Here is a 252,373-nt window from a genome sequence, read left to right on the forward strand (position 1 = left end):
AACCCTCACTTATTGTCAGTGTACATAGTGTAATGTCCTGTTGCCTTCAAGTCCTCATTCTATTTTGGGGCTCCAAATAGTGGGTGGCATGGTGATTATCACTGTTACCTGACAGCAAGACAGTTCCAGGTAAGACGGTTCCAGGTTCTTTGAGTGAATATGGCCTGGATGACTGAGAATCTCCACAGATAGGTTCCAGGTTCGAATTCCTGGGCCCTTCTGTGCAGAGTTTTTATGTTCTCCCTGTGCTTGCGTGGGTTTTCTCTGGGTATTCTTACTTCCTCCCACAGTCCCAAAAACATGTACATTTGGCTAATGGGCTACTCTACATTGCCCAGTATGCCCAGTATTGCCAGTGTGAGTTTTTGTGTGTGTGCTTGTCTGTCTTTGTGTGTGACTGGTGACCAGCCCATCTCTTGCCCATAGTCAGCTGGGATAGGCTTGATGTTGGTATGGTGTGTATGGTGCTTAATAGAATTTGTTACACCTGCTGAGGTATCCATAGCTATTTTTGTCTGTTGGCAGTCATTTTTGTGTAATCATCTTAGCTTTGTTGTTGATGTGAAAACAAATGCAAAAACCACAAAATAAATGCAAAAGCTGCAACATGAATGCAAAAACCACAACACAAATGCACTGGAACTGAGTATAAACGCAAGGGAGCATCAACAGAAGTGAGCGACAGTGGAAGAGAGTGATACTGAAAGACCAGCTCATTCACTTCATCTCCACCAGATGGTTGTAGTCTACTTACTACATGGTACATGCACCAGGCCTCTGTATTTTTCTTCCTTGTCCTCTAGTTGATTGATTACTAGCTTACTTTCAGCTTGCCTGCTGAGCTCTGCTTTTCTCCCTGCTTCCTCAAGGATTTCATCTATCTCTGGATTTATCTCTGGACTTCCGTCTCCTGGACACTCCTGTCCCCAGTATTCAGCTCTATCCACAACCACTAAGCACTCATTTGCTGCACATTTGCTTAAAACTGTCCTGGGCTCTACAAGTATTTTTTAATTAACCTGTTCATTCTCTGGTTGGACCCTTTGCTTGTTTTTTGTTGCTATAAACACATTTGTGCTTTGAACTGTCAAAAAAAATCATAACATATAGTTTATATTTATGAACTCTGCCATTCAACATCACTGAAGCCAGTGATTTAGCTAACATTAGTCAATTAGAAGAATGTAATATTTTGCTTATCAGAGACACTTATAAATATTTTAGTCAGAAATGATGGATAGGAATACACAGTAAAATGATGCAGCTGCGTACTTAACATAGAAAGAAAAACTTTGCTATCTATTGAAACCAATGGTGACCATCAACCAAAACCTCTCTCTCACACTGCTTAAATTTTCTTTGTTCTTCATGGCATTAGGCTCATGCCTTGTTAAATACAACTGTAACTTTACTTCAGACTGAAAAATTGAGGCTTCTATTCTAGTATTTTACAAAGAAAATGATTAATTGATAGGTCTGTGAGGCCTTGCTTAAAAAGGTTTAAAATTCACATTTGCATAGAATGAACTTTAAAGTTAAGTTTCTTCAGCTGTAACATTAGCCTTAATATCGCCATGTGTACATATACAGGTACAGCCTAGATGAAATGCATATAACTGAGTGTTATCTAAATTGTATAATGCTAACTCTACTGCATAGTTTACTTCATAATAGCCTAATGGCAGAGCATCAAACAGTCATGGATCAGCGGTTAGGGTGTCAGACCCGTAACCGGTGGATCGCTGGTTCGATTCCCCGTCCCGGTGTCCATGGCTGAGGTACCCTTGAGCAAGGTACCTAACCCCCACTGCTCCCCGGGCGCTGCACGCGGTCGCCCACTGCCCCGGGTTTGCTGTGTGTGTGTGCACGTCACTTGGGTGGGTTAAATGCAGAGAACAAATTTCATTGGAGTGAGTTCCCTCCAATGACAAAATATGTCACTTTAATCTTTAATCTTTACTTTACTCTGCTCATTTGTGACAGTCACATAGCAATCATGATTAGCAACATATCACTCAAACAGACAACAACTTTCCTCTTCCACATGTGTAGGCTAATAGCATAATACATTCATAGCTAATATTCCACCATCTCAACACATTGGTATTAAGGCAGACATGGCACAGAGATTTGGATCCAAACATCAAACCAAAGATTTGGGGTGGTGACTACTTCCTCCTGTCTAACAAATCATTTTTGACCCAAGTCTATCATTCAATCCAAAGCCTAAAGTCAACTATCATTTATTTGAAAGCCTTATTCTTCATCTTTCGCACCCAATCTCGAAAACACAACCAATTTTTATTGTTGCAGTGTATCGTGCTTGTGGCCCATACTCTGAAGACAGGCAGCTGCCCCCTCTGAGACAAAATTCAGCACCTTCTGTCTTCAGCTGTTACTGATCTACCATAAAACACTGGAGCCTTAGAAACAGTAGAACCAGAAAATTATCTTGACTGCTTTTCTCCCATTGACCTTCATCAACTAAATTCACTCACATTTTCATATAAACCAGGGGTGTCAAACTCAAATATGCAGTGGGTCAAAATTTAAAAATGCTCCAAGTTGAGAGCCGGATTGGTTCAGTGTGTATTGAAAACAAACTGAAATGACCTTATTGAATATATTGAACCTGAACACTGCACAAAAGTTATTTCCTATAAAACAACATCAATTATTAAATAAATGTAAACTTGTTGCATTCATTTCTTATGGCTCTTTATGCAGTGTGTCCAGAGTAATTTAAAGAAAAAACATTTTTTTCTTTTCCCTTTCCCATCAGTTGTTGTTGTTGTAGATTGGTGGCTAGCTGATTTACACGATCAGCAACAGTGTTTCTGCTCAGGCTCACATTTAAAAATGCTTGCCTTTAATCTGGGCGCACAACGTCACAAACTTTTATCATGCAGCTTCTGACAAATTCTCCTTCTGTAAATCATCGGGCTGATTTTGCAATCTCTGCTGCCACAATAGAACTGGCCTTTACAGCAGCCTCACTTTGTGATTTAACATTTTTGAACATGTCCTGCTGTGACATCAGACTTCTTTTCAACTTTTCTACCTTGTGGAGCCTTTGTTTCATGTCCAAATCCTTGGACTTATCACGGTGTTTCATTCCATAGTGTCTTCTTACGTTATATTCTTTGTCTGTCTCCACACAGAAGACAAACAGGTCTGCCCTTCATATCCGTGAACATATACTCTGTCTCCCACCTTATTTGAAAACCCCTGTTTTCGAAGTGCACCTTCCGTTTAGCCATTTTTCAGGGAGAGGGGTAACGCTAGCTGAAAGTTGACCACAGGTAAGCTAACTCACTCCATCAGGCTGCTGATAAATAAGTGGGACAGGGACATGAGTTTGTAAGCCTTTGATTGACGTGCCGTCGCATCAGTGCATTGTGGGATTTGCAATTCCAATAGTGTGGGCAATATACCCATGGGCCAGATCTAATAATAATTAGAAATTATCATACAGGCCAAAGATAATTCCACCTGTGTCAAATGTGTGTGTCAAACTCTGTGTGTATATGTGTCAAACTCTGTGTGTGCCTTGAGTTTGACACATGTGATCTAAACCATCAACATGCCTCTCTATCCCAACTAAGCTGCTCAGTAAAGTTTTACCCTTACTTAGCACCTCTCTATTAGATATGATCAGTCTGTCTCTAATAACAGGCTATGTACCACAGGCCTTTAAAGTAGCTGTAGTCAAACCTCTCCTTAAAATGCACACACTTGACCCAGAAGTTTTAAGCAATTATAGACTAATATCTAATTTTCCATTTCTCTCCAAGATCCTTGAGAGAAAAGTCACCAATCAGCTATGTGACTTTCTTCATAGTAATAGCATTTTTGAGGATTTTCAATCTGGCTTTAGCGCTCATCATAGCACAGTGACAGCATTGGTCAAAGTCACAAGTGACCTTCAGATGAGGGACTTACCTCTGTCTTTGTACTGCTTAGTGCTGCATTTGACACCACTGACCATTCTATCTTATTACACAGACTGGAACACTTAACTGGCATTAAGCTGGTTCCAGTCCTATTTTTCAGATCGATCTCAATTTGTTCAGATTAATGATGCATCGTAAATACTCACAAAAGTTAGTCACGGAGTTACACAGCCCTGCCTCCTCCCCGTCTGTGTGCACCTGATCCCTGATTGTTTCTCCCGCACCTGCCTCGTATCACTCCCCATTAGCCTTGTGTATATATACCCTCTTGTGTCTTGTCTCGTTGCCAGTTCGGCGTTGTTTATAGCTTCACGTTCCAGCATTGCTCACATCCATAGTTTTTGTCTCTTGGTGTTTTGATCCCTGCTTGTTTTTCTGACCTCGTCTTTTGCTACTTGCTTTGGATACCTCTGCCTGGTTTTGACTGCCTTTTTCGTGTACCGACCTCTGCCCAGAATAAACTTTGTTTTCTGCTCTACCGTCTCGAGTCGTGCAGTTGAGTCCTCCTTTCGCCTAGCCAGGACCGTGACAGGTTGAGGCCAGGAGGCAGAGTCTTACACACTTCTCCATTAAAAATGCTATAAATGAAAATATAAATGCACACAGTAACACTAAGTTTAACAATCCCATAGAAATAGTGTCAGTTCCTCGTCTTCCCACAATCCAACTAGCACAAAATTTAAGAAGTGTTAATCAAAATAACCTCATAAAAATACACACTAACAAATATTCAGAGCCAAAAATTAGAACAATCATATGTGAATTGTTAAACATACAATCTCTCCATTCTAAATCCCTCCTAGTTAATGATTTAATTATTGATCATCAGTCTGATGTATTTTGTCTCACTGAGACTTGGTTACAGGATGAAGAGTATGTTAGTTTAAACGAATCAACTCTGCGTAGTTATATTAACTATCATGTTCCTCGAGGCACAGATCAAGGAGGAGGAGTGACAGATCTACCACTACAGTTTTCAGATTAATTCCAAACCTAAATTTACCCATAGGTCATTTGAGAGTCTCACTCTTAGCCGGTCTCACCAAAACTGGAAGTCAGTCACTGAAAGCCAGTTTTGTGTAGTAAATTCTTAGGGTATCTGGACTTGTTAGGGTTCTTGAAGACATTTCGTCTCTCATCCATGAAGCTTCTTCAGTTCTAAATTTTGGTGGGGAGTGCCTCTGTGAGTACTGAATTCTTAAACGAAAGGGGCTCTAAGGGAGGGACTTGTGGTTATCCAAACTGGGCTTTCATGAAAGGCAACAGAAAGAGGACAACAGAGAAGGACACAGAGAAGGAGCACAACAGGAGGAAGAACATCACTATTCCATACATTGCAGGAGTATCAGAGAAACTCAGAAGGATTTTCAATAACCATCAGATCCTGGTCCGTTACAATCCCAGCAAGACAGAAACTGGTACACCCTAAGGACAAAAATCCCAGACACAAACGAGATAACGAGGTATATGCAGTGCAGTGCAGTGAGGAATGCGCTGACTTATACATTGGGGAAACCAAACAACCACTCTATAGACATATGGCACAACACAGGAGAGCCAACACCTCCGGACAGGACTCAGCAGTCCACCTGCACCTCAAAGCCAAGGGACACTCCTTTGAAGGTGACAAGGTTCATATTCTAGCCAAGGAAGACAGATTGAAACCAGGGAGAAACCAGTTCGCCTACCAGCCCCGCCTTAGAGTGGACGATGCCACCATCTACCTGCTGAACAGGGTCTACACCCACCTGGACAAGCCGGCAAGCACTGTGAGAATCATGTTCTTTGATTTCTCGAGTGCGTTTGACACCATCAGGCTGGCTCTTTTGGCTGAGAAGCTGACAGCGATGCAGGTGGATGCCCCACTGGTGTCCTGGATCGCAGACTATCTGACGGGCAGACCGCAGTGTACGTCTGAAGTGCTGCTTGTCAGATGAAGTGATCAGCAACACCAGGGCTCCACAGGGGACTGTCCTCTCTCCCTTCCTCTTCACGATCTACAGCACAGACTTTACGCACTGCACAGAGTCCTGCCATCTTCAGAAATTTTCTGATGACTCTGCAGTGGTTGGGTGTATTACTGGGGGGGATGAGAGAGAGTACAGGACGGTAGTGGACAACTTTGTCACATGGAGTGGGAAAAACCACCTACAGCTCAATGTGACAAAGACCAAGGAACTGGTGGTGGACCTGAGGAGGACTAAGGGTCCAGTGACCCCTATCAATATCAAAGGGGCCACTGTGGAGGTGGTGGAGGAGTACATATACCTGGGGGTGTACTTGGACCACAAACTGGACTGGTGCAAGAACGTGGACATGGTCTACAGAAAGGGCCAGAGCTGCCTCTATTTTCTGAGGCGCCTGAGGTCCTTCAACATCTGCAGGACGATGTTGAGGATGTTCTATGAGTCGGTGGTGTCCAGTGCCATCACATATGCTGTTGCCTGCTGGGGCAGCTGCCTGAGGGTGAGGGACACCAACAGACTCAATAGAATCATTAGGAAGGCCAGGGGAGAGCAACTGGACTCTCTGACAGTGGTGTCTGAGAGGAGGATGTTGTCCAAAATAAGTACTATACTGGACTTTCCCTCTCACCCTCTCCACGATGTGCTGATTGGCTACAGGAGCTCGTTCAGCATCAGACTCTTACTCCCACGATGCACCACAGAGCGACACAGGAAATCATTCCTGCCTGTCGCCATCAAACTGCTAAACTCAGCACTGTGACGGGCACACTCACTTATATATACAATGTATATATTGTTTTTACACATGTACATACCTGTATTTTTAAATTTTTCAAAATTTTGAAACACATGTAAATACCTGTACTTCTAGATTTTAGATTTATTCTTATCTTGCTTTGTTTATCCTATTTTTATACCTTTCACTTTTCTTTCTTGGTCGGGAATACTGCAAGTGCAATGTCTGTATGAAAAAGAATTTCCCTTCAGGGATAAATAAAGGAATTCTGATTCTGATCTGATTCTGACCCAAAGGACAAAGTCAGTAAGGAGCAAAAACTTTATTAGAACTTTTATTACTTTAATTAGATAAGGGAAGTGTTGCTGAGGCAGTAGAATGTCCACCAGGGAGCAGGGAAGGTCAAAGGAGTTTACTGAAAGATTCAATAACAAAAATCCTTTTTAGCAAAAATTTAGCCACAACGAAAAAGTCCTTCTTTCTAAAAAAAAAAACCTCCACAAAAAAGTCCAACAACATAAACCTCTTCAGCAAAAATTAAGTCACAACAAAAAAAAATCCTTCTTCAAAAAACGAAGAGAAAAAATCAGTCTACTTTACCAAAGGAGAAGGCAGGAGGCAAAAACGGAAACAGGTAGGGTCATCAACGGGCAAGGCAAACTGAAAAACAGAGCAGGAGAGTCATGCAGAGCAGAGGAACAATATGGCAATGAGAGTTGGATAACGACTCAGGTGGCCACAACAACTCAGTCAACTACTTAGGGAGGTCAACCTCCCATCAGACCCTTTAATGACCCTCGTCTCTTCTCCCAGGTGGATGTAACGACCCACTTCAGGGATGAGCCTGAGGGTTACAGCCCCTTTTGTTTAGGAATTCAGTACCCACAGAGGTTAAATACCCCACCAAAGTTTAGAACCGAAGACACTTCTTGGATAAGAGGCAAAACGTCTTCAAGAACCTCTGCAAACCTAACAAGTCCAGGTGCCCTAAGAACGTACTGCACCAACCATGACCCGGATGACTGAGAACCTTCACTGACAAAAGCCAGTTTTATTAGTTTTATTAGTTGATGTGTATCGCCCACCTGCTGCTGCTTACTTAGAGTTCTTATCTAATTTAGTGCTCAGTACGGATAAAGTCATTATAGTGGATGACTTTAACATTCATATGGACATCGACTCTGACATTCTTAAGACAGCCTTTAATTCTCTCTTAGATTGAATAGGTTTCTTTCAGATAGTAAATTAACCAACACACTCTCATAATCACACCCTCGATCTGGTTCTCACCTACGGCCTAGAAACTAAAACTAGTTGCCCCTCAAAACCCTCTCCTTTCAGACCATTCATTTATAACTTTTGAACTTTGGGTTATGTACCATAGGCGTTTCACTTGATCCAGACAGCTTAGCAAACTATAGACTGATATCCAACCTCCCATTTGTTTCTAAGATACTTGAAAGGGTGGTTGCAAGTCAGTTAACAGATCACCTACATAGGAACAGTCTGTTTGAAGTGTTTCAATCTGGTTTCAGAGCCCATCACAGCACAGAAACAGTTAAAGTTACTAATGACCCTTTCATGGCATCAGACCGCGGACTTGTCTTTATACTTGTTCACTCTTGACAAAAAGAGGCTGGACAGACTGGTGAGGAGGGCTGGCTCAGTCCTGGGCTGCTCCCTGGACTCAGTGGACGTGATGGGTGACAGGAGGATGATAGCCAAGCTGTCATCCATGCTGGAAATCCCCTCCCACCCCATGCAGGACACTCTGAGAGCACTGGGCAGCTCCTTCAGTGACAGACTGCTCCACCCGCGCTGTGTGAAGGAGAGGTACCACCGCTCCTTCCTGCCCACTGCTGTCAGACTCCACAACAAGCACAGCTGATAGGCTGGTCATTTTAAAGCTCATGAATGTGTCAACTGTACAGTAATACATGTGCAATAATGGGACAAAATGGTTACACCAGACCTGGGCTATAATACACGTGATAATAATGATGCAATAATCTTTATTCATGTAAACATTGCTACAAGGATTAGACTTTATTGATCCCTGGGATCAATAAAGTATCTATCTATCTATCTAGTACTTATTTACTTAGTCCCTGAAACAAATCTGTGTAATAAGTAATCCATCCACTAATCATAACCTGAGGGACTCTGGTGTAAATAGTCTTTTTTTTCTGTACTGTGTGAAGCTGCAGGTACTTGTTTTCCTGTGTATTTATTCTTTTGGAACGCACATCCTTCTTATCTTTGCATGCTTTGCACCCTCTATATTCTGTTGGCTGCTGTAACACTGCAATTTCCCAGTTATTGCCAGCAGTAAGTCAAACTTATTTCCAGTGCATGTTGGCCTTCGGCAAGGCTGCCCTTTGTCACCGGTCCTGTTCATTTTTTTTTTTCAGTATGCGCTGGGGAGGTTTGCAGCCGAGTGCGAAGCAGCTGGGCCGGGAATCAGCACCTTCAAATCTGAGGCCATGTTTCTCGACTGAAAAAGGGATGTCTGTCGGTTGGTTGGAGAAGAATTGCTGCCTCAAGTGGAGGAGTTTAAGTATCTTGGAGTCTTGTTCACGAGTGAGGGAATATGGTAGCGTGAGATTGACAGGCGGATCGGAGCAGCGGCGTGGTGAAGAGGGAGCTGAGCCGTAAGGTGAAGGTCTCAATTTACCAGTCAATCTATGTTCCTACCCTCATCTAGGGTCATGAACTTTGTTCTTTTGGTCATGTCCCAAAGTTCATGACCATAAGAACAAGATCTCGGATAAATGGGGATCTAATAGTCCCCTATATTTCCAATAGAACACTTAGATCACAGGGTGCAGGTTTACTTGTAGTTCCCAGAATTCATAAATTCATAAATTCTTCTTCTCCTCCTTTACCCAGCCGACTATCAGCAAGATGGTTCTCCCTTGTGAGCCAGGTCCTGCTCAAGGTTTCTTCATGTTAAAATGGAGTTTTTCCTTGTCATTGTCTGCTTGCTTGGGGGTTCAGAGACAATTTCGATTGTGAAAGGTGCTATATAAATAAAATTGAATTGAATAAGTCTCTAAAGACTCTCCAGCTAATCCAGAATGCTGCTACACAATTACTCACAAGAACAAGCATTAGGGATCATATTTCTCCCTCACTAGCTTCTCTACATTGGCTACCTGTAAAATCCAGGATCGAGTTTAAAATTCTTCTCCTCACATACAAAGCCCTGAACAGGAACCAGAGCCTTTAGTTATCAAGCTCCTCTACTATGGAACCATTTTCTGGCTTCGGTCCAGGAGGCAGACACCCTCTCTACATTTAAGAGTAGACTAAAAACTTTCAAGTTTGATAAAGCTTATAGTTTGGGTTGGCATAGGCCAGCCCCAAGTTATGCTGCTATAGACTTATACTGCCGGGGGACCTCCCATGATGCACTGAGCTCTTTCTTCCTCTTGCTGTCCTTCTGCACACATTTATGTCCCATTAATGCACATCACTAACCCAAATCCTTCCCTGGAGTCCTTGTGGTTTCTCATCTCGCAGGTTCCCATGGATCGTAGTTGGAGTTCCTGCTGCGGCCCTGTTTGAAACTCACTGCAATTACTGCTGTTTAGTCATAATCTATTTTACTTCTGTTACTACTCTGTACAGCTGCTACCATTATTACTGTAACTAATACTGCTATCATAATCACCATAGTACCTACTGTATACTTCATTATCATTATCTACAGTTATTTCTGGTATTGTTACTGCTCCTATGCATCTCTGCTTGTGTGCTCCTTCTCTCATGCCCCACCCCGCTCTTCCTCTCTCTCCTTGTCTGTCTATCTCTCTCTCTCTCCTGCTCTCTCTCTCTCTCAATCCAACCGGTCAAAGCAGATGGCCGCCCATCTTGAGCCGGGGTCTGCTCCGAGGTTTCTGCCTTCTAAAAGGCAGTTTTTCCTCGCCACTCTCGCCAAGTGCTTGCTCAAGGGGGAATGTTGGGCTCTCTGTATTACAATTTAATTAAAGAGTTTGGTCTAGACCTGCTCTAATTGGAAAGTGTCATGAGATAACTTTTGTTGTGAATTGGCACTATATAAATAAACTGAACTGAACTGAACGGCCAGGCACCATCATATCTTAAAGAGTTGATAGTACCCTATTATCCTACCAGAGCTTTCATTCCGAAGATGCAGGGTTACTTGTGGAGTCTTCAAAAGTAGATCAGGAACCAGAGCTTACCACTTATTCTGATTGCCCATATGTTTTCAAAACATAGAATGCTCTTCAAAGTCATTTAAGCAAGTCACATGCAAATCGCTAAAGCGCTAAAAAAAAGCGTTATTACAGCTACATGTAACGTCTGTTGTGTACAAAAACTAACACTGCATCAAAACAAGAGTATTTTTGTCACATCAATAATCATCACAAGAACTATGAAACAGTAAATTGTATGTTTCAGGGTTGTTCTTTCCAGACAAATGTTTATGGTACTTTCAAGTCCCACAGAAATAGAAAGCCAGATTCTGCATAAAGTACCTTAACCTTTTTCATATTATTTTGACTTAAGCATTTTAAGCTGTGTGTTAACTTTACTCTGGTCTTTGTGTTTTTGTCTTTTTGCACTTTGTTTTAGGTCAGTGCAGAGTTCATGCGCATTACCACAATCCCACTTGTCCCAAAGTTCATGTCTCAGCTGGACCACTGCTCTGAAAAGATGTTCAGTGTGGTCTGCAAAAGAATAGGAGCAGTAGGACGCAAAATTGCTGAAATTGCCAACTGCTGCCTCCCACCCTTCACAACCTACACAATTGCCTTATTAATATTAGGGAGCAAAAGAAAATATGACCACTCTGTCCTATATTGACCAATACTCTGTGTAAACACACTTTTTGCAATATGTCAGATGTGGTTGTCAGATACTTGTGACAAATATATATCATAGAGGCAGCTTATTTTTTACAGTATAACAATAAAGAGAGCAGTAGGCTGAAACCGGGGATCTCAAGTATATATAACTATCAACAAAAAGGATCAAATATATATAAAATGCTGTTGATATAATATATAGGCATAGACTAATATATACTGATACGCTTTCTGGAATTCTTCCATCTTGTAAATGTCAGCGACATGTTTTATACAGTATATTTTCTGTTTTGCTTTGCAGAATAACTCGATCGCAAAAAGGAGGGACGGCAGCCTCCAAGCTCTAGCAGTGTATCTTAATGAAGACCCTGCAAAGCTAGTGTATGAGTACAGAGTAAGTGTCAGTCTTTTTTTAAAACAACCTTTTGAAATGAACATTGAATATAGGATCAAATATGCTCTCAACATTGTGTCATCACACTGACATGCCAATTTTAATGTCAATTTAATGCCTCTGTAATGAAGGGGAGGTGTAAACTTTTACCTCCACATTCACTGTGTTTGCGCCTACAAAGATCTCAGTATATGATTTGTACACTTTAAAGAACTCCCCCAAAATGTATTTTTTTGTTTTTGTTTTGTCCAATTCCATCATGAAATCATTGTAAGAAACTTGGTTGTGTGGTTTGATCTCTTACTTTGCACTGCAGAGGCTGCAATAAACCTTTTAACTCCCCCTCGAGTTAGCTTCATTCATCCAAGTTTACATCACCCTGTAGGCCTGCACACAAAACACACAGATTCCGTGTGAGCACTGGATACCTGTTATTGTCCTTGATAACAACAGTAAAGTCACAAACCAACTTCCAAAATATAGACAGTTCATTAAATGTCCGACCAATAAAGAGAACATCCTGGATCACTGTTACACTACAAGGGGACACTCAGAGCACGTCATGGTTCACCTGATTCCTGCATACAGGCAGAAATTAAAGCTAAAAGACCAGCGAGGCTATGGAGGAACTTTAGGTTCAAACTTCATGTTTGGACTCTACAATCCATCAGGATTTAGAGAACACCATAGTACTGAAACAGCACTGATAAAAGTTTCTAATGACCTTCTCCTGGCATTCGATGTCTCCATACTTGTACTTCTAGATCTCAGTGCTGCATTTGATACCACTGATCACAACATTCTTCTCCAGAGACTGGACCAGGAAATTGTGATTAAAGGATCCGTCCTATGATGGTTCAAGTCATATTTATCTGACAGGTATCAGTTTGTTAACATTAATCATAATTGCTCCAAGTATAGTAAAGTTACTTACGGTGTACCTCAGGGTTCAGTATTAGGTCCAATACTTTTCACTCTCTACATGCTTCCATTAGGGAATATTATCCGGAAGCGCTCCATCAATTTTCATTGTTATGCTGATGATACTATACTATCTAGCTAGCTATATTTATCTATAAAACCAGATGAGAGAAGCCACCTTAACAATTTGGAAAACTGAAGACATTTAGTCCTGAATGTCCTCCAGCTTCTTATTATTTCATTCAGAAAAAACACAAGTTATTGTATTTGGACCTAAACATCTCAGGCACTCTTTTTCTAGCCAGGCTGCCACCCTGGATGGCTTCACCTTAACTCTATTACATTTTTGTCCAGGACCTGTCCTTCAATTCCCACATGAAACATATCACTAGGACTGCCTTCTTTCACCTCCGTAGCATAGTTAAAATAAGGAATATCCTTTCTCAGATTGAAGCTGAGAAGTTGGTCCATGCATTCATCACTTCTAGGCTGGACTACTGTAATTCTCTTTTGTCAGGATGTTCTAAAAATCTCCAGTTGGTCCAGAATATCTCACCTGTATTAGCCTCTCTCCATTGACTTCATGTCATGCTCATGTCATTATCCACCTGCTGTTCATTTGCACTGTTTTTCACCCACTTGCACTATACTCCACCCTGCACTACCTCACTTTTAGACTACCCCCAGAAACATATTTATTTTACTTATCTTATTTTATTTTGTGTTACCTTATTTTATTTTATTTTATTCTTCTGTTATATGTTACTTGTTACGTTCTATGTATACACCAATCACCAAGACAAATTCCTAGTAATGTGAAACCTCTTCACTTACAATGGCAATGAAGTCTTTCTGATGTAGGATACAGGATAGATTTCAAAGGATACAGGGTAGATTTCAAAATGCTTCTATTGACTTATAAGGCTCTCAAAAACAAAGTTCCGTCCTATCTCAGGGACCTCATTGTTCCTTTGTCATTGTCCCAGTAGAACACTTCGCTCAAATGGTGCAGGTTCCCAGTATCTCCAAAGACTTAGAGGTCTGGGAGCTTTCAGCTACCATGCGCCACTACTGTGGAACCAACTCTCTCCATGAGTCAGAGAGGTAGACACTCTCTCCACTTTTAAGTCCAGGCTAAAAACATTCCTCAATGACAGAGCTTATAGTTATTGAATATTATTGAATGTCAGATCTCTTTTAAATAAGATATTTCTTACTTAAGACCTAATTTTAGATAATAATATTAAATGCATGTTTTTAATTGAGAGATGCTGCAGCTATGCTTACTGAGGTTGGTTTTGCTTTCTCCCAGTATTTTTCCTCTGTGTCTTCCCCTTCCCCTCCCGTCTGTGTTTGTGTGTGTGTGTGTGTGTGTGTGGCTGGCTCACCTTGTAGTCCAGCCAAATCCTTCCCTGCAGTTTGTGGTCAAGGTTGACACTTCGGATACCAGTGTGGGAGCAGTACTGTCTCAGAGTTCAGCCGCTCCACCCATGTGCCTTGGCTGTCATGTTAGCTTTGGAAGACTGGAGACACTGGTTGGACTCTTTGGCCATTTTAACTTCTCTCTGACCTACAGGCTGGTTACCTGGAACATCAGGCATAATGCCCTCTCCCGTCAGTTTGTTGGGCCTGATGATGAGGTTCCCATTATTTAGTATTATTGGTTATTTAGTAACTTGTGATGATCTTTTAAACACAGGGGCCTGCAGTACCTGTTGGATTGGGGAGGCTAATTTCAATTTTTCAATTCAGTTTATTTATATAGAGCCAAGTCATAACAAGAGTTATCTCATGGCACTTTCCAATTAGAGCAGGTCTAGACCAAACTCTTTAATTAAATTGTAATACAGAGAACCCAACATTCCTCACTGAGCAAGCACAGGCAAGGAAAAACTGCCTTTTAGAAGGCAGAAACCTTGGAGCAGACCTCTGCTCTAGATGACTGGCCATCTGCCTTGACCGGTTGAGTTGAGAGAGAGAGAGATAGACAGAGAGGAGGTGGGGCATGAGAGAAGGAGCACACAAGCAGAGATGCATAGCAGCAGCAATAATACCAGAAGAATTGGAACTGTAGATAATGATGATGATAATAAAGTTTACAGAAGGTACTATGATAGCAATAATAGTAACAATAATAATGGTAGTAGCTGTGCAGAGTAGTAATAGAATTAAAACCGATTATGACTGAACAGCCGTAATTAGTAGAGTTAGTAACATGCATTAATGGGACATAAATGTGTGAAGGAAGGAGAGGGAGAGGAATTTGGGGGGTTCCTCATTCCTTTATTTTGGACCCCAATTGTTCCTGTGTCTTAGTGGTATCAAAGTCCATTTCCTTTGATTCCTGCAATTTTGCTACCATGTGTTTTTGTAACTCTAAAGTAAGTATGCTGATGGCACACAGCTCAACATTTGCTGTGTCTCCTAATGATCCAGGGCCTATTCATGCCCTTTTGCATTGTATTTTAGAGTCCAAGTTCTGGACAGCAGACAAAACTGAAATCTTAATCACTGGTACTGAAGCTCAGAGAGCAAAAATCAAGGTTGAACTGCAAGCGATGACATTAAATCCCATCAACATGTGAGACACCTAGGAGTCTTTTTCAACTCAGATCTCAGTTTTGAGCCTCACATTAGAAACATAACTAAATTTTTTCTGGTTTCCCTTTGAATATGTCTTAACAATAGTTCACCCTGGAATGGTAGCAAGTCAGTTGTTATGTAAGCAATGTAGAGTAGCCAATTAACCTAATGTACATGTTTTTGGGACTTTTGCAGTGTTTGCAGTGATGCACTATTTGCAGTGATTGCAGTGACCACACGTGGTGGGTGAGTGGTTGCACTCCTGCAACACATCCTACAGTAGGCTGCCTCCCTTTAGCTGGCTTCTGTCCACTCCCTTTTGTTAATTTTGGAATGTGTTTAAAAATAAATCATTTTAATGTTTCTCTTATGAAAGAATACTTTGTTGATAAAACTCAGTAAAAAGCTTAATAATGTGAATCAGAATCATTGATCCCTGGGGCGAAATTGGGTTTTTACAGTTGATCCAACCAAGATTATAAGAAATAAGAGTAATTATAATAATAATTAGTAATTATAAAAATACGCCTAGGCGGATAGGTGTCCCGCTGCTCCATAAAATCTTACTAAATTTGCTACAATAAACTAAACTACTCAACTACTAAACTACTAAACTACTACTAAACACCAAAAGTAAGCTGCTGGGTCACTAAATTCACTTCGGCCAAACCGATTGGAGAAGCTACAACTAATGCTATGGCGTAGGATTTAGCGGAAGGCTCTACAGTACCTCCCAGTCTGTTTTTGGAGATACCAGGAACCACTAGTAGACCTGCAATCTGGGAGCGAGGTGTTCTACTGGGGCAATAAGGAACAATGAGGTCCTTGAGATAGGACAGAGCTTTGTTTTTGAGAGCCTTATAAGTCAATAGAAGCATTTTGAAGTCTATCCTATATCCTACAGGAAGCCAGTTGAGTGAGGCTAAAACAGGTGAGATATACACTCTCTTATTAACTCCTGTCAGTACAGTCCTATGGGCCGAACAACAGTGCAGAGTACTTGTTCTTGGAGTCCCTGGGAAGGGTGCTGGAAGGTGCTCCGACCAAGGACTCTGTAGTTCTACTGGGGACTTCAATGCCCACATGTGCCCTCACCCACCTGGACAGGAAGGACTCTTATGTGAGAATGCTGTTATTAAACTTTAATTCAGCATTCAACACAGTCATCCCCAAGTAGTTAATTCAGAAACTGGCCTTTTGAGACAAACTGCTTGTAGAAATGGGCTATACAAATAAAGTTGTCTTGTCTTGTCTCTTGTCTTGTCTTGGCCACTGAACTTACCCCGTTTGAGGATTCTCAGGGACATCTTCTTGCTCTCTTCCCCTCCCAGAGACAGAGCTGACCATGCCCTTGGTGCAACATCATCTGACAAAATATTTGTAGGGATATAACAGCGACGCTCCTTCGAACTTCAGCAGCCAATCAAAGGATTGCAGATCGTAAATCGTAAAAAACTCCCAAAGAAATAACTCTTTATCTGAAAGAACTGGTTATGACTTTGGGTATGAATGCAGGATTTTGTCTCAGGGAGGCTGACTTATAATAAAACAGCTAAGAGAAGTGCTGTCTTTAATAATAAAAATTTGAAGGGGATCTGTGATCTGCAGCTCGAAGGAGGGGCTTTCCAAGACACATATTACCAGGGTTAAATCCCACTGTGGAACCAAGGAGCATATGGCAGGTTGCTGTCTTTGGACTCCTTTTAAAAAATGCTTAAAAAACGCTTGTGCATGTGCAGAAATAGATCTCTCCCTGTAGCCCTCATGACACGATGAATTGGCTACAGCATGTATTTTAATCATTGATATAGCCATTTACCACACTTGTGCATATGACCTCGCTAGGCAAACCTAAACTTTCCAAGTGATCTCATTCAGGGGCCAAGCCCACAGCCACTGTCCTTTTGGGGTATAGTCCAGCTGGGAGTGCACATTTCTGTACCATGGAAGTTGCCATGGGCTCCCCGACAAGGAGCCACCAGAATGACTGCTTATCCCTCCTCCTGAATATGCACTAAAAGGGGTGGAATCAGTTCAATTGAGAGAAAAACGTCACAGTCAGTGACAGAAGGTGTCCACTCCCAGTGGTGAGGCATCCATGCACTTGAAGATAACCACAGAGCACACTGTTCATTTACTCAACAGGTAAACAGATCCACCATCACTCTGTCAGACCTGTTCCACAACATTTGAATAAGTGTGGGATTCAGTCTCTGTCTTTTTTGGGAAGGACCTCCGCATTTTCCAATATGCCAGATCTAACTGCAGGGAGGACAAGATACTCAACCTCTGCCTCTTGTGACGTCTCAGGTCTAAGCGGAGATGGCAAAACCATCTCTGGAGTTTTCTTGTGTGGAGAAGGCTAAGAGGGACCGTCACATTGCTAGCTGACATTAAGCCCAGCACATGCATCACAGGCAGAGCTGTCACCACCTTGTGAGACTTATGCGTGAGAGTAGGGAGATTAGTGCTTGTTCCCTGGCTGAGGGCCGCTTCGCTCTCAGTTTGAGTGAGTCCAGACAAGAGATCTCTTTTGCCAGTTTATAGTGAAACCCAGCAGTAAGATAAGATAAGATAAGATGAGATGAACTTTATTGATCCCGCAGTGGGGAAATTCACTTGTTGTGGCAGCTCACAAGGACAGAAGAGGAGTGCAAAAAGCAAAGAGTGTGCAAAAACAGTTACAAAAGAATGTAGCAATTTACAAGGTAAGTAAAAACAGTACACTATAAAGCTATATACAAGTCCTCATAAGGAAAGAAAGAGGACTAGACCATAGAATTATACAGTCTAACAGCAGCGGGAATGAAAGACCTGCGGTAGCGCTCCTTCCTACACTGAGTAACAGGTGCTTCACAAGCTCTACTGTGTGGAGCACTGCACAGTCTCTAAATGCTGCCATTGCAATCAAACCGTCCAAACAAAACAGCACTCTGATGCCTCTCCCGGGTAAGGGGTCTAAGGGCTCCACACTTTTCGAAAAAGTGCGTAGAGCCATGTGAGCCAGTTGCCTGAGTGTACACACTTTAACACATGCTTTATGGTGAGCATGTGAAATAGTCTCCATTATGCATTTGTTGAAGAGGGACATGCTGAAAATTGGTCTCAAGCCATCTGTTCTCTTCTGCATTTGGCAGCAACTGGAGTAATAACCCTTGTTCACCTCGCATGGTGGGGCCATGGAAATTGTTCCCTTTCCCAGGAGCTCTGACACCTCTGATGTCAGCGTGGCCGTTTCCAATGTAAGTGACATGACAGTCTCCAGCATGTCATTATTTTTGCCATTCAATTGCTCATTGACAGCAAACCTTGTCACACTAAACAGCACTCTGAAAACCGACAAGCAGACATCTGTGGACATGTTGGACAGAGAAGAAAGAGCCCTCTCTGCCACTGTGAGAGATGACTGCATGTCCCTCACAGCTAATGGGAGGACTGAGTCGAAAGGGCTGTGGTAGAGGCTGTGTGTCAGTGGGAAACTCAGAATACTCACATTCTAAATCGGATTCATGCCAAGGGGAAAACCTCCATTAGTTTACATTGATGGATGAAAAGTGGGGAGACCACAGAGAGATGGAGAATGTTAATGGGTTGACACACTTACAGCATACGAAAAAACTTTTTTGCTGTGTAAGAGGGACATAAACAGGTCCGCTGCTAACACATTATGTTTATGTGCAGTGGAGGAAAACTGTACCTGAACAGTTGCATTACAGAGAGAGGCAGGTTGTCAGGAAAAAGCTCTTTATTAGAGGATGGCTGGCTCTAAAAAGAGCTGTCGTGTCTGGGACATGTTCCGTGCAACCCATCATTGCCACTTTTACTTGCAAGTAGCCTTGGTGAGCAGGTTGGACCAGGCACAGGGCAGCTGCCTGATCTTGGTAGAGGACATCTCTGTCTGTTGGTCACAACAGGGGCCCTGTGTGCGCTGAGAGTGTGGTGGTGCTCTGCTTCTGGAGGTGAGTTTTCTCACCTTGCCAGCTTCCTCAGATACTATTTGCATGTGGTTGACTGCTTCAAGAAGGAGGGTCCCCAAGATTCTGGTGAGGCTGATGGGGTTGTCAAGCAAACTCTTCCTGATTTGCTCTGAAAGATGACGCATGTGGAGCCACACACTGTCTTAGAGCATTGTTTTCTGATTCTTTTTTTTAGGGATTTGGGGGACTTCAAGCAAAGTGGAAATACTGTCAAAGAAAAAGTCCTGCATTCAGTTTTTTGTGAGGAATGATGAGCACTATTATCATATTGCAATTACATTTACTTAACATCTATTCAAGGTGGAGCTTTTAATTCTTATATAATGCTGGATAATTTAGTGCATAATAATGCATAATGCACCATATTTTATTTGTTAGGTAAACTCTGTGATGTTCTGTCTAGAGTGTTCTGAAAAGATCTGAAAAATGTATGAACTCACCCATTATTTAAAGATTTTGCAACTTTTGTTGTTAAGTTACAATGGACCAATCCATTGCTCCCACTGCTACTGCTGGTCCAAGCCAGACAAGCTCAAAACCCCTTTACCTTGGCAGCTAGTGGGAATTAATTTATATACAGTACATTTGAGAAAATTAAGCCAAGTTAATTCTGTTCTTAGTTCCATGGTTTGTTTCTTTTCTTTGTTTGATATCAATCCAGTACAACAGAATATGCTAGGCTAGACACTAGGCATCTGGGCATGGTGATCAGAGAAGGGAGGCTGAAGTAGGCCTGAATGAAATTACAGAATGTTCACCAGAAGACAATCACAAAAACAGTACTTGGCCTAAAGAATGAGCCGGTCTTTTATAGTAGGGGAGACCAGGGACACAGCAACACTTTTTGCATTTGACTCAAAGATGGTTTGGATTAGACAAACCAAATTTTTATACAATAAACTTACATCTGTTTGTTAATAGTCAAAACCATTTAAAGATGATTACAATTTCTATTTGAATGTAAGGAGTCATATGTAAATGTTGAGTCAGATGTAAATGTTGCAACTGACCCTGGGCCCGGGGACAGTGGCAACATTGTTTGGGGGTGGTTGCAACATGTTACAAATACAATATATTTCAATCTTAATAAAAGGATTATTATCAGAAACGAAAGTTATAATAATATTACAGTGTTATTTATTTATCAACTTTGATCAGATTGCAATTATAGATTTGTCTAGATGAGTAGGCCTTATGTGCACATGTAAGATTAAAATTGATATAAAATACAGTAGGCTTTCAGTGACATAGGAAGAATGGAACAATTTATGAGGCAATTAACTTTTATTTTGCCTATTATAGAAGAAGAAGAAGAAAGAGACATATTTGTCATTGGAGGGAACTCACTCCAACGAAATTCGGGCTCTGCATTTAACCCACCCAAGTGACGTGCACACACACACAGCAAACCCGGGGCAGTGGGCGACCGCGTGCAGCGCCCGGGGAGCAGTGGGGGTTAGTTACCTTGCTCAAGGGTACCTCAGCCATGGACACCGGTACGGGGACTCGAACCAGCGACCCACCGGTTACGGGTCCGATACCCTAACCGCTGATCCATGACTGCCCCAAAAATTATAGACAATCATTATACAAAACTGACATTTGAGAAAATTGGACTGTAATTTGAATATGAAAATAATATTTGTAATATTAATACATTGTACAGGGACAGTTGCAACAGTTGCTGCCAGTGAGAACTGGGCTCAACAGGCCCCTAGATCACAATTGTAGCTGGGACAAAAAGCTTGCATGGATCAGGGGTCTTGAGTATCTGGTCATGCTGACCAAGCAGGATTCCTTGTCCAAGCTATATCCTGGGTAACTGTTTGGAACACTTCAAGTCAAATGGCTATCTGAATCAGAAGAGATTCTATATTTACTGACAGTTTTTCTTTTTCCTTACTTACTAATGTATTTTGCATGCCCTTAGCTTTTTTAATATTTTATGTGTTTACTGCTTTGTGTTCTACACACTGCACCATGGGTCTTAGAGAAATACAATTTTAATCCTTTGTATGTGCTGCAAATGTGGCAGAATTGACAAATGACTTTGACTTTTGACTTTGACAAATCAGATGTGCACTGCAAACCGACAATGAACTGTTCCACTAATTGTGTGTGTATTCAAAGCCTGTTGTATCTTCTTTCTCTGTGCTGCAGAGTTCCATTGTAAAATAATAATGATAATAATGTTAAACACATCAATGAGCCACACTGTTGCACTGGGTGACATGCTCCTTCAGTACCATGAGCACACACACCCACATTGCAGTTTAATTTAAATCAGTCCCAAATGTGGATTTATCCACCCCTGAAAATAGTCCCAAAAATACAGTTTACATATATAAATACCACCAATCAACTGTCCTCTGCCTGCTGCCTTTATATAGACCTGTCTTCCCACTCCTTCTTTGCCAGACTGTTCCAGCCACTCGTGGTTTCAGTGTGGCCTCTTAGCATTTTCGGGTATTGTTCCCTGTAAACCAATCTTTCTACGTCTTTGTTCAGGTTTACCTGCCTTCCCTGAAGATTGGTTCTCTGCTAAAACTTAATTGTGTTCCTTGTTCGTGTAAACATAGCACTTCAGGAGGAAACAATAGGCCTGAAGCCAAAAGTCACAGGCCAAGTAGGGAAGTCAGAAATTATTCAGATACTGATTAACACACTGTTGATTTGGGACTTTTCATGGAATTTGTTGACAATGAGAAAATATAGAATAATGCCACTTTAAAGTAGGGAATCACAATAAGTGCAAATCCCAAGAACATAAAGAGCATGTCAAATAATTAACCGCAAGCTCTATTCAGCTCTATCCTGGAGAGGCCACTCCACGCCTGTATGGACTCCCCAAGATACACAAAGGAGTCCCCCTCAGACCCATCGTCAGCAGCACAAATTCGGTCACATACAAGGTGGCCAAACACCTGTCTAAGATCTTGGTACCACAAGTGGGACACACTCCTCATCGCATCCACAACTCCCAGGATTTTTTGAACAAGGTTAAGTCAAGTCAAGTCAAGTCAACTTTATTTGTATAGCCCATTTTTACAAGCAGTTTGTCTCAAAGGGCTTAACATAACATCATAGCAACATCCTCTGTTGATAGTCGGTGCACAGAAGAATGACAGGCAGTTGTCAACAGTAGACATTGGGTTGGTCATAGAGCCGGCTACAGTTCAACTTGAAGATCTGGATGGAGAGATACCTGCAGAAAGATATATATATAGAGAGAGAGAGAAAGGGAGGGAGAAACACAAGACTACGAGGAGAACTGGACACACAGTTAGTGACATAAAATAATGAACTGCATGTTAATCTGACGAGGGGAGAGGATAGAAGAGGAAAAGGAGGAGGGGGAACTGCTTGGTGGATCATGTTTGTGTCCCCTGGCAGCATAGGCCTATAGCAGTTTAGCTATGATAGAGATTAACAGTTAGTCAGACCTATTCTACCTGTGGCTGTATAACATGAGTTGAGTGTAACTATGCCTACCAGCCCTACACACTTTATTTGGTGCTAACTATATGCTTTACTAAACAGAAAGGTTTTAAGTTTAGTCTTAAAAGTGGAGGTGGTGTTTGCCTGTCGAACCCAGATTGGCAGCTGGTTCCACAGTAGGGGTGCCTGATAGCTAAAGGCTCGTCCTCCCGTTCTACTTTTATGAATTCTGGGAACTGCAAGTAAACCTGCACTCTGTGATCTGAGTGATCTATTGGGAATATATGGGACTATTAGATCCTGCAGGTATGATGGGGCTAGTCCATTTAGGGCCTTATATGTAAGTAGGAGATTTTTAAAGTCTATTCTGAATTTTCCCGGAAGCCAGTGGAGAGAAGCTAAGATGAGGGAGATGTGATCCCTTTTACTGATTCCTGTTAAAACTCTAGCTGCTGCATTCTGGATCAGCTGCAGGCTATTAACAGAGTAATTTGGACATCCTGACAATAGTGAGTTGCAGTAGTCCAGCCTAGAAGTAACGAAAGCATGGACAAGTTTTTCAGCATCACTCTGAGAGAGGACGATCCTAATCTTAGCAATATTACGCAGGTGAAGTCTGGCTAATGGCTCTGTTTCTTCAGGCTTTAAGCATAAGTACAGCTGAGTGTCATCAGCATAACAATGAAAGTTTATGCCATGTTTCTGAATAGTATTTCCTAGAGGGAGCATGTATAAAGTGAACAGGATCGGCCCAAGCACTGAACCTTGTGGAACACCGAGGCTAACCCTTATATATGAAAAGGAAACATTATTAACTTGAGCAAAGTGAAATCTATCTGTTAAATATGATTTGAACCAGCGTAGCGCAGTCCCTGTGATCCTAGTCTCATGTTCTAATCTGTGTAATAAAATGCTGTGATCTACAGTGTCGAAAGCAGCACTGAGATCTAGTAAAACAAGTATGGAGACAAGCCCACGGTCTGATGCCATGAGGATGCCATTTGTGACTTTAACCAGTGCTGTTTCTGTGCTGTGATGGGCTCTGAAACCAGACTGAAACATTTCAAGAAGATCAGTATGGACCCAGAGGACACCATGGTCTCCTTTGATGTCACCTCCTTGTTTACTTGCATCCCCACCTCAGAAGCCACACAGATGGTAAGAAGACGCCTTTCACAAGATAACACATTTAACGACAGAACTAATCTCTCTCCAGACCACATCTGTGATCTATTGGACCTTTGCCTGAACACAACCTACTTTCAGTACAAGATAATTTTTACAGGCAGAAGCATGGCTGTGCTATGGGATCACCGGTGTCTCCTATTGTGGTCAACCTTTACATGGAAGAAGTGGAAAGAAGAACTTTGATGTCCTTTCCTGGAACACCTCCCACCCACTGGTTCAGATATGTGGATGACACTTGGGTCAAGATCAAGACCCAGGAAGTGGAACGATTCAAAGATCACATTAATGCAGTGGACCACAACATCAAGTTCAGACGAGGGGACACCAGTGACAACAATCTGGCCTTTTTGGACTGCACAGTCCACATTGAGGATGACAGAAGCCTTAATGTGGAAGTGTACAGGAAACCCACTCACACAGACCAGTACCTACTGTTTGACTCTGTGAGGGACCAGAGTGGTCTCCCCGAATAAAGGGATCTAGGCAAGTTCGGATTCAGGTGGAAGAGGTTGAAAACAGGAGGTAGCGAAGCTTCAGATGGCAGGAAAACCTTTTTATTTTCCCGCAACACAAATGTTCGACACACAGTCTGAGAGCAGACAAAACACAAGAACAAAACAGCAATATCATAGACTCACAGCAGCTCATAACACTTCTCTCCAAGAAAACCAGAAGGTAAATGAAGCTCCTTTAAATAAGGCTGCTGGTTGAGTCCAAATGGTTCAAACCATTATTGAGGGGATCATCGAAAATCATAATGGTCCATTCAATATTAGTAATCATAATAAATCAATACAAAAATAAAGAATGCGCTTTACCCACACTTCATATATTCACACACCACACAATAACTTTATACAAACACTACCTAACCAACACCATAAAGAAATATAAACACCCCTGAGCGCAATGGGATGTGCCCCCTTTCCCCGTGCTCGATAAGGTCCGCCCCTGCAGCGGCACGCGCTTCCGCAGAGGAGCAGTGGAGCCGGACTGGAAATGCGTATATGTGAGTGTATGTGAGTGTATGAAGGACCAGAGTCTTTACAAACGGACAGATGAAGAGTGGGACGAGTAGTGGGTACCTCACTACACACCTGGATGCTGGATCGGGGATAAAACTGTCACGGGTGAGTTGTGGTTGTGGTGAGTGGACAACAACAGGAAGAGAAGGAACATTGTCATTCCCTATGTGTCAGGAGTATCAGAGAAAATTTTCAACAACCATGACATCCCGGTCCATTTCAAACCCATGATTACACTTAGACAGAAACTGGTGTCAAGAGGTGTCAAGGAAGCCATCTATGTCAAGTTGGAAAAACCTTCACTTAACAGAGGTGGTGGCCTCAGACATCATCTCTCTTGCACATACAATGCTCTCCTCCCATCCATACCCAGGAAGTTTCACTCCAAGTCACATGAAAGCCATAAGAACAACAGGTTGTTAACTGGTCCTGCAAGAACTCAGGAACAGGCTCATAGCCATTAGCCAGTCATTAGACACAGATAGTCAGTCGTTAGACACAGAGGATTTTTTCAAGACACAGAGGGCCATCACTAGCAGTCAGACTACACAGGCAAATTTGCAGGACTATCAGATCCTTTGTTTGATTAGTTTCACTTAGTCACACCCGCTGAGGTATATATATTTGTTTCCGCACCAAACAGTTTTCAGCTGCTTGGATTAGCAGTGAAGCGCCTTCAAGTTAATCTTCTAAAGTCCAGATGCCTTGCTTCAACCCTTTGATTGAACCTTTGGAGCTGTTTATGGCCTGAGGGGACTGGTCAGTCCAACATAGCACTGATCTTCTCTGGGTCAATCTTGATTTGACCTGGAGAGATGATGTATCCCAGGAAGGAGACACAATACAAACAACTGCTGCCTCCAATCTCATACACTTCCTTCGAATGCCATACCATTATGCTTACGACTCCCATCAAAATCTATGTGGTTGTTATTTACCATACGCCAGGACAACTGGGTGACTTTGTGGGTGAGCTGGACACTCTGCTGTCTTCCATCCCTGACCATGACTATCCCCTGCTTGTCCTTGGTGACATAAGCATCCACTTAGACAATCCAAAACCAGTGGACTTCCTTTCCCTGACCAACTCTTTCAACCTGAAACAGATCCTCAGCCCCCCTACTCACAAAGCTAGCAAAGCTCTGGACCTAATCTTTACCCGCAACTGTTCAGCCGATGGTCCATTAGTCACACCTCTCCATCCTCTGACTACTACATCATCCACTTCTCCATCTCACTCAAGGAACAATCTGCTGCTCCACCTCCTCTGCCACAACCTCCAAAACTTGTCCCCTGATCACTTCTCCTCCCTGGTTACCTCCGGTCTGCCTCCGCTCAGCACTTTTTCTGCTCTGGAAATTAATGATGCAACCAAATCTCTATGTACTACGCTGAGTAACACTCTGGATAGCCTGTGTCCTCTATACACCAAACCAGCCTGTGCCAAGCAGTCCTACCCATGGCTGACTGATACCCTCCGGAAAATGCGAACTGATCACAGGCCCTCTGAGAGACTCACACGACTCAGCCAATCTCCTAAACTACCAGGCACTCCTGTCCTCCTTCTCCTCCAGCATCAGTCCTGCCAAAACGACTTTCTACAATGACAAACTTAACAATTCCACTGATGCTCGGAAACTATTTGCCTCCCTCAAAACACTGCTGTATCCTACTAATATTCTTGCCTCCTTCTTCACTGACAAAGTGGTGGCCATCAGCGACCAGTTTTCTGATCTATTCAGAAACAACCTGTCTCCCCCAGTCAATGGCACTACCTTATCATCCTTCATTCCTCTCACAGAGGGTGAGGTTTCCAAACTCCTAACATGTAGCCGTCTTATTACTTGTCCACTTGATCCCATACCCACTGGATTACTTTAAGCTTTCACTCTCTCAGTCACACCAGCTCACTGGTGTTGAAGCCCACTTGCTTCCCCGAGTAGGTTGATGTGAGAGAGTTAAAACAGAGTTGTTGAAATAGCCTTAAAACAGAGTTATTTATTTTAGAAACAAAGATCTTTGGAGATCCCACCTCAGAACACAAGTCTGCTTCAGCCAAACGGCAAGTGGGATCTGAAGCACTCAAGGAAGTACATCATTATATATACTTTAAGATAACACCGGTTGTTAGTCTCAACACCTTTACACTCAAGCGAGAGGGGAGGGGTGGTGTATCAGTGTCTTCGCCTATCGGTCAGAGTGACTTGAGATATGGTGTCCTTCTCCTACTATGCATGATACCTCTATCTCCCTCAGAGTGTGCAGTCCTGAGACAAACAACCAGTTCTATATGATTATAACATTATTAATTATACCATTAATAATACAGCATAAAACATATAGCATAAAACAAAATAAGGCATGTTAAATATTTATTAATCCACAATTCCCCCTTTTGATCTCTATTAAGAGATCACTTACGAATGTCAATTTCAAACTCTCTGATAACCCTATCCTGTTCATCCTCCCCATCAGAGTCCATCTTTGCAACAACAGCATCATGTGCCTTGGAACAGGGGCGCTACCCTTCTCTACTGTGGCTGTGATGAATCTAACAGTGAGAGTTCGAATACAGGGTACACAACAACATCCGCAAGTAACCAAAATTCCCACAAAAGTAGCAATAGAGACCATAAGTGACAAAATTAAACCACTGACCAAACATATTTGTCATCCACTCCTCCAGTGGTTACTATCTCTGTATCCTGTGGAGATTTGTATTATGTCTAGGGGTTTTAGTGTGGTATAATCAATAGCTACAATGTCACTGGATGAGATGTCAGGGGTAGGTGTGGGTTTGTGGCTGTTTGTGGCTGGTGTGTGTCGGAAATAGGATACTTGGTTCAGGTGGATCAACCAGATTGATTTTAATTAACCCCTTGGTGTCCATACCGGTGTGTTCTACACCCAATACTAGGTAAAAATGATTTGGCGCTGGTACTAAGAGCATAAGGACCTTGCTGCCACCCACCTATTGACAGTGAGAGTGAGTTCGAAGTTGTGTCGAAGTTACGTTGGAATTTTACCTGGCCCCATCTGCTTTGGGATGGTGCCTTTAATTTATAAGGGCTCCAGTGTCCTCCAGTGTATGCTCTCACCATACTCCAGTCACCAGGTTGGTTGCCACATGGGATAACTGAACACAGGTCGAATACAAACGTGGTCGTACTCCCTATGGTGTAATTTAATTCGATTCCGCCATATCGCTGCAAACAATAGTCTGTCGTTCTGCCTGGTGCGGTTGCTCGTTTGGCTCTAGAAGCTATCGTGGAGGAGGCAGGGTGTTGGTCAGTGGATTCACACAAGAGTAATATTAAAGTTACAATCAGCACGGCCAGCAGGCTGAGTCCTGCTAGCCATTTAGCATTACCATACATCACTTCTCTTTTCTTTACCCTGTCAATGGTTTGAAGTTGATTATGCAACAGTTTACACTTAAAATAGCAAAGATACAACATTAAATGAATTATGACTCAATTCTAGCAGCTGCACAACTTATCCCGTTTATAGTCTGGTATGACCGCACAGCGAGAGTTTTATTAGAGCAAGAATGAAAGCCACACATACAATAAACCAACAGACAATAAAGAAAGATAACTGACAGTCGGACATCTTTGCGTGCTATCTTAACTTCTTAAATTCTCAAATCATACCGTTTCACCATCGGATTTCGTTCAACGTATATGTAATATAGAAAAGCCCAATTGGAAAGTTTATCTGCCACCCACAAGTGTTGGTAATATACCTGAATGAGAAGATTTTAATCAACTCTGTTCTCTGTATGAGTGATACCACCTGCTTAGTCAATTTGTTTTGTTCTCTGATTATTATATTCATAGGTTTCAGAGGGGTCTGTTTTGGAGGTTGGTGGCTTCGCACGCCACACGCAGGAGAGGAGCGCTATTTCACCTCCTCCCGTGACGTCTTGTCTTCTGTTCTTCAGTGCCAGGGGTAGACTGCCCTGTCACCTAGTCAGCACACAGGGATTATTCTGCCCCTTTTGTGTGTGTGACTCACGCCCGACCCGGGCCGTGTTTGCTGCCTGGAGGTCCTGGTGGACCTCGAAGAGGGACTGCTGCGGTTCTTCCGCTGCTGCACACTGGCTCCAGTGGTACCAGGTGTCTCCTTTATCCTTCAGTCGCACTGCATGCGAGGTTCTCTCTACCACCTGAAACGGTCCAGTCCACCTTGGTTCCGACCACTTGCGTTTGATTACCCGCAACAGGACCCAATTCACCTCTGCGACGAAGCCTCGTGCGCCCCCTCGTGTCGGTCCGTGACCTGTTTGGCAAAAGCTGAACTGAAAGCCTGCAGTTCTTTAAAATATGCTCTTGTGGTCAGGTTTTGTTTGTCTTCACCAATCCCAATCAATTTTGTCATGGGACCTGGAAAAGCTCTCCCTGTTTGTAGCTCATGAGGAGAGAACCCTGTGCTCTGGTTAATGGAGCTTCGAATGGACATGAGTGCCAGGGGTAGAGCATCTAGCCAGGTCAGGTTAGTCTGTGCACATATTTTTGCCAATTTGTGCTTAACTGTTTGATTCATCCTTTCAACCTTGCCCTGTGATTGCGGGTGGTAAACCATGCCAAATGAATGTTTCAGCCCTAGCATTGCCTCCACCTGCTGGAGGTCTTGATTTTTGAAGTGAGTCCCATTGTCTGATCGAATTTTCTCTGGGAACCCATGTCGAGGAATGTAGTGATTAATCAGAAACTTAATCACTGACTTGTTATCCTCCCTTTTTGTTGGACACGCCTCCGGCCACCCTGTATACGCATCCACACACATCAACACATAACTGTACCCTTTCACTGTGGTTATCATATCTGTGTAATCTATGATAATTTCTTTCCCTGGTCATACTTCGAGAGGATACTTACCCGGTTCGAGTTTGATGGTCGGTCTGGCATTGTACTTGGTGCAAAGTTCACATGTTATTACCCAGTGTTTTACCATATCTTTCAAGTGAGGATGCCACTAGTTCTCCAGGTTTCTCAGCATCTGTGCCGCTCCCACGTGTCCTACTCCATGCGCCTCCTCTAGCGCTGTTTTTCTCATGCCTGGGGTAGAATAAGACGTCCATCCAGACTCCTCCACAGTCCTCCCACCTCCGTAGCTCCTCGGGCTTTCCAGAGCGTTTTCTCCTGTGGTGAGACCCCTTTTGCAATCTTATAATGTCAGTTAGTTCTGGTTCAGTTCCATCTCTTCTTCTGAACACATTAGTTCTCGTTTTACCTGATACCCAACCGCCATCTTTGCTGCATGATCTGCTGCATTGTTCCCTCATTTCTGCCTCGTGTTTGATGGATTTGTTTATTGCAGTTATGTACATTAGCACTGTTTTTTCTCCCCCTTTTTTCTGGAACAGAATGCCATTAACAACTGCTTCTGTTCCAGAAACATCAAGGTAGAATGGCAACGTGTAGTCTGGTAAGGCCAAGTCAGTGGCAGTAGCCAATTTTTGGAGACATCCCTGCTCCTTTCTGGAAGATCGCTCTGCCTAGGAATAAAACCTGTTTCCTAGCTATCTGTAATTTGGCTTTACTTACCTTAAACCCTTTTCTGGCTAAGTGTTGCAGGACAGAGCTGGTTGCTGTAAGACAGACAGTAGCTGTGGGTGCCGCCAGGAAGAGACCATCTACATACTGAATGAGTGTGGTGTTGTCTGGCAGAATGCAGTCACTTAAAGCCTATATGAGGACCTGATTGAACAGCCATGGTGACAGTGTGAACCCTTGTGGTAGCCTGGTGTACCCCAGCTGTCGACCCTTGTAGGTAAATGAAAAATGTCACAGCACTCTTCTGCTAATGGGAGACAAAAGAATGCATTAGCCAGATCAATGCATGTAAACCATGAATGAGATGAATCCAGATTAGTCAGAGCCACATATGGATTAGGGCACTACTACGGGCACCGTAGTAGTGGAAAGGATGTTATTAATGGCTCTGAGGTCGTGCGCCGTTCTGTATTTACCTGTCCCTTTCTTTTCTACTGGCAGGACAGGGGTGTTCCATGCGGAGTGTGAGGGTTAGCCATGTCGCATGTCAACCAATGTGATATGTCTTAGCTTAGCAGTGAAGATGAGGGATTTGTGTAAGTGTCCAATCAGTCTGAGCCAGAGCGTGTTTAACCACGGCTCCCAGTTTTTTCCTGATGTTTAGAATATAATGCTATTGAGATGTGAGAAACTGCCTCTTCTGACACCATATACCAATCTAGTTGAACTTCTGTGAGCATGACCGCTGCTACAACTCCCTCTGGAACCACATATATGTTGGTGGAGTGTATTCGCCAACTTTTACCTTGTAGCTGTTCTTGGAACCCGTCTTGATACCACTCAGTTTGCAGTCTGTCATAGAAGAGGGTCACGTGGGCTGGGTCAGGAGGAGAGATGTAGGGCTCGAGCAGTGAGAGCCAGGGTTTCCACTGCAGGTAGGCCGAGAGGATGCCGTTGTGCTCAGGCGTTTCAGGTTGCAACAGAGCCCAGTAGATGTCCGCATACTGCTCTTCCACAGACTGGAGGAGGTATTGCCCTGTGGTTCTCAGCTGGCAATGTCACTATGAGTCTGTCCAGGCTACACAGTGTGGACGCCCCAGTTTGATGAGGAGATCTCTCCCCAATAGATTGACTTTATAGACAGCATCGGGTCTGCTGTCGTGGTCTCTCTGTGGTGTGTTCCCCACTCCACCCAGTCATCCCAGTTCACCATGGGATACTGGATACTGTAGGTGATGCTTGGTGATTGAGTGCCTGCGTCAGGCCTGGGCGTGGTGGATCGCCTCAACCTTGGCCCCTTTGCGGTATACTGGAACAGTCTTTCACCCAGTGTCTTGGTTGGTTGCAGTAGTAGCACACGTTTCCTCCCGGCTGTCCCTTTGGCGGTCCGCCCCTTCCCCCACGTCCTCTCGTCCATTCTCCTCCCCACTGTGGCCAGCCCCCGGAGCCTCCTCCTCTGCCGTATGGTGGGTATCTCGGGCAGCTTTTTTCTATTCAAGAGGGAACAGGAAACAAATCATGAGTATCATTGTTCTCAGCAGTAACAATTACATTCACGGCTTCACCTTTTTCTTTTCTCTTTTTGTCATTTGCTTTTTTGTCTGGCCTCGTTCAGTTGTAGCTTCAGTAATTGACCCTGAAGCTCTTTAATAGTGTCCCGCTCCTTTTGCTGTTTGTCTTGTGCTCAAGTGAGGTGGTGCACTAAATGTTTTTCCCACACATGTGAATCACACCCTGGCATGTCTGGATTTCCTTTCATGGCTTCTCTGACCTCCTCTGGAACACCCTCTAACACCGCCTGTCTGTACCATTCCCTTTGTACCCCTTTTGGCCCTGGGTGGACACCTGTGTGTTTGATCTACGTGTCCTTACATTTATCTAGGAACTCGCATGGGTGCTGTTCAGGCGCCCACTGTAATTTTGGAACCATTGCAGCGTTGGGCAATGGATACTTCTCTCTCATTGCTTTGCCTATGTCAGTGCGTACCCTAGTAAATGGTGTGTTATCAGTAGAGCGTCTCGTATTAGCCTCCTCCTAAATCTCCCTCAGGTCTGCTCCCGTCATGCATCCAGCTGCCACCGCTCTAAAGTCTCCAAGCGCCAGAGTCTGTCCTGCAGTTTTGTCACGACACTGTCATAATGCTCTGCACTGAAGACACCGCTGAATTCTATTATTTATCTGTTTTATCCCCAATTACCCAGACATGTCACACATACACACAATATCACATTTATTCATTACTCACCAACTCTGGAACTTTTATCCTTTCAGCTTTTAAGGAGACGCCGCTCCTAGGGACTCTAACCCAATATTTGAAGAGACACCGCTCTTCTAACTCAGAATTCGGGGGTCCTCACCTCCCCGGGACTCTAACCCAGCTGCCTCCTTGGCTCCATCCCCTCGTCAGAGGACGGTGGGGTCCGCCACGACCAAGGACAAGATCTACAATCGATCTTTTAACCTCTTTTTTCTTTTTTTTTTGTTCCAGTTCCTTACTTTGTTTTTCACTTATTCACACTTTATTTTTTTATTTTTTTTATCCTCTGAATATTCAACAGACTCTGAATTTGGAAACTTCACACTTGCAGACACAGATTGCCTTCTTATTTAAGAGTATTCAATATGCAGAATTCGTTACAACAGGTTTCTGCTTTACCTTTGTTTTAGGTCGACCACAGCGCTGTGTCCTCGGTGTACAGTTTGGTTTTAGGTCAGATCAAAAAACTCCTCACATCCCGGACGAGCCCCCAAAATTGTTGAAGCCCACTTGCTTCCCCGAGTAGGTTGATGTGAGAGAGTTAAAACAGAGTTGTTGAAATAGCCTTAAAACAGAGTTATTTATTTTAGAAACAAAGATCTTTGAAGATCCCACCTCAGAACACAAGTCTGCTTCAGCCAAACGCCAAGTGGGATCTGAAGCACTCAAGGAAGTACATCATTATATATACTTTAAGATAGCACTGGTTGCTAGTCTCAACACCTTTCCACTCAAGCCGGAGGGGAGGGGTTGTGTATCAGTGTCTTCGCCCATCGGTCAGAGTGACTTGAGATATGGTGTCCTTCTCCTACTATGCATGATACCTCTATCTCCCTCAGAGTGTGCAGTCCTGAGACAAACAACCAGTTCTATATGATTATAACATTATTAATTATACCATTAATAATACAGCATAAAACATATAGCATAAAACAAAATAAGGCATGTTAAATATTTATTAATCCACACTGGCTACTGGAACATTTCCAGCTATGTTCAAACAAGCCAGGATAACACCCCTGCTTAAAAAGCCTTCTCTCAACGCTGCTCTACCTAAAAACTACCAGCCGGTCTCACTGCTTCCATTCCTATCTAAGGTCATTGAAAGGGCTGTTTTTAAGCAGACCTCTGATTTCCTAAGCCTGAACGAGCTACACCACCCTAAACAGTTTCAAAGTGGTCACTCCACTGAAATGGCCCTGCTGTCTGTGACAGAGACCTTGAAAACTGAGCTGAAGAGCTGAAGGTCAACTCCTCGGTCCTCATCCTACTTAACCCTAGAACACTAATGTCGGGTGATTTTCACCCACACAATTCTTGTCATGTGATTTTCATTGTGTTGCTGATGTCTGAGTTGCATGGGTCCTTGGGTAGCTTCAAGCTGCTCACTGATGTCGTTAATGGTATGTTTGTTTCCCCCCTCCCATCTATGGTTTTTTCAAGTGGCATGCATTCGGGTTGATTTTCACCCGACATTAGTGATAGAGAGTAACATATTTTATGGGTGGAATTTACCCGATGTTAGTGTTTGTGTGTTTAAATCAGGCGCTCTTTGCACATACAACCAAGTATTGGAACCACTCACAAGCCTGAAGTGATCGAATTTTACAACCAAACGAAGGGAGGTGTTGATACTTTCGACCAGATATGTGCTCAGTACGGCTGCGAAAGAAAAACCAAGAGGTGGCCACTGTGTGTGCTATATTGCATGATGAACGCTGGTGTGATAAACTCATGGATCATACACAAAGAGAATGCCATGAAGAGAGAAGATACACAAATGAAGAGGAGGCCGCATATGGAGGCTTTGGCAATGGCACTCATCAAGCCATGGCCAGAGCAGAGGCTCTCGCTTCAAGTCTGTCACGTCAGCTCAGAATCCTCATCTGCAGTGTGAGCAACATCCCTACACCTAGCACTTCTGTGGGTGAGGTTGGACCAGTGGCAGTAGAAAGCGGAGGTCCCTTAGTAAGGTGTGCTGACTGCCCCACAGACTCGGACAGGAAGACACGACACAGGTGTCATGTCTGCCGTTGACCAGTGTGTCCTCGCCATTACTACCCTGCCTGTACCGACTGCATGTAAGGCATAAGGTAAGTTAGAGTTGTCCCAGAATTTGCATGTAATCTTTAATTAGTATAATGGCTATGAATAAACATCACAGAAAATTCATATAGTAAAAAAAAATTGGTCATTTTTCCCCTCTCAAAAAATGCCATTTTTTGTCTATCTCTCCCACAATTGTCAGTGATCCAGGAAGACTGTGCCTTCACCAGACAAGGCTCACATGTCCCAGGAATGGGTGGACCAAAGAAAAGTTCCCAGCTCCATTATTTTTTTTGTTTGGAAATTTCTTTTTAAGGATTACCTGATTTTTCAATAATTTTGCTGCCTTTTTAAAGGGTCCCCCATGGTACCTTCTTTTTATTTTATGTGATATTGTATATTGGGAAATTAAAGAAGAGTACTACAATTTGGCATGCAGTGTTGTACTTTTACATAAATTAATGAAAACTGTATTTTATCCAGGATATTATATCGGGTAAAATATACCCAATGTTAGTGATGGTGTTACTAATTTTAACATTAGCTATCAGTTGCCTTCGACACTGTTAACCATAGCATCTTGCTAACTATACTCTCGAATATGGGCATCTCCGGCGTGGTTCAAACTTTACCTCTCTGGGTGATCCTTCAGTCCTTCATGGCTGGGGCAAACTTCTGCACCCCATGTGCTATCCACAGGGGTCCCCCAGGGCTCAGTGATGGGGCCCCTTCTCTTTGCAATATACACCACTTCCTTGGGACCTATAATCAACTCACATGGGTTCTCATATCACTGCTATACTGATAACACCCAGCTCTACCTGATGTTCTCACCAAGGGACTCCACTATTTCAGCTCGAATCTCCTTATGCCTTTCTAACATCTCTGCCTGGATGAAGGCACACCACTTGCAACTAAACATCTCTAAGATTGAACTCCTGGTTATTCCGGCCAAACACTCTATTTGGAACGATATCCTGCACAAGAGCCTCCACCTCTCTCGCCCCTACTAAGGTGGCATGATTGATGACCAATTTTCCTTCTTTGATCACATTGCATCTGTATCACAGTCATGTCGCTATGCGCTCTACAACAAAATCTGACCTCACCTATCTCAGTATGCCACTCAGCTTCTTGTACAGGCCATGGCTATCTTCTGCCTCTTCCAACTGTACCTTCTCTCCTAACAACCCTAACCCCCCTTCACTCTATCATGTTCTCCTGCTTTCCACTCTTCCTCTTCTACTTAAACACTTTTAATTATGTCTTAGCTCTTATTGCTTTAGTCTAATTCTATTGTACTGAAACTTGTTACTCATTCTGTAAGTCACTGGATAAAAGCGTCTGCTAAATGAAGTGCAATGTAATTACCAGCAGGACAGGGGTGAGTGAATGGGAAGCTTGGGAGGCAGTCATAGCGCGGTTCACCAGTAGGCTTCCTGTTACTGGTGAGCCCTGTCTGTATGGGTTTTTCAAGGCTGCTTGGCTGTGAATATCCTGCCCTTGGAGAAGTGGCCGATGTGGCTTCTGGGGGTGAAGCATAGTTGTGCTGCCCCCACTGGCAAGATGCACTAGGTGCTGTATCCCCTCTGAGTCTCTTGTGTTCCCATAGCCTGTTATCAATTTTAATAGTAAGGGCCACCGAATCCTTGAAACTAGTGGGTAAATCAAGATGGGCTAGGTAGTTCTTTATTTCTTCTGACAGGCTACTTAAGCATGTATCAGAAAGAGGCTGAGAATTCCACTCACACTCAGCTGCCAAGGTTCTGAACCTGATGGCATGATCAGAAACCCAACTACTTTCCTGCCTGAGAGTAAACAATCCCCACGCTGCCTCCCGTGCAGAGGTGCTAAGCCCCCAAACCCTCATCAAAGCCTTAGAGAACCCCCCCACTGATAAACGGATATCGGAGCATTTCTCCCATTCAGCTGTTGCCCACTCATGTGCCCTTCCAGTGAAATTAGCTACCATGTAAGCCACCTTAGAACGTTCAGTTGGGAATGAAGAGGGCTGCAGTTCAAATGTTAAGGAGCAGAGAGTCAAAAAGGAATGACAAGTCTCTGGAGACTCATCATACCTTCCAATGGGGGGAGTCCGTGGTTCGGAATATGGCATGGGTAGTGGTTGCAGCATGGGAGGAGGGGTAACTGGTGGTACCACAACAGAAGAGCCAGCAGGGTCCAGACGGGACAGGATTTGCTGTGTCTGAGCCGCGAGAGACTTCAGCTACTCAGACATGGAGGACTGAAAGACTTTCTGGAACATGTGGAGACTCCAGCAGATAGATCAGTCAAGGTTTGCTCATGCTCATGTAGACACTTTCCTTGTGACGCCAGAGCAGAATGGGCTGCCTCATTCTCTGCTGAATCAGATTGTACTGTAAGACTGGTTGACTCACTAGCAGAGAGGACAAAAGCACACCAAGGTAATGGAAGGTCCTCAATTCAGATACTTTAATACAGAGGCCAAAATCCAAAAATACAGTCCGAAAAAAGGGGGGACAATCAAAACCCAAATAAGGCAGATAGGGTTCAAAACCAAAGACAGTCAAAAGGATCAGGCAACGCTACAGATAGGGAAAAGCGAAGAATCAGTAGTCGAATACAAGCAAGATCTGTTCACAGGAAAACTCACTAGGAGGAATGCTGCAAAGTATGGTACAACGAGGTAGCACAAACAATATGGCAAAGACACATGGTTGAGGAAGCCCTACATATATGCAGAGGTTGAACAGGTCAAGGGAACAGAGACAGCCAATAGAGAACAGGGAATCACAGACCGAACAGGAAATTGAACACACATAACAAAAAACAACAGGAAGTGCATCCAAAACCTTACAGCTGCTGAATGTTCTCTGCTGTTTGTAACCCCAGCACCACTGGTTCTTTTTGGAAAGCAGGTCTCTCAGCAGTTTGTCTTTTTTTTTTTGCCAGATTTGGTATGAAGTTCCATTACCAAGGAAGCTCCTGAGCTCAACTACATTTCTTGACTCTTCTCTGTTTTTTTCTGGGTTTGGCCTTGTGCTGTCTGCTGAACTAATGTAGCTGAGAAACGTCACCTCTCCTTTCCCAAACTCATACTTTGACATGTTTAGTGTGACTCCGGCCTTTTCTGCTTGCGTCATGCTATTCCTTTGAGGTCCCCCAGATGAGGATGTCGACCATGCGACAAACAACACCTTGCAGACCAGAAGTAACCTCAGTCACCATCATGCTTTGAAAGTGTTCTGGGGGAGAGTAGATACCAAAGGTCCAGTTTAAAATGATAGCATCCAAATGGCGTGACGAAGGTGGTATGGAGAGCTGACTCTTTTGACAGGAGTATTTGCCAAAAGCCCCCATTGACATCCAACTTTGTAAAAATACTGCGCATCTGTGAGCATGCCTAGGGTTTGTTCTGCAGAGGGGAGGGCGTACTTTTCCCGACACATCGATTCATTCAAAGGTGTCATGTTGACAAAAATGCGGACCTCGTCTTTGTACTTTTTGGGGGTTACCAACATGCCACAACATCAGTCTGTTGTAATTACCAGCAGGACAGGGGTGAGTGAATGGGAAGCTTGGGAGGCAGTCATATCACAGCTCACCAGTAGGCTTCCTGTTACTGGTGAGCCCTGTCTGTATGGGTTTTTCAAGGCTGCTTGGCTGTAAATATCCTGCCGTTGGAGAAGTGGCCAATGTGGCTTCCGGGGGGTGAAGCATAGTTGTGCTGACTCGTCTTTGTACTTTTTGGGGGTTACCAACATGCCACAACATCAGTCTGTTGGTTTCTCCACTCGGCTGATTCAATTCAATTCAATTCAGTTTATTTATATAGCGCCAATTCACAACAAAAGTTATCTCATGACACTTTCCAATTAGAGCAGGTCTAGACCAAACTCTTTAATTAAATTGTAAAATAGAGAGAGCCCAACATTCTCCCTTGAGCAAGCACTTGGCGACAGTGGCGAGGAAAAACTGCCTTTTAAAAGGCAGAAACCTCCAAGCAGACCCCGGCTCAAGATGGGCGGCCATCTGCCTTGACCGGTTGGGTTGAGAGAGAAGGAGGGAGAGAGAGAGAGAGCAGGAGAGCGAGAGAGAGAGCAAGGGAGAGAGGCAGAGGGAAGGAGCACACAAGCAGAGATGCATAGCAGCAGTAATAATGTCAGAAGTATTGGAATGTAGATAATGATAATGACATTGAAGTATACAGAAGGTATTATGGTGATTTTGATAACAATAGTAGTAACAATAATGGTAGTAGCTGTACAGAGTCGTAATAGATTTAAATCAGATTATGACTAAACAGTAGTAATTGCAGTAGGTTTTGAGCAGGACGACAGCAGGACCGCAGCAGGAGGTCCAGTCATGATCGCTAGGAATCTGCGGGACAAGAAAGCACAGGGACTCCAGGGAAGAAGTTGAGTTAGTAATATGCATTAATGGGACATGAATGTGTGCAGAAGGAGAGGGAGAGGAAGAAAGAGCTCAGTGCGTCATGGGAGGGCCCCCGGCAGTCTAAGCCTATAGCAGCATAACTAGGGGCCGGCCTAGGCCAGCCCTAAGTATAAGCTTTATCAAAGAGGAAAGTTTTTAGTCTACTCTTAAATATAGAGAGGGTGTCCGCCTCCCGGACCGAAACCAGAAGATGGTTCCACAGTAGAGGAGCTTGATAACTAAAGGCTCTGGTTCCCAATCTACTTTTGAGGACTCTAGGAACCACAAGTGGCCCTGCATTTTGGGAACGCAAAGTTCTGGTGGGATAATAGGGTACTATTAACTCTTTAAGATAGGGTGGTGCCTGACCGTTCAGGGCTTTATAAGTGAGGAGGAGAATTTTAAAATCTATCCTGAATTTTACAGGTAGCCAATGTAGAGAAGCCAGAACAGGAGAAATATGGTCTCTCATGCTGGTTCTTGTCAGTAGTTGTGCTGCAGCGTTCTGGATTAGCTGAAGAGTCTTTATGGATTTACTGGGGCAGCCTGATAGAAGGGAGTTACAGTAATCCAGTCTAGAGGTAATGAATGCATGGACTAATTTTTCTGCATCTTTCTGACTCAGGATGTGCCTAATCTTTGCAATATTGCGGAGGTGAAAGAATGCAGTCTTTGAAATATTTGCTATGTGCGAGTTAAAGGACATGTCCTGGTCAAAGATAACTCCTAAATTTCTTACATTGGAGCTTGAGGCCACGGCTAAGCCATCTATCAATGCAATATCACTGCATAATTTATTTCTAAGGTGTTCGGGGCCCAGAACAATAACTTCAGTTTTGTCTGAATTTAGAAGTAGGAAGTTGCTGGTCATCCAGGTTTTTATGTCTTTAAGACATGCCTGAAGCTTGACTAGCTGATTTGTTTCATCTGGTTTCATTGATAAGTACAATTGTGTGTCATCCGCATAACAATGAAAATGTATGGAGTGTTTCCTAATAATATCACCAATGGGGAGCATATACAGGCTGAATAATATTGGCCCAAGGACAGAGCCTTGGGGAACTCCATGACTAACCTTTGTGAGTGTGGATGATTTATCATTAACATGAACAAACTGAAATCGATCTGATAAATACGACTGAAACCAGCTTAATGCAGTTCCTTTGATGCCAATTAGGTGTTCCAATCTGTGCAGTAATATAGAGTGGTCAATGGTGTCAAATGCAGCACTAAGGTCTAACAGTACAAGGACAGAGATAAATCCCTTGTCTGATGCCAGGAGGAGGTCATTTGTGACTTTGACCAATGCTGTTTCTGTGCTATGATGAGCTCTAAAACCAGATTGAAAAGTTTCAAATAAGTTATTATTTTGAAGAAAGTCGTATAACTGATTGGCGACTGTTCTTTCAAGGATCTTGGAAAGAAATGGAAGATTAGATATTGGTCTATAGTTGCTTAAAACCTCTGGATCAAGTGTGTGTTTTTTAAGGAGAGGTTTGACTACAGCTATTTTAAAGGACTGGGGTACATAGCCTGTTATCAGGGACAGATTGATCATGTCTAATAGACAGGTGCTAAGTAAGGGTAAAGCTTCTTTGAGAAGTTTGGTAGGGATGGGGTCTAAGAGGCATGTTGTTGGCTTGGATGAATATACGAGTGAGTATAGCTGATGGGGATCAATAGGTGAGAAGCAGTCAAGATGATTATCTGTTTCTATTGTTGGTTCTAAGACACTCGTGTTTGATGTTACATCAGGATCAGCTGAGCTCAGTAGGTGCTGAATTTTGTCTCTAATGATTAAGATCTTGTTGTTAAAAAAGGTTATAAAGTCATTGCTGCTAAGGGTCACAGGGATACAAGGCTCGATAGCACTATGGCTCTCTGTCAGCCTGGCTACAGTGCTGAAGAGAAACCTGGGATTATGCTTGTTATCCTCAATTAATTTTGAGTAATAGGCTGCTCTGGCAGTCCGTAGGGCCTTCCTATATAATCTAAGACTGTCTTGCCACATTGAGCGAGACTCAATAAGTTTGGAGGAATGCCATTTCCTCTCAAGTTTTTGCACATTTTGCTTTAATTTGCGAACCTCTGTATTATACCAGGGTGCAAGTTTCTTTTGCTTTATGAGTTTCTTTTTTAGCGGAGCAACAGAGTCTAAAGTTGTCCTTAGTAAACTTGCAGCACTGTTCACAAAATGGTCGATTTCAGAGGGATTATTGTATTGTTCACTCGTATGGCGACATGATACTGAAGTTAATGACAATAGAACTGTTTCTTTAAATTTAGCCACAGCACTATCAGACAGGTATCTAGTGTAGGAGTTTTTTCTTGGTGGTATGAAATCAAATAATATAAACTCAAAAGTTATTAAACAATGGTCAGACAGAAGAGGATTTTGTTCAGAGACAGTTAAATGTTCTACATCTATACCATATGTCAGAACAAGGTCAAGAGTGTGATTGAAGCAATGAGTGGGTTCATGTACACACTGACAGAAGCCGATTGAATCCAAGAGAGAGATAAATGCTGCGCGAAGGCTATCATTACTATTATGATGACCCCTAGACTGTCCATCCTCCAACTCTTTTTTCACTTTGTTCATGAGAGGCAATGGGACATGTCGTGGCATTTTAAGAGAAAATGGCTCGGCATCAGGTTTGAGTTAGATGGTATAGGGCTTCTGAAACAGCCTAAGTCCATCACAGAGTTTTGGATGTGTTTCATTGTCACTAGGTCCATGGTGTCAACTCTGGCTATTAGTGTGAGTCTCACTGAAGCTGGTCTGCTCAATAGGGCCACATGTAGATGTTTCACTACATAGACTGTCTTGGCTGTAACATCAGCCCTAGAATAAATGTTACTTTACTGTCTTTTACATTAATTTCAGCCACCCATGGCTCTTCACCAGAATCCCCTTCTCCAAGAAACAGTCCATCCATTTCTCAGTAACCTCATTCACTGTGCTTTTTGACCAATAATGTCTTCTTTTATCACAGTCGTGGTATTCTGTATTCTCAGCAGGGCACAGACATGCTGGGTGAGAGGATGATTTACCGCATTTGGGGAATGCTTTGTTTTCTGCTTTTCTTTGTACTGTTTCTTAACTTTTTGTTATTCCAATGTCCGTTCATTGGCTTTATGCTTGTGTTGCTTTCCTCTTTAAACATGTATCCAAAGCTGCTGTACCAGCACTCATCGCTCCCCTCAAATCAGTCTGTTTTCACTTTATTTCCTCTGTAGGCAGTCATCAGCTATTGTGATGAGGTGAGGTCTTTATGAAGCTGCATTCTCTTCGGCAGTGATGACTATCTAAGACCTACCACTATTCTGTCCTTCAAAAGTTCATTGTGCCATCCTCCATACTCACAGTTTTCTGCCAGTGCATAAATTGAGATGATGTGATGAGAGAGTCTACTGTCTCTGTGGGCTGCTGCACTCTCTTGTGAAACTTTTGCCACTTAATTAAAGAATGTGGTCAATACCTGCTCTAATTGGAGTGTGTCATGAGTTAACTTTTGTTGTGAATTTGTGCTATAAATAAACTGAATTGAATTGTATATCACATTTTTTCCTTGGAACAAAATATGTGTCAAATCTTTTGACTGCAGCATATTGCTGGCACTGCTCACTCGTTAACTGAAGCCCCTGTAGGACATTGTCAGTCTTGTCTCCTATGCAGTAAACGAGCATATTCACTTGACTGGTGTAAACTGTGCTTAAGAAGTAATTAAAAAATAAATAAGTAAGTGGAAAAGCCCCGGAATAGTCAAGCAGGTGCAAGATAAATCAAAAATGAGGCCTGTGGAATGTCCTCAACTAATCCAGGGCAAGGAGATGAGCTAATGGTGTAAAAAGTGCTCATCTGACCCAGGTCCAGACCCTAAGGTAGAAGGTGAAGCCTCCAGCCATTTTATTCAGAGCCCTTACTTACTATATTGTGAACGCTTCTCCTTTTTTGTTGACATTAAAGTCTTTGCTGCTCAGAATCCTGTCTCCTGTTGATGATTCTACTGGACTGTTAGACACAGCTAAAATTTAGAATTTAATGTTTTGTGGCCTTGAGCCTCGGCTCTGAGTATACATGACACTATGTGACCTGGGTTTAGAAAATGGCTCTACAAACAAAGATGATGATTAAGGGTCAGACGGCACGTTCTTCATGGCAACGCCCCCATCTGGCGTTTTATTTTGGAAGGTATGGCCGGAAAGTTCCTTGTTGTCCTGCTGGCAAACTTGTCAGCTTAACTTCACAAGTCTCCACTGACTGCCACGTCGAGCTACTTGAGGAACACAGTAGGCTTTTTAACTTACTGTATTTTGTGCTCCAATAAACCTGACGTCTAGGACTCTGGGAGAAACACTGGAAGAGCCTGCTTCAACAAGTTCGTCAACGTGGAACTGCTCTCACTCTGTAAGGTGACTGTCAATGCCAGTCTTTTTGAATCGTCAGCAGTATTTTGCCAGTGTTGTAGATCACATTTCTTAAAGTTAGTACATGTTAAGTGGCGCCAGGAGCAACCGGATACAGGACTGTTCACCACCTTCCTCAACAGCTTACTGTAACGCAGAGAGAAAATGAAACGCCATGTATTTAATTTACTAACCTGTGCAAGTTGTACGCCATCTTATTTAGCTAGCTAGCTGACGTAACGTTACCCAACACAGTCACCTGGTAAGGACACTTCGTTTTGTGTAGTCGTAACGTTACTCATGTCACTGTGTGTTAAGTTACCCCTCCTGGGCCGCGGTATTCATTAGTAAAAGCTCGTCCAGCTTGAAAATCAAAGTTTGTACGGTTTACTGGACTAGAGAAAAGTATATTTGACTTTTCAAAAACTAAACAAAACAACAATAAAAACAAACAAAAACTTTTCAGGCGTCTGAAGTCAGACGATGCATAAAACAGATTTTTTTACACGGGTTCGGTAAATGTGTACGTATTATTAATCTTATAGTGATTGCTAGAGTTTTTCATGTCTTCTTTCTATTCATTCCAAATGTTAAATTATCCCACTCCTGAAACGTGGAGGAAGTGGATGGTGCAGCAGCCTGGATTCAAAGTTGTGACATTGTGCTTATGGTTTTGAATATCCTAGTGTGTGGTTCTATGAAGATTAATGAATATTTGATTTTGAGTATGGCCTCTTTAAAGGCAGTACATACTGGTCGTCATAATTGTGGTAGATAAATTGACTGTTGATATTAGTCAGGTAGTTTGAACAATTTTATCAGTGATCATATGCAAGACTGAAAAACTCATTAACAAAGACAAGTGGAACTTTCATGTAGCCTCACACATAAAGACACCACACACTTAATCCTGCTTATGCATGCTCTATCCTCTGATTACTTTCCATACAAGTCTGAAGCAGCTGCTAGTGTTAATGAGCCCACTTGATAGTAGTTTAACAACTCACAGTTGAGCAGGTTCACACTACTAACACTGTTGTTGACCATACAATGTTGAGTTTTGTGTTACACTTACATTACCTGTCAATATTTGCAGAGGAGGTGGTATTTAGATAGAGCTGTATATTACACAGTGCTTTTGTTGAAATGTGTAATACAGAGAATAAAAACTTGCTGCAGATGTACTGAAAACTGGCAAAAAATTATTCATGGCTAGTATGTATAAAGATGCTGTTTGTGGTATTAAGTGTGACAGCATTCTTAGAGGGGTGAAAATTTTCTTGTATACTTAATATTCAAAGTGTCATGCATGTCTGAACTCTAAAATAGTTGCAGAAAGCTGAAGAGATCTCCTCAATCTGTTAAGACTGCAAGAGGCAGCAGCATTAAACTTACATGATGAGGAATTGATCAGAGGTACATGATCTATCCCAAAAGCCACTAGTCCTAGACAACATGAAAAAGTTAATGACGACCATTTAAATGATGGATTCAATGTGAATGCAGTTCAGTGGGGTTGAGGTTGGGCTCTTTGCGGGCCAATCAAGTTCTTTCACACCAAACTCATCCAACCATGTCTTTATGGACATTGCTTTGTGCACTGGGGCCCCAGTCATGGTGGAAAAGGAAAGGGCTGAAGCATAAAGATTACCCTTCACTGGAAGTAAGGGACCCAACCCAGTCTGTGAAAAACAGCCCCATACTAATACTGTTGTGTATATAGTGTACATAAGGCTGTCAGTTTTCTTACAGAAGTTCTTATAGAAATGTTTCATTTTCAAAATGACTGCTGACTTCTTAGTTATGCTTGGGGGCATTTTCTGTGCTCTGTGGAGATTAACTCAAAACTTCAAAGTCTGTTAGTCAAACTCTAATCCCCAGTTGGTTTAGAAATACCACAGATATTATCCATCAGTATCCATCAGAAATACAGGCACAGCTAGGTGGAGGCATTCAGTTTCAGTTTTTATTTATTTATCAGGGACAATGCACTGAACATAGAGAACATGTAGTACAGTTGATGTTTTGCACATAGAATATAGCGTTTAGCTAATTCACAACTCCAGTTCCTGGTTGTGCTTTTAAAGCAAAGTAAAATCAATATACATTGAAAATGTACAATCTAAATGAATTTACAATATATAGAAAAATGGGTATCTAATGATCATTATCAAAAATGGATCGTTATCATATTCCAAGTACAATGTACCCTTAAGCATTCTAGAAACAGACAAGACCATACTCATATTAGAGGTGGGTACAATCTTGCATTGTGTACCAGGAGAGAGCAGCACATATGGAGTATATTATGTTGCATTTCCACCGAGCAGTACAGTATGCAGTTATTTTTTGTTTCCATTATGAAAAGTTGTGAAGCGTACCAAAATAAGTACGGTACTAATATGGTACAGGTTTTTGACACCCTTCTGTTGGAGTACAAAGTACGATGGTGTGGTATGATATGGTTTTGCCTCACCCACTCCCGTCCATTGTTTGGTTGATAGGGAGGTGTCACTTCTGTGCGACAACGTTATAATACAATATAAGTACAAAAGGTGGCATTTTTAAATGCTCCACAAGTAGGCCACAGTCTGTTCGCGAAACAAGAAGATGTCCCGAAACTTCGTTCTGTGGTCGACCCAGGAGGTCCAGACCTTCCTGTGCATCATCTGAGAAGAGGCTGTGCAGTGGAAGCTGGATGGATCAGTGATAAATGGGAAGGTGTTTCAGCTTGTTGCCAAAAGGTTGGCCACTGAAAGTTTCCAGCGGACGTCCAAACAGTGCCACATTAAACTCCAAAAGCTTAGGAGCAAGTATTGCAAGGTGAAAGACCACAATAGCTGAACTGGTGGTAAGAGGAAGACCTTGCAATAGTTTAATGTGATGGACGCCATCTACAGGCACAGTCGGCAAGCATGGAAAGGGAATCAGGGCTCGATTCGGCTCCCTCTCTCCTGGACACGATAATGGAGTCTGGAGGTAAGTTTGTGTTGTTGCTAAAGTGTTGGCGTTAGCTTTGTACTCTGCTTGTTACTGTCTTATTATTGACTTAGTCACTTGTGAAATAATCATGCAAAGCTCACAGAAAAGTCCACGATCAATGTACAACTTCAGACCAAGTCTATGTTACTATCCAGTTCAATGTTGTTTTCAGGCTGAGACTAGCAAAACATTCGCTTAACTAGCCACTCACTTTGTGGTACCATTTACTTTGTGTATTTATTTTGAATGTTGGTGTTGTAGTTTGTGTAATTAACATATGATTTGTGTAACTTTTACAGTAGAAGATCCTAACTTCTCCGTGTCTGGACCCAATGGTGAGGGGAAGGCCAGCCCTGACTTCCTTGAGAGCACGGTCTTGCTGGGTAGATCATCTACTCTGACACCAGCAGAACCGCCACTATCAACATCAAGCGTGCCCATCGGTAAGACATAAAATACAGAGCGAAAAGCTTTGTTTTGCTATTACGGTACTATTACTATTCATTGATTGTTTTGGTCTTTCCAGGTTTTGTTCGATAGTAACGCAGCACAATTAACAATAGAACAATTCTATTTTGCTACTGTAGATGTCTCCTTTCTCACAGTATATCTGCATGACAGTACGTTAGTTACCTTACAAAATGCCTCACTAAACATATAATGTTCCTGTCTGTTGTGCATTTTAGGCAAGAGCAAAGGGTGTAGTCACTTGGCAGCACCAGGAGGAGGCTCAACTTCAGTCAAGCCTTTCTCTGCACACTCCAGCTGGTACAGGTGTTGGATGTGCCACCATCCATCCAGTAGTGCTTTGGACAGCACAGGACAATGTATCATGTATGTATGAACACTTGTTTTTGCACTGTTTTTTTTTTTTTTGCACAGTATGGCTGCTCTTTATACTGTTTGGCATTATTAGGCTGGGAATATTTCCCAATTGCTGCTTGTTTGCTGACTGTTTGCACACTCTGTTATTTGCACTGTTTGTTTATTCTAATTAAAGTACTTTTCCCATTACCACATTTGTGTTTTCCATATTTTCTGTAGTGAATAAAATTGCCAGCTAAGATGTGAAGGTTACAGCTGTAGTTACAGCTTTTAGTCTGTTTCCAGTGGAGGAAAAAGGTGAAACCAGCCATTCCTGTATATACACCCCAAAACAGTCCCTTTCCATCCACAACTCTTTGAAGAATGATAGAATGCCAGCCTTTTCTGTTGAAATAGTCACAGTGGTACAGCTATGGGGCTATAATGTGTATGTGTGACACATCAATGGTACCAACATATTGTGCAAGTCCCCACCTGCCCCCACTTGCCTTGTCTTGGAAGCTTCTCCCAGTCAGGAAAACAGATCTGCTGGGACCAACAATGTGGAGGCAACCTTGCAGAATTCTTGCACGTACTGACACACTGTCGTTTTGCTGACCCCTGAGAGATGTCCAGTGTTTCTGTGTTTTAACTGTTGGTTGCCAGCTTCCACGTTGCAACACTCTGAAGTTTGTGTCCTGCTTCTCCATCACTGGACGCAGCTCGGCACAAACGTACAGAATGTTTCTTCAGACATCCTGAAGTTGTGCTCCCACTGTGTGTGTGTGTGTGTGTGTGTGTGAGAGAGAGAGAGAATGAATCCTGGATCTGTCACATCCCACCACTCATTGGCCCGACTGAAAGCCTGGACGGTTGGTCTGTGCCGCTAATTTAGTAACAGGTGAATTATTTGGAAAGCACAAATAGCAAGCATTACCTAATACACCACATATTCAGGTCCTTCACTTAATTAAAAGTGCCAGTACTGGAAAAACTACTCCATAAAGTCTACATGAAATTGCTATATTAAAACCATTACATTGAACAGGGCAAACATGATGAAATGAGATATAAATAAGATGCAATGTCCTAAATACTCCATCAGAGGAGAAACAAAGGAAAAATAACTCTGCTTTCCGACCAACATGTATCTATAGACATGACTATTTGCAACATCACAAGCAGTAGTACATTCAGACATTACCCACAACTAGTAAAATTAAAATTCTGCAGTTTAGTATTGAACAGACTCTTTGCAAAAGGCTAACGATATCAAGGTGTAACCTTCAAGATATTGATTAGACTGTAGTCATTTGTCTTTTACAAAGAGAATACATCAAATAAGTTAGCTTACCTTCCTGTGCAGCAGTTTTTGTCTTGTCAGTACGTGGCTGTTCATGTCGGCCCAGGTCCTTATCATTTCACAAACTTTTTTGTGTTTTTCCGCTGTGTTTCTTCTGGTGGCCTGCAGCCTTTTCTCAAACAAAGCCTGCCTTCTTTCTAAGTAAAATATGTCAGATAAAGTTGGGTGTACAACTCATTTTCAGTTAATTGTTATTTTTGACTCTTTCCAGTTGCTTTATTTTGAGAGAAAATTGTAAAGTTAAATAATTTTTTCATGAGAGTAAAATTTTGGATTGAAGAAAAGTTTTTTGGTTTTTTTATATGCAATTATAATTCTTAGAAAGAAAATTGGAATTGCCAAAAATTGGTGTCAGTAGGTCACACCTAAAAAAAAAAAAAAAATAAAATAAAATCAAAAATCCGAATCAGTGCGCCTCTGGAGTATATATCTTGATATTTTCTGTCTTTATTATTCTTATAATACCATAGCTTGATGAGCAGGAACAGCTAAATGTATCAGTTTACTTCAAAAACTTTAGATTTTTTTTCAGGCTACAGGGCATTTTATTTACCACTTTTATATGCAGTCAAGTCTGGGTTTTGGAAAGACAGTTTTCAGTTTCAGTATCATGTCTGAATGATATTGGAATGATTATTGTCACACATGCAATAGAAACACAGTATTTGAATGAACTGCAGTATCCATGATTAAAGTATTATTTCAACCCTAAATGTTGAGTTCAGTTAGTTTATATATGTATATTTATTTGATATAGAGAGCAAATGAATAAAATGATGACCAGCACGATTGTATCATAAAGGACTGATAAAATCGGTTAATATCAGTAAGATCTGTTTCAGCTGTCATGACTGGCAGAAGGAATTTTATTCTTAATACCAGCTTAACAAGATCTCCCCTTCATCAGTCTAACTGACTAAGTACTAAGTACTTTTGTTACCTAAACCTAACCAAACAGTGACAGTGTTAACAATGTGACTGTGAAGGTCTTGTACACCTGCTACTGGTATTCTCCAACAGTCATACACTATATGGACAGAAATATTGGGACAAACCTGTTTATTATTGAATTGAGTTGTCTCAGTTAGACCCACTAGCACAGATGGATAAAATCAAGCACCTTGTCACGCAGTCTGCATTTATGATCATTTTTGAAAACAATGAGTCATTCTGAAGAGCCCAGTGAATTCAAGCATAGTACTGTGATGGGATGCCACTGTTGCAGTGAGTTAGTTCGGGAAATTTCATCCCTGCTAAATTATGTCACAGTCAACTGTAAGTGGTATCGTTGGAAAGTGGAAGGGTTTAGGAACAATAGCAACTCAGCCATGAAGTGGAAGACCACGTAAGGGCACAAAGTGGGGTCACAGAGTGCATGGTGTGTAAAAGTCACCAATGCTCTGCAGATTCTAAGAATTCCACTGGCATTAATATCAGTACAAAAAACTGTGGCGGGAGCTTCATTTAGTGGGTTTCAATGGCCAAGCAAGTGTATTCTGTGGAGTGACGAATCATGCTTCTCTGTTTATCAGGAGAATGTTGCCTAATTGCATTGTGCCAACTGTAAAGTTTGGTGGGGGAGGACAATGGTATGGAGCTGTTTTTCAGTTACTTCCAGTGAAGGGATGCATACTAAGGCATTTTGGACTGCTATGCTATGCTTCCAACTTTGTGGCAACAGTTGGGGATTCCAGCATGACTGTGCCCCACTGCACAAAGCAAAGTCCATAAAGACATGGTTGGATTAGTTTGGTGTGGAAGAGCCCTGACCTCAACCCCATGGAACAGCTTTGGGATGAACTGGAACAGAGATGGTGAGCCAGGCCTTTTCGTCCACCATTAGTGCTTGGCCTCACAAATGCTCTTCTGCATGAATGGGCAGAAATTCCCACAGACACTCCAAAACCTTGTGGAAAGCCTTCCCAAAAGAGTGGAAGATAAGAGATAAGATGACAATGTATTGATCCCCAAGGGGAATTTTAGTTTTTATAGCAGCCAACAGGAAGAATGTCTGGTGAAACTGAATTGAATTGAATTGGTGGTGTACAATATACATAATATGCAATCGTGATAAAGAGGGATGGTAGATGTCGGAGTATTGCATTGTGGGGGGGAAAGTATTGCACAGGCTGGAAAATAAAGTATCTGATATTTTGTTTCGTAGTGCAAACATGAAGACTAAATAAATAATGAGCTGTAGATATTGTCCTGAGGATGTAGGTAATCCTGTAGGGGTGGAAGAATCACAGCAGTAGTCCTAGGATACACTTCAAGTCAACACAGTCCTTAACCACCTTCCTGTATTCCAGTCCAACTGTATCATTAGAGAAGCTCTTGATATGACAGCTGCTTGTGTTTAAGTGAAAGTCCAACGTGTACAGGGTAAACAGAAAGGGAGAGAGCACTGTCCCCTGTGCTGCAGACCACGTCATCAGACACACAGCCATGAAACCACTGTTGGTGAGGTAGTCGATGGTCCAAGCAGTCAGCTGGCTGTCCACCTCCGCTCCCTCTAGCTTCCCCTTGAGCAGCGATGGCTGTATGATGTCAAAGGCACTTGAGAAGTCAAAAAATATAACTCTCACAGTGCCTCCGGGCTAATCAAAGTGCAGGAGGGATCTGTGCTGCAAGTAGATGACAGGGTCATCTACCCCAATGCCTGGTCAGTAGGCAAATTGCAGGGGGTCCAGCTGTTATAGCTCCAAAGCTGGGTCATTAAAGGGCCATTAAAGTCACTGATGATGTAATGGCCAGGTATCTTAATACTTTTTTCTATTTGTCCATTTAGCATATTTTTGGAGTCATTCGTTGGCAATTGAGTTATTCATACTTTAAGTACGAGGGTGTGTTGCAGCATAATAAGAGTACACCACCTTTTGTTTTCTCCTGATAACAAGTTGATTATGCTGTTATCTCAAAAAGAGACCTCATTTTATTGAGGTACTAAAGTAACCAATGCCTGAAATCAAGATAATAGCTTTAAAAAGAAGGCAAACAGGTCGTTCTCAACTTCTTTTGTGAACTTTTCTCTTATTTTAATAATAATAATTACAGCTGACTCATTATCTTATGTTTATGTTTCTGTCAGGTTCCTGTGAGCACATTGAAGACAGTGGTCATAGAAACATCATGAGGCAGCTCAAAGGAAAACCCAAGAAAGAAACATCCAAGGACAAAAAGGAACGCAAGCAGGCCATGCAGGAAGCCCGACAGCAGGTGGCCACCATAGTATTGCCTACACTGGCTGTAGTGGTACTGCTCATCGTTGTCTTTGTCTATGTGGCCACTAGGCCCGGTGCAATTGAGTAGACATTTAAGTTCTACTAAAAGGACATGAAGTCCCAAGCTAACTGGGGTTTCACAAACTGACAATGACTGAACCCAAAGAATTACCCCCATCATGAGACAACCAGCCTTCTCTCCAGTGGCTGGCCTTGTGTTAGCCTTAATAAAAGCCTTCTCCAAAGTGTGTTTCTTTGCTTTAAGCAGGATTCAAGCTACAGAAAGGAGAAATCAAACTAAGCGGATAAACAGCTGCTCCTTTGTGCCTTCAGATTAATGAAGATGACATCCATTTAATCCTGTTCATTTTAGAGCAGCAGATGGATTCATGTTGGTGTCTTACAAATGGTGCAATATCATATACCAAAGGACAGATTGCCAAGTTTTCCAGAGGTGTTAAAGGTATGATATGCAGGAACTTACGAGAAAAATATCTTCAGCCACAAATTCCATGTGAGCCTTGGTATGACCCACTAGGAGTGTGTGTCAGTGTTTGTAACTGCGGAGACCCTGCCCTCTATCTGTATTTTCTTATTTTGTCATTATTTTGCTGTGTTGGAGACATTACTGAGCAATGCTTTTTGGAGAAATATAGTTGATTGTTTAGTCTCATTTTCAGGTCATCTGATATTTTTTTTTTCCTGCCGATTTGATGACCTGGGGACTTACTTTCTTCAGAACCTCTTAATGGTGTGTTTACAAACAGTAACCAACAATTGCTGCATATTATTCCTTTAAAAATTAATGGACAATAGTTTTCCTATTGTGACTCAGTGCTAAATATTTGATATCAATGCAACTTGAGCCTGGTTTCAAACATGTACCACTCATTGAAGAGCACTCACACCTATTTTTATAAATATGTTTGGAAAATATTTTTGGCAAAAAGAAGGATTTAATTTTCCCCTGCCTTTGAGAACAGCTGAATGCAATGCAGAAATATCTTAGTGAATATTGAATTTCAATTGCAGAATATGTTATTTGAAGTTCACAATGCTCACATAGACCTGAATTTCATACCGTGTGAATGTTCTCCTGTTTGTTTCCATCAAGTAATAGACAACCATACCTTTGAGTCACTCCTGACATCTGTGCAGGTGAAATAAGGTGCCTTAACTGATTTGCAACTGTATAATCTCAGTTCAATAAAAATGATCTTTTCAATAATTTTGAGTCTTGCAGTGTTTTAATATTATTGATTTATGCAGCAATTGTATCAAGGTGCAGGCATCAGTGGTGGTGATGGTGCCGTTGGTATGGCTAGCATTAGCTAGTATCAGATGTGTTAAGGTCTCGCACACTGTAACTTGACAAATATGCATATTAACTATTAGAGTGGGACAATTTATTTGCTTATTCTGCTGAGTACAGCTCCAAGCCCTTTGGTTTAAACGGAGGATGTAAACCTTTAAAAACTCTCTGAACCTTCTGAAATATAGTTTCAGTTGTAAAAAAGACTTTGCAGTTGTTAAACAGTTACATTGCCACTGTGGCTTTCATTGAACATTACAGAACAGGAGCAAATTGTTTTTGTTTTGGTTTTTTTCACACCTCTGTGTGTGTTTGTCATGGTAATGAAGGAACATGTCATCTACTACAACAGTGTGGCTTACTGATGTGATTTTAATAGTTTGGATCAAACAGTTAATAAATACATTTTGAACATTTGAAATATCAGAAAACTTAACAGAACTAATTCTGGCTGAACTGCTGGATGAATTTGAACCCATGGAATATGACTCCCATGTCCTTACTGAAACCACAGAGACTGCTTCTCCAAAGAGCTACTTATCTCATCATAATTTGTTCTGACCAGACTTAACATAGTATGTGCAAAATTCCACACAATCGGTCCCTCCTCAGGTGCACATGCAGAGCCATAGCAAGGATTTTGCATATCCTGAGGTAGGACTCAAAACTCCCTGAGGTCTGTGTATTTTCAGGCAAAGTGTGGAGAGAGAGTCTAAAAGCAATCTATGGTGACAGTTTATTTAATTTAATTTTTGCCAAAGTTAAATAGAATTCTTGACATAAACACTAGTTCAAATGAATACTTGTTGCTCTCTGTCTACTGGATGTTAAACCAGTCAACTCTATCAACTCTACAAACTGATGTTGTTGTTTTCACAGGTCATTCTGGTGCCCCCAAGTGGTTTCAATCAAGCATTCAGAAGACACTGTATTGCACGCTGTTTATAATTCATATTCTTCATATTTACTGTCCTCTAGTTTATTTTAGTGTCCAACCTCTCAATTTGAAACTTATTAATTATATTGCATCTTGAATAATTCCAGCAATGCAACAACCAAGTATGCTTGGTCATTTTGCTAAAAATCACACATAATCACACGTCACATATAATCGATGTAAAATCAACAATTGGCGACACTTCACTTAAACCAGATTTGTCAAATGACTGCTCACCATGGACACAGTTATTAAGTGTTAGAATAAATAGCAAATTGTGAGTTAGGAATGATGGAGTGGTTATGGACAAAATTCCTGTGTAATTTGTGTGAAGCTGTAGATTGCACTCTTTGTCCAGCTGTTAAAACCTTTCTCCTAGACCCAACACAAAGAACATGACTTCAAGTGGAATCAGTCATTGTCATTTACTTCACCTTTGGTGCTTTCGTAACGCCATGCGAAGTGTGAGATTTTTTGTCGTTCAACCAATATATTTATGTATATACATATATATATATTTATGTGATATAATATATATGTATGTGTGTGTGTGTGTGTGTATGTACATATACATATATATCACATAAATATATATATATATATATATATATATACACATATATATGTGTGTGTGTGTATACATATATAAATATATTATTGGTTGAATATGTATATGTATATATATAGCGTTAGCGCACACACACTTGCTGGTGTAATTGCTAGCGTAAAGTCACCAAAGATAAATTTATAGCACTAAAAAACATTCTGATAGGCCTGATCACACTTGACGCATGCGCTCTAACCGTAGAGCCAATTTGCCATAGTTCTCCACATTAGTAGCGGAAGTCAGAAAATCGTACTTCAAAATAAAACATCAACTTAAAACAACATAATAAAAACGTTTGTAGTTGGTTGAATAGAACGTCGAAACAAGTACAAGTTGATCGTGAACTTCCGTGAATGCGGAAGTTTTAACTCCCACGTCACAATTTTTGTAGCCTTAATGGCAGAAAAAGACTTCTCAAACTAAACAAAGGGCTAGAAATACAGAAATATTTTTATGTATTTAATTATTTTAACACGAGTTGACCATTAAGTCTTATATCAGGCAACGGGATTTCTTTGAAAGTCTCCCTTTTAAAAAGTGTAGGGTTGACCTTCCGAATATTGCTTATTTCACTTGTACGTTTGTACCCATTAATCTTCAAAGTAACATTTGTGTTACTTTGAAGATTGTCCCTGGAAGTGTCTTTTTCATTCCAGATAACTTGACCCTGGTCTCCAACAACTCCCATCAATTTCTCCGAAGAAGACTTCCGGTGGTGTGTCATGGCGGTGGCATGGTGAATCCTAGAGAAAGGGAAAAATACTCACCCCTTTCGTCCTTTCCCATCAATTTAGGACAGATTTTCATGCATAAATAAGTCTGTCAGGTCTTGCCTCATACATTGGATTTACCAGCAGAGCGTTGCGGTGTCCCTCCGCCCGGCCATGGCGGCTCACAAACCAGTGGAATGGGTCCAGGCCGTGATTACTAGATTTGATGAGCAGGTAAGATGGGTTGATTCTGTGGATGGGTGTAGCAAGCTTTGGCAGCCTTTAGGCCCCACTCCACTGGCTAACGTTACATTTACGAAAATGAGGGCTTTCTTGGAAAAATGAAATTAAGGAGCTTGTTGCCTTGAAGAATAGGTTTGCTTTTCACGTGCTCTGTATTTACTTGCCCCGGCTGCTGCAAAACACTGAAGAATGTATTTTATTTATTTTTTATTTATTTATTTTTTAAGCTAGCGCCATCCCCACGATCAATTAGCAAGATTTATGCTACATTTGTGATGGAATATGTTCGGGCCTAGCGTTAGTGGTGTAAACACAAAATAACACTCAAAGCACCATGGCAGAGTCATATTAACTTCCACAAAAGCGTCCTGTGTATCAGTTAAATTTCCCGAGCTAACGTTTTCTTTCGTGCCAGCTAGGTAGCTAACATTAGCAGGCCCAGCTATCTAATGTAAACAAATAAGGTGTGACTGGGTTCGCACGCTGCATTCATAGAGCAAATGAAGTTACTGGCATTCATCGAAACATTAGCAGTGAAAAAGTGTACCCTGCTGTCTTTGCTAGCGTGTCTTTTAACTATGGTCAACTTGCGCAAGTGATGTGACAGGTGAAGCATAAATCGCGAGGCTTTATTTTTCTTTTCGGTTTACAGTACAAATTTGTATTTATGTTCTACATGACTTTGTGTTTTGCACGTACTCATTGTAAAACTGTAAAGCTACTACTTGTTATTTTTAATTGTGATAAATCAGTGGTTTTTAGTGTTTTTAGCTCTTGTACCATCTGTTAAAAAATATATATTGTTTACAATGCTAATTTGAAGAACTTTCTGTGAAAATCCTGTTAAAGGTGAAACATTGCGTTTCGAACAAAAGATAAATATAAATATCTTCAACTCCCTGTCAGCCATTTCTGTCAGTTAGCATGGCCAAAATTAATTGTCTTTGTTGTTTGAATGGGAATTTCTGCCGTTTAAAAGTAATCTGGCTTTGTTTAATCTTTAGAAGTCTTTGGCTCTGGTGTGAGTCGCCACAGATCATGGACTGTGGTAGGGTTTAGTGGTTTAGCTTGGATTACTGCAGTTGGAAAACACCTCACTCTGTTATCAAAGAACCAGGGATTACTCAAATAACCCTACGTTACATCCACTTCTTAGTTATTGCTACTCTAATTCTTAAGCCTTCCAGTCAGTTTATTTGACTTTTTTTATGCTAAGCTATTTGCATCTTGTTAAGTAGGTGAACACCATCTAGTATGCTGGGTGAACTGAAGAAACTACAGCAATAACTGTGTAGTTAATATTGGAAAGGGGATGGTCATAACCCACTGACTAGAAAATATACCCTGCTTCATAGCTGTACGTTATTGAGTGTTAAGTATTTCGTTTTACTGTGATGAATGTAATTTCTGTGGAGAGAAGCTTTGTTAATGTGCATCTGTTGTTAAATGAGGGTTTGGACAATCTGTCTTCAACTGTGTGATGACCTAAGTCTTGAATTTCATCTGCATTTTGGAACGTAAAGCTCTGTAGAGCATGGGTACACCCTTTGCTGGAATTGAAAATGTGTGCAATAGTAATGCATAGGTTCAAAATATTGTGTTTTGTGATACTGTATTTATTTACGGAAAGAGTACTTATTTGTAATTAATAGTTTACAAAGATTCACCCCTATGGTATATTTTTTTGTTGTGTTTAAACCCTTGACTGCTACTAGATGGTAGTGTTGTAAATACATTTTCAGCCATTTTACTCCCTTTCTATAGCATCAAATAACTAACTAAAACCAAACTTATCAGAAGATTAAACAATTGTACATACATCAGCATGATCAGAAGTACCTAAAATGACATAAGCAATCTCTGGGAAAAATTTATTTGACGTGTGCTTTGAGTTTTTAGTTTGGCCCATGTCCCCTCTGCTAACATGGAGGGGGATGGAGCTCTCAAGTTGTCCATCATCATATACAGTTAATTTCTGTTACAGGAAGAAACAAGTACATATCTCTAGCATAAACGCGAAAAACAAAGTCCTATGAAACAATATATTTCGTTGCTTACAGTATAGCAATATACTGAATTGTGACCACTGTTTCCTGATATGTATCGTATCACTAGAGTCTTGCCAGTACAAAGTGCTAGTAACGCAATTTAAATAGTTGACAGAAAATTCTTTTTATAGGTTTCACTTGCTTTCACCTATATCTCGTGGACTTTCTTAGTGAGTGGAGTTACTCAGTTGTCATGGAGATGGTTAATTTTTCTCATGTGGCTATATTATAGAGTTCTTTCTAACTAAACCTCATCCACTGCAGAAAGCCTCAAGATGTGACTGAAAGCTTTACCAAGCAAGTTGACTTTGCAATGAGACTTTTTATTGTTAGATGAATACTTTCAAGGTCAAGAATGCATCTTCAAAACTAATGCAAATATTTTGGCAGCTGAATTACATTACATTACAACATTGCAATACAAAGAAATATACTAGAGATACTCCTGAAGACTAATTTCCTTGATGTTTACATGGGAAGTGAAAACATAGACTATTTGACCAGGCTATTAAGTAAGAAACCACTCAGAATTTAAACACAAACAAACACAATTTAATCTGTAATGTTGTTGACAAATATTCTACTTATATTATTTTAAGACCTATGTGGAAACTTTCCTGACGTTCTTCACCAACATCTAAGACATGACGGTGAACAAACATTGTAAACATTGTGTTACATATGCAAATTTTTTGTGAGTGAAGACGTGACATTTCGGTTTAAATTGTCAGTGTGTAAATTAAATGTGTGCTGTAACAGCTAAGCCTTAACTTTAAGCCAAGCTAATAATCAATGTCCTCACTATAGCACTGGTTAGCACTGGCTAGTGAAATAAAAGTCTGGTTTTTAGGTCTTGTCTTTGATGATGGAATATTTATTACTCGCTGTTCATGTTCTTCAACCTGTTACACGCAAGAATCCATAACCATTGTCCATAAGTCTCCATACACCAGTACAAAAACGCAGCTTTCACCCAGTGTAGTGCTCAAAAAACTATTTGTGCTCCTCTTTTCAGCAACACCTGTCCCTTCAGTGATAAATACTACCTGTGCAGCCATATGATACTGGTAGTCTTACAACTGAAATGGCGATCACTTGAGTGCAGTGAAGGTATCTCAAGTGATTGTAGTATAGAGACACCTTTGCCTGGAAGGTCCGTTCATTGGGTAATCAGTATTCGTGGCTGCTTTTGTACCATGAAGACAAAAAAACACTCCAAGCAACTCAGTGAAAAGGTTATTTAAAAAGTATAAGTCAGGGAATGGATGCAAAAAATAATTGCCAAGTCAATGAACATCCCCTGGAGTACAGTTAAATCCATTGTTAAGAAATGGAAGGAAGATGGCACTTGTGTCAACCTCACACACTGAGTGACTGTGCAAGAAGGACTCTAGTGAGGGAGGCCACCAAGACACCTATGACTACTCTGACAGAAGTAAAAGCTTCAGCAGCTGAGATGGGAGAGATTCTGCATACAGCTGTTGCTTGGTTCTTCACCAGTCAAAACTGTATGAGAGAAAGCCACCCTTGAAGAAAGCTGATATTAAATCTTGACTAGAGTTCGGCCAATGGCATGTGAGAGACTCTAAGGTCAAGAGGAAGAGGTTTCTTTGTTGTGATAAGACCTAATCTTTTCGGCCATCAGACTAGATGCTGTTTTTTGGGGATGCCAAGCACTGCACATCACCACAAATGCACTGCCTGCGTGGTGATGACAGCATCATGCTGTGGGGATGCTTCTCAGCAGCGGGACCTGGAAAAATTGTAAAGAGAGAAGGTAAAATGAACGCAGCAAAATATAGGGAGAACGTGGAAGATGATCTGATTCTGTCTGCAAGAGAACTACGATCCAAGGCACACAGCGAAAGCAGACAGAAATGTTTAAAGACAACAAGGGGAATGTTCACACCCAATCCCTGTGCAACCTGTGTGACAGCTTTAGCAGTTTTACAAAGAAGGATGAAGTAGTGGTGTAATTGTAGTGTTCAGATATGCAAGCCTGACTGAGGCATTTCCACGCTGCTGTGATTGTGGCCAAAGGTGCATTTAATAAATATTGACTTGAAGGGTGTCACTCATTTTATATCATATAATTTTAGTTAATTGACATTAATTTGTAGAAATTTACTTTCAATTTGACAATAAAGTGGTTTTTTTTTTTTTTTTGGTAAATTTTTGTCTAAAAAGCCAAATTATATAAATTAAGATTAAGATTCCGTTTATAAAAGCACTAAAATGGAGAAAAAAATCCACGGCGATGATTACTTTTTATGGGCACTGTACACTAATAGCTGATTACTGTTTCTGGTGCTGACTAGTGAGGGTATAAAATGTGTGCACAATGTTCCTTTTTTCCCCTTTTAAATGGCTGTCTTATGTTTTTATGAATAAGTGCAATTGCAAACAGAATTGGAGATCCAGTCAGAAGTGTGCCAAGCAAAGTGCAATGGTCAGTTCAGTTCAATTTATTTATATAGCACCAAATCACAATTTAGTTTTTAGCACAGAGAGACCCAGCAAAACCCCCATGAGCAAGCATGTGGCGACAGTGGTGAGGAAAAACTTCCTTTCAGAATGCAGAAACCTTGGAGCAGACCCCGGCTCTATGTGGGTGGCCATCTGCGTGGTGGACGGGGACGAGAACGTGCCGAGGAGAGTTAGAGGAGAAGACTATAGCAGCATCGAGCAGTAGAAATATGACCTGTAATATAAGTTTTTGTGCAGCAACATTCTGGATTAGTTGGCGAGTTCTTGGAGCAGCCTGATAACAGGGAGTTGTGATAGTCCTGGGTGGAGGTAATAAATGCATAGACTAGTTTTTCTGCATCTTTCTGGGACAGGATGTACCTAATTTTTGCAGTCCTTGAAATTTGAGCTATGTGTGAGTTGAAGGGTCAAAAATAACTCCCAGATTTCGTATGGTGAATCTGGATGCCTATGTAATGCCATCCAGGGCTGCTGTATCATTGCTGTATCAGAAATACCTTTTTGACAATCCTATACCTGTGACAGAATCTGTGCTGACCTCCATTCCACTTATGGACAATACGTATGTCAGTTCTGAAAACCGTGCTCGGAAAAATATTGAGCATTTGGATCATAGGTGAGCAGCAGTGTCAAGTTTTTTGCCTGTATCTATATGTAATGGTGCAGTGGTTAGCACTGACCCTGATGGATAAAGCGGTATGGAAAATAGATGGATGCACTGGTTCAAACAGGGACATGGTCTGTTTTATGTTATGTATTATGACCTCGTGATAGAACCATGGGGATACATAGAGATTTGAAATAGGAATCCAAATTTTAGGCCTGATACTATTAATTATTGGTGAAAGTGAAGCAGATTAGTTTTGAGTTTTAGATTTACTGTTTTGTCATCACAAAATAATAACTAATATGTTTTATTTATTTTCACATCCTGTAGTTATCAACATTTTCCAACAGGTCAAACAAAACTGACAAATGATTAATCAAAAAAATAAAATAATAATAAAAATTTTGTTCTGTGCCTGATAATGCTTAGCAGACCATAATGCTTGAAGATATCTTCGCTTGGCATTTTGATCAGCTATGTGATGATTGCGTCCTTGATGGAAAAAGTGTCATTGTCTTACAAAATTGTTGCCGCTGTGCATAACAGTGAAGAGAGTTTATGAGCAGTTAATAAATGAAATAAAATATGAGATATTTTTGAGAGGTCAGGCTTAACGTCACTCACACAGGCAAATTTGACATTCAAGACATAAGAAAAAAGAAACAACATAGACTTGAAGGGATACGTGAATAGATGAGATGAAAAGGAATGTGTGTGATAAGTTGACTTGTCATTTCAATAACACCATTGTTCTTTGAGTCACTTGCAATGTACACTGATCAGTCACAACATTAACTGACAGGTGAATACCATTAATCTGTTTGCAATGCAGTATTCTGTGGGGAAATCTTGGATTCTGGTAATCATGTGGATGTCCTTTCACACACATACAGAAATTGAAAATACACCTAGAGGTCCTGAATCCCTTCCACTGACAGGTCAGAGCCATTTTGGCAGCACAAGGGCACCTACATGATATCAAGCAGGTGGTTTTAATGCTGAATGGAGGAGCACAAATAGTTTCTTGAGTGCTACATTGTTTTTGTACTGGTGAAATGTTGGCTGTATGTGGATTTATGGACAATGGTTATGGATACCTGTATGTAACATGTTGAAGGTGAGCAGTAAATAGACAGGCAAGAAGTAGAAATTGGACTCTTTTACTGAACTCTGTTAAGCAGTGCTAAGGGGAGCAGTCAATTATAGACTTTGCCAGACTTTCAGTGTCTTTAAGTTTATGCTTAGCTGCTACTGTACACATTTAAATTACATTCTGACATAAATTGCACTGAAGCACCAGGTCGTCATAGTCAAATGTGGCTTTAGCAAAAGTCACGCATCCTTTAGTAATGTTAACAATGCTGGTGTTGTGTTTTGTCTAAGATGTTATTGAAGAATGTGACTTTTTTTTTTTTCTTGTCATTTAACCTCACATATTAAATTGTGCTCAATTCTGACTCCTCTCAGGGACATTAGTTGCTACAAACATCCCTAATTCAGTATGATTTGAAAATGGATGCTACAACATGGGATGAGTGCAGCATAATAAAAGTAACAATGCTGACACTGAACTCAAACACAGTATACTATTCTGTAAGGTTGAGTTGACTTCACAGCTTTGTAATTCCATGAGCTCAACAGTATGTTGACTTGATTGTCCTCTCTTAGCTTCCCATTAAGGTCGGACACCAGAACACCCACACCAAAGTCAGCACAGAGCACAACAAGGAATGTCTGATCAACATCTCCAAGTATAAGTTCTCCCTGGTCATCAGTGGCCTCACCACCATCCTCAAAAATGTCAACAACATGGTGAGTTGGAATCTTCCTCTTCTGTATGATCTGAGGGCATTGGGGCATTGGACAGATTCTGTCATTTTGTCGCTGTTGAAAGAGGTAGGTTTGTGTAATCATTCATCCCCTTCATACTGGCAATGAAGCAATACCCTCCTACCTCTAGTAGTACCGTATAGACTGCTGATATACACTTTGCACAGTTTCTCCTCAAAGGCATTTGTGGTGCTATACACGTGTTGAAACACAAAATGAGTGTGAAAATCAAAACAGATAAGTTGCATACATCATAACACCGGGCCCCTTGCTAAACTAAGTGATAAGGCTTATTTTAAGTTTCGGAATTGGTCCAGCTTCAGCTGACAGCCATGACACTGCCATAATGAATACAGCGTGATCCCCTGGAGTAACTCTCACCGACAAAGTTACGTCTACTAAAAGTACTTTTTTTCCCACCCATTTTAGAATCAGAATCAGAATCGTGTTTATTGCCATGTAAGTGAAGAGGTTCACATTACTAGGAATTTGTCTTAGTGATTGGTGCATACATAAAACATAAAAATGATTAACATATAATAATATAATAATAGAAGCAAAGAAAAAGTAGTCAGTAAGTAAAAGTAAACTAAACTAAATTAAGGCTATAAATTTACTTATATAGAATTTACAAGATATACAAATTAACAAAAGATGTGTTAGGTGGCAGTATGACCATGTGGTTCTGTGAGATAGTACATGTGTGAAGTAGTGCAAGTAAGTAAAGTAACAGTTCAAATAGTCAGCAGGTGGATTATGACAGGAGCACAGAACAGTGACTGTACTCAAGTAGGGGTTAGGTTTGAGATTGTTATTCTAGGGGTCTGGCAATCCAAAATCAAAAGAAAATCAGTTGAAGAAGAAGAATTTTTTTGCATTAATCACTCCACCACACCCAAATTTTTCCTTCCCGTCAGGTGGGGGAATGGAACCAGCGACCGATCACAAGCCGCTTCTCCAACCTCTAGGCCACAGCTGCCCCCATACTATTTTGAAAATCCATTTGAATTTCAGTCATTCTTCAAGCAAAAATGTCGAGCTTTTCTTTTCCTGCTTCTTAAATGCAAGGATTTGCTGCTTTGTTAATTCAACTTTAAAATCATTTATGATAACAATTGCAGAATCTTTGGCTTTAAGACTATTGGTTGGACAAAGAAGAATTCGGACTATGTCACTATAGGCTCTGACAGAATGTGATATATCACAATTTTTTGACATTTTATTGATATATGATTGCTTTATTTATGTGAAAATAATCAGCAATTTTGAGAATGAAATTAATTGTTGGCACTCCCAGTTAAGTTAAAGCTGCTGATAAATTGTTATATTTTCAATGAGAAAGCAGGAATCCATGTCAGGAAACAACTGACTTGACAGTTAATTGAAGTGCACGTGATCTTTAATCAGTAATATGACACTGAAATGGTAGGTATGTCAACACCAAACTCAAACTCAATGCTGAGTGGATGTTTTGACTGTGGTTGTCTTCACAGCGCATATTTGGAGAAGCTTCTGAGAAGAACCTCTACCTCTCCCAGCTTATCATCCTGGACACACTAGAGAAGTGCCTAGCTGGGGTGAGTCTTCTGTTCTGAACACCCTGCTGTCCTGATTTGGGGAAAACCAAACAGAAAAAAAAATCTTAAAAAAAAAAAGATATTTATCTCTTGTCTCTTTGAAGACCACTCATTGACAAATTCATGGCAACCGTTGTGTTGGGAGTAGGTTGTCACATCCCATCCTTGTGCATTGCAAAAACTCAAAGTCAGAAATGATTCAGTATCTCTGCTGCTGTGTTCAAGCTCATCAAGGAACAAATCTCTGTTAATGTCATTATGCTCCATTAGTCACGCTCTCATCATGTCTGGGAGGTTCCTTGATAAACCAGCAGGGCCCGATTAAATTTGCAGGCATTTGATGGGAGCCGAGCAACCAATGGGAACTGCTGTCAGCTTCCTGTATGGTTTTTTTTTTTTCATTAGTGTTCAGTCGAATGGAAACCAGATACTTTTATGTTCCTTCTGTAACTCCAGTTCTCTGAGTAGCATGAGTGAGATGTCTCACTATGGGATAGTAGTCTGGTGAGACATCTCACTCATGCTACTCTGAGAACTGGGGTTAGGGAAGTAACCTAAAATTCTCTTTGATAGCATTCATTTCGATGTCTTATTATAGGATATTGAGACTTCTTATTGCCAGGCAAGCTCATCCTGAAGACTGACCACCAGCCCTCCTCACATGGAAGTGTGAGGATGAGGCAAGTCCACTGAGGAGCCAGGACTCAGGACAACATGAACTAGTCTTGAGAATGTGACATCCAACTTATAAAACCTTGCAAATGTGGGAGGTGATGTCCAGCTAGCTGCAGCACAGATATCCTGGATGGACATCTTCCTAAACATAGCCCAAGAGGTGGTAGAATGTGCCCACAAGCCAACTGGGACCTGGAGGGCCATGTTGGAGTACCTTAAGAAGTCACCTTAAGAGGTGTTCTCAAATCTATGCCCTCTAGTGGCTCAAAAGGCTGTTTGATGAGCCGGCAGCCGTCTCCATGGACCTTTTTAAGAAGAAGAATCAGCTTATATATATTTTTAAATACACACACTGAATTCGTCTTCTGCATTTGACCCATCCTTAGTTGAACACACACATGCAACGCCCGGCAAATTACATGCAGTGAAACACACACAGGAGCAGTGGGCAGCATCAAGCGCCCGGGGAGCATATTGGGGGGTTAAGTGCCTTGCTCAAGGGCACATCAGCCAGCTAATGGAGGGGGGGCATTTTCGCATTAATCACTCCACCACAACCAATTTTTTCCTGCCCGTGGTGGGGGAATTGAACCGGTGACCCTCCGATCACAAGCCGCTTCTCTAACCTCAAATGAAACCACTCGCAGGCCGAGCTGCTCTGGGCGGGAGTGAAAAATCTGCCCATGTGCGTCCCTGTGCAGCGGAAGTGGCCATGGGCAGCTGCAATGGAGATGCTTCACTTCCCCCAGGGAAGGCATGGACGGTCGGTGAGGAGCTCCCAGACAAGATCACTATCTGCTATAAATAGTGTCCATACTGCAGCGAGATGCCAATTCAAGGCGACATGACTGCACCCCTCTCCACCCTTCAAACACCATTGTCAAGTCTGCAGATGACATCACTATGATTGGACTCATTCATAGAGGAGATGAGAGGAGAGATCCTGAAGCTGTCTGCAAACAACCTGTCCCTCAACACCAACAACACTAAGGAACTAATCATAGACCTTAGGAGACACAGAGCACAGTCCGCATCCCTTTACATTAATGGGGACAGGGGTAGAGAGAGTCTCCACTTTTAAGTTCTTGGGGGTGCAAAACTCAGAGTCATCTACTGAACAGTGAACACCTCTGCAGCAACCAAGAAGACCCAGCAGTGAGTACACTTTCTGAGAGGTCTTTGTAAGTACGATCTGAAGCAGAACATCGTGGTATCCTTCTATCGCATTGCCATAGAGTGGACTGGCACACTGAATTTTGGTGTGATATTCTTGCTGTTTGGCAGCTGACTGAAAGAAGCTGCAGAGGTTGGTAAAAATGGCAGAATCTTTAGGCTGCTCTCTGCCTTCTCTAAAGGACATCTCCAGCTCGAGCTGCCTCCACAGAGCCAGAAACATAAAAAACTGCTCCCATCCCGGTCATAGACTGCTCTCTTTCCTGTCCGCTGGTGGGAGATATGGAAGCCTGAAAGCATGCACAAACAAACTCAAAAACAGTTTCTATCCATGGGCCATCACGTTGATATATCAAAATCTTGCCCTGTAGTCTTAGTACAAGATCTCTTTTAGTGTGCAATATTTTTTTCACTCGCTAGTTTGGTCTATTCATCACCAGATTTTATGCAAATTCCCAAAAGTGGTTATACAGACTTCAAGTATGTTCAGCACCAGAGCTGAGTGTATGAACACAGCAGACAGAAATGAATACCACTGCTCAATGTTGCACCCTTTGTTTACAAAACCAATCTCTATTTCCAGTACAGTAAGTAATAGACCACAGACTAACAAATCTGTAGTCATGTTTTCACTTGGTTCATGGTCTCGCCTCAGTTTTAACACGGAGGATCAAATCAGTGAAACAGACTAAGGCCTTTTGCCTGACTGTCTTCATCTTCTTTTTTCTCCTTCCTCAGCAATCCAAGGATTGCTTGCGTCTGGATGAGGCCATGCTGGTCAAGCAGTTGCTGCCAGAGATTTGCCACTTCATCCATACGTACCGCGAGGGCCACCAGCACGCTGCTGAGCTCCGGGCCTCAGCATCAGCCGTCCTCTTCTCTCTGAGCTGCAACAACTTCAATGCTGTCTTCAGCCGCATCTCCACCAGGTATTTTATTTATTTTTATTTTTTTGAGCAACAGTAGCACACTGAATTTACCTGGGACTGAACTGAGTTGACAGAAATTTTAGTAGCAGCTATTTTAGTTAAAAACAGAAACGCCAAACATTCACTGGCTTCAGATTCTAAAATATGAGATAGTATATACACCAGTGCTTCTCAAATAGTGGGGCGTGATGCCAGGGGGGGCGCGTGTGACCCTGGGGAACATGCCTTTTTTGCCGTACTAGAATAAAGTGTAATTGCACATCCACCACAGTAGTTGGCAGTGGCGCTCTCATTGTCAGAGTGTGCGCAGGTAGTATTAGCTCTATGGTGTAGCGTTTTTTTTGCACCGAGCAGGCGATATGAAGTGCAGTAAACGAACCCTTAAGAGACAACATGAAGAAATTTTTAACAGGGATGAAAAGAAAGGCGGAGAGAGACGAAGATAATGAGACAAAAGTAACTCACCCGAAAGTTAAGACGAGGAAATATGACGAAGCATATGTAGCGCTTGGCTTCACTACAGTGACTACAGTGGGAGACGAAAGACCGGTGTGTTTACTGTGTCTAAAAATGCTGGCAGCAGACAGCATGAAGCCAAATAAATTAAGGCACCACTTGAAGACATTACATCCCAATCATGCTGATAAGCCGCTGGGGTTTTTTCAGCGAAAACGTGCCGAATATTGCCAACAATCATCCCGCTTTGTGAATGCTACTTCAGTAAACCAGCGAGCACTGTTAGCATCATATTATTACATATTATTATTACTTTTATTTATAGTCGCAGTGGGGGGGGGGGCGCGAATTGTTTTCTTCTTGCTGGGGGGGCGCAACAGAAAATAATTGAGAAGCACTGGTATATACAAACAAAAATCAACTTTTCTTTAATGAAAATTTTACTTTCATAATAAAAGAAATTAATTTTTAGCTTTTTTCCTCTTCAATTAAAGCATCTGGAAAGATCTACAAATCACTATTAACTGAAAATGAACTATACACCCAACTTTATCTGACATATTTTGTTTTACCAAACCAAAGCAGGTGCAGCAGATTTATATAACAAAACAAATGTCAGTTACTTGCCTCATTTTTACAGTATGCTTATAAATTCACCAGGGTGTGAGATTTCTGAAGCCTCTCATTAACCTTTTCTTTGCTTAGTTTCTGGAGTGTGTTTGGGAAGCAGGGGAGATTTTCCATCTGGGCTGAAGCGAAGTTCTGCTTCCAGGCAAAACCCTTTAAGATTAGATAAGATAAGATAGACCTTTATTAGTCCCACAATGGGGAAATTCTCATTGTCACAACAGCACAAGGATAGCAAAATAGAGGTGTAGGTAGGTTGAGTAAAAATATACAAAGTAAAAAATACAGAGATATTTATACTTTTTCTTTAAAGAAACTATAATTTACAGTCAACCTAGACTTGTGGATAACTTTGCATGCACTTCTGCTTCGCTGCACGTGCCATCACTCGAGTCACTCTCTTGCTCCTACTTCACCACCTACTCCTTCACATTCACATTCACATACATCCTGCTCTGTTTCCTAAAGGAGCTGTGTTACTACTGCATTCTGTAATTTTGATTTGGTCTTTTCACTGCTCATACCAAGAAAACAAAGGAGAGTTAGCTTCTTTAAACTGGGTACGTTCAGCTTGTGTTGATGGTGTTGTTTGAATTGTCTGATTGGGTTTGTCATGCCGTACATTTTCATGGTAGTCCTCCCACGATTTACTCTGGCCTTACATGTATTAAGAATTGCAAGCTTTGTGTCTTCTTCACTCACATTGAAGCACTTGTTAGCATGCGGTTCTGACGTGATTTCCTGTACCACTGTGTGTGCAGCGTGTGGTACATGCTTAAAATGGACTGGCTTGTAGTGCCAAATGGAGATACGGGAGACTGTTCGCCCAATATTCCCGCATGAACAATGACTTGTGGCGATGAAAAACTTCCTTTCAGACAGCTGAAACCTTGGAGCAGACCCCGGCTCTAGTTGGGTGGCCATCTGCCTTGACCAGTCGGGTTGAGAGAGAGAGAGAGGTCTCACGCAGATAGAGATGCGTATCAACCGCAATAATAACAGTGCACTGGGACTATAGATAATAATAGTAATGATATATACGACGACTATAATAATTATAATAACAACAATAATAATAAACAATGTAGAAATATGGCTAAATAATAATAATAGCAGTCTAGACTGCCAGTCAGACATAATCCTTGTCTTGTTTTAAAATTATGTGCACGTATGAGGAGTGTCACCACTTTCATATATTGTCTGGATTGACTGGTGCTCACAGGGATGATGCTGGAAAGCATGAGTTTGTCTGTAGCAGAAAGATACAGTTTATACAATTTCTGACTGGCGTCTGTCAAAGGTAATACATGGAGGTATTTCACTCTCAGTTTTTTAAGAAACAGAGTCACAGAATATAGCCTTGGAAGTGGCTGGCAAGCAAACAAGACTCAGACAGACCAAGAGATGTACTGCCCATCTTAGACAGACAGATGAGAGAAAAATGCACTGCAAGCAACCACATGAGCTTTCACTTATTATTGGCTGACATCAAACTTGGAGAGAACACAAGTTTGACTGATTTCTAGAGATAAGTGTTTGTAGAACACCACATTTGTCCCATAAGTGTCATCTTTCAGTCACTTACAGTGTAGGAAGGAGCTTTCACTCAGGGGACAGGTGTTGCTGGACGGAGGAGCACAAATAGTTTTTGAGCACTATGCTACCCAACACCGTGTTGCTGTATTGGTGAAATGTTTGGCTGTATGTAGATTTATGCACAGTAGTTATGGATTCATGCATGTGACACGCTGAAGAACATTAACAGTGAGTAATAAATATTCCATCAAAGATAAGAAACAGATGTGATAACAGATAACAGATGACTCTGTTATTTCATGGGATGCTGCTTTAAGATTGGGTTTAGCCGCTACAGCACACATTCAAGTTACATATCGATTTAACTTGCCCTGAAATGTCATGTCTTCATCGTTAAATGCAAGCATTCGTTGCTAGTGTTAATGCTTATTATTGAATAATGTGGTTAATGATTTCAAATGGCATGTTTTTTTGCACAACATTTAGCCCTACAGATTAAATTGTGCTCAATTTTGAGTGTTTTTTTTTTGTTTGTTTGTTTTAGAGTAGATTATTAGTCTGAGTTAAACTCTTTCACTTAATCGTTAGGGAAATCAGCTGTTAGGAACATAACAAAGAAATCTTTTATGAACCAGTTATAAAGAGTCTGTCATGTTCACGACAGGTGTCAAGTCATAGTTATGACAGTGTCAGTCTTACTCACTCACCTTCAAAGTATGTGTGATTTTTCACTTCAAGGCTGGAAAGAAAACCATGTTTGATTCAATGATGTCTTTGAATGCATCTAAAGCATCAGAACTCATGTGTGTTTTTGTGTGTCTTAGGCTACAGGAGCTGACAGTGTGCTCTGAGGACAATGTGGATGTTCATGACATAGAGCTGATGCAGTACATCAGTGTGGACTGCTCCAAGCTGAAGAGGCTAGTACAAGGTTAGCTTCTAACATCTTCACAGGTTTACACTATCAGGCCCAGAACAAGTCACACTTTTCAGATATTATTTTATACTTTACTACTTTATAGTCTATTAGAATGGTTAAGGCTCTGCATATCAACAATTTTCAATATGTAGAATTCCTTATTGTGAACATGTGAAGGCCAGAAATAGTGGTTTAACAAGTGCTTGTGATCTCTGTGTAACTTTGGTTGTTGTTGTGTTTTATGTAATGTGGTTTGTTTTCTTCTAGAAACAGTACTGAAGTTTAGAGCTCTCAAGAAGCCTGCCCAGTTAGCAGTCATCAACAGTTTAGAGAAGGTAATTCTTCTGCTGCCCCATTTCTGTCCCAAGCTACGATACTTTACATTTTAATGGCTCCTGGAAAACTGCATGTCTAGTATGGTTGTGCACAATTGCAATAAATTTTCCATATACATTATACTGACAAGTAGCTGAAATATCAACAGTAATTAAGTAGTGGTTAACATTTGTTAGCAGAGAAATGATTTTAGTTAGCCTTTTCTTAAGTAGGCTTTGTTCATCTATACTTTATTATACTGGTCTGTCTCTCCAGGCGTTTTGGAACTGGGTGGAGAATTACCCAGATGAGTTCACAAAGCTCTACCAGCGGCCACAGGCAGATATGGCAGGTATGAATTGATTAAAACCATTCAGTCAAAATTGTTTTGATTGGTTCTTTGAGCAGCAATTCAATCCATTGTCAAATCTCACCTTCCGGCCTTGATTTAATTTGATTTGAGTTTGATTAAATTTGTTTTTCCAAACAGTGTAAGAACTCTACAGATACAAAGCAACTGGTGTCAACCAAGCCCAACATTCCTAATTTAATATAAGTACTTTAAACACTAGTTGAGAGAATATTTATCTTCAGGGCCTTTAGACTGAAAATGCAGCTAGTGGGTGTTCATAGATAAGTCTTTATAAGATCAAGCAAATACCAGATAAACAATGTTAATTCCTCACTTTGATTGAAGAACCATACACACACACACACACACACACAAACATAAATATATATTTCCTTTACTGAACATGTGGGGTCAACATGGTGACCTCTTTCTAGAGCCAGTTTGTCTGTTCTGGACTACTGTAGGAACATAATGTAACATGACAGGCTCCGTAGAAGAGGACCTGCTCATCATGCATATGTGAGGGATCTCTAAGCTAATGAAAAAAGCGATTCTTCATTTCAGGTGATTATACACTAATGAAATGTTATTATTGTTATGATTATTATTTTTGCAACTAGATCCTCCTAAATCAGACTGTTCACTTACAACTTTTTCAGACCTTTTCTGCATTTGCTTTAGTCTGTTTCAGGGACTAATCTGACAGTTTAAATGCTGTTCTCTCATTGGTCAGAAATATTCAGGAGATTCATCACACAATGCTTCCTCCCTTCGGTTTTTTCTTTTTCATGTTAGAGTACCAGCTGCTTGTATTTCTTATGGTTTTCATTGTGTTTATGAGATTGGTATATCAGTGTTTATTAAATAAACAAAATATATAGTGCCAGAGAGCATCTAGACTACAATACAAAAACACTGTCGTGATTCATCTTACTAGAAGACACGCTGACTCAGAGTTTGTTGTTGATGTTGTCTGAAAAGCACGTGACAGGGCAAGAGCTTTAACTACGAATTATTTTCATGATCGGTTCATACGGTATGATGACTAGTTTCACCATTAGTCCACCTTTAGTCTATAAAATGTCAGAAAAATGTGAAAATGAGTCTTCAGTTGCTGCTTTTGTCCAACCAACAGTCCAAAGACTCTTCAATTGCTGTCATAAACGATTTTAAGAAGTTTGAAAAACGACTGAAGCGCATTATAGATTATCAGATTAGTTTACAACTTTGGTTCTTTCGATTGATTAATCAGCTGATCAGTGTAGCTCTAATGATAAAATGTCATTCAGATGGTGTATCAAGACAACTTGATGAGATAGCCATACCGACGTATCCTATGCGTAATGGCAATGCTGCAGCCAGTTTTCAGGTGGTAGGTTTGATTGTATTTTAAGTACAAACATCCACTGCACTTGAGTGGAGGTGAGCTGAGACTGCCCTCTTGAGGTGGTCTTCGCATATAACCTATTAATTATAAATGAGTGCTGTGTCAGTATTTACTTAGACTCTTAGTTTGAACTGCTAGCTTAGTGAAGCTTCAGTATATGCAACAGAAGCAAGCTGTCACTGATTCGTGCCTGTGCGTGTGTATTCAGAAGCTGCAGAGAAGTTGTTTGACCTGGTCGACAGCTTTGCAGAGAGTGCCAAACGGAAGGCGGCTGTGTGGCCACTGCAGATCATCCTCCTCGTTCTCTGTCCAGAGATTACACATACCATCTCCAAAGACACTGTGGAAGATAGCAAGGTCAACAAGGTGGGTGGAAAGAACACACACACACACACACTCTCTCTCACACTCACTCACATCAGAGACTGACTCCAGAACTCACACATCCTCTCCTGTCTTGTTGTGTCTGCAGAAACTGTTTTTGGACAGCTTGCGGAAAGCATTAGCTGGCCAGGGTGGCAGTAAGCAGCTGATGGAGAGTGCTGCCATTGCCTGTGTCAAACTGTGTAAAGCCTCTACCTACATCAACTGGGAGGATCACTCAACCATTTTCCTCCTCGTCCAGTCCATTGTCATGGATCTCAAGGTCTGACAAGTTTTCTTTTAAGCTTTCAGTTAGAAAGTCAAATCAATGGAAATAGAAAATGTTGAATGTGATTGAAGTGCCAAAATAGAAATTTGTGCACATGGAGGATGGCTGTGTTTCTTACATACCATGCACAGCTTTTCATTTAAATATATTTCTATATGTAGTTTGGAGGTGTACGTTCAAAATTAAAAGAATAATAAATGTGTGTTACTGTCAGAGGAACAGGGAAAATTGAAATGTGCATGAGACTCCAGCGGGGGTTTATTTTATTTTTATTATCATGTTTTCTATTTGGTGGATAATGTTACATGTTTGGGAAAGCAGATCATTTGTTTTTATCCCATTTTCATTCATTTCAGCCCTCGAGTAGTTCCACTGAAATATTTTCTTTATAATGATTTGAAGGCCATATAGTCGGCGCAACAATCTGCCAGTAGGTCCGAGAAGCGCAGAATACCTGTAGATCTTGAGAATTTATTGTTTAGTCCAACCAGTACTGTATAATTGAGGCCAGCCAGATATCCAGAGTTGAGAATACATGCACTTACATAAAGATATGTAAGTGCTCATGTAAATAAATTAATGTAGGATCCCTTAAAGTATTTTCTAAACATTGTGGCCTTTGACATCTTTGAATATGTATGTGTGTATATCTATGTATCTATCTCTCTCTATATATATACTGTATATATATATAAAAGGAGACAGAGAGAGAGAATATATGTACAGTGCTGTACGAAAGTTTTAGGCAGGTGTGAAAAAATGTAAATTAAGAATGCTTTCAAAAATGTAGGTGTTAATAGTTTATTTTCATCTGTTAACAATATGCAGTGAATGAACAGAAGAGAAATCTAAAATCAAATCAGTATTTGGTGTGACCACCCTTTGCATTCAAAACAGCATCAGTTCTTCTAGGTACACTTGCACACAGTTTTTCAAGGAACTCAGCTGGAAGCTTGTTCTAAACATCTTGGAGAACTAACCACAGATCTTCTGTGGATGTAGGCTTCCTCAAATCCTTCTGTCTCTCCACGTAATCCCTGACAGACTCCATGATGTTGAGATGGGGTCTCTGTGTGGGCCATACCATCACTTCCCAGACTCCTTGTTCTTCTTTACGCTGAAGATAGTAATGACATTGGCTGTATGTTTGGAGTCATGCCTCCCTGATGGTATTGCATTATGGAGAAGTATCTGCATGTATTTCTCAGCATTGAGGGCACCATTAATCCTGACCAAATCTCCAACTCCATTTGCAATAATGCAGCCCCAGACTTGCAAGGAACCTTCACCATGCTTCACTGTTGCCTGCAGACACTCATTATTGTACAGCTCCCCAGCACTTTGGCGAACAAACTACCTTCTGCTACAGACAAATATTTCAAATTTTGACCCAGTCCAGAGCACCTGCTGCCATTTTTCTGCACCCCAGTTCCTTTGTTTTCGTGCATAGTTGAGTTGCTTGGCCTTGTTTCCATGACGGAGGTACGGCTTTTTGGCTGCAACTCTTTCATGAAGACTAGTCAGATGGGTGTAGCTAGGTCCCACTGGTTTCTGCCAGTTCTGAGCTGATGGCACTGCTGGTGTCTTGTTGCTGTGCTCAGTCTTGCCATGGTGCATGACCTGTGACATGAAAGTGTCTTCCACAGCCTCACCTTGGTAGCAGAGTTTGACTGTTCCTCACCCAGTTTTAAGCCTTTTACTCAGCTGTGTCTGTTTCAGTTAATGACTGTTTTTTTTTTGTTCTTTTTTTTTTTTAAAGTTACTTTATTAATCCCAAGCTGGAAAATTACTTCTCTGCATTTAACCCATCACTGATTGAAACACACACATGCAACATGCAGTGAAACACACAAGAGCAGTGGGCTGCATCAAGCACCCGGGGAGCATATTGGGGGTTAAGTGCCTTGCTGAAGGGCACATCAGCCGGCTAATGGTGGGGACATTATCACTCCACCACACTCAAATTTTTCCTGCCCGTCTGGTGGGGGAATCGAACCAGCCTTCTTCCCAGACCTTCTGATCACAAGCCGCTTCGCCAACCTCTAGGCCACGGCTTCATGTGAAATTGATGATCATTAGCACCTGTGATTGCTATAATTGGTTGATCCTCCACCTGACTATAATCCTAGAAAATCCCTGACTTTGTACAAGTGTACCTTATTATTTATATTTTATAACATTCTTAGTCTACAGAATTTTTTCACAGCTGCCTAAAACCTTTGCACAGTACTGTATGTAGATGTAGATATGCTAATGTGTCTTGTAATCTTGACTTAAGCTGTTTGTTGAAATTTTTTTTGTTGCTTTTTTTTTTGTTGAAAGTTTTTACCACTATTTAACGTCTCGAGCTGAATTTAGAAAAGATCTGTCTATGAGGATAATATCTTCAGTCTGGACTATATCTTTCCAGCTTCAGAATAACTTGAAGTAACACATGATCCTCGCTGTTACACCAGGCGCTGCTGTTCAACCCAGCCAAACCCTTCTGGAGGGGGACGGGCAGCCAGAATGCTGACGTGGAGCTCATGATGGACTGCTTCGTCTCCTGTTTCCGCATCAATCCTCATAACAACCAGCACTTTAAGGTGGACCGAGAAGAAGTGATATTTGTTGTTTGTAGTCTTCATACTTAACATACAACAGAACGCATATGCTGTAGCTAACTCTCATTAGTGTTTCTTCTGTGTTCTGAAGGTCTGTTTGGCCTCCTCCTCCCCCTCCATCTTTCATTTTGTCCTGGTGAACTCGTTGCACAGAATAATCACCAATGTAAGTCTGCAGAGCTTCTTCACACATGGGTGACGATAGAATAGTTTTATGCGTTACTTCCCTCATCATTTCTTGTCTGGTGTCGTTTGCTTTCAGTCCCATCTGGACTGGTGGCCTAAGATTGATGCAGTGTACTGCTACGCCGGAGAGCTTCGCTTTATGTTCTCTGACACGCTCAACCGAGTGATTCAAGGCATCGGCACCCATGCTCCGCTACGCATGACACCGGTGAGATGTTAAGTTACATTACGATTTTAAACATGTCAAATCATTGTCAGCGTCTGAGCTTGAGACTGAAGGAAACGTCCTTAATCTGGAAATGCATAGTATGGACAAAAAAGGTTTTTTTTTTATGATATCGATACTTGATCAACAATGGTTAAATACAATTCAGGTCTTATTTTAATGGTTTTGTTTATCATTTCTATCGGAAATAGTGACATTGTATTTACCAAAGTTATTGTTGAGATGAAGGAATAAAGTGACCTAAAATGAAGCTGAACAACAGTCAGGACTAGTCAAATGAGCAGATAGTTAATAAGTCACTTTATTTACTTTGGTTAAACTGAAAGTTAGCACACCTTAACTGTTGCTGATATTCCCTAAACAAACTACACATAGCTATGGTAAGTACAGTAGCTCAAAGTCAGCCAAGGAAGTCTGTCTGTAAACTGTGGAATGACGACTGGGCATACAAAAATAAGACTCATATTGTGTTTAATCGTAGTTGGGTTTTTTTATTTTAAAGCAGGATACATTCATTGTTGAAGACTGTAGAATATATATTATCTTAATCCATCTGGACACTTAGAAATTCATGTGACTGCATTCAGAGTGTATAAATCAACACCTTGAATCTGTACACTCTCGGTTGACCTATTGTTTATATACTGAATCTAACCAGAGTCATCTGTGTTGTGTGTTGGTCTCCCACAGAGTCTGACATTCAAAGGGAAGATGACCACCAGCCTTAAATTCAAAGAGAAAGCCACAGAACTTGACACTCGAAGTTACAAGTGCCTCCTTCTTGCTCTGGTCAAACTCATCCATGCTGATCCCAAACTCATGTTGCATGTGAGTCTGCCACAGTAGAATGACTCAGCAGCCAAAAATCCATATATCCATTTCTTATATGTTTCTGCATTGACACCTTTTCTTGCATCCAAACACTATATTTTTTTAAGAATAGATTGGCAAAAAAACCCTTGTGAACTTGAACGTGCTTCTAGTTGTTTGTTTGTGTGTGTGTGTGTGTGTTGTTGTTCTGTTAGAACCCAGTGAAGCAAGGTCCAGAGATGCAGAGCAGCACAGCAGAGCTCATCACCGGCCTGGTGCAGTTAGTCCCTCTAACCAACACCACCCAGCTCTCACAAGAAGCCATGGAGGTCAGAGACCAACTAATGCTTCTCAGTTTTATGACAGAGTTTTTAACTACAAAAATGTAAGCTAGTCCGTCTGTGTCGGACAGTTTCATTGCCCAGGACAAATGGGAGAAATGGTGGTCAAATGTTATAGGTGTTCATGAATTCATGGAGACCACTGAAGCTGTGCATCCCCAGTCCAGGGTATTGATATTTGATGGGACTGAGATAACTGTCTTCCTCCAGAACTGCTCCATCTTAAATAGTCTCCAGTTCTCAGAAGCCACAGTTTTGCCTTGTGTTACTTGCGTGAGTTTGACAGTAAGATCATATGTTTTTATTGACCACAAACAGCCTGAATGCCTTACTGTACATTAGCAGTAAGCTGGCAAGCAGTAGCTTCAGTGGTGTGTGTTGCCTCTGTCTGAACTCATCCCTCACCAGAGACTCCAGTTGTTTCCCTCCAATGTCTTCTTTTTCCCCTGCCCCCTCTCTACATTCAAGAAGCAAATGACATTCCCCCTGCAGTCAGGAAGGACGAAGAGAGACGAACTACAGTAGTCTACACAGTGACTCATTGCTGCAGACAGGCTGAAAAATACAAGTGAAGATAAACTGAATTTTTAGTCCCAAAAGTTTAAAAAAAGTTATCTCTGTTTCCTCCTCCCCCAGTTCCAGACAGAACAGAATATGTTTTATTCCTCTAGAAGCCCCAGCTATGCATCTTATTTCCTTCTGCTCTGTCTGGATCTATCCATACAATACTCTGTAAAGTCCCATGACATGGGTTAGCTTTTTTTTTCCCACTCAAATTAAATATTTTCAAGTCTCAAATATATTTTGACTGCGTCAGGTTCATTGAAAAATTTGCTTCATATTTGATATGAGGGTGTAAATATGTGAAACTTCAACTGATTATTCTAGTAAAAAACTTTATCCTATGGTTTTAGGTGATTACTCAGTTCTTATTGACTGCATGGTGTCAGTTAATCCCTGTAAATGGACACAGACTAAGTAGTTCCAGTGAAATGGTTTCTTCACAGTTCTAAATTAATGTGCTGACTGTGGATTCCTCAGCATTATAAATAAAATGCAAAACATCTGAATCAGCATTAACATTTCAGCAATAAGATATAGTCCTTCAGTGCGTTACCCTCACCTCAGGGCGGCAACTGTAACTCAACACACACAACGCATTGCCTCTCTTAACCTACTCTGTAGACTCACATTGCGATCACTTTCTTCTTTAAGGTTAATTTGGAGACAGTGACACGGCTCTAAACTTACATTGTCTTGTAAAATCTTTTGTCAAATAATATTTGATAAGTCATTGTATTTGAACGTTTCCATTGCAAGAGAACCGTATTGATTGGGAATGATTGTTCCAAAAATTAGTCAAACTCAAATTTGTTACCAGGCAAACAGAGTTAAAGCTTTTGAAAAACCATAAAGTTTGATTGCAAAATGCATTTTGGTATAAATTAATGGTTTGAATTCTTTTCTGTTGAACCGTTTTAGCCCCCATGTCGTTCATTAATTCCCTTGTCAAGTAATTGCATAATATTGTAAACTCTAGGCAGAGGACAAGGGTACGGTTTCATGAGTTTGTTTTCTTATCATCAGAAAAATAGCGAAATGCATGCAAGTAGAAATATTTGAAATAAACAAAAGTAGTATTTATGTTGAATTGCATAGTGGTCAATATGACATGATTGTTGTTGGAATGTAGTTATAGTTGTGGAAATTGATCCTATGATTAATTGATCCAGTAACGTGTTAGGACTCACAACAAACAGCAAATTAAGATGCTGACAGATCAGCAACCAGTGAGGCTTCTCACCAAATTATGAACTTTACTTCCAGAACAGAAAACAAAACAAAATTAGAAATAACATTGTGTCTCTAATATAAATAAAGACTGTTTTCTTTCTGCAATTGAGGTGAATAATTTATGGTGTATGTATTGTATGGTAAATACATTATGCATTTGAGATCTTGCATAGATAAAATTTTGAAACTTGAAATCTAAAAAAAGCAATTTAAGGCCTTTCATTTTTGATGTTTTTCTTTTGCCTTTTCTTCTTGTTCTGTCTCTACCTCTACCTCTTCTCCTGTCTTCTATTTCCAGGCTCTGTTAGTTTTGCACCAGCCTGAGACCATAGAGCTGTGGAATCCTGATGTTCCCATAGAGACGTTCTGGGACATCAGGTACTCAACAGTCTTCTCATCAGTTACCCATGTACACCATGAGACACTGAAGATCCCTGTTTTTTGTTTTTTGTTTTTTTTTCAATAATTTGTTTTGATTACATTAAATTTGAGAGACAGAATATGTGTTCAAAGAAAAACTTGGGATTTAAGTCAGAAACCTTTTTAGACTTGATCAATCTCTCTGCTCTATGTTGTGCTGTGATGTCAAGTAAGTCATTGCATCTGATATGAAATCGTTGCAGGTAGTGAAGCATAATATTGGAGGGTTTCTACTTGATTTTGATGGGGGAAAATACAAACTTGGTGTGAGAAGTGTCACTTTTCGTACACTAATTCTGTGTTGGCAGTACTTCACTTTTATTGTCAACAAGGACAGGCTTAATATAGTAAAATAATAATAAAGTATCTTATCGTACCACACTACCTTTCAGAATAACATGCTTTGTTACAGGTATTGGTATCTGAACACTGAAAAATGAAAAGAAAGGAATTTTGATCAGCAATTTTTGAAGAATTTGAGATTTTCTAGTAGTATTTCAGTGATAGACCCTGTTTCCCAAAATAAATGCCACGGTGGTGTGAAACGCAGGTTTTCGTGGCCCTGGATATTCTAAACATATTGTTGAAGTTTGCAGGACAATGACTTCTAATTGCTACTTTCTTTAGTTCCCTTCAGAACTGTGCAATGCTTACCCACAATCATCACCTTCCACCACTATGTTGATATGTATATAGCCTGTATAGCAGTATATTGTACAGTACATACATACATATACATACACTACATAAAACTGTTAATTTCCTACTCTTTTATTTTTTAAACTGTTTTGCACACTTTTGCTTTTTGCACTCTATTCTGTACTTGTGAGCTGCCATGACAAGTGAATTTCCCTGCTGTGGGATCAATAAAGTTCTTCTCATCTCAGTTCGCAGGTGCTCTTCCTTATCTGCCGCAAACTGACTGGCCAGCAAATGGTTAATGGGACAGAAGTTCTCAAATGGCTGAGGGAAATCCTCATTTGCAGGAACAAGTTTCTGCTCAAGAACAAGGTATAGTCCTATTCTTTAACTGTCGCAACGAGCTGCTTTGTTAGTGACAGAAAATGATCCGACAGAAGTAATGACAAACCAGCAACTGCACAAGTGATGCTGCCTCTCTTTGGACCAGTTGGTGTAAATCACTGACAGTTACACAGGTATAGGCCACTTTTGTTGCCTGAGAAGCAGATGTTTGATTTTTTTTTTTAATCTGTCAATGGAGGTTTGCTGTTTGGTGTGGCAAATTGTCTCTAAGAGGAACAGTGTGTAAACTACATGTTTGGTTCTCAACCGTTCCAGGAGTCTGCCACCATGGGCGGCGGTATTCCAATCTGCCGGCAGGCGCAGACAAAGCTGGAGGTGTGTCTCTACATGTTCCTGTGGAGTCCCGATACCGAGGCGGTTCTGGTGGCCATGTCATGTTTCCGCCACCTCTGTGAGGAGGCCGACATTCGCAGTGCTGCTGACGAGGTGCCCGTCCAGACCATCCTGCCCAATTATGCCACCTTCGGTGAACTGGCCTCTGTCAGCAACATGATGGGAACAGGTCAAGCCTCTCACCTTGAATACTACAACGTAGCATATTAAGCACTGAACCTTGCCTCTGGCATATGGTTCAGTATTTTGTTTTTCAGTGATTTTTATTGCATTTTCATAATCTATCTATCTATCTATCTAGGCAGATAGATAGATAGATATATAGATGGATATAGATGTATTGACATTAATATATAACATTAATAAATGTCTGCATTCACTTCCATTAACACAAGCTATATGTTACAGAAGAGAGGGAAGAACAATATCATAGTACAGCGGGACAATGTACTCATGCCAGTGGAGATATTTCTCAGTTTTAGAAATCACTTTACAGATATTATAGACTTTTACATTGTTTTTTTGGGTTGCAAGCTTGCTTGAGCTGTGGGACTTGGACTGAGATGTTCCATTAACTTCTTTAGTCTGCAATAATGAGGTGATGGTACTGTCTTTTCTGAAGCAAACAACCAAGATAAGACCACAGTCTCAGCTTATTAGCTGCCAGACTACTCATGAGTAGGGCCATCATTTTATTTTGAGTGTTGGAATCAGTGCAGCTTATATTTAGAGGGTTAAAAATCACATATGTGCCAGCTGAAGACTGGTCTGAAACATCTGGCTGTGGATGCGTGGATCACATCTGTATCTCATCTACTTGTCAAAAATGTTTTGGTGATCTGATGGAAACTATGAGCGTTCAGAGTTGTAACATCAAGATATTTGTGAGCTCACTAGCAAATGGCTACTACAAACTTTTCCATTGAGTCAGTGTTCTGTGCTGTTCTGCAGGAATAACAACGGAAGAAGAGTGCTTTTCTTTTTTAACAAAACTTGAAACACCTAGATACAAGAGGAAGTGAGACCATAAAATGTTTCGACTTTGTCTGCAGTTGACTGAAGGACAAAAAAACTATCATGAAGTTATCAAAGTAGTCGAATCTTTTCTGTTGATAGATGAAGAGAATGTCTGATACAATGGATATTATGAAAGTAAAAATGATGCTGCATTGTTAAATATGTGTCTGAAGGTCTGCCAGTACTGAGTTGTACTACCAAGCAGAATCTGATTTCTCCCTCTTGAAATGTGTAGAAATTCCGCAGGTGTTGCCAACTTAAGGATTTTAGTGTTAGTTTGCTTCTTGTTTCTACAGGGCGTTCCACGTTGCAGAAGAGAGTGATGGCCTTGCTAAGGAGGATAGAGCATCCCACACCAGGAAACATTGAGGTAACATTCAGTTCAGCTTTCTTTACTTCACTGATTGTTAGGTGAGATTATGTAGTATTAAAATTCACCTTTTTAACTGATAGACCAGAATGAAACAAGCAAGAACTATTTGATGGAAATGAGTCTGCAAAACAGAGCTAAAAAAAAGTCTGAAGAGGTGTAAAAAAAAAAAATCTGTGAAAGATCTGTTATTTTAAAAGGGATACTAGCTGACTGTATAGCATGTGAACCAAACAGTATAATTTAAACCCATGTACTTCGTGTGTGTTGTTAGGCTAGCATTTGTTATGACTCGGTTTACTCTCACCTCTGTTTGTGCAGCATCGCTCATGTACAGTTTAATGTCTGTTGGTTCCACCTTCAGGCTTGGGAAGAAACATATGCTAAATGGGACCAGGCCACAAAACAGATTCTTAACTTCCCCAAAAACAAGGCAGATGATGGGCAGGTAAGTATATCACAGAAGGGCTTTCTTTGTATAGCTTTTTGTAGTGATGGCCTTCTGATCAAATGTGATATCTCAGATGTAACTGGTGTAATTTTTAGAATGTTTGCTCTATGTCCGCTTTATGCTGTGTGTGCTGGACAGTGCTTCAGTGTGGGTGACAGCTGTTCCATAGCCGCACACAGGCTCCGACAGAGATCTTTTTTCTGTATAAGGAATAGTGAAAATGTATTGTAGACAAATGTTTTCATCAGAAACAGAATTGGTGAGATGTGAAATGGGCAAGATAACTTTTTTTGAACAATAATAAATCTGAAATCTGTTTTCTTAACCTCTCCAGCACCAAGAGCAGAACCAATAACTTTTATTCTGTGGTTGTTAATATATAATAATTTTGCACCGTGGCCCATTTAAAAGCAGGTTTCAGTGCCACCCCTATCCAGTTCACGGTTTGCTTACAGTTGCTGTTGCACTTTATGATCAGCAGTGATGATGGCTGAGTCCTCTCAGATTCACTCATCTATTACCCATCATGTTCACCCACGTTAATAGGGCTCGAAAGTGTGATGTAGCTGAGTGGGAAAACCGCAATGCATTGTGGGCTTTGCGGGCTACTGAAAAGTGTGTTTATGCTCGCTGCATGCATCACGCTGCTCTTGTGTTCTGTTGTTTTGTTTTAACATGTTAAAAAGTGCTGTATCGTTAACTTCCACAATCGTTCACATGATCGCTTTGGTAAAAAAAAATGATGGGGTGAGATTCTTCTCATTTCCAACGTGGAAGCAAAGCTGAGGACCTCGGCTCTCTGAGCTAACAAGGAGACGGTGGTGTTTTTCTGAAAATAAAATGAATGGCTGTTAATCTTCCTCTGCTTATTTCTGTTTATCCTTAACATGTCATTGATATGTCAGGCACAGGAAAATCTCCTCACCTGTTGCTCATATGGTGACAAACACCAGGCCTGCGCTTTACAAAGAAAGTTAATAACACTATGCCTGATGGTGATAATAAATATTGTAGCTCAGTAGCAATATATGAAACTATATTCCAACTACTTTAATTGAGCCATAAGAAGTCCTCTGTGAGACCATGCCATCTACTCAAGCAATATTGTCTGAACACTTTTTTCTTTTCAGTTTATTACAGACATTATTGTGCAGTGCAGTGACACTGTAAAAGTTCCAGTTACAGTGTAAATAAGGTGCCTACAGCAGAAGATTTTGTGCAAACAGATAAATAACATGGCAAATGAAGTAACAAATGAAAATACAATGTGCAAACCCAGATAAGTACACATGCGCTCATATGGATCGATTCCACCAATTTTTCTAATTTTTTTGAGGCACCGAGTCTTTGGAAAGGGGCCCAGCTTGTCTCGGTACGGTCCATTGCCTTTCTCTTTTGTACGGTCCATTTTTTAATGGTGTGTGTCTCTCTCTCTCGCAGCACCGTATGTAACGCGAAGTGATGTAAACGCAAAACTTTTGCCCGCAAAAATGATGACCGTGGCACACAGTGCATTGCGAGATCACGTGCCCTTTCGAGTCCTACATTGTGTGGTGGCCCAATGTACCACTATATCAAATTAATGTGGGTTTAATGAGTGTTTTTTCAAAGCGTTATGTGAACGTTATCTTAACCTTTTCAGCTTGTCATACTGCGTTTTTAATTCATAATTTTACAGTTCTTGCTAGGGTTGACAGCTATTTTCCACAGAAAGTAGCTAAAACCATCTGATGACATCATACATTACATCATGCATCATACGTAAAATCGCTCTTCCATTGGTGTGACTGTTTTTTTGAATAGTTTTCTCTTCTGAAAAGCAGTTTGCACCTTGCATGGTAGCCTCTGTCAGAGAATGTGTGCGTCTATATGGGTGAATACTGACTAATTCTAAAAATTGCTCAGAACAAAAACTGAGGAGGTAATCAGTGTGGATCAACAAATGGTTGTAAAGTGTACACAATCACAGCTTATTCATTTATGTTGCTGTTGCATAATACGTGCGGCTTCTATGTGGAAATGTGCCCCTGGTGTTCAGTCTCTATGTCCCTCCCGTCTCTGTCCCCCCCCCCCACAAACACAGCAGGAGTGGATCAACATGACAGGCTTCCTGTGTGCACTGGGTGGTGTATGTCTCCAGCAACGCAGCACCCCTGGCCCAGCCACCTACAGCCCACCGATGGGCCCTCCTGCTGAGCGCAAGCACTCCATGATCTCCATGGGTCCCTGTGATATGTCCAACCCTGTGGCCGCAGCCTCCTCCTGCTCCTCGTCGGCCTCCAGTGAGACACCCGTTAGCCGCTTCTTGGACCGGCTGCTGTCTTTGTTGGTTTGTGGCCATGACAGGGTTGGCCTCCATGTTCGCACCAACGTGAAAGATCTGCTGGGTCTGGAGCTCAGCCCTGCCCTCTACCCCATGCTCTTCAACAAGCTGCGGAACAGCATTGGCAAGTTTTTTGACACACAGGGACCGGTGAGTATCACTGCGGCATGTCTTTTGCTCATGGAACAATTGTTTAAATTCATATGTAGGCTCTTAAGTGTGTGTAAGTATGTGGAGAACCAGAGTCAGTTTCCTTGTTGTGATACACACATGTGTACCCTAGTTATGTTTCTACATGAAATGTACTCGGTGCCTCTCCTGCTTCCAGGTCCCTATCAATGACACTAACACCCAGTTTGTGGAGCAGACCATAGCCATCATGAAGAACCTGTTAGATAACCACACAGAGGGCAGCTCTGAACACCTGGGACAGGCCAGCATTGAGACCATGATGCTCAACCTGGTCAGGTCAGTAATCAGTCTAAGTGCAGCGTACTGATATGGAATAGTTAAAAGCAAAATAGCAAGAGTAAAACATAATAGGGTGAACTTGGCAACACCCTTTTGTGACTGGTGGGACATATTTATATATATATTATATATATTTTTTATTTCTTTTTCTTTTTTTTTTATTGGAGAGCAGGTGCAGATCAGCATATGTCTGTCACTGCAGACAAGTAATATAAACATACACGCATACATGTGCCAAGACATAAATCATAAAAACAAAAAGAAATAGATAATTAAGAATAAATATACATATAAATACATGTAAACACGTAACATAGAACACCTGCGTATTTTATAGTTATAGTACACCCTAAACAACCCCATCCTACAGATCTTTCTCTTAATTTCTCAGCATGCTGGATATTTTGGATAAATACATAAAAATATAAGATAATATTAAGGAAAAATCATAGCTTGAGGTATATCGAGTGCCTCCTTCCTAACTTTGAGCACACACACTGGCCTGCTCCATTCAGCTTGGCAACAGAGAGCTCCAGAGATAACATCTCTATTAAATAGTAAATTCATTGATGCATAGAGAGTGAGTGCGGTGGTTGCCACCTAACCGCCAACATCTTTCTAGCTATTGTACATGAAGATAGCCACAGCAACCTTTGCATATGGTTAAAGTTTTGCCAGGAATCATCATTTAGAAGCATATATTTGGAGTCAAGTGCATCAGAGAGATGTTTTACCATTTGATTCAAGTAACATAGGTTACAATTTGGAGAAGCAGATAACTGAATTATGAAGTGCCGCTTTGGTGTTAAATAAGTAGTTGTGAGGAAAGAGCAACATTCCTCACAACTACTTATCCAAACTCTAGGCCAGTCTATAGATGTTTCAGAGCAGTCCTTATTCCACCCGTTTGTTATAACTTAAGAAGTCTGCATATATGTTCCAACACACTGTTATAAATTGCAGAGACGTGCCCTTTAGTTAGCCCCAATATTTCTTAATTTCTTATTTTCTTTCTTAAATAATTCCATTTTTGGATGATTAGTAGGTTTCCTGTCAGTCAATATACCTGCTGCCCTTAAGGCAAAACATAATTGTATATATAAAAAGAAAGAGTTTGATCACAGTTTAAATGTTTCACTCAAATCCTGAAAGCTTCTTAACCCATCATCATTCATAATATCTCCTAAATTGTGGATTCCTGATTTTTAACAGAGGTGAAATGAAGTACTCTCCACTTAAGAAAACTGTTAAAGAATATTGCCATACGTGCATGTCCAATCGTATATTCTTTCTATTTTCCTGAAATTTTGAATTGCATTGGCTATTATTGAACCGTACTCCAGTTTGCATTTATTGACACAAAGACCTGTAAGAAAAAAATCATTTAAAGAAACAGGTGCCACCAGATTACACCAGAAAGTTTTTATTGAACTTTTCAAAGGTTTGATACATGGCAAACTCATGTTTCTCCATACAGGAACAGGTAGTATATTATTAAGAATTAACTCTCTAGTGGCAGACATAGCACAGGCAGCAAATACACAAGACAGTAGGTACATAATAATATCAACTAATATGTACATGTGCCATATCTGTACACACCCCTTCCCCCTGTACAAATAGTACAATCTAAGATCTGGGAGGCCCAGCCCTCCTTTCTCTTTATGTGCACATAGCTTTCTCAGTTGAATTTGTGGTCTTTTCCCACTCCATAAAAATTCTTTAATTACATCATCCAGTTTTCTAAAAGTGGTGGATGGTATCTTAATTGGTAGCATCATTGCCACATAATTGAACTGTGGGGCGACAATCATTAATTTTTTCACACAGAGATAGTTTTAATTTTGCCCATTTATCAAGATTTATGTTTATCTTTTGAAGTAAGGGGTTAAAGTTTAGCGCCACTATTTTGTCTATATCCTCAGAAAGTTTGATGCCAAGAGACTTCATTCCCTGTCGTACCCATCTAAAATTAAATTTCTCCCCTATAGATGAAATACATGACTTAGAAAGAGGCATTGCCTCGGATTTGCTCCAGTTGATGGAGTAGCCTGAAAATTTTGAAAAGGATTGTATGGTGTCCATCAGATGTGGCAAAGATATTAAAGACTTGGATACTACTGCTAAGATATCATCAGCATATAGTATAGTAACAGTTCTTTGTCTCCTCCCGTTACTCCTCTTATCCCAGCGTGTGCTCTAACAGACACTGCTAGAACCTTTAAAAAGATGATGAACAATAATGGACTCAATGAACATCCCTGTCGAGTTAATCGAGTCAAATTAAAGAAGGGGGAGATTATTCCGTTTCTCATCACTGCTGACTTGGGTTCCTTATACAGCAATTTTATCCATTTAATGAAGTTAAAGTTGAAGCTGAAATGAGATACCGCGGAGAACAAAAACTGCCACTCCACCCTATCAAAGACTGTCTCTGCATCTAAGGAAATGGCATTTATAGGCGTATTTTGGGATTGACTCAGCCACATTAATGTGTAACCGGAGTCTGACATTGTCAGTTGAAGTTCTATTTTTCATAAGACCAACCTGATTAGGGTGAATGATACTTGGTAAAACCAATTGTAAACGTGCTGCTAAAATTTTTGTAAGAATCTTACAGTCAAGATTGATCAGGCTTATAGGTCTAAAATTGGAGGGACCAGCTGCATTTTTACCTGTGTTGGGAATTAGTGAGATTACCGCTTCATTAAAAGTTGGAGCTGCACAACCCTTGTCAAATAACTCCTGACACACCCTCTGTAACACTGGCACAACAACATGTGCAAAGGCTTTATCATATTCCACTGGAAGTTCGTCATAACACAGTGACTTCCCATTTCTCATTGAAGAAATTGCCTGCCTTATTTCAGTCTCAGTTATGGGTGATTCCAATCCAGATGCCTCCTGAGGTGAGACCTTGGGTACATCTATATTAAGGAGAAACTGTTCTATATTTTCTTGTGCAGCATCAGGAGAAATGGAAGAAGTGAATAACTTCTCATAATATTGTAATATTCTATTTATGTCTTTAGCAGCAAAAAATTGTGCATCCCCCTGTTTTATAACTGGTATGGTATTAGCAAAGATTTTTTCCTTTAACTGTATAGCTTATAATTTTTCCATTTTTTTCTCCACCTTCATAAAAGTTTGTTTTCATTCTATAAAGTGCATATTCTGCTTTTTTATTATAAATCTCAGGTGAGATTGTGTGAGAATGTGAAGAGTATTTAAGCTTACAGAGTTCTTGAAATTTCCCATTAGAAAAGTGTTTCAACAGATCTAATTCCTTATCTTTTATCTCCTTTTCTAAATCTTTAATCCTGGTTTCCCTTTAGTGACTTGTGCTATGAATTTTTCTCTTATGTACGCCTTTGGGGCTTCCCATACAATGGTTATATCTTCAGTGCTTCAATGCACTTAACCCCCAATTTGCTCCGCGGGCACTTGATGCTGCCCACTGCTCCTGTGGGTTTCACTGCGCGTAATTTCCTGGGTGTTGTATGTATGTTCAACTAAGGATGGGTTAAATGCAGAAGACAAATTCAATGCGTGTATGTAAAAAATATAAATGCTGCCAATAAAGTGATTCTTAATTCTTAATTCAGGTTTTCTTAAAATGTTTTGGTGGTTAAACCTTGTGGAGAATTGACTAACATATAGTGTAAAGCTATTTTTTGTTGCATTGTGTCTTAAATATAGAACCTAGTGTTCTGAGGTGTGTTGGCCTATGTTCCATCCCTCAGGTATGTGCGCATCCTGGGTAACGTAGTCCATGCAATCCAGATCAAAACCAAACTATGCCAGCTGGTGGAGGTCATGATGGAGAGACGAGATGACCTGTCCTTCTGTCAGGAGATGAAATTCAGGTCAGTGACAGCATACACTTCTCTCTCTGCAGTGACAAAACCGCACCAGATACCTGTTAGGGTTGGGCATTATGGTGTGCATGTTGTCCAGCGGTGCAGATGTCCCCAGGCAGAGATATGGAAATACTGTTTCTACCACACAATTGTCTCTGCTGTATATTCACAATTGGTTGTGTAGCAAATCAAGGCTGCAGTCTCACCTGATCTTGTGATTTGTACAAATCCAGCTTTGTCCTAAGTAGGGATAGACGATATGGACTAAAAAATTATTCCGATAATTTCTGGTATTAATCACGGTAACGATAAAAATTATGATAAATAAACACCAATTCAGCCTAGTCTTTTTGACTATAAATTTATCACCAAAATAATAATAAAGGCTACTAAACTACATCAATTAAGTTCAAGTAGTACACCTGTACTACAAAAATGTAGTGAGTGACACCAAACAAACAAGTCTGAAATGTGAGAGCAGAATCTATTATTTATTAAAAATGTATTAAAACTTTTTGGCACACAGGCAGTAAAAAAACAGTGCAAACAGCAAAAATAACTTACCTTATAAAAATCACAACTGCCTCCGTTAATTCTTTCCACCGTTGGTTCCGATCATCATACGGTGTAGAATGAGCAAATGCATCGGCAAGTTTTGTCTGAGTTAATGATTTCTTTGGATGAAGTTGACGCTGCTTCTGCATCCTTGCGCATTTTCTGACTGTCGCCGTATTACGGTTTGTGCTTGTGTTTGAGGTGGTGGGACAAATTAGTCGTGTTACTGTCCTTTGTGTGCACTATTTGTTTGCAAACCTTGCACGTGGTAAATTGCTGCTCCGCATCAGAAAAACCAAACCAGTTCCAGATAACAGAGCTGGATCCCCATTTAGGAATGAGCCCAGTGTATCTGCTCTGCCTTCTGCCATTGTTGTCATTATTCCACACGCTTTGGGCAACACGTGTCGCGCACCTACATACGTCATCAATGGAAATTTATCGTTTTAGTTGTGGGATGACATATTCTTACCGTGGGGAATGTTTTTGACGATATATCGTAAACGCTAACATATCGTCCATCCCTGGTCCTAAGGCAACATAATTTGGACAAGACTGCTAACCATGCTCTCACATGACTTGAGAGCAGCAGTTAGGGGCAGTAATGAACCTCTAAGCTGGTTTTCCAACCACTGCAGAAGAAGAGAGCGACAGTGAAACACGGAGGAGACGCATGATATTCTAAATACAGAGAAGGAGGCATTAAAACTTGTGAAAGACTGTCTTTGGTATGTCTTTGGTAGTCTTTGGTATTTAATTCAAGTGTTGTCTCAGGTGTGGCAGTTGTTTTTGTTTGTGTGTAAGTTCCAAATGAAAGAATAAGATATTAAAATGTAATTTAATTACTGTAGTGTTATTTTTAACCATGTATTACTTGAATTTACAGAGCAGTTGCTATATTGTGGTATATACCATTTAAATGATACAAAATTACATATACCCTGACATAAGATTTTACTTATCAGTGTGCTCAGTGCACTCTGAGCAGGATTTAAATACATTAGTTAGACAGATTCAAGGGATGTGAAAGTAGTAATGACACCCTCAAACCTGGGTTAAGGCTTTATGTTGTTTCCTTCCTCTTTTTGTAGGAATAAGATGGTGGAGTACCTGACCGACTGGGTGATGGGAACCTCCAATCAAGCTGCGGATGATGACATCAAGTGTCTAACTAGGTGCATCTCTGCAATGTTTGCTCAACTCAACAAATACTCTGTAAGAGACTGAGAGAGCTCCCTCCTCACTCGTGTATTCTTTTATCTGTATATGCATGCAGGGACCTGGACCAGGCCAGTATGGAGGCAGTAGTGTCTCTCTTAGCTGGTCTTCCTCTGCAGCCTGAGGAAGGAGACGGAGTGGAACTGATGGAGGCTAAATCTCAGCTCTTCCTCAAGTAAGACACACACAACTGCTTAACAAACATTCACGAAGATTTTTTTTAAAGTAGTTTCTGTCAGGATATTCATATTTGCTGGGCGGGGGGCAGATATCTGCATATGTTTGTGTTAGGCATGTATAGCATGCCTAACACAAATATATAGCAGTTATGATAATGTATAACTAGTGACAGATCTTAGGGTACTTTGGCCATGGAATGGTCGTATGAGGTTGAACCATGAACAAGTTGGTAGTGTTTTGGCAAGTTTACATCCTGTTTACAAATTGAAAAGGACATCAAAAAGACTATGGCCTTTCAATACAAACAAATAGTGAATGAGGAAAGCCATTAATTACTAATGTAATCATCAAAATTGGTGAAATCTCTCATCAAATTTAAAAATTGTCAGCTGAACATGTAACTTTTCCCTCGGAATGCGCCCAATTTTTGCAATATTGCGGAGGTGAAAGAATGCAGCCTTTGAAATATTTGTTATGTGTGAGTTAAAGGACATGTCCTGGTCAAAAATAATTCCTATATTCCTTATAGTGGAGCTTGAGGCCATGGCTAAGCCATTTAGCATTGCTGTATCACTGGATAATTTGTTTCTAAGGTGTTCAGGGCCCAGAACAATAACTTCAGTTTTGTCTGAACTTAGAAGTAAAACATTTCAAGTCATCCAGGTTGTTATGTCTTTAAGACATGCCTGCAGTTTGACTAGCTGATTTGTTTCTTCTGGTTTCATTGATTGAATTGTGTGTCATCTCCATAACAATGAAAATGTATGGAGTGTTTTCTAATAATATCACATGTGAAGCATATAAAGGGTGAATAGTATTGGCCTGAGGACAGAACCTTGGGAAACTCCGTGACTAAATTTTGTGAGTATTAACATGAACAAATTGAAATCGATCTGATAAATAAGACTGAAACCAGCTTAATGCGGTTCCTTTATTGCCAATTAGGTGTTCCAATCTGTGCAATAAGATGGAATGGTCAATGGTGTCAAATGCAGCACTAAGGTCTAACAGTACAAGGACAGAGATAAATCCCTTGTCTGATGCCAGGAGGAGGTCATTTGTGACTTTGACCAGTGCTATGATGAGCTCTAAAGCCAGATTGAAAATTCTCTAATAAGTTATTATTATCAAGAAAGTCACACACTCACTTTATATATACAATGTATATATTGGTTTTTTTACACATGTACATACCTGTATTTTAAATTTTCTTAAAAAATTTGAATACATTGTAAATACCTGTACTTTGCGATTTTAGTTTTTGTTTATCCTATCTTTATTTGTTTATCCTATTTTTATACTCCGCACTTTTCTCCTTTTTGGTCGGGAATACTGCACGTGCAATGTCTGTAAGAACAAGAATTTCCCTTCAGGGATAAATAAAGGAATTCTGATTCTGATTCTGACATAGCTGATTGGCGACTGTTCTCTGAAGGATCTTAGAAAGAAATGGAAGTTTAGATATACTTTTTCAGAACTGATGAAGTTGCTTGGATTCGCAGTGAAACGTCTTCAAGTCAATCTTCTGTTGTTTGAATATGACCTGGATCACTGAGAATCTCCACAGACAAGGTTAGCTATTGGTCTATAGTTGCTTAAAACCTCTGGGTCAAGTGTGTATTTTTTAAGGAGAGGTTTGACTACAGCTACTTTAAAGGACTGGGGTACATAGCCTGTTATCAGGGACAGATTGATCATGTCTAATAGACAGGTGCTAAGTAAGGGTAAAGCTTCTTTGAGTAGGTTAGTAGGGATGGGGTCTAAGAGGCATGTTGTTGACTTGGATGAATATAACTGATGAGTGTCAATGGGAGAAAGCAGTCAGGATGATTATTTGGTTCTACCGCTGTTTGTAAGGTTACAGTGTTTGGATGTCGATCAGTACCAGCTGATATCAGTAGCTGTTGAATTTTGTCTCTAATGTTTAAAATCTTGTCATTAAAAAAGGTTATCAAGTCATTGCTGCTGAGGGTCACAGGGATACAAGGCTCAATAGCACTATGGCTCTCTGTCAGCCTGGCTACAGTGCTGAAGAGAAACCTGAGATTATGTTTGTTATCCTCAATTAATTTCGTTTAATTTAATAGGCTGCTCTGGCAGCCCGTAGGGCCTTCCTATATAATCTAAGACTGTCTTGCCAGATTGAGCGAGATTCAATAAGTTTGGAGGAACGCCATTTCCACTCAAGTTTTTGCGCATTTTTCACAATTTGTGAACCTCTGTATTATATCATGGTGCAAGTCTCTTTTGCTTTATACGTTTCTTTTGTAGTGGGGCAACAGAGTCTATCGTTGTCCTTAATGAGCTTGCGGCACTGTCCACAAAATGGTCAATTTGAGAGGGACTGCACTTGGCATAAGACTTTTGCTTAGTGTTGTAATGTTCACTAGTATCGGGATATGATAATGAAGTAAATGACAATAGAATTGCTTCTTTAAATTTAGCCACACCACTGTCAGACAGGTATCTAGTGTAGGAGTTTTTTCTTGGTGGTATGTAGTCAAATAATACAAACTCAAAAGTTATTAAATGATAGTCAGATAAAAGAGGATTTTGTTCAAAGACTATTAAATGCTCTTCTTCAATGCCATATGTCAGAACAAGGTCAAGAGTATGACTGAAGCAGTGAATGGGTTTATGCACTGACAGAAGCTGATTGGATCTAATAGAGAGATAAATGCTGCCCAAAGGCTATCATTACCATCGTCCATGTGGATGTTGAAATCGTCCATAATAATTACTTTATTAGTTTTGAGGATGAGACTCGATAGGAACTCTGAAAATTCCGGTAGAAATTCAGTATGTACTCAGTATGTATATGTGAGTATGGGCCAGGAGTGTGGTACACTGCAACAATAAAAATTGGTTGTATTGTTTTCCAGGTAGGGTGTGACAGACTAAGAATAAGGCTTTTGAATGAATGGTAGTTGACTTTGGGCTTTGGATTGAATGATAGGTTTGGGTCAAAAATGGCGGCAACTCCACCTCCTCGGCCGGTGTCTCGAGGAATGTGAGGGTTAATATGACTTTGGGGAGTGGATTCATTTAAGCTGACATATTCTTCTGGCCGAAGTCAGGTTTCGGTTAAACAAATTAGATCTATATTATAGTCCAATATTAACTCATTTACTAGTACAGCTTTAGATGAGAGAGATCAAACATTTAACAGTCCACATTTAATTCTCCTATTTGTTGTAAATATGGAGGCATTGACATTAATCTTTATTAGATTTTTATTAATAACTCCTCTTTTTCTATGTGATTTAATTAATTTAAGTGGTAGGGGGACAGCCACAGTCTCTATGCGAAATTGGATGGGTAACCGTTCTATTGGAAGCCCAGAGAGGCGTGTAGGACTGCAACTCTGCCTCCTGGTCTCAACTCTGGGTTGTCAGGGTTTTGGTTTAATAAGAAACTGAGTCAGATTTCTAGTTTTGAGAGCTGCTCCATCCAAAGTGGGATGAATTCAATTCAATTCAATTCAATTCAATTTTATTTAAAGTGCCAATTCATAACAGAGTTATCTCAAGACACTTTACAGGTATGTAAACAACATATTCCAAAATACATATATATTTAAAAAAAGAAGAGAATCAGAGAGAAACAGGTCCCAGGGCAAAACTCCACACTGAGTAAGCATTTGGCCACAGTGGCGAGGAAAAACTTCCTTTTAACAGGCAGAAACCTCGAGCAGAACCAGACTCAGTGTAGACGGCCTTCTGCTGCGACCGCAGGGAGGGAGAGGGGGGAGAGACAGGGAGATGGAGAGAGACAGGAGAGGGGGAGATAGAGAGAAAAAGAAGAGAGAGAGAGACACAGGGAGGATAGAGAGAACAGTGCAGAGCAGGAGCAGCAGGATCCAGGCAGGGCCATGGAGTGGGTTCTGGATCCAGCAGCACTATCAGTGCAATAGGCAGGGCCATAGAGGGCTCAGGATCCAGCAGCGGTACCAGGCCTCAGGAGGGCGGGGTAGGAGATTCTGGATCCAGCAACATGCTCCACAAGTGCTGAGAAAAATGGAGCACAAGAGCTCCGGGGGAGAGGGCGAGTTAGTGCTGTACTGGTGATGGGACATGATGAGTGAGTCCCCCTGCTCTGAAAGCTCAGTGTCTAAGGATCTCCCCCAGCAATCTAAACCTATAGCAGCATAACTAGGGGTTGGTCCAGCCAGAGCCTGAACAGTCCTAACTATAGGCTTTGTCAAGGGGCTTTGCCAGTTATCTACAAAGTTATCTACATAGTTGTAGTGCTTCAGAAAATTTGTCCCACTGCTTGTCACTTTGTCAATATTGTTAACAGCATACATTGTCTGGAAGAGATGACCTACTCCATATGCTTACAAAAGGAAATTGGAGAAAAACACTGGAAGAAATTGTGTGTTCATTTAGCCAATGAAATGAATACCTCCTAACTGGTACTTCCTTTGTGCTGTTTGTTTGTTTTTTTTATTAACTAACAGAATAAAGTACTCTTATTCCAAAGTCATGACCACCTGATAACACATTTGAACAAGCATTGTGAAAGTGGGTAGGATGGAAGCTTTTGAGTATATTGAAAAAATTGTCCCTCTGTACTCATGATGAAGTTGCTACATGGAAAAGCCTTTAAGAATGAACAGAATAAGTGAACTGTTGTTTGTGATGTACAGGTACTTTACCCTGTTCATGAACCTACTGAATGACTGCAGTGAGGTTGAGGATGAGGGCCAAGCAGTGGGGGGACGAAAGAGAGGAATGTCCCGTCGCTTGGCCTCCCTCCGTCACTGCACTGTCCTGGCCATGTCCAACCTACTCAATGCAAACGTAGACAGTGGACTCATGCACTCTATTGGTAAGTCAGCCACAGCATTACCAGATGCAGCGTTTGAAAAATGTTGTTTGCTGCTTAGCAGTAACCAGCAGTTTTCCCCGTGACTACCAATATTTTCTACCCAGGTCTTGGTTACCACAAGGACCTGCAGACTCGAGCCACCTTCATGGAAGTGCTGACCAAGATCCTGCAGCAGGGAACAGAGTTTGACACCCTGGCAGAGACTGTGTTGGCTGACCGTTTTGAGAGGCTTGTGGAGCTGGTCACCATGATGGGAGACCAGGGCGAGTTGCCTATTGCCATGGCGCTAGCTAATGTGGTTCCTGGGTCCCAGTGGGTGTGTACCTCTTCTTGAGTTAGAACTTGTCTCAGACATTGTGTTGACAGCGGGAAGAATACTGAAATACCTCCAGTCAACGTACAATATCTGCTCAGATTTGTAGAAAGTCCTGACATGTTCTCTGAGCACTCAGCACAGCTGTGGTAGATCAAGAAAAAACGAGATCAAAAAGTACAAAATGTAAAGCATTTCTCCACATTTTTTTCAGCCATGTGTGTATTATATTTCCAGGATGAGCTAGCTCGAGTCCTGGTGACACTGTTTGACTCCCGCCACCTTCTTTACCAGCTGCTGTGGAACATGTTCTCTAAAGAGGTGGAGCTGGCTGACTCCATGCAGACTCTCTTCAGAGGAAACAGTCTGGCCAGCAAAATAATGACCTTCTGTTTCAAGGTAGAAAAGGCTGTAGGAATTCTGTCATACAATAATTAGAAATACCTGTGTGATATGTCCTGCTTAAAAGGACATGTTTCTTGCATGTTTTTGACTGTGTTTCATAATGTTTATGTCAGGTTTATGGGGCAGCATATCTGCAGAAGCTACTGGAGCCTTTATTAAGAGGGGTCATCACCACTCCTGAACACATCAGCTTTGAGGTTGATCCCACCAGGTGAGTACCTATGTGTCAGCAAGGACAACATGTATTATTCATATCATCAGCAGTATTCAGTTCAATTCAGTTTTATTTCAGTTTTATTTAAAGTGCCAATTCATAACAGAGTTATCTCAAGACACTTTACAGGTGTGAAAACAACACCTTCAAAAAAAAGAAGAGAATCAGAAACAGGTCCCGGGGCAAAATTTTTAACAGGCAGAAACCTCGAGCAGAACCAGACTCAGTGTAGATGGCCTTCTGCTGTGACCACAGGGAGGGAGAGGGGGGAGAGGAGAGACAGGGAGATGGAGAGAGAAAGGAGAGGGGGAGATAGAGAGAAAAAGGAGATGGAAAGACAGGGAGGATAAAAAGAACAGTGCAGAGCAGGAGCAGCAGGATCCAGGCAGGGTCAGGGAGAGGGTTCTGGATCCAGCAGCACTATCAGTGCAGTAGGCAGGGCCATAGGGGGGTCGGGATCCAGCAGCGGTACCAGGCCTCAGGAGGGTGGGGTAGGAGATTCTGGATCCAGCAACGTGCTCCGAAAGTGCTGAGTTCTGATTGAGCTACAGAGTTCTGAGGGACTTTTTAGGGCATCCTGACAAAAGAGAGTTACAGTAATCCAGCCTGGAGGTAACAAATGCATGGATGAGCTTCTCAGCAGCATCTAAGGAAAGGACATGCCTGATTTTTGCAATGTTACGAAGGTGGAAGTATGCAGTCCTCAAGATTTGTTTTGAACAGACAGAAAATTTATAGAGTGCTTTCTGATCACATTGCCTGGTGGGAGGATATAGATTGTGAATGGGATCGGGCCAAGCACAGAACCTTACCTTGGCTAACCTTAGTGTGCATGGATGAGTTGTGATTTACATGTACAAAGTGATGTCTGTCTGATAGATAGGACTTGAACCAGCTTAAAGCAGTTTCATTTATACTAATTTGATTTTCTAGTCTCTGTAAAAGAATCTGGTGGTCAACAGTATCAAATACAGCACTGAGATCCAGAAGGACAAGTACTGAGACAAAGCCCTGTTGTAACAGGTCGTTGGTGAATTTTACCAGCTGTGATGTTCCCTAAAACCTGACTGAAAGACTTCAAATAGGCTCACTGCTGACGACTTTCTCCAAAATTTTTGAAATGAAGACCAGGTTGGAGATGGGCCTATAGTTTGCTAAAACCCCTGGGTCAGGGGTTTGATTACAGCAAATTTAAAAGTCTGTGGGACGGACCTCCGGGGGACAGACAAGCACCATGGACGCGTAATTCAGGAGCTCCCGCATGCTAACACTTAAAACTCCACCAAAACTCGAGACGGAGACGCCAACAAATTCAAAACTGAGAATATGAGAGGAACATCAACAAAAACGAAGAGTAAAAGGAACCTGGACATTCAAGGTAAAGAAATAAACCGAGAATAATGAGAGCAAGCTAACACCACAAGCTAACATGGACGCATTCCAAAGCAGTTTGGAATGCATTAGCAAACAAATCCAAGCACTGCAAAACAAGAAGAAAACTGACTTAAAAACATTCATAGACGAAATTACAGCGCAAATGAGAAATGGACTGTCGGAACATAGGGGAGACAGACCAGAAATTTGCTAAAATAACCACGGACATGGGAGAACGGGATGAGAAAATAAATGCAGCTCTAACACGCACAGAAGAAATTGAGTTGTGGAGTCATGAAGCAAACTGTGCACTGGAGGACATACTGCAAGAGTAGAAAAAAAAACTTGTGGATAAACTAGACAATTTAGAATCGAGGTCCAGACGGAATAGCTTAAGGGTTTATGGCATTCAAGATGAGTCAGAGTCTACGAGCGACTCAGTTGCACAGTTCATGGATAAATGGCCCCGTGAAGAATTTTCTCTAAACTTGGACCTCCAGATCCAACGTGCCCATCGAGCCCCAGCTCCAAAGCCAAAATCTGGCCAGCCTCCCAGATCGATTGTCATCAATTTCCAACAGTTCACCGTGAAGGATGAATAGCGACTATACATTTCATCACTGGCTGAATTGAGCAGGGGTCCAGAGAAAACTACAAAGTCCGACATTGTTTTGGCATATGAACACACAGACTCAACACTAACTTTAGTGACCCTTGATTGGCGTAGACGGATGTCTTTACTGCCGATGTGAATAACAATCTTACTGTATTCATGTTTAGCCTTAGCCAGCAGTTTCAAATTTGATTCCGTGTTGTCCGCTCTGGAACCAGGAATGGAGACTACGGTCGCTGGTTTCGCTAGCTCAATGTTTCGCAAAACAGAGTCTCCCATGATCAGAGCCGGTTCTTCAGCGGGTGTGTCGCCAAGTGGGGAATACCTATTAGAGACATTGAGTGGTTGGTGGCACTCGGTGGGCTTTGGTCTGAAGCTATGCCTTCTACGAACAGTCACCCACTGGCCCTGGTTTCCCGGCTGCTCGGGAGTTGCCGGAGGAGAGCTAACGGCTATGCTACAATCATAGAAGATATTTTGGCAATGGAGCAACTGACGGGCAAATTAAAAGTGAAAGAAGACCTCTTTGTAAAAACATGGAGATTTATATAAATAATTATAAAAATAAAAAATAATTAAAAAATTATAATTTATATAAAGAAAAACTTAAGGTTATTGTATTCTTGTATACAGGCTTCGTTCTAGACGACTAGTAATTAGTACTAGTACAAGTATTATATTTATATGATAGATAATTAGTAAAAAAAAAAAAAAGGCTGTGGGACATAGCCTGATGTCAGGGACAAATTAATAATGTCAAGTACGGATGTGCCATGTAAAGGGAACAGTTCCTTTAGTAACCTAGGATCTAAGAGACAGGTTGTGGATTTAGAGGATGAAATGAGAGAAGCCAGTTGTTGAGGGCTGATAGGAAGAAATGAGTCCAGGTACGTATCTGGCTTAGTGGTTAAAATTGTCATAAGTAAATCAAGAATCAACTGCAAATGTCTCAGAATGATTTTTAGCTGTGTATATTCAAGCTGTTTCAGTGATAAATAGCGTTCATGCAAAATGCTTTAGAAGACCCATGTATCAAAGAAACCAGTTTAGTATTAACTGCAGCTGATGAGGTTGTGCCAGTTAAATGCATCATATAAAAGCAGCAAATGGATCACATCAGAGAGTAAAATAATTGTGATCTTTTGAACATAAGAGTTGATAACCTGGTTGACTGGGGCTCCTTGTTTGTCTTATCAGGCTAGAACAAGGTGAGAACCTGGAGGAGAACCAGAGGAACCTTCTGCAGATTACCGAGCGGTTCTTCCAGGCCATCATTGGTTCATCCAGCGAGTTCCCCCCACAGCTCCGTAGTGTCTGCCATTGTCTTTACCAGGTAACCCCAACCCCCACCCCAGACACACATGCACCCCCCCCAAAATTCAGTGTGCCCCACAGCTGCTCACTCAGCCTCTCTGCCCTTATCTGTATGTGTGCACATTTCAAGCTCCTGCTCTCCCCTCTGTGGCCTCCTGATGCTGCTTGACTCACTGCTCTCTTCATTACAGACATCAGTGCACAGATTACATACTTCTCCACTATATACAGTCTGCTAGTCCAATACATCAAGACAGACATCTTTCTGTTTGGTCATTTTCATGTTCTAAATGTTCCACAGGCTCAGTATTGATTCATCGAAATTTTATGACAGGTCAGAAAATCCTTGAAGGATGCTAAATACATTCTATAATACGACCTTGTTTTTCTAGCTTTTGCCATCATGATAGTTGTTTACTGTTACTGTTTACTGACTTCACTATAGTTTGTCGGAAGCACTGTTTTCCCTTTGGACCAACAACCCATAAAATATGCACACTGGCAGCAGGAATACTATGCAAATAGAGCTGGAGCAAAGAATAATTTTCATTATTCAATTAGATGATAAGTATAATCACAAGTAACTGATCATTTGTTTTATAAATTGTCAGAAAATCCCATCACCATTTCTTTACGTCCAGGGTGATATCTTGAAATTCTGTTTTATCAGTGCAAAACCTAATAGATACTCACTCTGTCTTATTAGAAGGCAAAGATAGCCAGCAAATACAAAAACTGGATTTTTAGCATTTTTTTAAAATAGTGACTTAAACAGTTAATTTATCCCTGAAAGAACAAAAAGTATTATAGTGTTTTCCACTCTAATCAGACTTCCTTCTCTTATCTAAAACTCTAACAACAGCTGTCTTCCGTGGACTGACTGTGCTCCACATGATGCATTCAGGGGTACCTCATAAATTGAAACTTTGCATGGCTTTCCATTCACATCCTACTTTCAAGGACTTATTCAGCACTTAGGTAATATGTAGACTGGTCTTAAGAGAAGTGTTATTTACTTTACTAATCACTAGCACAAGTACCAAAAGGGAACAGCTTTCTCCTGCTACAAGTACCATGCAGTAACTTCTAATGTAAGTGATGTAAATGCAAAGGTCTGTGATCAGATGCTCTTATCAAGAATGCATATCTAGATTCAGTTAAATTTGTTTTATTTAAATGGAAACAAATCACAACAAAAGTAATGTCATGACAAGTACAGTAGATCTACATATCGTCTTTCATATAGAGGGCGCCAACTTTCATAGGTGCATAGAAACGCAAATGCATAAAATAATATAGGAGAATGATTAATAATAGCAGTACCATTCGACGTCAGCATAACAGTAAAATTTATGGAATGTTCTCATAATATTACCCACAGGACGCATTTATTAAGTGAGCAGAATTGGTCCAAGCACACAACCTTGTGGAGCTTTGTGAATAACTTTGGCATACATGGAGTGTGCATCGTTACAAACGTACAAACTGAGGTCTGATAAATAGGACTGAAACCAGCTTAAGTCATTTCCTTTAATTCCGATTAAATGTTCTGGTCTTTGTAAAAATGTATGTTTCTCCACTGTGGGACTAATAAAGGTTTATCTTATCTTAAAAAAAAATGTGATGGTCAGTAGTAGTACTAAGGTCTCTAAGCATCTGACGAGTACTGAGTTCCTTATCTGATGCAATTAAAAGGTCATTTGTAACTTTGACTAATGCAGTCTCTGTGCTATGATGCAGTCTAAAAGCTGACTAGAAGTCCTCAGATAAACTGTGGTTATCTTGAAAGTCATGTGGCTGACTGACACCTGCTTTCTCTAGGGTCTTGGAGAGAAACGGTAGGTCAGATATAGGTCTGTAGGTGACAAAAATCTCTGGATTTAGAGAAGGCTTTTGAGGTGATGTTTAATTACAGCTACTTTAAAGGACTGTAGCCTTGGAAAAGATTGATCATATCTAATAGAAAAGTGCAAACTAAGGGTATAAGTTCTTTAAGCAGCTTATTCAGGATGGAGTCTAAGAGATAAGTTGTTGGCTTAGATGAGGAAATCACTGAAGTTATGTGGTGAATGTCAGTGGGAGAAAAGCAGTCTAGATAAATATTTGGTCACACATTTTCTAAGGTTCCTGTGTTTGAAGGTAGTAGAGATGAAGAAATTTGCCTCTAAAAAGTCAAGTATTGTCATTAAAAAGATCATAAAAATAAAGAGGGCTTGAGAGGACTATGGCTCTCTGTCAGCCTGGCTACAGTGGTGAAAAAGAAACCTTGTTCTCACGTTCCTCAATTAATGCTGAATAAATGGCTGCTATGATTTAAAGCTGTCTTGCAATCTACTTTCAAGTTTTTGCAAGGTTTACTTGATTTACAGATCATATGTGAATACAAGGTGTAGATAGGGCCTTAGTGACGATGGCAAAAGCTGGTTAAAATGAGGTTATGGTTGAAGAAAATCAAGTTCAGATAGGTTAAGACAGGCTTCATTGCAAGTTTTTGAGTATTGGGTAACATTCTTTCAGACCTCATTTGCCTGTCAGACATTGGAAAGAAATCAAAACTGTGATCACTCTTAATCCTTTGCTCTGCCATGGTGTCAACCCAGACTCTGTTCTGTGAATTATTGTTGTTCTTCATTATTGTATCATTATGAGGATCACAGATGCCTGCAGAAAGATTCATTGGGCTGTACATTGTTCAGTTCGTAAGGTGTGACAATAAGGGCATAGGTTTGTTTCTACTTAAGACTTTTGCAAAAGGACAGTTTGTCCTTTATCCAAGAGTTGTCAGATCGGGTCATGTATCCCTCATATCTTGATCTTTCTTTTTGCAGAAAATGGCCAAACTTGACACCTCTGTATAACCCTTACCATTTCAATTTATGTGCATTAAAATGGCAAGACTGTCTCAGATAAGTGTGTTATTTAAAAAGCTTAGTAGGGACCTGTCTCTACTGTATGCCAAAATAAACCTTGCTTTAGGTGTGATTAAACATAGGAGGATGACAACTGACCCATTACCATATAATCTAACCTCGGTACACACATACCTTTTCCACTGAGCACTGATTTGTACTGAAAAGCAGCTCCACGCTGCTGCTGCTGCTGCTCCTCCTCCTCCTCCTCTTCCTCCTCTTCCTCCTTCTCCTTGTGCTCCCTTTTCTTTGCTGCAGTCAGTAAGAAGATCCACAGCTCTCACACTAAACAACTGAATGAAGAGACTTGTTTATAAGTTATATTCTTCACTAATTCAGATGCCCACACCCATTAAAAGTGGTTTCGGGTTTTTGATCACAGATTTTGTGTTTTCCATGTGTTGACATCTTTGATTTTTCATTTTCCATCTAGGATGTAATCTTGCAATTGGCACACAGATACACTCACACTAATACAGTATGCTGAAGTCAAACCACGCCAGCCCATGCATGGACACGCTTTAAATCCCTTAAGCAGTGATGAACACTTTACTAACAGCAGTTTTGATTTTTGTGTGTTTCAGTAGATTGAATGTGTGAACCTCTCTAGGAGTTAGGGCTCTGCTCCCTGCGTGTGTGCAGGAGTGTATGTGTGAGTAGCTGGTGTTGTGACCATGATTGTGCTCATCTCTGTTCTGTAGGCTACTTGCCACTCTCTACTGAATAAAGCAACAGTAAAAGAAAAAAAGGAAAACAAAAAATCAGTAAGTTTGGAGAATCTCCTTTCCCTCAGACACTTTCCCCCAAAGCAAAAAAAAGCCTTTTTTGCATTTTATTCATTTAAATTCTTTATTTCTTCATTTTCAAAAATTTGGTTTTAATTTGGTGTTTCTCTGGAAATTTTATATTCTTTCCTCCATATTCAACCCTTTCTTAAATCATTGTACTAATATTGGTGCCATTTGATGCATTTTCAATTAACAGTTCTTAGGAAACTGTGGTATTCTCTCTTCTCTTTTCTTTCTGGACTGCACTCCTGGAGACATTTTCTCAGAAAATTTCATCTGCACATGATGCACACGATGCACACACACACACACACACACACACACACACACACCTGCACGCCTCACCTGCCTCAGCCGACATGGCTTTATAAAAGACATGAATGGTCTTTAGATGAAATTTTCTGATAAACTGGCCTCCCTCTGTCATGGGTTGGATTCCTCAACTGTATGGTGTCCTTTTTCCCACCAGAGCAATGTCTTTGAATTTGAGTGTGATTTCCTACATTCACATTTTCTTCCAGTGTTCTCCCCAGAACCTTGTCACTTGTACCTGATCAAGGACATACTGGCCTTGATCTTTCTCTTTCTCTCGTTTTCTTGATTTTTAATGCTCAGTGCTGAAGCCTAAAGTCTAAACTCTTAAGTGGACTTGCATACAGTTAGTATAGGTTTTTTTGCATTTGGCCCCTGTATGCTTTCAAAAAATCCTCTATCTGCGAGTGATATGCAATGTAGTGTGGTGATTTTACCTCCACATGTTGATTGGGTATGAAGCTACAGTAGCCTAGTCTGGTGATACAATTTTCCAACACAGTGCATCAGTGGTTCACAACCTGGGGTTTGGGCCCTCTCCAGGAGACACATGAGGCTTTGTCTACTCTGGAGTGGTCAACTGTTGATGTTAGCTAAAATCATAATAACATACCGTAGCCCTCTCGAGAAACATAACCCATTCAAGCTATTCCAAACTTTTCTGTTATGTTGTTTGTTAGCTGGAGAACAGAAATACACTGCAAACTTGTTGTGGATAGACACATTTCTAGAAGTGTCAGTGCTCCCAAACCAAGACTGGAAAACTTGGCACTATCCAGGCATTTAGAGATTAAATGTTCATACTCACCCACTTGAGGTCTCACTGGTGTGTGGATGTATGTTTTCACTTTGTATCGAACATATTGCATCGTTGATCATTGACTAGATGTATCAATCCAGATTGAATAGGCAGTGCACCATCATTTAATACTGAAAGAAAATTGTTGTTGCACTACATGAACCTTGTAGTAATATTTTCATTTACATTGACTTCTGCACAGGTAGAAACATAAGGTGGAAACATAAGAGAGGATTAATGAAAAAAGAAAGAAATGAAAACGAACTTGTAATTTAAACATAAAAGTCTCTGACCACAAATGTCTCTAAACATTAGAAATTCACAACATAACAAAAATTAAATGTTTTGTTCTTTCAGTGGGGTGGTCCATGCCCCACAAGACAGTGATAGGGGAAACACTGTGATTCATAGCACCATTAGAACACAGCAAACTTGGGAACTATGCCAAATTGGAACTGGATCCATAATGGAACTGGAACCCAACCCTGTATCTTATCTGCATTGTTCACACACTTGCATGCTTTGTGTGTAGTGGTGTGCAAGTCATGAATCAGTCGTTCTAAGTGAACAACTTTTGTTTTCTGACTTGGGAGTGACAAGTCTTCATCTTCACTAACCTGTTCACTCGCTCGCCCCTTTTGCTACTATAGTGCCAACTGTTAAGATAATAGGAGACCATATACCTGAAGTTTCTCATGAGCAAGGTCTATGGGTGGTAGGGGGAAATGACCAAGTTCTTTGTGACTGACTTTGTGACTCAAGTGACTTAAAAACTCAATTCTTATTAGTCAGTGATCCATACAAACTCAAATTAGTTAAAAAAAAGAAGAAAAAGAAAACCTCCCGTCTCTGTTTGCATGTTTTAAATGTACTAAAAAGCAGGCCATCATCAGAATAGGTCTGTCATCTTTGATACTATGTTGTTAATGTTGCACAGAAGTAAAAGCAGCAACACTGACAGACTTTATTCGTATATCTTCACCACCCTGTTAGAGTGCAACCAGCTAGGGCTCGGAAAGAAGCTAGGTTTGCTGTCATGTACAAATGCAGAGTTGGACATAGCTGAAGGGAGAGCGTGTGCTTGTGACTGACACACTAAGCTGAAAAAAAAGCATATTATAATGGAGCAAAAGAAACTGGAAATTGTTGACAACCTGAACTAGAGAAGGGGAGAGATGTTTTAGCTTGAAGTCCTAAAACACATTTTTATGAATATGAAAATGTGAATATGAATTCAGGAGTTCAGGAAATTTTGCTTTCAAATTGAAAGCATGGGTTTTTAATATAGTTTTAATATAATATAAAAATTTGAATGGGCCTATGAAAATTCAAAGTAGTGCTCTGGGATGTCAGTTAGCTGTTATAGCTTAGTGTTGCTTCATGTGCGAGTATGCCTGCATCTCCATACTCACTATGACATGTACTAACTCATATAATAGTATAACACAGCTGGACACACAGCTTTTTTAAGCCATGGTGATGTTTTGGCACAGTGAAATACCCCCCAAAAAACAATTTGAATTCAACAAGATTTCGTCGACATCTTTATAACATAGCTTCTTTGCTTCGTAGCAGCACGTACAGATACAGCTTAAGGGAGTTGTAGCTGCGAACATGCTGCATTGACCTGGATTGGTGCACTAGTATCTCTGTGGAATATGTTTAACTCGTACATATGAGAGAATAAAGAATTGCTTATTTTACAGTAACACTTTTGTAACATGTAACCTGGGTGGAATCTAATCACCTGATCCCAGATTTAGTTTCTGAAGTATCAATAACTGACGTTCTTTCCCAAAGAGCAGATTTCAGTTTAGTTACAGATTCACATGGTTTTACAAGTTTACTGAATTCACCAGATTCTGTAAGGAAAACACGCACAACCACTGACTTCGAAAAATAAATATAAAAATATATTTATGGCCGTAGGTCTAATTTTTCTGGTACACTCCCCTTTTTCCTTGAGTCAAACTTTTTCTGTCCGACATTATCCCTGATTAATTCCACTTGAATAAATGCTATATTGTCATTGTACATCAGTGCATTGAAATTAGATACGTCAAATATTTCTGTTCACATGACCACCAGTCATACCATAAGGGCAATAAGTGGGGGGATAGAAGCTGTTTTTAAGTCTGTTATTTAACAAAAAAGTTCCTGTCACTCCTGAGACATCTAGAGCTGTCAATGTCCTCTAGAGATGGCAAGAGACACTTGATGATTTTCTCAGCAGTTTTTATTATCCTCTGAAGTGCCGCCTTGTCTGCAGCAGAGCAGCCAACATATCACACAGTTATGCGGTATACCAGCACACTCTCGGGTGGTGGAGCGGTAGAATGTCACCAGCAAATTTTCCCTTGGCTTATTGTTGCGAAGCAGTCTTAAAAAGTGTAGTCTCTGCTAGGACTTCTTCACTACCACCCTGGTGTTTTCTGTCCAGGAGCAATTCAATTATACAATCAAAACTGTCTCTAGATGTTTTACAGAGACCCAGAGCCTGAACCCCTGAGCAAGCAGACAGTGGCAAGGAAAAACTCCTTTTTAACAGGAAGAAACCTTGAGCAGGACCCGACAATCTTGGGGGGTGGTAGTCCCCACAAATTTAAAGGTGGAGACCTGCTCCACCTCAACCCCGCTGATGAAAAGTAGGGTAGGGTCAGTCCTATTTTTACCTACTCAAATATACCATGGGAATGAAATTGGTATGTACAACCAAAGAAGTATTTCTATTAATAACAAATAACTGTTAAACAGAGAAAATATTCATTGTGCCGGGTTTGTTTTTTTTCCCCTCTTTGAACATTCCTTATTTACTTTTGGGTTAGAAATTTTAAATCAATATTTCCCTCCCATGAAAGTCCCTTTCCCAGTCAACCATGGCTCTCTTGAATACCAGTTTTGGATCCACAAAACAGGGTTTCCAAAAAAAGAACAAAGAGGCACGGTAGCTTATGTGTGGACGCGGCAAGTAAATAAATAAATAGCCTAACAGGTGCTATTTCTGTGAGGCTTTGTGGTTCAGTTTGCTATTTTCCTATAGCTTATGGTTTAAACAGAGGGAGAATGCATACAATAGCCAAGTAGAAAGCAATAGCCATCCTCTTATAATCACACAGACAAAATATACCAAAGTGGTCTGTTTTCAGCGGGCTTGTGGTTTTGTTCCTGGAACCCATCATGCTGACATCTGATGTCCTTCCTTTATCGGACAAACAGCATAGGGTCAGATTTGCCATTTAGGTCCATGAACAGCAGTGTATTAAGGCTCTTGACACATAGTCCTGAATGTCTCCTGGTTAGAACAGCAGCCACATTTTGGTGCGTTATACAGTGATTCCGAATCTGTGCCCAGGTCCAGTTGAACATTTTCAAAAAACATATTGTCCAAGTCGGCATTCCCAGTGACATTGCGCCTGACATAAATAATCATGTATGCATGTCCATTAATTGTACTTTCATCTAGTTTTATACTAATAGAAGAAGTTCTGCAACTTTTGTTGGAAGGACTTCCTTTTGTTTGAGCTCTACTATTTCAGCAGCTTGTTTATGAGCAATGCTTTCAGGGTATGTATATATTTTTTTTATGCAACTGTTTCTGAACGGGGCAGCTCACTGTCTCACTGATCCAGGCATCTGACAAATGTAAAGCCATTTTTTTCCTCTGAAAGTAAGAGAGTCTTTGCTTCCCTACAGGCCGTGCATCCAAGACCATTCTCCCCTGTAAACAGCCAGGGTTTCTTTCCTTCCATGATCCGAGTTTAGCCTGATGTTAACTCCTCTCACAACAGCCAGTCTACAGTTTACCAGATTTCACTCTCTGAGAATACAACCAGCTCGATGCATGTCTGCATCTTGGAAGTCACAGCCACACACTAACGAGTTCTTCACCATGAGTGAAGAAGACATAAAGCTTGCAGTTTGTAGTACATGTGAGGCCCAAAGTTAACATTGGGGGACTACCACAAAAACACTTGGAACAAAAAACCTAATCAGACACTTGAAACACCATCACCCAGCAGAACATGCCCAGTCTGAAGAAGCTAGCAAAGGAAAACCGGCTGAAGCTAAAGCTAGCCAGAGCTCAGTGCCAGACACAAGCCAGCATCATCTCCTGTCTTTCCTTGGTGTAAAGACCAAAGCAATTATGAGGAAAATCGTGAAATTCATAACCCTGACTGATCAGCTGTTCTCCATAGTTGAGAAGAGTGTTACCAGAGTAGCATAGCTCCTTTAAGAAATAGAGCAGTACGTCTGCAAGTGGTGAAGCAAGAAAGTGAGCAGCGAGTGATGGCATGCATGCAGCAAAGCAGAAGTGTGCACAGAGTGAGCTATAAGTTTGAATTGACTTTAAATATTCAGTGCAAGTTACAGTCAGTTTGTAAACAAATGCTATGACTCATCAAGACCAAGCAGAGCTCGTGCTGTTTCACCACGGTTTGTAAAGTGAAGAATTTAGCCACAAAACAGAAGTTAGCTTCAGCACAGAGCACGAGCAAAGTCTCCCCTGCTTCCTGGCCATGGTCTGGAAACTATGCAGAGAAAAGGTTAATAAGAGGCTCCAAAAATATGATAAATTACTTTAGCCCTGGTGAATTTATAAGAATACTGTAAAATGATATGAGTAACTGACGTTTGTTTTGTTATGCAAATCTGTTGCACCTGCTTTTGTTAAGTAAAGAAAAATATGTCAGATAAAATTGGGTGTACAGCTCATTTTCAGTTAATTATTTGTAATCCTTTTCCAGTTGCTTTATGTTGAGAGGACATTGTTAAATTTTATATTTATTATGAAAATAACATTTTGCATTGAAGAAAGGCTGATTATGTTTGTATATGCTGTCAGTTATAGTCCTTAGAAAGAAAATCGGAATCTGCAAAAATTGGTATTGGCAGGTCACATTTGGAATCGGCCAAGAAAATTGCATTAGAGGTGCACTGCAAAATTGCAGTGCACCTCTAATCTTAGCACGTTTTATGTTTTTTTTGATGCTTCATTTTTCAACTTTCTAAACCTTTTATTTATTAAAGAATTAAAGAGTAATTGTAGCTAACTACATTGTGGGTCTTGTACTTTTGGTCATCATCTCTGTGAGGTATGATAGCACTGTACTCGTGAGATTCCTAAGTTTTGGCAGTGTAGTGACATGGAAAGGAAGAAAATCAAGAAAATCTGACAGCTTAGTAACACAAACATTCAGATGAGACAAACTGGAAATAAGCCTCAGTCACGCAAGCCCTGCTGAATGGTTCTTGATCCGCTTTCAAAAACCTGCCAGCAACACACATGCTACATAAAGGTGATATGCGGCCATTCAAAATACTTTAACAAAAGAATACAGCTTTTCTTGCCTTCATCAAAGTGGCCTGTCTGTGTGCTGCTGTAGTCAAGTGTAGTGGCCACTGCAGTCTCAAAGAGCAATGAAGTCCCGTAAGGATGAGAGTAAGAGTAGATGAACATACATTGTTGTAAGCAGAGAAGATTTAGACAGTTAAGGTCAAGGACAACAGCTTTAAAAAATGTTTTTGAAAGCCAAACCCAAAGTGACTTCATCCAAAATGTAGCACAAATGTTGTGCTATACATACAGTAGGTTTAACCTGGAGTAGTGGTTCAGTTTGCAAAGTATAATTTCACCTTCAATTTCTCATTCCAAGCTGTTTCATTGTCTTCTGACTGCTTTTTAAAAAAATTTCAGACATTATTATGTATATATTATTTTTACTGATATGAATGATGACTTACCTTCAGAAAATGAACCCAAATTTACATCTTCTCATGGATTGTTTGGAAGCAGAAGGCTGGCTGCAGATCTGATAATCCGTATTAGAGATTTGATTATCACTCATTTGACAGAAAACTTGACAAGGGACTGACTGACTGTGTCCGATTATGGAACTTGTCATGTTAAGTTGTCACATTGGAATACATCACACACAGCCCTGCTTTACTTTAAAGCAAGATGTGGTGTGTGGATTGTGATAGATTTGGATGGTCATCCACTGCTTCAAACCACAACTCACCACCCATCTGTGTTCATGGCTGCCTGCTTTTTTTTTTTAGTGATGAATTCCACTTTTCATTCTTTGCCAACAGAGAAGAGTTGGTTGGATTTCTTATCTCGCTTTTTCTTTTCCTATATTCTTCTTAGGCTGTATCTGGAGTAAGAACCTGTCTCACTCCAGTTACAGCCCAAAATGAACTGAGATTGGATCTAAGTCTTTCTCCACGGCCCCCCCTCCCGATCTGACATCTTTCACTGTTTTGGCAATGGCTCACCTTACTCTGCTCTGTTGCCCGTGTTGTATTTGTATATTTTGTTTTTCTCTTCATTCCCCTCTTTGTTGTTTAATATACTTACTCCATTTTCAGTATTTTCTTTCTCTCTTTGCTCAAACCTGTTCTTATGCTCAAGCTTTCTGTTTTATCTGTTCCACATTTCCCCCCTTGTTTACCCCTCTTATGTCTTCACCTGCTCCTTCCATTCCCTTTCACACAGGTGGTGAGTCAGCGGTTCCCACAGAACAGCATTGGTGCTGTAGGCAGTGCCATGTTTCTACGCTTTGTCAACCCAGCTATCGTGTCTCCCTATGAGGCTGGCATCTTGGACAAGAAGCCACTGCCCAGGATAGAACGGGGTCTCAAACTCATGTCCAAGGTAAAACCAGTGAATATGTTGGTTTTGTGTTGCAGATGGCTCCAGGGAAACTTGGTAAGAATTTTAAAAGTGACTATTAAGTCTCGCTGAAGCGTAATTGTATGTGACAGAGGAAATGCTGTGGAATTAATGAGTTTATAAAGTCAAAGACCCTAGTCTTAGTATACAGTCTGTTTGAATGCTAAGAAATGGCATCCCAAAACTGCCATTTCCAAGGAAAAATTCCACACCAGACCCTATGATTGTCAGCATTCATGATGATGGTGGTTGCATACATTGGAAACAAAACTCACTAATGCTACTACACAGCTGTTGTAGCTTTAGTCTGACTTTGAAATGCAGTTATTATGGTAATGAAACAGAACAAATGAATGTAAAAGAAGTGTAGGACAAAATCTGTAAACCATGCAAGAAGTCCAAACAGGTTTATCTTGAAGTGAAACTTGGTTCCATGGTCAATCCTTGTGTTCCTGAAACCACAGAAACAGTTCACAATGTCTGCTTACAACCAGTAGTTCATACAATATAACCTCAGGTCAGCACTAAGATGACCAAACATTACCCTGCAACCGCTTGAGCACATGAAAACTGGCAACGAGATTCTCTTTAGTTTGCATTGGTCTTCTTCCACTTCAGAGATAGCAAATGGAATTGCTGTTCTACCACTACCAAAAATAGCAGTACAAAATTGGAATAAACATCCTTTAATGATTATTGATCCACCGTTCTGTGTCAAATTCTAACTTTGTGTATGGCAAGAATTCCTTGGAAGCAAGTTAACCAAACACCAAGTGTGAGTCGCTATTTGCGGTTGGTACTTCTGCAATCATGTCTCTAGACAGCATGACCACCAGAAACTTACCTCCTTTAGCGATGAACCAGGATTGGGCTATTTACTGTCACAGCCAACCTGTCATAGTGAGTGAAAGCAAGACAATGTAACTCTTACTGACCACCACTGTGGCCACATTTCACAGTGATGACATTTACCTGAAATCTACCTGTTTATTTTTTGTAAATGTGTGTTTTATGTTCCTGTCCTTTCTCTCAGATTCTGCAGAGCATCGCAAACCATGTCTTGTTTACAAAAGAGGAGCACATGAGGCCTTTTAATGACTTTGTGAAGAGCAACTTTGATTCAGCCCGGAGGTAAGACACATATCCTCATTCAGTATCTGAAAATACAACTCCCCATCAGTCTGTTTTCTTAACAAATAATATTTTCTGTATAACTATAGTCAAGTTGCAAGAATTTGCCATTTGCTGGTTTAAATTATGTCTGCCATTCCTCTGAAAGGGTTGGAACTGGAGTTTGTATGCTTTCAGTATAATGGATACTGTTGAACCAAAGCCAGTGTACTTGCATTTTCAAGACAGTCACTTAAAGAGATAATGAGCAAATCACACCAGCAGCTCATTTTCAATGTGTCGTAAATGTCTGCTGCGCTTTATGAGTTTTTACTGTGTCAAGCTGCTTGTGTGATGATCCTTTGAGACAAAGTGGCATTGCTCCCACATGGTTGGTGGAAATTATATAAAAGATACTTCATTTTATCAAAAAAAGGCTTACTTGCTTGAGGTCATTTTTGCCCCTTTGGGAAAAGAGTTAATGATTTTAATGCGGAAAGATAACACCTTTTTTTCACATGGTGAACATTTAAGTCACATGAATGATCAGTTATTTCTACTCTAAAAGAAGAAGAAAAAGGAGGTCTGTCTGCTGTTGTCATGCTTGCTGATATGTCCAAGAATCGCAGTCCCAGCTTAATTCTCACATTCCTTCATAATTCCCTAAAGCAGCTGGTTATGTTTCTTTTTCTTCTTTTGTGAGGTTTATTGACAGTTACAAACAACGGGTTTGGTTTTCAGTTTGTGACTTCAACTTCTGCTCTTTTACAGCCATGTATAACATAGCCTATACTGCCAACTTCTGTCAAAACTACACTTTGTGTAGCCTAATTAATTCACTCCAAACCAGCTGATGGAATATTTTTAATTCACATGTTTATTGTTTGTTTTATCTAACATTTCAAATGTTTGCTTCTAATTTACTTTATATTTAGGGCTTAAAGCAGTGAGGTGCCTGGAGAGTTTGACTGTGTGTTCTCTTCACTCCACCACAGGTTTTTCTTGGACATAGCATCTGACTCTCCACCCAGTGACTCGGTCAACCACAGTCTATCATTTATCAGCGATGGCAACGTGTTGGCCCTCCATCGTTTGCTGTGGAACAACCAAGAGAGGATCGGCCAGTACCTCTCAAGTAACAGGTCACAATAACACAATCAGCGTTACTTGGTGAAGCACAAAACTATTGTGTTCTGCTGTATAATCTCACTTTTGACAATATTTCATTATTATCTTATTTCCAGGGACCACAAGGCCGTGGGTAGGAGACCTTTTGACAAGATGGCGACCCTGCTGGCCTACCTGGGACCTCCTGAACACAAACCTGTGGCTGACACCCACTGGTCCAGTCTCAACCTGACCAGCTCCAAATTTGAGGAGTTCATGACCAGGTAACACTCATATCAGCCTGTAACAAAACATAATGTCTCTTCAGGGTTTCTCCATCATGTCTCCCGGTAAAATTGAGTTGCTCCATTAGATTCTAAGTCTCTGCTGAACCTCATAACAACAGCATTATGTTGTTACAATATATGGGTGGAGTGAGTCATTGTTTATTTGCTGTAACATTCAGCATGCTTAGGTATGATGACTATTTTGTTTGGAGTGTGGTTGTGTGCACTTTATTTCAGTTTGAAATGTGTTTGAACCCTCACCTACTGAGTAACAGTAATACAAAATCAGCTCTTGGTGTTTCTGTTTTTTTGACTGTATCTCTCATTGCAATATAGAAAAGAGATGTAGTACAAATGTAGTACTTAATTTGCTACTCCTATTTTCCTCTAAACCTGACTTCATGGGTTTTTTTTGTTACCTCTTTCCCTCTCATTATAGGAACTTCATGACTTAATGCTATAGTGAATCCCAAGGTGCTTTTGTAGCTGCTGTTTTTCCAATTGTCACTATGTTCTCCACATAGACAGGTTCCCCGTCTTACCAATAATCTAAAATGTGACACAGACGTTTTCCGTCAATATTTTAAACCAACTGAAAACATTCAACAATTTGTTAGTATTCGTTAATGATACCATCTGCAGATCATCAATTGCTATGGTCAGATTGACTGGAATTTGAAATCTAATCCAGTGATCTGACAGTCATATAAAATAAAATACAGTTTTATTGTAATACAAACTGATCACTAAAAAAATCACTAAATCATAAGCTCAAATAAATTAAGGTGTGACTGATCCCCAGTTCTGTGCTTTGTTCTGTAGGCACCAAGTCCATGAGAAAGAAGAGTTCAAAGCCTTAAAGACCCTCAACATCTTTTATCAGGCAGGAACCTCCAAAACCGGAAACCCAGTGTTCTACTACGTGGCCCGCAGGTAAGACCTGGGAGTCCATGTTACTTCTAAAAAATGTAGAAAGTGTTAAATTGTTCCAAATATGAAAACATTTGCAAAATAAATGCAACACATGTTGTACACAGTGACCAGAAAATAAGATACAATGTTAGTAGTACTGTTGTTTCTTATAGTTTTACTCTTTATATCAGGTTGACAAAATGTTAAGTATATCTCTCAGTATAAATTAGTCCAGTACACCACAGTCACCAACATCGTCAACCTACTGGATCTAGTTTTTCCCACTCATCTGCAAGTCTACATTTTAAAAAATTCACTCTCCAAGCTGTTAGAATTACTTTACTGATGGTAGCAAAGGGAGAGGGAATAGAGATGAAAGTGTGACGCCAGCAGGCTGAGAGGGACAAAACACAGTAGAGTACAGAAAATTAAGAATGAACATTTTATTAGCCTGGTTTAGTGGATACCAGTCCACTGAAATGAGAGATGCTGCAATCAACCAGCCAAGGATTGAAATCAGCCAGTTTTCAGCATTGTCGGCCCGGACCGGCGACTGGCTGGTCCGTTTTACGCGTGCACATGCCCAGAGCAGCACAGGTAATAACACTGCCGTGGTCACAACCCCATGCGGAAATGTCTTTGATTGACGAGGACTCAAAGCTCGCAATGTGTAATATATGTAAGGCCAAAGTAAACCGTGGGGGTACTACCACGAAAATGTTCGTAACAAACCTAATCAGACACTTTAAACACCATCGCCCAGCCGAACGTGCCCATTTTAAAGCTAGCCAGATCTCATTGCAAGACCCAAGCAAAAAACCTCCCCTATGTTTCCTTGGTATGAGCAGTGAAATCACCAAAGCCATTATATGGAAAATTATGGAATTCATGACCCTGGATGATCAGCCATTATCCATAATGGAGAATAAAATGTTACCGGAGTAGCATAGCTCCTTTAAGAAATAGATCAGTATGTATGTGAATGAGGAAGGAGTGAGTGGTGAAGCGAGAGAGTGAGCGGCGAGTGATGGCATTTATGCAGCGAAGCAGAAGTGTAAGCAGAGTTAGCCATAAGTTTGAGTTGACTTTAAATGTTCAGTACAAGTTAGAGTCATTCGGTAACTAAATGCTACAAGTGAAGGTGTTAGCCCCGAAAGCAGAACTTAGCTTCAGCACAGAAGGAAAATCCCCCACTTCCCTGCCATGGTCAGACTAAGAAGGGAAATGGTTAACAAGAAACTTCAGAGATTTGATGAATTACCGCAGCCTTGGTGAATTTATAAGTATACTGCAAAATGATATGAGTAACAGACATTTTTTTGTGTTATAAATTAATTTCATCCGAGCCAGAGGTCTGAATCATCGTCAGGTTGACTGCCTTCTCAGTGACAATAACATTACCCAGGGCCTGGCATACCACACTGAAGTAAGATGGTTAAGCCGAGGTGCTGTGCTGAAACGTTTCTTTGATCTACGAGAGGAAATCGGGCGGTTCATGGAGAAAACAGGAAAAGCGGTGATGAAATTCCAATCTCCGGAATGGCTGCAGGACCTTGCATTTCTGGTGGATAGAACACTTGCATAATCTCAACAAAATGATGCAAGGCCGCAAAAACATAGTATCATGACAGCATACATGCATTCAAGTTGAAGCTGACTTTGTGGGAGATACATCTGGCAAGTGGTGACCATGCTCATTTCCCCTGTCTAAGAGACGTACGTGCGACCCCCATTAATGCTGACATGAAACGGTACAAAGACAAGATTGCAGGATTGCTGTGGGAGTTTGAGAAACGGTTTCAGGTCTTTGGTGAACTCGAAACACAAGTCGCAGTTTTTCGCTCACCGTTCACAGTTTCACATCACAAAGCTTCTGATATGCCTGTTGACATCCAACTAGAAATAACTGGTTTGCAGTGTGATGCAGATTTTAAGGACAAATTTGCCTCAGTGAACACATTTTATCAGTATCTCCTGCCAGGGTACCCCACGTTAACAGCCCTGGCTGTAACAATTCTGTGCACATTTGGGACAAACTACCTTTGTGAAAGTTTTCTCGGTAGTGACCATCAATAAAACAAAACTGTGCTCAAGGCTCACACACAAGCACTTAAATGACATTCTGGAATTGGCTGCTGACATGAAGCCTGATACTCATGCACTTGTGCAGGCCAAAAGATGCCAAGTTTCAGGAGCAAAAGCAAAGTGGACTAGGCTAACTCCTGTAAAGTGCTGCTTCAGACACTTTTTGCAGTCTAAAGGATACAGTTCTGTGAAAATGAATCCTTGCTGTGGTAATAGTTAAAACGTGCAATTTAGTCAACAGCTTCACTATAAAAGAGTTTGGGTTGGTGGAATCCTGTTGTTCATGCAATGCAATATGTTGTAATGCCGTATGTTTCATGTATAAAGTTCATACACTTACAGGGCAGGTGATTACTCTCTTCCTTATACATTTGAAATGGCTCCCACTTACTTTGTAAGGTGTGGGGACTCAATTTAGATTTTGAAAATTATTACACACGAGTTAAAATAATTCCTAGATCTTGATAAGTTGATTTAATCTTAAAGTGCAATACTATATTTTTCAGTTCCAAATACCTGTGACTTAAAGTGCCTTTGTACAATTATCAGTTGTAAATGCACACGTATTTGATGACCTGAAGCAAATTGCTTGTTTTTCTTAAGAAATCTGAGGTTGTTCATAATGTTTTGTAAAAGGATAGTTCATTAAATATTAAGATTTTCCTAATGTACTCATACTTTTTTGCACTTAAACAAAGGGAGAAACATGAATTATTGTTATTTATAGGTGATTATGTTATGATTTTACTGGTCCGGCCCACTTGACATCAAATTACACTATATGAGGTCCCTGAACTAAAATAAGTTTGACTCCCCTGGCTTAGATTGTCTTGGAGATGCATCTGTTGAGGTCAGTAGATGTCAGCAGCACATCGCATGAGTTGATTTTGAGTTGGGATTTTTAGTTTTTAATTCTACATTTATAGTTTTTATACACTTGTTAATTAACTCGTCTTCAGCCCATCTTGCTATTTTTGTCTAAGTTGACAGTTTGTTCGCACGGATGTGCATTTTGGTCAAAACGAGCTTCTGCATGTGTCTGTTTGAGCTTTTGTTTTGTTTTGTTTTTTTTGAAATCATACAATGTTGAGCAATATGTGAAATTTCCAGGATGATTTTTTTTTTCACACTAATACAACTTTCAGTAATGTGATGGATTGACTGACTGACTGACAGTTGATGCTGCTCCCAGGAGGCAATCTCCTGGGAGCAGTTGTCACTTAGGAATACTGAATTTGTTGTCAGGCCATCTTTGAATGCACTGTTTTAATTGCTTTACAGTAACTTCAGTCACAGCTCACTAAATATGACACAAAGATTGTTTTCTAAAGTATCTTTTAAAGGAATGTAAAACAGTTGTTGCTTTTACTGAAATTTTGATGGGCCTTTTTGCAACATGATACTTTCATGTGCTTTGGTTTTTCTTCTTGGAGTGTATTTTTGTTACCGTATTGCATTATAAAGGATTCATTGCAGAGAAATTCATGAAATTTCTATTTTTATTAAGTTTCCATTGCAGACAGGAACACAAAATTATTCATGTCACTAGCCCTTTATTGGCAACTTTTTTCCTTTTCGTATTGATGTTTTGCTCCTCACTACTCGCAAACAGAGTGAGCCATGTGGCTGAGAAATGTTATGTAATGTATAAGTATGCTCCATACAGCCAAATGTAGAACAAGCATCCTATTATGAAGGATGTATAGAGCAAAGCAATCTGTCAGTGTGCAAGAGTTATACTGCGAGTTGAACGTTGACATTTGCACTCCAGTTGAACCACATATTCAGATATTTTGAATAGATTTTTTTAAAGTCTTGTTGGTTTATACTGTATAATTCATGTTGATGTACAGGTGCATTGATGACGGTAATGGTGAGAGAAGGCAGTAACAGTGACAACAGTTTTGACAGGGAAAATGAAAATGGAGGTGCTGAGTGGAGTTACAAGGGTCATATATTCCCCATCCAAAAAAATCCACTAAAGTCGAGTTTTCTCTAACCTGTCAAGGTGGTTCAGGCGGTGCTGAATACTGTAATCATGACCAAAATGGTCAAGGTAACAGTTTGTTGAGTCTGAACAAGCAGTCCTTGACCATTATTCTGTGAGTTAGCCACTTGCGGCTTGTTGGTTAAAGACCATGGGCTAGCTGTTGTGCTTTTGTGTGTGGAGACACTGTCAAAACTTGGGGAAGATGTCCAGACAAATACCATGTGGTACCTAGATTCATTTACTCCTCTTTTGTCCTGATACATTCCTGTCTCAAAAAGTGCAGATTTTGCCTGGGAACTAGACGTTACCTCTCCAGTTCTTGCAGGGAACTGACCATCAGGCCCTTCTCCTCTGCTGCTGACCCAGAGTGGTGGCTCTGTTAACAGTGCAGAGTGCCACTCACTCCTCGGTGTTGCCACATGGGTTTGTCCACAGATCGGTCTTGTATAACAGGGACAGCCAAAGACAGCTGCGCGGGTTTGCTCAGCCCATCTCAGGAGCTTTGTTATGTTTTCTTCTTCTTCACAAGCCCAGGGATTATCCCCAAGAGTTATCGTCTCCAGCACCCTCAGCTTGTCAAAGATCCCCTCTGACAACCAGGAGAAGCGATTAGCGTGCAAGTAAAACTGAGTCAGCCTTGGTAGCCGATCCAATGATCCAGGCAGGATCTGCACCAGATAGTTATGTGACAAATCAATGCTCTCCAGGTTGTGTGGCATATTTGTGGGTACAGTCCAAAACCTGTTGTGACTGAGGTTGAGAGCTTGAAGACTTGGTAGCGTGTTGTTGATGAAAACCACTCTCTCCAGCTCGTTGTCCGACAGATCCAGTACTTTCAGGTTCCAGTGGTAAGCAGTGTCATTTTTGTCCAGAGAGCGTATGTGGTTCCCTGCTGCTCGGATATCCCACAGAGAACGTGGCAAAGAGGGGGGCAGGCTCTTCAGGCGATTGTAGGATAGGTCGAGGGTTCGCAGGTGGGCATAGTGGCTGAGCTGGCTGTCCAAGGTCTGCAAGCTGTCAAAAGAGTGTAGTATTAAAAACCTCATTTATATGTGTGTATAGTTAAGTTTGCTTAGGTTTGAGAGGTAAATAAATCGATAAATCTTACCAGATTTTGTTGATGTGGATGCATGGAATACTGCAAATTTTATTTGCTGTTGATGGATTCTAATCCTGAAAAGTTTAACTTTTATTAACTAACAAGCTGTTTTACCATACATACGCTGGCCAGATATTTCTTCTGTATAATCCTGAACTTCACCTCTCTAAGAAAAGAACCTATTTTTGAGGACCTGCTTTATGACTGTAGAACTTTGTATCATGTACCTATCACATAGAGAGAAATCCAGAAGTTGTCATACCTGTTAAAAGACAGGTTGAGAAAGTGGATGTTGTGCTGCAGACCCACTGGTAGTTTGGTTAGGCCCCGTGAGGAGCAATCCACCACACGGTGTCCCCGGCTGCAGGAGCACACAGAGGGGCAGATGGAGAGCACCCAGCTTTCCAGCAGGCCACACAGCAGCAGGAGCAGGCAGGGCAGCCAAGAGGCAGAGTAGGCAGGCATGCTCAGAGCTCTGGAAGATCACACACAAGTGAAGGTTAGGTGTCTTGATTGTAGGAAAAGATGGAAAATTCTGTATTATAGATTAGTTCATTCATATTCTGCTGTGTTCTTGGTTTCAAGAGTCCCATTTTGATATTCTAAAGTGAAAAACTGATTTCTTGGTGGATTGATACAAAATCTGTCATAAATATTCATGGTTCCCAGACAGTGAATTCTAATGACTTATCCTATTAAAAAAGACATTCCTACTAGCTTAAAATTTGTGCTTAGTTACTTTAAAAATGTTAGCAAATTGACCATGGTAAACATTTCCTTCAAACTTCAACCTTTATTTTGGCAGTATATTTGTTTTCATACACCGAAATTCTTTCTCTGCATTTAACCCATCACTAATCGAACACACACATGCAACATGCAGTGAAACACACAGGAGCAGTGGGCTGCCATGTCAGGCACCAGTGGAGCAATTGGGGGTTTAAGTGCCTTGCTCAATGGCACATTGACTTACTAATAGAGGGAGGAAGCATCAGTCCCTCCACCACACCCAATTTTTTTTTTGCCAGTCCGGGGTGGAATCGAACCGGCGACGCTCCAGTCACAAGCCGTTTCTCAAACCTCTAGGCCACGGCTGCCCCCCTCCTGCTAAACAGTAGCATCTTGTAGCATTGTGAGAATATTAGCAAGCTGATTTTAGTATTTAGCTAAAGAAAAAACTCTACTAGACTCTTGGTCTCGCTGTAGTTGTATCCAGTGAGGTTATGTTGTTTTAGACTATTAGAAACATAATTTCCAAGTTGTGTTGCTTTTCTAAAATGTGACTTCAACCTTTTCAGAATTATTGTGTCTTGTACATGCTCAGATTAAGTTCTTGGCGCACTCACACTGTAAGAACTGGAGTCTTCACTGTACTTCAACTTACCTTCAGTCAGGGACTTTGCTTGCAATCTCAATAATTTGACTTACACTTTCATTCTGACTGATACTAATATTGGAGTAGATGAGCTGGAGAAATAATGTGATCTTTTAGCTGTCATCATTATGTAATTTAATACCTGTCATAGTGTGTGTTGTTGAATTAGCAGCTTGAGAAAAAAAAATAGCCTTTTCAAGCATGTGCTTCGGAAATACAGAGCAGAGAGGAGTGATTGTTTTGAATGTCAGCATAAACCCGGACTGTCTTCCTGTCATGACCAGACCCATTCTGAAGTTGGACAGACAGCTTAGCGTTGTGCTCCAAATGCGTATTAACAAGTCATCCTGCCAGCTAGTCTGAAACTCTGCCAGTGGAACTGGAGTGCTGCAGTGAGTCTCAGTTCATTCAGGACGATGCACAGTGTCCGCAACTGCAGATGTGCTGAGCTAAACACTCAAGGTCTGTGTGTTTGTGTTTTCAAAGACAGTTATTAAGTCAAAACCCCTGAAATGTGTTCCAGAAATTTCTCCATGCTGTCATTCAATATGTGGTTGATGACAGTTGATGTTCTGCTATGATGTTCTGCTATGATCGTACGTCACAAAATTCAAATTATTATTTAAATTCTGTAGCAATTCTGTCTGTTATTGTCTCCATGGAATACCTAAAGGAGAAATCTGAATAGAGACAGCACAGCCAGTACAACATTACACTGCATTAAGAGGATTCTGAATGAAATGGCTCACTCTCCTCCCCATCATATAAATGGTACATTTTTCCTTATGTTTGCATTTAAAATCACTTACCTCATTCTTGTTAGTGTTGGTCTGTCATCTCTCCTGTTGTTTCTTCCTGCAATCCAGCTGTTGTTCCCTTTGTACTGTATTGGTTCCCTGCTGTTGGAAGATAGTGGTCTCAAGTTCTTTTTCCTGGCTGTTCTGGCCTTGTACTAAACATACTGCCTGCTACTGAAGCACTGTCCCCATCCTGCTCACTGCTCTGCAGGCTCCAGATGCAGCTGAGGGTCTGATGTGGGCTAGCAGAAAGAGATGGGGGTGGGGGGGTTGCAGCAGCGAGCGAGCCAGCCCACTCTGCTGATGAGGCAAGCGGTAGCTGAAATGGCGTGTGTGTGTGTGTGTGTGTGTGTGTATGTGTGTCCTCTATAACTCTCTTAGTCACATGCATTCTCATGCACATTTTGTCATAGAGCCAAGCCCAAAGAGACAAAAGGCTGTCCAGTTGGTCGTAGCTCTGCAGAGCCTTTTAGGGTACACGGTTAACATAGTTTCTAACACCTGTAGCAAATACACATACATACTTAGTCTTTTCCTGAAACAAATCGGTACAATAATCAATCCACCCGCTAATCATAACTTGAGGGACTGTGAATAGTCTTTTTCTTTTCTGTACTGTGTACAGCTGCAGGTACTTGTTTCCTGTGTATTTATTCTTATTCTTATTCTTGCCTGCTTTGCACCCTCTATATCCCGTTTGCTGCTGTTACACTTTAATTTCCCAGTAATGGGACTAATAAAGGATTATCTTATCTTATCTTAAATAAGCTCTAGTGCTTCCTAGATCTAGACCTGCTCTAATTGGAAAGTAACATAACAAAATAACTCTTGTTGTGAATTGGTGCTATGTAAATAAACCAAATTGAATTGAATTGAATTGAATTGCACCCCACCTGTTCAGCACTAGCTTAACAAGTGGGTGTGATCATCACAGTTAACCCCCCCATATAACATGTGTATAGCATATAGTACTCCCTGTGTGTCTGGTGTGACACTAGCACATAGTTTTAACCAGTTTTGTTGCATCATGGCTGTGCTAAACAGGTGAATCACATTGTAAACAGAGGGCCAGCTCAGAGGCCATTATAAAATAACTATTAAATATGACTATCACTTAGGCTGAGTTAAAATAGCAAATACAGCAATACATACAATTATAATGAAGTCATTTACTTTGTTGTTATTCTGCCAGGTTTTAAAGTTTTTATTAATTAAGCCCATTTGAATAATGTACAGCTTCAGAGTTTTTTTGGCATGTGGAAGTGTCTTTGTTTTTAATATAAGATTCAAAACCACAACCACTCAGACATGTGACAGAAAGCTATTTCCCTTCATCTAACTCTCATCTAATCTCTACAAAACAAAGTAAAAATATGCAAATACACATTTAGAGAAGTGCTAGCAAAAGCTTCATGATCAGGATTATTATTATTAATGATCAGGATTAAATTAACAGTAAATCAATGTGACAAATAAATACGTGGACTGACTCTACCTTCTGCGTCTGCTGAAACACTAGGAAGCCCTTTCTGTATCATCGCATATAAAGAAAATGCAAATGTTTTTATTTGGCATGCAACATAATCATATGTTGAGAAGGATGCTGGCCACTGTGGTATGGAAAGTGTTACCAGTTGTTGTAATACCCACACATAGTTCTGTTTTTCCATCAGCTGCAAGATGTCTGCAATACCAAATTGTCTGCATGTACTTTATTGTGATGGTTCCAATAATATGACTTATCAATCTATTATAGCCCTGTGCATCACACATAATTGAGGATCTACAATTCTTATTTCAGAAAAGTTGAGATGATGTATGACATGTAAATAAAAACAGAATGTGATAATTCTAAAATAAAGTGTCTACAACAGTTTTATTAAGTGTTCCTGAACCATTGCAATTACATCCTTTATATAGTCATGTGTTTCACACAGTGGTGAACCTTGACCCATGCTTGCAACCTTTCTTTGCTCCTTTCATACCCAAACATACACCATTCCAACTGATCTGGAGGGTATTTTATGACATTTCCCTTTCTTTAATTGTAAACTTCTGTTAAAATTATTCTGCTTTATTACACTGCTTTTGCAGTAGATGCAGCTGCATAGAAGCCAATGAAAGTGAATGTGTTGGGGATTTAGGGATTAAGCTCGCTCAAAATTGCCACAGGCCATCATTCCCTTTCCATAGCTGTAGATACAGTAGGGTAATTTATCGAATGGTCTTCACTGGGGTTTTTAACCTCAGAATTGTTATTTGTGGACAGTGGATGATTAGTTTGGAAAGAGGATGCTGAGACAGAATTTTCAACAGTCTCTTCTTGTTTCATTTCTGAAACAACTGCAGCAGTCCCATTGCTTTCTTGTACATCATTTTCGTTCACCTCTCGACCAGATATAGTCTCTTGATGTTTACCGCCAAATGTTGTGCCTGGTGTCATGTCTTGTAACTCCTCATCTGTCTCTGGGAGCAATGACAACCTTTTGGACATCCTCTGAGGCAGGAAGCTGGTGAGGGAAATCCGGTTAGATGATCTCTTTGTTACTTGGCCATAATCAGCTCCGCCCTCTAGAAATGGTGATGGACCTGCCCACTCTGTAGACGTTATCTTCTGCGTCTGAAGCTTTCGTTTCTTTATGTAGATGAACAGGAATCCTGCTATCATAAATACCAGAGCTCCACCTATTACTCCTGCCACTATTTTACTGTGGTACATTTTGTTTTTTGACGTGGCTTTTTTTTCTTGAGAACCTTGCCCTTTTTTTGCCCTGGTAATATGGATGAATGGTGTCTTTGTTGTGGCTGGTGAAGTTTTGTACATACCAGTGGACTGCTTAGCAGTCTGTGACTGGGCTTGTACTTGTGTACTTGTACTTGTGTACTTGTTTTCACCAGGCTTGGTAGATGTGCTTTTAGAAGAGAGAAAGTTTGTAGATGGTGTTGGATGTGTGGAAGGATGAGTAATTTTATCGCTGGCAAATTGGAAAGTCTGTGTCTGTCTTGTGTATTGGCTTTGAGTGGAGCTCCTTAACATTGAAAGTATCCTTGACGTTGCAGTTGGATGGCTGACTGGACTGTTTATCACCATTGTTGATGATGTTGGGACTTTTAGTCGTACTTCTGTCACGAGCATCATGGCTACTGTTGAGCTTTTTAATTGCAGTAACATTGAATATGTAGGAGATGCTTCTGTATGAATATTTGGTGAGAGTGTTTTCAAAGCTGTTTCAGTTGTTTGCAGTGATGATTCAGTGCTGGGTTTTGTAGCTTTTTCCTCTGTTCGATTCACTTGAATGCTGATAGACTGTGTGATGTTTTCACCTGAATCCTCCGAGAGTGGATTTAAGTTGGACGTTTCCTGTGTTGTCAGCTGGCTGTGAGTGAACCTTTTTCCTGTCTCTTCTGTCATTTCATCAGTGAAGATGTGATGCTGGCCAGAGGTCACTGTGCTGCTTGCTGTCAGTGGCAGCAGCCATATGAAAATTAGGCTTATGAAATCGATGGTCATGGCTTTTGTTCCTGTCTCTTGTCGGTTGCTGTTTCGTTGCAGCTAGAACAGAGGAAGTTATTTTGTCAGTGCTACACAGCATAGAGCCTGAAGCCGTGTTAAGGAAATAGTTCAAGGGAGTTTGATCAAAAAAGAGCTGTTGTTGTGAAATGCAATTAAGTAGGCATATGTTTCAAGGGTGTGTACAGATATAGTTAAAGCACTAAAGCAACAGTTTCATCATCAACTTACAATCATCTCTCCACAGGTCTTAGGTTACATTTTAGATGTTAACATAACTTAAAATGAAGGAGGTTTTTAGTTTACTAACTTGCACTGAAAAATCCTTTTTTGTTTGTTTGGTTTTTTTTTTTAACTTTTAAAATCATTTCTCAATCACAAATTGCTGCAAGGTACTTAGGTTGTGATTGATTAAGTTATGGTGTTGGGACTGTTTCAGTCCATAAAATTCAAATTGTCTGATATTGATTTGTCATTCAGTCTTAAGTTTAGCATCAGTTCAAAGCACTCAAGGTTTTAGGTTGACCGAAGGGTAAATAGTAATTTAAATGTTTAAAATGTACTTACAGTGACTTTACACAGATGACCTCCGTAACCCGTTAGATGTGTTGTTAGAAGGCGTATTAAACGTTAAATAGTTGAAGGATATTATGCTGTTGTCTGTCTGGCAGAATGTCTTTTAAGCAGGAACTAGGGTCTCTTCTCTCTTTTTTTTTTTTATTCTTGCCTCACTTACAGGAAATGTGACATCCGATACTGGTGACAGCATTCTCAGCCTGTTGTGCTAAACATGGTACTTCATGTTTCACACCAAAACCTTGAAATGCTTTATAAAACCCTGAAGTGTAGTGAATTAACATCTGTAACAATCCAGTATGTCTAGTGACATGACTGATCTCTAAGACATAAATAATTTTAAATAATTTTAATTATTTAAAATGACCAATAATGTCCATGTAGGCCATATGGCTTGCATATATACTATTTTAGTGTCTCCTGAGAGCAAGTGTCTACTAGGTTTTAGTTCATGTAGCTGAAGAGTCTAATGAGGCCACCCACACAGTGTGACTTTAGTTTTCTTAGATGTATGTTATAATTGCAAACCCTGCAAACCTCTATTTACTAAAACCCCTGTAGTAAGTCGTTTCAGATCAGTCAATTTTGTTCCTGCACAGTAAATACTGAATAACATTGGTCTCGATAATGAGAACAATGTTACCACACCTTGAGTACTTCAGAATATACCATCTGGCTTATAATTTCTTACCTTACACATCATTCTTTTTTGTACGCTACTATACCATTCCTAAAATTATTTATAAATAAAGGGATAGTGACTTGAATTTTGAATATTGAAACACAAGATGCTGACACAATGCAAAAGTCCATTTATTTAAAACCTTACACATTAACAGGCATTTTTTTTCCATTTAGCCAAGAGCAATGGAAGAATAGTAGTAGCGAAAGATCTGCAGTACAGGTAAAAGAAGGTTCAACAGAGATATATTAATTCAACAAGGATCATTAGCAATGTGTGACATGACGTAAGGTCCCTGGTGTGAGATGGATCTTGGGATCTTTTTGACATCTTAAAAATGTGTTGATCTGTTTGTTTTTTGTATGCCATTGGTCTATTCTTAGATTATTGTGTCCACACAGTTATGTTCTAAAACAAAGAAACTGAGACTGATCAAGCAGTCTCACTGTAAGTGTCAAATTTGTTAAGCAAGTGTGTAAAAAATATAAAGCACATCATTTCAGATGTTTAAAAGTCACTTTATTATCTTCATTCTGAATTATGTTGATATTTTGAATAAATTCCACTGGTTGCATACACCAAACTATATACACATTACTAAAACTGGGCATATAATCAATACTATTTTTGGTCCTGACCAAAAAAAGCTCCTGAATGAAAGTATCATTGCCAGATTTAGACTATATACTTCAACATATGTAACATTTTAGAATTGTATTTACTAGGCAACAAAAACCTGTTCATTTTGGTATTGGTACCAGAACTCAGCTATTGTATCAGTACCAATATTCAGAATTTCCAAAAATGCCAAAATAGCCCTAATTTTATTGAGATTTAATTAAATTCTAAAATATAATGGACAGGACATGAATGAAACATGCTAAGTTAAACCCCAACCCAGTTGAACTGAGAGGTTGCTGTTTGTCTTGAGTGAAGTGTCTGGGGTTGGTGTTTACTGAGGTTGGATTATCTCCTCACACAACAAGAGGCATGTCATCTAGATCCTTGGGAACCTCCAGACAGGAGTCCCTGGAGCTGGAGCTTGGCACAAAACAGTCCTTCTCTTCAGGATCAAAAGCCATTGCTGTGGCTCCTGCTTCAAGTCCTACCCCAGTCTCCTCCTTTGCATCTTGTATTTCAGCCTGCCTGTCTTCCTCACTCTTGCTGTCTGTTCTCACCTCCTCAAGCATGACACTGGCATCACACGGTCCAACCAGTCCCCTGACCTCTGGACGATCAGTGCCCCAGTAGCCTGCACTGCTCACCAAGTCCATGTTGGACCGGGATGTTCGGGGGGCATAAACCCGGCGCTGAATGTTGCAGACTTGGCATGCCAGTACCACGATGGCAACCAACAGGCAGACAATCAGCCCCCCTGCTGAACTTATTGCAATCAGACCCATCTCAGTGTCGATCCAGCAGTCACCACGAGTACCATTGGTGTCTATATCAGGAGAGTTTGCGCGGTCAGTGGTAGTTGGACTGAGCTCCACAGCAAAGGTTGAGCTACCACCATCTTTTGTTTTGTACGAATAAGGCTGTGTAGTTGAAAGGTCTTGATCTGCATCAGTGGGACAGAATGACAGTTGGTTGAGCAGGACAAACAGCCAGAGGGAAGTTCTGGTGCCTTCCATTGTGTTCTGAAATTAGAAAAATGTGTTTAGAAAGAGTAAATCCAATTCAGAAATGTAGACCTTCTGCATTACTTAGTCTGTGGTAAAACTGTTCAAGGTGAATTTCAGAATTGTTTATAACCCTGATAAATTTGCTACATTACTACTGAACTGCTGCTAAGTAAAATTCAGGCCCAAAAGTTGATCTTTTAGTATGTTCAAAAGCAGCATGATCTTGTGTTGACAATACTTACAATACTGAAATAGTCTTGTCTGGAGAACTTAGTGAAGGAATGCTGCAGTCGGACTCTTAAGATGCTCTGAACTCACTTCCTGAACCTCTCTGTCTTTTTCTGGTCCTGTTATTTCAGGGCTACTGGTTTGCTGCCACAGATGCTGAGGAGAAAAGGGAGACTTGAAAGAAATGTAGTTTTTCAGAAACCAAAACAGTAGTGTCACATATTATACTTCCAGTTGACAATTTTATTCAGACTCATTAGTACAAAACTAACCCAAACTATCATAAAGCTCTGTTTTCTGCAGAAGGCCTGAATATTAATTTGAGCTTCTTTTTTTATCTTTTTTCCTTAGGTTTAAAACAGGCCAGATAAATGGAGACCTGCTTATCTACCATGTCCTCCTCACCCTCAAACCCTACTACGCCAAGCCCTACGAGATAGTAGTAGACTTAACGCACGTAGGGCCCAGCAATCGCTTCAAGACTGACTTCCTTTCCAAGTGGTTTGTGGTCTTTCCTGGCTTTGCCTACGAGAACGTAGCAGCTGTCTATGTCTACAATTGCAACACATGGGTGAGGGAATACACCAAGTACCATGAGCGGCTGCTGACAGGACTGAAGGGCAGCAAACGGCTTCAGTTCATCGACTCTCCAGCTAAACTGGCTGAGCACATCGAACCCGACCAACAGAAGCTGCCTGCAGCCACGCTGACGCTGGAGGAAGACCTTAAAGTGTTTCATAATGCCCTCAAGCTTGCTCACAAAGACACTAAGGTCTCAATAAAGGTGAGTATGCAGCCATAGCAGTTTGTACTAAAGGATTACGTGAATTCTTAAAGCCTCTTTCACACATTGCTCCTGGGAGAACCTGTCAGACACTGCTTGTGATTTTATTCACTCATGCACTTATATTCAGGAAAAAGAATTGGTCAGATTGGCAGCATAGATTTCCCAGAATATGTGCTTCCATTCACACATGACTTTATGCAAGAAATGTTACTGCTCATGAAGATTACTTTAGCAAAGGTTAAGATACGCCTTTTATTAGTCCTGGCAGTCGAGAAATTCTCATTGTCACAGCTGCACAATGATAGTAAAATAGAGGTGCAGGTAGGTTAAGTATAAATATGCAAAGTAAAAAAATACAAGGATATTTTTCTTTTAAGAAAAAATACAAAAATCCATACAATATTTACAGTTTTTCACAATTTTTAAATTATTAGCAGTAAAAAGTTACTGTATTGCACTAGGATATGGGGGGTTGTTGCTCAATGATTTATTGAAGTTGCTTGGGGTCTGCTGGGAGCAGTGCTGGTCGTACAGTCTCACAGCAGCAGGGAGGAAGGACCTGTGGTAATGCTCTTTCACATACTTGGAGTGAAGCAGCCTGCCGCTGAAGGGGGATGGGAGTCATTCTCCAGCAGAGAGAATAGCTTGGCTGTCATCCTTCTCTCTCCCACCACCTGCACTGGGTTGAGAGGACTTCCTAGATGGAGCTGATTTTGGCCAGTCTATTCATGTCTGCGGTAATGTTTTGAAAGAACAAGCCTTTTCCTCAAACACTGTTTGTTTTCTTGCTGATCAGGTGGGCTCAACAGCAGTTCAGGTGACCTCAGCTGAGCGGACCCGTGTGCTTGGCCAGCCTGTCTTTCTGAACGACGTCTACTATGCCTCAGAGATTGAAGAGATCTGCCTGGTCGATGAAAGCCAGTTCACACTCACCATGGCCAACCAGGGCACACCACTCACATTCATGCACCAGGAGTGTGATGCCATTGTCCAGTCTATCATCCATATCCGGACACGCTGGGAACTATCGCAGCCTGATTCCATCCCACAGCACACCAAGATCCGACCAAAAGATGTTCCTGGCACTCTGCTCAACATCGCTTTGCTGAACCTGGGTAGTTCTGACCCCAGCCTCAGGTTGGTCCTGCAGTACATTTACAGTTATTCTAGCAAGTTTTCTTCAACCAGGTAAACATACTAACCCCCCTTAATGAAGAAGTTTGGATCCGTGTAATTTAGACACCAAAGATTTTTTTCCATTTTGCACTGTCAGCCTTTCGCATCTGGAAGATGAAAGATTCCAAATTAAAAAGTAAAATGTTCTTAAAAAGTGCACCCTTGCGGAGAAAACTCATCTGTTCTATCTTTTGCTTTTATACCAAAATCTCAAATATCTTTTGTTTTGGGCTACAAAACAGAAGATATGTAAATGTGTCCTTCTAACATAGTTGAAACACAGGTTAAATTCATCTGTGCTGCGTGAAGAAGTTATTACCTCTGCCTTTAACTATTAGGGTAAAACTTGAAAAAAATTTTTTTGCAGTACTTTTACTGGAACTCAACACCTCTGGTTTGTTGTCCATCCCACATCCAGGTCTGCAGCTTACAATCTGTTGTGTGCTTTGACCTGCACCTTCAACCTTAAGATAGAGGGCCAGCTGTTGGAGACATCTGGCCTCTGCATCCCAGCCAACAATACCCTTTTTATAGTCTCCATTAGCAAGACTTTGGCTGCCAACGAGCCCCATCTGACACTGGAGTTCCTGGAGGAGTGCATTTCAGGTTTCAGCAAGTCAAGTAAGTCCACTTTCAAGTTAAGTGAAGCGTTTTTTTTTTTTCTTTTTAACTATATTCTGCAAAGTACCCCAGACTATACAACAGCAGGGAATGAGTAACACAAGCACTACACTAGCTGTTACAAGACTGTACATACCCTGCTTTCGATTTGTACTCATAAGTCACAACAAAAGACAGCACATTTGCAAAGTTATTCAGATGTTACAGACCACTTACAAGCAGCACCAGTTGATAAACAACACATTATGCTGTATTTCACGTGTAACAAGACCATAAACCATATGCCTTAAGCTGCAGTAAGACAGTATTGTGTATACGGCCTACTAAACTGGATGCAAAAAAGACAAAGGCGCTAAAATCACACAAAACCACAGCTTTTATGTACAGTCAGTGCTCTGGGCATCCATCTTCCTTTGTGAACTTGGCGTCCTCTGTGGACAACAGAGTTGAAATTCCAACTTCAGGGGCGTTCTATTTGTCGCTTTTGGCTTAGGAGTTTGGAAAACGACTTACGAGTACAAATTTAATGCAGCAGCAGTTCAAACAGTAAATATAAATGAAGAACAACAGAACACAGTTCTGTGCAGAGTCTGTGCTGTGTAGATGACCATAAAGTGCAGGGTTAGGGTTGAACAGTTATTGTAAGTGGTATAAGGTATAACGTGAAAATGTGCAACTTTGTGTGAGTGAAATCAGACCATCCCCTGAGAATTGAGGGGTCTTATGGCTTGTGAGCTCTTTAAGATATGATGGTACCTGGCCATTAAGGGCTTTATATGTGAGGAAAAGAATTTTAAGTTCTATTTTGAACTCGTCTGTAATATGAGCTCAGCAGCAGCAGCATTTTGAATTGGCATGAGAGACTTATTGGAGCAGGCTGATAATAGGGAGTTGCAATAATCATGCCTGGAAGTAAATGCATGGACTTTTCTGCATCTTTCTGAGACAGGATGTCCCTCACTTTTACAATGTTATGTACATGAAGAAGGCAGTCCTTGAAATTTGTGCTATGTGTGAGTTAAATTGCGTGTCGTCTGCATAACAATGGCAATGTATGGAATGTTTCCTAAATAATACCATCAATGGGGAGCATATATAAGGTGAATAGAATTGATCCGAGCATAGAACCTTGGGAAACTCCGTGACTAACTTTAGCACATATGGAAGATTGATTCTTAACATGAACAAACTGAGATTGATTTGATAAGTAGGACTGAAACCAGCTTAGTGCAGTTTCTTTAATGCTAATTAAGTATTCCAATCTGTGTAATATGATATAATGGTCAATGGTGTCAAATGCAGTGCTAAAGTCCAACAATATGAGTGCAAAGATGATATCTGTCTACGCCCAAAACCTCTGGATCAAGATTAGGCTTGATTACAGCTACTTAAACAGACTGAGGTACTTGGCCTGTTATTAGAGATAGATTGATCATATCTAGTTGAGGGGTGCTAAGTAAAACTTCTCAGCTTATTTGGGGTGGGGTCTAAGAGACACGTTGTTCATTTGCATAAAAAAAGTGTGGTTGGTAAAGGAAAAGCAGTCTAGATAAATATCCGGTCCTACAGCTGTTTCTTAGGCTCTTGTGTTTGAATGTGGGTCAGTGGAGTCAGTTGAGCTGAGTGAACAGCTGAGGTGATGAACTTTGTCTGTAATGATTCTGTCATTGGGTTGTAGGAAGACAAGGCTCCACAGCGCTATGACTCTCTGTCATAGCGCCTAGCTACAGCCTAGCTACAGTGCTGAAAAGCAACTTGGGGTTGTTCTTATTTTCCTCCATTAATGCTGAATAATAGGCTGCTCTAGCATTCTGTAGGACTTTCCTATATGATTTAAGGCAATCGTGGATCTAGATCAAGTGAGATTTTGTTGAAGGTGGATTTAGCGGAACACCATTTCCTTTCAAGTTTTTGTGTGTTTTGGTTTAATTTGCAGATTTGAGAGTTGTACCATGGCATTAATCTCTTTTACTTTATAGTTTGATTTTTTTTGTGGGGCAATAGATTGAAGTGTCGTTCTCAATGGGCTTGCAGCACTATCAATGAATTGATCAGCCTGAGAAAGACTATAGTTAGTATGAGACTTCCTTAGCACTGGAGTGTTCTATTATACTGAGACATGATATTGAACAAAATGTTTATTGAATACCTTAAACTTACTACAGCACTATCAGATAGACATCTAGTGTAGGAATTTGTTCTTAGTGGCTTGTAGTCAGGTAAGAGAAATTCAAAAGTTATTAAACAATGGTCAAATGAGAGAGGATTGCCACCCAGTCTTGAGTCAGCATTGTGAAATGCAGTGGGCTGAGCACAAAACCTTGTGGTATTCAATGAGGTGGTGCTAGTGATGTTGTTATCCATCCGGAATAACTGAAGTCGCTCAGTTAGGAAGTCCAGAATCCGGAGTGAGGCGTTCAGGTCCACCTTTGCAATCAGATGCTGAGGGATGATGGTGTTGAATGCTGAACTGAAGTCAATGAACAGCAAAAGGTGTCCTTTTTGTCCAGGGGTATGAGAGCAAGGTGAAGCGCAGTGGTGATAGCATCATCCATTGAGCGGTTAGAACGATACGCAAACTGCAGTGGGTCCAGGGTGGGGTGCTGCAGATCTTTTATGTGACTCATGACCAGCCTCTCAAAGCACTTATTATGGTAGGCATGAGTGCAATGGTAGCAAGGTAGTCATCGAGGCCGAACAGTGATGACGTGTTGAGCCTGGAAATGATGGTAGTTTCCTTGAAGCACTTAAGAACAATTGCACTGCTCAGGGGGAGATGTTGTCTATGAGAACATCCACAGCTGGTCTGCACATCCCCTGAGCACTCTCCCAGGGATGTTGTCAGGTCCAGCAGTCTTCTGTAGATTTACTATGTGTAGAGTCTTCCTCACATTAGTTGTGGTGAGATGTCATCGGCAGGAGGGCTGATCTTCTTCAATGTCTTTGTTGTTCCATGCCTGAAACTCTGTATAGAAGTCTGAGAGGGAAGCAACACCATCACAGGCAGGTGTTGTCCTGTAGTTGGTGATGACTTGGATGCCCTGCCATAAGAGCTGCACGTCTGTGGACTCTCTTGGCATGTGCACACTTCATCTCTGTGATGGCCCGGGACAGTTTGGCTCCCACTGTATTCAGAGCCTCAGGTTCTGGTTGACATGTATAGTGATGGTCTTGGAGACAGTGACGTCATTGATGCACTTGTCAATGTAGCTAGTCACTGACGTCTACTCCTCCAAGTAGGTGTGGTCGCAGACAGTTGTAGCCTCCTGAAACATGTGCCAGTCAGTGCTCTCAAAACACTTCTGAAGAGCACAGATGGCTTCTTCTGGCCACCTGCTTCAGAACTGGTTTGGTGCATCTGTATGCTGGAATTAGCATAACAGAGATGTGTAAGTTGGGGTGGGGCTGTGCCCGATACACACTGGGAACAATGTTGTCCAGTGGTCTCGGAGGCTATGTTCTGTCCCTGTCCAGCTGTGTTCACTGGGAAGTTGCTGAGCTCGATTCTGTTACACGCAGTGAAAACACGCGAACTCTCCTGGTCCAGGCATACTCAAGTCGCTTAAATGGGCCACTAATTGCATTTGAGTTAATTACCTACTAGTAGCTACAGCCAAAGATAGCTTCAGCAAAAACTACCACCAAGAGCCCGGGTCTAAGTTTTCTGACTTCTAAAAGACAGTTTTTTCTTGCCGCTGTTGATAAGTCCTTGCTCATGGAGGAAAGTTGGATCTCTTTATATTTAAGATTATGGCCTTGCTTTACGTGTCATAAGATAACTTTTTGTGATTTATGATTTGTCTTTTTTCAGGCTTCACGTAAACACATATTATTTAGTAGGTTATTCACTCAGGTGGAGTGAAAAGTATATTGGTCCCTCATGTTAGACCATCACTAAGAATCAGATCCTAGAGACCACACTGCTTCTTTTTCTTTCCTGTTTTTAACCCCAAGAATGATCCATCTTAGAAAAACCGTGCGCGGGGTCACAGCACCGTGCGTGAATCTAGAGGGCAATTAAACTTATTAATAATTATTTGCTCATTTGTCTTACCTCAGGCTTGCACAAAAGTGTGACAACACCAACTAAAGCCTTTGTTCAACCAACTGTTTAATAGAGGCTGAGACATCAGTTCATCCAGAAGTGGCAGTATTACATCATGTGATTTTAATGTGATTTTATTAATTTAGACAAGAGTTTAAACTAGAAAAGTATCTGTTGCATGAAAACCAAAGTAAGGTAGGCTGTTTGTAATTTTAGAGTGAACAACACAGGAATTCATGAAGTTTTTGGATGATATAAATGGCTGTAATGACAGTCATCTGGGAGAAGAGTACCTACCATTTGTCGCCAAGTGCTTGCTCAAGGGGGAATGCTGGGCTCTCTCTATTTACAATTTAATTAAAGAGTTTGGTCTAGACCTGCTCAAATTGGAAACTGTCATGAGATAACTTTTGTTGTGAATTGGCGCTATATAAATAAACTGAATTGAAGAGTATCTTAAATGTAAATATAATAAGTTATAGAGAAAGGTATTATTTGAAGTGCCCATCTATGTTTAAATTAATGTTATTACAATAACATAAGCCGGGGTTATTTTTAAACTAGTTGCGTTGTTGAAGAATGTCATTCTTGTGTTTAAGTAACATTTGTCATACTTTGGCCTTGCTGTGTGCCATTGTTTTGTGAATGTTTTATGTCCAGTTTGTTATCCATTGCCATGAGTCACATAAATAGTGGTTTCTTTGGGCCTGGACCAGTGAAACCAAGTGTTCTGAACTGTATTAAATCATCTCTCTCATTGATGGATAATGAAATTATCTGATCTAGTGCCCCATCCCAGGTATGATCATTTAATTTGTTTTTTAATTTCTAATGTGTTGAGTATATCCACAGTCCCTCACTTGTGACATTGGTGGGGTCTGACCTAATTCTTATAGACTAAAGCAATTTGAACCTAACATTGGATATTATCATCCTTAAAAGCCCCATGCTTCCACTTAAGAGCCTACAAACAATTATTAAATGGCAAATATGTCCCATTTTTGGGAACACAATTTCTCAGGAACACCTTGAGAGAATTTTCCTCAAATTTAGTACAAATACCCAATGAAGTGATTAGATTTTGGTGGTCAAGGTCAGTGTGTCTTCATGAAACATGTTCTAGCCATAATTAAAGAATTCATACACTTACTATGACAAAATTTTGTTGAGTCATACTATGGTAAGGCAGTAATTCTAGTTTAAAGTAAGTAGTGCCTTTTACATTATGTGAATATGGTCTTGTGTTGCCAGTGTGTTTGATGGCTACATTGTGCAGCAGTGAAGTGGAATAGTTGTAAGAAGAGAAATTTCACTACCACCACAGCTTTTTAATGTGTTGCCAGTATTTGTGGTTTACCTAAGTTTCATGGTCGACCATGGTTCTTCTGTTTTAGTTCATTATGATTGACTGGATTCTCCCATGATACATAACCAAGTTGGATGTTCAACTGTCCTGCCCTTCTTTAAAATGCTATGTATTAACAGACACTCTGGAAATGTGTATGATAAGTGTAGACCAAATTAGAACAAAAAAAAATATTTTTTAGATACTGTGTTTGTTAAACAGCATCTTACCTTTCCTATAATGCTACCACTCGCATAATTTGATTGATCATCCCTGCCAGGTAAATACTGGGTAAATAGATATCTTTCCAACTCCACTTTGTAATACTGAATTCCTGTCATAAATTTGTAGTAGAGAAAGATTGGCTTATAGTGGTTTCTAGTGCTTTGGTTGTAGATTACAGTAAATAAACACCTTGCATTGCCTACAGTAGCTAAAAATGCGCTGTCTAGAGCCCATTTTTGTCTTATCCAGACTGGGTTATTGCAGACTCTGTGGACTCTGTAGATATAAAAGGTTCATTCTAAGGTGACAAGAACACATCCATTCTTAGCTTCAGGTGACTATACACCTATTAGCATAGTTATGAATATTACATTCAATTTCTGCCAATAGAAACCCCTAAATCCTACACATTGGACCTTTAAGTAGATTTTTTAATACAGCAATTTCAGTTTTAATACACATTTTGCCATTGACCCAGCAATGACCTTGGCTGTGGCTGTATTAAACCAGTAAACCAGAAAGTGTGTCAGTAAGTGTTTTTTTTTTTTTTGCAGGTATTGAGCTGAAGCATCTGTGCCTTGAGTATATGACACCCTGGCTACTCAACCTGGTTCGCTTCTGTAAGCACAATGACGACGCCAAGCGTCAGCGTGTCACAGCAATTTTGGACAAACTCATCACCATGACGATCAATGAGAAGCAGATGTATCCCTCTATCCAGGCCAAAATCTGGGGTAGCCTGGGTCAGGTGAGATAACCACGCCGTGCTTGATCTGTGAAAATGTGTTGTGGATTTGATCTCTAACTTTCTCCCTGTCCTCAGATAACAGACCTGTTGGATGTGGTGTTGGACAGCTTCATTAAGACCAGTGCCACAGGAGGCCTGGGCTCCATCAAAGCAGAAGTCATGGCTGATACTGCAGTGGCTCTGGCTTCAGGGAATGTCAAACTAGTCTCCAGCAAGGTGAGATTCTCCTGTCCTCCTGGGCTATTACATGCTGGAATAATGACTGCACAGTTACCGGTACTCAGCATGTATGTTATCATGGACAGATTTTGTCTATGAGAATCTGAAGATTTTGAAGTCATGTTGATGCAATAATGCCTCACAGTGTGGGGAGCAGTATCAGAAGAGACTTCAAGTCTGTGCTTCTATTTTCAGCCGTTGTGCAGAGCAGTGTGTGTTTAAGCTCAACCTTTCTTGCATTCTGTCATTTCATTCAGACAGATTTTTCCATGGTGTTACATGCATGTTGTTGCTGTATGTTTAATCATCACTCATTCACGCTGAGCAGATCAAATACACAGATGCACACCTGCACACAATGTACTTATAGAATGTTGGATCTTGTCTGCATCCATGCATTTAGGTCATAGACTGTATGGAATATATATATGTAATATATAATATAATATATGTATATAAAGTGGGATGACACAAGAGCCCCTCGAAATTGAAACCGAAACATCTTGCTTGGCCTCTTTTTGATGACTGCAGCGCAGGCTATAAATCCTTTCATCTCCCTGATAGCAGATGGGACATGGACCAAATTAAAAACTGAAAGTACATGTCAAATAAATTTTCCCAAAGATGGTTTGTGTCCTTTTACTTCACTCAGCCATAACATTGTTACCACTGACAGGGGAAGTGAATAACATTAATTATCTTGTTGCAATGGCACCTGGCTTTTGGTGGAATAGCAGCAGGTGAACATTTTGTCTCTGAAGTTGATGTTTTGGAAGCAGAAAAATGAGCATGCATAAGGATTAGAGAAACAAGAGTCAAAGTTGTGATGGCTGGACAACTTGGTCAAAGCATCTCCAAAACTGCAGCTCTTGTGGGATGCTCCCGGTCAGCAGTCATCAGGACCTACCAAAAGTGAGTGTTCATGTGGATGGCCATGTGCCTGTGTGTCGCTTAGCTGGGGAACACATGGCACCTAGATGCACTATGGGAAGAACAGAAGCTGGCGGGGGCAGTGTGATATATTGGGCAACATTGTGCTGGGAAACCTCGGGGCCATTCATGTAGAAGTTACTTTGACACATACCACCTACCTAAACATTGTTGCTGACCAGGTACACCCCTTCATGGAAGTGTCATTCCCTGATGGTAGTGGCCTCTTTCACCACACTGCAAAAATGGTTCTAGAATGGTTGGAGAAACACAACAAAGAGTTTGAGGTGTTGACTTGGCCTTCAAATTCTCCAGATCTCAATCAAATCGAGCGTCTGCGGGATGTGCTGGAAAAACTATTCTGATCCATGAGACCCTACCTCACAATTTACAGGACTTTAAAGATCTACTGCTGATGGCTTGGTGCTAGATAACACCACATACCTTCAGAGGTCTACTGGAGTCCATGCCTCGATGGGTCAAGGCTGGTTTGGCGGCAAAAGGGGAACCTAGACAGGAGGTCCCAATGTTATGGCTGATTGTTGTATATACTGTAGATCTTACCACACTAATACATGTTCAGATGTTCATTCTTCTGACAACTTTGGTTTCATTAAGTTGTTGATGCTGTAGACAGGGGATGAAACATGATTGACTGCCTTGGTCAGCTAGGTCATCCATAATTTTGTTAGCTGTGACATTGATTGGAATGCTAATTATGGGAAGCAAAAACAGGCTTAAAACAAAATATAATTAAGAGAAAAATGAAAGGCCTTCTCAGATTGTCTTTTTGTACAACTAATGGATACATAAAGCATTTTTAGACACCCAACTGAACTGAAAACAAACTGTGAAGGGGTCAAAGTTCAAAGACAAAAACGCAGACAAGGTATGCTCTGGTACCCCTCTCTCCTAACTGATTGTTGATGTGGTAGTGACTTGTCGGTTCATGGTTTTGGTTCTCTCTCTTGTAATGAAAGCTGAGCTCGTCCCCTTTTTTGTTTTTTGCTGCTTCTACTTGAAATGCTGCTGTTTAACTGAACTGCAGTAACATTGCCTTGTTTAGATAAAAAGAATTGTGAAGTGAGACAACTTAACTCAATGAGTTTTCCTTCGCTAATTCTTTTATATTTGCTTTTCAAGACATTGTAACTGTCAGCACATGATGCCAAAAACAGCTGCTATTCTAATGTGTAAAAAGTGTCACAGATGCGATAAGACGAGATGTATCTGTATGAATTTCACTTTCAGCAATTTTTCAAATATAGCAGAAAGAAGAGGGTGAGGAAGAAAAAGCTTAGCCAGCAACAACCACATGCTAAACTGTTTCTGGCCAAATACAGAAGTGCACTCGGGCATAAAGCAGCTGAATTGAATTATTTTAGTCTATCTTGACTGTGCCCCTGACTTCTCTTTTTGACTCTTTACAAAGTACCCACAGCAGCCTGAGCTGAAGTAGCGTATCTTTTATCTCTGTTTTCATGTCACCAGAATGCTCCACTTACATTTTCAAATTTTAAACATCTTTGGAACGCAGGGATTTAGTTTCACATCTCTTCAATTTCTAATTGTGCTTGAGTTTGCAAGTCTGTATACAAATGCCACCATTCTCAATTACTTATTATTATTACTTATTACTCAGGGCATTTTGACATGATATTTCTCATTCTTGTACCTCTTACTTTTATGTTGAAATATTTCTACTGAGCAAAAATTACACTTAAATTGAATAATACTATACCATATTGTTAAAGTATTAACAATATCAATTAAACTATATCAATTAAAACATTGATAGAGGTTTATTAATTATAGCTGTTACAAGATAAATGTATAAATTGATCTTTTTTTAATGGTTTAGTTTCTGTATTCATTTGACACTGGCATGAGAAATCAGCATTAAATGTGTTAATTACTTACTTTTATAATGGAAGAAATGAATCCAAAGCTGTATATCACCTTAGAGTATCCAGAGACAAATTCATCCACTCACTATCAAGCATCTGTGTGCTCTGGGTCCAAATTGAGCCTGCTACTCAGAAAAACAAGTGCAACACACACAGGCAGACACAATAGAAAAGTCAGGCCCTGGCTCCTATTATGGCAAACAACAGCACTGCACTGAATAGTAGTCATTGTGAAGATTGTTGACTAAAAACAGCCAGTCGGTGTTTAAGTTGAACTGCTGCTTCAGAAAGTGATTTTCTGTAGTTTTACCAAAATGTTATACTGGATTTAAGAATATCAAATTAACAAGTGTACATTGGCTGTGGGACCATACATAAGTCTTTATACTGATGTTATCTGTCGGGTTGCTGTCTGATGTCATGGCAGGACAGCCAACTGAGCACAATGGAACGTTGTCTGCAGCTCTTGAACTCTCTGTCACCCAATTGTTGAATGATGCTATTTTATAACTGGTTAAAACCATAGCACTGCTGTCATATGTATCAGCTCCATATCCAAAAATACATGCAGTGTTAACCATGGGTATATACTGTGCCAAAACTGAAAAATGCAGTGGAGTGATCAAAACATGATTAAAGTTCCAATACAATTTCTACATGATACTTTATGAGTCACACAACTTTTGGACGATGATAAGTTATTTATGGCTCATATAAAGCTTCAGTAAGTCCCCAACGTAAAGTTGAGAATGAAGTGAAGCTTGTTCCACTCAGTTTGAAATTGCATTTTGGGTAGTGATGATCAAATGTGGACCAATATTGTGTTGCCTCATAGTAGACCTGCTATGATTAGTCAATTAATTGTTTAGTCAATCAATAGAAAATCTTCTTTTCAGGACACCATTATTTCACATAGCAAATAGTTGCTTGCAGCTAATGTCCAAAATATCATATATTTAAGCTTTAACAATGGATCAAATAATTATGTTTAATGTGAAAATGGTTGCTTTTTGCAATTTCCCACAGATCTACTGAGCATTTTGACCTCTTTAAGCTCATTGTTTTGTCTTTGTGACTCACAGTCTGTGTTCTCATTAGTCTGTCAGTGCAGCAGCAGCAGGCAGATATTTTCACTGAAAAACCCACTGTACACTTGCTGCTTAACACCAAATAGCACGTGGACACAGTTAAAAACAACTGGTGAACATGGTGGATATTTTGTAAATATCACAAACAGAGCCATCTTGGATTTAGATTTATTAGATGGACACAAACACAACACAAAATAAAAGCTAATGTCTATTGGATGTGTGAATAGGCTGCTTTTTGCACTCACATTCATCATAGCGGCTTTAGTAAAGTATAAATTCGTAACATGTCAGTGTTGGGTTTACAGCTTGTTCTGTTGCCACAAGTGGCCAAATCATTTTACAGCTTTAAGCACAGAAAGCAAATGTTGAATTCTTAGAGGTTTAATTGTATCAAATGTATCATATCCAATAGTATAATGAAAGCAAGCCAGCCACAAGACATGTCGTGTTTTGATTTAGTTAAAATGTTTCATATAGCTGCTAACACAGGAGCTCACGACCTGATGTTGGCTAGCTTTTCATGTTTCTGAGCATATAAGTCAACATTTGATTAAAAACACTGAATTCTTGCAACTTTGCCCAAGACTTCTGACTGAATTGAATTTGTCTATACCTGTGGGTGTGTGATTACATCAATACAGTAAGAGACATCGGTGTAATTCACATCATTACTGTCATGGTTGTTATATCCAACAGGAGGGTAACTGGAAATATTGTGTGTTATGACTCACCCACTTTCAGTTTTGTAGATTCTAACTACTAACTTATATCTACCACCTGCATAGAGTTCATTGTTATCAAGAATTTAAATTCAATTCAGTTTATTTATATAGCGCCAATTCACAACAAAAGTTATCTCATGACACTTTCCAATTAGAGCAGGTCTAGACCAAACCCTTTAATTAAATTGTAATATAGAGAACCCAACATTCCCCCTTGATCAAGCACTTGGCAACAGTGGCGAGGAGAAACTGCCTTTTAGAGGGCAGAAACCTCGGAGCAGACCCCGGCTCAAGATGGGCGGCCATCTGCCTTTACCGATATGGTGAGAGAGAGAGAGAAAGATAGACAGACAAGGAGAGAGGGGAAGGGGAGTGGGGTGTGAGAGAAGGAGCACACAAGCAGAGATAGCAGCAGTAATAATACCAGAAGTGTTGTAACTGTAGATAATGACAATGAAGTATACAGAAGGTACTATGGTGATTATGATAGCAATATTAGTAACAATAATAAAGGCTGAGCTATTAGCTGATTGGTTTTATTGATTTTGTCTTTGGTGTTTCATTGTTGGTCTTATTCTTTGTGGCAGGTTATTGGTCGGATGTGTAAGATCATAGACAAGACTTGCCTGTCACCAACGCCCACACTGGAGCAGCACTTGATGTGGGACGACATCGCCATCTTGGCACGCTATATGCTCATGCTGTCCTTCAACAACTCCTTGGATGTTGCAGCCCACCTGCCCTACCTGTTCCACGTGGTGACCCTGCTGGTAGCCACTGGGCCGTTGTCCCTCAGGGCTTCCACCCACGGTTTGGTCATCAACATCATCCACTCCCTCTGCACCTGCTCGCAACTCAACTTCAGTGGTGAGGACTTACTTAAGCTGTTTGATTAGGCCAGCAGCCTCCTGCTGACTTATAGATTCACCTTTTGTTAACTTCAGCAATCTTCTCTTGGTAATGAAGTAGGTGACTAATAATAGAGCAATCTGGAAGCTAGAAGTACTCAAACTAGAGTTTGCATAGCAGCAGGAATCAGTCAAGGACAGAAACATATGAATACTTGTGTTCTATCAGAATAAATGTTTGATGTCAAATGATTTCAGAGGAGACAAAGCAGGTTCTGAGGTTGAGCCTGACTGAGTTCTCACTGCCCAAGTTCTACCTGCTGTTTGGTATCAGCAAAGTTAAGTCAGCCGCCGTCATCGCCTTCCGCTCCAGCTACAGGGACCGTTCCTTCTCACCAGGCTCCTACGAGAGGGAGACGTTTGCCCTGTCCTCTCTGGAGACCGTCACTGAGGCCTTACTGGAAATCATGGAGGTGAGCAGAGAAAATCAAGTGATCAAGACATTTGGGCACTCTTTCTCCATCACCACCACATAGATTTCACATAGGAAAACCCAGCAAGAGTTAAGAGATATGACAGATGTGTTACCATAACAAAAAGTGAAATAGAACAAGCTTGAAATGCAACAAACAATTTTTAAATTTTTATTTATACCAATTATAACTTTCAACCTGTTTGCTTTGTGTTGTCTTTCCTCCAGGCATGTATGAGGGACATCCCAGCCTGCAAGTGGTTAGACCAGTGGACAGAGCTTGCACAGAAGTATGAATCTGCTATATCTCATGTTAGTGCATCCATGTTATGAATTATCCATGTGCACAGTAGAAAGTAAGCATTTTTGTGTGTTTTTATTCAAGGTTTGCATTCCAGTACAACCCATCTCTCCAACCTAGAGCACTGGTGGTGTTTGGTTGCATCAGTAAGAGGGTGAGCCACGGCCAGATCAAACAGATAATCCGAATCCTCAGCAAGGCCAGCCCTCTGCTCAGCATAGACCGGGTGAGAGAGCATATTCATGCTTACAGTTACAGTTCATTAAAAATCAAATGAAGCCCTTTTCAAGTTAATACTTCATCTCCACCTGTGAATTTCTGCCCGTGTCAGTACAAACTTGTTATCAGGAGATTTGCACCTTGTCTTTGCACTTGTGCCACCAAGAAGGATTCATGTTCAGGAAACTTTTAAACTGAGCTCTGCAGTGCCATTGTACTGCGTGATTGGCCATGGATATAGATTTTCTCACAAAGTGTGACACTTTCTATGAAAACTTAATAGAATCATGGACAGCCTGTCCAGTGGAAGCTGGGGACACGCAGTCTTTGTCTAACTCAGTTCATTGTTAAAATATATTCAGCTCAAGCTGAAAGATGGTACTGAGATTGGTGTTAGGCTTTTATGTAACCAAGGGTTGTTATGCAGTTTTCATGTCATATGTTGATAAAAAGCTTTTGTCAGGGTTTTTTTTTTGTTTTTGTTTTGTTTATATATATATATATATATATATTGTTTTTTTCATTTTCACAGGAATGGTTACATAATATAGTTCACAGAAATAAAAAAAAAACAAAACAAAACAAACAAACAAGTAAACAAAGCAAGACAAACAAACCAAAAACAGAACACTGACTCAGATCCAAATGAATAATACTTGTGGTTACAGTAATAATGTGCGGTATGAGCAGTCAAGAAAATCCCTGCAGCATGATATTAGAGACATTGGGCTCTACATAGTTCAAATAGGGTTCCCACACTTTTAGAATTTGTCTGTTTTTTAATGTGTTATGCATGTAAGGTAGTCTAATGGCACTAGATCCAACACCGCTCTTTGCCAGCCTATAACAGTTGGTACTTTTTCAATAATCCACTGCAATAAAATATTCTTCCTCGCAGCATAAATAAGAATACAATACAACCTCTTATTATGTTATGTTGAGCATTTTGATGTTAAGCATTGGCTTGGGAGGCCCAGTATAAGAGACACAGGGTCCATCTCCAGTTCTAAGCCCAATATCTTTTCTATTAACACATTAGACTGATACATTTGCAGTTTCAAACATGACCAAAGACAATGAGTTAGGGTACCAATTTCTATCTTGCATTTAAGGCACATGGTTGAAAGTGTAGGATTGAAGTGATGTCTGCGGTTGGGGGATATATGCGTTCTGTGTATAATCTTTAACTGTATTGCTTTGGCATGATAGCAAACTGAAATTGTTTAGCATGTCCCCAGACATCCTTCCACTCTTCATCATCAGTTGTGATGTTTAGTTCCTTTTCCCATTTGCCTTTAAGTCTCTGTAACCCAACAGGGGGTGTGAAATACATAGCTTTATAAAATAGACTCACAGATATCTGTTAGAAATAATAATTTCTCCACAGGGGAGCTTTCATGGTTCTCAATTAAAGTAGTACTGTGCAAAATATAATGCATTATCTGCAAATAACGGAAGAAGTCATGTCTAGGGACAGAATATTTCTCTATCATTTGTTCAGAATTCCTTTATTTATCCCTGAAGGGAAATTCTTGTCAAATGTCATAACCACATTATCAGAGAGTAAGTCCCTCAGTCTATGAACACCATTATCCCCCCACTATTTAAAACCAATATCAAACATCCCAGGCATGGGATGATATGATAATTCACAATAGGGGTGAAAGCAGATGTGAACTTTGACCTTCCTTCAAGTCGACTTACTGATCGCCAGGCTTTAAGTGTATTAAGTGTAACTGGATTATTACAACTCAGTCTGACATTTTTAAATTTCTTAAAGAACAGTAAGTCCCTCCGTGGATACCTTGAAAGGGAAGCTTCAATTCCCAACCAAATAGAGCTTGAGTTATTTACGACCCAGTCATATATATACCTCATGTGAGTACACAACTGATATGTTCTGACGTTTGGTAAGTCTAGACCCCCTGCAGAACCTGGAAGCTGTAATGTAGCCATCTTAAGTTTTGGTCTGCCCTTGCTCCATATGAAGGAACTTAGCCAGCCATTCAGCTCTTTCTTCACCCATAACCTGAATCATTTGAACTGGATACAACAATCAAGGCAATATATTCATTTTAACCAAGGATATGTGTCCTAGCCAAGAAACAGGCAGAGAATTCCATTGCTCCAAATCCTGCCTCACCTTCTCAAACAGTGGGACAAAGTTTGCTTTATACATTTGCTTAAACTTCGGGGTTATAAATATACCTAAGTATACAAAACCTGCAGGTGACCACTTAAAGGGAAAAGAAAATAAAGCAGCTGGTATCGAATTAAGGCTCCCAAGTGGCATGGCTTCAGACTTGGTCAAATTAACTTTATACCCAGAACATTTGCTAAATAAATCAATAATGTGAAGTAGAGCTGGTATTGACATCTCTGGATTAGAAATAAATATCAAAACATCATCTGCATATAGACTAATCTTGTGCTCATAATCAACTAGTAGATCCCATATAGCAGGTGCTATCCTTATGGCCTCCGCCAACTTTTCGATGGCAATGGCAGACAAGAGGGGTGACAAAGGGCTGCCTTGCCTCGTTCCTCAATACAATGGAAAACTGTCCGACCTAAGCCCATTAGTTAAAATAGTTGCATAGTTGAATTTTAACCCACGTAATGAAATTATCACCAAGACCAAATTTATTTAAAGTATAAAATAAATAAACCCATTCTACCCGGTCAAAGGCTTTCTCAGCATCTAGAGAAAGCACCAGACCATCAATATCTCTTTGCTGGAAAGCCTGAATTACATTGAGAAGGCACCTGACATTGTTACGAGAATTACAACCTTTCATAGAACCTGTTTGATCTTCTTTAATAATTTTAGGCAGGAGGTCTTCAAGTCGAGTAGCTAGGACTTTCTAAAGTATCTTCCAATCCACATTAAGAAGAGCTAGCGGTCTATGTGAGGAACAGAACTCTGTGCACTTCCCCTTTTCAAAATGAGAAGAATATTTGTTTCTCTTAGAGTTTGAGGTAATCTGTTATGCAGAAAAGAATGGTTAAACATATCAAGCAATGGGTCTGCTAATAATTCACAAAATTCTTTATAAAATTCACTACTAAACTCATCGGACCCAGGGGTTTTTCCCTTGGGTCCCAAGGTTGGACCCAAGGTTTTTATAGCATTCGGTACTTTCTCTTTGGAAATGGGGGCGTTAAGATTGGTTTGCTGTTCTGTTAATATAGTAGGCAAACTAAGCCAAGAAAAGAAATCTTCCATTAATGTAAGTGCATCACATGGTTGTTCAGATGCATACAGTCTACAATAAAATTCTCTGAAGGTGTCATTTAGGTGATGAATATTTCCTCCTGATGTCATATAATGAATTTTTATACGTTGTACTGCTGTCCTACTTTGTCCCTGCTCTCCTTGCCTCTTGCCTCATGCTCCATCTTTCACTTCTTCTTGATCACAGGGTCTGGAGAGCTGTCTGAAGGGGCCGGACAATTACAACAGCCAAGTATTAATAGAGGCCACAGTCATTGCTCTGACCAAGTTGCAACCTCTACTCAGCAAGGTAAACAAGTATTGTTGATCCAAATTTCACTACAGCAAAATGTTCCCACTCTGTTTCATTACTCCTGAATACTAATACTAACAATGCCAGCCATTGGTTTTTAGATTTACTTCATTTCCATCATTGATTAATAAAATAATGATTAAGCAAATAAATTAACATACATTTTTAAATTGTTTGTATGCCTGCTTTGTCACAGGCTGATGTTTTGGCTGTTTTCTGTTGCAATTTAGCAGAGTACATGTTTAGTTGATGTGCAGAAAGAACAGCCACCGTAACTGCTGTTGGATTCGTATTTTGTACTAAGCTGAAATTGCTAAGATATATTAGTTTTAAACTAGTTGAGTAGTGAGCAAGGTTCATTAGTGCCCAAGCCTACCCTGTGTGCATTTACAGGAGTCTCCCATGCACAAAGCTCTGTTCTGGGTGGCAGTAGCTGTGCTGCAGCTGGACGAAGTTAACCTTTACTCTGCTGGAACTGCCCTGCTCGAGCAGAACCTCCACACTCTGGATACAATGCGTGTCTTCAATGACAAGGTAAAAACACACATTAGAGAACCCAGAAAACACAAGATCTCCTCAGTTCAGCTGTCCATGTTGTGTCAATTAAAAGCCAACACAGTTTTCATAATCCAGACTTTCATCTGTGTTAAGACAGTTAACTCTGGCTGAGCTGAGAGGTTATAAGGGTCATTTAGGTCATAACAGGTCACATCTGGCCCGCAAAAGCTTCCAATTCAGCTTGCAGAAAACTAATGTCAAACCACCCACCTCCCAGTTGACCATTTTCCTGGAGCTGACATCAGAGCACTGGCCAGACAAGTAACTCAGAGATGTCAGAGAATCAGCTTGTCTGTTAGACACAGGAGGCATCACTTGGTTTTATTTGGCCAACTATTGTATTGCGTCTCGGACTAGTTGTTTGGTTGCTTCTTGAGATTCTGAAGTTGAGTTTTTGGTGACATATGGACTCATTCATTCACTCATCATTTTTGTACAAAGTGGTGACTGCCTCTATGTCACCTGTTAAGGTTTGAGGTTTTGGACTTGTCTTTGGCTTGGACCAGCAGTAGTAAAGGGAGGAGTGTGTTGGTTCACTATAGCTGCAACTTCAAGTTTAAAAATTTAAAAAACTTTAAATTGATGTGTTTATAGGGCAGTCCGCCGGGGCAGTGATTAGCACCATCGACTCACAGAAAGAAGGTTCTTGGCTCAAACATAGGCTTTTCTTTCACTGAGGATGACCTTTTCACATTGAATTTATAAAAACATCCATTACTATCAGCTGGCTAATGGTTACTTTGTATCATTAATCCATGTTAGCTTTAGGTAGTTAATTCCATGTGGGCTCCAGGGCACATACATAACATACTTGTTAGACCGACAGATGAACTACGAGCTGGACTGTAGAAAACTGGATTTTCCTTCCTATACGGGATGCACTTTCGCTCAATATTTAGACAGATTGCTCATGTATCCTCAGAGCCAAGACTCATTACACTTGCGGCAACAAGCATTGTTAACATCATATGCTCCTGCTTCTTACACGCAGACTCCAACAGAGAGATGTCTCTTCTGGATTGGGAATAGTTAAAATGCATATTAGGCAGATGTCCTAATCAAAAATGGAATTTTAAGCTGATTTTTTTAAAAATGTTTTTAAAATCCTTCTCTTTCTAATGTGCTCCTCCAGAGTCCAGAAGAAGTGTTCATGGAGATCAGGCGTCCTTTAGAGTGGCACTGTAAGCAAATGGATCACTTTGTGGGCTTAAACTTTAGTGCCAACTTCAACTTTGCACTGGTGGGCCACCTACTCAAAGGTAAAGCAGCAGCTGATAGAGATTAAAATTCACAGGCCAGTCATTCGGTCTTCAGTACTGTGTGGATCAGTGAATGCACATTTTGAAATTATGCAAAATATCCAGTTCATTTCCGCTACAGTGTTTCAGGAAGGAAGTCAGAGTGATACTGAGCACCACTACATGTTGTTGGACGAGTCTCTTGCGCCTGACTATCTCTCTTTATATTTGTTGGTCTAGGCTACAGACACCCTTCACCCACCACAGTAGCGAGGACAGTGAGAATCCTGCACACACTACTGGCTCTCATCAGCAAGCATCTGAAATGTGACAAGTTTGAGGTTAACACCCACAGTGTGGCCTATCTGGCTGGTATGTAATGCACTCATTTATATTTTATGTATTTATTCATCTCATCTCTACATCAGTTGCTCATTGCACAGTGTGAAAGATCTACCATCTACTAAAAGCCTATTCATATGCAATATGATTATTGTGTTACTGGAGGAATATGAAAAAAATGATGGGTACAGAACATATGGGTATGCAAACATTTGACCATTTTAAGACAGTGCTCTTTTTCTCTCACACATCATGTATTTTTAACATATAGACCTTACATATCCAATATTAAGTATATCTGGGGACCTATTTTAGCATTTTTAATCAGTTGTGGAGTTGTGATCTGTGATTCGTGAACTAGCCTTCCGTCAGTCTACCCCTCCATTCTACCTAGAACTGACAATAGCACATGCACTGCAGAGAAACACATTATATCCCTGCTGTCTTGCTGTTTCTGCAGCACTGCTCACTGTATCTGAGGAGGTCCGAAGTCGCTGTAGCCTCAAACACAGGAAGTCACTGCTGATTTCTGACATCTCTATGGACCCAGTCCCCATGGACACCTATTCCAGTCACATCACTGATCCTGGCTGCAGGTAGAGCAATGAACAAAGGGGAAAACCATAATGAAGAGTGTGCTCACTTAAAGAAGTAGACTTGTGAGAATGCTCATTATAAGGGCATCCATGTTTCCTTTTTTTTTTTTTTATAAATGAGTCTGTTGTAAAAGCAAACAGATGTTACCTCCTGGTGACAACTATCAAGACTGGTTAGGAAAATTTCTATCTATTTATATATATAATATTAAAATTCCATAGCCCTTTTCCTGTTATTGCTTTGTCTTTATTCACTCATACAATTTTTTATTTAAACAATAAAAATAAATATTAGTGAGAAGGTAGCTTAGTTAGTACTAGCTATAGCCCAGGTTTTAGGTTTAAAATGAGTCACTGAGTTGTTTTCTGTAACCTGACCATTGTCCATTCACCCCGTTCTCAGAACTCTGCGAGAGACTCAGCCTTGGACATCGCCTCAGGTTTCAGAGCGCTACCTTTCAGCCCATCACTACTCCACAGTGGGTCAGATCAGCCCACGAACCCGCAAGTCCATGAGCCTGGACATGGGTCAGCCTTCGCAGGCCAACACCAAGAAGCTCCTGGGTATGATATCCCTTTGATATGTGCCGTACATGTAGATCTTTGTTTTGGAGGAGCATCTGAAAATAAAACCAATATGTTAAACTTCCAGATTGTGTAAGTATTTGTTGTGTTTGCTAGGCACCAGAAAGAGCTTCGATCACCTTATATCTGATTCTAAAGCACCAAAGAGACCAGAGATGGAGTCGGGTATGACCACCCCTCCCAAGATGAGGCGTGTAGCAGAGAATGACTATGAGATAGGTAAGAGTGCAGTCCTTGCCTTTCCATCGACATCTGTTTGAATGAGGAGATGTTTAAGTCCTTAATGTGATAATTACAGAGACACAGAGAATTGGAAACTCTCACCTTCGCAAAGTTTCTGTATCAGAATCCAATGTTCTACTGGATGAGGAGGTGCTGACTGACCCAAAGATCCAGGCTCTGCTGCTCACTGTGCTGGTGAGGAAACATACCACATGGTCATAGCTCAAACCAGTGGAACGTGACAGATACTAATGAAATGCTATTACTTATGTTTCCAGTGACTGGCTGTTTTGTTAACGGCACCCTGTTGTTGTTGTTGCTTTGCTTTTCTAGGCCACCCAGGTCAAATACACCACTGATGACTTTGATCAGCGAATTCTGTACGAGTACTTGGCTGAAGCTAGCGTTGTCTTCCCAAAGGTTTTCCCAGTTGTGTAAGTAACTGTCCCAGCACCTTTCTATTGATTAAGTTTAGAGATGTTCCAATACCATTTTTTCCTGTCCTCATACCGATCCCAAAGCCTGAAATTTTTGTATCAGCCATAAGAGTACTGATCCAATACCAGTGCTTTAAAAACATGTGTACACTGTCATATATTAGTATACTGCTAACCCTGAATGGATGTAATATGATTGCTGTCCTTGTCGTACAGCCTGCTGAGGTTGAACCCTTTATAAAACGTTAACATATGTCACAGAACTTCCTTTGATTATCTAGTTTGATTATCTATCTAGTTTCATTCTGGTTTGTCCTTCCTTTTCCTGTTTGCCTTGTTGAACTCATCGTGCTATATTTGTGATGCACCTTCACATACATTAAGATTGCTGGTGTTAGCAGCACTATGGCCACTCCTCTAAACATACTGGGCATACTGTACATGTTCCCATTTCACTGATGGGATTTTCTAATGTAAAATGTTGCTGATATTTTACAATCTCTGCTTGAAGTTGCACTGCAACACTACAGTCAGCCCAACTTGCTGTGTAAGCTCCTGTTGTGGAGCAGGTAAAACACTGAAAATTCAATTGTAGTTAAAAAGAGGAAAATCATCTAACATACAGATGGGCTTCAGGGCTAATAGATTAGAGTAAGTAAGAGTAATTAAACCCCTAAAGCACTTTTTTTAAAAAGTAGGTATTTAGCAGGGTTACTGATTGCTTCAGGTTCAAATCTTTTATTTTTTATTTTTATTATTTTAGTGGAAAGTATTAGAATTTTCCTCTTGTGTTATAAATATAAATCACAGCGCGACTGCCATCTACAGGGTGAAACCCAGCTACTCAAACTGAATATTGTGAGTGGCTGAGCTCGAGACAGGCGATGTTTTGGAGGCAGCTTGCGTCACCAACCGTCCCATATCGTTAGTTCTGTGCTCATGTATTCAGTGGGTTAGTTAGTGATTTTAGGCAGTTGTTATGTAGCAGGTTAGCTTCAGCTCGTAGTTTAAATTTGTGTGTTTCAGAGTTGTATGATTTAGCATCAGTTAGTTTTAGTATTTTATTAGCTAGTGGCAAGAGGGGTCAACACTGCTGCTTCCTTGGCTGCAAAAAACACTACCGGATTGCCGCCGCACCCCCCGCAACCTCCCAGCGCGCAGTCTCAGCCACCCCCTGCCTGGCCCAAGTTGATACTTTCACATTCTAGACGCATTTTTTGAATTTCATGGATAGCGGAACTTAAGTCACAAATAGATAGCTTTGTGCGCAACAGATTAATTTAGGCAAAGTCTCACTATTGTTTGATCAAAGTCAGAGTCTGTCTCTGTGAACCTGAATACTTCTTTATTAGGGCTGGGCAAGGTAACCCGTTATTATCGCATTAATTAATTAATTCACGCAAGTCAGCAACCGTTAGTTAGCTAGTGAGCAATGGACCTTAAAAATAATTATTATGATAAAAACAAACTGTGCTTATTAATTAATGTGTTAACTTGCCCAGCCTTATTTTTTTATTTGTTAGTTAGTTTGGAAAACAAATAAATGCATGACTTGACTTTGGTTCTCCACATGTTTGCTCCTTTGTGTGGAAACATGCCATGCAACATGCAAAATAACCCACAACTACTATAAGCTGTCACTCTGGTTTCATTAATTTGTATAGGTTATCACTACACTACAGACTTAACAGTACATTTCCTCCTCAGCCACAACCTGCTGGACTCCAAGATCAACACTGTGCTGTCCATGTGCCAGGACACCAACCTCCTGAATCCTGTCCACGGCATCGTCCAGAGTGTAGTGTACCATGAGGAGTCGCCTCCCCAGTACCAACCTTCCTATTTACAAAGTAATTCATGCTGACATTTTGCTTCTGTACAAGCTAATCATGTCAACTCTGCTGGTTGGCCAGTTTGAACACAGCCTAATGCCTAAAATAGGAACTTCCCTAAAACTGTTACAGTAAACTGAAATAAAAAACTACGACATGCATTTGTAAGTAAGGATTTTCCTCCTCTATTCTCCATGTGACCTCTCCCACACCATCTCTTCCCTCCTTCCCTTTACTCTGTCCCTTTCACAGGCTTTGGCTTTAATGGACTTTGGAGATTTGCTGGGCCATTCTCAAAGGTAAAAATGATTCTTTCTCCCTGTCATGTTTTCATTGTCTCTGAGGCACCCTTGGCTGCCATGCAGGAAACATTCAGCTTACTAAGCAATTACATGACAGTTCTGCAACCCCAAGCTTGCTAGTTGTTATGGTGATAGAAATATCATACACACAAAAAAAAAATTAGAATACACAGGTAGTAGTTTAGTAAAATGTTCTCCATCTCCTTCTGTGACTTTGTACACATAATAGATTGATGAGTGAATAATACAGTGACTTTTAATGGACAGGTAACTTGGTAGAATGAAAATGCATTGTACTAGATACATGTGGCATGTAGGGTGTTAGGTTATACTGACTGAACTCATATTTGATCCTCGTACTAACCCTGCAGCAAACACAGATACCGGACTATGCTGAGCTGATCGTCAAGTTTCTGGAGGCATTGATTGACAGCTATCTGCCAGCAGCTGATGAGGAGCGAGGGGAGGAGCAGCTCAGGACTCCCACCTCGCCCTACCCCCCTACAAGCCAGAGCCAGCTCAGCATCACTGCCAACCTCAACCTGTCCAACTCCATGACCTCACTGGCCACCTCGCAGCATTCACCAGGTCTGAACACACACATACATGGAAACATACACATCTGCATGAATGTTGCTGGAGAATCAGTACTTTTCCTCTCATGTTGACATGTTTTGTTTCTGTTCATCTTTTTGACCTCTAAGCTTAATCAAGGTCAAATCTAAATCTGCAGCTGAATTAAGCCAAAAGTGTACCACTCTGGTTCCAAACAAGTTGAAAAAAAAAAATGGAATGTTAAAATTTGCCCGTCCTTTTTGACATGTTCTGAATTTAAAAAAATGTACATTGAGAGTATATTTCATGTTTTACCTCATTAACTTAATTGCATTTTGGAAATATATGCTTCTGGTAAATTTGATGCCAGCACCATATGCGTCAACAAAAGACTGGGAAAGTTGTAGAATTCTAAAGGGAAACAGGCTCACTGGTAACAGGTGAGACTATCATGATTGGGTATGAAATCGGCATCCTTGAAGGGCTCAATCATTCACAAGCGAGGATGGGGCAAGGTTCACCACTTTGTCAAAAACATGATTGTATGAAAGGGTATTTACTGCATGGGTTCAGGAACACTTTGTAAAACCGTTGATGGACTATAAAACCTAGAGTTTAACAATGAAGGAAGGAAGCACGTCACTGCTTATGCTCCAGCACCCCCTGTTGTTTGATAAGTTACTCCACTGATTCCTCATATAAGGGACAAAAAATGTTTTAAAACTCAATTTTTAAAATGTATTCTACATTAATCTGAAGTTGATGTATTTGTAGAGACAGGTCTTAGTTATCAAAACATGTAAATGAACTGTTTTTGTGATTTTTTTTGTTTTTCTTTACAAAAATACCATTTCTAAAAATAAGCACTTATTCATAGCAGTTATTCACTTCATAACTCATTTGTGTCAACTTCGTCAGACAAGAGAGAAGACGTAAAAAGGATGCTGTTTTAATTTGTTCAGGACAACAAGAATTTAAAGTTCTATATCTAACAGTGGTCTTCAGTTACTCTAATATGTAATAAAATGCAATATATAAACTTTTGGTCTAATTTCACACTATTCTGAAAACCCCAGTTCCTAAATTCTGTTATTTTCTACCTTTGTTTTTAATGTTAAGACTATATAAACTATTTCCTTCCTTGAAAAATGAGACAGTGGCATGTAGATCAGTTGTCTTTAGCAGATAAACAGCATAAACTGAACAAAAAGTAAATCACTGACGGTGTTGGCAAAATCATTAATCAACACGGTCAGTTTAAGTATGCAAACAAATGTACAAGTAATAAACAAAATAAAACACTTATAAACAGGTGATGGAAATGAATGTAATAAAACTGGACAGTCCTTGCAGGTGCGTGTCCTCTTTTGGACCTGCAGTGGCTCACTGGCAAAATAAGAAAGCTCTTCATTACTGTGATCCAGTGGACTGGCTGGAGGGGATCTGCTTGCTGTCTGAACCTCTTCTGTGCATCTCTCCAAGCTTTTCTCTGATGCCTTGTTTCCTCTTTATTCCAAATTGCCTGTTTGTCATATTTTTTTGTCTTGAACTCTCTTCTTCCACCTTTGCCTTTCCTTCTTTAGCACCTCACATTTGCGCTCTGGGTCACTGTATAATTTCTCTCTTCTTTTTCTTTGGTACTCCCTATTTCTTCTCTTTTGCTCCTGCAGTGACACTTTCTGTCTTGCCATGGATTCCTACAACACAGATCTAAGATGAAAAATGTAGTAGAATTCTAACTAAACCCTGCAATGTGATTTTTATTTACCTGACATGATTCAAAATTATTTCTGGTTTAAAATCATAAATTTAATACATAATTATATAATTCAAAAGCTGGAAATTACCAAAGCACAATTGAAAGAAGAGCACACCCTCTCCATGATCCACAAGTCAAAAGTGTATAGTATACAAGGTGAAATAAAATCAGGTTATATGTACGTTTGTGTGTAAACAGAACCTTGAAATAACATTGGAATATTTTAATAGGTTAAGGGAGGATTTGTCAACTCGTCAACACCGTCGGTGATAAAACCTGATGGTGTTAACAACAGGAATTTTTCCCCCATGCTAAGTATGTATTGTACACTGCTGCCATTTTGTTTTTCCTTAGATGCTAGCTTCCTCAATAACCTCACTAAAATGCCTAAATTCAATCCATAGTTCTTTACTAGACTATCATAACTGGGAAGATGGTGTTGACACGTTAAAGCTGTGACTGCAGTGACATCAACATTGTTTGTACAAAGCAGTGTAGTGTGTAGTACTGCTGCTTTTATCATACACATACCTCATACAGGGGTACTCAAGGATATAGCTGACCATACTATTTCCTGATTTATTAAGGATAATGAAAAATATCTGTGTATTGTTTGATGTATTTATAACCATTATATATCTTTTGATACATATATTTTCTAATTAAATTAAAAGGTTTTTTTGGGCAGTTTCGTATTGTGATCTCTCAGAGAGGACAGGTACAGGAACATGCACTTTCTAGCTACAGAACATACATTTTTAACATATTTGGGAATCATAACGTGGATATGATTTTATTTTTTTTTTTATTACTAATAATTTTTTACTATAAACAACAATATGTTGACATTTAAAAACACAAGCAGAAGACTTTGACATAAAGTGGGTGTTTGTCCCAGATTACAGAACTTGGTGGTTGACAATGTGGAGCTGTGCATTCAAGAGCTGACACACTCTTCCAGGGAAGGTTTGCTACAATAATTTTTAGAACCTTTTAAAAGCAATGTTAGCGTAACATTTGAATAATGGAAAGACATATTAGTCTGTGTTGATTTGAACTTGAGATACAATCTAATATGCTCATAAATGTAAATTTCATAAGGTTTCCCTCCAATATTGACATAGACAACAGGCCACGGTTTAGTACTAGCAGAGAATTGGTTGTCAGCTTGTCAAGCCTCAATGTCCTGATTGGCCCTCAGAAATCAGGCCATTGGCTGCACATTGGTCAAGCTAACATTCGTTTACTTTATTTCCATTCATCCAATTTCCCTTTAAGTGGATTCAGTCTTTTGATCTGCTGCTTCAAGGTTATTAGTGTTCTGTGTAAGTAAAACCAAGTTTAAAATATTGTTTCATGCCTTATGGAGTGCTAGCTTCTTCATCTCTATGATGAACAACTTGAAAGACCTTGATAGGCACTGTGAAAGTGAAGATTGCACTCATTCTGTGGCAGAAAATTCACTTCTGAGGGCTGATTTATGGTAGAGTGCTTAACACTTTTGATGAGAGATTCTCAAAAGAAATTAAATAGTCTTGCATCGTTTTCATTTATTTTCAGTCTTTCGCTTCAGCTAAGGATTTTACTGTTGTTTTCAATGTAATCAGAGACCTCTGCTTTTTTATGCTCTGAGTGTATTGCTGTTACCTTCAGTGAAGCATAATCTATCCTACCTAATCCTATATACATGTATATACAAGTTTTGAACTTTTTAACTGAATCTGCATTGACTGATCAGCTCCCAATCTGTCTGTGAGCAGCAGATTTACCTCAGCCACTATGATGGGCCAGGAAATTAAACCAATGAATTAATGAATACAAGCAGTGTTGATTTCTTCCCATGGAGCTGACATGAGAAATACTTTGGTTAGGTTTCTGTCAGTCATCCTGCTGAAGGCAGTTTGTCAAGCTGCTGTCGTCTCAGCTCCGCAGGAGCTGCTGTCGACATGCAACGTTAGTAACACTGCTCTCTCATATTGCACAGCAAATTAACATGAAAAGTTTCAAGTTCTGTTGAGCAACACTCATTGACAGTGACCATACCTGAAATCAGGCTTAATTAAAGGGTTGAAGGATGAAGTCGACCTACTCAAGATGAGCTTGTGGTCCACTTAGCTATTTAGTAGTTAAACCCGCAAAGTCAGGAATTCATTTCAGTTCATTTTATTTATATAGCGCCAAATCACAGCAAAAGTTATCTCCTCACAGTTCCCAAGTAGAGCAGGTCTAGACCATACTATTTAATTTAGTCTTTAACACAGAGAGAGCCAACATTACCCCATGAGCAAGCACTTGGCGACATTGGCAAGGAAAAGCTTCCTTATATAAGACAGAACCCTCAGAGCAGACCCCAGCTCTAGGTGTGCGGTCATCTGCCTTGACCGGTTGGATTGAGAAAGAAAAAGAGATAAGGAGGGAGAGAGGAAGCACACAAAAAGCTAAATTAACAGCTTACTGGAACTATAGGTAATAATAATAATAATATAAGAGTATGACTAAATGATAACAATAGCAGTCGGTGTCAAGCAGGACCACAGCAGGAGGTCCAACCATTGATTGTTGTTTGAGAAAATGATATACATACAGCACTACTGTACTGGTGTTGCACCGTGAACAGGATGCTTTAAACCGTGCGTTCTCTGTCCTCCAGGTGTGGATAAGGAGAACGTCCAGCTGTCCCCAAGTTCTGCTCTGTCCAGTGGGGGTCGCACTCGCCACGGTTCAGCCAGTCAGGTCCAGAAGCAGCGCAGCGCTGGCAGCTTCAAGAGACCCAGCATCAAAAAGATCGTCTGATCAGAAAGAAAACACCCACCCCACCCTCCTCCTTATCCTACTCCTCTCCATTCCTCCCCCAGCCTGCCAGGCCTCATGCTGCACTCTACTTTTTTATGTTTTTATTTCCTCCTTGTTCTTCATGGTTGTTGCTCTCGCAGGAGAACAAGTGATTTTGCATCGAGGAGGAATATTATTAAGGGCAAATCTGAATTTTGTGCTGCTTGAGATTTTTTTCAGAACCTTCATTTGGAAAAAAAAACTAATAATTTAGTGGTTGTGGATAAGCTTCTGTTGAATCATTTTTGTTCTATTGTGGATTCAGTGTTCAAGCTCTGCTTCACAGATGTTGAGCAGAAGTTTGAGTCTCCTGCAGCAATTGAATTCACATGTGAAACTGTTGAAAGAGAAAATCCCTCAAAGGCTGGTGGGCATATAATCTGAACATCAAGGTTCAGTTTGGACATGACTGTGACATTTCTCGGACAGTTTACACATGGAGGAATCAGAAAGTTAATCCATAACACATCCCTTGGCCTTCCGTATGACTTTACACTCCAGTGTCAGCCAGATGGACCAAATGACAGCAATGGGGGTCCTGTACATATTTTACATAGACAGATTATGTATAACTAGTCCTTAGTGCTAATTTAGATGTTGATGTTTTCTCCATGGTGTGCCTTTGTCAGGGTTTTCAATGTGTACAATTTGTAAAGTAAAAGTCAAACCTTACTGGGGACAAAGAACAGGTACTAATTATAGAGGCGAGCTGTTCATACCACGAGTTCACCCGAGCTCCCTCAAGACTGGCCTCCAATGATCGTCAAAAATACAATCATCCATATACCCTGTTGCCTGAAAAGTATTTATCCTGTACAGCTAGATAGTGGAACACAAATCTTCTTTTCAAACACTTTCCAAAAATCTTTTTTGTTTCTAACACTTTCACTGTATCAACATAAAGATTGCAAAACACTAGGGGAAGCGCAACTGTGTAAATAGCTCCAAACTTTGTTGGGTTGTTTGTTTTTTGTGCGTTTTACTTTAATTTGGCTGTTTGTTTGTTTTTTTTTTTGTTAGTTTTATTTGGTACAGAGTGTATTTTGAGCAGCCCAGTATTTTCATTTGTTTACACAGTGACAAGGAAAATTGTTTAATAGGCAATAATCCTCAACTCTCAAACTCCTTTGTCAACCACCAATTTTATTTCTCCATCGAACAGGGAGAACACGTCACTATTTCAGCTCAGTGCAATATGAAACCAACTCCTGAGATGCCTGAGATCTTAGAGATCTAGCTCTAATTGATTACCTCCAGTGACCATATAAATAGAATAGAGGCGGTGGACAGTGTAATGTTTGGTCCCATTGTTCAAACACAGACCACTATTTGCTTCATTTTTACAGTCTGAGCTGGTCCACCAAACTTTTTGTCCTGTGTGCTTAAAGTAAAAATCCACACTAAAAGAAACTTTGACTGTATTTGTTAAGACTACAATTTCACAGTAGCGTTCTGTTCATATCAAGATGAACATGTTTTTCGCATCTTTTTTTGCTGATTAAAAACATGTTTTTCGACACAACTGTATTACTGTTATTAAACAAAAGCCAAATTGAAAATGAGAGGACAGCGGCTGAGTGACAGCAGACACTGAACCACAGTATTTCTCAAGTCAGCTCCTAAGGAAGAAATCAGCATTAATTTTTATCTAGTGAATGAGAGGAACCTGCTGCTCACAGACAGACTGGGAGCTGATTCATCAATACTGCTATGGTTGAAAAGTTTAAAACATATATACAGCAGGAAATAGTTTTAGGTAGACAGTGGATTTTTCCTTTAAGACTTTCTTAATAATTCTGGTTATTATTGATGCTGTTTCATGCCAAACCAACCCTCCGTATTCTCAGAGCACATCTGGGAACAAACACCTGCTCCACCTTACACTTTCTACTTTAGTTTTACCTGTACATCCACTGCATATTACTGTTGACTGTTTTTAAAAGCATGTTGTAGTGTTAGAGACATTTGCGTGCATTTTCTCAGTTTCCAGGTTTATATTTATTTCACAAGTTTCACAAAATCAGCATTCAGAGAATTGAACCTTGCTTAAGATAACTAATCCATCACAGTCAACATCATGTCTGCTGTCAATGTTTATTTGTGTTTACTAAACTGACAAAACAATGTGCACAAGAGATATATCTGCATGACTGACACCATTGGCTAATCTTAGCTCATCACAGTATGTCAGTAAAAGAGTAAGAGTACATTCCATGAGAGAATTTTCAAAGATATGTTGGAGACTGATGTCTTCATTACAGTGTGTGTCCACTGGAAGACACTGACCACTTTATTTTTAAACTCTAAAAAGGTTCACTCACTTCTTATTAGAGAGAGACCGATTATTGGATCTTATATTTTTCCGATTTTCATTATTAGTGTTTTCTTTGTTGAACTGCCAATAAAGTAAATTAATTTAAAAATAACTGTTCATAATAGCAGTAATATGTAATAGTGTTTATATCTGAAACTGCAAAATAACTAGTCCGAACTGGCATCTATTGATATAATGCAATAGTATCGAAACACAAACATTACCTGCATGCAGTTGTTTTTTGTTCCCAGATCGAGGGGGGAAAAAAATACGGTTTGTATGGTTTTGCTCATAGCTCATCACCACAAGCATTCTTCTGTTTAATTTGATTGGCCCAAAACCACAGTAGGTACAACCCATAGAGTCTGTGGTGTGCGGTGCATTCACGGAGTTGGCAGTTCAGTGTTAAGATATCAAATGAAGTACCAACCAGCACTTTAAGGTGCTGGTATTGGCACTAGTTTTGTAATTTTCTTAACTGATACCCAGCCCTAGTTACTGCACATTCCATCACTGGTTGTTCTAAACTTTGGCATTAAGATTTTGATTTTTACTGCAAATGTTGTAAACATCTATTGTCAGTCTCTTGATTGTTAATCATTGCATCGACCCTGAAAAAAAAAAAACTGTGGTTGATCGTTGCTTCTTTTCTTCAGTGGTTCAATGTTGCACTCACTGGTTTCACAAATCCTGTATGTTGGTTAGGGTTTAATTTACATTAAAAATCATGTTGGTTATTGTAATGGGTTACAGCTGCCTGCAGATTGATCTGGATGTTGTTCAGAAATGATTGGGAACCAATGGCTGCCTGAAGGGAAAGAAGACACACTGAAAGATCTAAAAGTTGCAGTTTGCTGTTGACATGGTCTCACGGTTTATAGTAAATGGGTTTAAATACATGTGGTCTGGGGCTGTGACAGCAGTCATGTACATATGTTGCAATCAATTGGACTGATTTGGTTAAGCGCTCCACTCGCAGCCTCCATCTGTAGCTCAGCAGTGTTGCTTCAGAACGTTTCTATCCAGCCTTATCATCTGTGCATGTCAAGGGTTAAGTGTTGTTGTACTCTGACTTCACTTTTGTCCAAGCTTGTCTCCACTCATCTGCTGCTCAGTTTTAATGTTATGGATACATTTGTGAATGTATCCATAACTGCTGTTTTCTTGGTTTATATCCATCTGAAAGAATCTTCTATTTTCTTTGGTCCTTGCAGCTCATTCAGTAAACACATGATTATTAGATAAATTTAATGGACAGGGACATTTTTATTAGAGACAGAGACATAGAAGTACTATTTTGTAATTCAGCTTCAAAGACCTACATAAAGGGAAGAGTGAGTTTACTGAAGAGAATGATTCACAACTGAGTTCCCTCGTCCAGGGATTTTACTTTTCTTGCCGCCCTTTATCACTGACGTGTTCCTTCACTCGTACAAAGAGGACGAGAACAAAACTGAAAAAATTGTCAGACATCAGCCCATTTTACTATCATATGGCGGTGCTGTTAGACAGTTCAGCAAGCACTTGGTTTGAAGTACATTAAGACTTTCAGCCACTGATGTTATTGGACAAATAAATGAATATGTCAAAATCAAAGCTCATGTCAGGTTTTTCAGAGAATTGTTTCATTTTGCCTGACTGGGTGGAGTGTTTTGTTATGGAACATCTGCCATCCTTCCTGTGTACATAGCCTAACCCTAGTGGAAAGTCAAGCATGAAGTTCCAAGGTGTTGAAGTCACATTTGCTTTGGAGCAGTGATGAGTCGGTGCAGAGTGACTATGAAAGTTCAAGTCAGAAGAATTTTAGTATCAGTACCAGACGTTATAAATCTTCAGTGGTCTTTATTCAGTTTTCAGTGTCAGATTCCAAACAAATGTTTTAAGTCGATCCATCTTCTCTCCTCGCCACTTTTCATTGTCTAAATATTCTTCAAGCTACACCTGCTGATTTTTTCTAAAAAACGTACATCAAGCCTGGGTCACAGAATCAGCAAGTGTATCTTCAGCAAAACACAACCAAGAAAAATCTGAAAGCAAGATTTATCTGAGCACCATATAAGCAGATTGCGATTGTTATAGTTTGACTTGTGTGTGAATGGAAATTTTAAGAATTATGTATCCATAACCTCTTAAAGAAGTGGTTGACTTGCACTAATTTAAAAACAGTCATGGGTTTGTAAAGAAGAAAAACCTCAAAATGTGGCATGTTTTATTTGATGTTATGCAAAATCTAACGTCTGTAGAGTAATAGTCTGAGTTTTGTTTTTAATGCAGTATGTGTGACAATTGTAAATACTTTGTGTACAATTGAGATGGTATATTTACTACACTGTACATACATGTGATATTGTATCATTTTGTTTTGTAAAGCAGTTAGTTTCTGTATAATAATATACAAATTGAACTATTCCCGTGTTAGTAATAAAATGTTTTGCTCTCCATGGTTGTTTGAACCTGCATGACAAATCAAACCAGCTTTCATTTTACAGCACCTCTAGTGTAAGAAGAAGCAGATTTATTCAGTTTTAATGCCTCCATGCTGGTGACAGCTGCGGTAGGCATATTGTTTTCAAGTTGTCTATCTGTCAGTTTCTCTCATTCTCACAATATCTTGGGGATACCTTTTCTTCAAATCTGGCACTTAAGTCCACTTGGATTCAAGGATGAACTAATTTTAGTTTGGTTGTCAAAGACCACTGTTGACTCACAAAACATGTTTTTGGCCATAGTGCAAGAAGTTATACTACTCCAGACAAACTTTCACATAAATATTTAATAGGATAAAAATGTATTTTTGCACATTAAATAAAATCATTTAAAATTAAAGTCAATGGGGATAGAGAGCTTTCATTTTAAGTATATTTGTGCTGGAAACTGAAGTTATATTTCTTTAATACATTATTAAAATTTCTGTGTGGTATGAGCATTGGTTGACAGACCTGTGCATTATCACACCACTATCACCACCATGTCAAAGAGCACTGGGAAGAGAATCCTTTGTATGCTGATAGGTGGAGCTAGTGAGCAAGATGGAGAAAGTCAGTAACAGTGCAGAAGAGTTCTCCTCAGTGACCTGTTCTGGGTCCAGATTTGCTGGAGAAATGAGTTGCCATTTGTGCATGGCGGTGGGATGATGTGAAAAATATTTCCTTGGGCACATGTGCTCTGTGTACTGGTGGGGGTCAATCCAATATTTGTTAAAAAAAAATTCTGCCTTACTAGCCATGGTACCAATGCTATGGGCACATTTTTGAGAAAATTTGATCCTTCCCTCTGACTTTTTGATAACATACCTCAGACAAGTCACACTAGCTGGCTTGCTCAAGCTAAATTATGACCTGCTAGCATTTGTTGATATGGTTTAGCACCAGGGGAGAACAAAATGTGAAAGCTTCAAGCCCAAGGCACTAATTATATATACTGGAGGGAGCACATGGTTTCTCCAAGAGAAGTTGCTGTATTATAATTGTGTTAGAATAGTGATACTTTTTGTTGAGAGTTAGGAAATTATAGATAGGATTGAAAGATACACTACATAGACAAATTATACAGAAACCTCTTTATGGAGGTATTTTTCAGTGGTTGGGGTAGGCCCAAGTGAAGGGAAATGCTTCAGCCTACCAAGACATTTTGGTCGATACTATGCTTCCAACTTTGTGGCAACAGTTTGGGGAAGGGCCATTTCTGTTCCAGCATGACTGGGCCCCAGTGCACAAAGCAAAGTCCATAAAGACATGGTTGGATGAGTTTGGTGTGGAAGAATTTGATGAGCCCATAACCTCAACCCCATCGAACACCTTTGGGATGAACTGGAATTGAGATTGTGAGCCAGGCCTTTTGGTCCAACATCAGTGCCTGACCTGACAAATGCTCTACTGCATGAATGGGAAAACAAAATCCTGCAGAAAACATTTCAAAATGTTGTGGAAAGTTTCCCAGAGGAGTGGAAGCTGTTATAGCTGCAAAATGTTCCCTGTTGGTGTAATGGTCAGGTGTCTTAATACTTCTGTTTATATAGTGTATAGAGGACTAAACAAAGGAAAGAGAACTAGGGAGAAGATGCAGAGCATCAAATGCAGAGCAAGCTAAATTACAAATAACACTTTGCTCATATTGTCTTTATATAACAGCACATAGATTTAGTTTATATGAATATGATTTTTCATACTTCTGGCTCAAGGAGGCTCCAAATGCTGAGAGCAGCAACTGACTGCCACATAAGCTCCCATTTTAAATGATTTAAAATTTCCTCACAAAAGCAGAAGCGCCAGGTTTCTGTTACATTGTTTACATTTGTAACTTCAGCTACACAAATTAAATAACTACAAGTTATATATCTGCATGTTGACAATGAGGTCATTTCAAATATATAACGTACGGTTTTTGAATGAGCCAATTTTTTTCAGAAGCTACACTTCGCATTCTTGTTCAACTCAGTGTAACTTTAGTTTCAACATGGTCAGTAAACATTGTTGTGTAGTGGGTCGTAACAGCCAATTAAATGACCAAACAAAAAAATTATATAATGCAGGGACACTGTAAATGCAAGAATGAATGGCAGAGAAAAAGTGTCTACATTTTCTCATTTTTTGAATATTGGGGCATATATTAGGTATATTACGTATTAAGGTTTTAAAGTTAAAAAGAGACATTTTACTAGTTTTGTAGGCTATGTTGTGTGTTACACAGTGAGAACATGATTTTAGAACTACAGTAATATGAAACACTAATGTTACACATTACATAGAACAAGATTCAAAACACAAAATGTTGCATTTGCAGTCAGTTTCAAAGGTAGGTTTAGCGTGTTTCATTTTACTAGACATCAATAGATTAATTGTGCATGACAAGTCAGCTTTTTTGTTAGCATTCAGATAATGTTAGCCAAAAGTACCTCACAATTAACTAATTTCAGTTTTGCAATACGTGGCAAATGACACAACCAGTGATAGTGAGAGGTAATTACAGCTAATACACAACCTTCAACAATAGCAGCACAAAACCAGAATGCTCTACAATTCCCATTCCTTATAAAGTATATTCCCAACTTATAGCATACTGTGCATCCTTTAACCTCTATGCACTTTTACAACAATTTATACTATTGCATATCTGCTTCAAACAAAACAAAAACAAATCATCAATTCAGTTTAGCATCAGATTTTCAACAAACCTAAAAATGTTTTACACCTTTGATACATAGTCCTTCTCTAGTTTGGTTGAGCTTGAGCTTGTGCTGTAACTAACACTTGTAATTAAAATAGCAATAGACTGGAACATCACCACTTTGTTTGTCTTCTTTTATCACTAAGCTTCATTCAGCCTTTTACAAGTGATACATAGGTTCAAGTGTTAAGCAATAATAGTCAAAATAAACATTTGAAAGAATAACGATATTTTAGTTATCTAAAAATGTGAAAAATGAATTGAAACTAGGAGTCAAAATTTAAACAGAGTGTAACAAGTTGAAAATTCTATTAATTCTGCTAATATTGGGCAACCTCTGATAGCTCAGAGGCTTAATCTTGGCTAATTGGTGCCATTTGCACAGGTTGTGAGGCAATAGGTTGTGCTCCCCAGGTGAGACATGGATGTGTTGGAAATTTTTGCCTGGCACGTTCTTGGTCAGCCATATTTACATTTGTGCTGCCATATCTCAGAGATATGTTGTTTGGTTGTATGTCTCACTAGATTTTTGGTGAAATATCTGAAACACAAATAAAACACATATCTGGTTTGGTTTTCCACACTCAAATTCTGTCAGCTTAAAGCTTGAAGACATGTGGTTGGACTGCATTACCCTCAGGTGGGTGGTGGTCAGTGGCCTTGCCACTTATCTTCTTTTTGCCAAATGAGCGGTTGATCTAAGTTGTTGTATGCATCATTTTGTGCCCAGCTGGAACATCACCACACCCTGGCCTTCACCTCTGGTATTTATCAAAAATACAAATTAATATAAATCTTTTTAGCAGCTTTTTTGTAGCGCAAAACCTGCAAAAAATAGAGATAGTATGTCCAGCTAGCCATGAGTCTTCAGTTGCTGAGCTCATAAAGGAGTCAAGCAATGGTGAGAGCAAAAATCTGTCTCATGATGCCAAAAAGGAGGCTTGATGGGACCAATCAAAATCTGGTCGATGGCTACGCACATACTCACAGAACTGGAGTTACATCCAGGTAACTGTTTTAGAGGTTGACCTGAGAATAAATCCGTCTCCTCACTCCTCACTAAAAAGGCTCTTTCATAGTGTTGTGATTTTGTGCATCTGACATAATAACTGAGAAATTACATTTACTACACTGACCTAATAAGCTGCACATTCCCTTTGAGGGTGTGTCTGCAGTTGTAACTTTGGGCTCCTGCAACCTTGATAATCTGACAGCATTCATTTCAGACTTGTGCCTGTGTTGAAAGTGATACAAACATGTTTAGGTAAAACCCTGTAACACTGCCTTAATGACCCAACATTTGCCATGCACAAACAGTGTACAATCAGTCATTCCAGCTCAACCTGCACAACAGCAGCAAGATCCACAGCCATGCAAAGGCACAGCATGGATCAATAATATTATGTCAGTATAAGAATATACATTATGCATATACCCCGCGACCCTGACGGATAAGCAGTATAGAAAATGGATGGATGGATTATGCATATAAAGGAAAAGAAGAGAAAAAAGAAAGAAAAAAAACACCTGGTGTGACAGACTTCACAACAATATTCTGTATATAATGAGAATTATATTCGTGACAACATATTCGTTGAAAACCTCTGAGTGAATATCAATCATTGATATACATTTTTTATTTGTAATTAATTTAAGAGACTTAAAACAATAATCAACTTCAATTAAAAACAACTTAAATAATGTTGTTGAGTTTTGAAATTTGCTTTTATGGATGTGGAATTTTCCTAATAAAATATAAAGATTGACAATAGTGCATAATTTCTTTTCTTTGAATTCAAAATTCAAGTAATAATGTTCTTCCCTTTAAAAATACTACATATGTGTATATATATATATATATATATACACATATGTAGTATTTTTTAATGTAATTCTCTGATTTTGTTTGTGATGCAAAATCTAAAAGGAACAAGCCACGTATTGTGCCAATTGATATTTACAAAAAGAGCATTCCAAAAAAGCTTCCCTCGTGGTGTGACTTTTACGTAAAGGTCTCCACGGACATGGCACCAATATTTTGTCATCAGTTTAACGTAAAAAGGCACGTGTTTCACCGTCAATTTTCTTTAATGCATTAACTTTTCTTAAGTTGACAGAGTTTATGGCTTGGACGTCTAAGCATCGCGAGACTTGACCAGCTGTTAAGGCAGTGTTTTTTTAGAGTGGTGCTAGTCGGTCAACACGTGGGGAGAATAGGTTGACTTTCCACCGGGACGCGTTTGAAAAAGTCACATTAAAAAAAAATTGCTCTCATCGTGGCGGGACAGAGGACCCTAAAATACTGTAAGTAAATCAAAAAACAGATAGAATGCATTTAACAGCGGATGAGAAAGACCAAGCCGATATTCATCTCGATCATGTTCGCACATTGTGACTTAGTTCACATCAATGTATACTGGTGCTGCACACGCACATTGTACAATAGCATCCACTGACATGTCCACGCGTGTCTGCAAACTGCTTACAATTTACTGTGTCGCCGTCTGAGTACAGTAATCCCATGTCATTGAACAGCTAGCCTACTCATCTTATTCTAACTTACCAGCCAGCACACTCCGGCTAGCCTCTTTCCCTGTTGTGTAACTTAGATTATCCTAATTCCCTCTTCTGCTGCGGTCTATGCACTTACTAGCAACAGAATCATGTGTCTTGAACAGTAACAAATGTTTGTAGGTTGTCTGCAGAAAGAATGCAGTTGGTTATCACATTCGCCAGGCCGGCTAGCAAGCTAACACGAAGGTCTGAGGCCCATGTAAGACAGTAGCACTCTTTGGCTTAAAATGTCCTTTAACCCTGCGTCAGTTCAGCCCGATCCCCAATTGGTGCATTCGCTGGCGTTCAAAGCTGTGTGATGCATTGCTTTTATGTCATGGCCCCGTGCGATGGTTAGTCGGTGAAATGAAACCCTGTGGTTTATAATGATGTAACCCACCCGCGGTCACAGTCTTCAGGTCAAAATAATACAGCAGAGGGACTGTGCGATGAGGTGACTCTCCATTTTATTTCACGATTATGTTCACAGACGTTTAAGCATTATAACCAATGTACTGGTCTTGTCTGCCAAGTATTCGTCGCGGCCTCCTAGCCAGCCACGCTTTACTCCAGGTAGTATAACGTTAGGTCACAACCACCTCCGGTACCGGATTTTATTCCAGGCGATGGTACGCCAAACTCCATGTGTACGTATCTGTCAGTTAACACTGCTTCTCTTATTTCCAAAGCGGTGTGCACTGTAGTACTGGACATAAGTTTTTCTGAGGATAATAAGTGTTTTCAAATAAATTCGTCGTTCAAAAGACGCACCTAGCGGAAAATATGAAGTTTCTATAACTTGTTCCTATTTAATGCTAACATTGAAAGCTAAACTCGACACGAGACAACGCCAACAGGATTATTTATGTGCCACATAAAGACACATTGTAGGTATTATTAGCACGTAGCTAACCTAGCTGTTGGTCTGGCATTAACACTCCGCTAAGCGGTGGCTTGCAGTTAGCATTATGATCCTCGTGTAACGTTACAGTAACGTTAGACAACCGGTATGTTATAGTACAACCTCTCATCGTGTCATGGATTCGTAGGGTGAAATACGATTTTCGGTTGGTTTTGAGCTAAATTTAACGATTAGCCTGTTGTTGTTGCTAAGAACAACGCTAGTTCATTTAAAACTTGACTACCAGGTATGTTCCGTCCTATCTTTTGGCCAGACATCTGCCAAAAAGGACTACCGATGTGTCATCGCCACTCTCACAGTCCGTAACGTACCCAGTGAAATGTTGCGATAATTGTGCAGGGACGACGGCCACTACAATTCCGCTTACTTGCAGTTCCCTCTTAAGTGTTAATGGTTTTAAGAATCAAGAGACAGAATGTCACGATAGTATGGGAGCGAGTGTTTGTTAAGTAATAGACACTAAGGCTACTCTGTATGCATTGTGAAAGCTGCTTAGGTTGCCTCTGGTTTCTAACATGTACATACAGTTTAGCTACTCCCCTATCTGAACGCAAAGGTCACAGCCGGAATCTTGACTTCAAGGTCAAGAAAAACACAAATTACCACCAGTCCGACCTGTAATACGGGCTATAGGTTTATTAGACTGCTTGTAACTTCTGTGGTAACCTTGTCCAAGGTGAAAGTAGTGTGGGCCACCATTTCATGTGTGTAGAGTCACATCAGTGCTTTATTTTCTAGCGTTTATTTGAACTACAATGCCATATAACTGTGTCATGCTTGTTATAATCAACTTTGATCACATGCTATTGTGCATGTGGCTTTTCATATGTTATAAAAGGCATGATTAAAGGTTAAATTTGGTTCAGCAATTAATTCTTTGATTTGTGATAAATGGGTTATTTAATAGAGTTGTGCTGTAAGAATAGTCCACATTGGTTGTTTTAATGAAGCCTTTGTCAAGGAAAAGACTGAATTTTTCCTAACAGCATAGCTCATTGTCAGTATGCTTTATGTGAGCAGACTTTTGGTAACTGGATGCCTGAGCAGGCTTGAATGCATCACTAAGAACTTTGACTAGCTTTGACCACACATGACAGTAACTAGATGTTAATTGTGGTTGCTCACCTCAAGATGGGATGCACAACACAGTGGTTGAATTTTTATCATTATCCAATAACTGATCAGCCTGGGAACTAGACAAATCTGTAAGTTCATGTTAAATTTGCTCTGACAGATAAGTGCAAGTCTATCCAATTGCATCCAGAGCCATTTTGGTCTGCGCGCATTAACAATAAACCTTGGAAATTGAAAATCAACTGAGAGGTTTTAAACTAACATACATTTGTGAATTTTTCAGCTGATGCCAGGCTAATAACTGATGTCATGTCATTATAGTGCTTCTGTTGTACAAGTGCAGCTGCAAATTACTGCTGTGTCTCAAGCATGGCAGGTTGTGAGTAAGACATTCCCTGCCCATGTGATTCTTCCTGGTGGAGGCAGGCTTACCCAGGTCTGTTAAGGAAAGGCATGTGTACATGGCCTTTTTTTAACATGCACAGGGAGCCACCACATCTTAGGCGGCTCACCAGGAATTGGGTCTGCAGAGGACTGTTCCAGTCTTTAGTTTTTGAAAATTTCCAAAAGACAAGCCAATCATATTGCAGCTCTGTCAACACAGTTGGTGTTCTGTGTTCTTTTGGTTTTTTGATCCTTTTTAGATGTATATTTGACTTTGAGATGAAAGCTGCTCTCTTTATAGTTTTCCAAAGAATATGAAGTAGTCAAAAGAAGTGTAAAAAAATAAATAAATAAATAAATAAAAGCCCCAGAGGGCTTCAGGTGAGATGATGAAATACAATCCAGGAAGTCAGTTTGAGACATAGATTAGTGATATTGAAGGTTTATTAGAAAAACACTGACCAGCAGTTTATAATATTCAGGGACAGGACATAGTTTACATACAGATATTTGTGGCTGCGTTTCATTTTGTGTTGTATTTTACTTATGTAAATTGTTTATTATTTTATTGAATTTCCCTCGGGATCAGTAAAGTATCTATCTATATCTATTATTGGTGCCTACCTCTGTTTTTTCACTCTCCACTTGCAGCTGTAATAATGTGTATTTCCCCATTGTGGGATTATGAAGGAAATCTTAACTTAAACCCTCGACAACTAGATAGCAATATTGTAATCAGTCTTCAGCCATTTGACATTTCCACCCAGCACAACATCAACTGAGACTGGAAGCAGTTAGCACATATCGCTAGTGTAAACACGAAGTGCATGGCTTATCATGTCGTAAGTTGAGCTTCTGTGCTGTGGCACTCCAACGGCGCTGCTGGACTACCCTCATTCAAATGAATGAGAGGGATGTGTTTCCTCATGCAGAGCTGAGTCAGTCTGAAGATGGTCTCAGTTGGAAGGTACTGACTGTGTTGGAGTGACATCTCCCTGATTGTTTTGATACTTGGCTTACAGTCTTTATGGAGAGACAAGTCACACATTTTCCCTAGTTCTGAATAGAAATGTCCCAAGCTAATTGCAGGATCTGAATTGGCGCCCAACCTAGACATTTGTTTTGTGGATTGGGTATCAGTATTATCAAGTCCAGCCTCCCTTCTGAACCTGTGTTTGTCACATCTATAATGGATCGGATCTAAACCAGACATCCTGTTCAGTTTTTATAGATTTGCTATAATTTGTATTCACCATTAAGCATCCTTCAACTAATACAAATGTGTGTGTGTCTTTTTGAACATTTAGGTGTAGCTGTTAGCACCCTGAGGAAATGCCGTTGAGGTTTCGCGCTGTTGTGCCCTACACACTGCCTGGAGTCCTGGCACTTATCGGCTGGTGGTGGTACATCTCGCGGAAGAAAGAGCGGCTTATCAACCCTGGGAGCCTAGAGGGGGCTCCAACTGCAATGGGCCTTAGAGCATCTCCAGCAGAGGTTAGCAACGGTTTGGTTGAGAAAGGCACTGTATCCCCCACAAATGACCCCAAAAGCCCCACCCATATACCTCTGAAGGTCAGTAACCAGGTAGCAGAAAATGAAAATATGTCCCAGGTCATCATCCAGGATGCTGAAGCATCACCTTCACTGGAAAAAAGCACTGAAGAAGTTGTTCCTTCCCATAAACCCTCAGTCTCTGCTCTATCATCACCTGGTAACAAAGACAGCCTGCAGTTTTCACTGAAAGAACATGAAGACCCAGAGAAAAGCTTATCACCTGCCTTGGTAAAAGAGCTGAAGAAACACCTAGTCAAAGATCCAGCCACAGTAGAAGAGGTCATCTTGCCCTGCCAGTCTACTAAAGATGCGAACTCCTCCCCCACAGCAGCACACCTGTCTGATGCAGAGAGGCCTGAGCCAGAGGGGGAGGTTGCAAGTCACTACGGCACTGTTAACACAGAAGAAGAAATGGTTGTTTGTGCAGTCGCCCCAGCTGAAGTGCAGAGAGTGATCCGGTCAGAGGTTGACTTTTTAGAGACATCTCCTTCAGCACAGGATTTTCATCAACATATTCTAACCAGCACACCCACCTTCCCTGCCTCCATGGCCCTGAAAACAGTCCAAGACACCAACATCAAATCAGTGACCCCAGAGGACATCCAAGGACATAGTGGCAGTGGAGAGGAGCAGGATCTGGAGCTTCTGGCGTCTGGATTCATAACTGAGGTCATCTCGGCAGCCACCCAGGAGATCCTTGGTGTCACCAGCTGCCAGGTTATAGACAACAGCCAGCCCAGCTGCCGTAGCAGCACACCACTGGGTACTGGCAGACTATGCTCCAAGCAAGAGGCACTCACAGCAGTAAAGCAGCACCACCATCTACCGACAAGCCCCTCTCAGATAGGCTGTGAGTCTAGAGAGGCAACAGAGAAAGGAGAGCAAGGGGTGCCTAATGGGTGCTCTCCGCTCAGTCACAGGGTTCATCAGACAAACAGTGCTCAGAGAGGCCACTGGTCAACACCATCACACCAAGCAGCACAAAGTGTCCCTTCGCTAAAAGTTAAACTGGAAGGTGATGAAGCAGCTGTGCTGGCTGAGGACTCGGCCTGCAGCACCTGTCACTCTGAGGATGGCATCAGCAATGAGGACCTCCAGAACTGCACATTTGGCAACAAAATGGATTTGATCCAGGTTACAGACTATTCAGCAAGAGAAGCCACACAACCTCAGTCTCTGGTTGAGGCCACCATAGAGGCAGCAGTTTTGGCTGAAAGTGTAGAAAACTCAGTGGATGCTGTGTGTGAGATTAAGAGGCTCAATGAAATGGGCCTGAGGAATGGAGCCCAAGGGACATGTGAGGTGGAGACAGACCAGTCTGGAGGTGAGACATCAATCAGTTTAATCTGGTAATTGGTGTGGGTAGAAGTAGCATGAATAGAAAATGTTGCTCGGTATCTAGAACGACACTAGGTTATTGAAGATGGACGGGGTAATTGGAGAAAAAAAATTAACACAAATGGAATTTAAACTTTTGCTGAGTCTTGTCAAAACATTAGCAAATGCTGTGATAGAAACAGAAAGTGAAAATGGGGGGGCAGTGTCACTATGAACAGTGCAACTTATTTTTGTCTACTGTTCTACTGATGCCTTGGTGCTGGATATTGGAAAAGAATTTTAATTTATTTCTATGTGACTGTGTCTTAACTACACTGGTTGCTTTATTTCTTGAAAGGTGCTGCATTAAAAAGCCACTTGGCCTCTTAATCCACTGCTGCACTTTATGAATGAGAGGCAGCAGAGAAGCTCTATAATGCACTGTGATTTTATAACCAAACTGAAACCAGGATGTGCACAAAGGTGTTAAAACAAGTCTTACAGAGTAAACATGAGTGTAGTGCAGCTGTTCTGCAGGTAAACTGAACTAACTGGGCTGATGCGTGACTAATAATTTATTTTATAAATATTATAAGTAAGATTTATCAAAGACAAAAAAATTGTAATGTTAAGTATTTAAAGTATATTCATCAACAGTAGCTTTACCATGAGGAGGATTGACAAAGAACAGCTGACTGAAATTGCTCAGCAGCCAGGACTTGGAAATGTACATCATCCATAAATTATGTTAGAGGTTTGAGTTTGCGTCAGAAGCAAATTAATAAAGAAGAGCAGATCAAGAAACATCAAGGCAAGGTTAATTTCTTAGTAAAAGGACAATAATATAACTTCCCAGTCTTTAAGCCTGGGCCCTATATTTTTATATTTGGTGTGTAAATGTTTCATACTTACCAAAATTTTGGAATTGGTCCAGTAGAACACCCCAGTTGTCCTGTAGTTTAGTTCTGTGGTTAGGGTGTCATTTGGTTCAGTTGTCGTTGTGTGATTGGTGGTCCTATCTGAGATAGGATTAGTTAATACCTTAAAAGTCAGCGAAGGGCTGGACAGAGCTCAAAGCAGATAAATAAAGGGCCAGTCATTCCAAATTAATGATTTAAAATACTGAATGTCCTCACTACGCAAAACAAAAAAAAAAGCTAAAAAAAAGTTTGTATCAGGTGGAAAGCTTTATGGTTTACAAAACGGTGACAAGAATAGTTTTGTTTGTATTAACAAAAACAATGTTCTCTAAGTGGAGATCTCACATGCTCTCCAAGTGGAGAGCATGTGAGATCTCATTTTGCTGTCAGTAATATTAATCATTTGTTGAGTGAAGGGTTGGAAACCGAAGATTAGAGCAATAAAAAGTGATGACTTTCCAAATATGACCTTGTGTCTTGTGACATAATATACACTGTAGGTGCTGTTTTTTCCAGTATCATGTTGATGCCTCACATCTAAAATGATGATTTCTGTTGAAGGATGCATAAGGCAGACTGTAAAGGGTGAGCAGCTTTTCTCAGGATGAGCCCTGGACCCTGCAACATCTGTGTTGCTGTACATATTTATAGTAATGATGTTGGTGGGTGTGTGTGTGTGTGTGTGTATGTCTCTCTCTCCATTCAGGGTCTGATGTGAACAGCATGGACTCGGTGGACAGTGGCTGCACTATGGGTGCCGGAGAAAGCCAGAGCAACCACACTGCCTCCTCGAGCTCTGAGCTCATCATCTGGGAAATTGAGGTGCCAAAGGTGAGTCAGCAATGGCGCACTGCTTACTTCGGGGGGTTTCACTTGCTTTCTTATGGCGCCCATGTTTATCAGTTGGGTTGTTCACACAGAGCGCACTGCAGCGTCGAGTTCCACAGTCTGTTTGTAATCTGCAGTAATGGTTTTGTCATCTCTGGTTTCTTCTTTAAATTATATGCTTACTCCATGTACGTCCTTTGTGTCTATAGTGAGCAAGAGATTTGAGCAGACGCATGTACAATGACAAGAGAGAAGCCCTGAAGGGGATGGTCCTTTTTCATTGTTGCATGTTGGATGCACCGCTTATTCAGGAACATCGTGAAAGCTGTCATAAATTTACGAGGTTATTATAAACATATGCTTTACTTGTGATTAGCAAAGAGGAGCAGAATCACTGGTTGACTGGTGTGGAGAAATGTGCTTCTGGTGTGAACAACCAGGTTACAGCTCACGCAAGAAATTGCATACCGCAGGCAATAAGTCTGCTTCCTCTGCCCCCTCTTCTGCTTTGCTTTGTTTCTACTACTACTATTATTATTGTTGTTGTTATTTTTCCATATAGTGTTGTACATACAGAAGGAAAGGCTGAAGAGGAGGCATTCATTCACAATCAGACTTAGCTTGAAAGGTATTGTTTCCTAAGGGTGGTCCAATTATTTAGCCACCTATCACTGATGCATGATATTTGCTATATGTAGATTTTGATCTGTGGTCTCTGTAAAGGCCAGTCAGAACAGCCAGGTAAACATGCTTCTACACTATATAGACAAAAGTATCAGGATGGGGTTGTTTATCAGGAGCTGGGCTAGGCCCTTTACTCCCAGATAAGGGAAATCTTAATGCTTCAGCCTTCGAAGACATTTTGGACATTGCCATGCTTCCAACTTTGTCGCAACAGTTTGGGGAAGGCCCTTTTCTATTCTTGCTTGACTGGACCCCAGTTTACTAAGCAAGGTCCATAAAGACATGGTTGGATGAGTTTGGTGCAGAAGAACTTGACTGGTCCGCACAGAGCCCAGACCTCAACCCCATCGAACATTTTTGGGATGAACTGGAATTGAGATTGTGAGCCAGGTCGTCTTGTTCAGGATCAGTGCCTGACCTGACAATTGCTCTACTGTATGAATGGGAAAAAATTTCCACAGGAGAAAAAAAAAAACCTCCCCAGAGGAGTGGAAGCTGTTATAGCTGCAAAGCTGTCAATGTATTGAGAATGCAGTATCATGAAAGTCCCTGTTGGCGTAATGGTCAGGTGACCCACTGAAAAGATGAGGCTAGTGAAGTATTTTAAGATGTAAAAATATGTACGCTACATTGTTCAAAGACAAAACAAAAAACAATGATTTGTGGGGGTTTGTGATTTGTGTTTTGTTTTTTGTTGTTTCTATTCATAAAAGTATGAATTATATTTTGTTTTTAGAATTTGGTTCACATTCATATGAGCAAACGCTGTTGTTTGGCATAAATGGTCCTTTGGTCCTTTTGACATATAATTATCTCTTCTGCCTGTCTTACTTTACCAGCACCTTGTAGGGCGGTTAATAGGGAGGCAAGGAAGATACGTAAGTTTCCTGAAGCAAAGCTCTGGTGCGAAAATCTACATCTCCACCCTGCCTTACACACAGGAGTTTCAGATCTGTCACATCGAGGGTGAGTCAGGAGGACTAGGTCCTCACATCCCATCATACAGCATCCCATGATGTAGAAGAAACTATTAAACTCTTTAAATCAGTGCTTGTTTGGACTGGTTTACAGCTTTTGTGTCTGGTCTTTCTCCAGGTACACAGCAGCAAGTTGACAAAGCCCTGTCCTTGATTGGGAAGAAGTTTAAAGATCTCGACCTGACCAACCTTTATGCACCTCCACCTCCCCCACTCACATTGCCATCACTTCCCATGACCTCTTGGGTAAAGATGGGCTCTCTGGCTGCCGCTGTTTGTATTGAGATTTTTAACTAGCACTGCATAATGCCAGACTAGTACGCCTTGTGTTTTGACTGGTCAACCTCTCAAATGTGATTAGAACCAATTATTAACTAGTAGGAACCCTTAGCTTGGGTGGGAGTAAGGGCAGTGGGAGTAGCTTTTCATGATAGGTTTTGAATGCCTTGAGGGTTTACTATGCAGGATTGTGTAGTCATACAACGTTAATCCCTATCAGTCATGATTTATGACCCACTAGCAGTGTCTTTATCTCCAGAGACTCTGCTTTCTCTGTATATTCTTTTTATTTTGTTGTGGGGCGTTCCAGGGCATCACCGATTCTGAAGAAAGGCAGTTGATTGCCTCTTGATGAGAATGAGACTCAACAATTGACCATCTTTCTTGCTTACTGCAACTTTCTAAGCTGCATTTACAAACGCAACCGACAAATCTGGCACAGTATACAGTGCATTTAGTCATAGGAATGGGTTCCATTAACTGGTTCCTTGTTGCATTCATTTCCAGGTTGATAAAATACTGGAATTTGTTAAGCTGTAAGACCAACTTATCCCATGTTTAATCTTTCATGCCCAGTCACTCACAGTTTGTCACTTTTTGCCACCAAAGTCAAAGATAAATATTTATCTACCGTCCTTCATTTTAAAATAACAAAATATGCAGTGAAGGCCCTATACCCCTCCAACACAGTAGAATTATAGCACAGTACATATTTTTCTTCACTTCTGTCATCAAAAAAATATGTTTAAGATGGGAATCCTATATTGCACATGGGTTTATTCTTGTTTTAGGTAGGACTGTACAACCCTGCAGAGTGTATACAGCAGCACTGATTTTTTTCCCCCCTGCATTTTACAAAGTTAACAGTGAAGCAGCCATTTTACAAGCTACAATCTCTACAAGGCTACAACTTCTATTGGCCAATTAGTGGCTAACATTTCAGGACAACATTGCATTTCATTATGGCAGAAGTTGAGTAACTTTTTATCTGTCCCCATTTTTGTTTTGTTTTCATTGAGTAAACTAAAGAGACAGATTATGTTACCACAATCCCTAACCCAGAGTTTAAGTTGCCTCTCTAGAAGGGCCCCCTCCATCTGGAAATTCACTGGTGTCTTTAAAGTAACTGAGGATGCTGCTTTTTTTATAATGAGATTCTACTGGAAGAGTAACAGCTCCTATTGGGTTGTTTTTCTTCTCAGCTTCTGCTTCCCAGTGGAGTGACAGTTGAAGTGATAGTGGTGAATATAGTGTCAGCTGGACACATCTTTGTCCAGCAGCACACCCATCCCACCTACCACGCCCTGAGAAGCCTTGACCAGCAGATGTTCCTCTGCTACTCCCATCCAGGCACCCCTGCTCTGCCCTCACCTGCTGAAGGTAACCTTGGTCACACCGTGGGGTTTAAGTCAATGCTAAATTCTGCTGTTTCAGTCATTCTTTGCCTAGTAAGCCTTTGACTCCATAGGCAGCCTGAACTACATCTTCATCATCCATGACTATTGGCTGGGGAAAGGAATTTAAAGAAATACAGTGAAAATTGTACCAGTGTTATATTTAAAGATATAATGTTTGAGTGTTTGACCACAGTTTGGAGGAAAAAAATAAAAACATTATCAATGGAATACAATGGCAACTGGTAAATAAAGAATAGAGCCTCCATTTTAATGAATGCATTAAAATACAGTTCCTAATATTTATCTTTTTAAAAACAAAAAGAGAGTGGAGAAGGAGTAAATACATTGTATCCTACACAGACCACATTTAAATTTAATGTAGCTCTCTATCTCTCACCCTATCTATAAATGAATAAATAAACAAAAAAAAAAATGTAGTGCATGTGTATCCAGATAATACAATGTACTTCTGAGTTTATTTTTTTCCTCTGTGTCATGACTAAAGGGCAGTAATGTCATACTGCTACTTGCAATTTTAATAGTCTTTCCGTTCCTGTCTGTCTTTAGTGGGTGTGATCTGTGCAGCTCCAGCAGTAGAAGGAGCCTGGTGGAGAGCTCAGGTCATCACCTTCTATAAAGAAACAAATGAAGTGGAGATTAGATACGTTGATTATGGTGGCTATGACAGAGTTAAGATCGACTCACTACGGCAAATAAGGTGAGTGTCAGAGGTGTCACTGTATTATAACAGTTAAATCCAAAAGAATGACACCATTTAGAGTGCATCAAGTCAGGTCCTTCTCAGTGTCTTTTTCTTTCCAGTCCTGGTCAACACTGGCTTTGTAACGGTTGCTGTGGCAAACTGCCACCTCAAAGATGTTTTAAAATGCATATTTCTACTGAATTTTGTTTCATTGCTTTACCAAGTGCGGTCCTTGTCCAGGTAACCAGTGTATAGTGTATGTATATAATCACAGAAATGCATTTCTTAATTCTTATTTTCCAGGAATGTGTTTCTGGAGTAACATAAATCAATATTGGAATATAACTCAATTAAAACATTAAAGATTTCAGGGATATTTCAGAAAAAGGCAATAACTAAAATGAAATAAATTTAAACACCCGGGTCCTAGTACAAAGAATTCTTAGAAATATGATGTTTTTTCTAGGAATTTACCCTTAAAGTTAAGAGTAGATCGCGGTAAAGATAAGTTACTCACAAAGCATCTTAGCACTTGTGGCCAGCTCTACGCAGGGGCAAGAGGGGGCAACGCCCCCTCAAATAAATGTCTTGCCCCCTCAAATCAAAATTTTAGAAGTTGAAAAAACAACATTTTAATATCTTCACAAAATTAATATATTACAAGTTGGCAAAATATCTACAATAACGGAAAAATCAGCTGAAAAATGGACACGATACAGTATCAGATTCCTCTCATCTCTCTGTCCCTCCGCTGTGTATCTTCAGGTTTCAGCACGGCCACGGACTTGCTGCGTTCAGTTACACTCGGAATATGACGTTTCTCTTTTCCTCTCTCCCTTAAGTAGCTGATGTACTTCCTTAGAAGTATTTTAAATGCTCGAAAGACATCCAAACAAACATCAACTTACTGTGACCAGTCATGTTTTCCGAGATTGCGCAGTGAAACACATTTACCTCGGAAGTCGGAATTTCCAACCCAGATCTTTCCAAGTTCCGAGTGTAATTGAACACAGCAGAAGCGGCAGCGTTTTCTCAGCCACACCAGGCTGTAGTTGTGCACTGTTTTGTTTCAAATAATCTCAGCGGTTTTTACAAAGCCAGCTTACTTATTTTCCTCTCCAGCTTCCAGCAGCTCACAAAGAGAAAGTTAATGCTGTGTAATGCATCTGTTTTTCAGAGCTTTTAAAAAGTGCAGTGCTGCTCCTGCCTGTATTGATAGTAGCAATGATAATGCTGCTAGTATCAAAGACAGCAGCGAGCATAACTACTACTTTAGCATCGGCAAGCACTGCTTCTCCTGTACCTTCCCCAACAAGTGCTGCCCCAAAGCAGCCTGCTCAGCTACCTAATGACTTAAATGGCAATGCTCCATCTCAGCCAACACTGGGTAGTTACCCAAAGCATGCATTTGGTACAACATTAAGATCATTTAATCCTGCCTGGTACCGCACACGACCATGGCAAAGCAGGAGCTTAGTCTTCAGGTGGGACAACCAAGTTGGACAGGTCTGGAGGTAGAGGCCTGACAAAGTGCAGTCCACTTCTCCAGGCTGGGGTTGGACTCATAGCTAACAACCCAATTCAATGAAGAAAACACTGTTACTATAAGCACAGGGGGAAAAAAGTGCTGGAGCATGATGTGTACGCATGCTGCTCCCTTCACATTTCTGAGTGCCCCCTCATATATACCTGCCTAGAACCGGCCCTGTTAGCACTACAGAGGTTCAAAGGCAAAAACTATTAAGAATAGAGAGGAGGACTGCTCTTGTTGCTCAAAGAAGTGAATAAAGGTTCCATGTAAATGAGATGATATTGATTTTTTTTTTAAATTTGTAAGCTTTGTTTAAAAAAAAATATATAAACCTGTTTTAATTTTGTTATCATGGATCACCATATCTAAAATTCTTAAACTGCAATGTATGTGTAAATGTTTAAGTATACTTGAGATTTTTTTCCATATGTTTTTATTAACAGATTGCTCATTTTTTTTTTCCAGGTCTGATTTTGTAACACTACCATTTCAGGGTGCAGAAGTATTGCTTGATAACATCGCCCCACTACCAGGTACAACATTGTGTTAACACAATTTTCAAGCCTACAGCTAAGCAACAGACACTCACCTGACAATGGCGGTGCTAGTTAGCCAGTCTGTTCACCACTTTGAGAATGGAAACTACAACCCTGTTTCAGAAAAAGTTGGGGCACTATGTAAAACAAATAAAAACAGAATGCAATAATTTACAAGGTATGTTTACTGAAAACAGTGTGTTCCTGAGCTCATTAAGTAATATCCTTTATACAATCATATGACAAAGTTTGAACCTTGCCCCATGCACTTGCTCTTGAACACCGGAACGTTTCAAGGATTCCCCCTTCATACCCAGATAATGGGTGATAATATCACCTGTTACCAATGAACCTGTTAACCTGTGCAATGTTCCAAACAGGTGGTTTTTGAACATTCCACATCTATTTCAAATGTGTTGATTTAATCAAAATCAGAATAAGCATATATTTACAAAAGTCAGACATTGATGAGGTAAAACATTAAATATATTGTCTTTGTATTGTTTTCAATTGAGAATATGCTATAAAGGAATGACAAATTAACACATTCAAAAAAATTTTTATACAACGTTTTTGGAATGTGGGTAGTATATCCACCTAATTCAGAGTCAGTTCTTCCAATTGCAGCTTTAAAAACCCAAAATTTCAAATTGTCTGAAAGCTACCGATATTGTATGACACAGTTGTGTATATTTTGCTGTTCAGACATATGTGTAAAATGTTCTTCATCAGGAGAGGATCATTTCTCGCCAGAGGCCACAACAGCATTGGAGGAAATGACCAGAGGAGTGGCACTACTTGCGCAAGTAAATTCATCTTCCTCACTAAGCCACTCCACAGGGGCAAAGTTAGCTGCAGCTAAGTTGTCATTTGTCTTTCTCCCTCTATAAAGGTCTCAAACTATGATAACAACACCGGCCTCCCCCTCGTCCACTTGTGGAACATGGTTGGAGATGAGGTACGGTGCTTGGATACACACCTGCTTGGCAAATTAGTTTCATAATACAGTGCTGCAAACTTTATGTGACATAATAGTTTTACACCTTATTTCCACATTTATTTTGTTTAGAAATACAGATGTATGGCTTTAAAATGCAGAATTTCTTACAGATTCATAGTTTCTTCTCAATAGTTGGCTCAGACGTGTTATATGGAAAGAAATTAATAGGAGCACATCACGCTCCCATTAAAGTTTGTTTTCGTCTTCTTCCGCTTATCCGGGTCACGGGGGCAGCAGTCTCAGCAGGGAAGCCCATACGTCCACTCCCCACCAGCTCGTCCGGGGAGATACCAGGGCATTCCCAGGTCAGACAAGAGATGTAGTCACTCTATCATGTCCTGGGCCTGCCCCGGGGTCTCCTCCTGGATGGACATGCCTGAAACAACTCCCAAGGCAGACATCCAGGAGGCATCCTGGGCAGATGCCTCAGATGCCCCTACCGCAAGCCCCTCCCGGATGTCCAAGCTCCTCACTCTATCTCTAAAGCTGGGCCCAGTCACCCTGCAGAGGAAACTCGTTTCAACCGCTTATATTCGCAATCTTGTTCTTTCAGTCACTACTCACAACTTGTGACCATAGGTGAGGTTTGGGACATAAATTGACTGATAAATTGATAACTTGGCCTTTTGGCTCCACTCTCTCTTCACGACAGCAGATTAGTATAACATCTGTATCACAGAAGACGCTGCGCGATCCATCTGTCAATCTCCTGCTCAATTTTCAATTCAATTCAATTCTCACTTGTCAGCTAGAGCTTGAGGGCTAGATTGTTGAGTTGTACAGTCTAACAGCAGTGGGAATGAAGGACCTGCAGTAGCGCTCCTTCCTATACTGAGGGTGTAGCAGTCTGCCGCTGAAGGAGCTGCATGGAGCTGCTCGGAGCCTCCACTGTCTGATGCAGAGGGTGAGAGCTGTTGTCCATGATGGATGTCAGCTTGGCAAACATCCTCCTCTCACCCACCTCCTCCACAGAGTCCAATGGACAGCCCAGGACAGAGCTGGTCCTCCTGACTAGCTTGTTCAGTCTCTTCCTGTCCCGGTCCATGCTGCCCGGTCCCCAACAGATCACAGCGTAGTGGATAGCAGAGGCTATCACAGAGTCATAAAAGGTTCTTAGGAGGTGCCTGCACACTCCAAAGGACCTCAGTTTCCTCAGAAGGTGGAGGCGACTTTGTCCCTTCTTGTACAGGGCATCGTTGTTATGTGACCGGTTCAGTTTATGGTTGAGGTAGACACCCAGATACTTAAAACTGTCCACCATCTCAATGTCCAAGCCCTTTATGTTCACTGGTGTAAGTAGTAATGTTCTTCTTCGGAAGTCAATCACCATCTCCTTTGTTTTACTGGTGTTTAAGCACAGGTGGTTGCGCTCACACCAGTCCACAAAGTCCACGATGACTGACCCATACTCCGCCTCATTCCCCTCAGACACACAGCCAACAAAGGCTGAGTTGTCAGAGAACTTCTGGAGGTGACATCTGCTGGTGTTGTAGGTTAATTGCTAAGAGGAAAGGTGAGAGCACTGTTCCCGGGAAGCAGCCGTGCTGCAGACCACCACCTCAGACACACAGTTATGCAGTCTCACATACTGTGGCCTGTTGGTAGGTAGTCGATGATCCAAGCAGCCAAATGTCTGTCCACACCTGCTCTCTCCAGCTTCTCTCTCAGCAGCACCGGTTGAATTGTGTTGAATGCGCTTGAGAAGTGAAAAAACATGATTCTCACAGCACTCTCCAGGTGAGTCAACGTCTGGTGCAGCAGGTAGATGACAGCGTCATCCACCCCGATGTTTGACCTGTAGGCAAACTGCAGCATGTCCATCGCTGTACTCACCACAGAGCGAACATGCCTGAGCATGAGCCTCACCATGGTCTTCTTAAGGTGGGAGGTCAAGGTGACGGGCCTCTAGTAAGCAACTCTCCTCAAACCTAGAGTGGGCAATCCACCCTTTTCCGGATAAGAACCATGTCCTCAGGTGCTGATCCTCATCTCTGTGCAAGCAGGTTGCTGTTCAGTGACGCCAATAGGACTACATCATCCACAAAAAGCAGAGATGGAATCCTAAGGCCACTGAACCTGACACTCTCTGCCGCTTGGCTGCCCCTAGGAAAAAAATGGTGACAAAGGGCAGCCCTGGCGGGGCACTTCAGAGAGTCCTGGAGCACTTCAGTTGCAGAAGCTTTCAACCCCAACCCTTTATACATTCTCACAATATATGCAATAGGTGCCTGCTTTGGTGCATGTTTTAGTTTTGTTTTGTGTGTTGTTTCTGCTGATCCAGCCACCACTGAAGCCATCTGACTGTTTTTCTTCTTTTTCCAGATAATATCAGTGAATCGTATGTTGGCAGAGAGGGGTCTGGGAGTTTGGGTGGATGGATTTTGAACACCTAACATGCTCTGATGCCCCCAGTCTGGGACCCTGGTCATTCTGGGCTCATGGCCCCACCAGACACATCACTGGATCTAAAGAAGATTGTTTTTCCTTTCTTATCTTTTTACACCCCCTCCCCTTTGAAAATGAAAAATTGTTTGTAGAAATAATCTACATTGAAAAGAACACAGCACTGCTTCAAAATAAGACACACACACTCCCGCTCTTGTACACTGAAAGAACTTAAAAACTAAAGATGGAAGGGAAGAGGTAGTTGTAATTTTTTTTTAATCTATTGTGATTAAATAAAGGTTCAACCAATATTTTTTTTCCTCCCTCATCCTACCATTTTTGCCCTGGGCCTTTGCCCACTGACTGGATCATTATGCTGTGTGGAAAGACACACCCCCACCAGCGTGTGTAGACAATTGTAAGCGGTTTGAGTTTCATTGACACCAAGACTCTAGTCATTTGTAGGTATGGGCAATTCAACTTAATTTAGCAGATTTTTGGCAGTTCTTGTCTGGATAGCATGTGGGGGGAAGAAAGCCTGCAGAGAATGATCAGTAATGGTACAACAAAGAGAAGGAGAGGTCAAAAGGTGGTCCCTGGTGAAGCACAGAGCATCCAGTAGGTCAGCCCTGTGGCCTCAAGAGATATGGACTTCTGTGGGGTCTTCTTCCAGAGCTGCTGCTCCTTTGTCCCACTGGGACACAGGAGTGAGGTGATTGCACTTTCTCTACTTTTTTTTCCCACCAGCCTGCGCTTTGTTTCAGCGGAGCCAGGAATTTCAACCTAACAGACAAAATGTTATTGAACAGCTTTTCAAAATGAGACTCCATGATGAGCGAGTGGTCTCAGTATTCTTGTGATGCATTTTTCTGACATCCCAAAGTAAGGCGACAAATGATAAAGATCATTAACTGTTTAATCATCAAATGACGTATATGTTCTGTTTTTAAAGACTGAAATATCTGTAACATAACACTCAGATTTGTTATACATCTCCAAATCCAAAAATTAAGTCAGAAGAGATTAATTTAAAAAGAAATGTATAGATTCTGCCCCCCCCCCCCCCCCCCCCCCCCCAAAAAAAAAAAAATTAAGGGACCTCCATAACAAATGTTGCATTTTAACAGCTCCATAACATTCAATTTATTTTAAACCTGTCTAATCATCTAAACCTGAAGGGAAACAAAGCTGCTAGAGGTCTGTTGACCAGTCTTCACTGCACTATTACCAATTTTTCACATTGATCACATAATTCTATGTATCATGGGTGTCAAAGAAATCAAGATTTTTGGAGCAGTGATGTGGCATTACCCACTGATCTGGAGAAGAGTGTCAGTATCATGGCAGAGAGCTGCTGTTACCCTCTGAGCTCTACAAGCAAGCCGTCTCCACAAAGTCGAGCTGACATGAGAAGGAAACACAACACAAGATTTAGTTTGCAGTGCTGCTGTTTAATGTTGACTTAATATTAGCTGTTAATCGAAATCCACATTGTGTCATTGGTATGCGTAGTAAACCAGGCTAGGAGCACCTCTGTTCCATGCTTCTCATGGTGTTGACATTTGTGTTAAACCGAGTTTTGAAAGTCTTGGTGGTCTGTCCCCCATCAGCCTGTGCGTTAAAGTGCATTTTGATGCAGTAAAGAGCACGACCTTGTTCTTAACATGTGAATAACGGAGTGAACTTTGATTGTTGGTGACCAGACTAAGCTAAGCTAGAAATTGTCATGTCTTCTTAGCTGGCTTAAAGTTCATTTCAATTTGTTGTCACAGCAACAAGTCCTCATGCCCACACCTGCGAAATATTGATTATAATTCTGATTTTAGGGGTCTGTATCATGAGACAAGTTGAGTTAAGTCTGGCTCTCTTCTGGGTCCGTGGTTTCACTGAGCCTAGCACTGGTGATTTGGGATAACTGGTTATCAGCTGGCTCCTTTAACTCAGGGATTTCCAGTCTGACTATGAGCATGTTAATGAGAAAGGGTTCAAATAATTAATTATTAGCAGTATTTAACGAGACATTTATACATAGAGGAGATTGGGTTAATGCAGCAAAATAAAAATATATTCTGTGAGGGGGGAAATGTATATCATAAACTAGGGATGAGTGTAGACGCCATTATCTGCATTTGTTCAACCAACTAAAGTATCTGTGTCTGTATTTGTACTTGAAATGGGCGGGGCTTGAAGTGAGTGGTGCTTACACCTGCGGCGGAACAACAAAGTAATTTTACCTGTCTGTAAAAATATTTGCTGCTGATATCAGTACCTCAGAATCTCCATAATCTCCCTTCATGATGCAGATGGAAACAATTTTGTTATTGAGAATTCTCAAAGTGTCTTGCTGTTCTTTATTCCATTCAAAATAACTCATTTCAGGATTACCAAAGCAGCACATGTCACACAGTCATCAGTTTGGTTACAACCATGACCTGGATTGCATGCCATATTCCTCTCTTCTCTGTTTACCATCTGCCTCTTCACTGTCTCCATCCAATAAAGGCAAAACTGCCTAAAAAATGGGTTATCCTGAGGGGTGTTTGTTTCAGAAGAGAAGGGTTGAAAAAGGATTACGAGATTTAACTTTCATAAACCTCAACGCTAATGTGGTCAGATTACTTGAAACATGGTTAAATGTGCAGCAAATCTTATCAATGCCCAGTGAGAACTGATAAAGGAACTTTAGAGAACAGTAAGCCTGGAAATAAATCTGACAAGGATGAAACTCGAATGAAATGTCCGTGATAACTTTTATCAAACTGAAAATAATCTTGTTTTGCTTATGTAATTCTGTTTTGCCTGGCAATCTTGCTTTATTGAAACACTTTGCTAGTGTTTCTGTTATTCAAATGTGCTAAAACACATTTGTACTATGTGCTAAATGAGCTAAAACACATTTGAATAGGATTCTGCTGAGCAAGCAGAGCCACAGTCCTACAAAATGCTATAAGAGCATTTTTACTGTTACTTTTCAGTGAAATCTGCATCTGAATGTGTCTTGTCTCTTTAGAATAGTTTTATTTTTTCAGACACTGAATTATGTTTATGTTATGTCATGAGTCTAGATAAAATCTAGAGTCAGTTTAAGATTGACCTTTCCTGTGTTTGCATTTCCTATATGGTAATGTGAGATTCAGCCTTCAGGGGCTGGATGAACCATGTAAGGGATTAATTTCCACAAACACTGTAATTCTAAATAACATAAACTCCATTTATTTAAGAGTTTTTTTTTGTTTGTTTGTTTTTTTAAGAGATTCTTTTCAATGGAAATGAAATCACTGTTATCCTAGCAATAAGGCAGCTTTGACAAATTGGAGGACATAATGGGAAAAGGGTGGGCTTTAAGTGTTAATTTGACACAACTAAGAGCTAGGGTTAAGTTAACTGCATAACTGTTGTCAACGTACCACAGGTAAATGGTAATTAAAATGCTCCTGAATAACATGACTTAAATAATAATCTCAGGAACGGTTAATTAGTGAATAAATATCCCCGATGGCAGAATGGGCTTGCTCAAAATGATAAAATCCAGATGTATCAAAGGTATCCATGTGTCAGTGCTGGAATTGGAGCTGTAGCCATATTGTCTGTTGTGGGCTTGTGTTTATCCTTTCTTTCCATTGAATGAAGTGTCTTGTCCTGCTTGTACCACCCCCAACCCTCAATTAAATATGCCATACTAGCATATTTCCCCCTCCTTAAGACAACCCACAGACCTTCAGCACACCTTAAAAATCTGTTTGATGAAACTAGACTTCTGTTGATTTCTCTGTAAATAAGATATTTGACTGTACTTTTCTATAACACCGGAGAGAAAGATATAAAGGGAACATTATTTTTTTTGTTTCTGTTTAGTTTGTTTTGGTTCATCTTGCCCCCCCGCCCCCAGGCACTCAGTGTTCTCAAGCAGTGGGACTGATTTTTAAATGTTCTAAGTCATAAGTCATTTGATTATTTTAATGGGTGTGACGCTCTTGTGCAAATGTTTTTGCTAGGCTCATCTTAAGTTTGATTTGTTGATTGTACAGATCTATTAGGGGGAAAAAATAAAAGTTATTGAAAGTGTTTGTGGTACTGTGGTCTTTATTCACATCTTCCTTGGTCAAAGGCTTTATGTTTTCTTGTTATTTTTTTTGTTTGTCATCACCATTATTTATTTACCCCATGCTTTGGATCCAGCTGGAGTTGCACAACAGGCATTAGCTTGTGAAGGTGGATGCTATTGGAGCTGAATCTGTGTCCCCTTGTGAAAGTAAATTTCATGAAAATAAAGGTTTTCTTTCATTCATTCATTCATTTTGCATTTCTGCTGTATATGCTTTTTAACTGTGTAGATTAAAATACCATGATTGTCACATGCTGTTGGGATAAGTATAGCATAAAAACATTCTGTGGCCTCATGTTTACCATTAAGAGTGATATTGCTGTTGAAATTATGACTCCTGCTAATACATAGAATTATCTTATTGGTTCAGTGTGTGTACAGCAGAAGCCCCATTTCACATGCACAAGCCCATTTCAGATTACTTTTATCAAGAAATATGGATTTCCAGCAAACGCTTGTTACTGCTCCAGCTATGCTTGTTTTAGTTTCAAGCAGATAGAGAAATTAACAATAAAAATACAGATAAAAAGAAAAAGAAAAGACAAAAAACTACAGCCACAAGTGGTAATGATTTGCAGATTTGTGAGTCTTTAGATGGTTGTGTCTTATGTAATTGACAAGAACTGCTTATTGTTGGCAAGTAGGACCTGGCCACCTGGGAATGCTAACTTCGGAATTTTGTATGGCCTGAGAAGTGACTTTATGACTGCATCACTAGGGAAACACGGTTTCCACAAACCTCACAAGTTCAGGCAATGACATCACATGTGCAGATGGGGTTTTTAAACATTGGCAATAGTAACACTATTGGTGAAAAATGTATCTTTCATATCACATCATTTTGATGACTTTGGGTGTATTATCAATGTATTAATACATTTGGTGACAAGAAAAAGTGCATACAGTACAAAATACAGCAAGATATTGGATATCACTGACTAACTCGTTTCACAAATATGAACACCATTAGAAACACTAGATATCTACCATCTAGAGAATGTCTACTTTGGCATCATTTGAATTTAGACTAGTAGAGATATAGAGGTTAACTGATTTTGCATATTTTGTATGAAAATATGGAGACAAGCCTCTGAATTGACCATAGCTTGCAGCCACTCTACAAAGGATTCTCATTGTTGCTTTGATTGTCATATTTTAGATCTCATTATTCTGGTCACTACCCAGAGTTCACAACCGCAGGTTATGGTTGGAACCAAGGTTCGTAAATCAAAAGCTTTGCTTTCCAGCTCAGCCTGGCCATTACTGCTGATGTCACACCAGTCCATCTTATTGTTCAACACTCTGTTTTTACCATCACTTCTGAACAAGACCCTAAGATACTTCCTTCCTTCAACAAGAAACCTTCCTACATCCACTTGGGACAGCAACTCACCCCCAACTTGCAGCAATCTATTATTTTCTGGTCGAGAACCATGGCCTCATATGTAGAGGTGCAGAATTATACTTGTACCAACCATGATAACTCAGCACCATTAAAAAAGTCCACACATAAAAAAACAAGCATTTGCACGTGATGTAAGCACACAGAAAAAAATTAAATTCAACCTAGCTTGGTGCCAAATTACTCTAGTAGTGAAAAATAGATTTCGACATATTTAAACAATTTTTAATAGAAGCATAATTTTTTTTATTTAAACATATTTTCCTCAAATAGGTACCTATATGGCTACACCTGTTTAGACCCACAAACGCCAGAAAAATAATTCTGTTTAGCACACCTAAGTTCAGAAGTTATATGCCAAAACATCCATCCATCCAACCATTTCCTATACTGCTCTATCAGTGCCCTGCACTGAGGGACTGGGGCCTATCCCAGCTGACAATTATCTGAGTGGTTTGAGAACTGTAGCTGTTAAAGTTTCTGAGACCCACACTTATAGCTCTCTCTGGAGGTCCTCTGTAGCCCCTGCTACCAAACCCACCCCCCCCCCCCCCCCACCCCCCCCCCCCCCCCCCCACCCCCCCCACCCCCCCCCCCCCGCCCCACACACACACACACACACACACACACACACCAACAAATACCCACGGAACATTGCACAATGCAGCCATTTGCACAAAACTCTTAAACTACTCATGTTCTCTCATTGCACTACTGTCTTTTGCACTACCCTGTCAGTCATTTACACTACTTATACTGTTTACACTGATGTTTACATCGCCTACTGTATTTTTTTTTATATTCTACTGTTTTTATATTACATAGCATTGTTTATATTTATATTTATTTGTTAGGCAATTGGGCTTATACTGGGACCGGGGAAACTAATTTCGTTCCACTCATGTTCTACGTGTGTGAAATGACAATAAAGCTCCTTGAATCCTTGAATCCTTGAATCCTTATAGGGCATAAGAGGAGGAAGAAAAACTAGAAAATTGACAACTGATAATAATAATAATAATAATAGTAATAAATGTATTGATGACCTCCTTCTTATGTATATATATATAAAGAGACTTCTGGACACCAAGACACCACCAGGGGATTCCAACACTGACAGCCCCAATAAAAAACAAGAGAAAAACTTCTATGTGGAAGACACTGACTTGGTGCCATTTTTTTTCGGCATCTTTTTGAGACAGGATGTGTGTGATTTTAGCAATGTTACGCAGGTGAAAGAAGGCGGTCCTTAAAATTTGTTGTATGTGGGAGTGGTGCTGATGGCCAAGGAATTGATGTCCAGAGCTGTGTCATTAGAGAATGTGTTTCTACCATTTGTGGGCAAAAAGTAGTCCAAAAATATCTTCAGAACACTTTAACCAAAATGTTCAATTATGACATTAAATACGTACGTGAAAAGGAAATATCTAACAATGTACTCTTAGGCCCATATATACAAATCAAACAGATAAAGGTCTGGAGCTGGAGTGTTTCATTTGTATTTGGTAGCTGTTCACTGAAACCCTCAAGATGGGCTCCAAAGAGGTGTCTATGCAAGAGAAAAAGGCCATCATTATGCGAAAAAAACAAAACAGCACAATAAACCCATCAGACAGATAACAAAACACTGGGAGTGGCCAAAACAACAGTCTGGAACATTCTTAAAAAGAAGGAATTAGCTGACAAGCACAGCAACACCAAAGGGCCAAGAAGACCATGGAAGACAACTAAAGTGGATTACCACCGAATTTTGTCACTGGCAAAGAAAAACCCTTTCATAACAACTAGTCAAACCAAGAGCACTCTTGAGGAGGTAGGTGTGTCATTGTCAAAGTCTACAGTGGAGAGGTGGCTTCATAAATGTAAATACAGAGGCTTCTTAATAAGGTGCAAACCATTGGTAACGCTCAAGAGCTGTAAGGCCACATTAGACTTTGCCAGAAAACACCTACAAAAGCCTGCCCAGTTCTGGAATAAGATTCTTTGGACTGATGAAACAGAGATTATCTTGTATCAACATGTTGGAAAGAGAAGGGGATGGAAAAGAAAAAGAACAGCTCATGATCCAAAGCATACCACATCATCTGTCAAGCATGGTGGAGGCAGTGTTATGGGATGGACATGTTTGACAGAGGCCAAATGCCAAAAAACATATACTTATATATAATATACTATGTAATATACTATGTATATATACTGCCATATATATTATAATATATATATATTTATTGTCTATATTTAGGCATTTTTAAATCTTCCGCAGTGGTCAGGTCTGATGATTTTGACTTAAAGAGATGCTGCTGGTATAGCAAGTGCTTCTCCAAGTTCTTCCAAAGTTTCCCAAGGTGTATCAAAGTTACCCTGTGAGGAGGCAATGCCAGAGGAGAATAAGCAGGACACAGCAACTGCAACACAGGTAAGATATTCATAAAGCTGAATAATATTTTAAATTTGTCATGCTCTCAACATGACAGAATTAAATGAATTCACTACATTCCAGTAAAATGGTGACTTGCTGTCAGTCAAACAAACATATCTCACCAGGTACTTTATATCTTCATAATAAAACACTGACTCACCAACATACTCAAGCTAAGAAGTGTGGACTGAGAGAAAGCGCTAGTATTTAGATAGATTTAGAACTGGATTTTAAAGAAGTTATGCACTGGCTTTTGACCATGATCGTGACTTTTTCAAGAGAAACTCTCATGGCAAGATAAAAACTCACACTTGTCTCTTATTGCATTTCTGTCTCTTGCTTGGTCTGAGTGCACCTCAATCCAGGTGGACAACATCCCTTACCTGCTATCTCTGGCAAAGCAGAGAGTTCAACCAAGCATAATGTGACTCTTGATGAAGGACCCTAGACTGCAGGTTTTGCTGGAACTGCACTTCATATAATATCATACACTATCTGGCTGAGTCAGGCCAGTGGGCTGAAGACCATTAGGCTGTCCTCCCTCCAATGGAAGCAGATGGTTCAGCCATTCAGGACCAGATAGCAGAACTTCTTCTTGACAGCACATGAAAGTGATTTTCTCAGGTGCAGCACTACTGTGTTGTTTTTTCTACAATAAACACCGCCACACATGCTTCTTTGCTCTCACATTGTGTAAATATTAAATGTTTTAGCGTTCAACCATCATTGCTGGACTACTGAAGTATGTAGGCTTTAGTAGCAGTGAAGTTAAAAGAATAGTTCAGAATAGACTTTAAAAATCTCCTACTTACATATAAGGCCCTAAATGGACTAGCCCCATCATACCTGCAGGATCTAATAGTCCCATATATTCCCAATAGATCACTCAGATCACAGAGTGCAGGTTTACTTGCAGTTCCCAGAATTCATAAAAGTAGAACGGGAGGACGAGCCTTTAGCTATCAGGCACCCCTGCTGTGGAACCAGTTGCCAATCTGGGTTCGACAGGCAGACACCACCTCCACTTTTAAGACTAAACTTAAAACCTTTCTGTTTAGTAAAGCATATAGTTAGCACCAAATAAAGTGTGTAGGGCTGGTAGGCATAGTTTCACCCACCTCATGATATATAGCCACAGGTAGAATAGGTCTGACTAACTGTTAATCTTTAAATCTCTATCATAGCTAAGCTGCTATAGGCCTATGCTGCCGGGGGACACAAACATGATCCACCAAGCAGTTCCCCCTCCTCCTTTTCCTCTTCTATCCTCTCCCCTCGTCAGATTAACATGCAGTTCATTATTTTATGTCACTAACTGTGTGTCCAGTGCTCCTCGTAATTTTGTCTCACCCTCCCTTTCTCTCTCTCTCTCTCTCTCTCTCTGTATCTTTCTGCAGGTATCTCTCCATCCAGATCTTCATGTTGAACTGCACGGCTCTATGACCAACCCAATGTCTGCTGTTGACATCTGCCTGTCATTCTTCTGCTCACCGACTATCGGCGCGGTGGTTCTCCCTTGGGGGCTGAAATTGAACTGAATTGAATTGAATTGATAGGATAGTGGTTTTCAACAGAACATGAAAAATACATGAATGATACGGCATTTCATTATAATTTCAGTCTTGTGAAATGTTCAAATCATACTGAGATGGTATGGAAAGTGAAACTGAACGGATGAATGACATGAAAATTAAAAATTTTTATGAGTTGAGATTTTGTTTTATTTGTCTTTTTAGTAGACAAACTGCTTGTAAAAATGGGCTATACAAATAAAGTTGTCTTGTCTTGTCTTCCGAAGCCAACTGGAACTCTGAGACCTAAATTTCTTGATCATTGTTTTGCTTAAATGTGATGAGAATTATATGAATTTGTTACCAATATACATGCTAATAAAAAATAGTTAATATGTATTCTCTAATCTAAAGCATGTATATTGTAAGGAGAACTAAATTCAGTTTAACATCAGTGAGCCTGCCATCTTTGGTTCCTTCCATAAAATGGTAATTGTAATTCTGCTTAGCTAAAATAAGTACTTCCTTACCTTTATTAGGAAGAGATGAAGTTACTTGCTAATCAAGTTGCTTCACCATTGAGTAACTCCGAAAGACAGTTAGCATACTGTATACTGTTATTGTTATATTCACTACTAGGTTATTTGACTAAAAGTAGGCTAATTTACCAAAGTTTCAAGGTCAGTACAACAGATAGTTTCAGATTCAGAAGTCTCATCTCACAATAAGTGAAGCTTCACACTGTAATCCTTGTCAGTTTTTGCAAGTTGCCTATATTTGAAACCTGTATTTTTCCTATCTAGTATTCACTCATCTGCACTTTCGGGACCCAATGCTGAAGCTCCATGAAAGTGAGACAGGAAGTCAGATAAATTGTCCTTCAAAATAAACTTGTAAAAAGAATAATGAGGAACATAACCAATGTTGTATCTACCTATTAAAACTTTGTATTTTCTACATTTAGGGACAGTACATAATCACATATATAGTCTCAGCTACGTGATGCTTGGACCAACTGAAATATTTAATCTCAGGATAGAGGTTGGGAAATTAACACCAGCCACCAGCCAAATACTTGTAGAAGACGTAAGTGCCTGGTATATGTCAGAAATTTAATGAAGACGTTCTTTAGTGGTGTTGTATTTGAACATTTATCTGTCAGTGACGAATTCACATTTTACATAGTTAGTTTCTCCCAGTAATGCCATGTCTTTCACTATGCTTTTCCATCAAATGAATATCAATTTTCCCTAAATCTGTATTAGGTATAGTTTATAAATGATCTACACTACAATTTAGATTAATATTAAGCGGTTTTGGAAAATGGTTAGATGGTTAGCTGTACAACATGAGCATACATATCAACATAACCACCTATAGTTCAATGTGACAAAGACCAAGGAACTGGTGGTGGACCTGAGGAGGACTAAGGCTCCAGTGACCCCCATCAACATCAAAGGGGCCACTGTGGAGGTGGTGGAGGATTACAAATACCTGCGGGTATACTTGGAACACAAACTGGACTGGTACAAGAATGTGGACACTGTTTACAGAAAGAGTCAGAGCCAGAACCAGAGAGGGTGAGGGACACTAACAGACTCAATAGAATCATTAAGAAGGCCAGCCATGTTGTGGGAGAGGAACTGGACTCTCTGACAGTGGTGTCTGAGAGGAGGATGTTGTCCAAAATAAGGACTATACTGGACTTTCCCTCCCACCCTCTCTGCAACGTGCTGATCAACTGTGACACACACACATATACTTTTATATATACAATATATGTTTTACACATGTAAAATACCTGTATTTTTAGATTTATATTTATCTTGTTTTTGTTTATCCTATTTTTATATCTTTCACTTTTCTTTCTTGGTCAGGAAAACTGCAAGTGCAATGTCTGTACAAAAAAGAATTTCCCTTCGGGGATAAATAAAGGAATTCTGATATGTGCATTCCAGAATCATATTTATGGATTGATTTATTTTTCTTGGTATTCACAGTGGCACTTTCATTCTCTATTTATATGTCCTCACTCAGCCAAATTATCCAAAGACACAATGTCTTTTTTCACTGCTACACTGCACACAGATACCTTCCCTTGCAACCTATTGACCCGAGAAGCCTGGCTGCTGCTGTTCATTAACTTACTGATGCGAACTGTTGGAAGGCTCAAAAATTTCTTTAACTCAACAGCTCAAAAACAGAAATCTTATTATTTAGTCCCCCATATCTCCAGACCCCATTCAAGTTTTTGATTGGTCCACCAAAAATCTATAGGTGTTACATTCGACTCAAACCTCAGGTTTGACCCACATGTCAAAAACATTATACAGTTTTGCTTCATTCATCCATGTAAAATCTCAAGAATCAAACCACTCCTCCCACAGTCTGACCTGGAAAAGATAATCCATGCTTTCATTTTCTCCAGGTTAGACTACTGCAATTCCCTGCTGTCCAGCATTTCCCACAAGCCTCTTTCAAGCCTTCAACTAGTTCAGAGCACTGCAGCTAGACTGGTTTTAACAGATGACATTACATCACCCCCTATCTACACTCCACTGGCTGCCAGGCCATTTTAGAATTGATTTTAAGATTTTCTGATCACTCTCAAAGCACAAAGCATGGTTCTAGCCCCAACACAGTTGTTGACCCCCTATGAGCCATCCCGCAGCCTGAGATCCTCGGGTGGAGACCTTCTGGTCATTCCAAAATCAAAGTTAAAGATTTAAAGTGGCTGGGCTTTTGGTGTCAGAGCTCCTTAGCTTTGGAATGACATGAGGGACATGAGGTTTGCAAGGTCGATGACTTCTTCAAATCGCTTCTCACAACCCATTTTTGTAGATTGGCTTTTATGTGATGTTGTCTTTTTTTAACATCTCTTTTAGCTTATTGGCATTATATTTTTTATTTTCTAAGTTTATTGTGAATTATTTTTCTATATCTTTGCTGTCCTTTTATCATTTATCTTAAATCTTCAACCCTCTAAATCTAATGTAAACTAATTTTCTATTTTTCTTTTCTATTTCATTTATTGCCATCTAGTTGTGTATGATTTGTTGGTTTTGTTTTTAACTGATTGTTAAGCACTTTGGAAACCTGGTTTTTGAAAGGTGCTATATATATATAAAAAATTATTATTATCATTCACTATGGTTAAATAAATCCAAACTCAATATTATCACACAACTGTTTCGTCTATACACTCTTAACATATTGCATTAATTTACTATCATTGGACTACTCTCATAAAAAATCAATAGGTTTTATCGACTGCATTTTTCAGCATTGTGGTCTTATAGCTATGTAACATCATATTCTAATCACTGATGTAATTTAATTGGTCTTCCTATTGTTTATTTGTAATTATTGCAAAAATACAAATGTACCTACAGCTTTGATAGGTCTCGACTGTTTTTATCTTTAATTTAAATATTGCACATTATCCACTACACACGTAAACATATTTTATTTTGAAGCATTAAATTTGCTGCGGCTAATAGGACACATCCGGTTGCCAGCAGAATTTTATGGCATATCTGCTGGTGTGTGAAAGGACAATATCCTTCTGGTTCCCATTACAATGCTAAAATCCACAGTTCTGCTGCTCAGCTCTACTTCCTCTCGACAATTCATTACACTGTGGGTATTGTTCGACTGGATCCTTTGCGTCTCTGTCAGTGAGTTACTAGCATGGTTCCGTTTTTTTTCCAACCCGAAGGGCATGTTTGACAATACACAGCTTTAACGCTAACTGCTGAATGTGGTGGAAATATTTAGCCTAGTTTACTATTTGTTAACGCCAACACGGCGATGGAAAGGTGTTAATGTCTACAATAGTATGCATTTATTACATTTAAAATGAGGAAGTTTTGTAACATTCGTGTCTTGATTTCTATGGTATGTTTAGATAGAGCTAATTTGAGTTGAATGCTGCGACTAAGTCACTGACCGAGGCCTTGCAGATGACAGTGCCTTGTCGTGAAGACCTTACGTGCGTGGTTGTTACTAGTTAGCTCTAACAGCTAACATATTGCCGTTAGCTTGTTTAACTGATCGTTGCCTACATTAGCCATTGTAGCATCAAATTGACGTTGTAGTCTTGTTATTTCTTTCGCGCTGCTAATCGCGATTTTAGATTTTAGATCAGCATTTGACAACTCTGAGTTGCTAGTAACGTTAGCTGAGAAGCATCGTTAGCAGCAACCCAATAAGAGCCACATAAATTGATGACCGCTATCATGTAGTGTTTGGCAACGCTATGTCACTCCGTAAAATGGATAAACTAAAACTTGCTAATCGACAAATACCGCTACTCGATGAAAATCAAGCTAGCTTTTACGAAAACATATTGGCTGCTTTTTAATTAAGCATAAAGTTACGTCCTATCCATAGGGCACTTTTAAGTAAACTTAACTTATTTCTTCAAGTGTTCCTCTCAAAATGCTCACCCCATAAAATACTCAGTGTTGGGTAGCGCAAGCTGGTTTGAATTGATTTGTCTCTGACACAAACCATTCGGAAGTCTCTCCAGTGCTAAGGTGGGAGGTGGGGGGCATGCTAGCTACAACTGCTTCTTATGTGGACTAGATCATGCTTTGGTTTTTATTATATTTTAGTAGTAGCTGTGGCCACGTGTAGTACTTTACTAATATGACAAGAGACCTTGTGTTAAGAAAAACAGATATTTGCTAAAGCCTTGACAGCACTTTGTAAATATGCAGTTCAGTTCAATTTATTTATATAAGTTACAATGAAAGTTATTTCAGGATTTCAGGTTATTTTTACTCCATTAAATTGTTTAGCAGATACTTAAAGGCTGACTTCATCTGTGTTCTTTCTTCTTTTTTGTGCACTGTGTCCATTTTTGAATCTGACAGACCTTGAGGGTACAGAAGAGCTATGGGGTTTATATGTTACAGCTTCAGAAACCTTTGTCAGGTCACAATGGAAAAAAAATTAAGAATGGCTTGGGATTGTAGTATTTTGAGGCAAAAATATGCATACACAAAAATTAAATAAAAAACTAAGAACAGCAAAAACATTGGACCTGTCCTTCTAATAAGCCTATTTTATTGATACAGTTGCTGCTTTCTTAAAATTGTAAAAAAAAATATGTCAGTGAGCCTGTCCAACACTGGCATTCTCATCAGATTAAGTTTAAGAGAGTTACTTTATCACACACCAGGCAATGAGTGAGCCATCTTAAATGACTTAACATGCCTACAATAAATGAATTTCATGATTTCAGTTAAGTAACACAAGGGAAAAAGCCTTGAGACAAGGGAAAAATGCATATGAAAATCAATACAAACACATACATTTTTAGTTTAGAGGTCATTGTTGCAGGTTGATTTGATCTCTTTACTTGCACAGCATGGCAAGTGACATCTGAGTTTTAAGCTAGATCTTTGAATCAAATTTGATGTTAGTGTGACATTATACCGCCATCTTGTAACTAGTCCAGGCACCCCAGAGCTGATTTTAGTGCATGTGTTTGCTGGTCATGTGTGAGTGTAGCTAGTCAAGGGGAAGATCACTCCTATTTTTATACTTCAACTGTTAAGCAACTATCTCCCATACACTTATATAGACACACTTGCACTCTCTCTGAGGACAGTGGGTCCTGGATTGTGTGCTAAATATAGCATGGTTCTTAGGTGCAGATTAATACGGTGATGGGAATTTCTCTTTGTGAATGCATGCCTCATAGCAAGAGGGTTCCAGGTTTGAATCCCGGTCTGGGCCCTTCTATGTGGAGTTTGCAGGTTCTCCCTGTGCCTGTGTGGGTTTTCTCCGGGTACTCCGGCTTCCTCCCACAATACCAAAAACATGCACATTAGGTTAATTGGCTCCTCTAAATTGCCCCTAGGTGTGAGTGTGAGAGTGTGTGGTTGTTTGTCTTTGTGTGTTGGCCCTGCGATTGACTGGCGACCAGTCCAGGGTGAACCCCGCCTCTCGCCCGTAGTCAGCTGGGATAGGCTCCAGCTCCCCCGCGACCCTGACGGATAAGCAGTATAGAAAATGGATGGATGGATGGATGAATGGATGGCCATGGCATGGTATCACATACACACTAATAATTTACTAATAGGCTACTTCTCATTCTGTGGCAGAACCAGGCTGAAAGCCAGTGATGGTGTTCACAGTAGAATACTAAGTGTTTTCTTCCAAAGAAATGATGTTTGAAATAGTTGGAAGTTGAATATGTAAGTATTACATATGAATGCATTTAGCTGGGAGTCCCTGCTTACCACTCAATTGATTTGTAGGTGTTCAGTGTGTATTTTGTATCTTTCTGACTGTTTTGAATGTGGTCAAGAAAAGCATGTTTAATACAAGTTAAATGACTGTACAACATCTCACATTCATAATCCTCCTCACTGCCCATCTTTCCAATTGTCCTGTCTACCCAACTATAGTGTATTGTTGACCTTATGTGACTTGCCCATTAACTTATGAAGGTAATTTATTTGTCCTTGTGCAACACTGGTTTTCACTGTAAAATAAAAGCTTGATGTCTCCTTTGTGCTGTGCACAGATGATTACATTTCGGAATATGATAGGATAAGTATATAAATATATAAACACATATGCATTTCTTTTTTTGAATATGCTTTGACACATTAGAAATTTGAAAGTAACCAGGAGATGCATCTAATTTTTTCCCTGATAATGCGACATTGTAATTATTAAATCCATGTGGAAATCAGAGAAATAAACAGAAGAAACCTCTCAATGGTCATACTCTACACACTATGTTTATAGTCTCAATAAAAGCAATGTGTTACTTTCACTGCAATAAGACCTCACCACACAGATTTCATTTCAACAGTCATGTGGAGCTACCAGAATTAGTTAGTTGATGCAATCGCTGAAAGAAACTTATTACAAACTTTTTTCCTAATTTTTTTTGAAAGTCTTTTTTCATGCAAAAGTTTCAAACATTCGCTGGTGTTAATCTCTTGGTTGGAAAAAAGTCTAAAAGAGTCCAGCTGGACAAAAGAAGGACAAATACAAAATTTGTTGCCAATTTTTTATTATTCGTCAGTGTTGTCTTCGACTTGCTTTTTTTGTCCAACCAAATGATTAAATCAGTGAATGTTTGAATGTTTTTCCCCTTTTTTTCCAAGTTCAGCAGCACACTAAACTTGTTTCTTAGCCTACATGAGTCTCATATTTTACCTGTTGGTATTGAAGTTGTTATTTATTATTTTTATTTCTTTTTTGATGTACAGCTAAAAAAGAAAAGCCAAAACCTGTGAACCAACAAGTAAGGTTTTAGCTTCTCTCATCAGCTAACTGCCAGCACGTGATGTCATATTCTTCCCCTAATTTATAATTTCTCAATGAAATGTTATCCTGTGCATTTCCTTAAGTTACTATTCTGTTTTAACCTGTTACATAGACTGACAAACTAGATAAATAAGTAAAAAAATAAAATATAAAATACAAATGCATTTACCGTAATAAAAATGATAATAATAATACATTTTATTTAAAGGCTCAAGACTTTAAAACTCAAGAGTACCGTACATCAAAAAAGAAATAAAAATAATAAATAACAACATCAATAAATATTAGAAAATAAAAGCAACAGATAAAAATAAATTTTTTTCAATTTTATTTATATAGCACCTTTCACAACCAAAATTGTCTCTAGGTGCTTTACAGAAACCCAGAGCCTGAAACCCTGAGCAAGCAGACAGTGGCAAGGAAAAACTCCCTTTTAACAGGAAGAAACCTTGAGCAGGACCCAACTCACAAGGGCGAACCATCCTGCTGATAGTCGGCTGGGTGAAGGGGGGGAAGAAGAAGTAGACAGGACAGAGAGGATGAAAGAGAGAGAGAAACATACATGCAATAAGCATTGCTCATCACAAAGGACAAACATGACAAACTATGTATTGTATGTACTATTTGTTTTTTAGCTGATATGTTGTTCAAGTTAGTTATAATAGCTCTTTTTTTCTTTTCAGGTTAGTAATAATAGCTTCAAGTTAGTTATAATAGCAAAACATGACAGCATTAAATAGAACAAAAGAATAGAAACTGAGGAAAAGCTAGATCAGAGTGCAGGCAGTAGTCATGAGGAATAAGCTATTCTGAATAAGTTTTAAATTTGGCTGTATATTGGAATAAAGAGAGTTACGAATTCAGGAGCAGTGCGAATGAAGGCTCTATGGCCCATGGTAGTTAGGCCAGCAGGGAGTGTATGGAGGAGAGCCGATGAGGAGTGGAGAGTTCAAGATGGGGAGTAACGTGGAGCAAGGTTTTGTAAGTTAAGAGGAGAATTTTGAAATTGATGCAGAATTTGATGGGAAGCCAGTGGAGTTGCTGAAGAGATGGGGTGATGTATTCCATAGATTGAGCCCAGGTTATGATACGAGCAGCAGAGTTGTAGATCAGCTGGAGTTTATGGAGGAGCTTGTGTGGTAAACCAGATAAGAGAGCGTTGCAGTAGTCAGTGTGGGAAGTGACGAGCACGTGAATGAGAATGACAGTACTGTGCGGGGTGAGAGATAGGCAGAGGCTATGACTATGTAGATGAAAGTAGCAAAACAAGCTTAAACTATTAATGTGGGCTTCAAATGAAAGAGTGTTGTCAGAGATGACCCCCAAGTTCCTAACTTGAGGGGAGGGAAAAACTGAGGAATCAATTATCAATTGATAGTGAGAAGCTAGGACCTGTAAACAATAGAATCGGTGCCTACGAGGTGAACTTCAGTCTTACTGCTGTTAATTTTGAGACATTTGGAAGAAAACCATGCTTTTATTTCATGAAGACAGCTGGTAAACAGGTGGAAGGGTTAAGTCAAGTCAGGTTTTGTAGATACGTAAAGTTGCATAGTGGAAGTTGAGACACTGTGTGGTTATTTTACTTATTTTATTTTATTTATTTTATTTTGTTTTGCCTTATTCTGTTTTATTTTATTTCATTCTATTATTATATGTTACTCATTCTTAAGTGTTATGTATGCGCCAGTCATCAAGACAAATTCCTAGTAATGTGAAACCTCTTCACTTACATGGCAATAAAGACGATTCTGATTCTGATTCTAAACTACTACAGGATGGGTTTACTGAGGACACCAGCTGCTGTTGGATGTCAGTAATTTTATCATTGAAAAAAGACACATATTCATCACAATGAGCAGTGCAGTACAGGTGTGCAGGAAATGTGTCATGGGGTTTCAGGATCCAATCAACAGTTATATAACAAAAGTTATCTCATGACACTTTCCAATTATAGCAGGTCTAGACCAAACTCTTTAACTCTTTAATTCATGACTTCTGCATTTAACCCATCTTTAGTTGAACACACATGCAACACTCGGCAAATTACATGCAGTGAAACACACACAGGAGCAGTGGGCAGCGTCAAGCGCCCGGGGAGCATATTGGGGGGCTAAGTGCCTTGCTCAAGGGCACATCAGGCGGCTAATGAAGGGGGGGCATTTTTTTTTCGCATTAATCACTCCATCACACACAAATTTTTCCTGCCCGTCCGGAATCGAACCGGTGACCCTCTGATCACAAGCCACTTCTCCAACCTCTAGGCCACAGCTGCCCCATCCTATAGGAAAGGAGCTTGATAGCTGTTCTCTGGTTCCTGGTCTACTTTTGGTGACTCTAGAAACCACAAATAATCTTGCATCCTGAGAGTGTAGAGTTATTAGGGCAGCCTGATAACAGGTAGTTGCAGTAATCCAGGTAATAATTGCACGTTTTTCAGCATCTTTTTGAAACAGAATGTGCCTAATTTCTGCAATGTTACAAAGGTGAAAGAAGGCAGTCTTTGAAATTTGAGCTATGCGTGAGTTAAAGGACATAACCTGATCAAAAATAACAAATTTCCTACAGTGGGACTGGATGCGGCAGTAATGCCCACCATGGTAGCTATAGTTCTAGGTAATTAGTTTTTAAGATGTTTAAGGCCCAGCACAATAACTTAGGTTTTGTCTGAGTTGTCTGAGTAGAAAACTCAACATTCAAGGGAAGGGAAATTCAAGCATCCGGTAGCCCATTACAGCAGTGTAGGTTAGTCAAAAGTAAGCAAATAAACAACCAAACAAGGCCTAACTGTTAGTGGGAAAAATAGACTAAACATATACAAAATAAACTAACATATGCTACATAAAGTACAATAGAGTGCAGAGAAAGCAGGTCGACCAGATTGACTGTGTGTAAAAAAACAAGAAACTAATAAGCCACAGTGTAAACGTGAACGGATTGCTACTCGGAAATGAGTTACAAAGTGTAGGTTAATTGTGAAAAAAAAACATAAGATAGGGTGCATAGTGGAATAAATGTCCAATAAATAAATGTGATTTTTTACGCCTGATGTAAATCAGGCACAGACTGTCGCTGGGATCGTGACCCCTGAAGATGTGTTGTAGAGTCTAATGGCCAGGGGAACAAACGAGTTCCTGAGTTTGTGGAGCAGGACAGAGACAGCAGTCTGGTGCTGAACACACTCCTCTGACTGATCAGAGTCCTGTGCAGAGGGTGGGAGGCGTTGTCCAGTATGGACAGGATCTTATCCAGGGTCCGTTTTTCTGCTACTGACACTACAGAGTCCAGCTCTGTGCCCACCACAGATCCTACCCTCTGCACCAGTCTGTCCAGCTGTGTTGCGTCCCTCTCCTTGATGCTGCCTCCCCAGCACACCACAGCATAGAAGAGGACACTGGCCACCACAGTCCAGTAGAACATCAGCAGCACTTTTTTGCAGATGTTAAAGGACCCCAACCTCCTCAGGAACCTGTGGATGGTGTCCTTCTTCACTGACCAGTCCAATCTGTCGTCCAACTGCAGACCCAGGTACTTCTACGTCCAGACCACCTCCACCTCCGTGCCCTTGATGGAGACCGGTGTGGCATGGGGTCTGTTCCTCCTGAAGTCAACCACCAACTCCTTGGTTTTGGATGTGTTGAGTTGCAGCGTGTTAGCCCTGCACCATTCAGCAAAGTCCCCCTCCAGGCTCCTGTACTCCCCCTCCTGTCCATCCTCAATGCATCCAATTATCACAGTATCATCTAAGTACTTCTCCATGTGGCAGAGCTCCGACTGGTACTGGAAATCAGACGTATAGAGTGTGAACAGGACCGGGGAGAGCACTGTGCCCTGAGGTGCTCGGGGGCTGCTCAGCAGGGTGTCAGATGTGCAGTCACCCAGCTTAACAAACTGCGACCTCTCTGAGAGGTGATCCAGGAGACCAGGTGTGGGTCCACTCTCATGTTGTGCAGCTTGTCTCTCAGGAGGACGGGCTGAATGGTGTTGAAAGTGCTGGAGAAGTCGGACCTTGAGTTCCCTCTGTACCTGCTTCAGCTCTTCCCTGCTTCCCTTCTTGAACGCCCTCTTTTTCCTATTGAAGACGTCCTTGATGTCGTTGGTAATCCAAGGCTTGTCGTTGGGGAAGCAGCGCACAGTTTTGATGGGGAGAACAATGTTCCTGCAGAAATTCACGTAGTCCGTAAAACAGTGTGTAACCCCATCGATGTCCTCATTGGTGGCTCCATCAGCACATTCCAATCCATGCAATCGAAGCAGTCCCTCAGGGCCTCCTCTGCCTCAGGAGACCACTTCCTGAAGCAGCTTTCCAACGTAGTCTTTGCAAATGTACACACCTGTTTAATATTAATTTTAGTCATCTCCAACTGATGCAGCCGGTTGTCATTACTGTCGACATGTATTACAGTCTTACTGTATGCTTATTCTTAGCCAACCATTTTAAATATGATTTCACATCGCCCGCTCTGGCCCCAGGAATGCATTGGACTATGGTCGCTGGTGTTGCTAACTCCATGTTTCTCACTAGAGAGCTGCCAATGACCAGAGTTGGTTTCTCAGCGGGTGCATCTCTGAGTGGGGAAAACGTGTACATATTGGGGGTGAACCATGGGCTTTTGAACAGCTGATCTTGGCACTGTGCAGAGAACTGATTTAATCAGCACATGACAGCTGTCACAGTTTGACGTAGAAAAATTGTAGAAAAAAAATCTCTCTCTCTTCTGACTCTCTCTGTCCTTCACATTATGTGGTATATTATAAAACTGTGCAGATATATGAGAAAGAAGATGTCATAATTTTTTCCAAATTAATCATTATCTATATTTATCATGATCTGTAGTGCCATTTTGAGTTGGATCTAATTCAGTTTCTGGTCATTTTATAAATTACCTAAATGTAATCACATCCTCTCTGTCTCCCTGGGCTTTATTCTCATGTGCGTGTCTTTTGTACAGGTCACACTCATTCATTGTCTCTTGTTCTTCACACATACACAACTTCAGTGTGGCACAAAGACAAGACTTTTCAATTCAATTCTGACCTTTATCTGACCTCTACCCAAGCCCTTTCAAACAGCCTCTCCTCAAAGATTTTCATGGAGATACAGTTGGATTTTTTGTGTTCAAAAACCTACTGAAGTAGCCAAATTTAAAGTCCCTCTAGTTTGATTGAACTACTGTAGAATGAAATTCATTAGACCTCCATGTTCCAGTTGAGAACATTTGTCTTGCTAGCTCTTACTAACATACTGCCTGTCTTCTCTCTTTGTAGGTGCTGATAACTGTGATGTAGCTATGCGTCTTCCCTGGCGGATTTTGTCTTGAACCTCACCTGATAACAGGACTTTAGACAATTAATTTCTGTCACCACCTAACTATTCCCTTCCCTGCACACCCTATAATACAGCCATGCTTAATGCAGCTCAATAACAAGTAGCACTGGGGTGAGGGGGTTTTCTAAACTCCCACCAGTACATTGCCATGTTTGTGTTAGAATGAAAAACTGAGTATGGAAAAAGTGGAAAATAAGTAAGACTGAAGGGGGTCAAGTGCTTGTGTTGGTGACAAATAAGAAGAGCCATCCTATTAGTAGGTTGGCAACAGCTGAGGCAACCAGACCCTGAGGATGACTAGTCTGTTCAGGCGCAGCAGCAGCAGCAATGGAGGCTCTAGAAGCAGTGGAAGTGGTGGTGGCAGTGGTAGTGGGCAGCTCAACAACAGCAGGCCTAACCGGCAGGTCAGACGCCTAGAGTTCAATCAGGCTATGGAGGATTTCAAGACCATGTTCCCCTCTATGGACTATGAGGTGATTGAGTGTGTGCTACGATCCAACAATGGAGCTGTGGATGCCACCATTGACCAGTTGCTCCAGATGAACATTGATGGACAGGGCTCAGATGACAGCTCAGATTCAGATGACAGCATACCACCAGAGGTCAGTGGAAGGATCCAAGGGCACTACCGGGCAATCTAATACAGGACTAGCCTAATGAGCTTATATTGCATTGTCTGTTTCTTTCTAGATTTTGGAGCGAACACTGGAACCTGACAGTTCAGATGAGGAACCGCCACCAGTCTATTCTCCGCCAGCATATGATATGCACATTTTTGACAGAAAATACCCAGAAGCCCCACCAACACCCCCACCAAGGTAAGGAACAGGTATTTTTATACAGTTAAGGTCTTGATTATACAATAGTCAGAATAAGAGCCATTTCAAAATGCTCTATTCTTTTGTATTTCAGGTTTTAGTTAACAAACTCTGTATGCCACTGTTTTTTTGTTAAATAGATTGTATGTATTTTGAGGAAAAAGACCCTCTTGCTTGTGCCCCAAGGTGTAATGTTTGCTAGAGTTGCTAGTCCAGAAGTAGACACATTGTGCACTAAACCATTACTTGTTTCATCTTTGGAATAACTGATAAGAAAAAGGACTGAGAGTGGAAAAACATTACATTATTACATTGTATAGCATTGGTGTGCATCTAAATATAAGTAATATGTTTCTTCTTACCTGTAATAGTTTAACACAGCCTCAGAGCATAACATTGCTTTGAGCCAAATGTTAATGTCAGTATGACGGCACGCTCACATTTAAATTGCGAACGTGCTGATATAGCATTTATACAGCTTTCCATATTCACGATTTTAGTTAAGAATATAAGAATATGGGAATATAATTAGTTTTGACTCTGCCTTTTGTTTCTCTCAGTGAACTTACAGACTAATAGACATAACGCAGTAGTCCACCACAGTTCCTTGGTTTTGCTGACACTGAGCTTCAGGTGATTGTCGTTGCACTCACAGACTGCATAAAACATGGATGTAGTATCCATGATGTCGCCTATAGGTTTCTAAAGAGCTGTTGTGAAACTTTGTGTGGTGGTGGCCACCATTTAGCAGTGCCTGAGTCTACCTAACTCCCAGCTAATCCAGTAATGGCAACAAAGAGGTGGAAATTAGCTATATAGACCAAAATTGTATTCTCTGTTCCATGCTGTAAAGTTGGGCATTTTGACATGTGGTCTGCTGGGAAATTCCGTGTTGGCTTCTTTTTTTTAGCCTCGCTGGTCACCGCCAGTCTCCAAGTGAAGACAGCATGTTACTCACTGATAACTTCCATTTTTCTAAATACCAATACTTAATAGTAGTTTTAGATATCTAGGTAGAGATAAGTTGATAATGTACCTAATGCAGTTGGTAGAATTATTGATGTTTTTCATTACTCCATGGACTCTTACAGATTTGAAGCCGAGCGACCTCCTGGTCACCAGCAGGCCCGAAACTACCGGAACTGGAACCCTCCTTTGCTTGGAAATCTCCCAGATGATTTTCTGCGGATCATGCCACAGCAGTTAGACAGCACAAAGGTAAAATTCTTCATTCTTCCAATTTAAAACAATGTGTTGCCTTTCCCAAAGGGAAGAGCAGGCTGTTCTGTTTAATTGTGGTTATTGAAGAGGCAGGATCCTGCTTACATCAGTCATAAGTAGGTCAACCCCACAAAAATTTTGGATAGTTTGACCTGAGATATATGAAGCCAATGTACAATCTTAAATGAATTGAATGAAACTGTATGAAGAGTGAATTCTTTGAAGTATATTAGACCACTGGGTCTCAGTTGTGGGTGTACCCATAATTCTCTCCCAGTTTCCTTTGTTATTGGTAGTGAAGATCCTTCCTTCTATATAGAACCTTGATACCATTTCCTTAACCTCAAGCTGGGTTTCAAGGATTGAATCAAGAGATTATTTTGCAGGCAGTAAAGGAAATTGAGTACACTGTTTTGTCTAAAGTGTGTCTAAAGTATTGGAAGAAATTATAGGTGGTACATCAAACCCATGTCTAACCTGCTCAAATGACGTGAAAATACTGTCTTTATACAACACCCTAATATTTAACACTCCGTTTTTGAACAACTGAGTAAATGTATTATTAAAGAGGCTGGAAATAGGTAAACTTGGTAAACTTAGTTGACTGCCCATTCCTTGCAGAGAGTGTACCTGAGTTATCCATGGTTGACAATATACACAAAATTACACTGACATGAAAAATTATTACCGGTAAGTGTAATAACGGTGGATTCTGTGACTCTGGAAAAAAACATATTTAGGAAAGAATGTAACTGCAAGTGGATGAAGCAAATAGAAAAACAGAAATTAAAAAAAGGGCATTCAACAATAAAAAGACACCCTGAACAGAGTGCATGAACCCCAGAGAAAAATTCCCCAAATCACTAACTTGGGTCTCTAACTAGACTAAACCATAATTGACCCAAAGCTTAACAACAAAAATAGTAAAAGAGAATGTAAATATCTGAGCACTGCCTAATGGTGATTGCAAGGGGTTCTATTACCAAAGCAAAAAGCAATGGAAAAGGGAGGGCAACTCCATCTAGACCCATGCTGGAGAGGGAAATATGGTGTCATTAGTTCTGACTGAAGCCAAAGGAGAGGTATGCAACAATTTGACCCAAAAAGCATCCCGAAAACCAAACGGCTGAAGAGCATAGAATCAATAATTGACTGGCCTGTCCTCAACCCAATAGAACACCTTTGAGATGAATTAGAGCAAAGACTGTGAGCCAGGTCTTCTCGTCCAACATCAGTATCATCAGTGACTTCACAAATGCGCTTCTGGAAGAACGGTCAAAAATTCTTATAAACACACTCCTAAACCTTGTGAAAAGCCTTCCCAAAAGAGTTGAAGGTGTTATAACTGGAAAGGATGGGCTGACGTCATATTAAACCCTATGGATTAAGAATGGGATGCCAGAGTTCATATGCATGTAAAGGCAGATGAGCGAATACTTTTGGCAATATAGTGTAGCTTTTTTGGAGGCTCAAGTATTCCCATTGTGGATGAAAACTTTAGAAAGGCCTTAGATAACCCTGCCTGTTTAGATGAAATTAATAAAGCAATAGCTTGCAGGCAGAGTGGGAAATGTCCGGGCCCAGGCAGCTTCCCTACAGATTTTGAGAGATGTTCTCCTCAAAAGTAAGTCCTTTACTTAAAGCTGTATCTGATGATAGTTTGGGGAGTGGGGAGCCTCCTCCAACCCTACGGCAGACATCAATATCTCTACTCTTGAAAAAAGAGTAGAGATAAATAGCTCCTCCTACCGTCCAAAAAGTCCCCTCAATGTCGATGTTAAGATGTTGACTTAAGTGCAGGCTCTCGTCTTTCTGTTTCTCCCACTCTTACACTGGCCAAACTGACATGCATCTTTTTCAATGTCAAGCGTATATTTAATATCCTTTACGTTTCATCCTCATCACAGCATCCAGAGGTACTTTAATCTTTGAATGCTGTCGATATTGTGTACAGTGCAAAATAACTTGCTATTGCATAGAAATGTAATAAACTTTGGCAGTGTAACAACTGCTCTGAGATAGAGAGAGAACTGTTACTAAAAAACATAATGAGCTAACCAGTAATACTGTGTGAGATATCAATAATGAAGTATTGCAAGAAAATGTGGTACAATTACGTGCACAAAAAAACTTAAGTAGACCCATAGGCTATATGCCTGTATAAAAAAAAAAAAAGAAAAAAAACATATCACATTAACATTCTGCTTTCCCACTCTTTGATTAAGGTGTATTACAACCTCTGATCTAAGCAAATAAAAAACAGTTTTCAAAGAGAATTGGCTGAGTAATAGCATAATTGGCTATTTCCATACTTAACAGCCAGTCTGCCTCATCATTGTGATGGTAGAATGATCTCCTGTATGTACAACATAGCCAGTGTGGGATCAGTAAAGGTTTTTTACTCACCTAATTCTGATATGAAATGTAGCTGGACAACGGAGGCCACATTTGACACCTGTGACTTTTTTTTTTTTTTTTTTAATTTTTTATCAATAAACAAATATACATAAGACAGGACCAAACAAAAACAAGTGGGGAGTAACAGCATAAAGACCAAAATCAGTTCCAGGTTAATGTGACAGGTACATTATACAGTACAGGGTGAAATGCAATGAGAGCAAAAGAAAAAAAACTTTTTTTTGTTTTTTTTTTTATATATACAAATGCTCATTATAGCAGATATATTTACATTGATATAATCAAGAAATGGTTTCCGTACTCTTTCAAATGCATTATTTTTGTAGTGCAGTAGACAGGTCAGAAAGTCCAGAGGTATATATTCAATTATTGTCTTATACCATCCCATAACTGAGGGGGCTTTTCTGAAGTCCAGTGCTGAAGGATATTTTTCCTGGCACAAAATGTCATAACATTATACAGTTTTTTCTGATATCAGTTACATGGCTACTGGGTAGACCCAGAAGGAGGGAAACCGATTTGATTTCAAGTTCCTTCTTCAGAACTTTTTGCATTTCAAATAAGACATCATTCCAATATTTTTGTATCTTTACACAAGACTAGAAACAGTGAACAAGATCACAGATTCCTATCCTACATTTAAGACAGAGAGAGAGACATCCTTTCTGTGGAGAGATGCTACATGTGCTCTATGCAGTATCTTAAGTTGCACCACTCTTGTCCGATTACAAACTTTTATTTTCCTTGCATTATCCCAGATGTCCTCCCACAGCTCCTCACTTATCACAACACCCAGTTCCCTTTCACAGATCACCCCAGCGGCCGAGCGCTAAGATTTGAGCAATCCCTCAGACTGGCATATTTAATAATTTTTATAATAAAATCTCTGACCTGGAAATGACGAAAAAGATAATTTCTTGATATGCCATGTTTTTTCATAACCTGATTGAAAGTCATGAGAGTGGAACCATCAAAAAACTCACCCAAGGAAGAAATTCCCTTAGCTGTCCAGCATTTGAAAGCCGTGTATAAGGTCATTTGGAGAAAGTCAGGGTTGTCAGTGATTGGGGACAGTTTGAATCTCTGCAAACATAATTTTGTACTTGAATTTTTATTTTTCATAAGTACAACATGCACATGAGTTTCAGCCACACATTTTCAGAGATTCAAACCTCTTGTTGCACCCTTGCTGTTTTTAAGTATACATTTTCAGAGTTTCAAATATGGCATTGTTGTCCCACCACATCAGTTTGCAAAAAACTTTTGAAAGCTTGTAATATGAGATCTGAAAACTGCTGTGTGCATGTTTGCAAAAAAGTTTTGAAACCTTGAAACTTGAGTTTTGAAATGTTAAAATCTTCTGCAAACATCATTTTGTATGTGAGCTCTGGGTGCAACACTGGTTTTTGTTTGTGCAGAGTTTCAAACCTCCCATTAACGACAAACTGTCACTGTTCTCCCACTCCATTTAGGTTTGCAATAAAAGTGCTGAAATGGTGTAAACCTGAGGTTTGCAAGGATGAAATTTTGTTATGAATGTACTTTAGCGCTCGTAACTTAGCAACATCCGCTTTTCAGAGTTTCGTCCACACCACTGCAAGGTAGCGATCATGTGATTTTTGGCAGCATTCTCTCGCTGCTTTGGTTTGAAACTCTGAAAAACTAGGAAAAAAAACAAAAACAAAACGGCTCCGGGGGAGGGACACCTGCCTCTTCTAACCTATTGTTTCTCTGGTGAAGTTTAGTCCAATCACATGTAAGGTCAGGTGGAATTGACAGCATCATGCGTGATGCTGATGCGTTCTCAGTCATTTGCTCATGATACTTCACCAGAGATACTAGTCTAATAAGAGTCCAAACTCGTTTCCTCTTCAGAAAGTGTTCCGGTCCAGGATAAAGTTTTCTCAAATCATCACGATTGAGGGTGTGAAGCAAGGCGTCAAATGTTTGCAGCTATAAAGACAGTCCAATCTAGGGATGGGAATTGAGAACTGGTTCCGACTTAGAACCCGCTCCAACTGACTGATTCCATCGGAATTGTATGGCTCCAATGTTATCCATTCTTCTTATCAATTCTCTCATTTCCCTGCGCAACGTTTTCCGGTTTTCCTGAAATTTTGTGTCGCAATACATTTGCATCACACTCGACGCAACGAATTGAAACCACACCACCAGGCAGCATCATGGAGAAGAGAAAGTGATCTGAAGCCTGGCTCCATTTCACCAAATGAGATGAGAATTTTGCCGCGTGTAATCAGTGCAATGTAATATCGTGTAAGGGTACAAATACCAGCAACATGCTACCATTTAAAATTGTCTTGTAGTCCCTTTAATTGCTCATCAATCTGGCAGGGAGAAAAATCATCATATTAAGTCACAATTAGGACAAGTTAGACTTCTGACTCAAGATCAGTTTTTCACACTGCCCATCTGCCATGGATCCCAAGTCCCACAGCAATAAAAAGTTGTGACACCTTATCTGAAACCTACTATGGGATCAGCTGCACAGGCACAACTGGAAATGAGAACCCTAGACAGCTCAGGGGATTGCTGGTCAGCATTAAAATTGGAGTGCAACTTGTGATAAGTAAATTAACTATCTGTAATGCCTGCAACAGGGTGGTACTTAAGTTAATAATCATGAATTGCCACTGTTTAACTCAACAAAATGACTACCTCTTACCTCAACATAAAATATAATAAACACAGTCAAACCATACATAAAATCTTCAATCAATCATTTAAGCATGGTTCACCCCATATACTGAAGATATTGCAATACACACTTAGTAGTACAGTCAAGGAAGTCAAGGAATGCTAACTGCTTGTTAACATGACTAGAATTACAGTACATACAGCCAACAGAAAATCCTTGCTAGCTTACACACACAAACGTATACCAAAACACACACACACACTCATCCTCCAACAAAGCAAAAGTACAAAAGAACATTAATATCAATCAATATCAATCACAATATTTAGCACGATATTGACAAGCCTTTTTCCCCTCATCAGCCAGGTGCTAAACAAACTTCCCTTCTTCGTTTAGCAAAACACACCGTGGTCTTTTTCTATCAGCGTTACTCTTCCAGAATAAAAGCATCAGCCTACGTTAACTAACGGGACAAAATTAACACAGCCTTCAGAAAATACCTATAAAATGAAGAAACAGCCTTTGCTGGTACTTGTGCAGCCGCAAGAAGTAGCTTCCACATGCAGGGTGCTCTCCATGTAACAGTTAGCTAGCATCATTTAACGTGGCAATGGGGAGGATAACCACAAAGTGAAAGCAATCTGTCAGCAAAATAGATGTATTAGCGAATACATCGTTGTTGGTGCACCACAGGTGACTTATAGAGTTTTAACGCTCTAGTCTGGACCGGGGCTTCGCATGGAACAATTTCAGTGTCAAATATAAGATAAGATAAGAACTTTATTGATCCCACGGGAAATTGTTGTGCCAGGGTTGTGAGGGAAAGTATGTGCACAACAAGTGTAAATAGTTATAATAAAACAAATAATTGATCGATATTATAACTATAAAGATATGTTCATTGTTAAATCTGTGTTTTGTTATTCTTGAATTATATTACTGTATGTAAGCTCCGAGAGGAGGCACTGGCCACATTAGACAATTTTCAGGATCCTTTCTTCATAATGTCCACTACATACATGCAGGACAGCATCATTCAGAAGCTTTTCAACCAAGTTAAACCGGAGGAGATAGTGATTTCTCAAAGAGTTTGTAGAGTTAAGAAAGGACAAGCAAGGGTTCTTTCAACCAAAAACAAAGAGTTTTACTCTATACCCCCGAGTCTTGAAGAGTTGTTGGCCAACTACAGAATTTTTGATGTGATCAACGCCGCACCACAGAGCTGCCCCAAAGATGGGTTTTTGTATGACATTGTTGATGGAAGTCTTTTCAAATCCCGCCCACTGTTTTCAATAACATCTTCAGCTTTGCAGGTGATTTTGTACACTGGTGAAATAGAGGTACACAGTCCCCTGGGGTCATACGCTTCTGTCAATAAGTTACTCAAGGCATATTATACTTTAGGAAACGTTTCAAAACGTTTTCCTTGAAACTGGTTTCAAGGAAGGAGTTGGTTTTGCCTACAGTAAATGTAGGCATTGTGAATGTACCTTTGAGGAAATGCAATGGAATTTGGATGAACAGTTTTACCAAAAGAACAGTGGAAAAACACATTAAATGGTGCATTGAAATTGAAAGGTTTAGATTACTTGAAATCAGCCCTCAAAACTACCTATGGAATAAAGAGAAGAAGCAAGCTGGTTGATTTTCCAGCCTCTGACCTCATTCAGCAAACTCCACAGGATATAATGCACATCATTCTTGAGTGTGTTAATATATGTGTAAATGTGTGTTAAAATACCTCTTTCTTTCTGGAGACATGGAGTTAGACATGTTCAATTCAACCATGCAGAGTTTTCCTTTTTCATCAATAGATGTGCATGACAAACCCTGTCCTGTCGGTGTCAATACCTTAGCATCTAATGATAACAAGTTTTGGAAGGTGGGTGTGGTGGGTTGAAAGTGTTGATATGGTTTGTTACTGCTTGTAAACAATTGCAAGTAAATGTGTTGATGTTGACAGTGCACCACTACTTGGAGTAAATGAAATAATGTGACTTAACAAATCCTAAGTGTGATTATTAAGCATTTGTTATTGGGCAGTCTTGAAATGAGTTCAAAAACAGAGTGGCCTCAAATAGTGTTTCTGACAGTAATTTGGCTTGATGTACATGTAAAGTAATTAACTTTAAGATTTTAAGACTTTTGGCTAGATATAAGATTGCAAGTCTTGCCTAGATCAGGAGTTTTTGCAATGTAGTGATACTAGTAGTAACCACAGCTGGTTTTGAGAACCTGCGTTATGCAAAAATATTATTGGATGACCTTTTACAATGATCCATAATCATCCACCACATGAAGGGATGTTAAAACCAATAACCTCTCTTATGTTTACCAATACAGAACTCTCAGAGCAGTCTGTCTCAGCCTTCGTCGTCATCCTCTTCTGTTTCTTCAATGAGCCAATGGACAACCCACTCTGGTTCTCGGTCTGAAGCTGCAGTGTCTACTGGAGGTCCAGGTTTGACAACAGAAGCCACAGAACAAGCCAAGAAACTGAAGCAGTACCTGGAAGACGAACGCATTGCCCTCTTTCTGCAGAATGAGGAGTTTATGAGAGAACTGCAGCGCAACCGCGAGTTCCTCATCGCTTTAGAGAGAGGTATGACTGTGTCGATACAGGTATGATTGTGAACATGCAACTCATGCTGCTCATAATTTCAGCATAAGGTCAGTGTTTAAATAGCTGCAGTGTTTTTGGTTGGTTGGTTTTTGGTTTTGGTCCTCTTGGTTTTACTGGCGCATCATATTTGCGAGTTCCTGCCAGCAAACTGTTTGTCACACGCTGAGGGGATATCATGGGAGCATTTCACAATCTTCATATTTTTCTTAGGCCTTGCATTAGCTAGCTAGTGTAATTATAGCAACAGCATGAGCTTGGTTCAGTTTGTCATTTTCTAAACGATATGTATATGTATGTCAGAAACACATTTTCTGTAGGCTGGATGGATAAGGAGGTGCACTTACAAACTCTGTTGTGTGTTTATTTGATCCTTTCTTCTGATTGATCTTTAGAGAGGCAATTGAAGATTGAAGAAGACTGCTAACTAGTAAACCTACATGTAAACAATGCTGGATTTACAGTGCTTTAAAAATATCAACTGCGAAGGTTTGGGATTAACAAAATATATTCCACACACTTGTTAGACTTCAAGGTATGTCTCCAGCGAGCTGTTGAAAATGTCTGAACATGTAGACAGCTGGTCAGCACAGTGCTTCACAGTAGATGGATAGACTGGTCCAGCTGCTTTGCAGGGGTTTGTAGGGGTTCTGTCTCTTGAACAATCTATAAATTTCCCCCTCAAGGATGGAGAGACTTCTCATTGTGGTAAGAGAGGAGGGGTTCTTCTTAGATGGGCAGCTGTGAAGCTGTGACCCTGACCATTGCTGAGGTGGAGGAGGTGGAGCTGGATGAAGGCACAGGGCATGGTGTTGGCCTTTCAAACACAAGTAGTAGGAGTTAAGGAGTGAAGGGGGTGTCTTGATCATAAGCTGAGGGATAGAAAACTGAAAAAAGGAGACACATGGGACTAATTTTGTCCAAGTAAAGAAAAGCAAAAAAATGCACAATAATAAAGTAAATAACAGCAAAGTATTTACTGTGCCCAATGTTACAGAGCAAAAATATTCATTTTTGTCCAAAATCACATTAAATTTGTGTGAAATGAGAAAATCAGTCTCTCCCCCCACTGTAAATAAATAAGACCAAAATGAGTCTGGTTCCATTTGGGGAGTCACAGACAGATCACCAAGTACACACATAACCCGGAGATTGACCAGTAAATAGCTTCGCCTTTGGGTTCAGCTCTCTCTTCACCACAACAGACAGGTTCAGTGTTTGCATCAAAGCAGACGCTGCCCCGATCCACCTGTCAGTCTTCTGCTCCATTTCACCCTCACTCCTGAACAAGACCCGAGATACTTGACCTTCTTCACTTGGGGCAGGAACTCTCCTCCTCCTCCATCTCTGCAAAAGCAGAGATGGATGGAGTCCTAAGGCAACCGAACCTGACACTCTCTACCACTTGGTTGTACCTAGAGAGTCCAACCCAAACTGGGAATGGGTTTACAATGCACAAGGCATATCCTTTTTAAGCGGAGACAAATGAATACAATGAAATGTTTGTGTCACGGGGGGACAATACATTTTTTGAAATTCATGCTTTGCTGAGACAAGCTAAATAAGACTAGATTAGGGATAAGCAAAATGCTTGCCTTGGCTTTTCTGGTGCAACAATGCAAAGCTGTTTCCTTTCATCAGGTGCTGGTCAAGATGAATTGTAGTGGAGGTTAAGAAGCTTGGGCATTAAACCATTATACCAGAACTCATAACATCTTGATTCCCCACATCAGTGGTCATAACATATGCTTTCTGTTTTTAGATCGCTTGAAGTATGAATCAAAGAAATCAAAGTCCAATCATTCATCTAGCATGGAGAATTCCACAGGTAGATATCACGCATCAAGCTTCCTCTGGCAAGCTATTTGCATCTGTGTCTTTGCACAGTGAATTCTACTGAATACTTTGTGTATTTGTGTGTCCGTGTATTCACTGTGATAACTGTTGGTTTGGTCATGGATTTATGATGTACTACAGACATCGAACTATTTATACATGTGGTTCTACAATTGATGTGTTTGATGTGTGCAAGTAAAAAAGGGTACATTGTGGTGGTGTTGTTGTGTTTGTGTGCAGGAGAACAATATTCTACAGCTTCAGTGGAGGCCATCTCAGATGACGCCCTGTTCAGAGACAAACTCAAACACATGGGCAAGTGTAAGTCTTGTGATTTACAATAATACTGGTGTTTCACAAATATCTGCATTTACCTTTGAGGTCATTTTCCCCTGTAGTTAATGACCTAGGGTGTTTTCTTACCTTCAGCAACGAGAAAGAAACTCTTTGAAATTGCCAGAACATTCTCAGAAAAGACGAAGAGGAGAAAGTCAAAAAGGAAGGTCCTCCTGAAGCACCATTCGTATCCTTTGCTTCACCTTTGTCACATTATCTTGCCAACATTTCTTCTTTGTTGTAATATAGTAAAGTAGTCAAACCCTATTTACTTAGTACAATCATTTGCTATTTATAATGTGGTAATGCTTTAATTCTGCAAATAAAAGCATTTTGTCACTAACCAATTCAACGTTAACATTTAGCTTTAAACATTCTTGTTGTACATACGTAGGAATGGATATTGTTAAAATTTTAACGGTACTACTATTCTTACCGACAGAGAGATCGCTGTCCTGGATTGGGAATAGTGAAAATGTGCCACAGACAATTGTCTTGATCAGAAATGAATAAAGTTGATGAGGTGAAATGTTCAAGATAACTTTTATGTTGCAAAAATAAAAAATAAATCTATTTTCTTAATTTCTGCCATACCAGAAGCAGAACTGATAATGTCAGAGCTTATCGATCTGCCAGTATTTAAAAATTTAGCCCCAGGGCCCATTTTATACCGGGTTCTGGTACCTGCCCCAACATGAATGCAAGAAATAGAGATGTAACTGTTTTGTCATGGCTTCTTTTCTTGCTGGTGGAACAGGTGAAATTCATCTGGAGGATAATAAGATCATTTCTTCTGTTGATGCATTTACCTGTCTTCCATTATTTCCATAAAATCCTTCCATATTCCATCCGCACCATTATTTTTATGATTTCAGTTTCTAATCATCAGGCATGGATTAGCCTCCATAACTGTGATTTTTTGTGTCCACTTCTACGAGTCTGTTTGAGACTGATCTGGCTTGCAAGGCTGGAGTTTGGTGCTCTTAACTAAGCTCCTTTTCAGATTGGGCACAGCCAACTCTACAGCCAATCTTCTTGACAATGTGGAGGGAAACCCAGGTGGTAAGATATGCATGTCACCTGTACAATTTAAAACATTTTGTGGGTGAATGACTCACATTGTTTGTACGCATAAATTTGGGTCACTGGTGTGCTGACACATGAGAGACAACCCAGTTTTTTTTGGGGGGGGGGGCTTAGGAGAAAATGATAAAATGAAAAAATGTGGATTTCATTTTAAGTATACTGCCCACTAATTTTACATTTTAGCAACATTTTTAAATAATATGACAGTCAAATGTTAGAAATTTGTTGTAATTTCCCCCATTATTTTTCATGGTGGAATATTTTTCAAAGATTCAGAATAAGTTTGATTTGTCATGACTTATAAACCCTTAATTATAACTCTATAAGTTCATTCATTCCTGCAGTTACAGTTATGTTCCACTGGTGGTGTTAATCCTTATGGTATTTTAGCCCAAATATGTCTCGAAAATTTTAAGATCACAGGAACAGAACTAACCTGGTAAAAAAAAACATTGAAATATTTCACCTTTCAAAAGCATTAACATTGCAGTTAGAACTGATTTAGGTTTATTAAGGGTTGAAATTATTTTTAGGAAAATTTACTTGGTCATATTTGCCCTTAAACATGGATTAATTTCAGGCAGAGATCGGTTCAGCCCTTATATTGGCATTTATTTTATTATTATTACAGACTAATTAGGGGAAGTCCACCACACAAATACATACATACATGCTATTCGGCCAAATTAAAATTTACACAATAATTAATTTGCTTCATAAAACATTACACAATTATATTATCAAATGGCTGTGTAATATGTGGCCTCCAGATACCTTATCTTACAGAAGAGGCACGTGATGCTCAGCACTGCTTCTCAAATATGGAATGATCATAGAGTATAAATTGCCTTGAATCTTCAACAGACTCTTTTACATGAGGAAGATGAAACAGGTGAATAACCCAGGTAAGGGTCTGTAACCCAATTACAGAGGTGAGGAAAAATATGTGCAAATAAAAATCATGTTAGTGAAGCAAAATTGCAACACAATCAAAGACATAAAATAGTGTAGTGTAGCTGCTGAACCTATAGGAATACAATATAAATTATAAAGTAACTTCTTGGGTAGCCTAGTGAGTAAAAATGTGTAAACTGTAATGTAAACAGGCTGTGCAGTAATGTAGCATTTATATGCATAATGAGAACAGAATATAGACAGGCAAGCGACATATACACTGTGTAATCAGGTTGTAAACTGTAAACTGGTGAAGCCAGTGCAATGGAATACGTACAATACCAGTAATGTGTAAAGTTGCTGTTTCAGTGCAGTGTTAGTAGAGTAACAGCTCATGAGTTCAAGCTGTTCCTGAGCTGGGTGGTGTGGGACCAAATGCTGCAGTAATGTTTGCCTGATGGCAGCAGGCACTGGCTGAGGTGCTTGTGGTCTCTGATGATCTAGTTGGCCTTCCTTGAACTGCTGGGTGCAGAGGTCCTCCATGGATGGCAGCTTGATGCACTGTGCCATTTGTAGGTGGCCAGAAAGTATTAAGACAGGGCTGAGCTTGCAGCCCTAGTGCGCACCAGGGTTGAGTGTCGGGGAGGATGTGGTGGTGTCTACCTGCACAGCCTGAGGTTTCCTCATCTGAAAATTCAAGATCCATTGACATATGTCAGTATTTAGTCTTAGGTCTTCTAGCTTGATGATGAACTTGGAGAGCACAGTGGTATTGAATGTTGAACTGTAGTCAATGAACATCATTCTCACATATGTTCTTCTGGTCCAGGTGGATGAGGGCATTGTGGGGGCTATATGGCCTATACATAGATTGAAATTGTTCCAGTGAGTCAGGGAGGAAAGAGGTGATGAACAATTTGACTAACTGCTTACAACATTTCATGATGGTAGCAGTGAGTGCTATTAGGTGGTGGTTGTTCAGGCAGAGGGGTCTGGTCTTTTTGGTGACTGCGACAATGATGGACTTCTTAAAATGTGGGAACTGCATACCGGAGTGGTGACAAATGCACTATATTGCCAAAAGTATTCATTCACCCATCCAACTAATTAAATTCAGGTGTTCCAATCACTACCATGGCCACAGGTCTATAAATTCAAGCACCTAGGCATGCAGACTGCTTCTACAAACATTTGTGAAAGAATGCACCGTTCTCAGGAGCTCAGTGAATTCCAGCATGGTACTGTAATAGGATGCCACCTGTGCAACAAGTCCGGTTGTGAAATTTCCTCGCTACTAAATATTCCACGGTCAACTGTCAGTGGTATTATAACAAAGTGAAAGCTATTGGGAACGACAGCAACTCAACCACGAAGTGGTAGGCCACGTAAAATAGGGTCAGCGGATGCTGAGGCGCATAGTGCACAGAGGTCGCCAACTTTCTTCAGATTCAGTTGCTACAGATCTCCAAACTTCATGTGGCCTTCAGATTAGCTCAAGAATAGTACATAGAGAGCTTCATGGAATGGGTTTCTGTGGCCAAGCAGCTGCATCCAAGCCATACAGTACATCACCAAGTGCAATGCAAAGCGGTGGATGCAATGGTGAAAAGCACGCCACCAAAGGACTCTAAAGTAGTGGAGATGCATTCTTTGGAGTGATAAATCACGCTTCTCCATCTGGCAGTCTGATGGACGAGTCTGAGTTTGACGGTTGCCAGAAAAATGGTACTTGTCTGACTGCATTGTGCCAATTGTGAAGTTTGATGGAGGAATGATTATGGTATGAGGTTGTTTTGCAGGAGCTGGGCTTGACCCCTTAGTTACAGTGAAAGGAACTCTGAATGCTTCAGCATACCAAGAGATTTTTGACAATTCCATGCTCCCAACTTTATGGGAACAGTTTGGGGATGGCCCCTTCCTGTTCTAACTTGACTATGCACCAGGGCACAAAGCAAGGTTCATAAAGATATAGATGAGCGAGTTTGGTGTGGAAGGACTTGACTGGCCTGCACAAAGTCCTGACCTCAACCCAATAGAACACCCTTGTTATGAATTAGACCGAAGACTGCGAACCAGCCCTTCTCGTCCAACATCAGAGAGTTGGGAATGACAAGAATAATAAAGAGGAATTATTTCAGTAAGCAAAAACTGTTTCAGTGCTTCCATGGGAATTGTTCTAAGATAGACTTCCAAAACTGCAAACCTGTCCTTTAAAGATTAGATCTGCATGAAACATACTGTATCGCCTGGATCATCTAGAAATACTATACTCACTGGCCACTTTATTAGGCACACCTTTCCAACTGCTCGTTAACGCAAATTTCTAATCAGCCAATCACATGGCAGCAACTCAATGCATTTAGGCATGTAGACATGGTCAAGACAATCTGCTGCAGTTCAAACGGAGCATCAGAATGGGGAAGAAAGGTGATTTAAGTGACTTCGAACGTGTCATGGTTGTTGGTGCCAGACGAGCTGGTCTGAGTATTTCAGAAACTGCTGATCTACTGGGATTTTCAGGCACAACCATCTCTAGGGTTTACAGAGAATGGTCCAAAAAAGAGAAAATATCCAGTGAGCAGCAGTTCTGTGGGCAAAAATGCCTTGTTGATGCCAGAGGTCAGAGGAGAATGGCCAGACTGGTTCGAGCAGATAGAAAGGCAACAGTAACTCAAATGACCACTCGTTACAACCAAGGTATGCAGAAGAGTATCTCTGAACGCACAACATGTCTAACCTTGAGGCAGATGGGCTACAGCAGCAGAAGACCACACTGGGTGCCACTCCTGTCAGCTAAGAACAGGAAACTGAGGCTACAATTCGCACAGGCTCACCGAAATTGGACAATAGATGACTGGGAAAACGCTGCCTGGTCTGATGAGTCTCGATTTCTGCTGCGACATTCAGATGGTAGGGTCAGAATTTGGGATCAACAACATGAAAGCATGGATCCATCCTGCCTTGTATCAACGGTTCAGGCTGATGATGGTGGTGTAATGGTGTGGGGGATATTTTCTTGGCACTCTTTGGGCCCCTTAGTACCAACTGAGCATCGTTGCAACGCCACAGCCTACCTGAGTATTGTTGCTGACCATGTCCATCCCTTTATGACCACAGTGTACCCATCTTCTGATGGCTACTTCCAGCAGGACAATGCGCCATGTAGAATCATCTCAGACTGGTTTCTTGAACATGACAATGAGTTCACTGTACTCAAATGGCCTCCACAGTCACCAGATCTCAATCCAATAGAGCACCTTTGGGATGTGGTGGAACGGGAGATTCGCATCATGGATGTACATCCGACAAATCTGCAGCAACTGCGTGATGCTATCATGTCAGTATGGACCAAACTCTCTGAGGAATGTTTCCAGTACCTTGTTGAATCTATGCCACGAAGGATTAAGGCAGTTCTGAAGGCAAAAGGGGGTCCAACCCGGTACTAGCAAGGTGTACCTAATAAAGTGGCAGTTGAGTGCAGTTCTTGTATCCATGGAATCCATAGCTGCACTGAAATGTATGTGTTGAAATGTTCAAAAGGTGCCCTGAGGAATTTTATTGCACACAAAATGAAATAGAAATGCGTTGAATGGATTTCCGTCCTCATAAATTGAGGTACAGTGAGCTTTTTCTTAAGCTCACTGTGCTAGATGACCTGGTTGGTCACTGGACAAGAGTAATAAGTTGGATAATGTTGATATCACCTGCATACACATGAATGTGTCAAATTGAAGGACCCCTCACATAAAAATATTGCTTTTATTTTAAATATTGAACCTCTGACCATGCTTTTGCTTGGTCAACAAAACAGGTGGTCCCTAATATGACAAATATTGTGTCATATTGTATTATTCCTTCTCTTCTTTTTCTCTGTCTAGATGAGGCATTCCAACAGTGCCAAATAACACTGACCACAAAACATTAATTCAAATAATAAATTCAAACACAAATTCAAATAATAAAATCGGACTGTTCTATCGACCTACATATCTCTGTGTTACTGTTAATAGGAATCAGTTGAGTCCTCTCAGATTTTTGTTTTATCCCATACCTCATTTTTACTGGTATTCATGATTACCTGCTGTTGTAAATATCTTCCATAAATCTGAATCATTTATGGGATGCACATATGTTGATGTTTTGTGTCTCTGTCCAGAGGAAGATGGCCAACCTAGAAGAGCAAATACTCAGGATGAGAATGAACAACACAATGAGCTAATATCATGGTAAGATACTTTGCAGTCATGCCACGGTTGGCTCCAGATGAGTCCTGTTTTGAACATGATGTTGTATTTAGTGTAACATGAGGGCAAATACTCATTTTTTTGCAAGTCAAAAAATGCTGCATGCCATTCTTTCTGAGCACATAGGATGTACTGTATATTTGCATTTAGCTTATGTAATACAGTATCAGTATTAATTAGTTGTCTGGTATATAATCATGTAAAACAGACTATTGCGGTATAACATGGAAAAAAACACAATGAACGCTTTCCTTTAAAGTTGATAACTGTACTATGCCTTGTAACTTTATAAGATTATGAAGATATTATGAAGAAGATTGTGAAGATGATGAATATGCAATATTCATTTTGTTATTTTAACTAATTTAAAACTGTTAATTTATAAATCTTTTTATGTTTGAAACTGTTTTGCACAATTTTGCTTTTTGCACTCGATTCTGTTATTGTGAGCTTCCATGACAAGTGAATTTCCCCGCTGTGGGATCAGTAAAGTTCATCTATCTTTAGTACTACTCAAAGTAAAAGGGAAAAAGCAATAAGAATACCAGGCATCTAGGCTCCATATTTAAAAGGCAAATCCAATATGAATATTTTTATTATCACATACAGATGTGATTTGCGTTCACACAGATTATATTCTGAAAAATTTTTGATTTGTGTCTGGATGAATTTAAACAGAAACAACATGATGATATTGTCGACATCTTTGCATTAAAAGTTGGATATCTGGGAAACACTGTTCCTCAACTTTGACTGTTTGAGCACCAAACATCAATTTTCTGTTGTTTGACCAGCTTGAGTCCCATTTTGTCCATCTCATTCTCTTTCAACTGGACATTAGCCAGGAGCAGCCTTAAACACAAACTGGGTTAGCATGGCTCCCTTGCTGGATCTCTTTCTTCTCCTCCAGAGGTGGTCTGACTGGTTGCGTTGAACAGAGGAGGGTGCTATGATAGCTGATGCTGGAGGCATTATTTTTTTGAGTTGTCCATGTGTGCTCCATTCTCATGAACTCAGTATCTCAGGAATGCCTTGATGGAATTTCTTTGAAATTGGCACAAATATCCCATTTCAGATGGTTCAACAGTTGAAACAGTGTTTGTTCTTTATCCATTACACAAGCAAACAAGCTGAGATCAAGATTTTACATAAATGCACTGTAGGTGGTTGATAGATGTTGGTGCAGACCACCGCCTCTGTTGAGGGAAGGTCGTTCCAGGTGGACATAGATGGTTTCCTTCAATCCTGTTTCAAACGATCTGTCTTCGCTGTCCAAGATATGATCATTATTATCCTTAAATAAAAGTCCCTTGGACTGCAGAATCCTAGCCAGTGGGGTTTGCCCTCCTGTGTTGGACCGTGCGCTTGTGGACCAAACGGTTGTTTGGTCTCCCCAGTGTACAGGTCATTGCAGTCCTGACTGCACAACATTGCCTAGTTTGGCTTTAGGAGTTTTGTCTTTGGGATGAACTAGTTTCTGTCTGAGGGTGTTGGCGGTTTGAAGTGTACTGGAATGTCATGTCTTGAGAAAATCCTCCCTAGTCTTTCAGCCACATATGGGACAATTATGTTTTTGCCCTTATTTGTCTCCTCTTTGACGGGTGTGATCCTGTTATTTCTCTGGCCTTTTGAAGATTTGATGAAACCCACTTGGGGTACGCGCAGGTCCTAAGCGCTGCCTTGATGTGTGTGTATCTCACTACCAAAATATCCTTCTTTTCCAGTGTATCAAACATCCATCTCTCTCTCTATTCATTTTCTGCTTTATTTACTGCTTATTTGTACAGGATGACAGGGGTGTCAAACACTTAATTGCTTTTCCTGTTGTAGCGCTTTTATTTTCAAAAGCTGCTAAGTCAGGCAGAGACAACATTGTCATATTGTTTTCTACTGAGATGAAAAACAGACTTTCTCCTGTATTTCAGATCCCCCATGCTGCAACATATCAGGATTACCAAGACAACGGCAGCATGACACATGGGTGATGGCCTTGCAGCTCTTCCTGTCCGTACCTGCTCACCCCACCCTTATACAAACCAGCCAATTTAAGGCTCAGCCATGAGTTGAGACTCCACTCCTTTCCAGGGTGAGGGGCGGGACTGAAGCACTGGACTGTCTGTAAATGCATTCTCTGTATTATAACACTTTGTTCATATATAATTTTAAATGTAAAGGAAAATTCATTAGTCCTTACCAGTATTTCTTAACAGCCTCCTTTAATCCACTGAAAAGAACAGTAGCGTAGTGATGATCTTGCTATATAAACCTTTATTTTTCCAGTCCTGTACAGTAGCGGATTGTTTGATTCTGACTGGAGCTGCTCAGGCTGGGCATTTCAAATTCATAGTGTGCATACTTATGTAGATTTTTTTTACCTCCTTTTATTAATCAAATTCTGTGATTTTGCTGCTTGTGAGTGTCAGGGGTTATGTAACTGAAATTCTCATGTGTCAGAATATTGTGGCCATTTAAATTGTGGTCGCTCAAATGTTAACACCTCCTCCTAGCTATAATGACCAGTTGATCACACTTAAAGGACTTTGTTCTTAGAACAAACATTTCAAGCAGTTAACTAGTTTGGTTTATTTGGTGAGGTGATAATGGTGCCATTCATTTTATTGTAGCGCCACTAACAGCACAGTTGCACAGGCAGAAGTTGGGATGCTACATAAAATAGCTACAGTACAGTAACCCTGTAAGAAAGATCATGAGCAATGCAGGTGTCAAACAGGACAAGTTTCAAAAGTTAGGATAACTAGAACACATAAACTTGAAACAAATTATTGTTTGGCTGGTTGGGAGGCCCAAAACCCACACTTGACACCCTGATATTGCTAGCATAGACAAAAGGTGGGATGAGCAATTGTGGAGAAAGATAGTTGATTGCTGAATCTTCTTCCCAGGACGTCTGTATTTGAAATCCAGGAAATGAGATTCAACAATAGTGCCTCAGACCAAGCAACCACCTCAAAGCATCTGTATTTGACAACCTAGGAGTGAAACTCCAGCATAAACTATGATCATCCAGAATCGCTCACCCCACGTCTAGAAACATGCGGAGACATGTAGCATGTTATCAGCCCGCCCCAGGATCATTACTTTTAGCAGCAGTTAAGGAGTATATGCACCTGTGATCACAAAATTCACAGTAAAATTTTGAATTAATAGGATATGTCGAGGAAATGCTGAGACAACTAGACGAACATGAAGAAGATGCTGTTTAAAAATGAAAGTGTAGCAATTAATTCAGTACACGTTTGAATAAATTCTGACAAATAGACAGCTCCCAAATGTCAAGATCTACCTCCTCTTACCCATAAGCCCTTACATTATTAAGGCTATGTCCTGTTAGTTTGAATTATGTCTTCATTTCTGTCACATCCAGAAATTCACAGACCTGCATTTTTGGGAATTACAATATTATTATTATGTTTAATGGCATGGCTCTCACTTCGCCTATTGAACCCAACTAGGAGTGTGAGTCTGCTAAGCTGGACATGCTTGGAATGAGCATGCCCCACTGCATTCACTGCTTCACTTGAACTTCCATTAAACCTAAAACAGTAATTGTTATGGAAATAAGAAATATCACTCATACTACGTTTCTATATCTCCGATTGTCCCTGTAGTTTCATTACAGGGAAACTGAAGATCATTTCCTTTTTTGATCTTGTTATCTTGAGTGAATGAAAACCAAAACCTGTAAACGGTGGCACGATGTTCAGACATGAGAGAATAAAGGGTGTGTCTGTTAGGGACGATACAGCATTTGAAATGATTTTTAATGTGGAGATTCGTTCTGATAGGTGCCACTGAAATTGGACACTGAAGTTAGAGAAAATGTAAAAAAAAGAAAAAGAAAAAAAAAAGAAAAACGTGAGGTTTTCATCCATCCCTTTCTACTGCCCTTTTCTTTTGTATGTGTAGATGTACAACTAGCATGGAATGAAGTAAAAAGTCTAATGTAGCCTGTGTAAACAGAAGGTGTTAGAAGAGGAACACAAACAAATGTCTGCCATGGACATAACTTTACAATGCAGAGGTTCCAAGAAAACTGCCAGACTTAAGGCTCTAGACAAACTAGATGAATTAACCTTCAATCTGTTAAATCAACTTTCTTTCTCCCTTTGTGAATAAAGTGTTTTTTAATCACTTCAGAACATATTAAATTGATCACTCTGGATTTTTTGTCAGTTTTGTGTGTTATCTGTTCCCTTTGATTAAAACACCTGAATGTTCTATTTGCGTATTTAGTGATGAGCAAAATTTACATTTTTAAATGATGAATTTGTTGAAGGACCAGTCTTGTGCAAATATAAATATTTTATTTGAACAATTGGTCAGAAGTGTCATTTGTGACAAACCCACAGAGAATTATTAGCAACTCCGCAGTGCACATGAGCACTCTGCCTTCAAGCAGTAGGCAGGTGGTTCCAGTGACAAGACAAACCCACTATAGACTACCTGTTGATCATAAGATAAGATAAGAAAACCTTTATTTGTCCCACAGGAGGATTATGAATGTGAGATGTTGTACAGTCATTTAACTTGTATTAAACATGCTTTTCTTGACCACATTCAAAACAGTCAGAAAGATAAAAAATACACTCTGAACACCTACAAATCAATTGAGTGGTAAGTAGTGACTCCCAGCTAAATGCATTCATATGTAATACTTACATATTCAACTTCCAACTATTACTTCCAACTATATACTATCAAACATCATTTCTTTGGAAGAAAACACTTAGTATTCTACTGTGAACACCATCACTGGCTTTCAGCCTGGTTCTGCCACAGAATGAGAAGTAGCCTATTAGTAAATTATTAGTGTGTATGTGATACCATGCCATGGCCATGCATTCACAAAGAGAAATTCCCATCACCGTATTAATCTGCACCTAAGAACCATGCTATATTTAGCACACAATCCAGGACCCACTGTCCTCAGAGAGAGTGCAAGTGTGTCTATAGAAGTGTATGGGAGATAGTTGCTTAACAGTTGAAGTATAAAAATAAGAGTGATCTTCCCCTTGACTAGCTACACTCACACATGACCAGCAAACACATGCACTTAAATCAGCTCTGGGGTGCCTGGACTAGCTACAAGATGGCGGTATAATCTAGCTTAAAACTCAGATGTCACTTGCCATGCTGTGCAAGTAAAGAGATCAAATCAACCTGCGACAATGACCTCTAAACTAAAAATGTATGTGTTTCTGTTGATTTTCATATGCATTTTTCCCTTGTCTCAAGGCTTTTTCCCAAAGTAACTCTCTTAAACTTAATCTGATGAGAATGCCAGTGTTGGACAGGCTCACTGATTTATGCAGATTAGCTCACTTCCATATTTTTTTTTACAATTTTAAGAAAGTAACAATAAAAGTTTATTTAAATGACAAGTCCAATATTTTTGTTGTTTTTAGTTTTTTAATTTATTTAATTTTTGTGTATGTATATTTTTGCTTCAAAATATTACATTCCCAAGCCATTCTTAAAACTTTTTCCATTGTGACCTGACAAAGGTTTCTGATGATGATGCCGCAACATATAAACCCCATAGTTCTCCTGTGCCTCCATGACTTCATGGTCTGTCGGACTCAAAAATGGACACATTGGAAATAAAAGAAGAAAACACAGAGGAAGTCATCCTTCAAGTATGTGCTAAACACTTTAATGGGGTAAAATAATACTTTCTATGTGTAGGCCTAATTAAAAAGAGCATCATCTAGACCTGCTCTATTTGAAAAGTGTCCTGAAATAACTTTTGTTGTAACTTGGTGCTATATAACTAAACTGAACAGAACTGCATATTTACAAAGTGCTGTCGAAGCTTTCAGCAAATATCTGGTTTTCTTAACACAACGTCTCTTGTCATATTAATAAAGTATTGCACATGGACACAGCTATTACTAAAAAAATAATACTAAAACTAAATTAAATACTAAAAAAACTAATGCATGATCTAGTCCACATAAGAAGCAGCTGTAGCTAGCTTCCCCCCACCTCCCACCTTGGCACTGGAGAGACTTTCGAATGGTTTACAGGCTTCTGAACCTGGTTGTGTTGCCCACTTTCTTGGCTCTAGTTCTAGTGCCCATGCCCTTAGTACTCCCTGCCAGTGTTCCCATATCCAGACCTGAAAACCATGAGCCAGTCAACATGAGTCATAACAAGCATGAAGGGGTAGCTGGCTTTTTTGGTCAAAGCCTTCTCTGTTGGCATGGAAGGGGCAGGTTTATGACCTATACCGGAGCCCGACACCAGGCAGCAATCAAGATGTTTTGGCATCACTTTTGGGGGGCTCTCATGCCATCCATTCTTATACACAGTCACTGGTTTTGACTGATCCACCACTTTTTAAACCTTTAAAATATTTGTATCAGCCTAAAAATCCTGTATCATACTATGCTGTTAGGCTTAAGCACAATATCAGTTATCAAATGATAACTGCCTTAAGGTGGGTTCTTACCACCAGGTCCTGTCCTTGGGATCATATTTTGAAGAGAGATTAAAATGTGACCTTAATTATTTCTGTTGATAATGTGCTGCCAAGACATGGTGCCTCTAAAATAACTGTGCCTAATCAGATTACTGCACAGCAAATTTGTGGCCAGCGCCAAAGAACAAAAGTCTGGACACCTGTGCAAAGGCATTCTCTATGGGTCCCTCCCTAAATCCACATTTCTAGCATCTTTGTTAGGCCCTTGTTACATGATGGCCTCAGTCCCCCTTTTTCCATCCAGTTTGACACCCTTTTCTGGGGCTGTGTAATATTCCATACTAGAGCTATGGTACAGGATACAAAATGAGCAGAGGGGGGTTTAGATTTCGGGCCCAGAAGCTTGAAGGCATGAAATGATTAGCAAAAGTAGGATGATTTGTAGAAATGCTTTGCTTTCAGGTTTTAATGTTTTGGATTTGGGTTTTTTACAAATATGTCTGATGTACGGTATTTACACTGCTGCATGTACATTCAGTGAGAAAATCCACACTAAGTACCAGTTGATGGCAGCAATGTACCATTTTGTTGCTTGTTTGCCGAAGAAGGAAGAGGGAGGAGCGAAAGAAATCCTGAAAGTAGAGCAAAAAAAATCAGGGGAGGTCTTAATAGTATCGCCATGGCAACTGTGCTGACGTGTTGAACCCCCCCCCCCTATGGTCCAACCCTACTTTTGACGAAAATAGCTTGGTGCTATACAGTCAGAAGCCATTGTACAACCAGGGATCGTTCTGACCGGAACTATAGAATTGGATTCTATAAGTACGTTTTAATCAGAGCGCAGTAACACCCGAGGAACATAAATATAGTTCAAGAAGTAAAATAAACTCCATTGTCACGGAAATCTAGGACGACGAAACACTTACAGTGTTCGAACAACGAGTGATTTTTCCACCCGGGACGTCAGGCTTGGCGGAGGGATTCAGCTGATTTTAGTAGACATCTGAAGACAAAAAGCCGCCGTCTAATTCCGCACCAACTGTAAATTTAGTTCGTACTTGGCTTTTCTCTTAGGTCTGTGCCCTTATTTAGATGGCAAGCTTCCCAGACTCTGTAAATGAAAATGATATAGGTAAGTACAAATGTTACATTTACATTTTTTTCTGCGGTCAGGAAATGAGAGCAGCGTGCATATTAGGACGCTAAGTTACATCGTCTGTCTATGCAGTTCAAATTTAGCTAGCTCGGAGTAGCAACTGTGGTGACGTGAAATCTGAAAACTATATTACACTGAACCTTGAGGCTTAGCATTACATCTAGCTTCACAGTTTATCCTAACTTAATGTTAGACGAGTATTAAAATAGCAGTCACCGTTTCAGCTAATCTTGAGAAAGCTTTGTTGCTTTGTTTAACAAACGCAATCTCCAGCCAGTACTCTACATTTTAGTATGATTCGTCAGGTTGCTATCATTATACCTTCGTTCTCGCTGGGTTGCTGATTTTAAACCTCGACTCATACCGTTCCCTCCCCCACACACCAGCAGTGGGTGATTCATTATCTTACTTCACACAGCACTGAGACTAGTTAACGTGGGTAACCGTAACTTCAACGTTACATTGCTAAATAGAATTTATGTACGTGCTATAAGCCATATTGTTCCCGTGGCGCAGTGTATCTGTAAGTTATTTTAGTTACATTGCACGAATGGTCGAGAATAAGTTGATGAACTGTTTGCCACATGCCTTTAAATTTGCCATGTGTCCCCTAATACCGTACTGCATTTTATTTTTTAAAATTAATTTCATATTATACCAACAGACACTATCTTTCCGTATAACGGTTAAAAACATTTCTACAATGCTAATTTTTAATTGTGCTACCAGTAAGCTCCAGACAGTCGTTGTGACATTGTCTCCATCGTTTCTTTGGTTGTGTTTCTGAAATCTATGCAATTTGCAGGGGAAATGTAAGCCATAAATCAGAATACATTATTTATACCTGGGGGGAAATTGGGTAGATTACTTTTCAAAGTAAATCTGACTGTCCTAACTAAATTGACTTGGGGCATGTATATGTCAGTACAGTAAGAAGTCAAGTATGGATAGAGAATGTTGAGTATTTCCATGTTAGTTTATTTTGTTGGTAGTTTATTGGTCCAGTATATCTAGTTAGATCAGTTACAGAAAATCATGTGTGCATTTCGCTTTACTGCTGCAGAATATCTAACTTATTTATTTCGTGATGTTCCCCACCCACTGTTTTGTATGGTCACCACAGTTGGCCAATCAGATGACTACATCAGTGACAGACCCACTTATGAGTGAGTGAAGAGGTTACTTTTGGATGGTTGGAATTCCTACGGATGGGCCTGAATAAGCAGAGGGCTTGTAATATGTTAATATGTGATCCTGCTGATAGGTGTAGTTAAGCAGTGTTGTTGTGTTTCCAGGTAAGGCTAAGTTCATCGGTGAACTCCTGGTGCCTGTTGCTCCCTTTGACCAGAAGTCTGGGCGTGAGGCTTGGACAGTAGCCTTTGCACCCAATGGGTCCTACTTTGCTTGGTCTCAGGGGCATCGCATTGTCAGGCTCATTCCCTGGACAAAATGCCTGAAGAACTTGTAAGTATCATATGAAATTGAATTACATTACGTATTTTCAGTACTTTTTAGTAGCAACCATTATAATAAAACATACTATATTTCTGATTTTGTTCAAGATTTAAGTCTTATGACCTTTGGGGTTTTAGTATTTTATTGTTATTGTTAATGTTATCATGGTTGGGGCGTAACTGATTACGTGTAATCAAGATTGTGCAATCAAATCACAGAAATTAAGAATAATCAGACCAGATTACATTTTTAGTTTGTAATGTGTAATTAGATTATAATTACATTGTCAAGGATTAGTTGATTTGATTGATAATTGGGGCAGCTGTGGCCTAGATGTTGGAGAAGCAGCTTGTGATGGGCAGGTCGCCGGTTGAATTCCCTCACCAGACAGGCAGGAAAAATTTGGGTGTGGTCAACTTCAAATCTGAAGAAACACTTGCATAAAAGAAACATCATTCCACGTGCTTTAGAATACGTACAGTATACCTGTAGTGTGTTCTGGTAAGGGCTGACCCAAATGTTTCAGAGCTTCAGCCATTGCCATGGTATTTGACATCAAATCATAATTTGAATGCTTCATTTGCATCGTTTGCACCGAATCAGAGACAAGAGACTGATAAAGATTGAGAAATTGAGCTTCTGTATGGCGTTTAGTCTCTAAACCCACACATAAAAATCAAGCACATGCATGTGATAAAAGAGCACAGAACAGTTTCTACTCCATCTGCACTAATTCGGGTACAGTGGCTGATCTCTCCCTCCTCTCGCATTTGACTTATTATTACAATAATAGCAAAGCATATTCATTAGTAATGATGATGAATTAGAGGAATGTATGATGGCCTGTAGTGACCAGTTTTAAGCTTGTTCAAAGTTCCAGATGAGCTGTGCTATGCATTGTGTTGATTTGAGTCTTTTCTTTAAAAGTGCAATAGCATTTTCCTTTATATATCACTTATGATTAAGAGAAATTACCACTGCCACCACCTCTAGAAGTGTTTAGTGGCATCTTTGTCTCCCAAGACTCTGCCCCCTGCCTGTATTTTATTATTTTCTTAGTATTTTGTTGTGACATTTCTGGATGTCAGCCTTTTGCAGTGCTGTGTAGCCCTCTCTGCCTGTCATGAAGAGATGCAAGACTTTCACTAGGTTTGTGGATAGATTGTTCCACCCTAATTATTACCGTATTATTATCCAGTATAAAACTGTTTTCATCTCAGAAACCAGTTTGCAAAACCTACAGCAAACACCTGAAACTCATGATGGTCCTACTTTGACAAATTTCTTTTTATTGCCATTAACTTCAAAACTACAAAAGCTGAAGGCAAGAAGAGCTTCCGAGCTATTTCCTGTTCATCAGTCTTTAGTCCTCTGCCTAGAGCAGAACCAAGAGCTGCTCCTCAGTGCCAAGGACACGTGGCTTGTATTATCAGCCCGCTTTCTGCTTAACAGGCTCATTTTCCACTCAATAGGACCTTGTGACTCTCCGAGCCACACTTTGAAATTGTCTGTAGAACAAGTCCTTTTTGTTCCCACTGCAGACAGTGGTTTATTAAGTGCTTTTTTTTCCTGCAGTGACAGAAATACAACTGTTTAAATACATTTTGCGGTTTTCCAAGGGCCCCGTCACTCCACTTATAGCAAGCCATGCCAAGTCAAACCATGATGACGATTTTCCCCACATCCTCTATGGGATAGCCATGCTGCTATAGTCCTGCTGACCACGGCCAGCCCATGGTTTTCTCCCCTCTACTTGTTGTTAGTTCTCAATATATGTATAGCTTCCTACCATGGTTTGACATTCTCTTTCACTTCTGTGTTCCTGTTTGTGCTTTCATGTATCAGCCTTAAATCATTTTCCATTGTAGGGTAGGACTTGATTCAACTTGCCAGGTTCTTTCTTTTTTCGTTTTCCACTGCAGATAGTACGCCTAAACACACGCAAGATAAGATTCTTAGCTGATCACCATCGCAGCACCTCACCCCTTCCAGTTTTCCAACAGTTTGTAAACAATATGTAGAAGCTTTGCTTTTGCCTCGAGAAGCTGCAGCCTCTGTTCATTACCATTCCCTATCTTCGATACACTGTTAGGGTTTGATATCATTTGGAAAAAAATCTGCCCGGGTGAAAACATAAATTTATTTCGCAAGCTCATCATCTCTCTGTGTTCTCCTGTGACCGAACCACACTCATGATAGGATCATATCATGGTCTAAACCAATAAGAGACAGAGCTCGGGCAGGTCTTTGCCGCTGATTGGCTGTGGTCTTGTTCACTGCTGCATGTGTTTTAAAATTGCGTGCGAGTTGCCTAACTGAAACGAAAAGGAAAATAAACGCGACAAAACGAGGGACAATTAAAAGAGATCGAAACATTGAAAGTTTTTTAGTAAATAAACTAAGCCTACAACCAGCCCTACCACTGTCATTCAGTCCATCCCCTCCACTGAGAGTCCATCCAGCCAAGACACGGAGCCCTCGGTCCCTGGTAAGATGCCAAGCCCCAGTCCTTCAGTGTTAGCATCAGACTCTCAACCAGAGGAGACAACCGAGTCTGAGACAGAGCCCGACCCCAAGACTCAAATTAAGAAGCCAAAAATGTATTGTTTCAGACAGGACTGGCTAAAACAATTTCCCTGGCTGAGGTACGACAAAGGATGTAACGCAATGCACTGCTTTTACTGTCAGGAGTGCGGTCAGAATATGGCAAGTAATAGTGCATTTGTAAGTGGGTCAACAACTTTACGTATCGAAACTTGAAAAAAAAGCACACTATATTCCGTGACAAGTGTGTAGAGAAAGTGGACCCTCTCCCAGCTGCGAAAGGCAGAAATAATCAGGTCACAGAGGAATCGGAAATGAGAATTACATTTTAATGTTGCATACAACATTGCCAAAGAGGAGTTGCCGTTCACCAAGTTTAAATCAGAAATTCTTCTCATGAGGAAAAACGGATTAAACGTCAACCTGACTTATAGCAATGATACAGAGTGTGCCCAATTCATTGGGGTAGTAGCTGACACCTTAAAGTGAAAGACAGCATGCAGATGTCGGAAACACCAGTTCAGTGAAGCACTTTGAGCATAAGCACTTCTATTTGGAAATGTTTTATTTTGCTTAATGTTTTAGTTTGAAATGTTCAATTTTAGCTCAGTGAAGCACTTTAAACACTTTATTTTTCTTTTTGTATATAATTGAGCTTCAGATAAAGACGAGCATTTCTCTACACCTTATTCTTTTTTTAAAAATCATTTACATTATGTGAAAGTTATGGAGAGCAATAAAAAGGTGACCTTATGGCATTAAAGGCGACACATTTTGGTTTCATCTTGGGACACGAAACTGCTATCTCCATCAAATATACTGTGCTCAAATTCACTAAACCATCTTCTGTCGTAATTAACCGTTCAACATACTTCATTTTTTCTAGCTCTGGAAACAAAAAGGAACAAATGCAGTTATGGTTTAACTGGATAAGTTTTGTTAGTACCTGGTACAGGGTTATTTCAGTAGATGTCAAGAAAGGTGCAAAGTACTATCGAGAATGGAAAAAGAAAAAAAGGCCGTGAGAGTCAAGTTGAGCTACAATGCAGTGGAAAAGCAACTTCGTGTTCCTGATGACTTTCAGCCATTTAAGAGTAGTGGTAAATTATTAATTTCTAATAAATTCTAATTTGTTAATGATCAGTTAACAGTTGGCAATAAACATTGCATCATTTAGACTTAGCTGCCACAGTAAACATTTAAATTGCATGTTGACCTAATTTGCACTGAGATGTCATGTCTTCATAAAAAAAAAGGAAAAAATATTGAAAAATGGTGTTTTTTAAAAAAAAGTAAAAACAAGCATCCATTACTAATGTTAACACTGACCATTGATTGTTGCATGCAATTAATTGTTTCAAATGGCCCTGATAACATATCAATTAATGCTAATTGCTAAATTTTTTACTGTTTTCTGGGCGTTTCCTACTTTGAACTAGTTGATCAGTGTGAGGTAAACATCAGGGTAATTAGACATTACATCCACTGGATGGAGGGAAGGTCAGCTTCAATGATCCTCTCTGCAGCCCTGATTGTGCGTTGCAGTCTGGCCCTGACACGCTGAGTGGCAATCCTAGTTGGTGCAGTTCTAATAGTATAGTAGGCTAATAATAGTAGGCATAGTACAGTTGGCCACAGGGAGTTGAACATTGCTTCAGGTAAAAGACTCTTAATGTGATTTTTGAGCAGCACACCACCACACACCATCAAGGTAAACAACTTAAAAATGCTGTGTGGTGTAGTAGAAAAACACAATTCCAACAGGGCTAACTCTTGTCGATCTACTCTTTCTCTGTTCTCTGTTGCTTTAGTTCAGTGGGCCATGGCAGGGAGGGCACCAATGCCTTGAGCCCCCGGCATTTGTCCCGTCAGAACAGCAACGGAGTTCAGGCAGTCCAAACAGCTGGTGAGCCCCGCGAGCACACAATAGACTGTGGAGACATTGTCTGGGGTTTGGCCTTTGGTTCATCAGTGCCAGAGAAGCAGAGCCGCTGTGTTAACATCGAGTGGCACCACTTCAGGTTTGGCCAGGACCAGCTGCTACTGGCAACAGGCCTCAACAATGGACGGATCAAGATCTGGGATGTTTACACTGGTGAGGACAATTTCTCATTAAGTAATGTCTTTTTTTCAGCTTAATTAGTTTGTAATTAGACATAGTAAGTAATTGAATAATATGAACTTTAAAGATAATTAGATCAGAATCCGCTTCATTGGCCAAGTTTGCATGTACAAACAAGGAATTTGACTCCGGTTAGACTTTGCTCTCAAGTACAAAAGCAAACACCTAACAGTAAGAACATAAAAGATACTATATACAATAAGATGAGGATAAAAAATAAAAAAAATACTATATACAATAACAGTGAATCTGTGAAATAGTGCAATGACAGTGTAGGTAGACTAAGATTTTTAAAAATAAAAAATAAATAAATACAGTGCAAAGCAATGCTGTGTAATAGACAGATAATAATGATACTGTATTGTTAAGTAAATGAGGTAGATGAGCATGACATTTGTGATTGTCTTAGTCCAGTGTAAGGATGGAGGGCTATTTCAGAGTGTTCAAAAGAGTGACTGCTTGGGGAAAGAAGCTGTGTTTGTGCTGGCTGGTTTTGGCGGACAGTGACCTGTATCGCCTGTAGGAGTTTAAACAGTTTGTGACCAGGATGTGAGGGATCTGCAGAGATCTTTGTTGCCCTTTTCCTGACACTGGACCTGTACAGGTCCTGGATGGAGGGAAGGCCAGCTTCAATGATCCTCTCTGCAGCCCTTATCGTGCGTTGCAGTCTGGCCCTGTCATGTTGGGTGGCTGTCCCAAACCAGACAGTGATGGAAGTGCAGATGATAGACTGAACGATGGCGGAGTAGAAGTTGATCAGCAGTTCCTTAGGCAGGTTTACCTCTGCTGGGCCTTTTTCTGGATTGACATAAAGTATGCTGTGAGCTAACACTGATTTTGAAAGGTTTTGTCAGTGCAAAACCCAGTCTTTTGTATATTTTGGATATAAGCTTATTTTGCAGCTGCATGTGCAAAAGTTACCATTGCCAGTGGGACTTGCAGACACTTAGTTGAATCAATACAAACACCATCTCAAGTCTATTTGGCTAAAAGCTGATGTACCTCAAAGATCACTTTTTTTTCCTCAGGTTAACATATTATGAGTGTCTATCCCCCAATTTTTCTGAAAAAAATCATTATATACAATTCCTATAAGAAGTATTTGCCCTCTTGGATGTTTTTATCCCTTTTATTGCTTCTGTAAATTGATTCGTAATCAAAGTAGTTTGGCATTCTTTCGAACATTTGCAAAATACCCTTTGTAATGTCAAAGTGAAAAAAGGATTTCTACAAAGTACTGTCAATTAATGAAAAATATATGATGGTTCATCGTAGTTGGTGAAATGGAGGTCACCTGAGTGCAGTGAATGTGAGGCAAGTGATTGTAGTATAGAGACACCTGTCACTGGTTAATCAATATTTCTGACTACAATTACACTGAAGATAAAAAAAAAAACACTCCAAGCAACTCAGAGAAAAGTCTTTGTAAAGTAGGTCAGGGATACGATAAATAATTTTGAAGTCACTGAACATCCCCTGGAGTACAGTTAAATCCATCAGTAAGAAGTGGTAAAAAGATAGCACATGTGTAAAACTGCCTACACCAAGCTGTCCTCGCAGCTGTCCTCACAGCTTTTGCTTGGGTTCTTCACCAGAGCTTTATGGGAGAAAACCACAGTTGAAGAAAGCTGATATTAATTTTGAGTGGAATTCCCCCAGAAGCATGTGGTAGACTCCAAGAAAGAAAGCCCTTTGGTCTGAGATAAGGCCAAAATAGAGCTTATTGGCCATCTGACTAGACACTGTGTTTCGAGGATACTAAACACTGCACATCACCACAAACTAGAGATGCACAGATCGACCCACCAGACACCGGAATCTGGTTTTCTGTTGGGTTCTCTATATTACAATTTAATTAAAGAGTTTGGTCTACACCTGCTCTAATTGGAAAGTGTCATGAGATAACTTTTGTTGTGAATTGGCACTATATAAATACACTGAATTCAACTGAATATACATCGAGTCTCTAAAGTAATGAAAGTAGCAATCATCGTGCTCCGTATGTTTGGATAAACAAACACGTGAATCAAGCTTTTCACCCATGAACCAAGTTAAAAACAGCTCCCATTGCTCCATAACTGACAGTACTCTTCACCAGTTCTCGTTCAGAACAAAACTTTTGCCACTAAGGAAGTCAGCAGGATAACTGTAGTCGATATTTATGTGAACATAATGTGAGATGCGTAAGAAAGGTGATTTTAAAATGAACTTGTGTGTGTTAGTTACTATTGATCGTTCTTTTTGTGTTGTGTTAAATGGACTTTGTGATGTGCCTCAGTCATACATGAGCAAGACATTTAAATAAATGTTATCACTGATACTGAGCTTTTTTTTTTTTTGCTTTGTTTTTTGGATTTTGAATCTGCCTGGGTCAGATGTGAGCAAAATATTTTTAAAGTGGGGAAAAAACAGTATTTCTACTATCTCAGATTCTGGTCAGTTATAGCTCTTCTGTTGTTTTTTGATGCACTTTTTGATGTGCCTTTGACAGATAGGACCAAATTTAAAAGGCAATGAATAAACCCTACTTGTTTTTCAATACATTAATTTGTTTCGGGTTTGAAATTTGTCATTACCAGATGCTTATCATCTGCTGAAAATGTTTGGCCCAGCTAGATTTCTTGGTTTCAAAATGTGGCCCAACTGAATTTGTAATTGAATAGCCCTGATCTTAAATACCCCCAGATTATTTGGTTTGTCATTGTAGCACCAGCACTGAAGCTCTTTATTGTCAGTGATCAAAAAGAAGTAGTCCTTCCTTCATTCCAGGCTATACTCATATTTGTAACTGTAAACACTGTGTCACTAACATTTTTGTACTTCAAACCTAGGATGAGTTACACGTCACTGTGGATAAGATTTTACACTAATCCTGTTTGTTTTGATGGCTTGTTGCAGGAAAACTGTTGCTGAATCTGATGGACCACACTGATATAGTGAGAGACTTGACCTTTGCTCCTGATGGCAGCCTTATGCTGGTCTCTGCATCCAGAGATAAGACCCTTCGTGTATGGGACCTCAAAGATGATGGTATGTAAATGAGTTGCGTTTAATGGAAAGCTTTCATTTAACTTGACTTTTTCCTCATCTGTAATGAGATGACAACAGACCCTTTGTTTCTTCATCTCAGTGTATATATTTGACAAGGGAAATACCAGCTCTCTGCGTTGAAAGCCCAGTTTTGAAATGTACAAGAAAGCTCCAGGGCCAAGGCCAATCTATAAATGTAAAGAATGATCCAGCACTAAAACCTAGTGTATTGATAGTTTTTATTTTTAATGAAAATTTGGGAAAAATACAGCTGCATGAGCAAAGCAAAAGGTTTTTTAAACACAAGATGACAAAAAGAAACACAGACGAAATTCGGCCTTATCATATGTAGTTTAGAACCCAAGAAGGATGTAAAATTATTTTTGTAGAGAAAGTAACACAGTATGACTCATTATGTACAGCTTCAGCATGACTCATTATGTAAGTATCTTGATGGCAAAATGACTTAAGTGCACACTGCATTTGCATGGTGTTACCGGGTCGAACTCAAAGGGGGACTTTCATTGCATCTCTTAGCTCCCCTCTCTCTGCCTCTTTGCTTACTGAAGAAAAATAAAGGTAGAAAAGCCAAAAAATCCCAATAAATATCTTAGTCATTGTTATGTGTAGTGTTGACTTGAAAGAACTTGGTGTACAGCTGCATCTGGAATAATGTTTGTGCTCTGTAGGTAATATGGTGAAGGTTTTGCGGGGGCATCAGAACTGGGTATACTGCAGCACCTTCTCCCCTGACTCCACCATCCTGTGCTCAGTCGGCGCCGGCAAAGCAGTACGTATACAAGTTCTTTTTTAATTAATTCACTTGGTTTGCCAGCCATTCTGTGTGCAATTGCTTGTGACCAGTTATGCTCAATCAGCCTACAAATGAAAAACTCCCCATCTTCCCTGCCCTCCCATTTCCACCTTAGAACAAACTGCTCTGTGTCATGATAATTTGAGCTATCTGCACGTAGATTCTGTTTGTTTTTGTTTGCAGTGGAAAAAAAAGGCTTTTGGTTTTCTGAACTTTGCATGCAGAACAGACTGTTTCCACTATTTATATATATAAGCACATTTGTTTTATCTTAGAATTCAGATTTCACTGAGAATTGATGTAGTGATGTTGAAGCGGCAAGACCAAACTAGACCTTCAAATCTTTACAGCAGGGGAATCTTGAAAAGAAATGAAATTAGAATAAAATTAAATTAGTGTTTTGCAGCTTTGTAAACAGGTCTAAGACTTGCAGAATGTCAGAGGTCATTCAAGAAAAATATTTCCCTCTTTTATTATGTTTAATCAACTTCCAATATTTCTGCAAGCCTTAAGGCAGATGTTGGCAGATGTTTCTTGATATTAATTCCCTAGACTGGCCTCTGTTTGTTCACCCTAAATACAATGCTGCAGCTTGTGATCAAACTGAACATGGTCCTAATGGTAGACATGGTAGTAGCTTTGTTGGGCTGTGTGTGTCCCTACAGTGTGTGTCTTGCTCTCCCTGTCACAGGTGGTGGCAGAGCTCAGTGTGTGATTGGTTTTGAACGGAGCGCCGCGCTGACATTTTGAATAGCCGGTGTAAACCGGGGACGCACAGTGCGCAATGCCCAAAGGCCGGGCTAGTGGCACTCTGGCACCTGACCCGCAAGGTCAATCTGTACGTAGGTGCTGCTCCGTGTCTGTCTACCTCTGCTTTTGCAGTTCCACTATTTTTTGTATTTCAGTTTAAAATTATGATTAAATTGGTTATTAAAATAATGCCAACAAATCCTCAGTTATGTGGGTAACCTCAATCTGCATTTGTTTTGTCCCTTTTTCTATTTTTATAAAGAGCATTTGAGTCTCTCTGCTGTTGGCAGCAACAGCGGAACAATAAAATACAATATTCTATCCATATTTCTCCACCAGAATACTTCTAATACAGATTAGAACTGTAACACAGAAAATTAGGACTATGTTTTAAATTAGATTAGAGAATTAGAAAATGAGGAAATTTGCTAGTACAGAGAGGAAGAATCTCACTCAAGAAAGTGAACTATTAGCCTGCATGTGACTGTTACGATTTGCAGTGTTTGCAGCACTTTTACACGTTTTCAGTTTCTACCGGAGATTGACAAAAGTACAAAAGTTAGACATTTGCATAGTTCTTAGATGAGACGTATGTCGATATTAATGCTAAAAATTCAGACCATGTTTGATTGTTTAGAAGCAAAAGGCTTTCACAGATGATCACTTTTCTACCAGTGTGTATGTCTGTGTATAGTATGTATGTGTGTGTATGTATACAAATGCATACTTTGCCAGAGGTATCAGTCCTTTGGCCATAAAATATTCTTTTCTCTTGCAGTATCTGTCTCTCTTCGTAGGCTTCTGCCGGAGGTGCGAGCCTATTGTAAACACAGTGAACTAAAACTCTGAAAGGGGAAACCAGTGGAGTAACATTATGTTACCTTAAGTTACTACTTGTTTTACTTTCTCTTTTTTTGTTTAGACTGTTTCTGTTAAAATAATGGAAGTATTTATGTAGTATGTTTAATAATATATTAAAAGATGTAGAAATTAGGATGTTGCAGTTTAATACAATTATTTTAAAATGTTGGAATATTAATTGTAATTGTCGGTGTAGGTGAATTGTTGCATTTTGACATAGCCTTGCCGCTTGTGTAGCATGTTCTCTTTTGTATTTCTGCCTTGTTAAAGGTTACAAAGCTTTACAATGACATAAATTGAGCATTACTCTGTTTAGCTTTTTTTAATTCATGTTGCTTAATTTAATTTCTAATTGCTTTATGTGCATATAGTCATGTTAAGTGTAAAATGGCACATATAAGCTATACCAAGTTATTTCATTGACTATAACAGTCCTCTCTTCACGTTGCAGGTGTTCCTATGGAACATGGATAAGTACACGTTGATCCGGAAGCTGGAGGGGCACCACAATGATGTGGTGTCTTGTGAGTTTTCGCCAGATGGGGCGCTGTTAGCCACTGCCTCGTATGACACCAGGGTCATCGTGTGGGACCACCACAAGTCCACTATCCTCTTGGAACTGGGGTATGGAATATGTCTAATGAGAGGTCCGGGGCTTTGAAGGCCTGTTATGTACTATTATTCAAGTGGAGTTCTGTAGATTTGTGTGCTATGTCAAAAGTTACATTCATATTAATTTACAATGATGAGGCCTTTCTGTCGCTGAATGTTCATTTATAGTCTGAGAAAGTTTTCCGTGCTAGTAATGCTGTTAATCTTTCTCCAGCCATCTCTTCCCTCCCCCATCACCAATTTTTGCTGGAGGTGCGAATGATCGTTGGGTGCGCTCTGTGAGCTTCTGCTCTGATGGCCGCCACATTGCCAGCATTACTGATGACAGGTAAGACACTGAATGGCATCAGAATTAAAGTTATATTCCTCAACTTGTTACAAGTCATTTCTGAACTTGTCTCTTTTTATAAACATCTACCTCAATGTCCAATTTTCTGTTTTTACTAAGTTTTGTGATAGCTCTCTGGGATGGGTTGCTATCCCAAAACTTTGCTTTCCCAAAGCAGAACTGATTTCTTTTTTTTCTTCAGGGGATCATTCAAAACGCAAATGTTACCATGCTCACGTTAAGTTTAAACCCTAAAAGCTCTGTCTGTTCTGAGAAGTTAGCTATAACTGCACCTACATGTTTCAGCAGTAGAATAAACAAGGGCACTGTTTGCAACACTCATAATCGAGTGTTTAAATGCTGAACTATCAGTGATTTCAGTGTGTTTTCAGACTTGACAAACGCGTGTGTGTCTTTTGAGTGGATGTTTGTTCAGTCTTTTTTCTGATGCTGATTCTTGCACATGGGCTGAGATGTAAACAGCACAGGGCAGCAGAAAAGCTTCACTGTTTGCTGCAGCTTGTTTTTAAATCTTCAGGGAGTCATGAGTCTTAATGAAACTTGAGAGAACATAGCTGCTGTATGTTGCCCTGTTTAGAAGGGTCACATGATTATCACAAGGTCGCTAATAATCACTCTGACTGCTGTTTGGCCAAGCACTGAGTTGTGCATAGAAAAAAAAACACTTCGCTTGAAACACTAGCTCATTGCTTGAAAATAGATCACTCATTCACAGGTTATAGAAAAGTATTAATGTCAGTAATATCATTCAATATCAGAAGTTATAAAGCGTAACCATAGAGGTGTTATTATAGGCTTGTGACAAGGGGCATTTAAGGTGGAAAGATTTAAAAATAAATTTAAAATTAACTTAAAAAAATGAAGCCAATACTAGTTACTTTCAGTGGTGGTATCTGTGTCATTCATTGGTGATGTGTGTCAGCCACATTTGAAGTCGCATGTCAAAGTGCCCCAAAAAAAAATACTGAACCCCAAATTACTCCCAGTGGTTATTCGTTTGCTGTTTGAACGAGCAGAGAAGTATTGTGGGATAATATTATCACTATTGGGCCTGCATAATGCTAAATATGGCAGCCTCTGTAACACAACTGCATTTTAACATAAACGTAGGCTAATTATCTTTATGTTAGCTGCATTTGCAACTGTTTATTTGCTTAGCCTACTTAGTGGGTCTCCGATATTAACACTAACGCTATTGTCTGATTGTGTATGTGATTTCATGGGATACCAACCATTTGTGAACTCCAGATCTCGCCAGCTGTCTTCTCTGTGCCAAATATCATGGATCCACAGACAGATACAGATGCTGTGTTTTTAAATTGCCTAGCTTAAAAAAAATGAAACGCAATATGTGGCCCTCAGTGTGATATTGTGGCGAGCCACCACAAATAAGTCAATGTATGGGAAACGCTGTAATACAATATACCATTTAAATACAAGTTCAGATTCAAGCCATAGGGCCAGATATTTGGTATGTTCAGTTCTATGTAGTAGCATATATTCAAGCAGTAACACATAAATAAGCTTAAGCTTTAACAAAAATAGTCCAGTTTTTTTCATGCTGTTTTGATACTTACAGCAGTGTCCTTGCATTTATTTCCTGTCTCTTCTCAGGCTGGTTCGTTTCTGGAGCATAGAGGAAAGGGCTCCTCAGGCCATTGCCTCTCTTTCTAATGGCCTCTGCTGTGCCTTCTCTCCTGAAGGAAGTGTCCTTGCTGCTGGGTAAGACACTTGCACATGTTCAGATTCATACCATCCTGAACACACATCACTTGACACTCACACCTAGTTGTGCAGCCTTTGATTTGTTTTGTTTTCCATTGTTCAAGGACCCGTGATGGCAGTGTGCACTTCTGGGAGTGTCCTCGTAGCATTGCTACCCTGCAGCACATGTGCAGGATGGCCCTTCGCCGGGTGATGACCACCCAGCATGTGGAGGCCCTGGCTATTCCCACACCGCTTCGTGACTACCTGACCTACAAAGTCATCTGACCTCTTCCCCCCGCCGATACAGTTGCACCTGCCACAGCAGTATGCTGGAAAACCAGTGAATCCTTTGTTTTCTAAAAACATTTTTCCATTTTTATGGAACTTTGTTGAACAAGCAACAGCAGCCAGAACAGGAGAAGTGTGAAGTTTTACTGAAACCCCAATGTCTTGTCCTTGTCTCAAAACCCTCTACATTCACTTTCAGCAGGATGTTATTGGTTTTCTACATATTTATTTTTGTAAGTGCTTTAGTAAGTTGCTGGGGCTAGCGCACAAACTACACCTGCAAGGTCAAGTTATATCTGGGGCCTCCCGTCCCCTCCATCTTATCAGTGTGGTACCTGTAAGTGTTTGGATCCTCTTCCAACTGGCTTTTTCTCCTCCAGGTTCATTAAACCCTTCATCTGTTCTTCTGAAATGAAATGGTTGTTGCACTTAATGTATGAAGCTTTGCGTTGGTGCATAGTATGGCTCAACTCAATTCACTTTTGGTACCTGGATTTTTTTTTTTACCCACTGTAGATAGTTAGATTGTCATAGCAGTGTCATGTGAAACTGCTGTGACGAGACGAGATACAAACAGCACAGACACAAAGACAAAGCTTTGGAAGACCTACACCAGATGACTAGAAGAGTCTTGCTCTGTGTCACAGGTTACACATCTAGTTTTCACACCATCATTTAGTATCGGTCTAGCTCATTTGTAACCCTGACCCAGACAATATCAAAAAATACCAGGTACTTTTTAAACAATGGAAAACCAAAAAATTATCGAGCCGAGCCAAACCCTGCTTCATAGTGGAAACACAACGTAAGTGTTCAGCTCCTCTTCCAGCTGGCTTTATTTCTCTACCAGGTTCAGCAAACGCACTTAATGTGAGGAGCTTTGCAGCAATGCTTGCTATTAATGTCAAGTTTTCTATTTGCAAGTGAATGAAAAGACACATGGGAGGTTTAAAAGATGCGGGGTTTTGAAAGCCAGTACTCAGATCTGTGAACCACTGACAAAGTTGAACTATAGTATCTTTACCTTGCGTTATTGTCATAGCAGTGAGAAACAATATTATTAAGCTGTTACTCCAACGTGATGCACTCACGAGAAATGAGAAGAGTAAGAATTCCTCATTCTTTGTTTCAGTAGCACCAGAAGCTAGTTACTTCACTAGCCAGTAAGTTGGCACACACCATTAAGTCCTAATTAATAGCTGGCAATGCAGATATGCTAGTGTTGTCACCCAATGAATAACAAAAAAAAAAAAAAAAAGCTGAAGAAGAGAAATGCCAAAGATATTATTTTAAAAGGTATCCCTATTTTGCAATTTGTCCACCAGAAGTGAAGTTTATTTTTCCAGCTGCAACTTGTCCAGCCCCAGTACATTTCTTAAAAAATGAGAAGAAAGAAAGAAAACAAATCTAAGGAAATCTTATCAGAAATTTGTATGGTAATGATCAGATGATAAATAATTATCTTTTTTTTCCACTGTCAAATATGTGGGCCTAAAACGATCCTGTATCAGTTGAGCTATAACCTTGCAACATCTATTTGATTAGTATACTAGAGTTGGGTATTTTTCAAATTTTACAAAATTTTATTTATTTGATTCTGCTTATCTCCTGTACTTATAGATTCTCAGTTTTGATTCCAGTATGCTGTTAAAACAAGGTGGGGTCATGTTTTTGGATAAGAAAAATGTCCTTTTAAGTGTTTGCTTAGGCTTTCATTGTTTCATTAAGTCAATTCAAAGTTTTTTAACTAAATTCTGACATTTCAGGCTAATTTTTTTGTGTGTGTTTCTAAAGCAAAGAACAGTTATTAATGTCCATCATAGATAGACTCACAGACTGGTGTTAAGCTAAACACATTTTCTTCATAATTGACACAGCGAATGACACTGTCTGGTTAGGAGACCACAAGGCATCAAACACTGAACATTTGTTTACATTGACACCATGCTGCAACATGAATTAACTTCCCACATGCATTGTACTTTGGCTTGTTTTATAAAAAATTTGGACACATGCAAAGCATTCAAAAGCTTACTGCCTAAAACAACTGCAAAAACTGCATTCTATCTGATCGGGTCATTAGTCTGCAATTATAAAAGGTTAACACATTGTGGAACTGTTAAGCAGTACCAGAATTCAAATTTTAGTGACGGTACCTGATTCTCAGCATTTTGGATTCTGTTCCAATTTTGGATATAATTTAATTTCCCCACTCCAAGAAGCACCATAGAAAACTGTGTGCCCTGCCCTGCCCTGCCCTGCCCTGCGAGGCAGTGTAAAGCCTTGAGATCAGTGTTGTTTGATTTCACACTAAACTAAGGCGCCTCTGCTATCTGTATTTGAAATTGTACAAAGCCTGTATACAGAGTTCCTTGTGATATGTATGTATGTATATAATTGTCTATAAACATATCAAGTTTTATGCCTTTTTCACCATTTTGTCCTTTTATATCCAGTTCTGTTGTGTTTTGTACTTTGTTCTTTTTGTTCTCCTTAAATGTGAGAATCTCTATACATAACTAGAGAACTTACTGCTAAATCTCATAATGAGAAGTGTATTAAATTTTGTTACTAGTCAGACTTAGACTGGTAGTGGCAGTGCTGCTGTGTCCCATCACATCTTGCTCTATGTAGAAATTCCAACAACCCTGAAGGTAATCCAAAGCAACCAACCAATCACCTGCCAGCCTTGGTCATCTATTGTTAAGACTTTGATGTTCACTGAACTCTATAGAAATATATGCACATGATAATCCAAAATGACTCTTTAAAATGCAGCATTTTCTAAATCTTGTAATTCTTGATTGTCATTCTTTTTTTGTGAAGATGATGTGAGGAAGGGAAAGTGAGGTTTCAGTGTTGTCCTGTTTGTGTTGCTATAGGAAGGTTGGTGTAGAGCAGCCATCAATCATTCTTGGCAATAAGTTCTCTGACAGTGTCAATGCCAAAGGTTTTCCCCTCAGATAACTGATGAAAATGGTTGGGTTGTTCTCAGAATTTTCTCCTGAGATTATGTCTCATGATGGGCTGCAGTGTCTATACAGAACTTTAACGGGGGTTTGCATTTCATGTTTTTATACCTGTAACCATTATGACAGGAAAATGCTCCTGCCTCACTGAGATGCAGTATGAAGTGGTAGATAAATCTAATATATATGAATGTTTTAAACTCCTGCAATTTTCTTGTTATTGTGTGTGTTTATAGTTTCAATAAAGGCTTTTTCACAAGATAATGGTGATTATTATATACACCAATCAGCCATAACATTGTAACCACTGACAGGGGAAGTGAATAACATCGATTATCTCGTTACAAGGGCACCTGGCAGTGGTGAGCAAGTGAACATTTTGTCCTTGATGTGTTGGAAGCAGAAAAAATGGGCAAGCATAATTTGAGCAACTTTGACAAGGACCAGATGGTAATGCCTAGAAAACATGTGTCAGTACATCTCCAATACTGCAGCTCTTGTGGGATGTTCTGGGCCTGCAGTGGACCTACCAAAAGTGAGCTGGCAGCCACGGCCCACTGATGCACATGGGGGGTAAAGGCTAGCCTGTGTTGTCTAATG

At 40.2% G+C, this 252,373-nt stretch overlaps 8 protein-coding genes and 1 pseudogene across 19 annotated transcripts; 6 read left to right on the forward strand and 3 right to left on the reverse strand.

Moving 5' to 3' along the window:
• Positions 1-25,297: 25,297 nt before the first annotated feature.
• On the forward strand, positions 25,298-34,925 carry LOC124058657 (annotated as a pseudogene).
• An 8,427-nt stretch (positions 34,926-43,352) lies between these two features.
• On the forward strand, positions 43,353-53,240 carry smco4 (single-pass membrane protein with coiled-coil domains 4). 4 transcript variants are annotated; one of them, XM_046388086.1, is made up of 4 exons: positions 43,353-43,648; positions 46,924-47,067; positions 47,311-47,458; positions 51,880-53,240. In XM_046388086.1, the coding sequence occupies exon 4, from the start codon at positions 51,921-51,923 to the stop codon at positions 52,098-52,100; it is 180 nt and encodes a 59-aa protein (XP_046244042.1). In that variant the 5' UTR covers positions 43,353-43,648; positions 46,924-47,067; positions 47,311-47,458; positions 51,880-51,920; the 3' UTR covers positions 52,101-53,240. The 4 variants fall into 4 exon arrangements, with proteins under 4 accessions (XP_046244042.1, XP_046244041.1, XP_046244040.1 ...); XM_046388085.1 differs by lacking the exons at positions 46,924-47,067; positions 47,311-47,458 and having other exon boundaries at positions 43,376-43,643; XM_046388084.1 differs by lacking the exons at positions 46,924-47,067; positions 47,311-47,458 and having other exon boundaries at positions 43,407-43,648.
• A 2,167-nt stretch (positions 53,241-55,407) lies between these two features.
• nf1a (neurofibromin 1a) lies at positions 55,408-164,715 on the forward strand. 3 transcript variants are annotated; one of them, XM_046388066.1, is made up of 57 exons: positions 55,408-55,812; positions 62,632-62,775; positions 64,287-64,370; positions 66,957-67,147; positions 70,591-70,697; positions 70,953-71,020; positions 71,277-71,352; positions 72,948-73,105; positions 73,212-73,385; positions 75,848-75,976; positions 76,086-76,160; positions 76,257-76,388; positions 77,097-77,234; positions 77,432-77,545; positions 79,650-79,729; positions 80,659-80,782; positions 81,071-81,317; positions 82,462-82,535; positions 82,900-82,983; positions 85,070-85,459; positions 85,638-85,777; positions 89,524-89,646; positions 91,287-91,370; positions 91,472-91,588; positions 96,242-96,423; positions 96,528-96,739; positions 96,974-97,135; positions 97,255-97,352; positions 100,540-100,675; positions 104,267-104,329; positions 111,961-112,119; positions 113,171-113,268; positions 114,243-114,389; positions 114,492-114,638; positions 115,464-115,574; positions 129,873-130,305; positions 131,105-131,445; positions 131,903-132,105; positions 138,275-138,468; positions 138,544-138,684; positions 143,925-144,204; positions 144,444-144,658; positions 144,886-144,947; positions 145,043-145,184; positions 148,600-148,701; positions 149,098-149,238; positions 150,395-150,521; positions 150,741-150,872; positions 151,303-151,438; positions 151,842-152,002; positions 152,120-152,242; positions 152,322-152,440; positions 152,579-152,679; positions 154,390-154,532; positions 154,767-154,813; positions 155,188-155,404; positions 159,781-164,715. In XM_046388066.1, exons 1-57 carry the CDS (start codon positions 55,753-55,755, stop codon positions 159,921-159,923), a joined length of 8,331 nt encoding a protein of 2,776 aa, XP_046244022.1. In that variant the 5' UTR covers positions 55,408-55,752; the 3' UTR covers positions 159,924-164,715. The 3 variants fall into 3 exon arrangements, with proteins under 3 accessions (XP_046244022.1, XP_046244023.1, XP_046244024.1); XM_046388067.1 differs by having other exon boundaries at positions 85,073-85,459; XM_046388068.1 differs by lacking the exon at positions 104,267-104,329.
• Positions 118,858-123,514, reverse strand: omgb (oligodendrocyte myelin glycoprotein b). Its single transcript, XM_046388077.1, has 3 exons — positions 122,912-123,514; positions 120,990-121,202; positions 118,858-120,642 (listed from the first exon to the last, which is right to left on the reverse strand). Exons 1-3 carry the CDS (start codon positions 122,914-122,916, stop codon positions 119,652-119,654), a joined length of 1,209 nt encoding a protein of 402 aa, XP_046244033.1. The 5' UTR covers positions 122,917-123,514; the 3' UTR covers positions 118,858-119,651.
• Positions 124,089-127,130, reverse strand: LOC124058658 (mucin-3A). The gene is made up of 2 exons (XM_046388076.1): positions 126,978-127,130; positions 124,089-126,452 (listed from the first exon to the last, which is right to left on the reverse strand). The coding sequence occupies exon 2, from the start codon at positions 126,408-126,410 to the stop codon at positions 125,076-125,078; it is 1,335 nt and encodes a 444-aa protein (XP_046244032.1). The 5' UTR covers positions 126,411-126,452; positions 126,978-127,130; the 3' UTR covers positions 124,089-125,075.
• Positions 127,780-141,639, reverse strand: LOC124058662. 2 transcript variants are annotated; one of them, XM_046388083.1, is made up of 3 exons: positions 141,538-141,639; positions 129,536-129,677; positions 127,780-129,308 (listed from the first exon to the last, which is right to left on the reverse strand). In XM_046388083.1, the coding sequence occupies exon 3, from the start codon at positions 129,300-129,302 to the stop codon at positions 128,643-128,645; it is 660 nt and encodes a 219-aa protein (XP_046244039.1). In that variant the 5' UTR covers positions 129,303-129,308; positions 129,536-129,677; positions 141,538-141,639; the 3' UTR covers positions 127,780-128,642. The 2 variants fall into 2 exon arrangements, with proteins under 2 accessions (XP_046244039.1, XP_046244038.1); XM_046388082.1 differs by lacking the exon at positions 141,538-141,639 and adding an exon at positions 139,779-139,944.
• A 4,871-nt stretch (positions 164,716-169,586) lies between the features above and the next one.
• akap1b (A kinase (PRKA) anchor protein 1b) lies at positions 169,587-187,548 on the forward strand. Of its 2 annotated transcripts, none has more exons than XM_046388070.1 (11): positions 169,587-169,746; positions 173,683-175,253; positions 176,873-176,997; positions 178,518-178,644; positions 178,774-178,901; positions 180,137-180,314; positions 180,899-181,049; positions 183,031-183,098; positions 183,834-183,907; positions 183,994-184,059; positions 186,424-187,548. In XM_046388070.1, exons 2-11 carry the CDS (start codon positions 173,708-173,710, stop codon positions 186,484-186,486), a joined length of 2,526 nt encoding a protein of 841 aa, XP_046244026.1. In that variant the 5' UTR covers positions 169,587-169,746; positions 173,683-173,707; the 3' UTR covers positions 186,487-187,548. The 2 variants fall into 2 exon arrangements, with proteins under 2 accessions (XP_046244026.1, XP_046244027.1); XM_046388071.1 differs by lacking the exon at positions 169,587-169,746 and adding an exon at positions 170,431-170,449.
• An 11,861-nt stretch (positions 187,549-199,409) lies between these two features.
• cuedc1b (CUE domain containing 1b) lies at positions 199,410-230,857 on the forward strand. 5 transcript variants are annotated; one of them, XM_046388410.1, is made up of 11 exons: positions 199,410-199,562; positions 208,485-209,147; positions 209,236-209,363; positions 210,455-210,581; positions 218,002-218,260; positions 220,041-220,106; positions 220,355-220,435; positions 220,544-220,637; positions 221,454-221,512; positions 226,587-226,656; positions 228,600-230,857. In XM_046388410.1, coding segments are annotated over exons 2-11 (1,194 nt in total). In that variant the 5' UTR covers positions 199,410-199,562; positions 208,485-208,838; the 3' UTR covers positions 228,601-230,857. The 5 variants fall into 5 exon arrangements, with proteins under 5 accessions (XP_046244366.1, XP_046244369.1, XP_046244370.1 ...); XM_046388413.1 differs by having other exon boundaries at positions 221,454-221,509; XM_046388414.1 differs by having other exon boundaries at positions 220,355-220,429.
• A 3,008-nt stretch (positions 230,858-233,865) lies between these two features.
• wsb1 (WD repeat and SOCS box containing 1) lies at positions 233,866-252,032 on the forward strand. Its single transcript, XM_046388327.1, has 9 exons — positions 233,866-234,248; positions 235,568-235,736; positions 240,083-240,366; positions 243,292-243,423; positions 244,113-244,213; positions 246,300-246,472; positions 246,675-246,788; positions 248,424-248,531; positions 248,639-252,032. Exons 1-9 carry the CDS (start codon positions 234,209-234,211, stop codon positions 248,799-248,801), a joined length of 1,284 nt encoding a protein of 427 aa, XP_046244283.1. The 5' UTR covers positions 233,866-234,208; the 3' UTR covers positions 248,802-252,032.
• Positions 252,033-252,373: the final 341 nt, after the last annotated feature.

This window comes from Scatophagus argus, chromosome 5, assembly GCF_020382885.2.
Source record: "Scatophagus argus isolate fScaArg1 chromosome 5, fScaArg1.pri, whole genome shotgun sequence".
In the NCBI taxonomy this organism is placed as follows: Eukaryota; Metazoa; Chordata; class Actinopteri; family Scatophagidae; genus Scatophagus; species Scatophagus argus.

Excerpts from the sequence above, each read along its gene's own strand:
- smco4 (XM_046388086.1), top strand. The coding sequence starts at position 51,921 with ATGAGGCAGCTCAAAGGAAAACCCAAGAAAGAAACATCCAAGGACAAA.
- nf1a (XM_046388066.1), top strand. The coding sequence starts at position 55,753 with ATGGCGGCTCACAAACCAGTGGAATGGGTCCAGGCCGTGATTACTAGA. Across the intron at positions 62,776-64,286 it reads TCAAAAATGTCAACAACATG|CGCATATTTGGAGAAGCTTC; the intron begins GTGAGTTGGAAT and ends TTGTCTTCACAG. Across the intron at positions 151,439-151,841 it reads ATCACTGATCCTGGCTGCAG|AACTCTGCGAGAGACTCAGC; the intron begins GTAGAGCAATGA and ends CCCCGTTCTCAG.
- omgb (XM_046388077.1), bottom strand. Across the intron at positions 120,643-120,989 it reads CTCAACCTGTCTTTTAACAG|CTTGCAGACCTTGGACAGCC; the intron begins GTATGACAACTT and ends CTCTTTTGACAG.
- LOC124058658 (XM_046388076.1), bottom strand. The coding sequence starts at position 126,410 with ATGACCATCGATTTCATAAGCCTAATTTTCATATGGCTGCTGCCACTG.
- LOC124058662 (XM_046388083.1), bottom strand. The coding sequence starts at position 129,302 with ATGGAAGGCACCAGAACTTCCCTCTGGCTGTTTGTCCTGCTCAACCAA.
- akap1b (XM_046388070.1), top strand. The coding sequence starts at position 173,708 with ATGCCGTTGAGGTTTCGCGCTGTTGTGCCCTACACACTGCCTGGAGTC. Across the intron at positions 183,099-183,833 it reads TAACATCGCCCCACTACCAG|GAGAGGATCATTTCTCGCCA; the intron begins GTACAACATTGT and ends GTTCTTCATCAG. Across the intron at positions 183,908-183,993 it reads GAGTGGCACTACTTGCGCAA|GTCTCAAACTATGATAACAA; the intron begins GTAAATTCATCT and ends CCCTCTATAAAG.
- cuedc1b (XM_046388410.1), top strand. The coding sequence starts at position 208,839 with ATGACTAGTCTGTTCAGGCGCAGCAGCAGCAGCAATGGAGGCTCTAGA. Across the intron at positions 220,107-220,354 it reads TAGCATGGAGAATTCCACAG|GAGAACAATATTCTACAGCT; the intron begins GTAGATATCACG and ends GTTTGTGTGCAG. Across the intron at positions 220,436-220,543 it reads ACTCAAACACATGGGCAAGT|CAACGAGAAAGAAACTCTTT; the intron begins GTAAGTCTTGTG and ends TCTTACCTTCAG.
- wsb1 (XM_046388327.1), top strand. The coding sequence starts at position 234,209 with ATGGCAAGCTTCCCAGACTCTGTAAATGAAAATGATATAG. Across the intron at positions 246,473-246,674 it reads ACTATCCTCTTGGAACTGGG|CCATCTCTTCCCTCCCCCAT; the intron begins GTATGGAATATG and ends ATCTTTCTCCAG. Across the intron at positions 248,532-248,638 it reads GGAAGTGTCCTTGCTGCTGG|GACCCGTGATGGCAGTGTGC; the intron begins GTAAGACACTTG and ends CCATTGTTCAAG.